This window comes from Lampris incognitus, chromosome 2 (assembly GCF_029633865.1).
Source record: "Lampris incognitus isolate fLamInc1 chromosome 2, fLamInc1.hap2, whole genome shotgun sequence".
In the NCBI taxonomy this organism is placed as follows: Eukaryota; Metazoa; Chordata; class Actinopteri; order Lampriformes; family Lampridae; genus Lampris; species Lampris incognitus.
In genome coordinates, this window is record NC_079212.1 from 86,654,117 (window position 1) to 86,942,474 (window position 288,358).

Here is a 288,358-nt window from a genome sequence, read left to right on the forward strand (position 1 = left end):
TGGAGTCCTCTCGGTAGATTTATTGAGGAAGGAGTGGAGTCCTCTTGGTATGTTTTTTGAGGAAGGAGTGGAGTCCTCTAGGTAGATTCTTTGAGGAAGGAGTGGAATCCTCTAGGTAGATTTATTGAGGAAGGAGTGGAGTCCTCTAGGTAGATTTTTTTGAGGAAGGAGTGGAGTCCTCTCGGTAGATTTTTTTGAGGAAGGAGTGGAATCCTCTTGGTAGATTTTTTTGAGGAAGGAGAGGAGTTCTCTTGGTAGATTTTTTGAGGAAGGAGTGGAGTCCTCTAGGTAGATTTTTTGAGGAAGGAGTGGAGTCCTCTTGGTAGTTCTCTTTAGGAAGGATCGGAGTCCTCTTGGTAGATTTTTTTGAGGAAGGAGTAGAGTCCTCTTGGTAGATTTTTTGAGGTAGGAGTAGAGTCCTCTTGGCAGATTTTTGAGCAAGGAGTAGAGTCCTCTTGGTATATTTTTTTGAGGAAGGAGTAGAGTCCTCTTGGCAGATTTTTTGAGGAAGGAGTAGAGTCCTCTTGGTAGATTTTTTTGAGGAAGGAGTGGAGTCCTCTTGGTAGATTTTTTGAGGAAGGAGTGGAGTCCTCTAGGTAGATTTATTGAGGAAGGAGTGGAGTCCTCTAGGTAGATTTTTTTGAGGAAGGAGTGGAATCCTCTTGGTAGATTTTTTTGAGGAAAGAGTGGAAGTCCTCTTGGTAGATTTTTTGAGGAATGAGTGGAGTCCTCTAGGTAGATTTTTTGAGGAAGGAGTGGAGTCCTCTTGGTAGATTTTTTGAGGAAGGAGTGAAGTCCTCTTGGTAGTCCTGTTTAGGATGGATCGGAGTCCTCTTGGTATATTTTTTAGAGGAAGGAGTAGAGTCCTCTTGGTAGATTTTTTGAGGAAGGAGTGGAGTCCTCTAGGTAGATTCTTTGAGGAAGGAGTGGAGTCCTCTTGGTAGATTTTTTGAGGAAGGAGTAGAGTCCTCTTGGTAGATTTTTTTGAGGAAGGAGTGGATTCCTCTTGGCAGATTTTTTGAGGGAGGAGTGGAGTCCTCTTGGTAGATTTTTTTGAGGAAGGAGTAGAGTCCTCTTGGCAGATTTTTTGAGGAAGGACTGGAGTCCTCTACGTAGATTTTTCTGAGGAAGGAGTGGAGTCCTCTTGGTAGATTTTTTGAGGAAGGAGTAGAGTCCTCTTGGCAGATTTTTGAGGAAGGAGTGGAGTCCTCTAGGTAGATTTTTTGAGGAAGGAGTGGAGTCCTCTAGGTAGATTTATTGAGGAAGGAGTGGAGTCCTCTATGTAGATTTTTTTGAGAAATGAGTGGAGTCCTCTAGGGTAGATTTTTTTGAGGAAGGAGTGGAATCCTGTTGTAAGGTTTTTGAGGAAGGAGTAGAGTCCTCTTGGTATATTTTTTTGAGGAAGGAGTAGACTCCTCTTGGCAGATTTTTTGAGGAAGGAGTAGAGTCCTCTTGGTTGATTTTTTTGAGGAAGGAGTGGAGTCCTCTTGGTAGATTTTTGAGGAAGGAGTAGAGTCCTCTTGGCAGATTTTTGAGGAAGGAGTGGAGTCCTCTTGGTAGTTATGTTTAGGAAGGATCGGAGTCCTCTTGGTAGATTTTTTTGAGGAAGGAGTAGAGTCCTCTTGGTAGATTTTTTTGAGGAAGGAGTGGAGTCCTCTTGGTAGATTTTTGAGGAAGGAGTGGAGTCCTCTTGGTATGTTTTTTGAGGAAAGAGTGGAGTCCTCTTGGTAGATTTTTTGAGGAAGGAGTAGAGTCCTCTTGGTAGATTTTTTTGAGGAAGGAGTGGAGTCCTCTTGGCAGATTTTTTGAGGAAGGTGTGGAGTCCTCTTGGCAGATTTTTGAGGAAGGAGTAGAGTCCTCTAGGTAGATTTTTTTGAGGAAGGAGTAGAGTCCTCTTGGTAGATTTTTTTTAGGAAGGAGTGGATTCCTCTTGGCAGATTTTTTGAGGAAGGAGTGGAGTCCTCTTGGTAGATTTTTTTGAGGAAGGAGTAGAGTCCTCTTGGGAGATTTTTTGAGGAAGGAGTGGAGTCCTCTTGGTAGATTTTTTTGAGGAAGGAGTAGAGTCCTCTGGGCAGATTTTTTTGAGGAAGGAGTAGAGTCCTCTTGCCAGATTTTTTGAGGAAGGAGTAGAATCCTCTTGGTAGATTTGTTTGAGGAAGGAGTAGAGTCCTCTTGGCAGATTTTTTGAGGAAGGAGTGGAGTCCTCTAGGTAGATTTTTTTGAGGAAGGAGTGGAGTCCTCTTGGTAGATTTTTTGAGGAAGGAGTAGAGTCCTCTTGGCAGATTTTTGAGGAAGGAGTAGAGTCCTCTAGCTAGATTTTTTTGAGGAAGGAGTAGAGTCCTCTTGGTAGATTTTTTTGAGGAAGGAGTGGAGTCCTCTTGGTAGATTTTTGAGAAAGGAGTAGAGTCCTCTTGGCAGATTTTTGAGGAAGGAGTGGAGTCCACTTGATAGATTTATTGAGGAAAGAGTAGAGTCCTCTTGGTAGATTTTTTTGAGGAAGGAGTGGAGTCCTCTTGGCAGATTTTTTGAGGAAGGAGTGGAGTCCTCTTGGTAGTTCTCTTTAGGAAGGATCGGAGTCCTCTTGGTAGATTTTTTTGAGGAAGGATTAGAGTCCTCTTGGTAGATTTTTTGAGGAAGGAGTAGAGTCCTCTTGGCAGATTTTTGAGCAAGGAGTAGAGTCCTCTTGGTATATTTTTTTGAGGAAGGAGTAGAGTCCTCTTGGCAGATTTTTTGAGGAAGGAGTAGAGTCCTCTTGGTAGATTTTTTGAGGAAGGAGTGAAGTCCTCTTGGTAGATTTTTTGAGGAAGGAGTGGAGTCCTCTAGGTAGATTTATTGAGGAAGGAGTGGATTCCTCTAGGTAGATTTTTTTGAGGAAGGAATGGAATCCTCTTGGTAGATTTTTTTGAGGAAAGAGTGGAAGTCCTCTTGGTAGATTTTTTGAGGAATGAGTGGAGTCCTCTAGGTAGATTTTTTGAGGAAGGAGTGGAGTCCTCTTGGTAGATTTTTTGAGGAAGGAGTGAAGTCCTCTTGGTAGTCCTGTTTAGGATGGATCGGAGTCCTCTTGGTATATTTTTTAGAGGAAGGAGTAGAGTCCTCTTGGTAGATTTTTTGAGGAAGGAGTGGAGTCCTCTAGGTAGATTCTTTGAGGAAGGAGTGGAGTCCTCTAGGTAGATTTATTGAGGAAGGAGTGGAGTCCTCTAAGTAGATTTTTTTGAGGAAGGAGTGGAGTCCTCTAGGTAGATTTTTTTGAGGAAGGAGTGGAATCCTGTTAGCAGATTTTTGAGGAAGGAGTAGAGTCCTCTTGGTATATTTTTTTGAGGAAGGAGTAGAGTCCTCTTGGCAGATTATTTGAGGAAGGAGTAGAGTCCTCTTGCTAGATTTTTTTGAGGAAGGAGTAGAGTCCTCTTGGCAGATTTTTTGAGGAAGGAGTGCAGTCCTCTAGGTAGATTTTTTTGAGGAAGGAGTGGAGTCCTCTTGGTAGATTTTTTGAGTAAGGAGTAGAGTCCTCTTGGCAGATTTCTGAGGAAGGAGTAGAGTCCTCTTGCTAGATTTTTGAGCAAGGAGTAGAGTCCTCTTGGTATATTTTTTTGAGGAAGGAGTAGAGTCCTCTTGGCAGATTTTTGAGGAAGGAGTAGAGTCCTCTTGGTAGATTTTTTTGAGGAAGGAGTGGAGTCCTCTTGGTAGATTTTTTGAGGAAGGAGTGGAGTCCTCTAGGTAGATTTATTGAGGAAGGAGTGGAGTCCTCTAGGTAGATTTTTTTGAGGAAGGAGTGGAATCCTCTTGGTAGATATTTTGAGGAAGGAGTGGAGTCCTCTTGGTAGATTTTTTGAGGAAGGAGTGGAGTCCTCTAGGTAGATTTTTTGAGGAAGGAGTGGAGTCCTCTTGGTAGATTTTTTGAGGAAGGAGTAGAGTCCTCTTGGCAGATTTTTGAGGAAGGAGTAGAGTCCTCTTGGTATATTTTTTTGAGGAAGGAGTAGAGTGCTCTTGGCAGATTTTTTGAGGAAGGAGTAGAGTCCTCTTGGTAGATTTTTTTGAGGAACGAGTGGAGCCCTCTCGGTATATTTTTTGAGGAAGGAGTAGAGTCCTCTTGGCAGATTTTTGAGGAAGGAGTGGAGTCCTCTTGGTAGATTTTTTGAGGAAGGAGTAGAGTCCTCTTGGTAGATTTTTTTGAGGAAGGAGTGGAGTCCTCTTGGCAGATTTTTTGAGGGAGGAGTGGAGTCCTCTTGGTAGATTTTTTTGAGGAAGGAGTAGAGTCCTCTTGGTATATTTTTTTGAGGAAGGAGTAGAGTCCTCTTGGTAGATTTTTTGAGGAACGATTGGAGCCCTCTCGGTAGATTTTTTGAGGAAGGAGTAGAGTCCTCTTGGTAGATTTTTTGAGGAAGGAGTAGAGTCCTCTTGGCAGATTTTTGAGCAAGGAGTAGAGTCCTCTTGGTATATTTTTTTGAGGAAGGAGTAGAGTCCTCTTGGCAGATTTTTTGAGGAAGGAGTAGAGTCCTCTTGGTAGATTTTTTTGAGGAAGGAGTGGAGTCCTCTTGGTAGATTTTTTGAGGAAGGAGTGGAGTCCTCTAGGTAGATTTATTGAGGAAGGAGTGGATTCCTCTAGGTAGATTTTTTTGAGGAAGGAATGGAATCCTCTTGGTAGATTTTTTTGAGGAAAGAGTGGAAGTCCTCTTGGTAGATTTTTTGAGGAATGAGTGGAGTCCTCTAGGTAGATTTTTTGAGGAAGGAGTGGAGTCCTCTTGGTAGATTTTTTGAGGAAGGAGTGAAGTCCTCTTGGTAGTCCTGTTTAGGATGGATCGGAGTCCTCTTGGTATATTTTTTAGAGGAAGGAGTAGAGTCCTCTTGGTAGATTTTTTGAGGAAGGAGTGGAGTCCTCTAGGTAGATTCTTTGAGGAAGGAGTGGAGTCCTCTAGGTAGATTTATTGAGGAAGGAGTGGAGTCCTCTAAGTAGATTTTTTTGAGGAAGGAGTGGAGTCCTCTAGGTAGATTTTTTTGAGGAAGGAGTGGAATCCTGTTAGCAGATTTTTGAGGAAGGAGTAGAGTCCTCTTGGTATATTTTTTTGAGGAAGGAGTAGAGTCCTCTTGGCAGATTTTTTGAGGAAGGAGTAGAGTCCTCTTGCTAGATTTTTTTGAGGAAGGAGTAGAGTCCTCTTGGCAGATTTTTTGAGGAAGGAGTGCAGTCCTCTAGGTAGATTTTTTTGAGGAAGGAGTGGAGTCCTCTTGGTAGATTTTTTGAGGAAGGAGTAGAGTCCTCTTGGCAGATTTCTGAGGAAGGAGTAGAGTCCTCTTGCTAGATTTTTGAGCAAGGAGTAGAGTCCTCTTGGTATATTTTTTTGAGGAAGGAGTGGAGTCCTCTTGGTAGATTTTTTGAGGAAGGAGTGGAGTCCTCTAGGTAGATTTATTGAGGAAGGAGTGGATTCCTCTAGGTAGATTTTTTTGAGGAAGGAATGGAATCCTCTTGGTAGATTTTTTTGAGGAAAGAGTGGAAGTCCTCTTGGTAGATTTTTTGAGGAATGAGTGGAGTCCTCTAGGTAGATTTTTTGAGGAAGGAGTGGAGTCCTCTTGGTAGATTTTTTGAGGAAGGAGTGAAGTCCTCTTGGTAGTCCTGTTTAGGATGGATCGGAGTCCTCTTGGTATATTTTTTAGAGGAAGGAGTAGAGTCCTCTTGGTAGATTTTTTGAGGAAGGAGTGGAGTCCTCTAGGTAGATTCTTTGAGGAAGGAGTGGAGTCCTCTAGGTAGATTTATTGAGGAAGGAGTGGAGTCCTCTAAGTAGATTTTTTTGAGGAAGGAGTGGAGTCCTCTAGGTAGATTTTTTTGAGGAAGGAGTGGAATCCTGTTAGCAGATTTTTGAGGAAGGAGTAGAGTCCTCTTGGTATATTTTTTTGAGGAAGGAGTAGAGTCCTCTTGGCAGATTTTTTGAGGAAGGAGTAGAGTCCTCTTGCTAGATTTTTTTGAGGAAGGAGTAGAGTCCTCTTGGCAGATTTTTTGAGGAAGGAGTGCAGTCCTCTAGGTAGATTTTTTTGAGGAAGGAGTGGAGTCCTCTTGGTAGATTTTTTGAGGAAGGAGTAGAGTCCTCTTGGCAGATTTCTGAGGAAGGAGTAGAGTCCTCTTGCTAGATTTTTGAGCAAGGAGTAGAGTCCTCTTGGTATATTTTTTTGAGGAAGGAGTAGAGTCCTCTTGGCAGATTTTTGAGGAAGGAGTAGAGTCCTCTTGGTAGATTTTTTTGAGGAAGGAGTGGAGTCCTCTTGGTAGATTTTTTGAGGAAGGAGTGGAGTCCTCTAGGTAGATTTATTGAGGAAGGAGTGGAGTCCTCTAGGTAGATTTTTTTGAGGAAGGAGTGGAATCCTCTTGGTAGATATTTTGCGGAAGGAGTGGAGTCCTCTTGGTAGATTTTTTGAGGAAGGAGTGGAGTCCTCTAGGTAGATTTTTTGAGGAAGGAGTGGAGTCCTCTTGGTAGATTTTTTGAGGAAGGAGTAGAGTCCTCTTGGCAGATTTTTGAGGAAGGAGTAGAGTCCTCTTGGTATATTTTTTTGAGGAAGGAGTAGAGTGCTCTTCGCAGATTTTTTGAGGAAGGAGTAGAGTCCTCTTGGTAGATTTTTTTGAGGAACGAGTGGAGCCCTCTCGGTATATTTTTTTAGGAAGGAGTAGAGTCCTCTTGGCAGATTTTTGAGGAAGGAGTGGAGTCCTCTTGGTAGATTTTTTGAGGAAGGAGTAGAGTCCTCTTGGTAGATTTTTTTGAGGAAGGAGTGGAGTCCTCTTGGCAGATTTTTTGAGGGAGGAGTGGAGTCCTCTTGGTAGATTTTTTTGAGGAAGGAGTAGAGTCCTCTTGGTATATTTTTTTGAGGAAGGAGTAGAGTCCTCTTGGTAGATTTTTTTGAGGAACGATTGGAGCCCTCTCGGTAGATTTTTTGAGGAAGGAGTAGAGTCCTCTTGGCAGATTTTTGAGGAAGGAGTGGAGTCCTCTTGGTAGATTTTTTGAGGAAGGAGTAGAGTCCTCTTGGTAGATTTTTTTGAGGAAGGAGTGGAGTCCTCTTGGCAGATTTTTTGAGGGAGGAGTGGAGTCCTCTTGGTAGATTTTTTTGAGGAAGGAGTAGAGTCCTCTTGGCAGATTTTTTGAGGAAGGACTGGAGTCCTCTACGTAGATTTTTTTGAGGAAGGAGTGGAGTCCTCTTGGTAGATTTTTTGAGGAAGGAGTAGAGTCCTCTTGGCAGATTTTTGAGGAAGGAGTGGAGTCCTCTAGGTAGATTTTTTGAGGAAGGAGTGGAGTCCTCTAGGTAGATTTATTGAGGAAGGAGTGGAGTCCTCTATGTAGATTTTTTTGAGGAATGAGTGGAGTCCTCTAGGGTAGATTTTTTTGAGGAAGGAGTGGAATCCTGTTGGCAGGTTTTTGAGGAAGGAGTAGAGTCCTCTTGGTATATTTTTTTGAGGAAGGAGTAGACTCCTCTTGGCAGATTTTTTGAGGAAGGAGTAGAGTCCTCTTGGTTGATTTTTTTGAGGAAGGAGTGGATTCCTCTTGGTAGATTTTTGAGGAAGGAGTAGAGTCCTCTTGGCAGATTTTTTGAGGAAGGAGTGCAGTCCTCTAGGTAGATTTTTTTGAGGAAGGAGTGGAGTCCTCTTGGTAGATTTTTTGAGGAAGGAGTAGAGTCCTCTTGGCAGATTTCTGAGGAAGGAGTAGAGTCCTCTTGCTAGATTTTTGAGCAAGGAGTAGAGTCCTCTTGGTATATTTTTTTGAGGAAGGAGTAGAGTCCTCTTGGCAGATTTTTGAGGAAGGAGTAGAGTCCTCTTGGTAGATTTTTTTGAGGAAGGAGTGGAGTCCTCTTGGTAGATTTTTTGAGGAAGGAGTGGAGTCCTCTAGGTAGATTTTTGAGGAAGGAGTAGAGTCCTCTTGGTAGATTTTTTTGAGGAAGGAGTGGAGTCCTCTTGGTAGATTTTTTGAGGAAGGAGTGGAGTCCTCTAGGTAGATTTATTGAGGAAGGAGTGGAGTCCTCTAGGTAGATTTTTTTGAGGAAGGAGTGGAATCCTCTTGGTAGATATTTTGCGGAAGGAGTGGAGTCCTCTTGGTAGATTTTTTGAGGAAGGAGTGGAGTCCTCTAGGTAGATTTTTTGAGGAAGGAGTGGAGTCCTCTTGGTAGATTTTTTGAGGAAGGAGTAGAGTCCTCTTGGCAGATTTTTGAGGAAGGAGTAGAGTCCTCTTGGTATATTTTTTTGAGGAAGGAGTAGAGTGCTCTTCGCAGATTTTTTGAGGAAGGAGTAGAGTCCTCTTGGTAGATTTTTTTGAGGAACGAGTGGAGCCCTCTCGGTATATTTTTTTAGGAAGGAGTAGAGTCCTCTTGGCAGATTTTTGAGGAAGGAGTGGAGTCCTCTTGGTAGATTTTTTGAGGAAGGAGTAGAGTCCTCTTGGTAGATTTTTTTGAGGAAGGAGTGGAGTCCTCTTGGCAGATTTTTTGAGGGAGGAGTGGAGTCCTCTTGGTAGATTTTTTTGAGGAAGGAGTAGAGTCCTCTTGGTATATTTTTTTGAGGAAGGAGTAGAGTCCTCTTGGTAGATTTTTTTGAGGAACGATTGGAGCCCTCTCGGTAGATTTTTTGAGGAAGGAGTAGAGTCCTCTTGGCAGATTTTTGAGGAAGGAGTGGAGTCCTCTTGGTAGATTTTTTGAGGAAGGAGTAGAGTCCTCTTGGTAGATTTTTTTGAGGAAGGAGTGGAGTCCTCTTGGCAGATTTTTTGAGGGAGGAGTGGAGTCCTCTTGGTAGATTTTTTTGAGGAAGGAGTAGAGTCCTCTTGGCAGATTTTTTGAGGAAGGACTGGAGTCCTCTACGTAGATTTTTTTGAGGAAGGAGTGGAGTCCTCTTGGTAGATTTTTTGAGGAAGGAGTAGAGTCCTCTTGGCAGATTTTTGAGGAAGGAGTGGAGTCCTCTAGGTAGATTTTTTGAGGAAGGAGTGGAGTCCTCTAGGTAGATTTATTGAGGAAGGAGTGGAGTCCTCTATGTAGATTTTTTTGAGGAATGAGTGGAGTCCTCTAGGGTAGATTTTTTTGAGGAAGGAGTGGAATCCTGTTGGCAGGTTTTTGAGGAAGGAGTAGAGTCCTCTTGGTATATTTTTTTGAGGAAGGAGTAGACTCCTCTTGGCAGATTTTTTGAGGAAGGAGTAGAGTCCTCTTGGTTGATTTTTTTGAGGAAGGAGTGGATTCCTCTTGGTAGATTTTTGAGGAAGGAGTAGAGTCCTCTTGGCAGATTTTTTGAGGAAGGAGTGCAGTCCTCTAGGTAGATTTTTTTGAGGAAGGAGTGGAGTCCTCTTGGTAGATTTTTTGAGGAAGGAGTAGAGTCCTCTTGGCAGATTTCTGAGGAAGGAGTAGAGTCCTCTTGCTAGATTTTTGAGCAAGGAGTAGAGTCCTCTTGGTATATTTTTTTGAGGAAGGAGTAGAGTCCTCTTGGCAGATTTTTGAGGAAGGAGTAGAGTCCTCTTGGTAGATTTTTTTGAGGAAGGAGTGGAGTCCTCTTGGTAGATTTTTTGAGGAAGGAGTGGAGTCCTCTAGGTAGATTTATTGAGGAAGGAGTGGAGTCCTCTAGGTAGATTTTTTTGAGGAAGGAGTGGAATCCTCTTGGTAGATATTTTGCGGAAGGAGTGGAGTCCTCTTGGTAGATTTTTTGAGGAAGGAGTGGAGTCCTCTAGGTAGATTTTTTGAGGAAGGAGTGGAGTCCTCTTGGTAGATTTTTTGAGGAAGGAGTAGAGTCCTCTTGGCAGATTTTTGAGGAAGGAGTAGAGTCCTCTTGGTATATTTTTTTGAGGAAGGAGTAGAGTGCTCTTCGCAGATTTTTTGAGGAAGGAGTAGAGTCCTCTTGGTAGATTTTTTTGAGGAACGAGTGGAGCCCTCTCGGTATATTTTTTTAGGAAGGAGTAGAGTCCTCTTGGCAGATTTTTGAGGAAGGAGTGGAGTCCTCTTGGTAGATTTTTTGAGGAAGGAGTAGAGTCCTCTTGGTAGATTTTTTTGAGGAAGGAGTGGAGTCCTCTTGGCAGATTTTTTGAGGGAGGAGTGGAGTCCTCTTGGTAGATTTTTTTGAGGAAGGAGTAGAGTCCTCTTGGTATATTTTTTTGAGGAAGGAGTAGAGTCCTCTTGGTAGATTTTTTTGAGGAACGATTGGAGCCCTCTCGGTAGATTTTTTGAGGAAGGAGTAGAGTCCTCTTGGCAGATTTTTGAGGAAGGAGTGGAGTCCTCTTGGTAGATTTTTTGAGGAAGGAGTAGAGTCCTCTTGGTAGATTTTTTTGAGGAAGGAGTGGAGTCCTCTTGGCAGATTTTTTGAGGGAGGAGTGGAGTCCTCTTGGTAGATTTTTTTGAGGAAGGAGTAGAGTCCTCTTGGCAGATTTTTTGAGGAAGGACTGGAGTCCTCTACGTAGATTTTTTTGAGGAAGGAGTGGAGTCCTCTTGGTAGATTTTTTGAGGAAGGAGTAGAGTCCTCTTGGCAGATTTTTGAGGAAGGAGTGGAGTCCTCTAGGTAGATTTTTTGAGGAAGGAGTGGAGTCCTCTAGGTAGATTTATTGAGGAAGGAGTGGAGTCCTCTATGTAGATTTTTTTGAGGAATGAGTGGAGTCCTCTAGGGTAGATTTTTTTGAGGAAGGAGTGGAATCCTGTTGGCAGGTTTTTGAGGAAGGAGTAGAGTCCTCTTGGTATATTTTTTTGAGGAAGGAGTAGACTCCTCTTGGCAGATTTTTTGAGGAAGGAGTAGAGTCCTCTTGGTTGATTTTTTTGAGGAAGGAGTGGATTCCTCTTGGTAGATTTTTGAGGAAGGAGTAGAGTCCTCTTGGCAGATTTTTGAGGAAGGAGTGGAGTCCTCTTGGTAGATTTTTTGAGGAAAGAGTGGAGTCCTCTTGCTGGATTTTTTTGAGGAAGGAGTAGAGTCCTCTTGGCAGATTTTTTGAGGAAGGAGTAGAGTCCTCTTGGTAGATTTGTTTGAGGAAGGAGTAGAGTCCTCTTGGCAGATTTTTTGAGGAAGGAGTGGAGTCCTCTTGGTAGATTTTTTGAGGAAGGAGTGGAGTCCTCTTGGTAGTTATGTTTAGGAAGGATCGGAGTCCTCTTGGTAGATTTTTTTGAGGAAGGAGTAGAGTCCTCTTGGTAGATTTTTTTGAGGAAGGAGTGGAGTCCTCTTGGTAGATTTTTGAGGAAGGAGTAGAGTCCTCTTGCCAGATTTTTGAGGAAAGAGTGGAGTCCTCTTGGTAGATTTTTTGAGGAAGGAGTAGAGTCCTCTTGGTAGATTTTTTTGAGGAAGGAGTGGAGTCCTCTTGGCAGATTTTTTGAGGAAGGTGTGGAGTCCTCTTGGCAGATTTTTGAGGAAGGAGTAGAGTCCTCTAGGTAGATTTTTTTGAGGAAGGAGTAGAGTCCTCTTGGTAGATTTTTTTTAGGAAGGAGGGGATTCCTCTTGGCAGATTTTTTGAGGAAGGAGTGGAGTCCTCTTGGTAGATTTTTTTGAGGAAGGAGTAGAGTCCTCTTGGTAGATTTTTTGAGGAAGGAGTGGAGTCCTCTTGGTAGATTTTTTTGAGGAAGGAGTAGAGTCCTCTGGGCAGATTTTTTTGAGGAAGGAGTAGAGTCCTCTTGCCAGATTTTTTGAGGAAGGAGTAGAATCCTCGTGGTAGATTTGTTTGAGGAAGGAGTAGAGTCCTCTTGGCAGATTTTTTGAGGAAGGAGTGGAGTCCTCTAGGTAGATTTTTTTGAGGAAGGAGTGGAGTCCTCTTGGTAGATTTTTTGAGGAAGGAGTAGAGTCCTCTTGGCAGATTTTTGAGGAAGGAGTAGAGTCCTCTAGCTAGATTTTTTTGAGGAAGGAGTAGAGTCCTCTTGGTAGATTTTTTGAGGAAGGAGTGGAGTCCTCTTGGTAGATTTTTTGAGGAAGGAGTAGAGTCCTCTTGGCAGATTTTTATAGGAAGGAGTGGAGTCCTCTAGGTATATTTTTTTGAGGAAGTAGTAGAGTCCTCTTGGCAGATTTTTGAGGAAGGAGTAGAGTCCTCTTGGCAGAGTTTTTGAGGAAGGAGTAGAGTCCTCTTGGTAGATTTTTTTGGGGAAGGAGTGGAGTCCTCTTGGTAGATTTTTGAGGAAGGAGTAGAGTCCTCTTGGCAGATTTTTGAGGAAGGAGTGGAGTCCTCTTGGTAGATTTTTTGAGGAAGGAGTAGAGTCCTCTTGGTAGATTTTTTTGAGGAAGGAGTGGAGTCCTCTTGGCAGATTTTTTGAGGAAGGAGTGGAGTCCTCTTGGTAGATTTTTTGAGGAACGAGTGGAGCCCTCTCGGTAGATTTTTTGAGGAACGAGTGGAGTCCTCTTGGTAGTTCAGTTTAGGAAGGATCTGAGTCCTCTTGGTAGATTTTTTTGAGGAAGGAGTAGAGTCCTCTTGGCAGATTTTTTGAGGAAGGGGTGGAGTCCTCTTGGTAGATTTTTTGAGGAAGGAGTGGAGTCCTCTAGGTAGATTTTTTGAGGAAGGAGTGGAGTCCTCTTGGTAGATTTTTTGAGGAACGGGTGGAGCCCTCTCGGTAGATTTTTTGAGGAACGAGTGGAGTCCTCTTGGTAGTTCCGTTTAGGAAGGATCGGAGTCCTCTTGGTATATTTTTTTGAGGAAGGAGTAGAGTCCTCTTGGCAGATTTTTTGAGGAAGGAGTGGAGTCCTCTTGGTAGATTTTTTGAGGAAGGAGTGGAGTCCTCTTGGTAGATTGTTTTGAGGAAGGAGTAGAGTCCTCTTGGCAGATTTTTTGAGGAAGGAGCGGAGTCCTCTTGGTAGATTTTTTGAGGGAGGAGTGGAGTCCTCTAGGTAGATTTTTTGAGGAAGGAGTGGAGTCCTCTAGGTAGATGTTTTGAGGAAGGAGTGGAGTCCTCTAGGTAGATTTTTTGAGGAAGGAGTGGAGTCCTCTAGGTAGATGTTTTGAGGAAGGAGTGGAGTCCTCTAGGTAGATTTTTTGAGGAAGGAGTGGAGTCTTCTTGGTAGATTTTTTGAGGAAGGAGTGGAGTCCTCTTGGCAGATTTTTTTGAGGATGGAGTGGAGTCCTCTTGGCAGATGTTTTTCGTTTGTCTGAGAAGAAGGAATGATATGAAAATCCAATGCCCCCCGGTTGACAAGTTATAAAAGACTTGTTGACATTTCGGGCAGTGCATTGCTGACGCAATCAGGGACCACATCTGGAGGCTTCTGCACCTCAGTGGGTCGGTATCACGTAGCCTGCCTGGACCACATGGAGAGAGCAAGCTCCCGGTGAGTGCTTTGTTGTATTTTGTCCTGGCTGCACAATAAGAGCGCGGCCTTGTTTTCAGACTCTGTCAGCAGAGCAGAAGAGCTGAGTGCTGCATTAGTCAGCCCCCTCCGGGCCACCTGGCGGCAGGTATTAAAACAAACCCGCACCTCCTCCGTGTCTGTCAGCTGCACCGCTGCAGCACACAGCCAGTTACCTTCACTTCTCGGTTGGCTTGTAGATGTTTCCCGAAAGAAGAACTTCCTGCTTGGTCTTTGCAGAGTTGGTGATTACAGCAGGAGCTGGAAGGTAACTTTTGGTGGCATCTTCATGATGTGGACCGGTTCTGATATAACAAGGAACCAGAAACGCTTTGTCGTTTCATTTCATGCACCTGCGCACATGAAATGAAAGGGAATATCGTTTCCCCCAGCCCACAGCAGTGCAACACAAAGACAACAACACATGTCCAGACTACAACAACACACATACCCAACATATAAAAAAGAAATAAATCACTGTCCAAGAGAGCGAACGCCAGGATGACTGCTGGAACTGCCGGTCTGCATGGGCTAGCAGTTAGCTTAGCCTACCCCGTGTAACCAGGTTAAAATTAATGTTTTTATTTTATTTTGTTTGAGTATGAAATATCACCAAATCCTGTCTGTGTGCTGTTATTTGTGTTTACTACATTTTATTTTATGTCATTATTTACTTTTATGTATGTTTTACAACGACCGTCATATACGTGTACTGTCGCTTTAAGAGAGAGGTCTTGTGGGTACACGGAAGAGGGAACGCGGGAGAGGCCATTTTTGTTTTGTGGGAGGAGTCTCAAGCAGCGATCGAGCCGAGCCACACGTGTTTCGTACCGTAGGACAGTTTTGCTGGTTGAGGAGAACGTAACCTTGAGTATCCCTGTAAGAAGATACTGCAAGCTGTGGGATAAAATACTTGTTTATCCTTTCTTACATCGGAGTCCCGTGGACGGTTTCTCCTTCTAACGCACACGAGTGAAGTCCGGGCAGTGGTTGAACTTCGACCCCCACGTCCGTAAGAAACACCGCTCCCGCTGGAGGACTGGACGTTTGTCGAAGGGTTTGAAACCAAAATAAATGGCAAGGTGGGCCAAATAGAGTCCTGTGTGTCCCCCCTCCTTCCTTGATCATGATGATGATGATGATGATGATGATGATGATGATGATGACAGACTGAGGGCCCCCCACAACACCTGGGGCCCCACCCAACTAGAACACAACGCAGAGCTAATGATGAGAGTGACGGGCATGCAGCAGGCTGACCAGCATAGAACAGCATAGGACTGCCCCCGTTACATTGGTGCCGTGACCCTCCTGGATCCTGAGAGTGACATCAGTTGCTCGCCGCGGGAGGCTGCTGTCGTCATCAAGCCCCAGACGTCCTCAGGTATTTCTATAGACTGTACGCTCATGTTACAGTGGACTGGAGTTGAGCTGTGTGGACACTGGACAGTCGTAGCTGTGGTTACCATGGACTGGGCTTGTGAACGGGACATTTGTATATACTGAAGGAAGAAAAACACACGAAAAAAAAAGGAAAAAAGGTTAATGTTGATGTGATTGAAGGACTCGTGTGAATAATCTATTGATCTAAACTACTGGATATGTGCATATGTGATTAATCTATTGGTGAATTTGTTGATTGTGTGTGATTGTTTCAATCTCTTAGTGATTTCTAGATTCAATTATTTAAATGAATTGAGCTTTTCACTTTTTTATTTTATTTTTTATTTTATCTGAGTGTTAGAGGTAGGAACATGGCAGAGGGTGGTTTGTACGTAGGTGGGGGTAACATTGCTGATCAGGATCTTTTGGATCGCCAGTGTGCTATGGAGAGGGGGTACCAGTTAGATGTGGGTGGGGGTTTACGGCTAGGTGTAGGTAGGAGTTTCGGGCAGCTCTTAGAGGGCGGGGAACCAGACACCAGAGCACCAGGACCTAGAGACCCGACCACATTTGGCACTCCTCAGTTCACCTCCACACGCTACGTAGAACAGGCCAGGCCAGGTATCAGCGAAGGGGCTGTGCTAGGTAACAGCGAGCAGCCAGTGGGTGAGTTAGCCATGCTCATTACTCGGTTAGCAGAGAAGATAGGAGAGTCAATCACTGCTAAGCTGCAGGAAACACAAATGCTTAGAAACACACACACAGACAGTGCTAGGTCTGCTGAACAGCGTTTGGAGACAGTGCCTAGTGTTAGAGTAGTAATGCAGACAGACGCTAGGGAGCCTCCTATTTTCAGGGGCGATAGCTCTGATAAGTTTACAGTTCATGAGTGGGAGAGCCTTATGACTTTGTATTTGAGGAAGCGAGCCCTTCCAGTTAGTGAGCAGTCACATGAGATTCTAGCTAAGCTTATGGGGAAAGCAGGGGACGTGGTGAGGATAAAGCTGCGCAACACATCTGTCGACCACATAGCGGACCCCACATTATTTTTGATGTACTGAAGCAACACTTTAGTGACCTCACATACCCGAGCATGCCCCTGGCGGACTTTTACAGTACGCTGCCCAAGCCAGGTGAGGACGCTATGGAGTATTGGATTAGGCTTAATAAAACAGTGGAGGTGGCTGACGAATGCTTGAAGTGGCAGGGCCGTAGTATTGAAGAGCCAAGCCACGAGGTAAGCATGATGTTTATCAAACACTGTCCAGATCAGTCTCTTGCCAATGTTTTTAAGTTCAAGTCCGCAGAGAAATGGTCTGCTAGCGAGGTCCAGGAGAGGCTTGATGAGCACATGCTGGAGAGGAAGTCCCGTGTTGCTGCAGGTGGACAACGTGAAGCAGGCGCGGTAGAGCGTAGGTTCCATTCACAGGTTCATGTCCCTGTAGTCGACATGGCTCCCGACTTGAACACGACCGTGCCGGTGGTGCCATCTCCCGTCCCGGCTCATGCGTCATCTCCTATACCATTTTGTGCAAGGTCTCCTACACCGTCTCCCGCACCGTCTCCCGCACCTGTCTCTGGCGGTGATGACTATATGAGGAGTTTGGTGAGCTTGCTAGACCGTTTGGTCACAATGCAGACTCAGGTTCCAGTTAGCGCTGCAGTCCGGACACCGACGCTGACTCAACCGCCAGCTAACGCCGCAGGGCGGGTGCCAGACGCACCACAGAGGTTGTGCAGGGTTTGTAAGTCTCCGGATCACTCCACATTTTCCCACTGCAGCCGGGAGAACCGATGTATAAACTGTTTGTCTCCTGGTCATTGGAAGAGGGACTGTCCTCACCCTCAGCCGCCCAACCAGCTCCGTTCTCAGCCTGGTGGAAGAGCTGGTCGTCAGTCTCGTCCGTTAAACTACAAAACCCACACCTAGAGAGGGATGGTGTGGGTAATGTAGATGTATCCCTCACTGATGTCTCCGACCTGGCTCACTTGTATGAAGACAAGTGTGCCAAAGCACCTCAGAGTTCGCGTATGGTCATTCAGGCGACACAGAGGATTCAGGCTTTCAGTGACTTGTTCTATGCTCCTGTTCTTGTCAACCAGAGTGTGCAGCTTAATGGCATGTTGGATACTGGCTCTATGTCATGCAGTATCAGTGAAAATGCAGTAGAGAAGTTCCGCTCTGGGGGTGTTTTACCTGAGAAGCAGCAGCCTGAAGAGAACATTGTCTTGATTGGCTGCGGTGGTCTGGAGACTAGGCCTGATGGTTTTTATGACCTCAACATGCAGCTTTATGGTGTTTCCTTTGTCATACCCACTCTGGTCGTGCCCGGTCAGCATGATGATCTGATAGTCGGCACAAACGTCATTAAACATGTGGCCCATGTACTCAAGAGTGGTACTGAGTACTGGGACATCGCGTCTGGACAGGAACATCCGTCTAGTCCTGACGTTGAACAGTTCTTGTCCATGTTCACGAATGTAGAGCGCTGGAGGGGTGGTGCAGTTCCTGAGAAGATAGGTACTGTTAAGCTCACCCAGGCCGTGACACTCTTACCGAGGCACGAGCACTTAGTCTGGGGCAGACTTCCTGCTAAGGTGCCTATGTCAGCTGGAAGCACTGTTGTTGTGGAGCCGACAGACTCCAAGGCCATGCCACGCGGTGTCCTCGTAGGTCGACTTGTCACACCGCTCTGGGGTGATAGGTGGGTACCCATGACTGTTGTCAATCCATCTGACAAAGCCATCACACTGAAAAGGAACTGCAAGTTGGCTGATGTGTTTCCATGCTTGGCGATTGAGGACTTTAATGTTTTCCAGGGACTGCAATCAGTTGCAGGGAGGCATGAGTCCAACGCCACAGATAGTGCCTGTCCCCCTGTCCAGCCAGCTAGGAGTTTGTCAGAGCTCGGACTCAGTGACATTGACCTCAGCTCCTGTCAGGTTAGTGAGGCATGCAAGTCCCAGCTCACTCAGCTGCTCACCGAGTACCATGACATCTTCTCCAGGGACTCTCTGGACTGTGGCGAGGTCACAGGATACACACATCGCATCCATCTGGTGGATGAGCGCCCCTTTCGCTTGCCCTACAGGAGGGTTCCCCCAGCCCACTATCAGAAGTTGAGACAGGTTCTCACTGATATGGAGGAGAAAGGGATTATCCGGAAGTCCTCGAGCGCATACGCTTCACCGCTGGTTATGGTATGGAAGAAGGATGGCGGGCTTCGGATCTGCACTGATTTCAGATGGCTGAATGCTCGGACCTTGAAAGACGCTCATCCCTTGCCACACCAGTCGGACTGTCTTGCCGCGCTGGGTGGTAACTGCCTCTTTAGTACGATGGACCTCACCTCTGGCTTCTTCAACATCCCAATGCATGAAGATGACAAGAAGTACACTGCTTTCACGACTCCCCTTGGGTTGCATGAATACAATCGCATGCCACAGGGCCTTTGTAATAGCCCTGCAGCCTTCATGAGAATGATGATTGGGATCTTTGGGGATCTGAACTTCACGAAGCTTTTGTGCTATCTTGATGATCTTCTTGTCTTCGCGCCGTCAGAGGTTGAGGCTCTGTGTTTCAGAGGTTGAGGGAGAACAACTTGAAACTGGCTCCGAAAAAGTGTCATCTGCTGCAGAAGCGGGTGCGGTTTTTGGGCCACGTGGTTGATGGCGGAGGTGTGTCTGTCGATCCCTCCAAAGTAGAGGTAATCTCCAACATGACAGTGCAGGATCTCATGGAAGGTGATGGGTGCACGCCTTCTGTTCGTAGGATCAAATCTTTCCTTGGTATGGTATTTTACTACCAGCATTTCCTCCCGAACTGCTCCTCCGTGGCTAAGCCCCTGTTCGCCCTTACAGCTGGACAAAAGAGGAGGGGGAGGTCAGCTAAGGATAAGAAGCCCCATGGCAGCTTCCGTAAGCTTACCTCCGCAGACTGGACGGTGGAATGTGGGGAAGCATTTGATCTGTTGAAGACGATGTTACTGGAGTGTGTGGTGCTTGCCCATCCAGACTTTGAGGTGCCTTTCATTTTGTCGGTCGATGCGTCTTTGGACGGACTCGGCGCGGTGCTGTCTCAAGTGCCCCGAGGAGAGTCCAAGGCCAGACCTGTTGGTTTAGCAAGCAAGTCCCTCAGTGCCTCACAGCGGAAGTATCCAGCTCATAGACTGGAGTTCATGGCGCTGAAGTGGAGTGTTTGTGAAAAGTTCAGCCACTGGCTGATGGGTCAAAGCTTCACCGTTTGGACAGATAATAATCCGCTGACTTATCTCCTAACGAAGCCGAAGCTTGACGCGTGTGAGATCCGCTGGGTGTCTAAGTTGGCGTCTTACACCTTCGATCTCAAACACCTGCCAGGGAAGAAAAACGTGGTGGCGGATGCCTTGAGTCGCGACCCTTTTTCCAAGCCCGTCAGTCAGAGGCTACTTAGGGAGCCCTACCAGGCCCTTGTTCAGGAAGCCGACGGGGTTGAGGGGGACTCTGTGAGGATGTTTTCAGACTCAGTTGCCAGTCCCAAACAGTGAGTAGTGCGCGATCTGGGTTTGCTTGTGATGCAGCTGAGGTCAGGGCTTTTTGTCAAGCCAAATGTGACTGGCCTGATGCATCAGTATTCACAGCACTCAGTTTGGTCCAGCACGTTCGGCATCTGTCGGGTGGTCAGGATACACTACCAATGTTATCCACCGAGGAGCTCAGGTTGAGTCAGGAGCAGGACCCCTGCATCTCCAAGGTGTTACCCTTTGTCACTGTTCGGAAGCGGCCATCGAGACGTGAGAGGCATGGTGCTGACCAGAAGGTCCTCAGGCTGCTGAAACAGTGGGAGAAGTTGGAAGTCAATGATGGTGTCTTGTACAGGGTGACAAAGGACCCAGTGTCCAAGCAGAGGAGGTCTCAGTATGTTTTACCTCTGAGTCTGAAAGACAAGGCACTGTCTGGCATCCACGATCACGCTGGTCATCAGGGCCAGGACCGTACTCTCTCTCTTGCAAGGCAGCGTTTTTATTGGCCTGACATGGAGAGGGATATCAGAGCATATGTCAGATGCTGTCGGAGATGTGTGTTTGGGAAGACCCCAGAGCCAGCTGCTTGCGCGCCCCTGGAGAGCATTAAAACCTCCGCACCGATGCAGCTTGTGTGTATGGATTTCTGGTCCGCTGAGGACAGTAAGCAGCGGTCGGTCGATGTCCTAGTGGTTACTGACCACTTCACTAAGCTTGCTCACGCGTTCCCCTGCGCCAATCAGACAGCGAAGCAGGTCGCCAAGAAACTCTGGGATCATGTATTCTGTGTTTCCGGGTTTCCGGAGAGAATACATTCTGACCAGGGCACAAACTTTGAGAGCAACCTGATTGCAGAGCTTCTCAGGTTGGCGGGTGTAGCGAAGTCCCACACGACGGCCTACCATCCTATGGGTAATGGCGGGACAGAGCGGTTTAATCGCACGATGGGGAATATGCTCCGTTCCCTTCCGCTTCAGCAGAAGCAACAGTGGCCTCAGCAGATCCATTCTCTCACGCTCGCGTACAATGCCACTGTTCACGAGACCACGGGTTACGCGCCTTTCTTCCTGATGTATGGGCGTGTCCCAAGACTGCCGGTGGATGTTATGTTCAGGCAGGTTTTGCATGACCCTCACGTTGTTGATTATGACTCTTATGCTCAGTCTCTGCTTTCCTGTCTAAGGAGTGCAATGGAGATCGCTCAGAAGCACTCCAGCAGCATCAGGCGCGACAGTACAACAGACATGCCAAGGGCACTGTCCTGTCTGTCGGGGATCGTGTTTTGGTTGCGAACCAGAGTGAGCGAGGGAAGAGAAAGTTGGCTGACAAATGGGAGAACGGAGTGTACACGGTTGTCGGTGTCAACCCCAATATCCACGTCTACAAGATTCAGGATCCAGAGGGGCACACCAGGGTGGTGCACAGGAACCATTTGTTGGAGGTCAACTTCTTGCCCCTTCCTGAGTTAGATCAGGGTGAGGAGTCCAGTACAACCAGTCAGTTGTTTGACTGCGCAGAGTCCGATGAGGAGGACAGTGCAGATGTCCTGACGGTCTCAGGGGATGCAGTGGGGCTAGCAGTCTCATCACTTGGAGACTCGCCTAGATCTGAGTGGGCAGAAGCGGAAGAGTTCATTCCGTCTAGTCTGGTAGTCAGTCCTGTGGGGGCCACTGCTCAGTCTCCACCCAACACACACGCACCCCACAACACTTTGCACCACACATAGAGGCATCACACTCACTCGATGTAGGTGTTATATCTCACACTGATTCGCACACAGGGGCACCACCCTCACTCGATACAGATGTTGCAGCTCGCACTGTCTCACGCACACAAGTAGAGAGCGATGGTCGGGTTAGGACACGCACAGGGAGGGTGGTGAGGTCAGTGAACAGGTTAATAGAATCTATGGCTCAGATGCCATTTCTACGGAGTGTGAGGGTTTGAACTTTGATGGAGGTTGGAGTCATTCAAACTAGTTTAATGTGAGTTATTAGGTGTCTATCAGACAGGGTTGTTTTGGGCCAAGTGCATGGTGTGGTGTATCAGGCGTAACATTGATCTAAGGGAATTCTGAGACTTGATCAACCTCATTATTTTCTGGACCTCGTAACCGAGGTAGCTCCTAAGTTGACTGGAGGACTAGGTCCTTCTTTTCACTTGTGCCAGTAGTCAGTGATGGGCTTTTCCTTTCCTCTTTCTCTTTTTATCCTGCTGTCAGGATGTTGGTGAATTTCAGGAGGGGTGAATGTAACCAGGTTAAAATTAATGTTTTTATTTTATGTTGTTTGAGTATGAAATATCACCAAATCCTGTCTGTGTGCTGTTATTTGTGTTTACTACATTTTATTTTATGTCATTATTTACTTTTATGTATGTTTTACAACGACCGTCATATACGTGTACTGTCGCTTTAAGAGAGAGGTCTTGTGGGTACACGGAAGAGGGAACGCGGGAGAGGCCATTTTTGTTTTGTGGGAGGAGTCTCAAGCAGCGATCGAGCCGAGCCACACGTGTTTCTTACCGTAGGACAGTTTTGCTGGTTGAGGAGAACGTAACCTTGAGTATCCCTGTAAGAAGATACTGCAAGCTGTGGGATAAAATACTTGTTTATCCTTTCTTACATCGGAGTCCCGTGGACAGTTTCTCCTTCTAACGCACACGAGTGAAGTCCGGGCAGTGGTTGAACTTCGACCCCCACGTCCGTAAGAAACACCGCTCCCGCTGGAGGACTGGACGTTTGTCGAAGGGTTTGAAACCAAAATAAATGGCAAGGTGGGCCAAATAGAGTCCTGTGTGTCCCCCCTCCTTCCTTGATCATGATGATGATGATGATGAGAGACTGAGGGCCCCCCACAACACCTGGGGCCCCACCCAACTAGAACACAACGCAGAGCTAATGATGAGAGTGACGGGCATGCAGCAGGCTGACCAGCATAGAACAGCATAGGACTGCCCCCGTTACACCCGCTTCCACGTCCTGTCAGACCGCCCTCGGTGTTTCCTCTTCAGGCGCAGCTCCAGGCAGGGCCGTGGTCCCTGGGCCCACAGGACGCAGCAGACCAAGCTCTCCCAGCCGATCCAGCGCCAGCTCTCCCAGCCGTCAAACGAAGACACAAACAAAGACACAGACGTGGACAAAGACACTGCATGGCCGGTACTGGGTGGGGCCGCTGCAAACGTCAATTCGCGCCGCCAGCTTCCCACACCGGAAGCGGAAGAACACAGCATATAGGATCCATAGAGAGGAAGCGTTGCCTCGGGTTCGACTGCATGTACGGATTTCAAGAGAACAAGAGCATCTTTGTGTTCCCTGTCCCATCCACTACCATGTTGTGCCGTTCACAAAAGCACACAAGTGTACCAGTATGGCTCATATGTGCATGTGTGTGTGTACCCGGGGTTCGCGTCCCGGCTGCAGCGGTTCCCGGCTGCCCCCTGAATTCGCTACACGTACATGCGTGTGCACGCACGTGTGCAGGCGTGTGAGAGGGTGAGACAGGGCAGGTTGGCCTGCAGAGTGTGTGTGTGGGACAGGGCCAGCAGGAGGAGGTCCTCAGCAGAAGGGGGTCTCTGGCTGCCAGGCCTTGACTCGCGAGAAGTGTTCACAGCCCAGTAACCCGAGGAGTGGGCCAGCTCATCACCAAGCTCTAAATACAGAACCACAGCTGTGTGTCGCTCCGTGACGCGCCGTGGGACCGAGGAAAACCAGGGGCCGAGGAGAGCCGGGTCAAACCACACACACGCCGCTGAAAATCAAAGGCGAGCAGGGTGAACGGAGCGAGCCCGGGAGATTGATACCCAACAACTGCAGGGAAGGGAATTAACCCGCTCCTTATGGGAAGGCGTGGGGCTAATGTAGAGGTCATCTGTGTGTGTGTGTGTGTATGTAGGGGGGGATGGGCAACCGAAGGAATTAGGTAATATTGACATGGCTGTTTCAACCCCACCCTCCCAACAATGCTCGGATCAATGCGGCGGATCGATAGCAGCCATCGACAGGAGGGAACTTCTCATGTGATCAGCGAAGGAGAAAATCCACCGTTCTTCAGCTGCACGTGTGACTTCGCTGCTCATCGGCCCCCAAAAAACAGTAAAGCATAAAGATAAAGCAGACACGTCACGCGCACGCACGCGCGCAGGCACAGCATGGGGATCAGGCTCTTCTCTGACGCTGCACGATTGGTCTCTCTCTGTCCCTCTGTCTCTCTGTCCCTCTGTCTCTCTCTCTCTATCTCCTATCTCTCTGACTCTCTCGCTGTCTGTCTGTCTCTGTCTCTGTCTCTCTTCTCGCCCCGTTTACACCTGGTTTTAAAATGCGTTTTTTTTTGCGATCGGGTCACAAGTGGACGGCGCCGAATACACGTGTAAACCACCACCAAAACCTTCAGTGAACCGGTTCCTCAAACCACTTGCCGAGGTGGTCTTGGACGCATGTGACCACATGTCTTCTGCAGTGTGAACGCTGATGCGTCCTGACGTGTCCCCGACAAGGGCGTAACAGGGAAATACGTCATCAGTGCAGGATGTGGCGGTGGTTTTGGTAACAGCGCGCCAACTTTCGATGAAATGGGGCGAGAGGAGGGTGTAGGTGGGTGGAGGACACGTGAAACGAGACGCCTGACCTCCATGTGGGCAGAAGACTCAGTCCTGTCAGTCCCAACAGCTGGACTGGTCCCTACATGTATATTGGTGCTGGAAACATCTCCAAACATTAGCTGTTGTTTTCACAGCAAGTCGGCAAATCTGGCGCTTGACTGACGCCCTTTGACTCGGTAGCGGAAGTGACGCAGGCAGTAACGAAATATTCTTCTTCTTCGGAGTAACGAAACTGATCACAAGTGGTCAGCAGGACGCATCTGGAGACGCGTGATAGACACAGGTGTAAACGGGGGGTGTCTCACTGTCCACTTGTGATCCGATCGCCCAAAACGCAATTTAAAACCGAGTGTAAACAGGGTTTCTCCCTCTCCCTCCCTCTCTCTCTCTCTCTCCTCTCTCTCTCTCTCTCTCTCTCTCTCTCTCTCTCTCTCTCTCTCTCTCTCTCTCTCTCTCTCTCTCTCTCTCTCTCTCTCTCTCTCTCTCTCTCTCCCTCTCTCTCTCTCCCTCTCTCTCGCTCTCTCTCCCTCTCTCTCTCTCTCGCTCGCTCTCTCTCTCTCTCTCTCTCCCTCTCTCTCTCACTCGCCCTCTCTCTCTCTCCCTCTCTCTCTCGCTCTCTCGCTCGCTCTCTCTCTCTCTGTCTCTCCTTGCTTAAATAGTTTGAACAAAAGCGAGGGGAGAGTGGGGGGAGCGGGAGGGGGAGGGGTGAGGTGATTGGGGGAGGGGATGTATGCGCTGCTCTGTTGTCACTGGGCGAGGGAGAGGGGGAGGGGAGGGGGGCATGAGAGAGGGTCCCACTAGAGAAGAGAGGCTTTGCCTTCCTTCCACTCGTCTGCTCTGCGGAATGACGCTCCGTGTGGAATAGCGGACGTGTTTTCCACAACGCTGCGGCTCGCGACGGAACACGGGGATGAACAGGTAAGATTCCCCTTCCGGTCACGCGCTTGTGTTTTCCCCCATCACGTCCTCGCGTTCATAATACATGCTATCTCTCTCCCCCGCTCTCGTCATTTCTCTCGCTCTCTGAACATTCCCGTCCTGTTCCATGTTCTCGGCATTCTCGGTCTTGTGATATTTTACCACCGCGCGCGAGCGCACACAGCCCAGTTCCTCGGATCTCTGCTCGTGTCCGTTCGCCCCCTCTGCGGCGTGCTGTTATTCGGTAAGTAGTATTTCTACTTCCTCCCACTTTATCCTGTCTGTCCAGCCTCTGCTCTGGACTCAGCTCCGGATTCAGCTCTGGACTCAGCTCCGGACTCAGGTCTGACGGGCTCATTCGCGCCGCTGTTTTTATTTCCATGTTGTGTTCTGCGTGGCGGGGGACAAGGTGGCTTCCTTCCTGCCGGGGGACAAAGTTATTCTTTGCTTTGCGCTTGTTTGTGTTGAAACGAGCTGCAGGCGTCACACACCTGATTTACTGTTAGGTCAGGACACTTAGCATGCTTTACACATGTCTCTCTCTCACTGTCTCTGTCTGTCCCTCTCTCACTGTCTCTATGTGTGTCCCTCTCTCACTGTCTCTGTGTGTGTGTCTCTCTCTCACTTTCTCTCTGTCTGTCTCTCACTGTCTCTGTGTTTCCCTCTCTCACTGTCTCTGTCTGTCTGTCTCTCTCTCACTGTGTGTGTGTGTGTGTGTGTCTCACATACACACATCCACGGATGCAAGAGAGAGAAGAAGACAGTTAACTATATCCTGCAGTTGTTGTCCTAAAACTCATTGTGCGGCTTGTTGTGAGTTCCCAGGTCGCTGCTTGTGGATATTTATAACATCACATTAACGTGAACGTTGACTTTTACTGCACAATACAGTCCCAGGGAAACACACTGTGTCCATCACATGTAATATGTCAGTTGTGTGTCCGTTGGCCTCTGGTCTGTGACAGCGGTGTGTGTGTGTGTGTGTGTGTGTGTGTGTGTGTGTGTGTGTGTGTGTGTGTGTGTGTGTGTGTGTCTCTGCAGGTACCAGTGTGTGGGAGCAGAGCCGAGGTGTGATATGGGCCATGGAGAAGTACCGGAGGCCGGCCACTAGCGGAGCCCGCCACACACGCACAGCCAGCAGCAGCCAGCTGGGGCCCCGCAGCATGCCGCTGGGCTTCCGCCGACACTGAGGACCCGGTCCCCTCCTCTTCAGCCGGGGCCAGGCTGCAGAATGCTCAGTCCTGTCACCCCCTACAGTACGTCCACGTCACCTCTGTGTGTGTGTGTGTGTGTGTGTGTGTGTGTGTGTGTGTGTGTGTGTGTGTGTGTGTGTGTGTGTGTGTGTGAGACATGAGTTGTGCTTATTTTAATTTGACTGATTGTGTGGCGGTGTGTTGCTTTGTGTTCAGTGTGGTTACACATCAGCCGTGGTCATGTTGTGTGTTTGCTAACGCTGCAAGACAGCTCGGGTGATAACTGTTTTATCTGCGAGCTGCCCCTGGTTACTCCAATAATCCTGGACATATCCCCCGTGACTGTGGTGGAGAGGGAAGCCAGGGGTGGGGGTGGGGTGGCAGGGGTCTCCGGGAGAAGACATATTCGGAAAGGGGATATGCTAATGGCTTTAACAGCTGACTATCCAGCCTTTGCGTTGAGGAATTTCTCAGAAAATGTCCAGTAGCTGCATCTTCAGCTCCTCCATGTGAATAGTAGTGTTGTTGTACTACTGCGTCGCAACACAGAGCCCTGCCAGCACCAACACAGAGCTCTGCATGCACCACAACCTCTCACCCAACACAGAGCTCAGCATGCACCACAGCCTCTCACTCAACACAGAGCTCTGCATGCACCACAGCCTCTCACCCGTTACACAGAGCCCTGCATGCACCAACACAGAGCTCTGCATGCACCACAGCCTCTCACCCGATACACAGAGCCCTGCATGCACCAACACAGAGCCTTGCATGCACAACCTCTCACCCGATACACAGAGCTCTGCATGCGCCACAGCCTCTCACCCGACACAGAGCTCTGCATGCGCCACAGCCTCTCACCCAGGACACAGAGCTCTGCATGCACCACAACCTCTCACCCGATACACAGAGCTCTGCATTCACCAACACAGAGCTCTGCATGCACCACAACCTCTCACCCAATACACAGAGCTCTGCATGCACCACAGCCTCTCACCCGACACAGAGCTCTGCATGCACCACAGCCTCTCACCCGATACAGAGCTCTGCATGCACCACAGCCTCTCACCCGACACACAAAGCTCTGCATGCACCACAGCCTCTCACCCGATACACAGAGCTCTGCATGCACCAAAGCCTCTTACCCGATACACAGAGCTCAGCATGCACCACAGCCTCTCACGCGATACAGAGCTCTGCATACATCACAGCCTCTCACCAGTACACAGAGCTCTGCATGCACCACAGCCTCTCACCCAACAGAGCTCTGCATGCACCACAGCCTCTCACCCAACACAGAACTCTGCATGCACCACAGCCTCTCACCCAACACAGAGCTCAGCATGCACCACAGCCTCTCACCCACTAGTCTGCTGGTGACCTTCTTGCAGGATCCTGCAGAGAACGATGTGATACTGGCATATGGTCTTTTACCCCAGATATCCCTGCTGGGACCACACCTGATGGTGTAAAACACACCTTGTCAGAATGATGGTCATATGTCTTGCTGACACACTAGTCCAGAGAACACAGCCGATATGTAGATGTGGTAGCCATGTGGCTACTAGCCACGCTGCTGATGAATATGCTGGTATTGACTGAGCAGGCTATTGATCAGGCCAAGCCTTAACAGGATTACAACACTAACATGATTGAAATAATGCATTAGGGATTTCTCATACCGCTGCATGATTTTGGATACTATATATATACATACACACACACACACACACACACACACACACACACACACATACACTGCTCAAAAAAATAAAGGGAACACCTAAAAACACAATATAGACCTCGATGAATGAAATATTTCAGCTGAAAATCTTTATTTATTAGACAGAGGAATGTGTTTAGAGCAAAATAACCTAAGAATGATCAATGGAAATCAAAATCATTAGCCCATTAAGGTCTGGATTCAGAATCATACTCAAAATCAAAGTGGAAAATGAGAACATAGGCTGATCCAACTTCTGTGGAAATTCTTCAAGACGATTCAAAATGAGGCTCAGTAGTGTGTGTGGCCTCCACGTGCCTGTATGCACTCCCTACAACGTCTGGGCATGCTCCTGATGAGACGACGGATGGTCTCCTGAGGGATCTCCTCCCAGACCTGGATCAGGGCATCGGTCAACTCCTGGACAGTCTGTGGTGCGACATCGCGTTGGCGGATGGTACGAGACATGATGTCCCAGAGGTGCTCGATTGGATTCAGGTCTGGGGAACGTGCAGGCCAGTTCATAGCATCAATGCCCTCGACATACAGGAACTGCTGACACACTCTGGCCACATGAGGACGAGCATTGTCATGCATGAGCAGGAACCCAGGGCCCACTGCACCAGCATATGGTCTGACAATGGGTCTGAGGATCTCATCCCGGTACCTAATGGCAGTCATGGTACCTCTGGCTAGCACGTAGAGGTCTGTGCGGCCCTCCAAGGATATGCCTCCCCAGACCATCACTGACCCACCGCCAAACCAGTCATGCTGGAGGATGTTGCAGGCAGCAGAACGTTCTCCACAGCGTCTCCAGACTCTCTCACGTCTGTCACATGTGTTCAGTGTGAACCTGCTCTCATCTGTGAAGAGCACAGGGCGCCAATGGCGAATCTGCCAACCAAGATGTTCTCTGGCAAAGGTCAATCGGGCTGCACGGTGTTGGGCTGTGAGCACAGGCCCCAATTGTGGACATCGGGCCCTCATACCATCCTCATGCATTCTGTTTCTCACTGTTTGAGCAGAAACCTGCACATTAGTGGCCTGTTGAAGGTCGTGTTGCAGGGCTCCGGCAGTGCTCCTCCTGTTCCTCCTTGCACAAAGGACCAGATAGCGGTCCTGCTGCGGGGTTGTTGTCCTCCTGCGGCCTCCTCCACGTCTCCTGGTGTACTGGCCTGTCTCCTGGTACCTCCTCCATGCTCTGGACACTGTGCTGGGAGACACATCAAATCTTCTTGCCACAGCACGCATTGATGTGCCATCCTGGATGAGCTGCACTACCTGAGCAACTTCTGTAGGTTGCAGATACCGCCTCATGCCACCTCTAGTGGTGAGGGCACTAGCAAAATGAAAAACTAACCAAAGATCGGCCAGAAAAGATGAGGACAGGCAAATGGTCTGTGGCCACCACCTGCAAATCCATTCCTTTTATAGGGGTTGTCTTGCAAATTGTCTAATTTCCACCAGGTGGAAATTAGACAATTTACCAACAGGTGAAATTGATTCACAAATCAGTGTTGCTTCCTAACTGGACAGGTTGATATCTCAAAAGTGTGATTGACTTGGAGCTACATTGCATTGCTTATGTGTTCCCTTTATTTTTTTGAGCAGTGTATATATATGTATGTATATACATGTATAGTGCAGAAGCATTCAGTGTTGTGCAGGATTCCCACCAAGCTTCATGAAGAGAAGCTTCATGAAGCTTCATGGAGAGGAGGAGGAGGAGGAGTAGGAGGAGAGACTCCTCTCAGCAGACAGTTTCACTAACACACATCTGTCAAATTCCATCCTCAAAAAGCTTCACAGTGTCATGACAGATTTCTGCCAGTACAGAAACTGTTTATATTTCTCATGTATACACACACACACACACACACGCTCGTTTGTTCAAATGACGATTTCTCATTTGACGTTTGCACACACACACTCGCACATGTAAACAATCATCCAAGTTAAACAAACAAACAAACAAACAAACAAACAAACAAACAAACAGACTGGTTCCATGAGGGTGTGGGTGATTTCATGAGGGTGTGGTTGATTTCATGAAGGTGTGGGTGATTTCATGAGGGTGTGGGTGATTTCCATGAGGGTGCGGTTGATTTCATGAAGGTGTGGGTGATTTCATGAGGGTGTGGGTGACTTCATGAGGGTGTGGGTGATTTCATGAGGGTTTGGGTGATTTCATGAGGGTGTGGGTGATTTCATGAGGGTGTGGATGATTCCATGAGGGTGTGGGTGATTTCACGAGGGTGTGGGGGATTTCATGAGGGTGTGGGTGATTCCATGAGGGTGTGGATGATTTCATGAGGGTGTGGGGGATTTCATGAGGGTGTGGGTGATTCCATGATGGTGTGGGTGATTTCATGATGGTGTGGGTGATTTCATGATGGTGTGTGTGATTTAATGACGGTGTGTGTGATTTAATGATGGTGTTTGTGATTTCATGAAGGTGTGGGTGATTTGATGAGGGTGTGGGTGATTCCATGAGGGTGTGGGTGATTTGATGAGGGTGTGGGTGGGTAATGGGGGTGTCGTCAGTGTGACGTGAATGGGGAAGTGAACACACAACGTGGTCCATTAGCCAGCAGGCTGAATGACAACCACACTGTTAGTAACCTGGTGTCAACAGCCTCTCATTAGGCTGCTATTGTGGGACTGAATATCTCCCCTTTCTCTCTCTGTCGCTCGCACACACACACACACACACACACACACACCCACCCACCCCAGGCCTCTATTAATGCAAACTTGTTCAGTTTAGTTCTAGTTAGGTGATATAAGTGAACACCATTTGGAAAGAGGGAACATTAAATTACACACACAAAAACATGAGAGGGTGAGAGGGAGAGAGAGAGAGAGAGAGAGAGAGAGGGAGAGAGAGAGGGAGGGAGAGAGAGAGCACAAAGTAAGGGGCAGATGGGGAGGACGTGAGGAGGGACTGGTCAGCTGCAGGCTGATATATGAGTGGACACAATGAGCAGAGAGCAAGGCCAGCTCCTGCCACATGTGTATGTGTGTGTGTGTGTGTGTGTGTGTGTGTGTGTGTGTGTGTGTGTGTGTGTGTGGGAGAGTGAGAGAGAGAGAGCGAGAGCAAGAGAGAGTGGGGGAGGGGAGAAGTGACCACACAGGCTCGGACACACTCCTGTCTCTGGCCAGAGCACCAAGAGAATGGAAAGCAGAGGAAGGTCTTTTTTATGGAGCGCTAAAAACAGAAAAGAGAAAGAAGGAAATTAAAAGTGGAGAGAGCGATAGAGAGTGGTAGAGAGCGGTAGAGAGTGATAGAGAGCGATAGTGATAGAGGGTGATGGAGAGTGATAGAGAGTGGTAGAGGGTGATATAGAGTGATATAGGGTGATATAGATTGATAGAGGGTGATAGCGGGTGATAGAGAGTGATACAGGGTGATAGAGAGTGATAGAGCTGGAACACTATTCAGCTGAGGAGGTTCTTGGTTGACTCTGCCCACAACACGTTAGCGCTGGGTGCCACCATGTGAGTGTAGGCTGCAGATGAAGCATGGCTTCCTGTCCCCGTGTGGGTGGCCAGCAGTGACCCTGGCGCTGGTGCTGATGGACCACGCTGCTAGCATCAGATGTGGTACGGTGGCATGGCTTGTACACTCGTGGGCCCGTTGGGACGGTGCAGGTCTGGAGAGGAGGGGGAAGGGAATAGATGGGGGGGGGGTCTCCTCAGTGGACCCTCCCTCAGACCGACTTCACTCTTGCTGTTTGGCAATGGCCTCTGCTTACATAACAATGTACTCTAGGTTTACTGTGTAAACGAGAGAGAGAGAGAGAGAGAGAGAGAGAGAGAGAGAGAGAGAGAGAGAGAGAGAGAGAGAGAGAGAGAGAGCGTGTGATTGTACATTGGCCTATGGGTTATTCTCAATCACGTGACTTTTCATGGCCAACGAACAGCTCCGCCATGTTGGAGAACAGCCAGGCCTTAGCGACCACCGCTAAACTGGAGTTCTCACCGTCGAGCTGCGTATACAAGAACGACCTTTTAAGCGAAAATGGGACAAACGTAGGGAAATAAAACACGGCTGTTGTGACCCACTCTGCGAAAAGCAGTTTGCGAAATACATTTGACAAAGTTCTGGCCTAACGGCGCAAAGGGTCAGATTCCAACCACGGAAACAGGAATGAACCACAGTAAACATGGACCCACGACAGCTGTAGTGTACGACTCAAGCCGCGGGACACGTTCTGCCCCTCTGACTGTTCAGAACACGTCCAGCACCGCGCAGCGACAGCTGTCCTCGCTGTCCTCCAACATGGCGGATGTGCTGCCGTCACGTCATATGTGACGTAATAGGGGACTAACCTGTGACGTGGCGGAGGCCTGGACTGGACTGGTTGCTCGCGGTGACAGGATATTAATATCCCATTGGTCTACTGATACGTTCTATATTGATCATGTCAACAGCCCAAACGAATTCTAACAAACACAAATGACCCAATAAAGTGTAAGCAATTGGGTTGTTAATCAGCATTGTAGGCAAACAGGTTTCTTTACTCTCTCTCTCTCTCTGCCTTCCTCTCTGGGGAAGCAGACAGTGTGTGGGGAACGTATGGGGAGGATATGTGCTGTGTAAATAGATCTCAGGTTGGATTCCAGGCATTCCAGCTGCCTGACTCATCCTTTAGATGACCAACTGCCCTCTGGCTGGTTGGAGCTAAATACTGTGCTAAACCCAGTGGAAATACAGCGTGTGGGTACGTTCATGTATATGCTTCTGCATGTCAGGGGGATTCTGGGAATGGTTTGTGGGATTCTGGGACTTGTTTTGAGTGAGTAGGTACTTGAATGCAAGCTGCAAGTTAGCATGTATTTTTGTGCACTAAGGAAGGTTACTTGTTTGGCTTTTTTAAGGAGAGCAAATGGGTGACAGTGGACCACTATGCTTCCTTAGGGTCATTTTTCTCTCTCTCCCTCCCTCCCTCTCTCTTTCTACTTCCCATCTAGCCAACCACCTCGGATGCTTCACAACCCCCAATTCCCATTCCAATGGCTCCCCTCCCCCACATGTACTTTCATCTAATTAACCCCTAATTGCTCAGACTGGCCATGCAGTGGACCACAAGACACCCCCCCCACCCCCACACATACAGCCCATGACTGGCATTTTCCTGAGGTGGAGAAAATCATAAGGCTAGAAAACACAAAAGTATACATTGAGATTCAGAATCAGAAACACTTTACTGGTCGTTTCATTTCATGCACTTGCACACATGACATGAAACGTTACAGCCGTGTAACACAAATACAAAAGCACAAATCAAAAAACTACAAGAACTACAAGATTCCTCGACAGAACACCGTTCACCGTAGTCTGCTTTGTTTTTCCGTTTGAGATGCCGGGCTGGCTATAATGATTATCTTGTCTGTTGTGCCGTGATTGTCTGACTGTAACATGTTGAACTTTAGAGTTGTGGAGAGAAATGTAGAAGTCAGTCAGATGGAAGACTGAAAGGGAGGAGGAGGGGTGAAAAGAGCAAGATGAGTGAAGAAGATCAACATATCAGAGCGACCCTCTCTCCAGCCAGCTATGTAGTTCAGAGCAGTCCAACCGCGGTGAGCGGAGGGTGTAGGGGGCTGCACAGAGAGCTGGGGCCGGGGTGGGCTTACATACAGTCTGTCCCCTGATTGGATCAATCATGTGCCTGTAAACAAGCCCCCTGCTCCCTGTTTGCCCTCCTTTTACACCGTGACAGAAACACACATCCACACGGCATGTTGTGCTGGCTTCTGCAGCCTTAGGTCACATGGTGTGTAGGTCTTGGTACAGCGTTTGGTTGGAGATGGAGAGAAGTGGACGGGTCAGGAGTTGAGAAGGAGAGCAGTGGGGGGGGGGGTTACTGTGGGGCTGTAACTTCAGCAGCCCTCCTACTCAGATGAGCTGCCCATGCCTGGACTGTTCATCACACGTCCACACACATACTGTCAAGGTATAAAACACAAAGAGTTTGGAGAAGTTGGTGAGGCACTGACGGAGTAGCGGGGCAGCAGGTCAGATGGTGACGTGATGGAACGGTTGGTCTGTCTTGTTGGATCTGGAGCTTCGCTCACTGAAACAGCCTTGATGGAGAGGAGTCTTTTGCAGCACTCCTGTTTTGACAATATGAATACATCGTCTTGATTCATATAGTAACACCAGAGGGGAACCTTCTGGACCTTCAAGGTATTCAGTGAATACTCAAGAATAATAAATATTTTTACATTATTTTTATTCACTGAAATAATAGTGTAGCCGGTTATTTTCTTGCACGGTGCGGGATTCGATTCGGAGTGTACTGCACCACAAGGCGACATCACTAACCGCTCGGCTAAAGGGTCAGACCCGTTAGCTAGGGACTAACGTGTCTTATTAGTAGTTTACAATAGTAATAATTTCTAGATTGTCGTTATAAACTTGGACTAATATGTCTTGGCAAACAGCGGGTTAATGTAATGAAACGGGAAATGGACTAATCACAACTTTTCTCCCGACGGTATCTGGGCGAATCAGCGGCGCCCCCGTGCCAGGACCTTTGGTATCGGTAACCGAATGTGCTTAACTTGTAGCCCGCTGACTTCCGGTTTCGACCGCGGCAGTCATACCAGTTTCCGGTTTATTGCCCTACGCTATCGTCAGTGGCATTTTGTTCGCGATGCCCACAAGATTTACCTTGGATAGACGCCAGCAAACGGGTGACAGGTTGCAAGTTGTCAAGTTACACAAGGCCACAAGTACAAGGGTGCGTTCCGGAGTAAGTTTACAGACATCAGGCTAGGCTATGAACTAGGCTCGAGTATAGGCGTAATGACTCACCTTTGTAATTCCGTACACGTCGGTGGCTTTTGTCCGTGGTAAATCGTGTAGGCATCGCGCACAATGTGCCGTTGACGACAGCGCACGGCGATAAACCGGAAACTGGCGTGCCTGCCGCGGGCTACAGCTATGCGTTAGCTTTAGCCATTTTTAGGTCCGAGTGTGCTTTAGAAATTGACCGAAATGACCTACTCAGTTCTAAGAGCGACTCCCATAGATTCCAACGCAAACAGATAAAGTTTCCTGTGAGTTTTTTTTTGTCCAACTTTGTCGGTTCCAGGGCTTGTTACGTGAGCTGTTTATTCCGCGTCCGCTCCCTCCGCCATCTTGCCGCTTCCCCAGGCTACACTTATGCACGGTAGAGGCTTGTTCCCATCGATGCGGAGAACGGAAATGGAGTAGAGAACGGTCAACTGAGCATGCGCGAAACGCCTCTACCACGCCTCCACACGCCCCGCGTAGCATCCAGGCGCTAGGACTCTAGGAAGACCCGCCCCTACTCTGCGTCTGATTAGCTAACTTGAACCCTAACCCCGCCCTAACCCTAACCTACCCAAACAACGGAGGCGACGAGTACTTGCGCATGCTCAGTTGACCGTTCTCTCTGCATCGATGGGAACTAGCCTCTACCTATTTTTTTCTTACTTTATTGATACTTCAAATACATTCAAACAGAGCAAAATAGACACACGAGACACCACAAAAACAATAGATAGAAGATCAAAAAACAATAAAGACACAAAAGAGAAAGTAAATTATAAAAAATAAATAACCGAAAAAAATAAGTAAATAAAGGTGAGATATTTTATGTAAACAGATTCAGAGATTTGCAAATGTTGATAGTTTTTAAAGCCTTTGTGTTTTTTGAAGTAGAGATTGTCCTTATATATTGTTCAACTTTTTAAGTGCAAAGAGTTGAGGCTTTCTGTTGGAGAATTTACATTTATGTATATGAAACTTGGCTAAAAATAAAAGCATATTTATAAAAAAGAATGCATCACCATCTTTGTGATTAAAATTATGAAAACCAAAAATAACATTCTTATAGTAAAGGTGAAAATCGGAAAAGACAAAATCAGCGATAAACTTGTGGAAGTCTCTCCAGAATTTATAAGTGAACTGACATGACCAGAATAAGTGGACACATGTTTCAGGATGCATTTGGCAAAAAGAACATTCAACATCTATATCATTTTTAAACTTTGATAAATATTGTTTTGCAGGGTAGAATTTGTGTAGCAATTTAAATGAAATCTCTTTGACTTTGTTTGTTAAAAAAAATCTTTGTGGTAACGACCAAACTTTCTTCCATTCAACATCATTCACAAAGTTGTTCCAAAAAAATGTTGCTGGTGGGACGGAAACTAGGCTATCCTGAAACATGGCTCTTATTCTGGAGTTCAGAAGTTTACATGATGAGAAGCAGACAGTACCAAGAGGAGACTGTGACACATCAGGAGGGTTGAATGATATGAGAGGAGAGCTGCCAGAGGACCTGAATAACATGCACAAACCAGAAGGGATAGCATCAAATACCACCGAAAATTCTCTAGGCGTTACTGGTACATTATATCTCATTAGAAATTCAGAGTAATTATATAGCAGCCCATCTTTTTTGAACAATTGACCAACTAAAACAAGACCATTGTTAAACCATCTGTCCAAAAACAATGTTTTGTTCTTATAAACAATATTACAGTTGTTTCAGATGAAACAATTCTGTGGAGAGAAATTGTGTTTGTATATCAATGCCCACGCTAAAAGGACCTGTTGATGGAAGTGAGAAAGTTTCAGAGGTATTTTTGGAATCCTATAATTACATAGCAGCAGGAAATTAAGGCCGCCTAAGTTTGAGAACACATGATGTGAAATGAAATTCCAGATAGATGTGGGACTTTTCAAATATTTTTTTATCCAGTTTATCTTGAAGGTATTGTTGAGTGCACCAAAATCAATAAAATTCAAACCACCTTTGTCATATGCACTTAAAGTAACAGATTTTCGTAAATAGTGGGTTTTGTTTTTCCATAAAAAATTGTTTAACATTTTATCAATTGATTTGCAGATTGTGTTATCGACATGTAAGGACTGAGCAGCATAGGTTAGACGAGAGATTCCTTCTGCCTTCGAAAGCAGAACTCTACCCCTTAGAGACAAGTCTCTCTGCAGCCAGTGATTAAAGATTTTTTGGGACTTTTCTATAATAGGGCTGAAGTTTACAGAGCTTCTGGATTGCCTATCTTTAGTGATTTGAATACCGAGGTATGTTACAGAGTCTTTCACAGGAATCCCATGAATTGAGGTCGCCAAACAGTCTAACAGGCAAAAGTTCACATTTATTAAGATTAAGGAAAAGTCCAGAGGCTTTCGAGAAGGACTAGATACTGTTGATAGCGACAGAAACTTGCGAGGCATCTCTGAGAAAGAGAGCCGTGTCATCTGCCAGTTGACTTATAAATATTTCTCTGTCAGCTACGACCATACCCTTTAATGAACTGAGTTTAATATGTAAATTAAGGAGTTGTACAGAAAGAAGAAACAGATACACTGAAAGGGGGCACCGCTGCCTCACTCCACGTTTCAAAGAAAATCTTGGGGAAGTACCACTAAGAAGTTTTATGGAACTATTACTATTGAAATATAAAGTATGAACTGCATTGCAAAAGGATTGACAAAACCAAATTTCTTCAAAGCAGTAATAATAAAATCATGTTCTAAGGAGTCAAAGGCCTTATAAAAATCCAAAAGAAGAATAAAACTCTCATCCTGCACAAATTCTGGGTAGTCTATTATATCTAAGATTAGTCTTATGTTATTTGAAATATGACGATTCTGCATAAACCCGGACTGACACTCATCAATAACAGTATCTAAAACAGGTTTTACTCTATTTGCAAGAATCAGCGCTAGTAACTTGTAATCGTTGTTCAATAAGGAAATTGGTCGCCAATTATCTAAGAATAAGGGATCCTTTCTAGCTTTGGGAATCAGGGTGATTAGGCCTTGAGATAAAGTGGGAGGGAGCGCACCCCTATCAATACTTTCCTTAAAGACTTCCACAAGAAATGGGGCTAAGCTGTCAGAGAACTGCTTATAAAGTTCGGCAGTAAGGCCATCTGTACCAGGAGACTTATTAACTTTTAGACACTTTATAGCATCTGCGACCTCATTCAGAGAAATTGACCTATCACAGAGTTCACTATCAGCCTCACTCAGCTGAGTAATATTATCTATGGAGTTAAAAAAATCAGAAGCAGCTTGAGGGCAATAACTGGAAGAGTATAGTTTACTATAAAAATCAGCACAATACTTTGCTATGGTATTCTTATCGTTAGAAATTGTCCCATTAATATTTAGTTGTAGAATAGAGTTAATGCTGGATTGGTGTTTCTCGAGTCTGAAAAAATATGCAGAGTTTTGCTCTCCTTCTTCAAGCCACTTTTTGCAAGACCTAACAAATGCTCCTTCAGCTTTGCGCTTATAAATCTCATCCAACCTATGCTGCAAGTCAATTAGTTCTGCCTTATCATAGTCGTTGAGAGCCTCTTTTGGTTTGGATGTTAAAGATGTAATCTTATGTATTGTTTCATTCTCGTCAGCCCTTCTTTTCTTTGCCAAACAAATGCTATATTTACGAAAAAAATTGCCAAGTTCATATTTCAAAAGCTCCCAGTTGTTACAAAACATATTTTCAACCCGAGCTTTGCTCCAGTGAAGCCTTATTAAACTATGAACTTCAGTAACTACTTCCTTATGCTCAAGGATAGTATTGTTAAGCTTCCAATATGACGCTTTAGCATCAGAAGACGATGACAAAGAGATATTTAAGTGAATTGTTTTGTGATCTGAAAGCGGCGTAGGAAAAATGTCAGTTTTAACTTCTTTCAAGTCTTTTGAAATAAGCCAATAATCAATCCGTGAGTGACTGGTTTGTGTCTTATTGCACCATGTGTATGCTCTTTGAGCTGGATGAGAATCCCTCCATGAATCTAATAAATCAAATCTTTGTGCAAACAACTTTACATGTGAGTTAGAGAAGTCTAAACCCCTAGAAGGCCACCTATCCATGCAATTATCAAATACAACATTAAAGTCTCCACCAAAGATTATAAAAGAACCTGGATATTTGGACAGCCAGTGCAGTAAACGCTCTTCCAACCTGTCAAAATAAAGATTATTCTCTGTTTGACTGTTAAATCCATACACATTGACTAAAATATAGATAGAGTGTGCAACCTCAAGTATCAGAATAATATAATGACCGTCTTTATCACAGTCAGAGATTAAGATTTTTCCATTAAATCTGTTTTTCAGTATACAAACACCAGCAGAACGCTCTGTACCATGGGACAACCACAAATCATTTCCTCACTGCGACCTCCAGAAACACTTGTCTTGCTCAATTGAGTGGGACTCTTGTATAAAGCAAAAATCTGTGCCAAACTGCTTACTATATAAAAATATGGCTTTACGTTTCACATTACTTCTTAAACCTCTCACATTTAAAGAGATAATAGACAACGACATGAGGATAGAGCAAGGAAAGAAAAAAAGAAAAAAGGACAAATAAGTGAAAGCTTAGACCAAATAAGTGAAGAAGTGGTTAAATTGAGAACTTGTGGTCACTTAAGAGAGTACTGTTGAAGGTGAGAACTGCAAACCCTGGATGAAGGACCAGTGAACTTGAGCCATAACAAAACGTATTTATAATAAAATACAGCCAAAGTAACATATAGCTCACCTCATGTGAGTGTGTGAGTTTTGAAGGCAAAAAGTGAAATCTCTCACTCGTTTTAAATAGTCCAACAAAAATAGCTGCTGTTCAACTAACACAATACTCAGTGTATGCATGAGTGCTTAAAATAAAGCGCATATTCAAATTATAAATAACTGAGAAATATATGGCAGCTTAAACCTGGTTAGCTTTTGAGTGCAATTAAACCTAATATCAAGTAACAAGAAGAAAGAGCAGTCAATGTAAGAGATGAATAGAAGGCAGTTGAACCGTGTATAACTTCAGTTTGTACCTTGTGCTACCTCAGAAAACGTCATTGAGGTGGAAATATTTCTTTCCCATTCACGAACGCGCGTCCCCCGACGAAAAACGCTAACTTATTTTCCTTGCGTGCTTTATCCACGGCGGGCCAGAGGCGGTTTTTCCGGTCGCGCTCATCAGCTGACAGATCCTCTGCCAGCTTTAAGTTGTCTTTCAGGAAGGCTGACTTCTTTGCGGCCCGCCAGACAGCATCACGGTGGACCCTGGATGTGAACTGCATGATGACGCCTCTGGGTTGGTTGTTGCTGGGTTTCTTAGGACCGAGGCGGTGCACCGTATCCACCACGTCTGGTAGTTTATCCTTCGCCTCCGGTAAAACAGACTGGCACACCTGGATAACCTCTTGCCGCAAGTCTTGCTTCTCCTTCTCGGCCAAGCCATATAGTTTTAAATTCAAACGGCGTGAATAGCTCTCCAGGTGAGAGATCCGCTTCTCCTGTGTTTCAGAGTATGCCTTGTATTTTTCAAGCTGTAATTCAACGTTGACAACTCTGTCCTTCATATCATTTATCTCAGCACATACAGCATCAAATGACTTTCACGGCTGTGATTTGTTTAGTGTTCTCTTGAACTGCCATTTTCACCTCGGAGATCACTGTGGTGTTGCCACTGACCATTTTTTCCAGCGTATCCGACCTCGAGTTAATCAGCCTAGTAAGAGACGTTAGCTGGGAGAGAACAGTAGTTGTCTCCGCGTCCCCAACTTTTCTTAGCTTACCGGCAGGCGAGCAACATGGTGTGAGAGGAAGCGAAGGAAAGTCTTCTTCCATCAGGGCAAATTGTGGTGGTTCGGGTACCGCTTCGAGATAGTCATGCATGGAGTCGAGAAAAGTATTTTTACCGTCAGCAGGCTTATCAGGTGTCCAAGTTGACTTCTTGGGTTGGCTAACGTTAGCAGGCTTGCTAGCGGGGCTGATGTTAGCTGTAGACTTCCTAGGTTCGTTCTTTCTTTTCTCAAGTTTGCTCATTTTGGTTTGTTGGCGTCAACAAAAGTTGCGGGTGAGTAGTAATTGTTCAATAGGCGCAAATAAAGTCCTTGTTTACCGTATTTAGTGAAAAAAAACCAATTAGGTTTGCAGAGCTCACGAAAATGTCACCGCTCAGAGCGCCATCTTGGCCATTCTCGGAACTAGCCTCTACCGTTATGCACAGAGGGCGTTCAAGTAACGTAGGCATGAATTTGAGTTTGACAGTCGTCTTAGCCAATCATATTTTGCTGAGTTGTGGGCGGGACATTATCCCGACAGCTTCCGGTATTCGCGAATTTGATAAGCGACCAGCGAAGGTCGTCGGTGCGCGAGCGAGGAGGAAGTGACGACGGACGGATTTAGAGATCTGACACGAATACGTGTGCTGCTGTAACACACACACACACACATTTGTGACACGTCTGCCACAATGCCCCTTGTAGTTAAAGTTGTGTGGGATTGGAATTAACATTTGAGTTTTTGTTTCTTGTTACTGCGGTGATGTAATCGTTAATAATGGCCAGCGTCAGTCCTTTGGTTCGTGTTGCGAGACAAAAAGAATACACGTAATACGGCAAGACGACAGCATGCAAACCGTGGCGACTAAACGCGGCCATCATGAGATGGCTGCCAAGCCGGTTTAGGGCTCATCATCTCCGTCTCCGGGTGGATAAGCGCGGTGTGGGGTCTCCAAGTCTCCAGACAACAAAAAGAAGAAGAAGCACATGAGTACGGTTAGGGGCTTCCTCCCTCATCTCTATAATACCCAGCCGAGCCCCCCTGCACCCACTGTCCTCACTCACGTCCACTCGTGTGTGCAAGGCCACAGCAGGCACAAGCAGCCAGGCTGGTCCACGTGGAAATTAACACGTTGTGTAACACAGATAAAAAGGTCTGGGCATCCGTACCATCTTGCCATGATAACGCCGGGAATCAGAAACGCTCGAAACACAGTTTCCCCGAGCCCACAGCAGTGCAACACAAAGACAAAACCACAGCCAAAAACTAGAAGAACACACATCCAAACTAGCACACATATCCACACTAACACACACATCCAAACTAACACACATATCCACACTAACACACATATCCACACTAACACACATATCCACACTAACACACACATCCAAACTAGCACACATATCCAAACTAACACGCATATCCAAACTAACACACATATATCCACACTAACACACATATCCAAACTAGCACATATATCCACACTAACACACACATATCCACACTAGCACACATATCCAAACCAACACACATATCCAAACTAACACACATATCCAAACTAGCACACATATATCCACACTAACACACATATATATCCAAACTAACACACACATATCCACACTAACACACATATCCACACTAACACACATATCCAAACTAACACACATATCCAAACTAACACACACATATATCCAAACTAACACACATATCCAAACTAACACACATATCCACACTAACACACATATATCCAAACTAACACACATATCCACACTAACACACATATCCACACTAACACACACATCCAAACTAGCACACATATCCAAACTAACACACATATCCACACTAACACACATATCCACACTAACACACACATATCCACACTAACACACACATATCCACACTCACACATATATCCAAACTAACACACATATCCAAACTAACACACATATCCACACTAACACACATATATCCAAACTAACACACATATCCACACTAGCACGCATATCCACACTAACACACATATCCACACTAACACACACATATATCCAAACTAACACACATATCCAAACTAACACACACATATATCCAAACTAACACACATATCCAAACTAACACACACATATATCCAAACTAACACACATATCCAAACTAACACACATATCCACACTAACACACATATATCCAAACTAACACACATATCCACACTAGCACACATATCCGCACTAACACACATATCCACACTAACACACACATCCAAACTAACACACATATCCAAACTAACACACATATCCAAACTAACACACACATATATCCAAACTAACACATATATCCAAACTAACACACATATCCAAACTAACACACATATCCACACTAACACACATATATCCAAACTAACACACATATCCACACTAGCACACATATCCACACTAACACACATATCCACACTAACACACATATCCAAACTAACACACATATCCAAACTAACACACACATATATCCAAACTAACACACATATCCAAACTAACACACATATCCACACTAACACACATCCACACTAACACACACATCCAAACTAACACATATATCCACACTAACACACATATCCAAACTAACACACATCCAAACTAACACACATATCCAAACTAACACACATATCCACACTACCACACATATCCAAACTAAACAAAACAAAAGAACAAAACGAAAAATCACTGTTCAAGTCAGGATGACTGTCGGAACTGCCGGTTTGCATGGGCTAGCAGTTAGCTTAGCCTGCCCCGCTTCCGCGTCCTGTCAGACCGCCCTCGGTGTTTCCTCTTCGGGCGCAGCTCCAGGCAGGGGCCGTGGTCCCTGGGCCCACCGGACGCAGCAGACCAAGCTTCCTCAGTCGATCAAACGCCAGCTCTCCCAGCCAGACACCCTTGACACACCTCCCTGCACGCCACACGACGACACCCAAAAACACCGCAGTCAACGCCGGGCGAGGCTGCCGGCAGACCGCCCTCGGTGTTATCGGGACTGCCGGTCTGCATGGGCTAGCAGTTAGCTTAGCCTGCCCTATTTCTGCGTCCTGTCAGACCGTCCTCGGTGTTTCCTCCTCGGTCGCAGCTCCAGGCAGGGCCGTGGTCCCTGGGCCCACAGGACCCGGCAGACCAAGCTCTCCCAGCTGATCCAGTGGCAGTCTTCTTCAGTACTGGTCTTGGTAACACCACCACAGCTCATCTTACTGAGGCAGTGCAGGCAGGGACGTGTCAGAAAAGAACGAGTCCGTAGCGCTGTTATTTAATCATGGATCTCATGAAGTTGGTTCATTATCAGTAGTAATGAGGTTAAGAGATTACACGTATCAAGCTTGTGGCGGTTTAGACTTCTAACTCATTTGATCCAAAATATCCCTACAGCTACAGTGCATCTATGCACACGGTTTGGGAGGTTTACACAGGATGTTCTTCCGAAAGGAGAAATCCTGGTCACCGCATCCAAACTATTCCTGTTGTAGAGTAACTGCTGAAGTCTGGTTTGTTTTGTAACACAATAGGTTTTGGTGCCAAAGGACTAACATTTTACATGATGGGATGATGGTGGACTTACTTTGTATATTGAACAAATAATTTTTGACAACATTTTGCTCCCTCGGTGATTTCAAACATCTCTAAACAAGACATTTATCCTAAGTGATCATGCGGTGGTAAGAGGAAGGAGTGACAGCTTCCCAGTGTTGGCACTTCCTTAATTTAAGTAGGAAGGCTTGGCCATGACTGTCACACTGTCACCAGGCCCTGAGTCTCCCATAAGCCTCGTGGCCTCTAATCCATCATTAGTCTGGTTTCCAGTCTGATCTTCAGTCAATCCACGACTCTCCAATTCTCTCCTCCGCTATCTGAACGCAAGCTCATCCCTCCAGCCTCTTGCTTTTCAGAGCTGTCTGCAGAATTTTGATGAGGTTTTCTGACAATGCAGTAGATTAGGACACAGTTGAACATGTCTGGTGTAGATTATGGACCATCTGGTGTGGCAGGGGTGACAGGAGTAGACTGAAATCAGTCGGCCCGTGCCGAGGACCAGCATAACCAGTGAGTACCAGCTCAGTGTCCCAGTTCATGGGACAGACCTGTCTGAATGAGGGCCTGTAGAGCGGTTTTTACTGTTCCCATTTATTAAACTGTGGCTCCACGTTCAGTTTAATTTTTCATAGCCGGTCAGATGGCCAAAATCCCCATGTGGCATGACTGAACCACATCCAGCATGCCTCATTCAGGCACGCCGACCAGCCTGTAAACCTTCCCTCACTTGTACACGTCGGGCTCATGTGTGAATGCCAGCCAGAGTCGATAAGCCACAAAAGTTGCATTGGCAATTTGCCAACTGGTATCATTTACTGAAACGTTACCAAACGACGATGGTGCCAACGAAAGCCGCCAAATTTCCGTATTAACACACTTTTACACAAGGGATGTATCTGTGACTTGTACACGGCAGGTGAAGTGTGAGATTTATCTTTTAACCAGTAAAAGTAAGAGCAGATTTAAGTGTGTGTGGAAAATGGACGAGCCAGGAAGAGGAGAGCTTCTTCTGGTGTGCGCAGAGGATGACGTCAGCTGTGTGCTCCAGTTGTGTGGAAAACAAGGAATGCCGACGTGCAAACAAGGAACAGAGACCTTTCTTCATCTTGCGTTTGGTGCGTCATGGAAATTTGGCTGTTTGGATCAATATCGGCGCCCCAGTGGCTCAGCTGGTAGTGTGCGTACCACATAAGCCTGAGTCCTTACCGCAGCGGCCTGGGTTCGAATCCGGCTCGGGCCCTTTAGGGGCAGCACGGTGGCGCAGTGGTTAACACGATCGCCTCGGTTCGAGCCCCAGGGTAGTCCAACCTTGGGGGTCGTCCCGGGTCGTCCTCTGTGTGGAGTTTGCATGTTCTCCCTGTGTCTGCGTGGGTTTCCTCCGGGTGCTCTGGTTTCCTCCCACAGTCCAAAGACATGTAGGTCAGATGACTCGGCCGTACTAAATTGTCCCTAGGTGTGTGTGTGTGTGTGTGTGTGTGTGTGTGTGTGTGTGTGTGTGTGTGTGTGTGTGGCCCTGTGATGGTCTGGCGGCCTGTCCAGGGTGTCTCCCCGCCTGCCGCCCAATGACTGCTGGGATAGGCTCCAGCATCCCCGCGACCCTGAGAGCAGGATAAGCGGCTTGGATGATGGATGGATAATGGACAAGGAATGCCATAATGATAAATGAATTAACAGCAAATTAATAGATAAAAGAATCACGACAGAGAAGTGGTACTTATGACTTCCGAAGAGCAGGGAATGACACAGAAGACACACTATTTGCCAACATTACATATAAAAGTTGTATGTGTGACCTAGGACAATCAGCACTGGTGCTGCAGAAACCATTCTGACCATGTTGCAGGATGTATGTTTGAAACTGGCTTTTGACTGTGTGTGTGTGTGTGTGTGTGTGTGTGTGTGTGTGTGTGTGTGTGTGTGTGTGTGTGTGTGTGTGTGTGTGTGTGTGTGTGGAGAATGGAGAATATATCTATTCGCTTTCGGTGTGGGAAGATAGCGCTACAAATTCATGTTTGCAGTGGCCTCACCCAGTACCAGTGTGGGAAGATGGCGGCGCGAATTCACGTTTGCGGTGGGCTCACCCAGCACCGTCCATGCAGCGTCTTTGTCCACGTCTGCGTCTAAGTTTGTCTTGGTTTGATGGCTGGGAGAGCTGGCGCTGGATCGACTGGGAGGGAGCTTGGTCTGCCGTGTCCTGGGGGCCCAGGGACCACGGCCCTGCCTGGAGCTGTGCCCGAAGGGGAAACGATGTTTTGTTTCGTTTCATTTCATGTGCGCAGGTGCATGAAATGAAACGACAAAGTGCTCGTGGTTCTGTAGTGTCCTCTAACCTGATTTGGTTGTTTGTTACCAAAGGCTACAAGTTTTTAGCTGTGCAGAGCATCTACTGCACTAGCTAACACTGCAGACAGGAAACAACTGAGGACCATGAAAGTAGTTGTGAGTAGCTTTATTTACTTTGTTTAACTTTCAGTACACATTCACAGTCCGTTGCACACAACAGTATACACAAATTAAGAAAATAGCCCAACAAATGCGATAATGATGAATGTTACAGTTCCATTTCTCTACCATTTTAAATGTGTTTTAAATAAGAGCTGTTATTATTATCTCTCCTCTGCTGGACTGCAGGACACTTCACTTTGTCTTCTGTCCACAGTGTTTTTGTTGTTGTTCATTAGGAAATACCCTGGCTAGATACACTCTCAGAGTCCCCTCTTTCATATAGCTTTGTTTTTGAAAAATAAAAACCGTACCTTCATGCAACAGCTGATGATGATGTTTGGCACGTCACTCTTTAGGAACGAGGTAAGGCTGTCCAGAGTCAATTCACATTTGACACTTGATATGGCCATCCAAAGCCTTTCTTATCGTTCATTTGTGGGAAAACCTTTAGAAAATCTCTCGTGCACTTTACTGAAGTTGTAGTATTTGGGATGATCCATCAGATCTAATATATCTATGCTTCCTAATTCCCTTGCACATGTGATACACATCGTTCACCCAGTTACTCTGTAGCACATCAGCACAGAAGCATCTGGCCAAAGCAATGTTAGCAAGTTGCCATGTCCGCAGGAGGGGTCAGGGGATTCAAGTCGAACTTCTGAGAATTAAGTTACGTAGCAAGGTGAGGAGCAAGTTGAAATTTTGAAAATAAAGATGAAAAACTGCTTTATATGTGAGCAGATATATTTTTGTGTCAAGCTCCAGCTGTGTTGGAGCAGCTTGACAACAGTGCCTTGTACTGAGTCTCATATCGTGTTGGACTAAGGACAGCTGCACGTGAAGAGCTGCAGCCGAGCCTCCCTAACAGGAAGTGTGTGCTGCAGGGGAGAAGGCCTCGCGTCACAAGTTCATGATTTCTAAAGCGCATTTCAAAGCAGCCAACGTTGACCAAAGTGCTGTACAACATCAAACGAACGAGTGGACAGAAAAGTGCCCATGTGTACGTGTAGTAGTCAGTTTGCATTATTTGCAAATTCAATCATTTGCATGATTGCTGTCGTGAAGTGGCTTTAGCTAGAAGCTGCACATGTCGCCGGTGGTGAGTGTGCGACCGTCTGACTGTCACATGTTTAGTTTGTCATTGGTCTCACTGCAGTGACCGTCTCATTGCATTTTGGCTTCAGGGAAGAAGAAATCCAAACCACTGCTGTTTCGATCATGTTCCCTGCTAATTTTGGCATTTCAAAGGAAAGTCAAAAGCTCATTCATTCATGGCATTGACTTATACTTGTGGCTTGCTCAAACCTCAGCTCATCTGAGGAGTGACATGAGAACGTGGTGATGGACGGGTTGCAATGTTATCTGGGCTCACCAGAACGACCAAGGCCGTCAGTTTGATGGTTTTTGATTTTCAAAGTTTAATAACTTTGTGGGAAAAACAAAGACACAGAGCTGCCGCTCCCTGGGTGCTCCTAAAACTGCATATATTTGTATTAAAATGAGTATTATAGTTGTTAAAATGTTAATTTTGGTGTCAGCTAGTTTCATAACAGACATACTATCATATGTAATGCATTAATATCTCAACTGGGTATTTATCTTGACAGAATATAGAGTTTAAAAACCGCGGCGATCATTTTGACCGCCCACGGTCGTTTTAGGCAGGAGTGAAATCCCGGTCGTTCTAGTGTTGATGTGTCTGCAGCATGAACAACCTCTTATTTCTGACACACTGCTGACCGCTATCTAAGCACAGGCGGGTGGACATGTGGATTGTTAACATCAAAACAGGCTGTTAAAAATACAAAATAGTGGTTTCAATGTGGCGTACCCACAAAGTCCGTTGTGTATTTTTCCTGTTGACCCTTGTTTTGTAAGGATAATCATGACTTGAAGCAACACATTTGGAAAGTGGATGTGTGCTTGTGTGTAATTAGAACATTGGAGTGTGTCTGATAAACTGCTTATTTAATTAAGTATGTTTGTGTCTTTGGGAATAGTCCGGTTGATCAGGTGGACTTGTGGGAGCAGCACTTCCTCGGTCCTGTACTGCTGGTGCTGTTTGTTTTGGTGCTGGAGATGATGGACAGTCCCATGGCCATTCGGAAATCTATTGAGCGCAGGGATTTCCATGCCTCGGAGAAGAGGCTGCCCTAACCAAGTGAACTGGGATCACTGGATTGGATGAAGGGGATTATGGGACTGAAGGATCATTTAATTTAGGGATCAACATGTGGAGCGTTTAGTGGCCCATCTGGTGGTCGTTGAGAACATGTGACACAACCTGACATAATCCACCTAAACACAGTTCAGGGTTTTCCTCGCCTTTCTATGATTTAGGTGGCCAAATTAGTCTGAAAGAGTACAGAGGATCACGTGCAAGACCTGCACAGTGAAAGAGTTCATATTAACCATATCAAATTTAAGTGGTCAGCGATGGCGTTATCTGATGAAAAACAAATTTATTTTTTCTATACGTTCAAATGTGCCCAACTGAAGCACAACAGTGTACTCCTGGCATAACGACATCTGACTTCCTATGACCTTCTCCATCGCATTACCTGAAAAACAAAGGAAAACCCTGCAGTCCTGGCTGCTAATGCCTCCACTGCCCGCACCATTTTACTTGCTTCTTCTTTTCCTCCGGATTAAATCCCTGCGAACTGGAGCTTCTGTCCTCGTGAGTTCAACTTGGTTGATCGTCCACAGCGCCTCGTCCGTGCAGCGCCATGGAAGGCTAACCCTGCTGGCCAAGGAGGCAAAGCTCAGGACACCTTAATAATACTCTGCAATGCCTGGAATGTCAGCCTAATGCCAGCTCAGAAAGACAAGGCCTGTACAAGCCAATCAAAACCCACAACCGCTGAATCAGTGGATTACTGCGTGTGTGTCTGTGTGTGGGTAAACATCCATGTATAATTGCTCATGGCAAACCAAAAAAAGAAAAGAAAAAAAGACAGTACTTCTAAGACAATGAGTAAACCCCTTAAATGTTCACTGATGGCCTTTCACAGTTACTCCATGCAGTCTGATGAAATGTCACTCTGATGATTCTGCAAAGTGACCCCACCCTCTGCTCCCCCCTAGCCAGCAGACCTCTAAGGTTGGGCGGAATTAGATCACACGCTCAGGGGGTGGGGTGGGGGCTGGGGGGGCACAAAGACACAACAATGGCCCCAGTGAGAGAGGCAGAGGTGGAGGGTGGTGTGCAGGCCGATAGAGGCTTATCACCGTGGTGACCAGGACGGGGTCCATGTTGGCGGCTCCACATGACCCTGAGAGCCGGAGTCCCCCTGCCTGGGTGAGACCATGGAAAGGAGCATGGGCTAAATGCTGACATAATTCTGGACAAGGGTTAACGGACCGAGGTGATTTAAGGGCTATTATTCATATAATGGCTTGATCCTTGATCCTCGGCGTGTCGCTGTGTCTCAGAAGACAGGAAGGTAAAATAATTCCCACATAATGGTTGCAGCACTGCTCATTAACAAGACTAATTTACTTCATTAATCTTTGAAATGAAGACTACACTGCCCCCTGAGGAGGTCAACGTGCAGTCTAACATTTCTTTTCTATTCATATTCATTCATGTCCCTGTTCCTCGGTAGAGGAAAAACAGCCCCAGTAAGTATTACACAGAGGTGACATTTTGACTTTTACTATACGTAACGTGCACAGATAAGTAGACTCGCTAGCCCTTGGCTAATGGGTCGGACCCTTTGGTCGATTGGTTAACGTAGTCGCCCGTGGTGCGAGAGGCCCGGGTTCGCGTCCCGGCTGCGGCGGTTCCCGGCTTCCCCCCCAATTCGTTACACTACAAATGGTAACATTACTTATTTATGTATGGTTCATTTTATACAGTGTACACAGGCGAACTGAAAACAGCTCTCCGATGCAAGTCAGCTCAGTTTTATTTGTATAGCCCAACATCACAAACTACAACTGTGCCTCAGGGGGCTTTACAGCAACACAACATCCTGTCCTCAGACCTTCGTGTTCATAGCAGATGCTACTTGGCAACACCCGTCCCCAGAAGGGGTTTTATGAAAATAAGAGATTAAAACCGTGAGGTTAAAAGAAGGTTCAAAAAAAGGCAAATTTAGTACAGCAAGATATGACAAAGCACACGTTTAGTAGTAACTAGACTAGAAAACTAGACAAAACTAAAAACTAGACATGAGTACAGGGTTGTTGCTGAATTAACCAGGGTTTGATAGCGCTCTTAAAGGTGCTGAAGTTTGCAGCAAATTTGAAGTGATGGGGTAACCAGTTCCAGGACTTTGCTGCCTTCACAGAGAAAGCTGTCTGAGCAAAAGATGTTTCGCAGAATGAAACTTTACAGCGGCCACTCGGAGCTGGATCTGCTGGATCTGCTGGATCTGCTGCAGCTCTGTAGTCACCATGCAGCTGCAGAAAGGCCGAGGAGCATCTCAACATTCAAACACAAGCTTTACATGATGAAATCAAAATAAAGTTTGCAAAACTTAGAATCTTGTATTTACTTAAAATGTGGCAATGATGGTGCCTTGTTTGCTTCAAGATTTTCAAGGCCCGACTGTAAAGACACGATGACAGGGGTCTCCAGACTTATTACTCAAAGGTCTGCATCTAAGGACAGGACGTTGTGCTGCTGTAAAGCCCCTTGAGGCAAAGTTGTAGTTTGAGATATTGGGCTATACAAATAAAATTGACTTGATTTTTTTTTTGTAATTTCCCCTTTTTTCTCCCCAATTCTATCCTTGGGCCAATTACCCCACTCTCCCGAGCCGTCCCGGTCTCTGCTCCACCCCCTCTGCCAATCCGGGGAGGGCTGCAGACTACCACATGCCTCCTCCCATACATGTGGAGTCACCAGCCACTTCTTTTCACCTGACAGTGAGGAGTTTCACCAGGGGGATGTAGCGCGTAGGAGGATCACACTATTATCCCCAGTCCCCCCCCTCCAAACAGGCGCCCCGACCGACCAGAGGAGGCGCTAGTGCAGCGACTAGGGCACACCCACAATTGTGTCACCCGACCAAGCCGGAGGTAACACGGGGATTCGAACTGGTGATAACTGTTGGTGGGTGACGGAATAGTAATACGCTACCCGGATGCCCCCTTGACTTGACTTTTATTCAAGGTCAGAGGTCTGTAATGATTGGCCATAACAAAACAACATTTAATAAACTCACTTGTAACTTTTGTTATAAGTTATTACTTTTACAGTTTTCTGTGAAGACCCGCCCTACTCCGCCTCTGATTGGCTCTAACCCACGAAACCCTACAAAAACTTGCGCATCGGTATAGGCCATAAAACAATAACAACAGATTACATTTACTATATAGCACTTTAGCTTGACACCCAAAGCACTTCACAGTGAAGGTGGTAACTCACCTCAACCACCACCAATGTGTAGCACCACCTGGGTGGTGCACGGCAGCCATTTTGCACCAGAACACTCACCACACATCAGCTTGAGGTGGAGAGGGAGGAATCATTGAGCCAGTTACATGGGGGGTGGTGAGGTGGCCAGATGGAGAGAGCCAGGTTGGGAATTTTGCCAGAACACCGGGGAACCCACTACTCTTTGTGATAAGTGTCATGGGATCTTTAATGACCACAGTGAGTCAGGACCTCGGTTTAACGTCTCATCCATAGGACGGCATCTCCTACAGCACAGTGTCCCCGTCACTGCACTGGGGCGTTGGCATTTTTTATTGTTTTATTAGGACCAGAGGGAAGACTGCCCCCTACTGGCCCACCAACACCACTTCCAGCAGCAACTCTTTTCCCAAGAAGTCTCCCAGCCAAGTACCAGCCAAGCCCACACCTGCTTAGCTTCTCTTATTCAGCAGAACCAGGGTACCTGTTGGTATGGCTGCTGGCACTCGTTACTGTCAATTATGGTCGCGCTAGTTCCTCTCTTCTCTGCTCTCTGTGTTTCAACGAGGACAGGGCTCAGCCCCTCCACCCACCCACCCACCCACCCACCCACACACACACGCACGGGGCGGAGCAGAGAAGAGGCAGTGCACCAGGTGACGTGAAGTTGGCATTACTCGAGTTGGCGACAACTACACTCGTTACGTTACTGTAATTGCAAAAACAGCTTGGCATGACCCCAAAGCAAATTCTCCAATGTAATGTAAATATATGAACTCAGCAGTAACAATACACAAAATAGAAAAGTTACAATAACTGCAATGCGTAAGTTCTCTTTTATGGTAATTGGTTCTGTTATTAGTGGTCCCTCCACTTCTTTTTTCTGAGTAGTCCAAAAAATTTCTCACTCATTTTGTAAATAAGATGGAAAATATCAGGTCGCAAATCCAGCCTGACCCTTGCATTCTTTCCATTCCCCGTGTTAATTCTGTCTCTTTTACCTAGTTTCAACCCATTACAATTTAGAGAGTAGTCTCCCATATGAACTCCTCCTCCTGCATCTTAGACATCATCCCCACTAAGCTGCTGAAGGAGGTATTTTCCACTGTTAGCCCTGTTATTCTGCAAATTCATAATGATTCTCTAGCCTCTAGTTCTTTTCCAGATAGTTTTAAGCATGCCATTGTTCACCCATTGCTAAAGAAACCTATTTTGGATCCTCTGTCCTTAAGTAACTACAGACCACTCTCCAAATTATTTTTTATCAAAGGTTCAAAAGAAAGTAATTTAATATCAACTGATATCTTTTATGAATACTACTAGTGTATTTAACAGTTTCCAGTCTGGTTTTAGAGCACTTCATAGTACTGAGACAGCTCTAGTTAAGGTTACTAATGACCTACTTCTGACTGCAAACAGCAGTGACAGCTCGATTTTAGTTCTTTTAGACTTAAATGCTGCCTTTGACACAGTCAATCACAGTATCCTGTTAGTTTAGGCTCTTAGTTTATTATGCTCATACCTCTCCAACAGAACTTTTTCTGTTGTTCAGGGTAGCTCTACTTCTTCGATGGCTCAGTTGAGTTGTGGTGTCCCTCAAGGCTGAGTTCTTGGCCCCTTTCTTGTTATCTATATACATGCTGCCTCTTGACCAGGTTATTCATAATCATGATGTGTTTTGCCATTTTTATGCTGACGACACTCAGTGTTCCATGCCACTAAAACCAACAGATCCTAGCAGCCTAGCAAATCTCACAACTTGCCTCTCTGACATTAAATCCTAGCTCTCCCAAAATTTCCTCAAATTTAATGATGTTAAGTCTGAGGTCATTCTGTTAGGTCCCCCAAATTACGTCAGCCCTTTTGGTACTAATCTTGGTGGTCTGTCAAATAGTCTTAAGCAGGCTGCTAGAAAGCTCGGCTGCTAGAAATTGATTCGATGCTAAGCTGTTTTGATTATCAAATCAAACAAGTTCAGTCAGGTTTTCTCCAGCTCAAGATAATCTCTAAAATTAGGTAATTTTTATCAATTGCTTATCTATAAAAAGGTGTACATGCTTTTATCTATTGTCAGTTTGATTATCGCAATACACTTGGTATTGGCAAGGGCTCCCTCCACCATCTGCAGTTGGTACAAAATGCTGCTGCTCAACTCATTACCAGTGCAAAGGGGCCTGATCACATCACCCTTGTGCTTCCCTCCCTACACTCGCTCCCTGTTAGATTTCGAAATGATTTAAAAAAAATGTTATTGCTCGCTTTTAAGGCCTTGAACAGTGTTGCTCCTAAATGCATCTCTGAATTATTGACCTGTTATACACCCTCTCAACCATTAATATCCGCAGATGGAGCCCTGCTGGTTATTCCCAGGTCACGGTTTGTCACAAAGGGTGATCGGGCTTTTGCTGTTAGAGGCCCCACACTGTGGAACTCTCTTCCTACTGAACTCAGACAAACTAACTCTCTAGCTTCTTTTAAATCTTTTCTTAAAAAATTTCTTTGTGAAAGCTTTCGGAAATGTTTGATATTTGTTTTTACTTATTTGTAGTGTTTTTATTTTTATTCCTACTTATTTGGTCTTATTCGTTTATTGTTGTTACCTTTTCTTTGCTCATGTCCTTTGGTCTTATTCTAATTTTTGCCATGTCTGGTTTTATTCCTTTTGTAAAGCACATTGTAACATTGTTAAGAAAAGATCTATAGAAATAAAGTTATTATTATTTGAAGTATGTGGGCTGAAGACACAGCGTCAGGAGCAGACACACTTGGTCAGTGTTAAGGGTGGTCCTATTGCTAAGGGTGGGGTCATCCTATAATTTTATATATACCACCTCCACTGCTCATTATGGAGGCGGATAAAACAATGGTCACTTATGATGTTAAGTCTCTCTTCACATGTGGAACGTGATGAGGAATGCTGATGAAGCGTTGGGCCATATAAAATTAGAAAAGGAACCCACCCTTAGCAATAGGGCCAACCTTAACACTGACCAAGTGCGTCTGCTCCTGATGCTGTCTCTTCAGTCCACGTACTTCACATACAGGGGGCAGTACTATAGAAGCATGGGTGTGCTATGGATTCCCAGTTTCACCTGTAGTGGCCAACTTTTATGTGGAGGAAATGGAAAAGACAGCTCTGATGTCCTATCCAGGGACACCACCTAGCCAGTGGTTCAGTTTGTGGATGACACCTGGGTTAAAATTAAGTCTCAGGATGTACCACATTTCACCAACCACATGAACTCTGTGGACACCACATCAAGTTCACCAGGGAGGATGTGAAAATTTACAGGTTAGCCTTCTTACACTGTGAGATTGCAGTTGGTGATGGGGGACATTTGATTGTTGCTGTTTATTGTAAACCAACACATACTGATCAATACTTAAGGTTTGACTCTCATCATCTACTGGAGCACAAACTAGGACTCATCAGGACGCTGCACCACCGAGCTGACAAAGTCCCCACTGACACAGCAGCCGGGGAAGGGGAGAAATCCCACATTGGTTAAGTGTGGTTATCCTAACTGGGCATTCGTCAAAGCCAGGAAGACGCCCAAACAGTGCACCAGCCAATCGAAGAGAGGAGAAGGACAACAGCTGTCTAAGTGTAAACCAGTGGTGATTCTGTATGTGGCGGGAGTGTCGGAACAGTTGAAATGCATATTTTCTAAACACTGCGTCTCAGTTGCATTCAAACCTCAAAACACGCTGCGCCAGAAATTGGTGCACCCCAAGGATCGGGTCCCCAGGCACAAACAGAGCAACATAGTGTACGCTGTTAAGTGCCAGGAGGATTGATGTGACTTGTACATCAGGGAAACCAAACAGATGCTGGCAAAGAGGATGGCACAACACAGAAGAACTAATGCACCAGACCAGGACTCCACAGTCTACACCATCTACAGGCCAGTGGCCTCTCTTTCAGGGATGAAGATGTGCACCTCCTTGATAGGGAGGAACGCTGGTTTGAATGGGGAGTCAAAGAGGCCATCTATAAGCTTTGATCTCAGACTTGACTCAGACTCACCCCGCTAAAGATGGTCTTACTTTGGGTGGTCATAACTACAATGCTATCTTCCAGCACAAAAAGTCAAGATAAAATTTAACGCCGCTGAACTCAAAATTTCAGAGATTTGAAGCTAATTCTTTTTTTATCAGACAGATAAAGCTCTGTGTGTGGGGGGGGGGTGAGAGAGAGAGCGCACGCGCGAGACAGAAAGTGTTTTACTTTTTGTTGACAGTGAAAATTTATTCTGCTTTGTCTGTTGTCTCTTTTAGGTCTGTTGAAGATGCACTGGTCCCCGGAGCACGCCACCCCCCTGTCCCAGTGGCCTGAACAACACCTAGATGTCTCCTCTACCACCTCACCCCCCTCTGCCCACAAACATGACCCCTACTCCGCTACTGCTCGACGCGGTTATGCCTCGACAGGCTACCCTTGGGCCAGCGATGACATATCAGCCCTCACTGCATCATCTCTGCTCAAACGCTATGCTGAAAAATACTCAGGACTGGACATACCCTATGAACGGCCCACCACAGGTGCTTACTCAGAACCTGGACCTTTACTGAAAACTGAATCTGAGCCCTGGGCTCTGGGCCAGGCCATGGATTGTTACCCTGGGCTGGAGGCCTTAACCGGTGCCAAGGTGGGCTCTGTATCTTTGGGCCTCCCAGCCACCGGCAGTGTAACAGTAGTAAGCAGTAACTTGGCATCTGACCCGTGTTACAGTGGTGCAGGCACCTGCAGCACCCCCTCATCTCAGGACTATCCTCCTGCTTACAACAGCACCTATCTGTCCTCAGGATACTGCCCTCAGCCAAGCGCAGCACTTCCCCCTGCTCCCCTACACTCTTTGCAGCCCACAGCCACCCTTGTGCCCAGCTACAGTCCAAGCACTCCTGTCTACAACTACCCTCCAGGGTGCTACTCCCACAGTCAAACTACCCTGGCTTCTGGCTATAGTCACCCTAGTGCCTCCTACCTGTCCTCTGGGATTACTGCACCCACTCCTTTGGCTCCTAGACCCACTGTAGTGGGGGGCAGTTACAGTTATCCTTCTCACAGCCTTGGAGGGTGTTCTGATTCAGGGGTGCCTCTGAAACGCAAGGCCTTCGAGATGGCAGAGGAGGAGGAGGAAGGAGGAGAGGCAGAAGGCTCACGCTATCGAAAATTCGCCAACAGCCACGGAGGCAGCAGCCAGAGCAAAGGTCCTGGCAACGGGCACGGTAACGGCTACGATATGAGCAGTTCTGCTCCAGAGCAGCAAGTCTACAAGACCGGAAAGCCCCTGATGTCACCGCCATATGGTGGGACAGGGGACTACAGCCCCCCATCAGGCCTAGCTGGAGAGAGTGGATCGGGGGAGCACAGCTTTCCACACCAGCAGAGGATGTCTATGAAGATACCTGCATCGCACACACGATCCGAGGATCCCACCGGAGGGCGCTGACAGCCTGCTAGGCTGGCATTTGAAATGAATAGACCTGGAGTCCCTCAGTTTTCTTACAAAGACAGGCTCTTAACCCAGAAAAATACTGCAGGGTTGAAGTTGGGTGGGGTGGGGTGGGGTGGGGTGGGTTGGGGCATTCAATACAGCAACAAGAAGCTATCTGATATGAGCAAAGGAAATAGGGCACAAGACTAGCACCTCCTGCATATCTTATCAAATTTTCATCATTCAAGTTTCTCCAAAGAGTCACAGGGGCACTTTTCCCTGCAGCTTTAAGGGTGGGGTTAATGTAGGGGCTACGGCAGTCTAAATGTGTGACTGGGCTGACTGTCTCTCTCAGGATCCTATTTATTCCCTCTCCGCTACCGTAGCAGTAACACTGCCGTGTTGCTGATAGAAGTAAGTCGTGACTGCAGCAGCCATGGTGTGAGTTGAGGGCCTGTGACTGCAGCGCCACACCAGGGAAGAAAAATCACCTCAGACCAAAAGAAAACGGAGAGCAATAACTCCCCGAAAGTGAAAGCCATACGACTCCGGCACAATCACTACTACTTAAACAGGGCTCCCCGCCCGACCTGGCTTTGAGAGGTCAACGTTATCCCCGCATCGCCCTTCCTTCCTCCCCTCCCTTTCCCCTCTTTTTTCCTGACTTTCTCTCTTTTTAAATCTCATGTCCAGCCTGCAACGCTGCCTGAGCTTCTCATGATGTTCAAGGATTTCACTGAATTCTTGTAAAACCATGAGCTCGTAACATACAAAGCTGCCCTTTCAGCTGTTTAAATATCCAAAAGAAATATACACACACACACACACACATATATATATATATATGTATATATATATATATATATATATATGTGTGTATATATATATATATATATATATATATATATATATATATATATATATATATATATGCAGTTACTCTCAGAAGCGTTTAGTTTATGTGCAGTTTTTCAGCTCCTGGTCTTTCTTTTTTCTTTTTGTATTTTGATTTTGCCCCCCCCCTTTTTTCCCCCTCCCCAACTGTACTTGGCCAATTACCCCACTCTTACGAGCCATCCCGGTCGCTGCTCCACCCCCTCTGCTGATCCGGGGAGGGCTGCAGACTACCACATGTCTCCTCCCATACATGTGGAGTCACCAGCTGCTTCTTTTCACCTGACAGTGAGGAGTTTCACCAGGGGGAGGTAGCACGTGGGAGGATCACGCTACCCCCCCCCGCCCCCGAACAGGTGCCCCGACTGATCAGAGGAGGCGCTAGTGCAGCGACCAGGACACACACCCACATCCGGCTTCCCACCCGCAGACACGGCCAATTGTGTCTGTAGGGACGCCCAACTAAGCTGGAGGTAACACGGGGATTCGAACCAGCAAACCCTGTGTTGGTAGGCAACGGAATAGACCGCTACACTACCCGGACGGCCCTTCAGCTCCTGGTCTTGAAAACTAACAGGTTTATCTTCAAAAGACAAAACAGTGTTGTTGCACTGGGCCTTCGCTCCGCCCGCAGCAAAGTTTAAATTACGAACAGACACGTCACCTCTGTTTGTGATGCAGTAAATCCGATAAGTGTGATAAAACTTTTGGAAGATCCTGTAAACTTTGAACACCTGACTGAATCTGGTCTAATCTGAGAGGGAAGTCGGCGTGTCCCCCCGTGGTGGATGCTACATGGTGGACGCTGCATGGTGGGGGCTGCTCGGCTCAGGAGGGGGGCGTGCAGAGCAGCACGTGCAGGTCATAGTGGAGACTGATGCTTGTGAGTGAGTGCCTCTTTCCATTTGTACTCCACTTTACCTTCTCATGGAAGTCTGCCTGCCTGCCAGTATTCCCTTCTTCTTCTTCTTCTTTTGTTTTGTTTTGTTTTGTTTTGTTTTGATATGCATTCTTTTAACTCTTGCCTCTGAAATGAATGATTTATAGTCTTGTTATGAATACTCAGGAAGATTATTGTTACCTCAGAATGAAAAGAGAATGTATGTTTTACTGTATACAGTGTTGTAGGAGCAGCAGCAGGGTGGAGGTGTTTTTGTAGGGAGCAGCAGCAGGGTGGAGGTGTTGGTGGGTTGTTGGAGAGGAGAACGTTGCTCTGGACACTTCAGGGAAACAAAGAACTTATAGGGCCTTCAACATTAACAAGGAGAGAACACACAGACGCCTGAACACACACACACGCACACACACGGACACACACGCACACACGCACACACACGAATACACACACACACACACGAACACACTAAGCCTCATGACAGAAGTGAAAGTTGAGGTTGATGTAGTAAGGCCTGAATGATGAATGTAATTCAGATATTTTTCTCTAAAGGATATTCATGCCATGATGTATATGGATGATGTTTTTACATATTTGACACATATTTTCTTCATGTATAGATGATGTACTTCTCTTATAGAACACATGACCTGTTCAGTGTGATAGTAGTTAACAGTAGGGCAAATGATTATGATGGACAAACTGACAACTAAGGAAAAGCACTCTAGACAGACAAATGTGGGACAAATCACACACACACACACACACACACACACACACACACACACACACACACACACACACACACACACACACACACACACACACGGTATGTTTAATAGATCTCTTCGCCGTGTGGAACTGCATCATTAAAAATAGTTCCTTGAATCCTTTACCAGCTTGATGAATGTTCCCTTTATTAGTGCACAGGTACTGATGTCAGCAGTATAGATGTGCACATGCAGCTGTACATGCAGCTATACATACAACTGTACATGCAGCTGTACATGCAACTGTATGTGCAGCTGTGCATGCAGCTGCAATGCAACTGTACATGCAGCTGTACATGCAGTTGTACATGCAACTGTACATGCAACTGTACATGCAGCTTTACATACAACTGTACATGCAGCTGGGCATGCAACTGCACATGCAGCTGGACATGCAGTTGTACATGCAACTGTATATGCTACTGCACATGCAGCTGTGCACACAGCTGTACATGCACTTGTATATGCAGCTGTACATGAAGCTGTACATGCAACTGTACCTGAAGTTGTACATGCAGCTGTACATGCAGCAGCAGCAGTTACCACCTAACATTTGTTATATACATCTATGGGCACAGCTGAAAAGGGAGACAAAGTTATCAATGCAGCAAAAAAGCTCTTTTAAATATTGTTCCCCTTCCACAATGCTACAGCTTACAAATAATGGTTTAAAATGTAGATTTAGCAATTAAGTATAATAAAGCTACTTATGACATCCTTAATGTCCCTAAAAATATGTGATAGGTGGGACAGGGCATCCTTGCCTCTGCTATTGAATAGATCCCCGACTTGCTCACATGAATTTGATTGTGGCGTTCACTTTTCACCATGCCATCCCTTCATGAAGTGTGCCATTCTATTATCTTCTAAAAAAATTAAACCGTTTTGTCGTTTTTTTTTTCTTTCTGTTAACCAAGTGGAAGCCTAACTTCTTCGTAAGCGCATGCCCAGTGAGAGGATTCAATTGATTTTGATTGATGAGTAGAATTTAGTCTGAAAACCAGATAACTTCATGTTTCTCTTGTGAAAGTGAGTCTGTAGTTCTGATCAGCTTACATTTACCAAGATTGTTGATTATCAGTGTGGAAAAAGAGACCCATGGCATCTAGCAATCACCTCAAATTCTACTAAATAGAGAATGTAGATGAATGACAAAGTGTTAAAGAAGTGGTAAGGGTAAACTCACGGCCACAGGTCTTGGAGTCACACCAGCGCGTAGCCACAAACATCTGAAAGCTGCTCAGCTCAGCCACGAAGAACGTCCTGGTGTCCCCACAGAGATCAGGCTGCTCCTGCCTCTTCTCAGTGGCTCTTCCTCCATCTGACTCTGATCCGCTGAAGGAGACATTCACGGACCCTACTGGAGTTCTCTACTGGAGTCGAGTTGTTGTCCAACAGATGTGGGACTTGTAATGTTATCTTTGTACTTCAGTTGTACCTTTTCTATTGTACCTTGTACATTCTCTGTGACCATTTCTACCTCATTGTGCCGACATTGTACATGGAAGTATTTATTTCATGTCCTTTCCCATGTCCCAGTTAAGGATGCGTGTTGGTATTTCTTGAACTGTTATAGTCTACCTCACAAAAAGACTGTATTTTAAAGGAAAATTGTTTTGTGGAAATGAAGATATTATACCAAACATACCTTCACTTTGGCTTTTTGTTTGTCAAATCCGAGAGAGGATTTTGGTGGTGAGTGCCTCGTCATAACGCAGAAGAGCTCTGAGTGACAGCAGCAGTGTTTACTGTTGACTAGAAGAGTCTAACGTTTAAAACACAGCTTTTGTTTGCAAGCTAATACATGAACAATGTGATAGACAGATAGTGTGATCCCGGATGCAACTGGGGAGAAGGGGGGGGGATTGTTTCCCACATCTTGGTTGTGTTTGAATTTTGAAGACAACAGTTCTCTCTCTGCCACTTCCCTCCTTACTACAGAGAACAGCCAACAAGAATATTGCAATCTTGCAACCTCTTGGATAGAGAGCTCCATTAAGTTGGTGAATTTTGAATTTAAACCTGTAATCATCAATATCTTACAGGAAACGGTCTCCTCTGGATCATTACTACATGTGCAACACGGTCATCTGTCTAGAGCACAACCTGCAATAAGCACTAAGGACATCTTCATTTTTGATAACCTCGCAATCTATGTCACAAACATATTAACCAAAGCCAAGTGCACATAACAGTGTCAACTTTGACATATTCTGTTAGGTTTTGGGAAGGGGCAGAACAAACATGGCAGCATCAGTCCAGAGTAACCTTTTAACAGCTCGTCTGTCCAGCTTCTATACAACCCTGTCTGCAACACGTCCACCGGACGGAGAAAACTGGTGGATCATGATCCAGTTTTACTGTTTCTGGTGCTTGTTATTATCACTGTGTCTGGGGGGACTCACTTTTGACATCTAAATCCGCTGCTCGACTCAAACTGTGATATTCCCCACGACGAATCTTTATTTGGGGGACAATGTCAGATCTTTATTCCTCTCGTAGGAAAAATGCTCTTTTAAAGGGTGTTAGTAGGAAGGGGTGAAAATTGCAAAGGAAACAAAAGGCCATTTGTGTCATGTAAGGGCCCCATAAGAAGCTGGGGCAGGGGGGAAGATGGAGAAAAGGAACAGAGGGGAGAGCCTCTCCCCCTGGACACCCCTACCAAGGGCTCTTTTGTCTGCAGGGTGGAGGGCATGCGGTGGCGTGTGACAGATGTCCAGAACGTTTGTCCCTCCGTCAACAGCTACTCTAAGTCCGCAGCGACATCCAGGCGTTTCACAGTGAAAACCCCCCACCTGTTTTTCCCAAAGCTGTGGTGCCAGACACCCCACTCTCAACACACATGCATCTTTACTGACTATCTCTTCACAAAGCACCCTCCCATCACAGCCCCGTAGGCTAAACCCTGCCAGCCTCCTACTTGACTTGTCACTGCCTGGCCTGTCCTTTTCTGCTGGCCTCGCTCCAGCAGCTCTTCACCCCGACCCTAGCTCTATGACCCTGGTTCTACGACCCTAACTCTATGACCCCAGCTCTATGACCCCGGTTCTACGACCCTAACTCTATGACTCTAGCTCTATGACCCTAGCTCTATGACCCTGGTTCTACGACCTTAACTCTATGACCCTAGCTCTATGACCCTAGCTCTATGACCCTGGTTCTACGATCCTAACTCTATGACCCTAGCTCTATGACCCTGGTTCTATGACCCTAGCTCTATTCTGCTTTCAGTCTTAGGGATGAGCACAGCTGATTTATCCTGTTTCAGGTTTATGCGGGTAAAGGTATGTTTACATGCTTGTATGCAGGTCAGACTGTCGTAGCTGAGGAGTGGGATGAGCTCGCTTTATGCAGAAACTTCATTGTGTAACAGAGGGTGAAACCAAACTATAAAATCATAGTTGTTTCCCCTGTGAAATATACAGAAGTACATGTTTGCAGCATCACATTAATGGTGTTGCTGCCCCTCCCCAGCCTGCCACAAGATCAACTGGAACTATTGGGCAGGTTTTACCCCTGCCACCTATAACATCCATCCATCCATCCATTATCCAAACCACTTGTCCTGCTCTCAGGGTCGTGGGGATGCTGGAGTCTATCCCAGCAGTCATTGGGCGGGGAGACACCCTGGACAGGCCGCCAGGCCATCACAGGGCCAGGCCATCACAGGGCCAGGCCATCACAGGGCCAGGCCATCACAGGGCCAGGCCATCACAGGGCCAGGCCATCACAGGGCCAGGCCATCACAGGGCCAGGCCATCACAGGGCCAGGCCATCACAGGGCCAGGCCATCACAGGGCCCGCCCACACCCATCCCCACCTACCTGGGGACCATTTAATGTGGCCGATTCCCCTGACCTACATGTCTTTGGACTGGGAGGAAACCGGAGCCCCCGGAGGAAACCCACACAGACACAGGGAGAACATCCAAACTCCACACAGAGGACGACCCGGGACGACCCCAAAGGTTGGACTACCCCGGGGCTCGAACCCAGGACCTTGTTGCTGTGAGGCGACTGTGCCAGCAACTGCGCCACCGTGCCGCCCCCACCTATAACAATCATAGCAATTTGTTCTCTAAATCACCCTAACACGTAATGCAACTTAAAACGAAATCCTTTCCTCCGATCCCTACTTTCCTCAACTGCTTATTCACGTGCTTGGGTTGCTACTCCATTCATATGTCAAGGTGAAATATACTTTTCATGTGACGCGTCATAGAGTCCACACTCTAATGTGCTACGCAAGTGGATGTCCTGTAACATCAGCAGTCCGGTGATCATTACAGTGGGTCAGACGTTGAGCCTGGCATGCAGAATGAGAACAACTGGGGCTGCAGCTCTCGCTTCATTACCAGCTGAACCTTCCTTCATTTATTGGTGGTCAACACAGAAACTGTCAACATACAGCAACAAAAGCCAGAGTAATAAAAGATGAACGTACGGGTGAAAATCTTTGCAAATCTTTTTTGCGTGATTCTGATTCAGACAGTAGAGGCTGCCCCCTGCTGGCTAGCTGTATCTCTCTCTCACTCCGTGGCCGCTTTCTTCGGTGTCATGGGTTGCACCTTGGGCTTGGTGTTAGGTCCACTATTCAAAGAGGGGTTTCCTCCACGGAGTGTTTGCTCACCAATGGCAGGGACAGTTTGGGCTGTAGTCGTAAAACAAAGGGGGGCATAATGTAGTTTGCTTTGATTTCGTGACACTTAAATTTGAACAGTTAGACCTGTATGACCCATGTGTGGTTCAAACAACGGAGGATTTTACCGAGGGGTGATCCTGTCTCCATGTCAGCGGAAGTCCTGAGCGTCTCCTTTTGGCTGAGGGGACTTCTCCATGTGTCCGGTGTGGACGGAACTGAAAAACCTGCAATATAACACAAGCAGTCTCCGCGTGTTTTTGGGGACTGTGTTTTTGGGTTAGCCTCAGCGCTCATGTTGGAGCTCAGCGTGCACATGAGCGGCATGCAGGAGTTGGAGCCTGGAAGGACTCCGACCTGCGACACAGAGCAGCCACACTCGTGTAAACGACACTTCTTAACACTGCATTAAAGCTATAACGCTGCTTCAAAAGCAATTTTTAAAACCCCCCCCTTTTTCTCCCCAGTTGTACCCGTCCAATTACCCGACTCTTCCGAGCCGTCCCGGTCGCCGCTCCACCCCCTCTGCCAATCCGGGGGTGGGGGGTGGGGGGAGGAGCTGCAGACCACCACGTCATCTCCGATACGTGTAATGTTACCAGCCGCTTCTTTTCACCTGATAGCAGGCCCGTAGCCAGAAACATATTTTGGGGGGGGTCGGGCAACACTGCCGACAGCTACCGGTAAATAAAATTCCCACACTGTATACTATAGCCTAATACCTAACCGTACGGTAAATGTCAACGTATTAATGGCCCATAGATAATCATCAATGCAAAAGTGGGTCTTACCTTATAAAAGCAGGTCCAATCGTTTTTTTTGTCTGCAAAAGATGTCCAGTACCTCTTCCGGCGTCATCACAATGTCTCTGTGCTCCGAGAGCAATGTCAGTCCATTAAGCCGTCTTTCCGTCATTGTACTGCGCATTTTGTCCTTGATCCTCCCCAGACGGGAAAACTTCTCTCGACATGGGCACTGGTGACAGGAAGCGTGGTCAAAACGCGGAGAAGCTTGAAGATGCTTGGAAACAACTCACTGTTACAGGCATTTAATGCCTCAATGGCATTTTGTGGAACATAAGTTGCATCTTTCCATTTATCCCGCCAGGTGTCAATTTCTGACTTTACAACTTCCAGATGCGGTGAAACTTAATCTGGATACAGGTTGGAGAGCGCTTGAGCTGAGCTGTCGTTCAGCATGCTGACCTTAGATGGAAGTAAGGAGCAGAGGTTGGAGATCACATTTCTGTGTTTGCTGAAGCGTTCCTTCATCTGTGATGAATAAAAGTCAAGCATGACTATGAAAAGCTTTTGCCGGTAGTGATTTTCACAGGCCTTCAATGGATCCTCATTGCAGTCCATGCCTCTTCGTGGTCGAAATTCAACCCCATACTTGGCTGCTTGGGAAGAGGTCTTTTGGAAAATCTGCCTGAACTCCATCTCAGAGTTAGCCCTCATCTCATCTACCTGCTTAATAGCAGCATCAGCAGCTGAAACGCAACTCACCAAGTCACAATTTTCCTTCTGAAGGAAGGTGGACAGGTGGTAGGTTTTTGCAAGGATCTTCTCACTCACATTCATGGACAGCATGAATTCTGCATTGTCAATTGAATTAAAGAGCTGAGTGGCTTTGACAGATGTGTCTCCTGTGAAGGTTTCACTGATTTTCTGCAGGCTGGATCGCACAGGGTCTAAAAGCTCGTTGAATGTAAATATTGCGTCGTGGCGTTCGACCCATCTCGTTTCACACAACTTCGTCAGTCGCGTTTTCTTGCAGTGGGGTAAAAGACGCTCCGTCTCGTGTCGCAGACTGCATGTAGGCCGCAAAGCCGAATCATGGAAAAAAGTGCAGATTTCCGAGATAATTCCAAAGCAATTTCGCACCATTTGTACAGTGCAGCACTTGTTTAGGACCAAATTCAAACTGTGGCTGGCACAGTGCACATAAACAGCTTGCTTGTGCTTCTCTTTGATTTTAGCTTGGGCACCATTTAAACGGCCACTCATGACAGATGCGCCGTCGTATCCCTGGCCACGTAAAAACTGTAAATCAACGCCTGCATTTGTCAACTGACTTTCGATTGAATTGGCGATTGCCTCCCCGGTTAACTTCTCGATATCAACAAAGGACAAAAAATCCTCTCTGATGCTATATCGGCTGTCATGCTGGTTCACGTATCTGACACAGACAGAAAGCTGCTCCCGCCCTGAAACATCTTTCATTTCATCTGCCAACACAGCGAAACACTGCGCGGAGTTTACTTTCTGCACCAGTTTGTTTGTTATCACATCTCCAATTATGCTGATTATTTCATTTTGTACATCAGGACTGCAGTAGCTAGCGTTTGCTGCACATTTACTCAAGTGTTGTAACGGTACTGTGTCGCCAGATGTCGCCCTAAACCTGAGTAAAGCCCTGCAATTTCCGTCATTGTGAGTTGGCTCATTCAATGTCACTGGTCCTGAATCAATATCACCTCTCAGGGCGAGTTCTTGGTGACTGCAAAAAATCAACGTTGCAATGATGCTTTTGAGTTTTTCTCTGTTTTCTTGGACTCGCTTTTTTCTCTCAGAATCTAGCCTCAGTGAAATTGCATCCATTTTATTGTTGAGAACCATTTGGAAATTGTCCGCTTTCAAACATGCATCCTTGTGATATGCCTTTTGTGCGTGGTCTTTGAACGTCTCTAAAGCATGTTTCCAGTCTGAGAAGTGGACATTAATTAGCTTGCCAGCTTTTCTGTGCCCTCCCTTGCCCACATGCTCGACTGCAAACGCAACACAGTGCTTACAAAAACAACAGTGGGACCTTGTTGAGTATACTAGCCAGCTAAACTGGTCAATCCCATGACGTTGGAAACGTAGTTTACCTCCTAGTTTTGTAGGGAATGTTTGTCCGATATTGGCCGTCCAGTCCAGTGAGTATATTTCTCTTCTCTGTTCGTCTGATATTTCCCCACCAATATAATCCACAAAGTCATGTGAAAACGTTTCCGAGGTAGAGGACGGCGGGTCTGCTAACTCTGGCTCCGTTTCCGAGGAGGAGGGCAGTGGGTCTGCTAACACGGGGTCCTCCCTATAGTCCCCATAGGACCCGGAGACTATAGGCACGGCCCCGCTAACACTTGCTCCGGAAAATCGGTAACGTTAGTGACCAGATCATCTGTAATGTTCTTGTTTTTTCTTTTTTCAGTCGGGACACGTTGAAACAGAAAAATCTCTGATTTTACGAATATTAACTTTACTGCTCTTGCCTGATTTACAGGTAGCTTTCGGCGGCTCCATTGCTTTTGAAAAGCAAATATAGATCGACCATTTAGCTAGCATAACCAGGGGCAGGTTGCTTAGCTGACTCGTCAGACCCCTGAGCCAATCAAAAGCGTGTGATTTTATTTGTTTTACGAAACAGACCAATAAGATACATCATGTTTGGAAACAAATTAAATGACAGGTTTAACGCCTGTCAGTCACGATAGATGCAGTGTATGAGTAGGCTAGAGGGGCGGTGACAAATAATCAAAACGATAACTAAATAATTATTGGTGCCATTTCAGACGGGCCGTGGGGTTTCGGGGGGGGGGTTCAGACACGAAAACCACCTACCTGGCTACGTGCCTGCCTGATAGTGATGAGTTTCACCAGGGGGACGTAGCGCCTGGGAGGGTCACGCTATTCCCCCCAGTCCCCAACCCTGAACAGGCGCCCCGACTGACCAGAGGAGGCACTAGTGCAGCGACCAGGACACATACCCACATCCGGCTTCCCACCCGCAGACACGGCCAATTTTGTCTGTAGGGACGCCCGACCAAGCCGGAGGCAACACGGGGATTCGAACCGGCGATCCCTGTGTTGGTAGGCAACGGAATATGTTACTCGGACGCGTGATTTTTTTTCGTACCTGTTTTCCGGGAACTCTGCCTCTGGATTCCGGGAAGACCCGCCCCTACTCTATCTCTGATTGGCTAACCCTATCCCCACCCTAACCCTACCCAACCTAACCAACGGAGGCAACAAGTACTAGCCAATCAGAGGCAGAGTTCCCGGAAAACGGGTACGAAAAAAAATCACGCTACTCAGTAGCAGGACCCCCCCTCCCCCAAATAAACCTTTTTAGAAGCTAGCTTCCGTAGCGGTGTAGCTAAACAACTGTAAACTACTAATAAGACACGTTAGCCCCTAGCTAACGGGTCTGACCCTTTAGCCGAGCGGTTAGTGATGTCGCCTTGTGGTGCGGTACACCCCGTATCGAATGCCGCACCGGGCAAAAGAATAACCGGTTACACAACGCTGATTGGCCGTGCTGGTTGATCATGATGCAAAATCAACGTTCCAACACGTACATCTGTGATGCGATGACGTGACGTGATTGATAGAAGTAGAGAATAAAGCTCAATTTTCTAAACTAGTGTAGAGCCGAAGGAACGGAGAAGACCGTAGGTTCACACTTTAGCCGTGTAGGCAACTTTCTTTAATCCACGGTAAATCAGAGAGCAACCAAACCACAGCTCGACTGAGCGGAGGTGGCAAGAATAATCAGAAAACTGGCTGGACAACCATAACTTAACCCTGCGTTAACCTGCCAGGGCAACCATGACTTAACCCTTAGTTCCTGGGTTGAATTCTGTCCCCAATACGTGTCCACCACATGAGCACCCCCAGAATTCGCCCTAGTAATCGAAGTCAGGCAGGCGCGGGGGGACAACAGGCCGTCCGCGGCGGCTCCAGATAACAGGGGCCGGAGTGTCTCTGGGAGGCATTGACGCGGGCCTGTGGAGGTCGGCCTGAGGAGCAGAAGAGGCAGCTCGGGCCTCCACGGGGGGAGGAGGCGGAGCCGGGGGACGACCGCGACGAGGAGGTTGGGCTAACTCCAACGGCTGCGTCAAGTCCAGGTGTGCGGGTTTAACTCGGTCCACTGAAACATGCTCGGCCGTGCCCCCAAAATCCACCACCAGGTGCTTAGTTCCCCGTTCCAGGACGCGGAAGGGGCCGTCATAAGGGGGTTGCAGAGGGGGGCGGTGTGCGTCATGACGGATAAACACGTAGTCCGCTGACTGCAGACCTGGGGGCACCTGGGACACCGGCGCGCCGTGTTGGGCGGTAGGGACGGGTGTGAAAGCTCTGACCCCGTCCAGCAAGGAGGCTCGTTGGTCCACAGCTGACCAGGGACGCGTTGCATTGGGCATGAAATCGCCTGGGACTCGCAGCGGCGTGCCGTATACCAGCTCCGCAGAGGAGGCTTGTAGGTCTTCCTTCGGGGCGGTCCGCAGGCCCAGCATGACCCATGGGAGCTTGTCGACCCAGTTGCAGTCCTTGAGAGTAGCCCGAAGCGCAGCCTTCATGGACCGGTGGAAGCGCTCACATAGGCCGTTCGCCTGAGGGTGGTAGGCGGTAGTGCGATGAAGCTTGACGCCCAGAGCCTCACCCACAGCACTCCATAGCTCTGAGGTAAACTGTGGCCCGCGGTCAGATGAAAGGTCGGAAGGCGTACCGAAACGTGAGACCCACGACCCAATAAAAGCCCGGGCCACATCAGCAGACGTCGTGGATGCCAGGGGAACAGCTTCAGGCCAGCGCGTAGTCCTGTCCACCACAGTGAAGAGGTAGGTGAACCCATGGGAGGGGGGTAGGGGACCAACCAGGTCGACGTGGACATGGTCAAATCGTCTCTCCGGCACTGCGAAGCGTTCCAGGGGCGCCTTAATGTGGCGGTGTATCTTAGCCCGCTGACAGGCAACACACGAGTCGGCCCACGCTTTCACGTCTCTCTTAAGTCCCTCCCACACAAACTTAGCAGAGGTCAGGCGCACGGATGGCTTACCGCCTGGATGAGAGAGGCCGTGCACAGCTTCAAATACGGGGCGTCTCCAGCTGTGCGGGACGATGGGCCTGGGCTGTCCTGTGGAGACGTCACACAGGAGGGTGGCACCTGTGTTGCTGAAAGGAACGTCCTGCAGGCGGAGCCCCGTGTCGGAGGCCCGGAGACGGAGGATGCTCGGGTCCGTGGCCTGGTCAACGGCCATCTGTGCATAGTCAAGGCCTAGGTGGACCGCTCCAATCACTGCCCTAGAGAGGCAGTCAGCTACCTGGTTAGACTTACCAGCGACGTGCTGGATGTCGGTAGTGAATTCCGAAATGTAGGAGAGTTGTCGCTGCTGGCGAGCGGACCATGGCTCGGCCGTCTTGGACATGGCAAACGTGAGGGGCTTGTGGTCCACGTACGCAGTAAACTCACGGCCCTCTAGCAGGAAACGGAAATGCCGGACAGCGAGCCAGAGACCGAGGAGTTCCCTGTCAAAAGTACTATACTTGCGCTCTCGGGGTGTAAGCTGGCGACTGAAAAAGGCCAAAGGCTGCCAAGCCCCCCCCACCCACTGTTCGTGAACCGCACCAACAGCATAGTCCGATGCATCCGTGGTTATGGAAATAGGCGCTGTAGGTGAAGGATGCGCTAGCAGGGTAGCCTGGGAGAGCGCAGCTTTAGTCTCGGTGAACGCACGGTCCCGCTCTGCTGTCCAGTCGACCGCCTGGTTGGGGGACATGCCTTTCAGCGCCTCGTACAGTGGCCGGATGATAAAGGCGGCTCGGGGAATGAAGCGGTGGTAGAATGTCACCATCCCGATGAACTCCCTGAGCGCACGAGCTGTTTGGGGGCGCGGAAAGGCCGCCACCGCTTCCACCTTTGAGGGCAGGGGGACTGCCCCGTCCCCAGTGATGCGATGCCCGAGGAAATCAATGGCTGTCAGCCCGAACCGGCACTTCGCCGGGTTGACGATCAGCCCATGCTGGCTGAGGCGTGTGAAGAGGGCATGAAGATGGGACAGGTGTTCTTCCTTGGAGGCGCTGGCGATGAGTATGTCGTCCAAATAGACGAAGAGGAAAGGAAGGCCACGGAGCACTGAATCCATCAGCCGCTGAAAGGACTGGGCCGCGTTTTTGAGTCCAAATGGCATTCGTAGGAATTCAAATAGGCCGAATGGGGTAGTCACCGCTGTCTTGGGGATGTCTGAGGGGTGCACGGGAACTTGATGATAACCACGGACCAGGTCGACTTTTGAGAAGACGCATTTGCCAGACAGGTTTGCAGAAAAGTCCTGGATATGCGGGACAGGATAGCGGTCGGGCGTGGTGGCGTCATTCAGTCGGCGGTAGTCCCCGCATGGGCGCCAACCTCCATCAGGCTTAGCGACGATGTGGAGTGGGGACGCCCACGGGCTGTCAGAGCGGCGGATGATCCCCATGCGTTCCAGGTGCTCGAACTCAGACTTGGCAATGGCGAGTTTGGCGGGGTCGAGACGCCTGGCTCTGGCGTAGACCGGGGGCCCCTTCGTAGCAATGTGATGCTCCACCCCATGCTTAGCGGTGGGTGCAGAGAAGGTAGGCTGGGTGAGGTCAGGGAACTCAGCGAGGAGGCGGGTGAACTTGTCTGCCTCTGAGAGAGAGTTGGCTAGACCTGCATAGGCCGCTTCCCTCCGCGTACATGCGAAGGAGGAGAAGGTTAAGGCATCGACCAGACGGCTATTCTGAATGTCCACTAGCAAACCGTAAGCGCACAAAAAATCAGCTCCGAGGAGGGGAAGCGTTACATTGGCCATGACGAACTCCCACGTGAAACGTTGTCCACCAAAACACAGTTCTACAGACCGCACGCCGTAGGTGTGGATAGGGCTGCCGTCAGCCGTCGCCAACTGGGGGCCCCGCTCCCCGCCCATGATGTCGACGTCAGTAGCAGGGAGCACGCTTCTCTGTGCGCCCGTGTCACAAAGAAATCGCCGACCGGAGATGGTGTCGAGGATGAAGAGTAGCCTGCTCGTATCGCCAACACTCATGGCCACTACTGAGTGTTGGCCCTCTCGTTTCCCGTCGCCCTGTAGTTGCAGGGGGAACGGCACCGTTTAGCTTTCGCACCAAATCGAGCGTGGTACATACAGAGTCCAGAGGGCTTGTAGCGGTCTGATGCTGTGGCGCCACCGTCGGGCCACGCCCGCGATGTCGGCGGGGGGCCAGTGAAGGTAGGAGCCAGCACCCCGGCATGGGAGGAACGTTGTGTAGCGACGAAGAATCGGTCAGCCTCCTTTGCCAGCTCACGGGGATCAGTGATGGTGGAGTTAGCGAGCGCAGTCTGGACGTGGGGCGGCATGTTGCGCAGAAACAGCTCCATAAACAGGAAACATGGCTTTTCTTGACCCAGTAGGTTTAACATCCTGCTCATTAGCTCCGATGGTTTGCCATCTCCCAAGCCCTGAATTGCGAAGAGGCGACGTGCTCTCTCCGTTGTTGACAGTTCAAAAGTTTCAAGGAGGAGATGTTTAAGTGCGGCGTATTTACCATCGGCCGGTGGGTTGGTTATGAAACCGCTTATCCTGGAAGCCGTAGCGCACCCCAGCGCTGCCAATACGTAGTAGTACCTGGTCTCGTCTGCTGTTATGTCTCTGAGCGCGAACTGTGCCTCAGCCTGCGCGAACCATGTAGCCGCGGAAGACTCCCAAAACTCCGGCAGTTTAATTGCAACGGCGTTCGTAGCCATAATGTGTGTGGTTTCAGAAAACTTATCCGAAAACCGACGTCGGGGTCACCAGTGTAGAGCCGAAGGAACGGAGAAGACCGTAGGTTCACACTTAAGCCGTGTAGGCAACTTTCTTTAATCCACGGTAAATCAGAGAGCAACCAAACCACAGCTCGACTGAGCGGAGGTGGCAAGAATAATCAGAAAACTGGCTGGACAACCATAACTTAACCCTGCGTTAACCTGCCAGGGCAACCATGACTTAACCCTTAGTTCCTGGGTTGAATTCTGTCCCCAATACGTGTCCACCACACTATCAATCATACGTCAGTCGCGCCGGATACATTTCTATCTAGTATGGACACAGTCTTTGGAGAAACGAGCAGATACACGGAAATGGAAGGAATCGCTGTGTGTCTGTCCTCTGATTTTCTCCACAACCGTTCAACTGACTGACTTCACACTCAGCGGGTGTTTTGCCGAGGGCCCAAGGAAGCGCAGCGCCGAGTCTGGAGGCATTTGGGTGAGTGGTTGTTGACACAATCGAAGGAGAGACAGACAGACAGACGTTCTTCCCGTGGCGACCGGACAAACCGAGCAAATCTGTGGCCAAAGGGCGGATTACATCCGGACAGGCACTGCTCTAGTAGATATATAATTCCCTTAAATTGCAACGGCTTGTGATTTTGAAAAATTCACCCAATTCATTTTATACTTACACTCACTGGCCACTTTATTAGGTACACCTTACTAGTACCGGGTTGGACCCCCCTTTGCCTTCAGAACTGCCTTAATCCTTCGTGGCATAGATTCAACAAGGTACTGGAAACATTCCTCAGAGAGTTTGGTCCATATTGACATGATAGCATCACGCAGTTGCTGCAGATTGTCGGCTGCACATCCATGATGCGAATCTCCCGGTCCACCACATCCCAAAGGTGCTCTATTGGATTGAGATCTGGTGACTGTGGAGCCCATTTGAGTACAGTGAACTCATTGTCATGTTCAAGAAACCAGTCTGAGATGATTCGAGCTTTATGACATGGCGCGTTATCCTGCTGGAAGTAGCCATCAGAAGATGGGAACACTGTGGTCACAAAGGGATGGACATGGTCAGCAACAATACTCAGGTAGGCTGTGGCGTTGACACGATGCTCAATTGGTACTAAGGGGCCCAAAGTGTGCCAAGAAAATGTAGCCGGGTGGTAAATCTGTTAAATATGTTAAATGATTTTCCACTTAAATTTAGTATAGTTTAACTGTTAATATATGTAATTGTTACACTGTCAAGCCATGTAAAATGTCATTTGATGTATTTAAATTGTGAGGCAGATTGTGAGTGTATTTTTATAGTTTTGGTTGTCATTGCATGTTTTGACCAGTAAGTGGCAGTGGCGGACTTTTATTGTAACTCCGTGCAAGTTATCCAAGTGCATCTTGGGTATTCTTTCTTTTTTTCTTGTGTGGAGCGCCTGAAGATTGCGGTGTGACGAGGCTCTGACTCCGTAGTAAGTAAGGGTAAATATCTTGTGAAATATACCTGTAACATTATTCCAAACAATATTGTATGTCGGTAATTTGACAAGATGGTTTGATTTAGACGCTACTGGAGTTGATGTTCGGTGATTTTGGGCGCGAGCCGTCGACCGCTGTTCGCCATTGCAGGCATGACAAGGTAATGTTGGCGTGAATAAAGCCACACCATGCCATTGTATTTGGGATGTAAAGGTTTTATATGCATTTTGATTCTGTTTAAAGGTAACTGACAGAGTGAGAAGTTGCGCGATCTTCAGGAAGTTCCACATGTCTTTGTTAAACCCTGTTTAACGTACATAGTCCACTGCCGTATTTTGCACCGTATTTTGTATTTATTATTTCCCTTTTTAAAATCTTTTCTGTTAAACTTGCCACATCTGTGAACATTTATGAGCTGTTTGCTCGAAAGACACAGGAATGTATGCACTCAGTAAAACGATCTGCATTCGAAGGTTCAAACAATGAAATTAAAGCTACAAGAACCCCGGAAGTAATTGTGTCCTGTGTGGTATCTAATTCCACGGGCTACAAAAATATCCCCCACACCATTACACCACCACCACCAGCCTGAACCGTTGATACAAGGCAGGATGGATCCATGCTTTCATGTTGTTGACGCCAAATTCTGACCCTACCATCCGAATGTCGCAGCAGAAATCGAGACTCATCAGACCAGGCAACGTTTTTCCAATCTTCTATTGTCCAATTTTGGTGAGCCTGTGCGAATTGTAGCCTCAGTTTCCTGTTCTTAACTGACAGGAGTGGCACCCGGTGTGGTCTTCTGCTGCTGTATCCCATCTGCCTCAAGGTTCGACGTGTTGTGCGTTCAGAGATGCTCTTCTGCATAGTTCGGTTGTAATGAGTGGTTATTTGAGTTACTGTTGCCTTTCTATCAGCTCCAACCAGTCTGGCCATTCTCCTCTGACCTCTGGCATCAACAAGGCATTTTCGCCCACAGAACTGCCGCTCACTGGATATTTTCTCTTTTTCGGACCATTCTCTGTAAACCCTAGAGATGGTTGTGCGTGAAAATCCCAGTAGATCAGCAGTTTCTGAAATACTCAGACCAGCCCGTCTGGCACCAACAACCATGCCACGTTCAAAGTCACTTAAATCACCTTTCTTCCCCATTCTGAAGCTCGGTTTGAACTGCAGCAGATCGTCTTGACCATGTCTACATGCCTAAATGCATTGAGTTGCTGCCATGTGATTGGCTGATTAGAAATTTGCGTTAACGAGCAGTTGGACAGGTGTGCCTAATAAAGTGGCCGGTGAGTGTATGTAACCGGTTATTTTTTTTTGCCCGGTGCGGGATTCGATACGAGGTGTACTGCACCACAACTGTAAACTACTAATAAGACCAGTTAGCTAGGGACTAACGTGTCTTATTAGTAGATTACACTTATTTCCCTGCGAGTGCATCTAGTGGCCATTGTGTTTTAGAAGAATGGCGTATTACCTTTGGTCCAGGCTTATATCCGTGTATCATGCAATCACCTCATCCGAGTTACAATCCAAAATCAGGCTGTTTTCCATTGTTTTGATTTTGTTCTGAAGTTAAAAACAGAGCACGAGAAAAAGGGATATGTGTCGTCTTCGATTTTGTCACTTAACATTTCCCGATTTGTCGTGACCAGGAAGTTGTTGGCTTTTGTCTTTTTCGCGTGCCTAGACAGACGCGAGAGTTAAGTAAAGTTTGAAATATATTCACAGATTCGAACTTCCCGGATCAATAACTCATAATCAAAATGTTGTTTGAACGAAAACAACACCCCTTTCCTACTGCAGTAAGGTCGACGATGAGCTACAACCCAGTTTTCACCAAAACGCCCGCTCTGGTAGCGACGGGCGGTGGTAAACATCGGATCACAAAGAGCCAACAGCTCGGACAGCGACTCCTAGAGGATAAATACTGAGTCTCATCAGCAGCCAGTCAGACTAGCTTGGTCTAGTCAGGAAGGCACGAACTGAGGAAGCCTCTTGGACGAGAGGCGAAACGTCCTCACGGATATATACCAAGTGCAGTTGCACTTGACTCAACTCCTTTGGAGAACCAAGACCTGGATGAATGAGAACATTCACAGACAACTTTTCAGTAGCTTTGGCAGCATCACTCTTTGTTTTCAGGAAATACACATAGACTACTCCTGAGTAATCACCAGTAAATGCCAGAGTATATCTGAACCCATCTTTTGCCTCTTGTTCTATGGGGCCGCATAAGTCAGTGTGAACCAAATCAAGTGCTGCTTTTGCCCTGGCGTCTGGTTCTGTTTCTACTCGGAGCAAATTTCCCTTGTGTGCACACTTCACAGTTTAGTTTAGACTTATCACATTTTCCCTTAGTTTTCATTCCCTCTACTACATTTTCCAACTTTGACACATCCTCATAGTTACAGTGACCTAGTATTAAATCGTGCCAGGTTTGTACATCATAGCATCCACGACACCCATCACCTTGTTCATCATCTACAGCAGTGTTTCTCAACCGGGGGTCCGCGGACCCCTAGTGGTCCGTGGTGTAATTGCAAGGGGTCCGTGAAAATAAAATATCTTTAAAAAAGATCCTATGACATTTATAGAAATAGGATTATTTTACTCAAATGTGACTGAGACCTTTATCTACCTAAACTATAAAGGGTAACAGGACTTTTTTCTCTAATTACATCTGTTTCACAAGTGTAATTTATCGTATTTTAATAAGAGATCTCGCTCCCGTTTGCATTGTTAAAAGTTACTGCAAAAATTCTGTTGTTACATAAATCTGAAAGTTACTGAATACATATTCTGTTTTGTTACATATATCTGAAAGTTACTGCATAAGAATTCTGTTTTGTTAACTATATCTAAGTTACAACTGAAAGCTCTTATTTTTGCCCCAAAGAGTGAATAAATGCTATAATGCAATTTAAAATGCAGTTTCTACTGTTTCTATCAAATTGCAACCCCCCTCCCCCAAGATCAGGTGGAGGGGTCCTCAGGGTAGATCAAAAATACGCAGGGGGTCCAGGACCCCCAAAAGGTTGAGAACCACTGATCTACAGTGTCCAGATATGTTTCTGCAGGAATGGTGTATTGTGTGACGGTCTCATCCGTCGCTTTCTTGGAGAGGCGTTGGCTCTGTGTAGAGGCTCATCACACGTGGCTTCCCTTTGCCAGCGTAATGGTCCCTCAGTATCTCCAACGCTCTTCTTCCATCGTCGGCGGCTTCTCTCATAATCAGGGAGAGACTTTTGTCGCCCAGAAACTTGTATCAGTTCAGCATAGGCATCTTCACTTTTCTTTGCATCTTCGGCGACCACGTCCTCATTTTCGTCGTCATCTGGCTCTTGTAATGTGGGACCGAGCAAACGCAGATGGCCTAAAAACTTGGTGTCCCATAACTCGTAATGTTTCTCATCTCCGTCGAAGCACAGTCTGTACCATCGGCTTCCACCTTCCCTCCTGGGCCCACAACCTGTTGACGGTGTCCTGTCTGAGGGCAGGAATACCGGCTCAACTGGACCCATTTCACGGAGGAAAACCACGCGTGCACGTCATCGGTGTTGCTGTCACCGGAGTAGTGGTTTCTTTAATTGGCGCGTGCTCTTTTGTAGACCACAGGTCAACGCAACAGCGCCCTCTTGTGGTGACATCAGTATTAGCGCACATACGCGTAACCTTGGTTTAGCCAATATTGTAACAGCGGGGCTAACAAAGGCAAAGATGAAAGAACTAAGCTTTTTTGAAACCGTGAAATTTAACTACAGTAAACAAAGCGTTTTACAGTAGCTGCTGTTTATCATAAAGGTTTATCATGAAGGTATAGTTTAATGTATGAGGCGGTGCCTTTCGAAGTTCATTCACACAGTGATCATGTACACTGCTCAAAAAAATAAAGGGAACACCTAAAAACACAATATAGACCTCGATGAATGAAATATTTCAGCTGAAAATCTTTATTTATTAGACAGAGGAATGTGTTTAGAGCAAAATAACCTAAGAATGATCAATGGAAATCAAAATCATTAGCCCATTAAGGTCTGGATTCAGAATCATACTCAAAATCAAAGTGGAAAATGAGAACATAGGCTGATCCAACTTCTGTGGAAATTCTTCAAGACGATTCAAAATGAGGCTCAGTAGTGTGTGTGGCCTCCACGTGCCTGTATGCACTCCCTACAACGTCTGGGCATGCTCCTGATGAGACGACGGATGGTCTCCTGAGGGATCTCCTCCCAGACCTGGATCAGGGCATCGGTCAACTCCTGGACAGTCTGTGGTGCGACATCGCGTTGGCGGATGGTACGAGACATGATGTCCCAGAGGTGCTCGATTGGATTCAGGTCTGGGGAACGTGCAGGCCAGTCCATAGCATCAATGCCCTCGACATACAGGAACTGCTGACACACTCTGGCCACATGAGGACGAGCATTGTCATGCATGAGCAGGAACCCAGGGCCCACTGCACCAGCATATGGTCTGACAATGGGTCTGAGGATCTCATCCCGGTACCTAATGGCAGTCATGGTACCTCTGGCTAGCACGTAGAGGTCTGTGCGGCCCTCCAAGGATATGCCTCCCCAGACCATCACTGACCCACCGCCAAACCGGTCATGCTGGAGGATGTTGCAGGCAGCAGAACATTCTCCACAGCGTCTCCAGACTCTCTCACGTCTGTCACATGTGTTCAGTGTGAACCTGCTCTCATCTGTGAAGAGCACAGGGCGCCAATGGCGAATCTGCCAACCAAGATGTTCTCTGGCAAAGGTCAATCGGGCTGCACGGTGTTGGGCTGTGAGCACAGGCCCCAATTGTGGACATCGGGCCCTCATACCATCCTCATGCATTCTGTTTCTCACTGTTTGAGCAGAGACCTGCACATTAGTGGCCTGTTGAAGGTCGTTTTGTAGGGCTCCGGCAGTGCTCCTCCTGTTCCTCCTTGCACAAAGGACCAGATAGCGGTCCTGCTGCGGGGTTGTTGTCCTCCTGCGGCCCCCTCCACGTCTCCTGGTGTACTGGCCTGTCTCCTGGTACCTCCTCCATGCTCTGGACACTGTGCTGGGAGACACATCAAATCTTCTTGCCACAGCACGCATTGATGTGCCATCCTGGATGAGCTGCACTACCTGAGCAACTTCTGTAGGTTGCAGATACCGCCTCATGCCACCTCTAGTGGTGAGGGCACTAGCAAAATGAAAAACTAACCAAAGATCGGCCAGAAAAGATGAGGACAGGCAAATGGTCTGTGGCCACCACCTGCAAATCCATTCCTTTTATAGGGGTTGTCTTGCAAATTGTCTAATTTCCACCTGGTGGAAATTAGACAATTTACCAACAGGTGAAATTGATTCACAAATCAGTGTTGCTTCCTGACTGGACAGGTTGATATCTCAAAAGTGTGATTGACTTGGAGCTACATTGCATTGCTTATGTGTTCCCTTTATTTTTTTGAGCAGTGTAGTTGCGTCTTGGTAAATGGAAGATACAGACTAGATAACGCTACATACACGTTATTACACGATGACATTAACGCTACATACACGTTATGAGACGTTATGACATTACACTGCCCACTGCTCGTAACTGTAACTCACACGAAGGGACTGTCACCCTTCCAGTGACCAGAAGCCATTTTTAGTCGGTAGACTCCAAAGCTGAATATTTGTCCCGAATCCAGATTTCGTCCATGTGTACCCCTCCTCCAGGCTTCTGTAGGCTTTCGGAGACTCCCCAGACCAGGACGAGGGAAGGTTGATCGGGTGGCTGTACATGTCTGGGTTCTGCGGGTCTGGAACGCTGCCCGTTCCGGCTGTTTCAGTACTCGTGAAAAGCACCCGGGGGCGTCATAAGGGTCAGTGATGTTTAATCTGTCAAATTTAGCGATGCAGCGTCCAAAGTCTCTGGAATTACAATGCGCGGGGAACCCTGGCGGCTCGAAATGGACGCAGGCGCCATCCATTCAGACCGGTCGCCTCTTTACGTGTCCATGGACACGCTTCTGCGAGTCACTTATACGTGTTCACTGACACGTGTCTCACAGATGCCGCTAGGGGCGCCCTGTAGCCTAATAGGTCTGTCATGACCATGGTCGTGACGCAATAGAATGTCAAAAATATTGAACAAAGATGGCGGAGCGATGCGGAGCGAAGCGAATGCTGTTAATATGTGAGTCGTAGCTAAATTTGCTATCTTCAAATTATTTTTTGAAGCAGATATGTGCATGTTGTGGTGGAAACGTATTGGGGATAGAATTCACCCCAGGAACTAAGGGTTAAGTCAGGGTTGCCCTGGCAGGTTACCGCAGGGTTAAGTTATGGTTGTCCAGCCAGTTTTCTGGTTATTCTTGCCGCCTCCTCTCAGTCGAGCTTTGGTTTTGTTGTCTCTCTGATTTACCGTGGATTAAAGAAAGTTGCCTACAAGGCTAAAGTGTGAACCTACGGTCTTCTCCGTTCCTTCGGCTCTACACTGGTGACCCCGACGTCGGTTTTCGGATAAGTTTTCTGAAACCACACACATTATGGCTACGAACGCCGTTGCAATTAAACTGCCGGAGTTTTGGGAGTCTTCCGCGGCTACATGGTTCGCGCAGGCTGAGGCACATTTCGCGCTCAGAGACATAACAGCAGACGAGACCAGGTGCTACTACGTAGTGGCAGCGCTGGGGGGCGCTACGGCTTCCAGGATAAGCGGTTTCATAACCAACCCACCGGCCGATGGTAAATACGCCGCACTTAAACATCTCCTCCTTGAAACTTTTGAACTGTCAACAACGGAGGGAGCACGTCGCCTCTTCGCAATTCAGGGCTTGGGAGATGGCAAACCATCGGCGCTAATGAGCAGGATGTTAAACCTACTGGGTCAAGAAAAGCCATGTTTCCTGTTTATGGAGCTGTTTCTGCGCAACATGCCGCCCCACGTCCAGACTGCGCTCGCTAACTCCACCATCACTGATCTCCGTGAGCTGGCAAAGGAGGCTGACCGATTCTTCGTCGCTACACAACGTTCCTCCCATGCCGGGGTGCTGGCTCCTACCTTCACTGGCCCCCCGCCGACATCGCGGGCGTGGCCCGACGGTGGCGCCACAGCATCAGACCGCTACAAGCCCTCTGGACTCTGTATGTACCACGCTCGATTGGTGGGAAAGCTAAACGGTGCCGTTCCCCCTGCAACTACAGGCCGACGGGAAACGAGGGGGCCAACACTCAGTAGTGGCCGTGAGTGTTGGCGATACGAGCAGGCTACTCTTCATCCTCGACACCATCTCCGGTCGGCGATTTCTCTGTGACACGGGCGCACAGAGAAGCGTGCTCCCTGCTGCTGACGTCGACATCATGGGCGGGGAGCGGGGCCCCCAGTTGGCGACGGCTGACGGCAGCCCTATCCACCCACACCTACGGCGTGCGGTCTGTAGAACTGTGTTTTGGTGGACAACGTTACACGTGGGAGTTCGTCATGGCCAGTGTAACGCTTCCCCTCCTCGGAGTTGATTTTTTGTGCGCTTATGGTTTGCTAGTGGACATTCAGAACAGCCGTCTGGTCGACGCCTTAACCTTCTCCTCCTTCGCATGTACGCGGGGGGAAGCGGCCTATGCAGGTCTAGCCAACTCTCTTTCAGAGGCAGACAAGTTCAACCGCCTCCTCGCTGAGTTCCCTGACCTCACCCAGCCTACCTTCTCTGCACCCACCGCTAAGCATGGGGTGGGGCATCACATTGCTACGAAGGGGCCCCCGGTCTACGCCAGAGCCAGGCGTCTCGACCCCGCCAAACTCGCCATTGCCAAGTCTGAGTTCGAGCACCTGGAACGCATGGGGATCATCCGCCGCTCTGACAGCCCGTGGGCGTCCCCACTCCACATCGTCGCTAAGCCTGATGGAGGTTGGCGCCCATGCGGGGACTACCGCCGACTAAATGACGCCACCACGCCCGACCGCTATCCTGTCCCGCATATCCAGAACTTTTCTGCAAACCTGTCTGGCAAACTCGTCTTCTCAAAAGTCGACCTGGTCCGTGGTTATCATCAAGTTCCCGTGCACCCCTCGGACATCCCCAAGACAGCGGTGACTACCCCATTCGGCCTATTTGAATTCCTACGAATGCCATTTGGACTCAAGAACGCGGCCCAGTCCTTTCAGCGGCTGATGGATTCAGTGCTCCGTGGCCTTCCTTTCATCTTCGTCTATTTGGACGACATACTTATCGCCAGCGCCTCCGAGGAAGAACACCTGTCCCATCTTCACGCCCTCTTCACACGCCTCAGCCAGCATGGGCTGATCGTCAACACGGCGAAGTGCCGGTTCGGGCTGACGGCCATTGATTTCCTCGGGCACCGCATCACTGGGGACGGGGCGGTCCCTCTGCCCTCAAAGGTGGAAGCGGTGGCGGCCTTTCCGCGCCCCCAAACAGCTCGTGCGCTCAGGGAGTTCATCGGGATGGTGACATTCTACCACCGCTTCATTCCCCGAGCCGCCTTTATCATCCGGCCACTGTACGAGGCGCTGAAAGGCAAGTCCCCCAACCAGGCGGTCGACTGGACAGGAGAGCGGGACCGTGCGTTCACCGAGACTAAAGCTGCGCTCTCCCGGGCTACCCTGCTAGCGCATCCTTCACCTACAGTGCCTATTTCCATAACCACGGATGCATCGGACTATGCTGTTGGTGCGGTTCACGAGCAGTGGGTGGGGGGGAGGGGCTTGGCAGCCTTTGGCCTTTTTCAGTCGCCAGCTTACACCCCGAGAGCGCAAGTATAGTACTTTTGACAGGGAACTCCTCGGTCTCTGGCTCGCCGTCCGGCATTTCCGGTTCCTGCTAGAGGGCCGCGAGTTTACTGCGTACGTGGACCACAAGCCCCTCACGTTTGCCATGTCCAAGACGGCCGAGCCATGGTCCGCTCGCCAGCAGCGACAACTCTCCTACATTTCGGAATTCACTACCGACATCCAGCACGTCGCTGGTAAGTCTAACCAGGTAGCTGACTGCCTCTCTAGGGCAGTGATTGGAGCGGTCCACCTAGGCCTGGACTATGCACAGATGGCCGCTGACCAGGCCACGGACCCGAGCATCCTCTGACACGGGGCTCCGCCTGCAGGACGTTCCTTTCAGCGACACGGGTGTCACCTTCCTGTGTGACGTCTCCACAGGACAGCCCAGGCCCATCGTCCCGGACAGCTGGAGACGCCCCGTGTTTGAAGCTGTGCACGGCCTCTCTCATCCAGGCGGTAAGCCATCCGTGCGCCTGACCTCTGCTAACTTTGTGTGGGAGGGACTTAAGAGAGACGTGAAAGCGTGGGCCGACTCGTGTGTTGCCTGTCAGCGGGCTAAGATACACCGCCACATTAAGGCGCCCCTGGAACGCTTCGCAGTGCCGGAGAGACGATTTGACCATGTCCACGTCGACCTGGTTGGTCCCCTACCCCCCTCCCATGGGTTCACCTACCTCTTCACTGTGGTGGACAGTGTTAGAAGACTAGACTAATGCTTTGTGTCTATCTCTGCGCAGATGAAGTGGATTATTAAACCGTTATAAAGAATCGTACTGACTACCGAACTTCTGCTGGAGGGAAAAATGCAGCCTCCGTTTATTCGGTAGTTTTGGGAGAAGAAGAAAATGAACAGCGTCTCAGTGACGTAATCAATCCACGCATGTAAGCGCAACACCGCCCACTTGGGGACAAACAAAGTCGTAAACAAAATAATAGTACACAGTAACACATAGTCATACACATACACTGGTGTCATATCTCAACACTCCCACTTATGAATCATGAGCTTACTGTATACCTTTTCATATTCATAGAACAAAAAAAAACTTAGTATAACCCATACCACTCACATTTCACACACCAAACATTGCCTTAGCAAATGTCTTCAGTTTTACCTTGGATGCGGGCTTCGTCATTACATCCATCTGGTGTAAAATCAAGTCATATTGAGCCGCCTTCTGTAGAAGCACTCGAACACTTGTTAGGTTGGCTGTCGGCGAAAATGTCTCCCCATAATCCACCCCAGCTCTCTGGCTATATCCCTTTGCTACAAATCTAGCCTTGTACTTGTCGTGTCCGTCTATATCTGTCTTTATCGCATACACCCACCTTCCTCCCACTGTTTTCTTGCCCTCTGGCAATTTCGTAAGGGTGAATGTTTTGTTGTCTCTTAGAGACTCCATTTCCTCGTCCATTGCCCTGGACCACTTTTCTGATTCTGGCGATTCCATGGCCTCTTTAAAGGTCAGAGGGACACCGCACACTGCCCTGTATGCATAATCTATAGTAGTGAGTGAGCTGTCATCACTGTCACCCTGACTATAGTCAATCAGGTATCTCGGAGGGTTGCGTTCCCTTTGGGGGTACCTCCCACTGGCTGAGGCTTGTGACGTCACCATTGGGTGCTCCTCGTCATCATCCTCGGGTGCTGACTGTGTACCGTCAGTCTGTACATTTTTCTGTACTCTAGGCTGAGTTGCAGCTGTCTCAACAGACTTTCTCTCTCTTACCCAGTCTTCTGGGTGCAGACCTGGTGTCTGAGTCTCATTTTCACTAGTTGCCTTGTGTACAAATTTAACTAGTCTGTGTTTCTGTACTTTCTCTTGGTCAGGGTAGTAGACTAGGTAGGCCGGGCTGTTCTTGTCGTGTCCTACAAAACGCCCCCTCTCACATCTAGAATCTAACTTTCCCTTGTCCTGCTGGTAAGCATAGCATTCTGTCCCGAATTTTTGCATTCTAGCCATGTTGCACTTTTTTCCTGTCATTGCCGTGTATGGCGTAGTGCCTGTGTGGTTGTTGAAGCATCTGTTTCTGGTGTGGGCTGCCTCCTGTACAGCATAATGCCAGAGGCTCTTTGGTAGACCACTATCTATTAGCATACACCTTGCCATCTCGAATAATGTGCGTCCTTCTCTCTCTGCAACGCCATTTTGATGGGGAGAGTATGGGCAGGACGTCTCAGGCTTTGCTTCCGACTGGCAGACAGTCTTGAGAGCCAACAACATTTCATGGGTGTGTAAGAACAAATTTGTACGTACGAACGATTGATGAACGAGGCCGTGAGACGAGTGCAGCACCGAAAAGACACCCTACAAACATCTTCCATAACTCCACTCTTACACACTGCAGCGTCCCCAGAATCCCTCGGCACGCCAGTGGCCCCCTGCTGGTCATACTACAGCACTTCATTTGGAAACGTGCTTTTGCATAATTTTGAGGGATTTCTATTGGGAAAATATTCAATATCTTCAAGATTAAACGAGTTGAACCAGCTCTTCTCTTCATGCATGTGATGCTGCATGTTATTCAGGACAAATACACCATACAGAAAGCCATGGGTCCGCCTATGTATTTCGGTATCCTCACCACAAAGAAAACTGGGCAACATCTGTCAAAAATGGTTTTCTGTCTTTTCACTTATTAGTCATAAAAACAAATGGAGATTCACAAGTTATTTCATAAAAATTATTTTTATTTGGGGACTGTAATGTGTGTTCAGAGAGAAACCGATTTTTCGGCTACTGACCACTGGGAAGGGCTCCTAAGCCAAACGTCCATCCTGCTCAGAAGAAGCAGTTTAGTAAATACAAGATGGCCTGTGTGGTTGAGTATGTCAAGTGGTGGAAGTAGCCTACACCAATGTTCTGGTCTGTGGAGAGCAAACAGCACACCTTCTTGGTTTCAGTGCTAAAGAGATCATGGTTCAAATTAATCAAAATTACGCAAAAAAAATCTTTAAAAACTAGGTGGTTTCTTATAAGCAGCAGGAGACCGTTGATGTGTGAAGTGGTTTTGGAGACACCACACTCTATAAGAGGGAGGTTACTGAATATTTTTTAAAAAATCCCCAAAATTATGCAAAAGCCTTTTTTTCCCCAAACTAAGTGTTGTGTTATAATCAACAGGAGACCCCTGGTGGTTGAACTGAATTTGATGGTACTACACTGTGTAAGAGTTTGGAGAAACTACACTGTACAGTTATTACTATACAGTGTATAGTGTACAGTGTATAGTGTATAGTGTATTGTGTATTGTACTGTACTTCAAGAAATGATGTGTTGGAACAACTTTGAAGAGCATGGGCATGTCAGTCTGCGGGTGAAACTGTGGAACAGCTTGAGCGTGGAACTCAAAGTACAAACATTACACAGTTCAAGAAGAAGTACGAAGGTCTGATTATCAAGAGATATGGATGGGGACGATGAAGACTTGTGTCGACTGTTAACGTTTTACTTATCCCCAAACATTCCTAATTACTTTTTCATTTTCCTTTATATGACACCGAGTGGATATCTGGGTTGTTTTATATATATATATATATATATATATATATATATATATATATATATATATATAAATCCAGTGAGTCAAGTAAATTCTTTATGAGACAGTACAAGTCTGTTTCATGCCATAAGCAATCATCAGCTGTCAATCTCATTGACGATTGAATGACTGGATTATGTATCTATCTATCTATCTATCTATCTATCTATATCTATCTATCTGTCTATCTGTCTGTCTGTCTGTCTGTCTGTCTATATCTATCTATCTCTCTCTCTCTCTATATATATATACACTCACCGGCCACTTTATTAGGCACACCTGTCCAACTGCTCGTTAACGCAAATTTCTAATCAGCCAATCACATGGCAGCAACTCAATGCATTTAGGCATGTAGACATGGTCAAGACGATCTGCTGCAGTTCAAACCGAGCTTCAGAATGGGGAAGAAAGGTGATTTAAGTGACTTTGAACGTGGCATGGTTGTTGGTGCCAGACGGGCTGGTCTGAGTATTTCAGAAACTGCTGATCTACTGGGATTTTCACGCACAACCATCTCTAGGGTTTACAGAGAATGGTCCGACAAAGAGAAAATATCCAGTGAGCGGCAGTTCTGTGGGCGAAAATGCCTTGTTGATGCCAGAGGTCAGAGGAGAATGGCCAGACTGGTTGGAGCTGATAGAAAGGCAACAGTAACTCAAATAACCACTCATTACAACCGAGGTATGCAGAAGAGCATCTCTGAACGCACAACACGTCGAACCTTGAGGCAGATGGGCTACAGCGGCAGAAGACCACACCGGGTGCCACTCCTGTCAGCTAAGAACAGGAAACTGAGGCTACAATTCGCACAGGCTCACCAAAATTGGACAATAGAAGATTGGAAAAACGTTGCCTGGTCTGATGAGTCTCGATTTCTGCTGCGACATTCGGATGGTAGGGTCAGAATTTGGCGTCAACAACATGAAAGCATGGATCCATCCTGCCTTGTATCAAAGGTTCAGGCTGGTGGTGGTGGTGTAATGGTGTGGGGGATATTTTCTTGGCACACTTTGGGCCCCTTAGTACCAATTTAGCACCGTGTCAATGCCACAGCCTACCTGAGTATTGTTGCTGACCATGTCCATCCCTTTATGACCACAGTGTTCCCATCTTCTGATGGCTACTTCCAGCAGGATAACGCGCCATGTCATAAAGCTCGAATCATCTCAGACTGGTTTCTTGAACATGACAATGAGTTCACTGTACTCAAATGGCCTCCACAGTCACCAGATCTCAATCCAATAGAGCACCTTTGGGATGTGGTGGACCGGGAGATTCGCATCATGGATGTGCAGCCGACAAATCTGCGGCAACTGCGTGATGCTATCATGTCAATATGGACCAAACTCTCTGAGGAATGTTTCCAGTACCTTGTTGAATCTATGCCACGAAGGATTAAGGCAGTTCTGAAGGCAAAAGGGGGTCCAACCCGGTACTAGCAAGGTGTACCTAATAAAGTGGCCAGTGAGTGTATATATATATATATATATATATATATATATATATATATATATATATATATATATATATATATATGTATATTGACAGCTGATGATTGCTTATGGCATGAAACAGACTTGTACTCTCTCATAAAGAATTTACTTGACTCACTGGATTTAAAGTTTATACATATATATACATATATACATATATACATATATGTATATATGTATAAACTTTGTTAAAAGAAAAAGAAAAACTCAACGGTAGGAAAAGTGCTCAACAAATAAGGAGCAAAAATTATGTACAAAGTTATATAATATATATATATATATATATATATATATATATATAGATATAATATTTTTTTTTCTTTTCCTTTTTGTGATGTATAGTAGCTGAATTAACTCGAGTGGGTGAGAAGGGGGGTAGGAAAAACAAGTGTACACTTCCTCCTACTGGTTGGAACAAATAATTTGATGCAGCCTTTCCAGAACCTTCCTGGAGGACCGCCTGTCCTGCAGGTCTCACACCCGTCCCTGCTCCACCCGACCCGGCGGATCCACATGATCCGTTTCTTATCAAGCAGCTTCCCTTCATGACGAGCTGCGCATGTAAACCGGCCGTGTTGGAGCAGGGAGAGACGTAAAACCCGCAGGACCCGCAGTCCTCCTGGAGAGGAGCTGTTCGCTCAGTTCGGTGTGCGGATTTGTCGATCACTTCAGATTATTGGCAATGGATAATCTGTATGTTACATCCTGCTTGTTTACATCTCCGAAATAAATCGTCATCCATCCATCCATCCATTCACTGTATTAATATTGAATATTTTTGCAGTATTTAAATTTATTATTATTATTATTATTTCTGTTCGGGGCTGTCCTTTTGAGACGGTCCCTGCGCCCTCATCGCCCGGCCGGCTGACGTAGCGGCCAGTGTGTCCCGCGCGGAGCTCGGCTCGTTTGGGTGAAACGGAGCGATGGCTCGTCCTCTGCCGTGCTGCGGCAGAAGAGACGTGTCGCCCGTGTGTCGCCTGTGTGTCGCCCGTGTGTCGCCTATGGTTTAACAACGTTTGCTTTATGAGTCGTTGATGCGGGAAATACGAACTTGCGAAAATAGTTCCGCCTTTACCGAACTCTCGTGTCCCCAACGGGCTTCCGTACACATCTGTGCAAGCGCGCGAAACTGAAAGCCAACGTTTTCGCGGCTTATGCGCGCTCATAAGCCTTCCAGCCTGGCTTACGAGCGCGATTTTCCCACCTGTGATTCCTGCTCACAACAAACGGGAAATGTTAAAAGACATATGTCCCATTGTGTCGTGTTCTACGACGTTACTGGATGATTGTCATGTCATGTCATGTTATGTCATGTCATGTCACGGTGTGCTGCTATTTAGCCGGGCCGACACTAGGCGTGCCCGCTGGTTGTGTGTATACTCACTGCCCGGAGGGGAGGTGTGGAGGCTGGCGGCGGCGGCGGACCGGGGCGGAGACAGAGGAACCCCCTGGTCTGAAACCGATAATCAGGCTTGTCACGACTCCAAAGCGTTTCTATGAGTAAACCGTGAGACCAGTTCGCTGGCTCTCCACGTCCTTACCGGCTGATGTCGCTTGTTCAAACCATTCCATCCCCGTGTTGATGTCGGGCACCACGGGACGGGGCGACCGGTGGATGTCAGCCCGGGAGGGATTGGGTAACCTGTCGGCGTCAGGGGACGACGTTTGTCTCGGCTCCATTTGAGGACGATGAAATCCTCTGGGATATTTATCCAGACTCACCCCGCGACGCTGCCAAACGTCGACCAAGAAACGAAAACCAGCAAAACTTGTACCCCCCCCCCCCCGCCGTGAAAGGCCGCGAAACGCCGCCGTAATTCTCTGTTCCGCCACTAGAGGGAGGCAGAGCGCCGATGTCTGGCGAGGAAAGTGGCCGTTTTGCCCGAACGTTAGTCAGCAGCGCAGTCGCCGATCCGCTCCATGTTGAACTGACGTCAGAGGGATGACGTCTGTTCCCGTAACGGTGCTTTAGGCGTAAAACGAGAGAAATCCGTTTTACATCGTTGCACAACATCTCTCCATGTAACGCATTAATCTCCAGATTTACTGACGCATCGATCTCAATGGCGCCTTCTGCAGCGCTGAGCCAGAAACGGTGACGCGTCTGTGTCGTCACTGCCCCCTCCTCGTCCGTGTTTTGGGGTGACGTAGAGAATTTTATATATATAACAAGACTGGACAGGCTATAATAATTACGCCTAAAGACGTCATCACTACATTTGAATGTGAAAATAAACCTTTAAGTTACACACGTGTCCCATAAAGCAGGGTCCTCCAGGCCCCTCCCACACCCTGGTGCTTGACTCCGGTGTGTGCGCAGACACTCGCGCACATACACACGCGCACTGCCATATGATGAAGAACTCTCTTCTGCAGCCCCCCGTTACCTTGCACTGACTTCATTCAGGTTATTGTTTGTTTATCATGTTTAGATGCTCTATCTCCATACTTGTTAATTGTTCACTTTGCATATTTCATTTGATTATCTGCCCTTTTTCAATTTTCACCTGTAGAAAAGTAAATTACATAAGAATGTATGTTTCTTCTTCTTCTTCTCTCAGAAGTGTACTAGGTGAGCATCCTCAGATACTGCAATTAATCTTTTGAATTCATTACAACCCGTACAGGCAGACCACCCACAGAGGACGCTACAGAGGACTTCTTATTCTGACACGTGTCGTGTCCTGTGTTGGACATCTGGACTGCTGCAGGGAGGGAGAGGGAGACGGACCTAATTTCCATCTTTAATCACTTATTGTCTCTGTTCCGCTGCGCATCTCTCTCTCTCACACACACACCTGTTTGCCTGCCAGTGGCGGCTGGTGCTAAAAAAAATCTGGGGGGGGGCAATTTACCTTGGCACAGCACACCTGACAGCCGCTTTAATGTCCACACAGTCACAGAGTTATTAAGAAGGACGATGTAGCCTATAGATTTTATCAGGGCTGGTAGACGGTGGATGATTGACAGTCGAGACGAGGCGTCGTGATGGGTGTGAACATGATTGACAGCCACGAGAATTGTCCAATCACATTAGATCAAAAAAACATTAAAACAATACCAATTCACTGCCAATAGAAGTGGGAGTGTCTGGGAACTGCGCCCCCTGGTAAACCTGAAGAAACCAACCAGACAGCAGCCTCAGGTCACCTGCTCGCCACAAGTTTGAGGGCTTACATGAGGTATGGTAGAGGCTAGTTCCCATCGATGCAGAGAACGGTCAGCATGCGCAAGTACTCGTTGCCTCCGTTGTTTGGGTAGATTAGGGTTAGGGCGGGGTTAGGGTTCAAGTTAGCTAATCAGACGCAGAGTAGGGGCGGGTCTTCCTAGAATCCTAGCACCTGGATGCTACGTGGGGCGTGTGGAGGCGTGGTAGAGGCATTTCGCGCATGCTCAGCTGACCGTTCTCTACTCCATTTCCGTTCTCTGCATCGATGGGAACTAGCCTCTACCCATAAGGTATGGTTTGGCTGGCGCCCCTCACACAGGAAGTATATGTATTCAGACAGGAAGTATATGTATTCAGACAGAAACCAACCAAACACCATTTGAACCAGTGTTTAATGGCTGCTGACAGGCGCTCACACACTGAAAACACTTTAATTTCATCATTATCTGCATTATACAACTAAATTATATTGAACATGTTTAAGTAGATTTTCATCCCTTGATGTTTGAAGGGGCGGCGCCCCAGCGCCCTCTACTGGCCAGCCGCCACTGCTCCCTGCTGAGTGGGCTGAAAGACAAACTCGGTGTCCCATTAATCCACATGGCAGCTGAAGAAGAGGCGTATAAAGTAGCGTGTATGTGGGCGGGGCCACACTGACTGGGGCGGTTGGTGTTCAAGTGTAACAACTCACATATTACTGAACATGCTTTCACACACTGGTACACAACAGAACCCTGAGTTTGAATTGCTACATATTGGACTAATTTTTTTTAAATGCCAAAATCCATCCATGTTGAAGATCTCCGAGCAGCTGATATGTGCTCACAGAGGAACATGTAAACGGTGCAGTCGTTATACATTGCAGGAAATGTGGACTTTCCTTCTAGAACGACTCCATTTTTAATTGGGATGTACAGATAATGAACTTTTCCGAACTGCAGTGCACTAGAGGATATCTTATCTTTTGTTATCACAGCACTAACATGTTATCCCATCTGACAGACCCATCCTGTGACTATGCTGAACATTACACAAAAACACACGAAGAAGAAATATTTCCACACTACAAACGGCAGAAACACGTTTCATGTGGTATCCTGAACACACTTGTCAGCTACTTCATCATGCGTTTTCCCCTATTCTTGCACATTTTGTCCGTGGGCCGTGCATGGCACCCTCCCCTGCCCCCCCCCTGCCCTGCTCTCCCCTCCTCTCTCTCCCCCCTTGCTGGTGGAGGCTGTGGGTGAGGAGGTGCTGTACAGTGCACTGCACGGCTGATCCTACTGGGAGCGTGCTGCTGACTCAGCCCAGGCCACTGCATCCATCTATCTGCACTGCAGTGCCGTCTCCGCTCCCCCTCCTTCCCCCTCTTCCTGAGTGCGTCACCTCACACACACACGGGGGGGGGGGCATACACACACACACACACAGAGGAAGCGAAAAGAAAAACACACAGAGGAGGGGGAAAGAAACGGACACACACACACACCTGCTTGTGTAGTAGTGTTGCTGCACCACACCCACGTTACAGCACTTCAGCTCCTCCAGTCTCCCAAACGAAGAATTATGTCATCAGCACCCAAACAACAAGGCTGAGATGCAGAGGAGCCGACACAGGGCTCAGGTACACTGTGTAGGTATGCCCCCCTCACCTGCCCCCCCCTCACACACACCCTCCTAATGGGACTCTGGGTTCGTTTCGTCGTGTTGCTCTCTACCTCCGTCTCTCTGCTCTCCTCTCTTCTGGTCTTCTTGGTCGAACTCTGACCCGAGTAACTTACAGCTGACGTCAGGGTGTGTGCAGGGGAAGATTTCATGCACGTGCTGAACTCACGGAAGCGTTGTGCCTTCTTCTTCCTCCTCCTCCTCTTCTTCTTCTCGTACCTTTCCGCAGGACAGGCTATCCGGTATTTCTCCCCATTCCTTCCCCCAGTGAGCCATTTGTTTGTTTAGTTTAACGCTCTGTTGACCCGTTTCTCTGTCACCTGCCTTGGCAACGCTGTAATGAACGCTGCCACGCCAACCCAGCGTCACTGAACTGAAGTGAGGCGGGATGACGATGACAGCTACAATGTAACAACCTGGGCTACATTTAATGATGCAAATGATCTCCCCCCCCCCCCCGAGTGGTGAGGCAGATGCTCCTTTTGTTGTTATTGTTGTTCAGTTGTGTTGAAAACAGATGAATATATCACACGCTGTACAGTATTTCCCATGATACCTCATCCTCGTGTTTACATGATAAAAAAATGACACCACGTGACACGTAACCGGAAGGCTGCTTTATTGTTTGGAAATAGTTTCGTGCTCAAATGAAGACAATCTTTCACCGGTTCCCGCTTAATGTCCCATGTGGTTGTGCAACACACCGTCCTCTTTCTGGCCGTGTTAGTGGAAGGACATAACAATGTCAGTCAGTCAGTAGGCTTCCTGTTTGGATGGGCCGAGTCTCAATGCAAACAAAACAAAACAAAAGCTGACCTCCGTCATGCTGCAACATGAAGGCTGCACCAACCTGCAGCTCAACGACACTGCACATGAACAAATGTGTGGAACAGAAGGCAAGCCGTTCTGCAGCCAGCCAGACACACACACACACGCACGCGTACCACGTGACCATACAAGATGTCAGTCAGCCAGTCTAGGCAATGGGTTTTGTGTTGATTTGTTCGTTTTGCATGACACATAACTCCGTCGTGCTGCATGTGGATTCACTCTCACGGGTTTTCACATATCCTCATTTTATTGACAGACTATATGTAGGAGGCTAAAAAAAGGCACGTGCTGTTAAGAGATATTGCACCAGAAACAAACACACAGACAGTTAAGACAGCTAACCCTTAAAATCATGAGATATCATCACATTTCAAAATGACAAAAAAAATAAATAAATAAAACAAAATAACATTAAGAATCAATTCCAAACTGCAGGTGTGTACTCAGGGAGAACATGGACCAGGATTCAAGCTGAAACAAGCAAAACATCTGTCACACGCAACCGTCTGTGGCTCACACAGGGGCACGCCCATCGGCCAGCACTGCTCTGTCAAGTGTGTGTGTGTGTGTGTGTGTGTGTGTGAAGTTGGGGATATTTTGGGGCGAGACATGGTCACACGTAGAAAAGGGTGTGCTGGTAGTGCAATCCTCTCACCAAGGTAGGCTACACAACTGTGAGCAAGCAGCCAGTGCAGCACCAGTGCAGTACTAATGCAGCGCCAGTACAGCCCCAGTGCAGTACCAGTGCATTACTAGTGCACCACTAGTGCAGTATCAGCACATTACTAGTGCGGCACAAGTGCAGTACTAGTGCAGCACTAGTGCATCACACCAATAGTGCGGCACAAGTGTAGCACTAGTGCAGCACTAGTGCATCACACCAATAGTGCGGTACCAGTGCAATACTAGTGCAGTACCAGCGCATTACTAGTGCGGCCCCAGTGCAGCACCAGTGCGCCGTTAGTGCAGCACTCATGCACCACACCACCCATGCACCACACCACCAGTGCATTACTAGTGCACCACCAGTGCAGCACCATGCATTGCCACTGGGAGCCAGGACACACAGGTGCCGGGCAGGCCAGAGTTTTGGTCATTCTCTGAACATTCAGCACACAGGAAAAATGGATGTAGTCTGTGGTACTGTTTTAACCCAATACAAGGAACAAGAGGAGTTCTGTTGAGGACATTTTTCTTAGTTTTATATATCTGTGTGTGTGTGTGTGTGTGTGTGTGTGTGTGTGTGTGTGCGTGTGTGAGAGATACAACTCTGTATATGTTTTGATTTATATAGAGATTTAAATATAATTTTTGCTCTTTAATATAGCTTACTCCCCTCTTATGTGAAAAGTGACTCAAAAAAACCTACGTCATCTAACAAACGTGTCACAACCTAACGAGTGTGACGAGGGGCGTCAGCTGGAAGCCATTCTATGTATGATTATTAATATTTAGTAGTAACATTTTGATTAATAGCTGTAGTTTTTTTAAGTAATTCCGTTATTTACAAAAAAAACTACGCATGCCGTTAAAATAAAGTGATATATTACATTATTTATAGTCTCTTAAAAAGTCCATTCTTAACTTTTGCAGGTTGTGCCGTATACTGAACTGTACAACTTTTTTTTCCCAAATGGATTTATGTGGGGTTTTTTTCAAGTATACATTTCTGTATATCCATGGTGGTGTTAGAGAAAATGGACGGCAGTAGCTTTTTATGCTTATCATTCAGAGTTTTATTTGGTTCAAGTTAACACCCACACTGATTTTGGAGATCTCATGCAGCAACTGGACCATAGAACTCGAGAAGGGATGAGGGGTTTATTCATAAACAGGAAGTGACATCACTGCACAACAGTAAGTGCAAAAGCTCTGGTGTGGTGCTTAGGCTCACAGTACCATAACAATGCATCCAGTGCTCTGTTTGTTATTTGGTATTTCTTATGCAGTATAGCAAGATGAAGAAAAGGAGCAAAATGAGAGGCTTGAGAGCACATGTGACCGAATACTGATGTCCGCCGAGCAGCCAGCGCCCACTCACAGCCCGCCACCGGGAGCGAGTGTGACGCTCGAACCAACAACCCAATTCACTTCCTTGACATCTCCTCACAGTGTTTCCTCTTCCTGTGACTGCTATAGGGGTGAGCAATATTACTGTTTTGATTGAAATTCATTGAGACCAGACTACGGTCCGGAGTGACAGAACCACAGGCGTGACCCGCTACCGACACAAACGCCCGCCCGCCCTCCCTCCCGAAGGTTCCCACTTCGCTGAGATGCTTCTAGCCCTATATCTCTAAGCGTCGTTAAGCAGGAAGCTTTAACGTGACCCCCTGACCCGGCAGGCCGCCCCGGTGAGGCGGCCGGCCGAGACCATTGTCCATCAGCGTGGCGAAGAACACAAAAGAGTAAAACTTTTTTTTTTCATAAATACTCTCCTCACATTCACTTGCATTAGGTTGCAGAGCTCATGATAATACATCTATTATATCTCCTGAGAAAAAGGGTGGATTCTTCAAGCATTGCATACATTTCTACGGTCTCTCCGTCTAAACGATGACAGCGAAAAAACAGAATGGGCAGGGCGTAACTCCACCACATCCCGTCCCGCGGACAAAAGGGCAACAAGGGGTAACAAGGCAGGTCTCTTTGGCTTCTCCACACTATAATGCTTTAACATCCGCTCACAAACGCCCGCTCCTCTCCCTCCAACAGGAACTCACATCATTCCATAATAGGCATGTTCATGCAACAAGATTACGTCCCTCAAAATAATCCAGAATGTGGTTTACAAAACTGTGTCAAGTCGAGACTTCTCAGCCACCACAACACAAAGATAAACAAGAGTGTCATCACCAAATGCAAGGACGGAAAATCACACACAAAGTGGAACAGTCGAATGTGATGCACCGGCGAACAGTCAGCATGGAAGCCTCCACAGCTCCCAGCACCCCCCCCCCCACACACACACACACCTCGGACCCGAGACCCTTCACATGCCGTCTGGCACCAACCTAAAGGCAGATGGTATGGTACATTACATAGCTGCTGACACGGCACACAAATCACAAACATCAGCTCCATCAGTTTGTTTTTCCCCACCCTCACCATCCAACTCCAGCTTAATCCCACCACCCTCACCATCCAACTACAGCTTAATCCCACCACCCTCACCATCCAACTACAGCTTAATCCCACCACCCTCACCATCCAACTACATCTTAATCCCACCACCCTCACCATCCAACTACAGTTTAATCCCACCACTCTCACCATCCAATTACAGTTTAATCCCACCACCCTCACCACCAACCAACATCTTAATCCCACCAACCAACACCTTAATCCCACCACCCTCACCATCTAACTACAGCTTAATCCCACTACCCTCACCCCAACCAACAGATTAATCCCACCAACCTCACCATCTAACTACAGCTTAATCCCACTACCCTCACCCCAACCAACAGCTTAATCCCACCACCCTCACCATCTAACTACAGTTTAATCCCACCACCCTCACCACAACCAACAGCTTAATCCCACCACCCTCACCATCTAACTACAGTTTAATCCCACTACCCTCACCACAACCAACAGTTTAATCCCACCACCCTCACCACCAACCAACAGTTTAATCCCACCACCCTCACCACCAACCAACAGTTTAATCCCACCATCCTCACCACCAACCAACAGCTTAATCCCACCACCCTCACCACCAACCAACAGTTTATTCCCACGACCCTCACCACCAACCAACAACTTAATCCCACCGCACATACAGAGTCCCGTCCCACTCAGTCTCCAGAGCAGCAAAACAACAAAAAAATATAAATAAAACTATTTCTCCCATTGATCAGCACACCGGTGCCCCAAACAGCACAGACGACCTTCGCGTCCCTGTCTGCAAAGGCAACGGCTGAACACCCGTCTTATGAAAAGTGTCGATTCAAGAGAAGAAAAAACAGGATATCCGTTTTAGATGATCAACCCCCGTGTCGTTTCTCCATGTAAAACAAATGATTTATCTCTAACTTGTAAATTTTGACGGTGACTCGATCCGGCGGGCCGAGCCGCCGCTGTGGTCTGAGTATTAGTCTGAGTATCTTGTGGACTATGATTATTCATGCAAGAGTTCTGATCAAAACATGCCATCATGCAAGTCATTTCTATGCATTGAACAAGCACAATTATTTATGTATTTGTTTGGAAATCTTTCTGAGTAAATGTAAGCCCTTGGCCCAATTTGACCCTTTAATAAACAGACCCTTAACCGATCGGTGTGAAAGCCCATGTAGAAAAAGCGTCTCGATGTGGGTATAACAAAGATAAAATGTGTAGAAGAGTTACGTGATATGGGCAAAATGTTGACTATTGTTTTCTTTCTTTTTTCTTTTTTTACCTTTTTTTGCATTTTTTTTTTTTGCCGCTCAAATTAAGTGGAGATATAAGTATATTCAGCATTAACAAACCAAAGGAAGAAAAAAAACAACCCTTCCATTGCTCTGGGTCTTTTTTTTTTGTCTTTCACTCACCGGCCGTGGTTCTGTTCGTGAGTGTTTCCTCATGTTCTTCTATGCATTTCACTACTACATGACACAGAACCACTCGCTCCTCCGCTCTGGGGAGGAGAACTCTCCAGCGTCTAGCAGCGTCCTCGTCTGTCCCGTCCCACAGCGCTTTCCGCGAGAATCCGTCGCTGGCGTCCCCCGCCTGGGATTCCTCTAGTCTCTCGCTCTGGTCGCTCTCTGCACGAGTAGAGTTTGTGTCTCGTCCGCAGACCAGCAGCAAGAGAGCGAATCTGCCTTTCGGCGCCGGCAGACAGACGTTTCCTTTGAGTTTTGTTCGTTTTCGTTCCCCTCTGTTAAGATCAGTAGTCTAGATGCAACAGCGTCCCACAGTATGCTGATTATGTTTGGTTTTGCTTAAGTTCAAGTGTCTTCAAGCCGTGACAGACCGAGCAGCTTTCCGTCTGCATCAATACAAGAATGGAGTCTGTAAACAAAAGTATTGGATATTATTCTTTTTCTTACTTGCAAATGAAATTATCTGTACATCTGTGTGGGTTAAGATGGTTTCCTCTCTCTTTGCTTGAAATTACATTATTATAACTATTATTGTTATTACTGCGATTATTACTCCGACACGCTAACATTTAGATTCCCTGATGTCTTTTTGGTTTCTTCCCTTCTCTTTCCTCCCTCCCTTGCCCTCGTTGTTGTCGTCCTGATTCTCCTTGTCAGGTTTGGTTACACTGTCATAAGAGGGGAGGGAGGCAGTGGAGGGGGTCCCCTCCTTCTTTTCCTGCTCCTGATTGGTCCCACCATTCTCAACTTTATTATTGACCGGTTTGCGTTTGCAGACAAAGCCTCGCCTGGCCAGATAGGAACGGTAGGCCCTCTGGATGATTTTGGCTGAGACGTCCTCCTGCTTGCGCCTCAGCGTGGTGGTGATGGGCTCGTAAGAGACCTTGGAAGGATTGGCCGCCACAAAACGCTCCTCCATTTGCTGCCTCAGCATGTCCAGCTCGCCACTGTCACCCAGCACGCGCTTGGTGAAGGCAAAGAGGATGTCCAGGCAGTGGATCCGATCGCCACTCACCATGGGCATGTCCATGGCAATAAGTTCGATTGTGTTGGGCTTAGGTACACGGAGCGGGTGCTCTAGTGCATCGGCAAAGTCCGAAAGCTTGGCATAGGTGATGAACTGGGAGGCGTCAGGATCAAATTTCTCCCAAATCTCATAGAAAGTCTCAAAGTCATCCTCGCTGAGTGGGTCGGCGCTCTCCTCTGTAGCCACGCTAAAGTTCTCCAGGATGATGGCGATGTACATGTTGACAACAATGAGGAAAGAGATGATGATGTACATGACGAAGAAGAAGATGCCCACAGAGGGGTTGCCACAGTCTCCTGTGGCTGGGGTGCCGGCGTTTTCCAGGAGAGGGTCACAGTCTGGAGGGTAGTTGAGGATGGGCAACAGCAAGCCGTCCCAACCAGCTGACGTGGTGATCATAAACAGGCAGATCATGCTATTGCCAAAGGTCTCAAAGTTGTACATGTCATCAATTCCAGCACCGTGTTTTACGTAGCCGAAGTTAGACATGCCAAAGATGGAGAAAATGAACATGACCAGGAAGAGCAACAGGCCGATGTTGAACAGGGCAGGAAGTGACATCATCAGGGCAAACAATAGAGTCCTAATGCCTTTCGCTCCCTTGATGAGTCGAAGGATTCTGCCGATACGGGCCAGACGGATCACTCTAAAGAGGGTCGGTGACACAAAGTATTTCTCAATCAGGTCCGCCAGAAACATTCCTAAAATTAAGAGACAGACAGACACGTGCTTAGTAAAGAAAGAGAAATGTTGGCAGTTATAACTGTCCTTAATGACTTAAATACCTGTGGTGACTTATGATTGTAATTAGTATGAATAAGGACAGACTCATAGGTTGATGCCATATTAAAATGCCGTGTGACTTGCAGGCCTCTAGGGGGAGATGGCAACGCCTGGCTATCATGCTGGCTTTTGAAATTCCGTCTGACTGCACCAAACACATTCAACCTCTTTTAATGGCCTGTATGGCCCTGAAGACATCTTTATCCAGACTCAAATTGGATTTTGTTCACCCCTTTTCTCCCCAGTTGTACCCAGCCAATTACCCAACTCTTCCGAGCCGTCCCAGTTGCTGCTCCACCCCCTCTGCTGATCCGGGGAGGGCTGCAGACTACCACATGCCTCCTCCCATACATGTGGAGTCGCCAGCCGCTTCTTTTCACCTAACAGTGAGGAGTTTTGCCAGGGGGACGTAGCGCATGGGAGGATCATGCTATTCCCCCCAGTTCCCCCTCCCCCCATGAACAGGCGCCCCGACCGACCAGAGGAGGCGCTAGTGCAGCAACCAGGACACATATCCACATCCAGCCTCCCACCTGCAGACACGGCCAATTGTCTGTAGGGACGCCCGACGAAGCCGGAGGTAACACGGGGATTCGTTCCGACGATCCCTGTGTTGGCAGGCAACGGAATAGACCGCTACGCCACCTGGACACCCCTACAACAACAACCTTCATCCATTCAAAAGTAGATCCACATATTTTACATTTGCAGCACAGAGAGTTGAGGCAGCTGTGCTGGGTAATAAAAGGTTTGCGTCACAGGAAAAACAGGAACAATCATTTTTACATTCTCGGCCTTTGAGTACTCACCCACGATGGAAAGGATGACCACAACCACATCAAAGATGTTCCAGCCTATGGTGAAGTAATAGTGACGCAAAGCAAAAAGCTTCAGTACAAACTCTGTCGTGAAGGCCACAATGAACACAAAGTTGACCCAGTACAGGATGTTCTCCGTCTGATCTGACTGGTCGTCCGTCTCCACCATCATGGTGACCATGTTGAGACAGATTAGGATCATGATGGAGATGTCGAAGACTTGCTGCGTCACAAAGTCGAACACCATGCCCTGGATATTGTTCTGAAGGGAGAGGGAGGAAATGGAGATGAGATATTCCAGCATGTGCTTTAAGGGTTTCCTCATTTCTTGAAATTTAATTTACAAATGTGGCGGTCCTCTAAACTAGCTGGTGAGTGACGATCATAACAACAACAAAAACAACTTACCAATGGCCTTGGTATGGGTTTCTGTGGTTTCTTTGACCCTAGTTTCTTCATGGCATTGTAGTATTTCTTCTGCTCCTCTGTCATGAATATATCCTGGCCTCCAAAGTAAAGGGACAGAAAAAAAAAATCTTGTTACAATCTGAGAATATTCAGACCCCCTTTCCACTGCTGACCCAACCCATCCTGTCAATTAGGGTTCAAGGGAATGTTAAAATATAAAGGACGAGTAGCATTTGAGTAATTTGAGTTGGTGTTGGCTCTTTCCAGTGCCAATGAAAAATACAAATTAGATCCATCCATCCATCCATCCATCCATTATCCCAACTGCTTATCCTGCTCCCAGGGTCACAGGGTTGCTGAAGCCTATCCCAGCAGTCATTGGGCGGCAGGCGGGGAGACACCCTGGACAGGCCGCCAGGCCATCACAGAGCACGCACGCACGCACGCACGCACGCACGCACACACACACACACACACACACACACACATATTGGGACAATTGAGTACGGCTGATTCACCTGACCTACATGTCTTCGGACTGTGGGAGGAAACCGAAGCACCTGGAGGGAACCCACACATGCATGGGGAGAATATGCAAACTCCACACAGAGGACGACCTGGGACGACCCCCAAGGTTGGACTACCCCGGGGCTCGAACCCAGGACCTTCTTGCTGTGAGGTGACTGCACTAACCACTGTGCCACCCTCCAAATTAGATCCATCCACCCATTATCCAAACCCCTTATCCTGCTCTCAGGGTCACGGTGATGCTGGATTCTATCCCAGCAGTCAATGGGCGGCATGCGGAGAGACACCCTGGACAAGCCGCTAGGCCATCAGAGGGCCCCCCCCCCCACACACACACACACATTCATACCTAGGGACAATTTAGTACGGCCGATTCACCTGACCTACATGTCTTTGGACTGTGGGAGGAAACCGGAGCACCTGGAGGAAACAATAGCTCCGATGGCGACGGGCCCGACTGGACATCGGAGCTCAGGAGAGCCACGCATATCAACAGCTCCAATAATCACGGGCGCGGCCATAACACCGGTACACAAAAGAGCCACTCATATCTATGGCTCTCTTAGCGACGGGCGTTGGTAAACATCGGATCACAAAAAGCCACGCATATCAATAGCTCTGACAACGACTCCTAGAGGATAAATATGAGTTTCATCACCAGCCAGTCAGACTAGCTTGGTCTAGTCAGAAAGGCACGAACTGAGGAAGCCTCTTTGATGAGAGGCGACACGTCTTCACGGATATATACCAAGTCCAGTTGCACTTGATTCAACTCCTTTGGATAACCATGACCTGGATGAATGAGAAAGTTCACAGACACCTGGAGGAAACCCACACAGACACAGGGAGAACATGCAAACTCCACACAGAGGACGACCCGGGACGACCCCAAGGTTGGACTACCCCGGGGCTCGAACCCAGGACCTTCTTGCTGTGAGGTGACCACACTAACCACTGCACCACCCTCCAAATTAGATCCATCCACCCATTATCCAAACCCCTTATCCTGCTCTCAGGGTCACGGTGATGCTGGATCCTATCCCAGCAGTCAATGGGCGGAAGGCGGAGAGACACCCTGGACAGGCCGCCAGGCCATCAGAGGGCCCCCCCCCCCACACCACACACACACACACACACATTCATACCTAGGGACAATTTAGTACAGCTGATTCACCTGACCTACATGTCTTTGGACTGTGGGAGGAAACCGGAGCACCCAGAGGAAACCCACACAGACACGGGGAGAACATGCAAACTCCACACAGAGGATGACGCGGGACGACCCCCAAGTTTGGACTAACCCGGGGCTCGAACCCAGGACCTTCTTGCTGTGAGGCGACTGCATTAACCACTGTGCTACCATGCCGCTCTCCAAAATAGATAGACACAAAAATAAACAGAAGCCTCAACCCTTCAAAAAGCCCTGATCATTTTTTGTTAACAAGTCCTTTGCAAAAAAGTTTAAAAAATTTAAAGTTTAAAGTTTGTCATCGAAGTGTCAGATGATCATTTTGAACCCTCTACATCCTTTGTGGTGCTTGTGCTTTTGACAGGATTTAACTGAGGGGAAAATAAATCTTATCTTTTTCTTTTGCTGGTTGAAGTTGTCGATGATGACACCAATGAAGAGGTTGAGTGTGAAGAAGGAGCCAAAGATGATGAAGATGACAAAGTAGATGTACATGTAGATGTTGTCCTCGTAGACGGGCTGGTCCCCCACCTGCAGAGAGCCACAAGTGAGACTTTACATCCATAGCTGCAGCTCATCTCATCAGTACCACTGCAAGGCTTCAGAGAAGACTGGCCTACCCTTCTAGAATCTATGGCAGCATACATGATGTCCATCCAGCCCTTAAATGTGGCCTGTGGGTGGGCAGATAAGTAAGGACAAAAAAACTGGTTATAAGTTTTAAACAAAAGGTAGGAAATGAGTTTAACATCAGCAAAACGTGGAGAAAAGAAAATAAGCAAAGGTTTCTCACCACTTGAAGCAGTGCGAGGTATCCAGCACCCACATTGTCAAAGTTTATCTTGACGTTCTTCCATCGAACTTCAGTTAAGTTCAGCCTCATGAGCGCTTCGCATTCTGATTTGTTGTTGACCACGTCGGGCAAGAAGTACTCCTCAGATGTCTCATTAAAGCAGTAGTAGTACTTCCCGGCAAACAGGTTGACTCCCATAATGCTGAAGATGAGCCAGAAGATGAGACACACCAGCAGCACATTCATGATGGAGGGGATTGCTCCCACCAAGGCGTTCACCACGACCTGAGGAGAATACCAAAGAATAAAAACACCCCCGTGAGGACACGACCACTTCTAAACAGCACACAGGTCAACACACACACACACACACACACACACACACACACACACACACACACACACACACACACACACACACACACCCGAGCATCAACACACACATGCATGTATGGATGTGTATTCTCTCCCTCTGTTAGATATGCTACATACCCGCTATCAATGATTCTAAACTATGATGAAGTCCAGTTATATATAATATCATTATTCGTTATCAGGGATCACTTCACTTCAGACAGGAGTGTTTAGGATGGTGCCGACTCTACAACATCTCCAGGATGGTCCCCACTGATATCAGCTGCACTTATTTCAGTTTAAATTATGATGCATCAACTTTGGCCTACAGATGTATTAAATACTTGTACTGTGCAAAAAGCTATGAAATACATGAAATAAAATGAATGAGTGTTAAAGAAACGCATGAAATGTTAGATGTATGAGGTAGTAGTAAATCAATGAAAGTCTTCCGAGTGTGTATCTCAAGTACTGTTCCTATACACAATAGATCCCCATTAAAGACAACATGAAATGAAAATGGACTTTTTTACCTTGTCAGCTCATTAGCCCAGTCATAGTTTGTACCCATTCAACAACTTAAGTCTATAATAATCCATCCATTACCCAAACCGCGTATCCTGCTCTCAGGGTGGCGGGGGTGCTGGAGCCTATCCCAGCAGCCACTGGGCGGCAGGCGGGGAGACACCCTGGACAGGCCGCCAGGCCATCACAGGGCCTAAATCACAGTATCATCTGCATATAATTGAATATGACAATCGGAGCATATTTGTGGGATATTGTTAATAAAAATGGAGAACAGCAAAGTCTATAATAATAACAAAAACCCTGTGTTTTTACGTCTTTTTTTTCCTTTTTAATTTTCCCCCTTTTCCTCCCCAAATTGTACTTGGCGAATTACCCCATGTTTCCAAGCCGTCCCGGTCGCTACTCCAGCCCCTCTGCTGATCCGGGGAGGGCTGCAGACTACCACACGCCTCCTCCGATACATGTGGAGTCACCAGCCGCTTCTTTTCACCTGACAGTGCGGAGTTTCACCAGGCGGACATAGCACGTGGGAAGATCACGCTATTCAGCTCAGTCCCCCCCCCCCCCCCCAAACAGAACAGACGCCCCAACCAACCAGAGGAGGCGCTAGTGCAGCGACCAGGACACACACCCACATCAGGCTTCACACTCGCAGAGACGGCCAATTGTGTCTGTAGGGATGCCCGACCAAGTCGGAGGTAATTATTTTACATCTTTAACTTCCTCTAAAACAGCCAAGTGTTTGTGGCTGCATCACCGAGTCCAAACAGGCAGGCGAGCAGCACTCCAGCCCATAGTACCACACAATGTTTTGCACCATCCCCTCAAATCACATCCCGCCCTGTGTTTCGTCCTGCTCTAATATGTTGTTTTACTTGGAAATATGTCCAATTACGGAAGCAAGATATGCTCTGAATGCCATTTCATGTGGCTTTAAATATTTTCAATTTGTCTGTCACAAAAGCAAACTGGAGGAATGACCTTTTCCTTCCAACAAGCCTCGCTTTATAATATCCTATACATATATTGGCCAGTTTTATTAAAAAAAAAATTTTTTTTGAGATACTTTATTGATCCCCATAGGGAAATTTTGCTCTGCATTTAATCCATCCTAGCTGTGTAGTTAGGAGCAGCGGGCAGCCGCCATGAAGCACCCGGGGACCAACTCCAGTTCTTCTTGCCATGCCTCGGTCAGGGGCATAAAAATAATGTAATAAAAGCCCATGGTATAACACCATGTGTGTTCATGGCTGGTTTAAAGCCAGGTCATGAGAAATTCTGAGGTAAACAGTTGGGAGAGACTGTGGGTGAGCCCCTATAGGAGCTGGACTCTCACCTACATCTCCCCATCCTAACAACACCTTATACACCACCCGGGTCTGGGTGTGTGCTGAGCTGGACCTGCCAGCTGAGCTTTTACTGGATGGCACAGCAGCGGCATCTTAAAAAACATGAAAATAGTGGTAATGCAGGATATTCCTTGTCGCTGGACTGGGGAGCATCATTTGAATGAGATATACAGTACAGTATCATCAAGGGGTGTAAGAATGCTACTGTAAATACCATGAATATTTTAGAGAAATACAACCATGAAAATGGTAAGCTCAAAACATGGAAAACATTCTTTGTTTGTTTTTTTTGGGGGGGGGGGGCGTAAGCCTATATACTCACCAAAACCTCTTAAGCACTTAAAGAACGACATGATCTCACCAAGGTTTCTCTAGTCTCTGCTCACCCTAACCTAGATTTACATCAAATATTACAATGCAAAGACCACAAAGACCATGCATCCATTTGATCACTAAAAGAAAACCATTACATAACCATGTTCTCATGCAAATCATGGTTGACGTTCACTGAGGGTAGAGAGGGGGAGCAAGCATGAGGTAGAGGGTTTGCAACCAGATGTTGGTCGATCTTCCAGTGAGACAGCCAAAGCCAAACTGTAGTAGCACGAGACAGCAGCAGCAAGGGGGGCCGGGGAGCGCAGTAGAGGAGGAAGAGAAGGCCGAGCGCAGAGACGAAAAGCAGCCACTTGTGATTTATTCTGCGCAGCAACAACCACAGGCCAATCCAAGCCATCACACATGGATACATGGCAATAAACACAAACAGGCCCCGTTCCTTTTCAGTGAGGAGATATCCAACCTTCCTGTCTCTGGCCAAGCTCAGAGACACGTGTAGCTGTGCTGATCGGTGTAAGACCTCCCATTGCTTTACTTGAACCTGCTTGGTTCCAACCCAGGGGTTTAGCTTGAACACGTTTTGTGGGACGGTTCATACCAACGAGATGATCTCTAATCTGACACCGGACATCTCAGGTCTCACTTACATGGCAGATGCACTCTGGGTAAGTGAGCAATCATTAAAATATGTTAAACTGAATTTTGGTAAGATGCCTGGACACGTCGAGGCGGGCTGCATTTACATGAAATAACATAAAATGATCTGTATCCATGCAGAAGCGTTTCACTGATGAGCGTGGAGATGGGTTGCCTGAATCCCCCTGACTTCTCTACAGTTCACTATATCGTCATCACTAGCATGCGTTGGTGCTTCTTATCAGTTAATCGGCATGCAGAAGACCAGCTGCCTGGTATCTAAGGTCTTACCCTCATCCCCTCAAAACGAGAGAGGGCCCTAAGGGGTCGCAAGGCCCTCAGTGTCCTGAGTGATTTAATGGGGCCTAGATCGGAGTAGCCCAACGCATTAGCTATAAGGCTGACTATAGACACCTACACAGAGAGGGAGAGGGGAGGAGGGGAAGAAGGAGGCAAAGAAAGAGAGGGTCCACACAATTAAGAGGGTGTACAGAAAGAAAGATAGGCCCTACTTAAGGATGGCTTCACTGTTAATAGGCTTATACAGATATGTATATATAAAGATATGTATGTGTAGGTATATCTAGCCAAATAGCAGAACTCGGTGAGCATAATGGTACATGGGTTAATACAACACACAAGAAGTAAAGAAAACGTACACTCCCCATAATTTGATATATGTTTTTGCTGGACATGTTACTGCACGTTTATTTTGGGGTTTAATTTATTTGGCGAGCTGGTCAGGCTTGATAGCCATCTTAATAGCACAGTGATCACACCTGGAAAGAAACTCGTGATTGATACAGTGAGAGAAAGAGAAGATTTAAAACAAAGGAAAAATCAGAGGACGAAGGCTTTCACGAAAACCAACTGAATAATAATGACACGAGAAAACACACACAGACACCACACAGAACACGACAGTATGGATTCCACGCCAGAGAGCAGCTCAGTTAAAGGGCGTGGGGGTGGAGGACACAGGAGGTGGAGGACAACTGGTCAGGGTCAGAAGGAGAGAGGATACACCTGTGAAAGTAAAGAGTCCCAGCAGAGCACATGAACCTTACCCTGGACCCTCAAACACCGACTCTCATGCCTCTGGACAGCAGCACTATGTCCCTCCCCACTTAAAGAGAGACAGTTAGAGGCACCTGCTGTGAGAAAGAGGATAGGTCATCGTTAGCGTCGGGAATTGCAACGACTGTAAAGAGAAGTCATCAGCACAACCTACACGCCCCCTCACTAGAGCCTCGCAACTCATTCTGTGGGAGACTGAAGTGAAGGTTTGATCCAAGCCCATTACACCTGGAGAGAGACAGTAAGAGCACAGCTACTCCCATTTTTTCCGCCCAATTGCATCCGGCCAATTACCCCACCCTTTCGAGCCGTCTCGGTCGCTGCTCCACCCCCTCTGCCAATCCGGGGAGGGTTGCAGACTACCACATGCCTCCTCCAATACATGTGGAGTCGCCAGCCACTTCTTTTCACCTGACAGTGAGGAGTTTCACCAGGGGGACGTAGCGCATGGGAGGATCACGCTATTCCCCCCAGTCCCCCTTCCCCCCGAACAGGCGCTCCGACCGACCAGAGGAGGCGCTAGTGCAGCGACCAGGACACATACCCACATCCGGCTTCCCACCTGCAGACACGGCCAATTGTGTCTGTAGGGACGTCCGACCAAGCCGGAGGCAACACGGGGATTTGATCCAGCGATCCCCGTGTTGGTAGGCAACGGAATAGACCGCTACGCTACCTGACGCCCCTGCATATCTACTTTGATGTGCCAGTTAACATAGTTTTGCTTGTTCATTGTCTTTTGTTGTATTTCAGAGAGGAGTCTTCCACAGCCACATAGGCAGCGATAAGGTATCATAGGAATAAGCCGCTATTCTTACGTTCACTTTTCCGGCTTTGTTTGTCAGCTCAAAACACCTTGGTGCCACTGAAAAATTTAAAAAATAAAATAAAATAAAGTATCGTTTGAAGCACACAAGCGACTCTCAACTCAAAGGGCTGTTACTTCTTTTACTTGTGGTCTTTGGGAGTTGGTAGTCACCTTCGGCCTCTTCCAGAGTGGCGCCCCCTGTGGAAGAGGGAGGGACTAGCAACGGCGCCTCCCAACATCTGGCTACATTCTGCAAGGACTAGCCAATGCACTGAAGACAAGAGACGCCACTGCTGACACCCTCTTGATCACACCAACACACACCTTTTTGTTTGTGTTTTAAAAAGCAGTTCAACCATCTAAAGACCGTCCATGTGTTAAACAGGACCACACAGACAGGGAAGCATGAAAACACAACGTGTGTGAAAACATAACATGTACCGAACTCACATTAATGCAAAAACAGACGGTAGAGCTCGTGATGGAGAATGCTGGTCAGGTTCACTGCCTTGACACAACACACTGTGATAGAGCCACACCTCAACATCCTGCTACGCTGTTAATAACGCACACATGGACAATCTCAACTCACACACTTTTTTGGAGAAGACGGGGGATTTTATACAGACTGCCTGAGGATCACAGATGTCCTATTAAACAATATACAAAAACCAGACATGTTAATACGACATTGGTACGCACCACTTAATGTGGATTTAGCGATGCAAACAGAGAGAGATGGATATTAGAGGACAGGGTAAAAAAACACATCCAACCAATACTAATGGAGGTCCACGGTTGTGGCTTTGGGCACTGTCAGAAAAACTCAAGCTTCTTACCAATATATCACCCAATTCACATGTATAATCTGGATTCATACAGAGGAGTAATTGTAAACTCTTCTTTTTGGGGTGTGGCTCTCATCACATTTAACTGAATTAATCATGTGGAGTTGACGTCTTGGACTGAGCTTAAGGTGTTGGTTATGAATCACTGCTGACTGCACACCACTGCCATGCACACTGTGACAGTTCAGGCTGCAGCCGGTGACTGCAGACAGGACCTATAGTCCACACAGCACAGCAGCCCAGGCCCGTGTGTCGCTGCAGGACACTACAATGGGACTTCTGGCATCTTAGCCCATGTCTAAATAAAAAGGAAGGTTTAGTAAAGTCAGCATGTAATGTGATGAAAGGCGTGACTAGAGGCAGCTGGCGGTTCTGCCAGTGCCAGCCCATCAGGACTTGATAGTCATAGTTAAATATTCTTACATAAGATTCCAGCATGATGAAAAAATGACAGAATTAACTTTTTATTTTGGGGGGTTCCCCCCCCTTTTTCTCCCCAATTTTACTTGACCAATTACCCCACTCTTCCGAGCCTTGCCAGTCGCTGCTCCACACCCTCTGCCGATCCGGGGAGGGCTGCAGACTACCACATGCCTCCTCTGATACATGTGGAGTCGCCAGCCGCTTCTTTTCACCTGACAGTGAGGAGTTTCACCAGGGGGACGTAGCGCATGGGAGGATCACGTTATTCCCCCCAGTTCCCTCTCCCTCCCGAACAGGCACCCTGACCGACTAGAGGAGGCGCTAGTGCAGCGACCAGGACACATACCCACATCCAGCTTTGCACCCGCAGACACGGCCAGTTGTGTCTCTAGGGTCACCCGATCAAGTAACTCGGGGATTTGAACTGGCGATCCCCATGTTGGTAGCCAACGGAATAGACCGCTACACTACCCGGACAACATGAATTAACAATATATTATTAATAAAGACTAAAGGTTTGTTGCCGGTCTCGCTGGAAATAATCTTATAAGTCCTGCAATGAAGATGCAAGCATGACAAAGGTCAACACTAAAGACACGGCCAGTAAATAAATAGTTTCTTACTACAAGTTACTACTGTATCACTATCTAGAGCCAAATGCTAGATATACTTAAAAACAGCCACATTGAGTTTTAAGAAATGTTTCTCTTCACAAAAATGTAGTTTAGGCTGTCAGCTTTAAAGATGAATATAAAAAGTTGTGCCAAATGTGTTGCTTTGTGTTGTTTTTGGAGTGGGAAGGATAGGTACTTACATCCACAATGAAGAAGTCAAGCCAACACCAGGCATTTGTGAAGTACTTGACGAAGCCATAGGCCACCCACTTCAGCAACATCTCAAGGATGAAGATATAGGTGAAGACCCGGTCAGCGTACTCCAAAATGATCCGAATGGTTTTCCGCTGCTCAATGTACACATCCTCGAAAGCCTACAGGAAAGCAGCAGAGCTTCAACCAGAAGGACACTCAGCACCTCTCATCATTCAATGTTCGTCAGCTTAAACATTGGAATTGTTTAGATTTTGTGTTGTCAGCTCAAAATAACAGTCAGTTTCATCTTCTGTTTCATGTGACAAAAATTTGACTAAGTGACTGGACAAGCTAATACTTACTTCCCACTAGAACGGCCAAGGGCACAATTTTGACTCTTTTGGATTTTGAAAGTTTAATAACTTTGTGTGTGTGTGTGTGTGTGTGTGGGGGGGGGGGGATGCAGACCAGCCGCTTCCTGAATGCTCCTAAAATTGCATATATTTGCATTTAAATGAGTTTTAGATCAATTGCACAAAAAAAGTTATGATAAGAGCTACCCAAAACGACCATGGGTGGTCAAAATGTCGCTGGTTTTTAAACTCTATATTCTGAGTTAAAGATAAATACCCAATTGAGTTTTTAATGCCTTGCATATGTTAGTATGTCTGTAAGGAAACGACTGACATCAAAATTAACATTTTAACAACTATACTGTTTCTAAATCATTTGAACTTCAGAGAGAAATGTCGAACTTGAATAGCAAAACTGGAAAAGTGAAACTATTGCCTGAAAAACAAAACGGAGAACACATACTGCTGATCTAACAAACGTAACAAGGCCTATAAAAAGTGAAATGTAATAAATATTAAAACGGTCCCAAACAACGACCGGAACTTAAAAACTACTAGAACGACCAAGTCGTATTGGATTTTCAAAGTTGAAAAACTTTGGGGGGGGGGATGCAGACCTGCCACTCCCTGAATGCTCCTAAAATTGCATATATTTGCATTAAAATTAGCTTTTAAATCAATTGCACAAAAAAGTTACAAGATCTACAGTACAATCGCCATGTTAAGGTCAGTTGTAAGCTAGCTAGCTGTTTCAGCGCGCTTCAAGGTTCCGCGCTGTCTATTGGCCGACGCAACAGCCAACCACGGCTGCAACAGCCAATCACGGCTACTTCCGTGCCTACACCCCGTTGGATCTAGCGTCGACCAACGACCGTGACCGGCCAAAAAGACCGCGCGTAATTTGCGCGTCGTCGTGCGCGTCATGTCACTACTCATGACGTATGTTGTCGCGTCATTTCCTTCCCAACGTTCAGCATCTTTTTTACGTTTCACGTTTTACAGGCCTTGTTACGTTTGTTAGATTAGCAGTGTGTGTTTTGTTGATTGATATTAAATATAATCCGAGTGAATTTTGTATTACTCTGTATGTAACCAATGTATGTAACCAGAACAGAGGGTGAAGAAGACACATTCATGTAGACCAATATATTACAGGTCTCCCACAAGAATGTGGGTAGGGGAGGGGGTTGCCCCCCCCCCGGGGCCTTGGGAGAGACACCGTGTCTGGTACGAGGAGGACCCCCTGCTAAAATCAGTAGGTTGAAACAGGATGAGCACTTCTTAAAGCTCAACCACCAAAAGGTTCTATTGATAGGATAATCAAGACCAGAGGTGTCGTAAAGGAGAAGCAGGGGGGTCTATATAACCCACCAGGACACACAAAGAAGTCAGACACACACGACGGATTGGCAGTGTGTCTCCAGATCTGTACTCAAATAAAATCATTTTAATCTCCTAAGACGTGTGGCTGTTTTCTTCACATCAACGGACCCGAGGACGAGGACCACGAAGGTGATTTCTCAACAGTTTTCCGTTTTGTTTTTCAGGCAATATTTCCACCATGTCTGTTTTTTGAAATTGCAAAATACAGGAAGCAACATAAGAGCCATGTACATACAACTTCAGACTGAAAACACAAATTCACAACCAACGTGACGCCGTTACAGATGCACCATGACTACCACCGACGCGCTGCAGCATTTACGAGCGCTGGACCGCGGCCATTTTGAATTGTTTGAAAAATAGTATTGTAAACTACTAATAAGACACGTTGCCGAGCGGTTAGTGATGTCGCCTTGTGGTGCAGTACATCTCGTTCGAATCCCGCACCGGGCAAGAAAATAACCGGTTACATTGGTGGCAGCGGTGGGATCCGGAAGTGTGCAAATCCTCAGAAGTCTCTTCGGAGCGCGGGAATAACAAAGCGCGAGGGCGCGCTTCCGGGGAGGGTGACGACTGTAAACTACTAATAAGACACGTTAGTCCCCAGCTAACGGGTCTGGCCCTTTAGCCGAGCGGTTAGTGATGTCGCCTTGCAGTGCAGTACACCCGCACCGGGCAAAATATAACCGGTTACAATGTTAACGTTGTTAAAATGTTAACGTTTGTGTCAGTTAGTTTCATAACAGACATACTAATATATGCAATGCATTTTGACCGCCCGTGGTGGTTTTAGGTAGGAGTGAAGTCCCGGTCGTTCTTGTGTTAAATGAGTAGACATATTGTAGCGAATTCATTCGCTACAATATATTTAGCTGGTGTAGCAATACAATGGAGTACATGAAGACTTTAAACGGGTTAAGCCTGTTGTCAGCAGGCGGGAAACAGTCCAACATCAACACTGGTCAGGTGAGCGAACTTAGCGCCTTACTGGACCAGGCCCTCTCATTCAAGACCTTGTTTAAGCAGTATATATCGTCACCTTCTTAAAATAATGGCCTAAGTCATATTTTCAAGTTTTTCAAAAAACAGAAGAAACTGAAACAAAATGTGTCAGTTTATGGCAGGGAAGGAGCCTGAGCCGGTACAAGAGGTGGAGCGGTACCAACTAGACATAGAATAAACTGAAACGGAAACAAAATTTGTCAGTTTATTCTGTTTTTTGAAAAACTTGAAAATACGACTTAGGCCATTATTTTAAGAAGGCGACGATATGCAAATATATCTTGATTATTTATTCCATGACTGTATAGCTTTCTATCCGCAGCTTTAGTCTAACTCCATCAGAGATCATTTGCACATTAAACCTCGAGTTTCCTAAATCTCCTGAATTTTAAAACCATCATTATACCATTTAAGGTTTTTTTTTAAACTTTGTTTCTCAATCATGCCTCTTACCTTTTATATACATCTATAACTCCCGTAAAATGATGTGCTTGCATGAACTGCTCTCAGCACCATTTCAGAGCACGCATGGTTTACACAGCTAAGCTGGCCATTTGAAGCAGGACGGTCTGTTTATGTCCAGTCAAATTAATTTCTTTTTCAGCCCAGCTATCTTTTATTGCGTGTACTCCTTCCCCAACACAAGTGTTCTGAATCACTATTTAGCTACAGGCCCCCAGAAAGCTGAAAAGCTTAGCTGGATTTCTCTGGTTGAAAGGTTGGTGCATTACAGCACTTTGCTGTCCATTAGCAACCCTCAAATCAGACCCAGTTGCAGAAGAAAAGCAGAAGAGATGATCCTGTATGTCGACAGTTCAGTCTTGGAACATGCGAGTAACTTCTTCATATTTTGAGTCTCAAATACCACAGAGAGAGAGAGAGAGAGAGAGTGAGTGAGTGAGTGAGTGAGTGAGTGTGTGTGTGTGTGTGTGTGTGTGTGTGTGTGTGCACGCGCGCATGTGTGTGTTCTTACCAGTGCACCACTGCTCAGCAGGATCATAAAAATGATAAGGGTCTCAAACCAGTTGTGTTCTACAATCAGGTAGCAGGTCTTCCTCAGAAACCACCAGTGCTTCCCCCAGCCATGAGTGATGGGCACATCACAGCACTTATATTTAGCCACACACTCTGAGAAACAAAGGAACAGCACAATACTGGTGGGACATGCTAGAGAGATGGCCACACGACACTCTCCATACAAAAGAGTAGGTTTCTATCAGAGCATAGTATACTAAGCTACATACAGTGCTGAAAATAACTCAGAACAGTTATGATCACCCAACAGTATCAAAGTCTACTACTACGACGGGAAGTAAACAAACTTTACCATCAGTCCAGCAGGCATCTGGGTCTAGGTACTCCTCGACTACCTCTACCACTGCCACCTCCTCCACATCAGGCTTTATGTCTATAGTGCTGCCCTCAGACGAGCTGGTGTCATCCAGCTGCAGTGGACAGAGAATCAGAAAGACCCATCAGGCGCTTAAAGCTTCACAGTGCCAACTTAGTTGTTACCTCGTCCCATTATGCCCCCAGTGGTCTGCATGCATGGTCCAGCCATGCAGCTAGAGCTGTATTCTTCCTGTAAGGGGCATATCCTTGAGCAGTTGTCATTAGAAACTGACCAGAGAGTAGTTAACCTTAAATGGTGATAGATTACACAGATTTGGAAGGCTACTGTTAAATATACATGAATATAAATTCTTCGTTGGTGAAAGGCACATTTCCTTCTGCTAATTGTAAATGGAATATTATACGAGAGCGCCATGCATATAACACTGCTTCAGTAAAAGGTAAACAAATATACAAATAAATAAATGGCTGGAAAGTTAATGGCTTTCACAGAATATACTGAATGCTGATTGTATTAACAATCAGCAAAAAAAGAAAAAGGCATTAGCCTTGAAATGAAAGAGAGAATTTGACCCCTCTTTTATTCTTGTATTGTAAATGTTATTGTGAAAAAAAGAAATTCTAGATGTAGATGTTAAAGCTAAAGCTAAAGCTGGTGATCTGCAGCAATAAATCTTGTCATGTCTGAACAATAAGTCAAGGTGAAGCAGGACAAGCTACCCAGACCCCTGCATGATGGCAGTTTGTATTGCAATATACACACATACAGACACAGACACACTAAGCTAATTCAATTCACCAGAGAATGATGCTGCACTTTGTAATCCTGAGTCGTCAGCAAAGGGCCGCATTCTCGCTCTCTCTCTCTCTCTCTCTCTCTCGCTCTTTCATTCTCTTCCCCTTGGTATACCAGTCGGCCAAACAGATCCCTGCCTCGCTGATTGGCTGACAGTGGTTCTGTCTGTGTCCAATCCCCACAGCTTTACCCTGTGACAAGCTGCGCTGCAGGGGAGACTGGTGTGTGGTTGGTCGCGAGCGCCCAGCCAGCTGAGGATCCGTTGCAGGTAATGCCCTGACGCCGCTGCCTTTCCTCCCTTCCTTTCCTCTGCAAACCAGGTCAAGGTGACCCGCACACACTCTGGATCTAGTGAGTCCTGCACCTCGCACAACTGCACAGCATCAGACAGTGAGCAGTATGATGATCTATCTGTCTGTGTCTTCACGTCTGTCTGTGTGTCCCTAGCCGTCTACAGACTCAGTGGGAAGGTGTAGGGTTACGGCTCTCGTGTCTAAATGAATGTGCCAAAACGTCAGGTCAGTTGACTGTCTGCTGGAACCTCTAGTGATGCAGTTTGGGGCAATTCTGCCAAATGGATGAAAAGACGTAACACATGCACACACACAGACATGCAAAACTGTAAACACATGCATGTGTGCAAACACACTAACGCACACACACACACACACATATATGTCCAACCAAACACACCTGTACCCAGAGACACAAAAGTAACCTGGATTCATATGTGAGATCTTTTCTTTTTGTTTGATTTTTTTTCTTTTTTTTTTTTTTTTGCCCCCTTTTCTCCCTCCCAAATTGTACTTGGCCAATTACCCCACTCTTCTGAGCCATCCCGGTCGCTGCTCCACCCCCTCTGCCGACCCAGGGAGGGCTGCAGACTACCACATGCCTCCTCCGATACATGTGGAGTCACCAGCCGCTTCTTTTCACCTGACAGTGAGGAGTTTCGCCAGGGGGACCTAGCGCATGGGAGGATCACGCTATTCCCCCCAGTCCCCCCCCCCAAACAGGCGCCCCGACCGACCAGAGGAGGTGCTAGTGCAGCGACCAAGAAACATACCCACATCCGGCTTCCCACCTGCAGACACGGCCAATTGTGTCTGTAGGGATACCTGACTAAGCCGGAGGTAACACGGGGATTCGAACCGCCGATCCCTGTGTTGGTAGCATAGGCGTTTCTAGTCCATTTTTGGGGGTGCTGCAGCACCCCTAAATTGAACCCCAGCACCCCTAAAATTGAAGAGACTTTTTATTTTTTTATTTTTGCTGTATGTCCATGTTTAATAAGCTGAAGAAATGTCAAAACCATATCCAGTATATGGTTTAATCGTAATATTTTAACAACAAAAATACAGCACCCCCCCATGCTTCGAAAATGGTTTGATCCACCCCCCCAAATTTATCTTGCCTGGCCGGCCAGCACTCTGGGTGCTCAGCACCCCTAAAGCTCTGATCCTAGAATCGCCCCTGGTTGGTAGGCAACGGAATAGACCGCCACGCTACCCAGACGCCCAATATGTGAGATCTTTTAACACGACTGAATCATTTCCTTGCCTTTATCTCACTATAGTATCACTGGCCCTATTGAAACCTGCAGATGTTTGTTCTTGGCACTGTGAAAGCATCTTCGAAAGAAGACCTGACATGACGACCTGACAGCTTATCGGTACTGAGATGTTGTAGTCACTGCAACTCTACTTTTGATAGACAGTGTTACTTTCAAGTGGTATCGCTTCACTGGTGTAAATATCCACAAAACAAGGACCATAGTAAAAACCTGACAAAATATATTTTGTTCTAGATAAAAGTAATCAAAAGACCCTGAAGTAAACACAACCCACAATATCTCGCTCTAATGCAGTGTTTTCAGGCTTCCCAACCATTTCTCAATATCGATGATTAAGATAACTCATCTAGGCGATGATCTTCTCAAACAAACTCATCTGACATCAGCAAGGTCTAACTCCTCCCACACATCCTCAGTACTCACATCTTTACTGTTCTCCACATCGGACTCACTGCTGAAGTCCTCAGTGTTGAGGTTCTCAAAGTCCGACTCCCCAACAGCAATGGGCACACAGACGGTAAGGTTGGGATTGTGGATGAAGGACATGTAGTCCTCGTCAATCATGTACTTCCCCACACTGCTTCCAATACCACTGGTGGTGCCGTTGCCATTTTTGGCGTAGTCCAGTTCCCGGTTGATGTCCACGCCAGTGTGGTTGGCGATACAGTTAAGCTTCTTGTCGTACATGTCATCCAGTGGCTTCTGCTCATCCTCTATAGGCTGCTTGTCAAAAAAAAAGCAATATCAAACAAAGATTTTGATGAGCCAACAATGCCAAAATTTGAACTGCAGTAGTTTGCTGCTAGACTAGATAACAGACGTTAAGTTACCCTCTACAGACAGTTTTTCGTTATGTACCTTCTTCAGCACTGTGGCAACAAAGACCCGCATGTGAATCTTGAACCAGGCGATGCCTGTCTTTATGCGAGCAACTGCAAGCTGGAGATTGTTGGGCTCGCCGTCATCATCAGTGGCCGCAAGGTTATCTGCACTGAACGAGCTCAGCAGTAAGGCCAAGAACAGGTTCAGCACCTGGACAAATGAAAGCACACACGGACTAGAAACCCATGCACTCACAACAGAGAGGTGTTTTTCTGGGCAAGTGTACCATTAGGGCAACGACTTCTGAAAAACGTATTGTTATTGGTGTATCTGATATCGCCATGTTTGGTGTTGTTCCTACGACATCATAATTCATGTTGCTCCAGGACCATCGAACCAATCACATTGTTGTGCTGTAGTGCCGTCGTAAATCGGGGAGAAAGATGGTTGTGGGTTAGCTAACAGGTAATTTTAGGGTAATAAAGTGTTAGACTTTAACTAAGCTGGTGATCAGCTAACAGCATGAGGGGCTCGTGTCACCAATGCCGTTTTTCTAGACATAGCAAAAAACCATGCATAACCTACTTATTTCCCTGCAGTATTCAAAGATGCTCATAAATCATGAGCACTTAACAGTTCTGTCCTTTGGACATAATTTGCTTGTAAAAGCTAACACTTAGGGGTGGCACAGTGGCACAGTGGTTAGCGCAGTTGCCTCACAGCAAGAAGGTCCTGGGTTCGAGCCCCGGGGTAGTCCAGCCTTGGGGGTCGTCCCGGGTCGTCCTCTGTGTGGAGTTTGCATGTTCTCCCCGTGTCTGCGTGGGTTTTCCCCGGGTGCTCTGGTTTCCTCCCACAGTCCAAAGACATGTAGGTCAGGTGAATCGGCCGTACTAAATTGTCCCTAGGTGTGTGTGTGGTGTCTGTGTGTGTCCGCCCTGTAATGGATTGGTGGCCTGTCCAGGGTGTCTCCCCCCCTGCTGCCCAATGACTGCTGGGATAGGCTCCAGCATCACCGTGACCCTGAGCAGGATAAGCGGTTTAGATAATGGATGGATGGATGGAATGGTAAGTGTTAGGTTGAGTTGAGTTTGGGGCTAGTTAGGTTAGCTTTGGTATTTTTCTGCCCCCCCCCCCAAGTCACAAAGGCACTACATTACAGCAACGTGATCGGTCCGTTGCAAGGACGGTCCTGGAGAAACATTAATGATGTTGTTGTGGGAACAACACCAATGCAGCCACATCAGATTGTGCATTATTATTAGCCGTTAACTCTGAACAACTAATAACACCCATTGGTTATTCTCATATTATAATCGATGCCCTTTTTGTTTCGCCTTACCACCAGGTTTCCAATGACCATGACCATCATGAAGACAATGAGGCACATCGACTGCCCTGCCACTTCCATGCAGTCCCACATGGTTTCAATCCACTCTCCGCACAGCACTCGAAACACGATCAAGAAGGAGTGGAAGAAGTCGTTCATGTGCCAGCGGGGCAGCTCACAGTCCCGGTTGATCTTGCACACGCAGTCCTTGTAGCTCTTGCCAAACAGCTGCATGCCCACCACGGCGAAGATGAAGACAATGATGGCCAGCACCAGGGTCAGATTACCCAGAGCTCCCACTGAGTTACCGATGATCTTGATCAACATGTTTAGGGTGGGCCAGGACTTAGCCAGCTTGAACACTCTCAGCTAAAAGAAAAGAGGATGGATTATCATATCAGCAAAAACACCAGGAACGTTATCTCAATGTGGTCATTTGTGCCTACTCATCTCATTTTTACATCACATTAAAAATAAATGCACAGAAAGAATAGTATTGACAGTCTGCTTCTGAATGTCAATTGCTGCCGTGCTGCCACAGGGCACGGACACTAAAGCAGCTAAAAGAGCTGTTTAATCAACTATGCAAAGGATTTCCAAGATACAAGTCAGTTGTTGAATATTTGATGATGATTTAGTGGTTATGAGAAGCTCTTATGGTCACATCTTAGCTTGTTTTGAGTGAATATCAATTTTATTCCACATTTAGACGTTGTGGTAATATAACATCTAAATCTGCATTAGTTACCAACAAGCAAAACCATGACCGCCTTATTGTGGTTAAAGGTAGAGGACTCGGCATGTCAGCTGTCTGCAGTAGCATGTGTGTTGTTTCTGCTGATCTCAGCGAACTGGGAGTCTCCTACAGCAAAGCTGAAGCGGCACAGCCATTAGCATTGCTGTGTCTAAAACCAACCAAGCCAGACTTGTAGACGCCATCCAATGGCTGATTTCCCTTTTTTCCATGGCCTAACCCCCCCCCCCCGTTTTTCTCCCCAACTGCACCTGGCCAACTACCCCACTCTTCCAGGCCGTCCCGGTCACTGCTCCACCTCCTCTGCCGATCTGGGGAGGGCTGCAGACTACCACATGTCTCCTCCGAGACATGTGGTAGTCGTTTTTCACCTGACAGTGAGGAATTTCACCAGGGGGACGTAATGCGTGGGAGGATCACGCTATTCCCCCCAGCTCCCCCTGACCCCCAAACAGTCGTCCCGACCGACCAGAGGAAGCGCCAGTGCAGCGACCAGGACACATACCCACATCTGGCTTCCCATCTGCAGACACAGCCAATTGTGTCTGCAGGACGCCCAATCAAACCGGAGGTAACACGGGGATTTGATCCCGCGACCTCTGTGTTGATAGGCAACGGAATAGACCACTACACTACCCGGACGCCATTCAGAACATTTATTACTCATTTTTTTACTGGTTGGGGTCTTTATTCAGAATCAGAATCATGTTTATTGGCCATGTAGGTTTGCACATACATGGAATGTGACTCCGGTTTAAGGGCAGAAAGGAATCTCCACCATATTCTGTATGGAAAAGCACACAGCCAAATACTTTACCACTGATTTTAACAAAATTTTTCACACGATGAAAGGATGACATCACACAATTCTGCAATGCTGCATGATACAAACCATCCCAGAAATGTAACACAGCTACCTTATTTATTAGTGACTGTGACCAAACAGTGCCTTTGGATTGTTTTTATTCTTTTGAACCAGTTGAATGGACTGGTTGACCACAACACATTCCTTTCTTTTGACATCATAATATCCTCCATCTAAATGGCTCCTCAATCAACTGGCTTCTTGTTGAAAATTCTGCAAATATGGTCCATTGAGAAGTCAGTTGGTTGACAACAGAAAGCCCTTCTCTCATGGAATCCAAGTCCACTGGTTCCACTTACCAGTCGGAATGACCTGAGCACAGACAGGCCTTCCACATCCGCCAGGCCCAGCTCAACTAAACTCAGGGTCACAATGAACCCATCAAAGCAGTTCCAGCCCTCCTGGAACCCTCCTGGAAGTAGTAGTAAGGATCCATGGCAATCAGTTTGGCAAACATCTCGCCAGCGAAGATGCCCGTGAAGACCTGTGGGGTCACAGAGAATGTCAAATAACTCAGTTCAATAAATATACTGTTTTTCTTAAATAACTTTTTGTCCAGTCACAATACCAAAGGGGAGATTTTGTTCATTAAATTTATTGACAATTTTTTTGGGGGGGATTTTTCCCCCTTTTTCTCCCCAATTGTACTTGGTCCATCACCCTGCTCTCTGAGCCGTCCTGGTCGCTGCTTCACCCCTTCTGCCAATCCGGGAGGGCTGCAGACTACCATATGCCTCCTTTGATACATGTGGAGTCGCCAGCCGTTTATTTTCACTCGACAGTGAGGAGTTTCACCAGGGGGCGTAGCGTGTGGTAGGATCTCGCTATTTCCCCCAGTTTCCCCTCCCCCCTGAACAGGCGCCCCGACCAACCAGAGGAGGCGCTAGTGCAGCGAACACGACACATACCCACATCTGGCTTCCCACCCGCAGACACAGCCAATTGTGTCTGTAGGGACGCCCTACCAAGCCGGAGGTAACACGGTGATTCGAACCACAGATCCCAGTATTGGTAGGCAACAGAATGCCTCGATTGGTAATTATTAATAATCAGAGTTCATGACATGGTCAGTTTTAGTGTGTGAGATTGACTGAATTACTCTAGAATGAGCATTCACACTGAGACACCTAAATTACCTCATGTCCTTAACATGTCCTGACCCAATATGTCCTTAACATGTTCTGACCCAATCAGTGTGTGTCAGAGGACATCAGGCTACGCTGTCATGCAATCAGTGGCCCATTTCACAGACTGTGTCATTTACTGAACGACTTAAACCAGCTATGAGAGCTTGTAGAGGCTCTGTGTGCTCCAAGTAGTACCGGCTGCAGCCTGCGGGAAGGCGGAGTTAGAAGTCCAGCCCCACAGGTCTAGCCCGCCCACATCATTACTTCACCATGCTTCGTTCCACAGCCCACATCGATTAATCACCGTGCTTTTGATTTGGCATTTTACTGGTAGGATTATCATGAGACAATATAGACATACTGAGCCATCTATCGTGTTAATATGTTAACTCTGGTTGGAGTTTTATTTGTCACGTACACACAAGTGTACGTGACAAATAAAACTCTTGAATCTTGAATATTAGGCAATGCAACGCAATGTGTCTAACCAACCTACATATCCTAATGTAATATTAAGACAATTCACTGCAATAAAACGCATTTGATTCCTAATAAGATTCTAATGCGCTTTTAGATTATTGTAGCAACACAATTTAACACTCACCGACATAATGCAAGTTTCAGCCTTCTTTTTAACCCGGGACCGGAAAAGGGAAAAGGTCACATGAATCCTAACATTATGGATTTGGATTTTGGATAAATTACGAAAATAAATTCTGCAGCGAACAAAGGCTTATAATATTAACACGTTTTGTTAAGATAATCCCCAAAAATCAACCCACTTTGTAACGAATTTCGATCCACACAGGCAACTAACAGAAGCTTGAAGCACATAACAGCTTCCAGCTGTGATGTTAACGGCCATAATTTGTGTTACAGAACAAAATGTGAAACTCTCTTAGGCTTATGTCAAACACACACATTATTTTCTGCATAAATCGCCGTCACTGTCAAATCTATTATGGGTGGGACTGGACATGTGGGCGGGGCTGGACATCAGACTCCGCCTTCTGCAGCCATTACCTTCTCGTGTGCTGGCAGGAGCAGCTTCCCTCACTTATATTGTGTTTGGTTAAGACAGATGAACGCTTGAATCTTGGTGCATTTGCGAGTGTGCCATGCTTTGACGCTCATGCATGCATAGGTGTGTCTGCCTACACACTTTGAATGTAGCACCCATGTAAGCCCTAAAAAAAAAAAAAAAATTAGACGGACGTAGATGAAGAAATTTGGACATGGAAACAAGAAAAATAAGCACAAGGGAAAAAAAAAGTGCGAAGACCCTTGGTATGTGTGGAGTTTTTGCTTTCTTCTGTATTTTGTTATCTTTTATTTTGGGTTGTGTCTTTGGTTTTGCGTAATGTCACATGACAAGATATCCTTTCCTGCTCAACCAATCAGCATTTGTCGAGCAGACAGTGGTGAGGTCCGGTGGACATAGTTCACATGGCCATGTCTGCAGTTACCCAGCAAGCTGTGTTTCCCTGCGCCGTTGTGTACCAATGCAGAAGCATGTCCTGGCTTTTAGGCCAATGACACCTCAAGAAGGCTCAACAGTGTCTTCCAGCATGTTCCTACCACTCACCTCTATACCCATTCACAGCAGACTCAGCTAAGCTAGCTGCAGAGAACATACATCTCCACACCAGAGCTCATGGAGCCTGGGCTATTTGCACCGGCATTTCAAAGTATAGCTAAAACCAAGCACATAGTGAAATCCATCCCTCCATCCATTATCCCAACTGCTTATCCTGCTCTCAGGGTCGCAGGGATGCGGGAGCCTATCCCAGCAGCCATGGGGCGGCAGGCAGGGAGACACCCTGGACAGGCCGCCAGGCCATCACACATGGCCAATATACACACAGAGTCACATTCATACCAAGGACAATTTAGTACGGCTGATTTACCTGACCTACATGTCTTTGGACTGTGGGAGGAAACCGGAGCACCCGGAGGAAACCCATGCAGATACGGGGAGACATGCAAACTCCACACAGAGGACAACCCAGGACAACCCCCAAGGTTGGACTACCCCAGGGCTCAAACCCAGGACCTTCTTGCTGTGAGGCGACCATGCTGACCACCGCGCCAAGCCTGTTAATTTTTTTTTTAGCCAAAATTCCATCTCTTTATACATTTGTTGTTACAAAAACAGCCTAATGAAAAAGTTTTCAAAGCATATGCAACCCACATTAAGCTCTCACAACATTTAGCAATAAGCACTGGTTAACAATCAGTGCTTGGAGCATTATATGTCATAATTCTCATAATTCATAAAAGAGTTTTTGATGGAAAAAATATGTACAGTTGTGAAATTACTGAACGAGCGTTGAGGAAAAAGTTGAGCGCAGAGGAAAAAAGGAAAAAAAGTCAAGCTTGCTTACGAGGCATTTTGTTTGATGTACTGCTGATTAAAAATGGATTGGTCTCTTGCTTTGAGTGAGGACTCTCCTGACAGGGCAAGGTCATAGACTAGCGGCATAGTATTCCAGCAAACACAAGAAAACTTGTCTAGCATTATGGCACTCTGAGCCTTTCACATGTCCTGTACCCAGTGCCTATTCACTCATCTAATCATCCCTACAGACGACAGCCAACAACTCATACTGCACCATCCAGCATCTCATGCCAGTTCCTCTGACCTCATTTCCTGTCCCTATCCTGACATCATACCACGTGACCTCATTTCCATTCTAACCTCGGACACCATGCCAAATCCTCTGACCTTAGACACTGAAGTGTTGCTGGTGCGACACAATATCTGACAACAAAGGTATAGCAAAAGCAAATACAGAAACCCAAGGAACTTTTGGCTGTACTGAACTGAGCACACGCTTTCAACAAACAACACATCTCTAGACAGATCAATGGCCTGCCTTATTATCAGGACTTGAAGACGGACAGAGTGAGAGAGACAGAGAGAGACAGAGAGACATAGATGGGGAGAGACAGCAAGACAGAGAGAGATAGAGAGAGAGACGGAGAGAGACAGGCAGATGGAGAGAGAGAGGGAGATAGAGAGAGGGAGAGACAGACAGATGGAGAGAGAGAGACAGATATAGAGAGACAGAGAGAGAGACATAGATGGAGAGAGACAGCGCAACAGAGGCATAGATGGAGAGAGAGAGAGAGAGGGAGAGAGAGAGAGAGAGAGAGAGAGAGAGAGAGAGAGAGAGAGAGAGAGAGAGAGAGAGAGAGAGAGAGAGAGAGAGAGAGAGAGAGAGAGAGAGAGAGAGAGAGAGAGAGAGAGAGAGAGAGAGAGAGAGAGAGACCTGATTTGGAGGGATCAGTTTGGTTGAGCAAGCGGGCTGATGGTATTAAAATGGAACTGAATCTTAAATGAGACTCCATCAAAGGCCTTAGTGTGTGCATATGAGGTGTACTTCTTCACCTGACTTAGGTCGTCTGTCAGGACGCCCCAATAGGGTTTCGGCTGCGCATGTTTGTTAAAAGCATGGGGCGCTACTCCACATGCAGTTCTACAGTTCTCCGCTAACTGGAGATTTTGTGCCTTTCCATTGTCCAAGATGCATTGATCATCTGCAAAGCCACGATGTCCCCCGGTCCACAACATCAGCCTATCAATGAACACACCTAGGACTACTGCTACCCATAGGAAGAGCAGGATTTATTATGGATGTTTTCTCCTCTAGAGCCGCCATGTTCCGCTCTGTTGTCTCCTGACAACGTTGGTGAGGTGTACTGAGTGTTACAATGAGGTGTAAGTCATTGGATGGGTAAAGTAAACCAGCTATGCTGTTGTAATGCTTCTCAGAGGGATCACAAAACACGTTCAGACATACCATGTAACATCCATGGTGGTGCACAACATTGACAACAAAACATTAAAAAGAACTTGTATTTACTTACCAGATTTCCCACAGCTAGCACCTCCTCAAACTTTGGGGTCATGGGGTAATGCTCCATGGCCATGAAGAGGGTATTGAGTACGATACAGATGGTGATGGCCAAGTCTACAAAGGGGTCCATGACAATCAGGTAGACTATGTGTTTGATCTTCAGCCACATGGGAAAGCACTCCCAGATCAGGAAGGTGTTGGCAAACTTGTACCAGCAAGGCGGACACTTCCTCTGAGACTCCTCCAGCTCTGCAGGAGGGCAGGGATGGAGACAGAACGAGAGACAGGGGAGACAAGGGGAAGACATAAAAAGGAGACTCAAAAAAGAGGATTGTATTCATCATGTTGTGGCATATTTAAAAAGGAACCTCTGAGTTTAAACGCACAAGTTGATATGTCATCATTAGACTGAGATATGAGAGTGGTCGAGGACAAAAATATTAAGATGGTGGAATGACACTGACTCTAAACAAATGTGAGTACAGGACAATTCAACACGTTCTCTGGAGGAGCCAGGGATCGAACCAGCAACCTTCCACTTACTAGACAACCCGCTCTACCTCCTGAGCCATGTCGCCCCGATGTGGAGGACAGTGATGGAGGTGTCCATGTGTGAAGGATATAAAGGGGTGTAGACGTAGAGGACAGTGATGGTGGTGTGGGTTAGACTGAAGGTGGCAGTTGTAGTAGAACATCTCGTCCCAGCTACTCACAAGTCTACCCAGAGAATTTAGTATGCTAACGCCAGCCGGTGTGTCACCTTTCTCTCAGCATCATATTTTATTGGTCTAACACGCTGGATGTCAGGTGTGTAGCCTAACACCTGGGGGGGATATCATAATGTGCACTTTCCACCAAAAGAGAGTAAAAGGTTTTCTCACTCGAAGTGGCCATGCAATGTGGTCTTGCCATGTTGAATTCATCACCAGGTGAATCAGATCTACCACCTAGGGCCATGTTTTCAGTTCAAAAATGGAAAAACAAAATCACCTCTGCAGCCTCTAATGCTACCTCTTTAAATCTAGCAGCAATCCCTACCTTCCATGAGTGTGTTGGTGACGACACTCATCTGACTGTTGGCGTGGTCCTTCCCTCTGAAGGAAGAGTTGAGCTGGTCAACAGACACCATGAGCGATCCTGAGTGCTTCTTCTTCACCTCCACCTCTGTGGTCTGTACTCATACAGAGACATATCCACCAATCAGAGACAGACTTCTACGTGAATAGACACAGTAAATCCGTATCTTTAAAATCTATCAAGCTCCAGGTCTTATCCTGCTCAGAGGATGAGAACCCTTACATGTTAAACATTCTTCATGTCAGATCATATCAAATCCTCCCCCTACCCCCCCCCCAATTTTTACCACTTCAGATTTACCTTTTTAATCATTGATGAGCATGTTCTGCTACCTTTGCAAACAACAGTCTTCAAAAGCATACCGTTTCTAAACCCTGCAACATTTTACACCATATTCCATGACTAAGTGCCACCGAAATGCATGCACTGGCATGCATACCAAGTAGGGAGAGAGGAGAACTCAAGACATCATTCACTGCTACATCATGCTACGTTCGGTTAGAAAGAAGAGAGTTAAAGCGACTAGATCAGTTGAGAATAAAGGGTTGTCAATGTATCATGCTAGCTAGATGATGAGGAATGTTGTTATAGAAAAACGGTTAACATTTACTTGAGTAACAACAAGTATCTTAGAAGGAGTAAAAGGTAAAATGACAAAGAAAGAAAAAGAAAGAAAGATATGACCAGAATAGACCAGTACAGAATTTGAAAGTCCTTAGAAAACGAGAAAAAGAAGCAGAATGAAAAGATAAAACATGTTTTCTTGTATACTCTGTGTGGCTGTGTTTTTTTATCAATAAGGGATTCACACAGTGGAATAGGAGCTAACTTGCTGTTAAATTGTGGGGGCAAACAAAGGAATACATCATACCAAGTTCTTGACAGATATTAACTGTGAAATAAAGTAATTTACTATGATCAGAGGATGAGTGAGCAATGATTCAATTGGTGGCAGAAGATTAGGGACTTGTTGGGCCGTTGGAAAAAGAAGTGGAGGGAAATTGGAAAAGCACTGGTTCAGTATAAAAGTGTGAGTAGCAGTATGCGACAAAAATGACAGAGAGAACCTAAAAATTAAGAGGGGTTACATATCCAGGAGAGAAAGAGGAGGCTACAGAGTTCAGAGTAGGGGAAAAAAAGGAGGAGGAAGAGGAGCAAACGAAAGGAGGCGGCGTAGAGGAAGCTGGAGAGACCGGGGCCACCACCACCACCATCATCATGCCTAGACCATATCAGAGTCTCATGGACGTCCTTACACTGTCATCAGTGGCTGCCTTATCTATTTTCACCTCAGGCAGAAGCCGTCCGCCGGGCCCTGGGCCGATGAGCGACACGACGCCATTGCAGTCCACCGTGCTGTTTCTCTTCCCGCCTGAATGGGGCGCCAGCGGATGGATGCGAGAGGAGCCCTGGCTATAGCCGCTGTAGCTGTTGCGACGGTAGGGGATGAATAGGGAGCCCCGGCGGTCCTCGCTCTCCTCCACCGTGCTATGCTCATCATCAGCAAACTCGTTTTCTGAGCCCACGTCCTTGGAGCGGCCCTTGAAGCTGAAGATGCTGCTGCGGCTGTTGTGTCGCGACATGAAGGGCGAGCCTGGGATGCTAAGAAGAGACTGGGGGAGGAGGAGGAAGAGGATATGGAGGAGATTTGGGGCAGGGTTATTGGGTGGAGGGGTAGAAGGAGAAAGAAGCGGAGTGAGTGAAGAACGGGAAATGTGATGAGGTCAAATGGTGGACATGATGTATTGAAAGTGGTGAACAAGGAATAATCAGATAGAGAGCACAGTTAGAAAAGTCTTCTAAAAACAAGAGATGATTAGATGTCAACTCCAGAATAAAACCTCAAAAATACAGGTTTTCCTTCTTTTTCAAGACGACAAAGTTGAATGAATGCCTCGCTCTACCTATCCAGTAAAAGTCATTAGCTAAAAGGCAGGACAGAGACAGAGAGAGTCATGACTGCCTTCAGCGAGAGTTTTCTAAAAAAGAAAAGGGGGCTCACTCTAAACGATCGTTTGAGAGTGAAAAACAAAAAGGGTGATGAGAAATACAGGGTCGATCTTTGACCTGCAATTATCATAGTATTTCTGTTGCTAGCTTAATCAGAACCATGTTTATTGGCCATGCAGGTTTGCACATACTACATGGAATGTGACTCTGGTTTCGTGGCTCTCTCAGTGTACTTAACACAGAATAACAACACTACAACACAACAATCTTCAGATATATACACAAGGATTGACTTGTACAGGAGAAATAAGAGGTGATGAAATGCATTGGTGCAGAGAATATATCAGAGATGCTGAAATAGACGTTAGCAGGTTACTTACACACATGCCTGAAGTAGATGGACATGACAGAGTGGACCAGCATACGTACAATGTACAGTATATACAACATTGTTGGATTTATTAACAGTGTTAAGCATTCATTTGAATGACAGCCCACGGAAAGAAACTGTTTTTATATCTGGTTGTTTTGGGACACAGTGCTCTGTAGTGCCTACCAGAGGGGGGGAGTTGGAACAGGTTGTGACCAGGGTGTGATGGTTCTGCAGTGATGTTGCCTGCCCGTTTCCTGAATCTGGAGGTGTGCAAGTCCTGAATGAAGGGCAGGTTGGCACCAGTGATTTTCTCTGCAGACCTAACTGTCTGTTGTAGTCTGTCCCTGTCCTGTTTGGTGGCCGACCCAAACCAGACAGTGATGGATGTGCAGAGGACAGACTGGATTATTGTAGTGTAGAACTGAATCAGCTGTTCCTGAGATAGGTTGAACTTCTTGAGCTGGCGGAGAAAGTACATCCTCTGCTGGGCCTTTTTGATGAATGCGTCGATGTTGGATGCCCACCTGAGGTCCTGGGAGATTGTGGAACCCAGAAATTTGTAGGTATTCACCACAGACACCTTGCTGTTGAGTATGGTGAGGGGGGCAGTGTTGGGGGGCTCCTCCTAAAGTCCACTGTCATCTCCACTGTTTTGAGCATGTTCAGCTCCAGGTTGTTATGGCCACATCAGAGGGCCAGCTGATCAACCTCCTGTCTCCATGCAGACTCGTCACCATCCTGGATAAGGACAATGATGGTTGTGTCATCCACAAACTTCAGGAGTTTAACAGACGGGTCACCTGGGGTGCAGTCATTTGTGTCGAGCGAGAAGAGTAGAGGGGAGAGCACACATCCCTGGGGGGTACCAGTGCTGATTGTCTGGGTGCTGGATGTGATTTTCCCCAGCCTCACCAGCTGCCTCCTGTCTGTCAGGAAGTATTTAATCCACTGGCAGATGGGGGCTGGTACAGTGAGCCTGGTGAGTTTGGAGTGGAGGATATCTGGGATGATGGTGTTGAACGCTGAGTTGAAGTCCACAAACAGGACCCTTGCGTGTGTCCCTGGGGAGTCGAGGTGTTGGGAGATGTAATGCAATCCCATGTTGACTGCAACCTCCACTGACCAGTTTGTTCGATAGGCAAACTGCAGGGGGTCGAGCAGGTGGCCTGTGATTTCCTTCAGGTGGGCCAACACCAGTCTCTCAAAGGATTTCATGACCACAGATGTTAGGGCAACAGGCCCGTAGTCATTTATTCTTGTGATATGGGGATTCTTGGGGACCAGGATGATAATGGAGCTCTTGAAACAGGAGGGGACTTCACACAGCTCCAGTGACCTGTTGAAGATTGGTGTAAAAATGGGGGCCAGCTGGTCAGAACAGACTTTCAGACAGGAGGTGACTTCGACGGGGAAGAGAGAGGGGCAGGCATGTTGTGGCTGGAGAGGGTGAGGGGTGTGAAAGTTTGCTTTTCAAACCTGCAGTAAAACCCATTTAGGTTGTCAGCCAGTTGATGGTTCCCGGCAGTGTGTGCGTGTGTGTGTGTGTGTATGTGGGGGGGGGGGGTCTCCTGTAGTTGGTAATGTCTTTCGAACTTCTCCAGACTGATGACGGGTCATTGGCATGAAACCTGTTTTTCAACTTTTCAGTGTAGCACCTTCTTGCCCCTCTGATCTCCTTTGTGAGTGTATTTCTGGCTTTGTTATACCGGATCCTATCTACACTCTTGGGTTTTGCTGTGAACCAGGGCTTATTGTTGTTGAAGGTACAGAAAGTTTTGGTGGGCACACACATCCTCACAAAAGCTGATGTAAGATGTCACAGTGTCAGATGTCCGTCCAGGTCTGTAGATGCAGCCTCAAAAACACTCCAGTCAGTGCAGTCAATGCAGGCCTGAAGCTCAGTTTTTTTTTTTCCTCCATTGGTCCATTTCCTCACAGTTTTAACCACAGGCTTTGCATATTTTAGTTTCTGTCTGTAGGTTGGGGTAAGATGAATCAGACAGTGATCAGAGAGGCCCAAGGCTGCACGGGGGACAGAGCGATAGGCATCCTTTAATATTGTGTAGCAATGATCCAGAGTGTTTTGGTCCCTGGTGGGACATTTAACATGCTGTCTGTATTTTGGCAGTTTGTGGCTGAGGTTTTCTCTGTTAAAATCCCCAAGGATAGTGAGTAGGGAGTCTGGATATTTGCGCTCCATGTTTGTAATTTGATCAGCCAGGTGTTTTACCGCCTCTGAATACGATCGCTTTCACTGTACAAAATAACATTAAGTACATTCACAAAAAATAATCTTTTATTCATCAAATATTTTCAGTATTTAGTTTCCATTTGGAATTGTTGGCGACAGGCATGGGTGCAAGTCCATGAATACTGGAATGGCATCCAGCGCTTTACCTGTACCCCCATCTATAGGGTTAGTGGTTGTGTCAGGAAGTGCATCCAACGTAAAAATTTGCCAAATCCTTATGCGGATTGACAAGATCATACCAGATCGGTCAAGGCCCGGGTTAACAACGACCGCCATCAGTGCTGCGCCCTCACAGAGTACAGATGGAAACTATCAAATCTGCTGTGGCGACACCCTGGGAAACAAGGAACAAGCCGAAAGAAGTTTTTTTCCATTTGGAATTGGTAAAGGTGGCCATGAAAGTCATCAGAAGATGACAAATGTGCAGAGAAAAACCAAAGATTTTTTGTGATATTTGTCATATGCAGGGGCCTTGAGAACATTTTCTTTTTTCCAAAGACAAAGCATATAAGATTATTTTTCCCTCTTCGGAGCCTCTACTGCTACATCATAGATAAATGAGCACATGAACGAGTGAATTGGAACACGGCTAGTTGTGTTGTTCTGTGGTCTAACCAATAGTACAATAACCTAAAAAAATAAAATTAAAAAAAAGGAGCTACACTTCACTGTAAAGCTTGCCTTGTGTGGTTTAGGGAGAGCAAATAAAGTTATCTTCATTTGTCAAAACAATGTCTGCCTTTCCATGGCTTTCCATCATAATCCTGATGAGAATAAATAAATACATCATGGAATACAATACAAAAGGAAATCAGCCATGATTACATTAATGTGGACACAATTTAAAAATGATCACAGACAAAAGTCATAAAAAAATTCATTAACTGTTTCCATCATTGACTGCTCAGGTGAACAGATTTCCACGTGAGGGGTAGCTTTCTACATTGTTGTTAATTTTACCTGGTTCATGATGGATGTCTTTCTCCCTAGCCGGCTGCCTGGGAAACGGATGGTGCTTCTTTTGCTGCCATCATCCGACTCCGACTTGACGACCTTCTCACTGTCACCTTTTTCTTTCTCCTGCTCTTTCTGACGCCACTTCTTCTTGCGGTTGCGCCGCTCCTTGGCACTCTTGGAGCTTAGCTTGGAAGCCTCCGAGGAGCTCCGAGACAAGTGGCCCCCACCCTCGTCCTCCAATGCAGCCTCTGACACGGTGCCTGCAGATGTTGCCAAAGCAGCGGCCTATGGGGTGGGGTGGGGGTAGGGACCAAACAGGGCAAGCCAGACATTTTATGACTATGAAGAAAAAAATCTCACATGCCTATATGAGGGTGTGCAGGTGTGAGTGCATGTCTGTGAGCCAGCGCTGACCTGAGTCTCCTCCTGCTGCTTCTTTAGCTGCTCCAGCATAGCTTTAAACTCCGCCTCTTTCTGCTCAGCCTCCTCAATGGTGGCCTGGTTCTGCTCCTCATAAGCCATGGCCACCACAGCCAGAATGAGATTCACCAGGTAGAAGGAGCCCACGAAGATCACCAACACGAAGAAAATCATGTAGGTCTTCCCTGCAGCTCGCAGAGTCTGACAAACACACACACAGGGGGGAAAAAAGAAAGGATAAAACATTGAGATGTGCAAATTACTGTTACATAAAAAACTACATTTTGAAAAAGGAAGAGGGCGTTTTATGGAATTCAGTAATTCTTGAATACTTTTTTGTGAAAATTGTGGATATTTTCTTTGTAGTACAGTAGAGACTGGTTATGCACTACATAGCCTACCTAATCTATGTATGCACAAATTCATCTTCATAACATGGACCTGTCATTTCTGTCACCACTTCATTTTAACTGTCACTGACAGTCTCTGGTGGGATTATACAGGCACTTCCAACCTCACCCTGTGACATCAATGGCAAGAACCAGCACACAATTGGGGCTCATGCTGAAAAAATAAAAGACAATTCACTGACACAAACTGGCCAGTCATACAGTCAGATCTCCTGACCAGTCTGGCCTAGTTTCCCTGACCAGAAGCCTTTTCTTCCCTTCGCTTCACAGGGTGAATAAACTAAGTGGAATAGTGCTGGAAGGCACTTCTGCTGATTCATCCAGGTATCAGAAAACCATCAGTCCTGCTTAAAGAAGATTCTCTTGGTGTAGGTGTAGTGACTGAGAATAGAAAAGGCTCACAGAAGAACTTAAAAATTTCTCTAGGACGGGTTTAAACAAAGTACTGACGCCAACAACTGTAAGTTGATGGTATGGTTGAATTTTATATACAGTACTTCTACATTATGTCTTCATGCATGTTCAATAATCCAGGTAAGAAAATCAATTAAAGGTTGAAATCAGTTCATCTGGATACAACGTTTATTGACAGATACGTTTCATCACTCATCGTCATGCATGGATATTTCTTGTGGTGTACCCCAGGGGTCAGTTTTAGGTCCAAAACTGTTCCGTCTGTTTTTAAATGGTATATGCAAGATATCAAAAATATTGAAATTCGTTTTTATTTGCAGATGACACCAATATATAGCACCCACCTGGGTGAGGCATGGCATCACCCAAGTGGGTGTTACATATTGGTGGTGGTTGAAGTGAGTTACCCCCTTCGATGTGAAGTGCTTTGGGTGTCTAGAAAAGTGCAATATAAATGTTATTATTATTATTATTGTTATCTAAGTGACCTCTTCAGTCTAAACTGACTGCAGGTATCCCCACCCTTATTGTACTGTATTGTTTATAAGGGTGGGGATACCTGCAGTCAGTTTAGACTGAAGATGTCAGGTGAGTGATAAAACGTATCTGTCAATAACCATTGTGTCCAGATGAACTGATTCAACCTTCTTTGACTGCTACACTTTCCGTTCACTAGGTAGTTTCTTTCACATTTAAACCTTGCGAGGGTATGGACTGAAATAAAGAGGTAAGACAGACAGGAAATGAAGAGAGGAGAAGACATGGTGCTTTACCAGCATGTAGAGATTCTCCCAGAAGTCTTGGGTCATGAGGCGGAAGAGGGTGAGGAAGGCCCAGCCAAAGCTGTCAAAGCTGGTATAACCGTAGTTGGGGTTCCTTCCTGCTTTCATACATGTAAAACCCTCGGGACACCGCCTGGCATGAACACGCAGTAACACAGAAACTCAAAATAAATGTTTCCCACTACATTTCTCTAACCACTAGGTCCTGCTTGCACAGACAACTGCACCAGCTTGGTAAAAAGTGCACTGTTTCCAGATACAATTGGGGAGAAAATTGGGGGTGAAAAAAAAAGCACTATTTCGATGTTAACCCTGTTAGGCTGTGAGGAATAACAGATATCATCTCCCATGAAGGGCAAGATGGGCAAATATCTAAAAAACAGCCTCTCAAGTTCCACTTTTTTTTAAATGAACACATTAACACCTTAGGCAAATATATTCATATTGTTACTCACATGGTTACTAATACACTTTAACAATAGTTTCTCTGTCAGAACAAATAGCTGTTCATTCAATGCAAATAAAATGTGTTTTAACTGTCTGCGAATGACTATGAGAGGGAATAATGTGTTAGACAGATTCATCAGACTCTGCCTTCATTATGTCTTATATAAACTGAGCAATACCAAAGCATCGCTACAAGAAGCACATTCACTTGGGCGTCATGTTGGAAATGTTGCCGGGCGGTAATTAAGACCAACAAGACTAGATCCCGACAACACTAGACCAGCAACACCAGACCCCTATCTTTTACAATGAGGAGCCATCTACATCTCAGGTTCTGAGACACACTGTCATTTGCATTTCATATTTAGCAACACTGGTTAAAGTTTGTTCCAAAGAATCAGAATCAGAAATACTTTACTTGTCATTTCATCAGTGGCGCCCCCAAGGGGTGGCCAGAGGTGGCCACGACCACCCTGATACTATCCCTGGCCCCCCCAGCCATGAGTCACATATGCAGAATATGCTTCTCATTATGCATAATATGCTTCTATCTGATATTTTCATTTTTCATTTTTGGACATATACAATATAACAATTAATCGTCTAACACGTTACAATATATACAGATACATAACACATTAAAACAGAATTGTTGTGGGACTCAGAATGTTAACTGTACTGGTATTAGTCTATGCACATCAGATATTTAGTAACATTAACTGTAAAAAAATAAGAAACCAAAGTATTTCAGTATACGACTCCTTAACTCTCATATTGACAGTTTTCAACTAGCCTATACAGTATACTACAACAGCGTAATAGAATTCCTGCAATTCAGTCATGGCTTTTGGTTTTGGTGTGCCACCCCAAGATTTTCAGTGGCCCCATTTGGGCCCCCCTATGAAAAATTTCTGGGGGTGCCACCGCATTTCATTTCATGCACTGAAACGAAACATCGTCTCCCCCAGCCCACAGCAGTGCAACGCAAAGACAAAAATACACATCCAAAAACTACAAGAACTTCAGAACACATATATCCAAACTAACACACATATCTAAACTAACACATATATCCAAACTAACACACATATCCAAACTAACACACATATCTAAACTAACTCATATATCCAAACTAACACATATATCCAAACTAACACACATATCTAAAGTAACACATATATCCAAACTAACACATATATCCAAACCAACACATATACCCAAACCAACACATATATCCAAACCAACACATATATCCAAACTAACACATATATCTAAACTAACACATATATCCAAACCAACACATATATCCAAACTAACACATATATCTAAACTAACACATATATCCAAACTAACACATATATCCAAACTAACACATATATCTAAACTAACACATATATCCAAACTAACACACATATCTGAACTAACACATATATCCAAACTAACACACATATCTAAACTAAACCAAAAAAAAAACACTGTCCAGGAGAAGGAACGCCAGCCAGGATGACTGTCGGAACTGCCGGTCTGCATGGGCTAGCAGTTAGCTTAGCCTGCCCCGCTTCCGCGTCCCGTCAGACCGCCCTCGGTGCCAGCTCTCCCAGCCAGACACCCTCGATGTAATGAATGAAAGGTCACGTGTTTAACTTGACCTACTCACGGATGTACGTGCAGTGCGTGTGACGTATACAGGAAGTTAGAAGCGCATGTTAGGAAGGTTGTATGTCGGATGAACGCTAGTAAAAGCTACACAGTTAAGAACCTACGAAGTCGGCTCGTTCTTGAATTATTCTTATGTCAGTAAGACAAGGCGTCTACGGACATTACATGGTGTCAGAATAGTCTGTGTATCGGAACACGAGCGGTCATGCCGAAGTTTAATCCGCCGAGTGAATTCAAGTTTGACTGCCCCGTTGAATGGCCGGAGTGGAGACAACGGTTTTCGCGCTTCAGGCTCGCGACAAAGCTGGATAAAGACGACGGGGAGATTCAAGTGAGTTCGCTGATTTATGCAATGGGAAGCGAGGCTGAAAAGATATTCAGCTCGTTTGACTTCGCGGCGGAGGGTGATAAAGTGGACTATGATATCGTACTGAAAAAGTTCGACGGCTACTTTATTCCCCGCCGTAACATCATACATGAGAGGGCGTGCTTCTATCAACGTAGCCAGCAGCCAGGAGAGACAGCGGAGATGTACATCCGGACATTGTATGAGCTGTCTGAACACTGTGAGTTTGGGGACAAGAGGGATGAACATATCAGAGATCGTCTGGTAGTGGGCATAAAAGATAAGGTGCTCTCCCATCAGTTCCAGCTCACAGCGGACCTTACTCTGGTGAAAGTCATTGAACAAGTGCGCCAGGCGGAGGCAATAACAAAGCAGCTCAGCCTCCAAGCTAACCAACCAGAGGCCCTGCTGGCTAACGTCAATGTTGTCCGATGGCGGGACGAACGCCAAAACAAAAAGGGCGGACAGCGTCATGGTGGCGGCAGTCCGGCAACCAACAAAGTAGACGAATGCGGGAGGTGCGGCAAGACGCAGCACACCGATGAGCGGAAGTGTCCTGCAACGAACAGTAAGTGCAACAAGTGTCATAAAAAGGGACATTGGGAGCGTGTATGTCACTCTAAAGCGGTGAGAGAAGTCACTGAAGAGGTTAAACAGCTGTACTTTCTGGGAGAAGTTGGCAAAGAGAGCAGTCAGGAAGATTGGACTGTTAGTTTAACAATAAGTGATGTACCAATAACCTTTAAAATTGACACGGGGGCTGACGCTACTGTTATCAACCAAGGGACATTTAAAAAGCTGAAGCCAAACATAAAACTGGGACCTCCTGACACATGCTTCATAAGCCAAGGTGGAAACATCAGCTGCATAGGACAGTTTCAAGCCACAACCAACTACAAGGAGAAACAATACTCCTTTCCAGTGTATGTGATCAAGGGGAGAGGCAGCTGTCTGCTGAGTCGTCCAGAGGCAGTGGAGATGGGTCTAGTGAAGCGGATGAATGAGGTCAGTGGAGTTTTCGGTTCAAGTGGACTGCTGAAAACAGACCCAGTGAAAATAGCTCTGGTGGAGGGTGCCCAGCCATACGCGGTGCATACAGCCAGACGGATACCGCTGCCACTTGTACCACTGGTTAAGAAAGAACTGCAGCGCATGGAAAATGAGGGCATTATTGAAAAAGTGACTCAGCCCACAGAATGGTGCGCCGCTATGGTGCCGGTGCTGAAACCGAACAAGAAAGAGGTTCGCTGCTGCGCTGACCTCAGGAGGCTGAATCGAGCAGTGAAACGTGAGAAATACGTGCTGCCCACTATGGAGGAAATAATGCCAAGGCTCGCAGGGTCAAAGTTCTTCACAACGTTGGATGCAGCAAGTGGGTTTTACCAGATCCCCTTGCATGAAGACAGCAGGGGGCTCACCACTTTCATCACCCCATTTGGGAGGTATGCTTTCTGCCGCCTTCCATTTGGTATAACGAGTGCTCCAGAGATTTTCCAGAGAAAGATGGCGGAAACTCTGACCGGGCTAGAGGGCACAGAGGTGTACATGGATGACATCCTTATACATGGAGAGACTGAGGAAATCCATGACCGGCGCCTAGCAGAGGCGCTGGGGGTCATTGAAACAGCAGGTCTCAAACTGAACCAAGCGAAATGCAAGTTCAAACAGAAACAAGTCCGCTTCCTTGGTCATATCATCAACGAGGCAGGCATCAGACCTGACCCGGACAAAGTGGCCGGAATAGAGAACTTTCCTCAGCCCCAGAACGTGACGGAGCTCAAGAGGTTCCTCGGGATGGTGAACTATTTGGCAAAATACGTCCCAGAGCTGTCCACTGTAGGTCAGCCGCTTTATGGACTGCTTAAAGCAACGACAGAGTGGCTGTGGGGACCTGCACAGAACACAGCATTCCAAGACCTTAAAGCAGCACTCGCCACCGCCCCGGTACTCACCTTTTATGATGTCACTAAGGCTACGGTGGTGTCAGCAGATGCCAGCAGCTACGGGCTGGGAGGCGTTCTGCTCCAGCAGCACGGGGAACACTGGAAGCCCGTGGCCTACTGCTCCCGACGGCTGAGTGACGCAGAGACAAGTTACGCACAGATCGAGAAAGAGTGCTTAGCCAGCGTCTGGGCATGTGAAAGGTTCGAGAAATACTTGTTTGGGCTTGACAATTTCAGACTTGTCACCGATCATAAACCACTAGTGCCTCTCATGAACAGCAAAGACTTGGATAATGTGCCCATTAGGTGCCAGAGACTGTTAATGAGGCTGATGCGTTTCAATGCATTGGCTGAATACGCACCAGGCAAAACTTTAGCTGTGGCTGATGCACTCTCCAGAGGCTCAGAGCAGTGCTACGGAGATGGTGCTTCTCATGATGATGTTGCAGCGCACATTGATGCCATCGTGTGCCAGGTGCCTGCCACACCTCAAAGGATGCAGGAGATAAAACAGAGCACGGATGGGGATCTGCAGCTCCAGACAGTGTTGGGCTTCATCAGACACGGCTGGCCTGAGTATGTCGATAAAGTGCCGGAGACAGTCAGAGACTTTTATCAGGTGAGAGGGGAGTTATCTGCGGTAGATGGTTTAGTCATCAGAGGCAGTCGTATCGTCATTCCCACAGAGATGAGGGAGGTGATCTTAGACAGAATACACGACGGGCACCAGGGGATAGTTAAGTGCAGAGAGAGAGCTAGCCAGTCAGTGTGGTGGCCCAAAATGACAGCACATTACAACAAAGATACAGCAATGTCAATTCTGCAGAGAACACAAGAACACACAGAGAAAAGAGCCTTTAATGTCAAGTGAGCTCCCATCCAGACCATGGCAGAAAGTTGGCATAGACCTGTGTGAGTACAAAAAGCAAAACTACTTGATAGTGTCTGACTATTATTCCAGGTTTTTGGAGATCCTAAATCTACCAACAACTACTAGCAGTCAGGTTGTAGCTAGGCTGAAGGCTACATTTGCACGTTTTGGTATCCCTGAAATTGTAGTTAGTGATAATGGGCCACAGCTAGTTTCAGAAGAGATGAGGAGGTTCAGTGAGGATTATGATTTCATCCATGTGACTTCAAGCCCACACTACCCCCAGAGTAATGGACAGGCAGAGAGGGCTGTTCAGATAGCCAAAAGCATATTAAGGCAGGAAGACCCTCTCCTCGCCCTGTTGACATACAGAGCTACACCCTCTTCTTCCACTGGAGCCAGTCCAGCGGAATTGCTCATGGGTAGGAGACTCAGAACCACCTTACCCACATTGCAGCATAACCTGAAACCGGCCTGGCCTAAAGAGGAACTGATCAAAACCGCTGACGCCGCAGCCAAATCGAGGCAGGCTTTCTACTACAACCGCAGGAACGGCGTGCGGACACTGCGCCCACTGAACTCGGGTGACGCAGTACTCACCAAACTTGATGGACAGAAAACATGGACAATCCCAGCAGTTGTTCACAGTCAGAGCTCCACTCCCAGATCCTACATAGTGGAGACAGCTCAAGGTGAACATTACAGAAGGAACAGGCGCCACCTGTTGGCCAGACCCAAAACACTCACCTTTGTCAGCAGGGATCCTGACCATGTCACTCCAGGGGAGAATGGAAACACGGATGAGTCCCGAGCAGCAGAAATGCCAACTTCCACACCATATGTTACTCGCTCTGGCAGGGTGAGCAAGCCTGCAATCCGGCTGGATTTGTGAGGCGTATGGACTTGTGTATTGCGGGGGATTTTTTATTTTTTGTGAAAAGGGGGGTGATATACAGGTTAAAATTGTTGGCAGTAAATGTTCAGAGAAATGTTTAGAAAATCATCTTAGAGGGGGAGATGTAATGAATGAAAGGTCACGTGTTTAACTTGACCTACTCACGGATGTACGTGCAGTGCGTGTGACGTATACAGGAAGTTAGAAGCGCATGTTAGGAAGGTTGTATGTCGGATGAACGCTAGTAAAAGCTACACAGTTAAGAACCTACGAAGTCGGCTCGTTCTTGAATTATTCTTATGTCAGTAAGACAAGGCGTCTACGGACATTACACTCGACACACCTCCCCACACTCCACACGACGACACTAAAAACACAGTCAAGGCTAGGTCGCCAGACCGCCCTCGGTGTTATCGGAATTGCCGGTCTGCGTGGGCTAGCAGTTAGCTTAGCCCGCCCCGCCTCCGCGTCCTGTCAGACCGCCCTCGGTGTTACCTCTTCGGACACATCTACAGGCAGGGCCGTGGTCCCTGGGCCCACAGGCCGCAGCAGACCAAGCTCTCCCAGCCATCAAACGAAGACAAACTTGGACGCAGACGTGGACACAGACACTGCATGGACGGTACTGGGTGAGACCGCTGCAAAGGTGAATTCGCGCCGCCATCTTCCCACACCGGAAGCGAAGAGAGTGCCTTTTCACAGAAGGTATTTGCCGACGCATGTACGCATGCGCCATCCGCTGCCTTGAGACGTGTGTTAAGTAAACGGTCCTGGCGCTGCGTGAATCTGAGCATGTGACCGGCAGACTGTCCCAATTCAGGGTCTGCATCCTTCGGAGGGTGCAGCCTTCGCGGTCTACGCAGCCAAATCCTCCGGAGGCTTCTCCGTATACTAGTCCATGGGGCAGAGCCCAAAATTTCCTATTTCGGTACACTCAAGGTGGCAAAACTTACTTATAATTTTTGAAAGGATCCATGTCTGTAGATGATATTTTGGTATGATAACCATTCCTGAGTGGCAGCTGTATCACAGTTATCAGCTCATGAAGTTAACCACCCCCTAAAGTAAATCGCATTTTAGACGCTGGTGCATATCCTGGTTTAGCCTCATGGTCAGGACATTTTTCAATGTTCTATAATATTGTCTTTGGTATCATTTTAAAGGGGACCTTCTTAGCTTTCATTCAAGCCCTGTTGTGGATATTTCTCACAAATATAGAGGTCACTTGAGCTCTTCAACCCGTCAATAACACACATCTTTCTGCAATGTTCGCCTAAACTATTGTAGTGGGAAATGCCTGGGGATGTACTTGGAATGTTGCACTGGGCTCGTGCAGCTAGAGGACCAATCACAGGTTAGCTCGCGCTGTCACAGACGCAACTATATTAGACACCGCGGGAGAGACAAAGCGCCAGAACTGTTTAGTAACCATATCGTAGACTGTCACCTTAGCGTGGGATAGAGCAGGGAAACCTAGCGTATCCTGGGCTAGACAGTAGATACGGTGGCTAGCAGTGGTAGTGTTAGCAGCAGACTGTTGCAAGTGTAGGTGCATATGAATAACAGACAGAGTCGGGCTGTGTCGCTTAGTAACATGTATTCACCGGCTGTGCCCATAACAAAACTGAGGCATGTTACACAGGGCAAGTATACATCCATCAGTGCCCCCAGGGGGAGCTGTTGGCTGCACAACATTACCCTAAAACATCTCCCTTCCTTTGGTAGAATACAATACTAAGTAATATAATGGATAGTATTAGCCATTAGAACATTAGTGCTCATATCCCAATATTAAAGTAGTGCATTGGAAATAGTGCATCAAGAGGGAACAGCAAGTCAATATCAACCAAAACCTCTGCAGAACAATAACGACAAAATGGTAGCATCAGAACATCCACAAGACCACTGAATAAGAACATTAGAAGTGAACATCACAGTTTTTGTTTCGTTTTTTTTTTTTTTTAATGTCCACAGTCCAGTGTGTGTGTGTGTGTGTGTGTGCGTGTGAGCGTGTGTGTGTCAATCTCAGTACAGTGTATGACCTAGAGGTCAAGTCTTTCTGGAGGCTTAATCTGCCTCCCGCTCCGGGAGAAGGCCCGGCCCTGTAACTCACGGCATGGTGTGGTCACAGCCTGTGGGGGAGATGGCGGCGACCTCGGGGCTGACGACCTTGGAGACATTACAGGGCTGCTGACGACTTCCTCCATGCTGCCCCCGCCCACATGGCCCCCTTCAGCTGCACACGCGCCCACAGGCTGCTCCGGTGGCCGTTCTGTGTGGGCTGACGGCTGTGGAGGGGCAACCTCCGCTGGTCGGAGATAAACCCTGTTGCGACGGTACGTGGTTCCCTCCACGTTGACGAGATAGGACCGCGGTCCCACCTGCTGCAGGCATACTCCTCTCCTCCATCGGCCCGTCCTGTCACCCGGGATTGGTTTCATCCTGACAGGCTGGCCGACGTTTAGCTCTGGCAGATCCCTCGCAGTTCTGTCATATGTCAGCTTCGCTGCCTGATGCTTCACCCTCAGCTTGTCTGTGACCCCAGTGATGATCTGAGGTGCTAGCAGCTGGTCGGCCACAGGGAGAAGAGTTCTCAGCCTCCGTGACATCAGCCGTTGTGCTGGGCTGCCGCGCATGTCCTCAGCAGGCGTGTTTCTCCAGTGTAGAAAAGCCTTCCAGGGGTCCTCGTCGGCCCGGTCTGCTTTTCTGCATAGGCCTTTCACAATCTTCACTGCAGACTCTGCTTTGCCGTTAGCTTTTGGGTGTCTCGGGGAGGACATGACATGTTCGAAGCCCCACTCCCTTGCAAACGCCCGAAACTCTCCACAATCAAACTGACCTCCGCAGTCGGAAATGACCCGGTCAGGGATACCGTACCGTGCAAACTGCGCCTTGCACCTTCGGATGGTCGTTTCTGCCGACAGGTCTGGGAGTAGATCAATCTCCCAGAAGTCTGAATAGTGATCCACCATGAGCAGGAAGTCCTGCCTTGCGTAGCTGAACAAGTCCATGCTCACCAGCTGCCAGGGATGTGTGGGGAGCGGGTGTGACATCATAGTCTCTTTTTGTTGCTCGTGTGCATACTCGTTACACACTGAGCACTGCTGCACATAGTCTTTGATTTCCCCCTGCATATTTGGCCAGTAGAGAGTATCCCGGGCCTGTCTATAACAAGCCTCACCCCCCACGTGGTTGTAGTGGATCCGTTTCAACATCTCAGGACGCATAGCTTTCGGAATGATGACACGCTGGCTCCTAAAAAGCACACCGTCCTGTGCGCTTATTTCATCTCTGATGGCCCAGTATTCTCTGACGGCTATGGGGCTCTCCTCTTTGTGTTCTGGCCATCCCTCCAGCACGACCGACTTGAGTGTTTGAAGACACACAACCTCCTCTGTGTGTTTTCGAATCTGTGCGAGGCGTTGGCTGGTGACGTTTAGATAGTCTGCCTGCTGAATGGCTGCCGTGTCGTACTGCACCTGTTGCATGCTGCAGACCATTTCACGTCTGTACTGAGTGTCCGTTCTCTGTGGCAGGGTGGTGGCTCTGCTGAGCGTGTCACTGATGTACATTTCAGGGCCTGGCTTGTACATCACCGTGAGGCAGTAGTTCTGAAGTGTGAGGAGCATGCTTTGAAGGCGCTTTGGTGCACTGAGAAGGGGCTTAGTGAAGATTGACACCAGCGGGCGGTGGTCGGTCTCTGCAGTCACATCACCCCTCCCATATAGGTAGTAGTGGAAGCGTTGACAAGCGAATACGATGCTCAGGCACTCCTTCTCAATCTGTGCATAGTTTTGCTCCGTCTGGTTCAGCGCGCGGGAGGCGAACGCGACCGGCTGTCCCCCCTGAAGCAGGCAGCAGCCCAAACCAGTCTGACTGGAGTCGCTCTGTATGGTGACTGGCTTGCTGACATCATAGTAACGTAGTACTGGCACCGCCGTGACCAGCGTCTTGATTTCTTTCATAGCAGCATCATGTTTGGGCAACCAGTGCCACAGCACACCTTTGTCCAGCAACCTTCTCAGCGGTTCACACACCTCTGACAAGCGGGGCATAAACCTTGATAAATAGTTAACGAAGCCGACACACCGCTGAATGCCTTTTGCATCCGTGGGGTTTGGCATGTCCAGGACTGCCCTGACCTTCTCGGGATCAGCTTTGAGGCCCTCCACCGACAGTATGTGGCCGTGGAAGCGGACCTCCCTCACACGAAACTGTAGCTTTTTTATGCTCAGCCTCAGCTTCACTTCCCTGCATCTGTCCATCAGAGCAATGAGGTTTGCGTCGTGGTTGCGAACGGCCTCCTCCTCCGTGTCCCCACAGCCGACTATGAGGATGTCATCGGCTATGGGCTCAATTCCTTTCAAACCGGCCAGCAGCTCATGTTGTTTCCTCTGGTACAGCTCTGGTGCGACTGACACGCCAAAAGGGAGCTTCAGCCATCGCTTTCTACCCCACGGCGTCCAGAACGTTGTCATCAGGCTGCTCTCCTCATCAAGGCGACACTGCAAGAATGCGTCGCGCGCATCCACTAGGGTGAAGATACGTGCCTTAGGCAGCTTGTACAGCACGTCATCTAAAGTGGGCATGAGGTAATGGGACCTTTTCAGGGCTCGGTTAAGTGGCTTGGGGTCGATGCAAAGCCTCAATTTGTCTGGCTTCTTCAGTATGACCAGATTGCTAATCCAGTCTGTGGGCTGAGTGACTGTGGTTAAGTGTCCATCCTTTTCATATTGGTCCAGCTGCGCCTTAACAGCTGCCTTGAGGGCCACCGGGACATTTCTTGGTGCGCACTGGACAGGGGCCACAGTGCTATCCAACTCGAAGTGAACATCACCCGGCAGTGACTCGACTGGGCTGGTGAACACGTCATTGTAAGTGTTAATGAGACAGCCTTTGGTTAGCTCACCTGTCTTGCAGTGCTCCACTTTATTCAGCTCTTCGGGAATGGTGAAGCGTATCAAGCCAAGTCTCTCGCATGTCTCCCCTGAAAGCAAGGGCTTCTGGCTGGTGCGCACGACCTCAAAGTCCAGTCTGTGCGTCTTGCCCCTGATGACACACTGTGTGCTGTACACGCCCATTGAGCTCATCCACTCACTGTTGTAGAGTCTCAGCCTGGTGAGACTTTTCTGAAGAGGCACTCTAGGCGCCAGTCTCATCTTGTCTTTCAAGCTCATCACGTTGCAGGTGGCTCCAGAGTCAAGCTGGCACCTCTGGACCCCTCTGTGCAGTGGCAGGTTTACAAACCACTTTTTCCTTTGAGTGTTCACAGCCCCCACGCTCTCAGCCGTGTACACATCCCTCTCATCGCGGTCGCTGTCCTCCGGGTCCCCTAGCGGCGGGTCATCCACAGCGTTCAACTGACGTGCTTGCTGGCCTCTTTTCATGCATACTTTGGCAAAGTGATTAGCAGTGCCACACAAGCGACAAAACTTTCCAAATGCGGGGCACAGGTCTCGCCCCCGTCTGTGCGGTGTGCCACAGTACTTGCATTCACCTGTGCCTCTCTGTGGCTGTGCAGATGTGTTGGTGGGCTCGGATGGCCTGCTGGTAGGTCTCCGTCCTGGTCGCTGTCCATGTGCTACATTGATGCTCTCCGCAGTCACAGAGCTGCTAAGTGACATGGATTTTAACTTATTGTCCAACACCTCCGCTGCACGGCAAATGTCAATAGCTCCCTCCAACTTAAGCTCCTTTTCTCTTACCATGCGTCGTCTGGCGCCCTCATCAGTTGTTCCAAGAACAAGCCTGTCCCTTATAAGCTCGTCTCTTACAGCTCCATATTCACATGTGGCAGCCTTTTCTCTCAGTCTCGTGACAAAAGCATCCACAGGTTCTCCTTCCTCTTGTTTAAGGTTGCCAAAAACATACCTCTCAAAGATGACGTTTTTGGTAGGTGTGAAGTATTCCCCCAGTTTGTCGAGTATCGCTCCGGCGTCTTTCTGCTCTTCCGCTGTGAGTCCCAGGTTATTCACGTAAACATGGAGGCATTCCTTCCCCATTAGCCTCCGGAGCGTCGCTGCCTGCACCGGCTTCTCTGCCTTGTCGATCCCGGTCGCAAGCACATAATCCTCAAACTCTGATCGAAAGCTAGCCCAGTTGCTGTGAAGATCCCCAGTCATCTTCATGGGCTCCGGCGGCGGAATATTGGAAGCCATCGTCTTGGCTCGATGCTAATGCTAGCAGGCTAACTGAAACGTCTAGCTACGCTTAGTAAAAAAATAAACGCTCGCTGTTCAAGCAACAGGCAACGTAAGACTCATGTTGGGTTCCAATACAGCTTCTGACACCATGTTGCAGGTGTAGGTGCATATGAATAACAGACAGAGTCGGGCTGTGTCGCTTAGTAACATGTATTCACCGGCTGTGCCCATAACAGAACTGAGGCATGTTACACAGGGCAAGTATACATCCATCAGTGCCCCCAGGGGGAGCTGTTGGCTGCACAACATTACCCTACAACACAGACTGCCTCGGTACCTGTAGCTAGCGGACTACCCCCGAGAGCTTCCCCAGAGAGACTGAGAGAGACATTCACCCGGTCACACCGGAGCCAGAGTACAGAGAGAGAGAGAGACACGCACCCCGGAGAGCAGCCATCCATCTCCCGCCCCGCCTAGAGCTCAGCCGCCCTGTTCCATCACCAGCCCTGGTCCCAAGGTGAGCTTGCTAACCCATTAGCACACGGCTAACTAGCTAACTAGCAGGCTAGCCCTAGCATTGGCGCAGCTATCTAGCTAACGGTGGTGAAGCCCGGTTTGTCGCACCTAAAAGTCCCCGCCTCCATCCATAGTTATCCGGGCTATAGAAAAACCGCGACAAGTGGTGTCAGAAGTGGGATAAAAGGTTGGGATTCGCCATAATCTCAACACCGGAGGATCCTGCCCCGGTCACATGGCGGCATAATTCAGCCTGCACACTGTGAGCTAACCCAGCTAGCAAGAAGCCATTTTGTGAAGCACTGTAATTTCTTCAGTAGTCACGTAAATCAGTGGAAAAATAAAAATGTCACAGGACAAAGAAAATGTAAAAGAACAGTCTGAGTTGAGTCTGGATGGTGCTGGTGTGGGGACAGAAGACCCCAGAGAGCACGCCTGGATGAAGCTCCTCCTGGCGCAGATGGAAACCATGAACCAGACCCAGGTTCAGATGCAACGCCAGATGGAAAACATGGAACGCCAGACCCAGGTTAAGATGCAACGCCAGATAGAGATGCAGATGGAGGCCCTCACAGCGCGTATCGATGGACTAGCGGAAGCGGTGGCTAAGCGATCTCGTCCCCCCACACCTCCCATTCAGCGCACCGATTGGGCCCGTCATCGTTCAGATATCCAAGGTGAGCCTCCCGGTTTGTCGCCCATCGCTCAAGTAGTGAAGCAAGGGGTTTCTCCTAGTAGCCCTCAAAGCGATAGTGGTGTAGGGTCGGCAGGGGCTGTGCTCGGAGAACGAACTAGCAGAACGGTGCAAGACATGAGCCTACTCTCGCAGTTCACCCCGGCCCGGGAGAACCCAGGGGCCAGACAGCGAGACGGCGCTGATCACCTGTTGCCAGCAGCTATGGCCACAGTGGCTAACTTGAGCGACCGGCGCAACGAGCAGACGCCAGCCAGGCCGAGCAGCAAAGCGGCCCCAGCAGCCCTGCGCTATACAGGAAATGGACCCAGTGAGCCCGCACCACTTACCAGCACTCCGATCGGTCATGGTGGAAAAAATGGAGCGACTGCAGTACCACCCCCCGACGGGATGCAGGGTGGCCAAATGTCCCTGGACAGCAACGGCGGCCGAAACCTGCTGGATGACAGCGTTGGAGGGCAGGCAGGTTCCTCTAGAGGTCAACAGAGCCAGACAGGAGACCTTCAAAGTCGGAGCGGCAACCGAAGCTCACAAGGTCCCGACCGAGGACACGAAAATGACATCAAGCTCCTCGCCACTTTTGATGGTAAGGGCGACTGGGATAGTTTCGTTGGACCATTCGAACGGATGGCGGGAAAGAGGGGCTGGACCGACGAGACCTGTTTGGACGCCTTGTATCTCCGACTGAGGGACAACGCCATGTCTTTTGTCATCGCGCAGCCGGCTCCGATAAAAGATGACTACCACGCGCTCATCACCCAGTTACGCCGCCGCTACGGTAAAGAGCTGCCTGAGGGAACTGCGCGCCGTAAACTCAGCGAGGTTAAGCAGGCCAGAGAGATGACCCTCTATGAGTTTGGCGAGGAAGTGAGGAGACTTGTCACACTGGCATACCCGCAGGTTGGTGTTACACTGCAGGAGGCCTACGCTGCAGAAGCCTTTCTGCGCGGGCTGAAGAACCAAAACATCGCGTATGAAGTCCTGGGGGCAGAACCCAAAACACTAGCTGAAGCAATCAGGAAGGTTGAGGCACGCGAGTATGACTTTAAAGCGACGCTGGGGCGAGAGGTTGAAGGAAAAGGGAGAATCCGGCGAGTAGCATGGGAAGACGAGCGGCGTCGCGATAGCTCTCCAAGTCCTCCGCCGGTAGGAGACAGCATGAGCACCCCCGAGCTCAAGACCTTTGCCAGTGGCATCGACAACATTAACAAGGTGCTCTTAAACATCGAGCGGTACATGGCCAAAGAACAAGTAGGAGTGGAACGGGGAAGGACGCTTGAGCGGGCTACCTACGCGCACACGGGGCAACGCGCGCAGCGGTCCCCGAGCCCAAGTTCCCGCAGCAAAGGGACCTGTTACCAGTGTGGAGAGGAGGGCCATTTCAAGCGAGAGTGTAACTCACGGTCACCAAGCCCGAGGGCTCCGAGGAAGGTCAGCGAGCAGCCATCAGTCAATCTCGGCCGAGGCTCGGGGAATGGACCCAGTCTCGTCATTCCCATCACCGTGAACAGCCTGCAGCTGAAGTGCATCGTTGACACAGGGGCCGAAGCCACGGTGATGTCCCGAGACACATTCCAACGATTAAATCTGGCCGACCAGCCGAGCGTCGGAATCGCCATTCTGCGTAACGCTGAAGAGGGTAAAGACATGGCTGAAACCCCGAAGTATAGGGTGACCATCCGCTTGGGCCCCAAGACCATCGAATGGGATGTGTTCGTCGCGCCCATCCGCGACCCCTTCTTCCTGGGCCTAGATCTCATGTTGGCCGCTCATGTCACTGTATCCGGGGGAGGCCAGGTCTACGTCGAAGGGGAGCCAGTGGCCACAGTTATCGTGGGTACGTCCGTGGGGGAGTACGGCGTCTCTCGCGTACTGCTGCAGGACTCTTTGACACTATCAGCGGAGAGCGAGCAGGACGTCTGGGGTGTGGTGGAAAGCCCCAAGGCAGGTATCTCCGCCGTCCTGGAGCCTGCTGGCCTCACCGAGGGAGTTTCATCTGGCAGTGTGTTGGTCAACGTTGCCCCACACGTCCCTGTGCGACTGTGTAACCTGATGCCGAAAGAAGTTAGGCTGAAGAAAGGAGTCTGCCTCGGCGTGCTAGTGGAGGCGGAAGAGGAGCTTCAGGCCCCACAAGAGGACGACATGAGCCGAAAAAATGAACCAGCCACAGTCCGACGGATGGAGTCGTCACCAACTATGGGTCTGCCCGACCATCTGTCGTCCCTGTATGAGTCCGCCAGTGAAGGGTTGGATGAGGATCAGCGGAGGGCCCTGCAACAACTCCTGATTGAACACCAGGGCGTGTTCGCGGCCAGTGACGCGGACCTGGGGCGCTTCGATGCGGTCCAGCACCGAATCAACACTAGCGAAGGCCAACCTGTCCGACAACCGGCTCGGCGCACGCCCCTGGGCTTTCAACAAGAAGAGGAGCGGCACCTGAAGAGCATGCTAGAGGCCGGAGTGATTACACCATCCACTTCGGAATGGGCCTCTCCAGTGGTGTTAGTTAGAAAGAAGGACGGAGGTGTGCGGTGGTGCATAGATTATAGAAGACTCAACGACCTGACTCTCAAAGATGCATATCCACTGCCGCGGATCGAAGAGTGTCTGGACACCCTCGAGGGGGCCACTGTATTCTCGACTTTAGATATGCAAAGTGGATATTGGCAGATTGGAGTGCACCCGGATGATCGTGGAAAGACAGCCTTTATAACACGCTATGGGCTGTTCGAGTACACCCGAATGCCCTTCGGGCTGTGCAATGCGCCCGGCACATTTCAACGTGCGATGGAGGTGGTGTTGAGAGGGTTACAGTGGAGACACCTGCTTGTATACCTCGACGACATCATTGTGCTGGGGCGTGGAGTCGAAGAGGGTCTGCAGAGCCTGGGGAAGGTCTTGGAGCGCATCCGGGCGTACGGTCTCAAACTCAAGCCATCTAAATGCCACCTGCTGCGGAGGGAGGTCCTGTTCTTGGGGCATGTCGTGAGCGGAGACGGAGTCAGCCCGAACCCGGAGCTTGTGAAGTCTGTGAACGACTGGAGGACCCCAAGAAACCTCACTGAGCTCCAGGCTTTTCTCGGCTTGTGTAACTACTACAGACGGTTTGTGCGAGGATTTGCCCATCTGTGCAGCCCCCTCTACGAACTTCAGAAAAAGGGGGAGGAGTTTAAGTGGGGCGACACACAACAAGTAGCCTTCGAGGAGTTAAAGGCAAGACTCACCACGGCACCTCTTCTTGCATACCCCACTCGAGATGGACTGTTTCTGCTCAACACTGACGCGTCCAACACATGCGTCGGAGCTGTCCTGTCACAGATGCAAGCAGGAGAAGAAAAGGTCATAGCCTACGCCAGTGCACATCTGCAAAGCACACAGCAGCGATACTGCGTCACACGCCGAGAGCTTCTGGCTGTAGTCCGCTTCACACGGCAGTTTCGCCACTACCTGTTGGGCCGGTCGTTCATCATCCGGACGGACCATAACAGTTTGATTTGGCTGTTTCGGTTCAAGAGCCCAGAAGGCCAGCTGGCGAGGTGGATCGAGGAGCTGAGCCGGTACGACTTCAAAATCGAACACCGGCCAGGAGTCAAGCACAGCAACGCGGACGCGCTGTCCAGGTCACCCAAACCCGCCTGTGACTGCTATCATGCTGGGGAGAGTCTGGACTCGCTGCCTTGTGGAGGTTGCTCCTACTGTCACCGTGAACACCACCATTGGGCAAGGTTCAGCGACGATGTGGATGATGTGGTCCCGCTAGCGATCCGTCGAACTGACTCGGAAGAGAACACCTCCGGAGCGGCAGAAGAGGGCGTTCCACCATCGGCTCCAGGAGGAGAGGCAGGAGGCCTAACAATGTCACAACCTGTCAATGAACATCAGAATGGTGCTGAAGAGAGTGAACCACCTGCTATCAACTGGTTAGCCCAGTATTCGACCAACGAGCTAGCGGAGCGCCAGAGGGGAGACGCCGTGCTAGCGAAGTTGCACCAGTGGAAGGATGAGGGGAAGCTACCGTCACAGGAGGAGATGGCGCTGGAAGGACATGCTGCACGGAAGTACTGGTTGGTCTGGACGCAAGTAGAAAGGCGAAATGGAGTCCTGTACTACCGCTGGGACGAAGGAGCTGACACGCCATCCATCCTCCGTCTCATTGTTCCAACAGCGCTCCAAGAAGAGGTCCTACGTTTGTGTCACTGCGCCTTGCTGTCCGGTCACTTGGGCCGTGAGAAGACCTACCATCGAGTTCGCAGAGAGTTCTACTGGGTTGGTCTGACTGACAGTGTGAACCAGTTCGTCCGACGCTGTCCTGAATGTCAGGCGTGTAAATCCTCTGGAAGAACAGGCAGAGCTGCCTTGCAGATGTACCAGGCCGGCGCTCCTATGGACAGGGTTCACATCGACGTGGTTGGACCGCTCCCAGTATCCAAGATGGGGAACCGATACATCCTTGTGATGGTGGACCAGTTCACGCGCTGGGTGGAGGTGGCCCCGATCCCCGAGCAAACTGCAGAGATCACCGCTCAGAAGCTGCTACAGGAGTTCTTCTCCAGGTTTGGAGTACCCCTGGAGATCCACACAGACCAGGGACGCAACTTCGAGAGTGCCCTGTTTCGTGAGCTCTGTGAACTTCTCCAGGTGGCCAAGACCAGAACGACCCCCTACCATCCTGCGTCGAATGGTCAAGTCGAGAGGTTCAACCGAACTCTCCTGCAAATGATCCGCTGTTACGTGGGGAAACACCAGAGCGAGTGGGACCAACACCTCCACCTCCTCGCCGGGGCTTACCGCAGCTCACCCCATGCCTGTACGGGTTACACACCAAACCGGATGATGCTTGGGCGAGAAGTCAACCAGCCGCAAGGACTCACCCTGAGGGTCCAGGAAGCCAACGTTCATCGCACTTCCCCAGCCGAGTACGTTGCTGACCTGGAGGCGAACATGCGGGACACCCACGAAGTGGCGCGCCAGCATCTCCGTGCTGCCCAGCTCAGGAACAAGAAGGACCACGACCTACGTGCTCGACAACGCACATTCACCCTGGAGATCTAGTGTATGTCCGGGACGACACCAGGAAGAAGGGTCAATCTCCAAAGTTGAAGCCACGGTGGAGAGGTCCCGGCCTCATCACAGAGAAGATGGGAGACGTCTTGTACAGAGTCCAGGAAGGTCGTAAGGAGAGAGTCCTCCACCACGATCGACTGCTACCCTACCTCTCAGACGACGTGCCGGTCTGGATTCAGCGGAGGCGCCATGCTCTGTTGTCTGCTCCAGCACCAGCCATAGGGCCGCAGGAAACACCTGAAGGAGGTCCTCCAGCTGCTGACATGGAGGAGCCGGGGGCGCAGAGAACAGAGGAGTACGAAGGAGTGACAGAGCAGGAGGAGATCGATGAAGACCTTGATCTCCGGCTGGAGGACCTGTTCCACGCAAACGACGATGGAGGACCCAGCACACCAGGCTCCCCGGCTCGGTTCCAGCCGCTCCAACACACTGCTGCCAGCTACTCTTCAGGCGAGTCGACAATCACCCAACGTCGTGGGACAGCAGCCTGTGCTCCGGGCGGGCAGTCCAACGCCCCTGACCCAGAAGGAGACGAAGCCGACGCCGCTGAGTCCCATCTCCCGTACACCACCAGACGGGGCCGGCCAGTCTGGAGGCCCGCCTGGCTCCTAGACTAACTTTGACGGACGTGACTAGTTGACTTGGGGTTACTAGGCTAGTCACAAGAGTCCAGTATGGATAGCGACCACCCACATTTGTTTGACGCCCTTTGTTCCGGGCCTAGTTCATTTCGCGGGTGTTCTGTCCCGTTCATCGTGTTAGATTAATCAGACTGATCTTTGTAGTCTGTTGTTCATTTATGTTGAAGGGACTTGACAGTGCTGGAGGGGGGCAGTGTAGTGGGAAATGCCTGGGGATGTACTTGGAATGTTGCACTGGGCTCGTGCAGCTAGAGGACCAATCACAGGTTAGCTCGCGCTGTCACAGACGCAACTATATTAGACACCGCGGGAGAGACAAAGCGCCAGAACTGTTTAGTAACCATATCGTAGACTGTCACCTTAGCGTGGGATAGAGCAGGGAAACCTAGCGTATCCTGGGCTAGACAGTAGATACGGTGGCTAGCAGTGGTAGTGTTAGCAGCAGACTGCCTCGGTACCTGTAGCTAGCTGACTACCCCCGAAAGCTTCCCCAGAGAGACTGAGAGAGACACGCACCCCGGAGAGCAGCCATCCATCTCCCGCCCCGCCTAGAGCTCAGCCGCCCTGTTCCATCACCAGCCCTGGTCCCAAGGTGAGCTTGCTAACCCATTAGCAACGGCTAACTAGCTAACTAGCAGGCTAGCCCTAGCATTGGCGCAGCTATCTAGCTAACGGTGGTGAAGCCCGGTTTGTCGCACCTAAAAGTCCCCGCCTCCATCCATAGTTACCCGGGCTATAGAAAAACCGCGACATTATTATTAGATAGGTAGATGGATGATGTGGTGGACAGTGGAGACATGCACCCCTAAACCAACTCGGGGGACCGCCCTTGATGAGTCCCACCGGCAGCCAGAAGACACCAGGGTCGTTCTTGTGGCATCCCATGCAGACCAGGGACTCCTGCTCAGCTAATCATGTTCATTATATGTCATTTGAAATATGTAATTTGTAAATAGCAATTTTTTCTCTAATTTGTAAAGAGTTGGGAAATTTTAAGACTGTCGCTTAATTATTAATTATAATAAAAGAAGAAAAAATCAGCCCTTTGTTGTCCGTGAAATATTTGTTAACCCTTTTATAAATAAATGGTTGTACTTCAGTTGTAAATAGTAAAAAGAATAGATAGCACATATAACAAAGTAACAATATTCTGATTTATAAAACATCTAACATTTTGCATGATAAACTTATTAATAACAATTAATACACACGCAAAAAACAAAAATAAATCAACGCCTCTCTATCATCCTCTCGAGCAGGGAGAAGAGCCTCTCCGTTCACCAGCAGGGAGAAGAGCTTCTCCGTCCACCAGCAGGGAGAACAGCCTCGCCGTCCACCAGCAGGGAGAAGAGCCTCTCCGTCCACCAGCAGGGAGAAGAGCCTCTCCATCCTCTCGAGCAGGGAGAAGAGCCTCTCCATCCACCAGCAGGGAGAAGAGCCTCTCCGTCCACCAGCAGGGAAAAGAGCCTCTCCGTCGACCAGCAGGGAGAAGAGCCTCTCCGTCCACCAGCAGGGAGAAGAGCCTCTCCATCCACCAGCAGGGAGAAGAGCCTCTCCGTCCACCAGCAGGGAGAAAAGCCTCTCCGTCCACCAGCAGGGAGAAGAGCCTCTCCGTCCTCTCGAGCAGGGAGAAGAGCCTCTCCGTCCACCAGCAGGGAGAAGAGCCTCTCCGTCCACCAGCAGGGAGAAGAGCTTCTCCGTCCACCAGCAGGGAGAAGAGCCTCTCCGTCCTCTCGAGCAGGGAGAAGAGCCTCTCCGTCCATCAGCAGGGAGAAGAGCCTCTCCGTCCACCAGCAGGGAGAAGAGCCTCTCCGTCCACCAGCAGGGAGAAGAGCCTCTCCGTCCACCAGCAGGGAGAAGAGCCTCTCCGTCCTCTCGAGCAGGGAGAAGAGCTTCTCCATCCACCAGCAGGGAGAAGAGCCTCTCCGTCCACCAGCAGGGAGAAGAGCCTCTCCGTCCACCAGCAGGGAGAAGAGCCTCTCCGTCCACCAGCAGGGAGAAGAGCCTCTCCATCCTCTCGAGCAGGGAGAAGAGCTTCTCCATCCACCAGCAGGGAGAAGAGCCTCTCCGTCCACCAGCAGGGAGAAGAGCCTCTCCGTCCACCAGCAGGGAGAAGAGCCTCTCCATCCTCTCGAGCAGGGAGAAGAGCCTCTCCGTCCACCAGCAGGGAGAAGAGCCTCTCCGTCCACCAGCAGGGAGAAGAGCCTCTCCGTCCACCAGCAGGGAGAAGAGCCTCTCCGTCCACCAGCAGGGAGAAGAGCCTCTCCGTCCACCAGCAGGGAGAAGAGCCTCTCCATCCTCTCGAGCAGGGAGAAGAGCTTCTCCATCCACCAGCAGGGAGAAGAGCCTCTCCGTCCACCAGCAGGGAGAAGAGCCTCTCCGTCCACCAGCAGGGAGAAGAGCCTCTCCATCCTCTCGAGCAGGGAGAAGAGCTTCTCCATCCACCAGCAGGGAGAAGAGCCTCTCCGTCCACCAGCAGGGAGAAGAGCCTCTCTGTCCACCAGCAGGGAGAAGAGCCTCTCCGTCCACCAGCAGGGAGAAGAGCCTCTCCATCCACCAGCAGGGAGAAGAGCCTCTCCGTCCACCAGCAGGGAGAAGAGCCTCTCCGTCCACCAGCAGGGAGAAGAGCCTCTCCTTCCTCGCGAGCAGGGAGAAGAGCCTCTCCGTCCACCAGCAGGGAGAAGAGCCTCTCCGTCCACCAGCAGGGAGAAGAGCCTCTCCGTCCACCAGCAGGGAGAAGAGCCTCTCCGTCCACCAGCAGGGAGAAGAGCCTCTCCATCCTCTCGAGCAGGGAGAAGAGCTTCTCCATCCACCAGCAGGGAGAAGAGCCTCTCCGTCCACCAGCAGGGAGAAGAGCCTCTCCGTCCACCAGCAGGGAGAAGAGCCTGTCCGTCCACCAGCAGGGAGAAGAGCCTCTCCATCCACCAGCAGGGAGAAGAGCCTCTCCATCCACCAGCAGGGAGAAGAGCCTCTCCGTCCACCAGCAGGGAGATCTCCATCCTCTCGAGCAGGGAGAAGAGCCTCTCCGTCCACCAGCAGGGAGAAGAGCCTCTCCGTCCTCTCGAGCAGGGAGAAGAGCCTCTCCGTCCACCAGCAGGGAGAAGAGCCTCTCCATCTAATGTCGCGTATTTTAACAGAGATTTTGAGGTTTTAAGGTCCCCGGAAGTTTAACATATCTGGCTTTAGATGTTCAAATGAGTAGAAACCCAATACTTCCATTTATAAGTGAAATCTTGCTTGATGATTTGAATAGACATTCGTCCACCGTCCATTATTATTATTATTATTGTAAACTACTAATAAGACACGTTAGCCCCTAGCCAGTGGTGGATCTAGAGATTTTTTTCCTGGGGTGGCAACGGGGTGGCAAGACTGTGTCCCAGAGGTGGCAGCTGCCACCCCTTGCCACCCTGTAGATCCGCGCCTGGTGAGGGGGATGGGGGGGGATTCTAAATCGGCGACTTCTGTTTGAGATGAGTTTGGTGCGGGTCTCATTGACCTTCACCATGCATGTGCATAAAATATACTTTAAAAACATTATCTGATTTATAAATGGGGTGGCAAGACTGTGTCCCAGAGGTGGCAGCTGCCACCCTGTAGATCCGCCCCTGCCCCTAGCTAACGGGTCTGACCCTTTAGCCGAGCGGTTAGTGACGTCGCCTTGTGGTGCAGTACACTCCGTATCGAATCCCGCACCGGGCGAGAAAATAACCGGTTACATTGGTGGCAGCGGTGGGATCCGGAAGTGCGCAGGTCCTCAGAAGTCTCTTCGGGGCGCGGGAATAACAAAGCGCGAGGTCGCGCTTCCGGGGGGAGGGTGACGACTGTAAACTGCTAATAAGACACGTTAGTCCCTAGCTAATGGGTCTGACCCTTTAGCCGAGCAGTTAGCGATGTCGCCTTGTGGTGCAGTACACCCCGTATCGAATCCCGCACCGGGCAAGAAAATAACCGGTTACAATATTATTATTATTTTTTGTGTTTGGGGAGAACGGGCGGGAGCAGCGACGCGCAAAGAATCTTGGGATATGGAAGTCCGCGAAGGATAGTAGCAGTGCATCCCTCGAAAAGAAGGCCGCATTTGTGGGCTGCCTCTGACGGCGCCTGCGAAGTGGGACAGCCTTCGTGCAGCGTTGTGACGTAATCGGCCGAAGAACGCACCCTCCGAAGGACGCAGACCCTGAATTGGGACACAGCATGTTTCTACGCGCTGCAGGTGAAGGTGCGTCGATTGGTCAGTGTTGCCTTCGCAAGGCCTGCCGTTGTCAGTGCCGCCATCTTAGCGTTCCCAAGTTCTGCTGTTGTAGACTGGACGGGAGTGGACCGTCTCCCATTGTCTCTGGCAACACTTTCTATCGGAATCATGGCCGCCGAGAGGGAAGCATCACATCCCTCACAGACTCTGTGGTGTAGCGCTTACTCACGGGATACCGTTTAAGTTGAGCTTAGCAGCTGCTTTATGCACACACGCACAGCAGCCGTCAGCTGATTCGTGTCCTATCCCCTCCTGCTCCCATTTCTTAAGCTTGGCATTGGTGCAGCTGTCCTCCACCAGCACCGGCATCGCTCCGGGAGGAGGATCCGGGTCAGCTGCCGTGCGCTGCTGCTCCGTCTGCACCACGGAGGCTGCACCCTCTCGTCGTCTCATCTCTCCTCATCTTAGGTCAGGGGGACCCCTGACCAATAGGCGGCCCGCGGGCCACGTCCGACCCGCGACGGGTTGATTTATTTTTGGAGAAATGCCAGAAGGAAGAATTTTTTTATTTCCCTACCCCCAAATAAATAAATAAATAAATAAATAAATAAATTCTTAGCAAAAGTAAGACTAGTAATATATCGAAAAATAGATGAAAAATCTCTGTTTAAATTATAATACCTGCAACGTATCGACACCGAAACAAACTAACGAACAACATGCTGCTGGAGGTTGAGTGGCCCGTGGTTTTAAAAGTGGCCCTAGAAGTGGCCCGCTATGAAAAGTAATTGGGGACCCCTGTCTTAGGTAATCGCTTCACGTGTGGCACGCACTCTGGAAAAGGAAACCTTTAACCCCCAATTTGACGACCCCACGACATGATGCAATACATGTATGTGACAAGTCTTTTCCTACAGAATTTTTGTTTTTTTGGCATCTGGTGCCTCATTTGGAGCTACAGTATTGCGCCACTGGTTAAAGGCCGTGTTGCAAGCTGAATGTGCTCTGGAATATCTTGATGCATGCTCAATAATCCAGGTAAGAAAATCAAAGAGAGTTGAATCAGTGTCCAGATGAACTGATTCGACTCCATTTCTTCTGGAACACTTCTGGAAACAAGACATGGAGGTCAACAGGGGAGGCTTGTTAAAGGATGTACACGGCGGAGGAAGTTAATGTAAATGTTGGGGTCATCAGAAATTGTTTTGTCGGTGTTGCAGTGATTTACCCAGAGTCAGAGCTGTTTCCACATAGCAGAGCATCAAGCTGACCAGGGATAAAGTAGAAATTGGCTAGAGGAGGAAAAAAAAGAGAGAGAACATTATTCAATAGGCAGCTGGAAATATGCTGCCAAGGCTAAAAAATGCTGACAAGCGGAGTTGATATTGTAGTACGACATACAACTAGGATGGAGGATAGTGAAAAAAATCAGTGACTATGCAGATGACAGTGTGTTTTGCATATTTCTGTGTGCACCATATGCCGCTTTCCTGTCACCGCTGCCACTTATATTCTTTGTTCGAAAGGTAAATCAGATTCAAGCATTTGACCAAGACACTTAAAAAAATGAAATATTTCAAAGGGGGGGGGGACAGAACTATAGAACAAATGCACACAGTTCGTGTTGCAGCCATTTGACGTAATCACATCGGAGTCCTGATGTGACGTGTGGAGGTGGCGGGAACTCACTGTCGTTCATGATGTACTGATCCCAGTCGAAGATTCTGCTACCGTTAGGCGGGTACAGCTCGGTCATGTTGATGGGCCAGATGACGCACTTGTGTCGCAGGTTGCCCATGAAGAGCTGCAGTCCGATCAGCGCAAACACGCTGAGACAGAAGACGGTCAGGATCATCACATCCGACAGCTTCTTCACAGACTGGATCAGAGCACCCACAATGGTCTTCAAGCCTGGTTGGTTAAGGGACAACACGCACGCACGCACGCACGCACGCACGCACACACAACACGCAAGTCCACATTCAAATGCGCAGTTACAGTGACACACACAGAAACCAACACAGACATACATGCAACCACACACACACACACAAATTAAGAACACTTGCAATCTTGGACATTGCAAGAACGCATAAGTTCCGAGTGTGTGTGTCATTGCACTTGGTCATGTGCACAAGCCTCCCTGGTGAGGAAGCGTTATAACCGCGTGTTTAACTGTTTCGTGGCGGCTTGTTCGGCGTGAACTTTGGCGGCACAACAGCACGACACGTGCGGAGCACCTGCCTGCGGGGCCCCCAGAAACAGTTGGAGGAATGGGGTTTTCGGCGTGAGACGTGCTTCTCACTCGAGGGTACACGAGTCGTTCACCTGGATAAAAGTCTACAAAAGAGTATCGTCCGCCATACGTTTGTGCTTTGCGGCCATGCTGTATTTCATCACCACTGTGCCCTGTAGTGAATTCAGGGGGCAGCCGGGACGTGAACCCAGGTCTCCTGCACCACGGGTGACTGCGCTAACTAGTCGACTAGAGCAGTGGTTCGCAACCTTTTTGGGGTCCTGGACCCCCTGCGTATTTTTGATCTACCCTGAGGACCCCTCCACCTGATCTTGGGGGAGGGGGGGTTGCAATTTGATAGAAACAGTAGAAACTGCATTTTAAATTGCATTATAGCATTTATTTACCCTTTGGGGCAAAAATAAGAGCTTTCAGTTGTAACTTAGATATAGTTAACAAAACAGAATTCTTATGCAGTAACTTTCAGATATAGTTAACAAAACAGAATATGTATTCAGTAACTTTCAGATATATGTAACAACAGAATTTTTATGCAGTAACTTTTAACAATGCAAACGGGAGCGAGATCTCTTAATAAAATACAATAAATTACACTTGTGAAACAGATGTAATTAGAGAAAAAAGTCCTGTTACCCTTTATAGTTTAGGTAGATAAAGGTCCCAGTCACATTTGAGTAAAATAATCCTATTTCTATAAATGTCATAGGATCTTTTTTTTAAAGATATTTTATTTTCACGGACCCCTTGCAATTACACCACGGACCACTAGGGGTCCGCGGACTCCCGGTTGAGAACCACTGGACTAAAGGGTCCGACCTGTTAGCCAAGGGCTAACGAGTCTACTCATCTGTGGTCGTTACACTACCCCCCCCCCTTCCCCGCGCTTCAGCGTACCCGCTCCCTCACCCCTCTGGCGCGCGCGCTTCTGACGGCCTCCCAGTCTCACCATCCCACTTCTGACACCAGTGTAAGCGAATTCAGGGGGCAGCCGGGAACCGCCGCAGCCGGGACGTGAACCTGGGTCGGACCCTTTAGTCGACTGGTTAATGGAGTCGGCTGCGGCGGTTCCCGGCTGCCTCTGAATTCGCTACAGTACTTGAGACAAGCTGTACTTCAGAGCCCTGCAGAATCATCCGGTTCTGCATTCCACCCGGTCACGGTACTGTGGTGCCCGTGTGGAGGCACAAACACAGCAACTGCTGCGAGTTTTGCTGGGTTTCCTGGCAGTTAGTGTGCATTTACTGACATTCTAAAAAAGCTATGACAGCAGTAATCACTACAAAGGGCTTCAGTTGGTCTAACTACTGAAGTATTTTGAACTATCTGAAAACCTGTTTTCCCCAAATAATGCTGCGTTGCACGGTTCCAGCATATTCCTTACAGCGGTAAGCAACGCGTGGACAGGTAATTTCAAACAACAACCCGAGTTTATATTTTAGCTTAGCTGTTTCTGACAGACCGCTGCCTGCTGTGGTTCTGACAGTTTAAGACCGGATTGAGGAGATCCAGCCACAGAAGGAAACTGTTGAGTGTGTTAGCCTGTACAGCCTGTTTGATTTTCGAAGAGGATGACTATCTGAAAGAAGCATGCTGACATCCAGGACAGAGCTCATGGCCTGCAAGAGGAAGACGCTGTGAGCACAACACCTCTGCAAGATGCTCAGTACAGAGCTTCAGTGATGTGTGAACATAAACAACATGGGCACAAAAGGACACAATAATACACACTATCTTAATAAAGGAAGGTCTGTGTGTGTGTGTGTGTGTGTGTGTGTGTGTGTGTGTGTGTGTGTGTGTGTGTGTGTGCGCATGTGTGCGCATGTGTGCGTGCATGAGTGTTTGCATCTGTGTATGCGTGTGCGTGCATGAGTGTTTGCATCTGTGTATGCGTGTGCATGCATGAGTGCATGTGACTGAGTGTGTGTGTGTGCGTGTGTGTACGTGCATGCATGTGCGTGTGTGTACGTGTTTATCTCTGTGTGAGTGCCTTTTGAGGTGAAAGGCTTCTTGCACAGGAATGTGTTATTTGCAGCAGGCGGTGGTGGTGTGTGTGGTGGTGTGTGTGGCCAGCAGCAGCAGCGGCTGGTGGGTGTGGTGTGTGTGGTGGTAGGTGTGTCCTAGCAGCAGCAGGTGGTGGTGATGGGTGTGAAGTTGGGGTCTGGTGGTGTGTGTGCCCAGCAGCATCGGCTGGTGGGTTTAGTGGCGGATAAGCTGGTAGGTGTGGCCCAGCAGCAGCAGGTGGTGGTGGTGGATGTGATGTTGGATGTGGTGGTAGGTGTGGCCCAGCAGCAGCAGGTGGTGGTGGTGGATGTGATGTTGGATGTGGTGGTAGGTGTGGCCCAGCAGCAGCAGGTGGTGGTGGTGGATGTGATGTTGGATGTGGTGGTAGGTGTGGCTCAGCAGCAGTAGGTGGTGGGTGTGGTGGTGTGTGTTGCCAGCAGCAGCGGCTGGTGGGTGTAGTGGTGGGTGTGGTAGTAGGTGTGGCCCAGCAGCAGCAGGTGGTAGTGGTGGGTGTGATATTGGAAGTGGTGTTGGGTGTGGTGGTAGGTGTGGCCCAGCAGCAGCAGGTGGTAGTGGTGGGTGTGATGTTGGAAGTGGTGTTGGGTGTGGTGGTAGGTGTGGCCCAGCAGCAGCAGGGGGTAGTGGTGGGTGTGATGTTGGAAGTGGTGTTGGGTGTGGTAGTAGGTGTGGCCCAGCAGCAGCAGGTGGTGGTGGTGGATGTGATGTTGGATGTGGTGGTAGGTGTGGCTCAGCAGCAGTAGGTGGTGGGTGTGGTGGTGGGTGTGGCCAGTAGCAGCGGCTGGTGGGTGTAGTGGTGGGTGTGGTAGTAGGTGTGGCCCAGCAGCAGCAGGTGGTAGTGGTGGGTGTGATATTGGAAGTGGTGTTGGGTGTGGTGGCCCAGCAGCAGCAGGTGGTAGTGGTGGGTGTGATGTTGGAAGTGGTGTTGGGTGTGGTGGTAGGTGTGGCCCAGCAGCAGCAGGGGGTAGTGGTGGGTGTGATGTTGGAAGTGGTGTTGGGTGTGGTAGTAGGTGTGGCCCAGCAGCAGCAGGTGGTGGTGGTGGGTGTGATGTTGGAAGTGGTGTTGGGTGTGGTGGTAGGTGTGGCCCAGCAGCAGCAGGTGGTGGTGGTGGATGTGATGTTGGATGTGGTGGTAGGTGTGGCTCAGCAGCAGTAGGTGGTGGGTGTGGTGGTGGGTGTGGCCAGTAGCAGCGGCTGGTGGGTGTAGTGGTGGGTGTGGTAGTAGGTGTGGCCCAGCAGCAGCAGGTGGTAGTGGTGGGTGTGATATTGGAAGTGGTGTTGGGTGTGGTGGTAGGTGTGGCCCAGCAGCAGCAGGTGGTAGTGGTGGGTGTGATGTTGGAAGTGGTGTTGGGTGTGGTGGTAGGTGTGGCCCAGCAGCAGCAGGGGGTAGTGGTGGGTGTGATGTTGGAAGTGGTGTTGGGTGTGGTAGTAGGTGTGGCCCAGCAGCAGCAGGTGGTGGTGGTGGGTGTGATGTTGGAAGTGGTGTTGGGTGTGGTGGTAGGTGTGGCCCAGCAGCAGCAGCAGGTGGTGGTGGTGGGTGTGATGTTGGAAGTGGTGTTGGGTGTGGTGGTGTGTGTGGCCAGCAGCAACGGCTGGTGGGTGTAGTGGTGTGTGATGGGGTGTGTGGCCAGCAGCAACGGCTGGTGGGTGTAGTGGTGTGTGATGGGGGGTGTGGCCAGCAGCAACGGCTGGTGGGTGTAGTGGTGGGTGTGGTGGTAGGTGTGGCCCAGCAGCAGCAGGTGGTGGTGGTGGGTGTGATGTTGGAAGTGGTGTTGGGTGTGGTGGTAGGTGTGGCCCAGCAGCAGCAGGTGGTGGTGGTGGGTGTGATGTTGGAAGTGGTGTTGGGTGTGGTGGTGTGTGGCCAGCAGCAACGGCTGGTGGGTGTAGTGGTGTGTGATGGGGGGTGTGGCCAGCAGCAACGGCTGGTGGGTGTAGTGGTGTGTGATGGGGGGTGTGGCCAGCAGCAACGGCTGGTGGGTGTAGTGGTGTGTGATGGGGGGTGTGGCCAGCAGCAACAGCTGGTGTGTGTAGTAGTGTGTGATGGGGGTGTGGCCAGCAGCAACGGCTGGTGGATGTAGTGGTGTGTGATGGGGGGTGTGGCCAGCAGCAGCGGCTGGTGGGTGTAGTGGTGTGTGATGGGGTGTGTGGCCAGCAGCAGCGGCTGGTGGGTGTAGTGGTGTGTGATGGGGGGTGTGGCCAGCAGCAGCGGCGGCTGGTGGCTGTGGTGGTGCTGTGTCGCCAGGGCTCCTGGTGCCCCCGCTAATGAAGAGCTAGCAGAACCGCTGCCCAACAGCCTTATAACGAAGTCACCTTATTTTCTCGGTCGTCTACTTCCTGGGTCACTGGGATGGCCTTGAGGCTAACACAACATGTTTTGTGATGAAAATAATTCGTCAAAAAATATGCATTTTTTTTTTAATAGCTAGGCCTATTTTGGGATGAAAGTGAACTCCTCTTGTGACGTTTTGAGGGTTGTAATAACATGTGAGGCTTGTGTCATCAGGGATGTTAGGAAGTGTTATGAGAGTCCATACAGAGAAGATGTTACTGATGTTTTAGTCAGACCCTCATCATGAGCCAACCAACCAGGCTCTGCAGGAGGGGAGGAGCTCCTCAGGAGGAGCTCCTCAGCAGGACGTTACCGGCGTTGCTCGCTTCGCTCACGCTAAGCAAAAGCAGATAACAGAAAAGATCATGAATATCTAAAAAAAAACTCAAAACAAAACAAACCCTAATGTTTTTAATCGCTAAATGTGTTGGACATTTCTATTTTTGGAAAACCCCATTCCACTCCAAAGTCCTGACGAGGTGTTTTAGCCCAGATAGCAACATTGCTGTGGCCCGGACCCGTCCCACACCCGACACTTCATCCGGCCCACATACCGAGTAGAATGATGGCACTTGAATGGTACGCTCCTGTTTGCCAGAGCTGGGCCAGAACCAAGCCATAGCAATGCTGCATGTGCCACATATTTGCCCAAGGTGGCCCACATGTGATTTGGTACATCTGGGCCGTATTTGCTATTATACATGTGGGCCACTTCAGGCTCACATCGGTTTTGTCAGGGCCAGAAGAAGGTCATCAGTGCCGCATCATGGCCCTGATGTGGCCCACATCCGGATGCTATATGGGAGGTCAGATGCAGCCGGTGTGTGTGTGTGTGTGTGTGTGTGTGTGCGTGTGAGAACCAGTGGTCGGTTCCCCCCCATGCAGACCTGTGTGAACTCTGAACTGCAGCCTGTGCAGATGTGCATAGATGTGCACAGCACACCACAGCCTCCGCTACGCTACCGCCACCTCTCACACATCTTAACCTGGGCTGTAAGTGATGCGTTTCCTGCAGGGCGCTAGCTATATGACCTAAAAAACATATACTTCTCAAAAGCCTGCAACACTACATACTTTATAGTACTTGTACAGTGTGTGGACGGCAGTAGTGCATTCGGGTTGGACCGAGGGGCGGTAACATCATCATCCTCCGACACGGCACAGACACGGATCATACTGAACACACAGACAGCAGAAGAAGCGGTCTGCTGTCTTATGCAGAACACACAACACCACAACACACAGAGGGGCTCTGTAGGATGTTTCCGTCAGATTTACACTCTGACAGCGTCACGCCGTCCGTCTACGCCCCCCCCCACCCCTGCTAAGCAAAATGGTTCCAAACAAGTTTTGATCAGACAACTCGACTGTCTAAAAGCTTGTCCCGTTTAGGATAGCTGGTGGACACCAGAGCTGGCTGGCTCCGGGATCGAGTTGAGGAGAGAACCGGGATCAGGGAATTAGTACTCTCACCGCCCCCCCCCCCCCCCCGCATCCATCTTAAGGAACATCCGGGGCCACACTCAAGATGGAAAATACACAGATTAATAAACATCCACCAAATGAACAAAACACAGCAGCACAACAAACACAGCGCAGGATCGGGCTCAGTCAGGGGAGCAGGAAGTGAGTAGGTGAGGTGGGGGGCAGGCAGGAGAGAGGTAAGGTAAGGGGGTAATGAAAGGTGGCATGCAGGTCATTTAAACGCCAAGGCTGAAGGGATTGACTCTGTGTCAACATCACCTGTCTGAAAACCGTGATGGTGACTTTGCTTTAACTGAAGAACCGTTCCCATCCCGGGCACCCCTTTCTGCCACTGGTGCAGTGCTCCCCACTGGGTGTGTGCCCCCAGGCTGGGCTAGCCCAGAGCACAGCTGAGCACTGCATGCTGGAGGCTGAGCTTATAGTACTGTATGTGCACAAATCCACAACAAATCATAGGAAAGTCCAACTTGCCCCCCAATAACTCCGTTTTGCACCATTGGAGTGTTCAGCTACAAGTGTGTGTATGTGTGTGTGTGTGTGTGCGTGTGTGTGTGTGTGTGTGTGTGTGTGTGTGCGTGTGTGTGTTTGAATGTTTACTGACTTTAAGTATGTGTGTATGACTGTAACTGTACAGTGGATATAAAAAGTCTACATGCCCCGTTAAAATGGCAGGTTCTGTGACGTAAATTTGTCTTGGTTTGATGGCTGGGGGAGCTGGCGCTGGGTCGGCTGGGAGAGCTTGGTCTGCCGCGTCCTGTGGGCCCAGGGACCCCGGCCCTGCCTGGAGCTGCGACCGAGGAGGGAACACCGAGGGCGGTCTGACGGGACGCGGAAGCAGGGCAGGCTAAGCTAACTGCTAGCCCATCCAGACCGGCAGTTCTGACAGTCATCCCGGCTTGGGTTTGTTCCCTTGGACAGTGATGGATTTTTGTTTTTGTTTTTTTAGTTTGGATATACGTGTTAGTTTAGATATATGTGTATGAGCGGGATTTCATCGTTGAAAGGTATCCATCAGGAGGGGGGTACAAAATAATTTCCCAGGCATTAGATGAAACACATGGAACACAGTGAAGACAACCATCAACAAGTGGAGAAAATATGGCACAACAGTGACATCACCAAGAACAGGACGTCCCTCCAAAACTGATGAGAAGACGAGGAGAAAACTGGTCAGGGAGGCTGCCAAGAGGCCTGCAGCAACATGAAAGGAGCTGCAGGAACTTCTGCCAAGTACTGGCTGCTCCCTACATGTGACAACAATCTCCTGTATTCTTCATGTGTCTGGGCTGTGGGGTAGGGTGGCAAGACAGAAGCCTTTTCACATGAACAAAAAAAAAACATCCAAGCCCGGCTAAATTTTGCAAAAAGATGCATCCAGTCTCCCAAAACCGTGTGGGGAAAATGTGTTATGGTCTGATGAGACCAAGGTTGAACTTTATGGCCATTATTCCAAAAGGTGTGTTTGGCACAAAAACAATACAGCACATCGCCAGAAGAACACCAGACCCATGGTGAAGCATGGTGGTGGCAGCATCAGGCTTTGGGGCTGCTTTTCTTCAACCATAACTTGGGCTTTAGTCAAGGTGGAGGGAACCGTGAAGTGCTCCAAAGGCCAGTCAAATTTGGTGCAAAACCTTCAGGCATCTGCTAGAAAGCTGAGGATGAAGAGGAATTTTACCTCTCAGCATGACGACGAGCCAAAGCATACATCCAAATCAACAAAGGACTGGCTTCACCAGAAGAAGGTCAGCGTTTTGGAAAGGCCCAGCCAGAGGCCAGACCTGAATCCAACAGAGGATCTGTGGGGTGACCTGAAGAGGGCTGTGCACAGGAGATGTCCTCACAATCTGATGGATCCAGAAGGTTTTTGCACAGAAGAGTGGAAACTTATTGTCAAGTCAAGGTGTGCCAGGCTCATAGACTCTCACCCAAAAAGACTGGGTGGGTGCTGCATTAAAATGCAAAGCTGCTTCAACAAAGAGTTAGTTTAGGGGTGTGCACACTTATACAACCAGCTTATTGCACGTTTTGTATTTTCATTTTTTCCCTAAAATGTTTCTGGTTGTTTTTCACTTTTTATTTTTATAGGCTGAAATTTTAAAAAAAAATGTGGAAAAAGTGCTGACATGGTTTATCTTGGTTTCATTTTTTTACATCACAAAAATCTGCCATTTTAATGGGCCTGTGTAGACTTGTTTTTATTTTTACTGTGTGTAAAAGAGTATGCACATTTTTAACCTCATAAGTGATCTGCAAACATTTCCAATGGTGCAAATGTAAAAGTAAACCCTTGTCTAATTCTCCAGAGAAAAAAAAATCTTTATATGGGATCTGACCCATATGCATTAATTCATTTCTCCGTATGGTTCCCCCTTTCACTCCCAGGATGGACAAAGATCTTCACCAAAATCAGAGACCTAAATTGCAAGAACTTCATCATGGTAATGAAAAAGATCGAAACAAGAAGCCCTTTTCAAAAGCCAAACTTGTAAAAGCAGGTGTCTTGAAGCCTCATGCAGCATAAAATGTGTTGTCAAACTAGGCTTGGCAGTCTTAGGGAATTAAATGGTCTCCATGAAATCAGGATAGTCACTGGCTTATGGACTGAGAGAGTTATTTTGAACATATTAAACAAACAAACGCAATATATAACAGATGTACTGCAAGGATCTTCTGATCAGCTTGTTCCACTGAGCTAAGGGCTTCAGATCATAGGCTTACAAGTCAAATCAATAGTCACTGCGATTGTTTGGAAGTGATGTGGGGCTTAACTTTAGCACGGCAGCATATCTGAAGCTGGGCCAGCAGGTCCAGACTAAAACACGGTTTTTCAAAATGGAAATGCAGCTGGGATGCTTTTCCATTTGTGGTGGCACAGAAGTATACTGAGATAGCTGTTGCTTGAGACACTATGTTGTGTAGCGTATGGTGTCCTTACAGGACAGTCTCCCTCCACCTTTCTCGGGGTCCCCCTCCTCCACTTAACCCCACAAGACTGCCGCTAGACTGCTAAGCCTATCAAAAATGTATTGCTACCATTTTTGATTGTTGGAAAAGAAAAGGAAAAACAAAATCATTTATTATTTCTGAGGCATCTTTTTTTTTTGAGTAAAACAAAATAGAAAATAAACTATTGGAAAAAATATGGTAGTTAATAGATAATATATGCTCAGCCTTAGTGTTTAAATGGGAGTCTCACCTGGAATGACAGAAATAGTTTTCAGTGCTCGGAGAACCCTGAACGTTCTCAGCGCCGAGACATTCCCAAGGTCCACAAACTCTGTTATATATCTGTAACAAGGTAGGACGACACACAGAACAGAGCACCATGACACAACACACACACACACACACACACACACGCATGTATACACAAGGACACAACACTGGCACCAGCACCACCATCGAGCACCAGGAGGCCACACCAGGGTGAGGCCACACCAGGGTGGGGCGCCCAGGCCTTCCGCCCGGCACGGACACAACGAGGAAGGAAGGGGGAGAGGAGAGGGAGGATAGAAAAACAACAACAAAAACAGCTAACATGGACCCCCGCGACTCGCCCAGCCCTGGTGCCAGACAGCTGGACAGTCTTACCTGGGATAACAGAAATAGTTTTCAAAGCCCTCAGAACCCTGAACGTACGCAGGGCTGACACATTGCCTAGGTTTACAAACTCTGTTATATACCTGCAAGGTGACCAGACACAGTTACTCAGCAGCCGTCCCACAGCAGCTCAACACATCAAACCAGACAGAGTAACACAAAGAGACATGAAGACTTTCATTGTGAGTAAATATTCAAAATGAAAAAATCAAGCGTTCAAAAATGAATGCATGATAAAGTACAGCCTTAGCGCCACCATACCGTAGGAAAGAAACGGCGAGGAGCAAATGGTGGCTTGTGTCAAAAACGTGACTAATATATGCTCCCCTCTCTTCTCTCCAGTTATACACAATTACCCCACTCCTCCGAGCCGTCCCGGTCGCTGCTCCGCCCCCTCTGCTGATCCGGGGAGGGCTGCAGACTACCACGTGCCTCCTCCCATACACGTGGAGTCGCCAGCCGCCTCTTTCCCCTGACAGTCGGTGCGTTTACATGCACCGTGAAGTGGAGCCACGGTTACAGCTCGACTAGGCCATGTCACTGGACACCTGTCGTTGTCCCAGTATACAAGCAGGGGCGGATCTACAGGGTGGCAAGGGGTGGCAGCCGCCACCTCTGGGACACAGTCTTGCCACCCCTGTTGCCACCCCATTTATAAATCAGATAATGTTTTTAAAGTATATTTTATGCACATGCATGGTGAAGGTCAATGAGACCCGCACCAAACTCATCTCAAACAGAAGTCGCCGATTTAGAATCCCCCCTCCCCCTCACAGGCGCGGATCTACAGGGTGGCAAGGGGGTGGCAGCTGCCACCTCTGGGACGGAGTCTTGCCACCCCATTTATAAATCAGATAATATGTTTTTAAAGTATATTTTATGTACATGCATGGTGAAGGTCAATGAGACCCGCACCAAACTCATCTCAAACAGAAGTCGCCGATTTAGAATCCCCCTCCCCCTCACAGGCGCGGATCTACAGGGTGGCAAGGGGGTGGCAGCTGCCACCTCTGGGACACAGTCTTGCCACCCCTTTGCCCCCCCAGGAAAAAATCAACAAGAACCGGGGGAGAATCGGTTTATTGACGGAAGTATGTCCCACCCCGGTACGGCAGGTGGCGATATGCCTCCACTGAACACAGATTTGCTCGGGGGTTCTTTTAAATCCCGCGTCGCCCAGCTCCTCCGCCACTTTCTTACATAGTTCTCCTTCCACCCACGTACTTTAGGATATTCAACTCCTCTAGCTGACACGGCATGAAGTTTGTCTCCTCGTCTGTCCAGAAATGCGCGGCTCTCACTCAAGCGCTCGCCATGTTGGTACCGTCGATACTACGCTGTTCGACTTCCGGGTGAAAGACCGCCGCGGGAACTACGGATCATGCGCAGAACGCCCAGGCCAGTTCGGGGCCGATTGAAGCGTATACAGGGCAGAGTAAATCCGCCCCCAGCCGCATCATCTAGGTGTGTTAGTCCCGCTTCCAGAAAGCCGATTCAGTACGAGTCCACGTTTACACGACTGTGAACTACTACTAAGACACGTTAGCCCCTAGCTAACGGATCTGACCCTTTAGCCGACCGGTTAGTTATGTCGCCTTGCGGTGCAGCACACCCCGTTCGAATCCCGCACCGGGCAAGAAAATAACCGGTTACATTGGTGGCAGCGGTGGGATCCGGAAGTGCGCAAATCCTCAGAAGTCTCTTCGGAGCGCGGGAATAACAAAGCTCGAGGGCGCGCTTCCGGGGAGGGTGACGACTGTAACCTACTAATAACACACGTTAGCCCCTAGCTAACGGGTCTGACCCTTTAGCCGAGCGGTTAGTGATGTCGCCTTGTGGTGCAGTACACCTCGTATCGAATCCCGCACCGGGCAAAAAGATATCCGGTTACACGACTAACGCGTTTACATGTGTTTTAAAAGTCCAGTTTCAGTCGGACTAACGCAATAAATCCACCTTTTCTAGCATGTAAACGCGAGGAGTCTCACCAGGGGGCCGTAGTGCGTGAGAGGATCACGCTAGTCCCCCCTGAACAGGCGCCCCGACCGACCAGAGGAGGCGCTAGTGCAGCGACCAGGACACATACCCACATCCGGCTTCCCACCCGCAGACACGGCCAATTGTGTCTGTAGGGACGCCCGACCAAGCCGGAGGCAACACGGGGATTCGAACCGGCGATCCCCGTGTCGGTAGGCAACAGAATAGACCGCCACGCTACCCGGACCCCCCAAAACGTGACTATTTTGACAGTCCGCATCAATTCTTAAACCCTTTTACTTCTCAAAACTCCCTTTTATTTAAAACTCCTTTAATTAACATTGACTGTTGCAGCTAGAAAAGCGCTACATACAATGCAACTTGATTGACTGATTGATTGATTGACTGATTGATTGATTGATTGATTGATTGATTGATTGATTGATTGATTGATTGACATCGCTTTTTCTATTTTGATTTTTTGTTTGTTCTTCCTTTGGTTTTACGTCTCTTTTCTATGACAGCGTGTGAAGCTGTTGACGTTGTCTATAGTTCAGGTGTTTGTTAAGTGAGAAAGCTGCTCCGACGGTCAGGAAGACTGCTGTGACCACCAGGGGTGAAGATACTCACGCCATGGAGATGACCATGAAGTCCAGCCAGTTCCACGGGTCTCTGAGGAAGGTGAAGCCGTCTATACAGAAGCCTCGGGCCACAATTTTTGTGAGCGACTCGAAGGTATAGATACCCGTGAAAGTATACCTTGAAAGAAGAAGAGGAAGACGGTGAATTTGTGGCAGTTAGGTCCTAGGGTTAATCCTGTATGACGTGTGTCAGTGAGGTCATGTGTACTTACTCCACTTGTTTGGACCATTCTGGAGGATCACTAAAAGTCATGAATATACAGTTGGTCAAAATCGTACACATGATGATCATGCTGAATAGAGTGGAGGGACGGCAGTTAAGGAAAAGTTGAAAAGGTTTTTTTTTACCCACAAACCTCACTCATATAAACAACATTTCAATATAACAAGTCCAGTGTGGTCTTAACACCAACGATGTAGACGTGACAGCGGTTGTTTGTACCGTGTGGTCTGGTGCTTCCGTGGCCTTCCTTATTAAACTGACCACATGTGATCACACGATTACATGTGATCACACGACCACGTGATCACATGACAACATGCTCACACTATTACATGTGATCACATGTAGTCACATGGTCACGTGTGATCACATCACTACGTGTGATCACATGATCACACGACCACGGCATCAAATGACCACATGATCACACAACCACATGTGATCACAGTCACATGACCACACACAACCACGTGATCACATTGTCCTCCACATGTGGTCACATGACCCCACGATCACATGCTCACATGTGATCACATGATCGCATGACCACGTGGTGACACTGGCATCACTCACGTCTCACAGCCATGAGTTGCACGGGCCTGACAGATGTGTTAACGTCTGATGAAGGACAATATATGATGAACTTTCTAGAGACATTCTTAATGTAAATTGTAATTTCTTATAAAGCAGTGCAACTTAAGAGTTTAGCATCTATGAGCATGAGAAATACATCTGGAAAGGATATGAATGTATCAAAATCTTAATAGCTATTCGCCTAAATAGACTAAAAGGGCTTATGATGTACAAGGAGGGTGTGGCACTGAAGCGGAAGATTGTTTTCCCTTTGTTAATAACTATAAATGTCTGTGGAGAGAAAGAGACAAAAGAGAGAAAATTAGACAGTCAGCATCACAAACTGTAAGTCACAAGTTGTTCACCGTGCACATCCCTGCACCGGCCTGTCATGATGACAGACACGAGGCAGGTGTCAATTAGTCATACGTCAGCTGACATAAGTCCTGAGCTGGTACCTGAGTCGCAGGGCTGCTTTTGCACTGGCTTGAACTTTAAACACAGGAACAGGAGCAGTGCATGTGATCCTGAAACAGTTCAATATAGCATGAGGACGAGAGCTGTGAGGACGGAGGAGCGCGAGAAAGCCCAGACACATTTTCAGTGGTGATGGCGGGACATTATGCACCCGGGCCGAACATGTATAATAATGGGGGTACAAAGGTCTAGAGATATGGCGTGTAGTCAATAGCAGAAGGTGACACCTGAGAAGTGTGTTTTACTACAGGGTGGCCAGTTTCTCTGTGCTTCCAGTAGGGCGAGGTCGCTCCACGCCGGACACCTTTCACCTCTACAGCAGAGCAGCTCTGAAACGCAGGAGCCAGGCAGGCGCAGAGGAGGCTCTCCCTTTCACCGTGGCCAAATTGCCCTCTTCCTCCCGAGCTTAAAGTTCTTACTGGAAGAGGACTGCCATCGATCAGTGCTGGTTCTGCTGACGCTAGCCTCTCAGCAACCACTCCCCACCATAAACTGCACTGGGCAGAGTGGGGCTGATCACTGGGATGAGGCAGCATGTGTGTGTGTACATGTGTGTGGTAAAGTGTGCGGCAGATAGCGTCAAGTGTAATGTTATACATGGTAGGAGGGATAGGGACAGATACGAACACGTCCTGCATGGTCCAGCTAGCTCACTACGTGTGTGAGCATTACAGTTTTTCAGTTGGCTAATTTGGTTCACGGGCAATGTACGTGATCCGGTGGGATGTGAGATCAGAGTTTGTGTGTCTCACAATTTCTCCATGCACATCTCAGATTTCTGACAGATTTCTGCCCTTAAAGAAAAACTTTACAATGCAAATATGTCAGGGCATCTTTTTCAATGTCAACAGTAATCTTTTTTTTTTTTTTACAATTGAACACAAGTGGAGTCATTTCAACTTTGGAATCGCCGCCTGTGTTTCATTTAAACTGACTTAAGTTCAGCTGAGAAAGTTGTCAAAGCACCACAATCGTACTTGTGTTCAAATGTAGAAAATTACAGTAGAGCACAGACCTTTACATTAAATATGTCCACCTCCTATACAGCAACACAAATGATTTGCATATCCCACATCCCATGCTAAGTTGCTGCACAAACTGGTAAAAATGCCATGTGGCCGAGGGCCTTCTCTCTGTGTTCATACACCATCATGCTGGCAGCATGAAAACACACACACACATGAAAACACACACACACAGCACACGTTTGTGGCTCACACCACGGGAAACACTAGAAAGGGAGAGGAAGGCGACCAGAAGTGTCTTGAGACAAGTGGTGTCCTGAAATTTAATTAGATTAAAAATAGCGTCCACAGTCTGGGGAAAGACAAAATGTGTTCTCTGCATCAGGAGATCCCTTGCTCTCCCTCCCCCCCTCTCCCTGCCGTCTCTTTTTGTCTACATAGCATCTGCATCACCTAAAAAACACTTAAAACCAGTCCCGCTAATTAGCAGGACAGAAAAATGCCACATCAAAGATTCCACTGTGATGGGTACAATGCTCACAGAGAAGGTCAGCGTACACGCTCCATGGACGAAACAGATGCAGCATGTGGATGAGATGGAGGGCAGGAACAGCTGAGGGTGGATGAAATGGAGGGCAGGAACAGCTGAGTGTGGTATGGGCTGGTTGTGTGGAGGGCAGGAACAGCTGAGGGTGGATGCGATGGAGGGCAGGAACAGCTGAGGGTGGTGTGGGCTGGTTGTGTGGAGGGCAGGAACAGCTGAGGGTGGATGCGATGGAGGGCAGGAACAGCTGAGGGTGGTATGGGCTGGTTGTGTGGAGGGCAGGAACAGCTGAGGGTGGATGCGATGGAGGGCAGGAACAGCTGAGGGTGGTATGGGCTGGTTGTGTGGAGGGCAGGAACAGCCGGGGGTGGATGAGATGGAGGGCATAAACAGCTGAGGATGGATGAGATGGAGGGCAGGAACAGCTGAGTGGGGTATGGGCTGGTTGTGTGTGTTTTTTGTGTGGCTCTAGGGCAGGGGTGGGCAGTCTTATCCAGGAAGGGCCAGTGTGGGTGAAGGTTTCTGTTCCAACCAAGCAGTTATACACCTGATCCCACCAATCAACCAGTAGAGTGTCTGCTGAGGGACTTGATTAGGCGACACAGTTGTATAATTGCTTGGTTGGAACAAAAACCTTCACCCACACTGGCCCTTTCTGGATAAGATTGCCCACCCCTGCTCCAGGGGATAAGAGCATTGCCACCAGCAAACCCTGACGTATACTTGTAAGCTTTTTATGAACACAAAGGAGATAAATTACGTGCATAAACACACACACAAACACGTTTCATTTGTCTATGTGAAGTCTGAGTTGCCATGTAGGCCATCTTCTGTAGGATGCAGAAATGAATGAACGTGAGGATTCACAATTCATCTGCAGAAGGTCTTGTGTTAACATGTGAGTTGGATGGATTTGGAGAGGGGAAATAAATTGGCCGAGGGCTCAGACTAGGTAACCTGGCACGCTTACAATGGGCCGGCATGGCAGCACAGCAGCCAGCAGGACAGACTGCCTGTAGCAGAGTGACAGCCCCCCCCCCACACACACACACCCCATGTCAGTGAGGAGAGGGGGACAGGGAGCTTCCTACAACACATTCTACTATTCCTTGTCAACACTCCTGCATGTTAGTATGACTACTTCTCCGAGGAAGGCCCAATTCCATCAAAAACACAAGAAAATTCACACAAAGTAACTTCCGAACAAACACAGCAGGGGTGTAAGTAAATATCGATACACTGGAGTATCGCAATATTATCTTTTGTGATACTGTATCGATCCTCAAAACCACTATATTGATTTTTAATCGTTTACCCCACGACTGCTAGACAACAGTGTTGTAATCTATCTTCAGCCATTTGACTCTTCCACTCCAACCCAACAACGTAAACTGAGACAGGAAGTAGCATAACACAAAGAACACAGGCCTATGACACCACAATATATCACCTTTCTTACAGTATCACAATACATCACCTTTCTTACAGTATCACACTATATCACCTTTCTTACAGTATCACAATATATCACCTTTCTTACATGATCACAATATATCACCTTTCTTACATGACCACAATATATCACCTTTCTTACAGTATCACAATATATCACCTTTCTTACAGTATCACAATATATCACCTTTCTTACAGGATCACAATATATCACCTTTCTTACAGTATCACAATATTTCACCTTTCTTACAGTATCACACTATATCACCTGTCTTACAGTATCACAATATATCACCTTTCTTACAGGACCACACTATATCACCTTTCTTACAGAATCACAATATATCACCTTTCTTACAGGACCACACTATATCACCTTTCTTACAGAATCACAATATGTCCCCTTTCTTACAGGACCACACTATATCACCGTTCTAACAGAATCACAATATACCACCTTTCTTACAGTATCACAATATATCACCTTTCTTACAGTATCACACTATATCACCTTTCTTACAGTATCAAAATATATCACCTTTCTTACAGCATCACAATATATCACCTTTCTTACAGCATCACAATATATCACCTTTCTTACAGGAACACAATATATCACCTTTCTTACAGCATCACAATATATCAGCTTTCTCACAGGATCACACTATATCACCTTTCTTACAACATCACAATGTATCACCTTTCTGACAGTATCACACTATATCACCTTTCTTACAGTATCACACTATATCACCTTTCTTACAACATCACAATATATCACCTTTCTGACAGTATCACACTATATCACCTTTCTTACAGTATCACACTATATCAACTTTTTTACAGGACCACAATATATCACCTTTCTGACAGTATCACACTATATCACCTTTCTTACAATATGTCACCTTTCTGACAGTATCAAACCATATCACCTTTCTTACAGTATCACACTATATCACCTTTCTTACAGTTTCACAATATATCACCTTTGTTACAGGATCACAATATATCACCTTTCTTACAGTATCACACTATATCACCTTTCTTACAGTATCACACTATATCACCTTTCTTACAACATCACAATATATCACCTTTCTGACAGTATCACACTATATCACCTTTCTTACAGTATCACACTATATCACCTTTCTTACAACATCACAATGTATCACCTTTCTGACAGTATCACACTAAATCACCTTTCTTACAACATCACAATATATCACCTTTCTGACAGTATCACACTATATCCCCTTTCTTACAGTATCACACTATATCACCTTTCTTACAACATCACAATGTATCACCTTTCTTACTTCATCACAATATATCACCTTTCTTACAGCATCACAACATATCACCTTTCTTACAGTATCACAATATATCACCTTTCTTACAGTATCACACTATATTACCTTTCTTACAGTATCACACTATATCACCTTTCTTACAGGACCACAATATATCACCTTTCTTACAGTATCACAATATACCACCTTTCTTACAACATCACACTATATCACCTGTCTTACAGTATCATAATATATAACCTTTCTTACAGGACCACACTATATCACCTTTCTTACAGAATCACAATATATCACCTTTCTTATAGGACCACACTATATCACCTTTCTGACAGTATCACACTATATCACCTTTCTTACAACATCACAATATATCACCTTTCTGACAGTATCACACTATATCCCCTTTCTTACAGTATCACACTATATCACCTTTCTTACAACATCACAATGTATCACCTTTCTTACTTCATCACAATATATCACCTTTCTTACAGTATCACAATATATCACCTTTCTTACAGTATCACACTATATTACCTTTCTTACAGTATCACACTATATCACCTTTCTTACAGGACCACAATATATCACCTTTCTTACAGTATCACAATATACCACCTTTCTTACAACATCACACTATATCACCTGTCTTACAGTATCACAATATATAACCTTTCTTACAGGACCACACTATATCACCTTTCTTACAGAATCACAATGTATCACCTTTCTTATAGGACCACACTATATCACCTTTCTTACAGAATCACAATATGTCACCTTTCTTAAAGGACCACACTATATCACCTTTCTTACAGAATCACAATATACCACCTTTCTTACAGTATCACAATATATCACCTTTCTTACAGTATCACACTATATCACCTTTCTTACAGTATCACAATGTATCACCTTTCTTAGAGCATCACAATATATCACCTTTCTTACAGCATCACAATATATCACCTTTCTTACAGGATCACAATATATCACCTTTCTTACAGCATCACAATATATCACCTTTCTTACAGGATCACACTATATCACCTTTCTTACAACATCACAATATATCACCTTTCTGACAGTATCACACTATATCACCTTTCTTACAGGATCACAATATATCACCTTTCTGACAGTATCACACTATATCACCTTTCTGACAGTATCACACTATACCACCTTTCTTACAGGATCACAATATATCACCTTTCTTACAGGATCACACTATATCACCTTTCTTACAACATCACAATATATCACCTTTCTGACAGTATCACACTATATCACCTTTCTTACAGTATCACACTATATCACCTTTCTTACAGTTTCACAATATATCACCTTTGTTACAGGATCACAATATATCACCTCTCTTACAGTGTCACACTATATCACCTTTCTTACAGTATCACACTATATCACCTTTCTTACTTCATCACAATATATCACCTTTCTTACAGTATCACAATATATCACCTTTCTTACAGTATCACACTATATCACCTTTCTTACAGGATCACAATATATCACCTTTCTGACAGTATCACACTATATCACCTTTCTTACAACATCACAATATATCACCTTTCTGACAGGAACACAATATATCACTTTTTTTTACAGTATCACAATATATAACCTTTCTTTCAGGATCACAATATATCACCTTTCTTACAGTATCACAATATATCACCTTTCTTACAGGATCACACTATATCACCTGTCTGACAGTATCACAATATATAACCTTTCTTACAGGACCACACTATATCACTGTTCTTACAGACTCACAATATACCACCTTTCTTACAGTATCACACTATATCACTTTTCTTACAGTATCACACTATATCACCTTTCTTACAACATCACAATATATCACCTTTCTGACAGTATCACAATATATCACCTTTCTTACAGAATCACTATATACCACCATTCTTAAAGTATCACACTATATCACCTTTCTTACAACATCACAATATATCACCTTTCTGACAGTATCACAATATATCACCTTTCTTACAGAATCACTATATACCACCATTCTTAAAGTATCACACTATATCACCTTTCTTACAGCATCACAATATATCACCTTTCTTACAGCATCACAATATATCACCTTTCTTACAGGATCACAATATATCACCTTTCTTACAGGATCACACTATATCACCTTTCTTACAACATCACACTATATCACCTTTTTGACAGTATCACACTATATCACCTTTCTTACAGTATCACACTATATCACCTTTCTTACAACATCACAATATATCACCTTTCTGACAGTATCACACTATATCACCTTTCTTACAGTGTCACACTATATCACCTTTCTTACAGGATCACAATATATCACCTTTCTGACAGTATCACACTATATCACCTTTCTTACAATATGTCGACTTTCTGACAGTATCACACTATATCACCTTTCTTACAGTATCACACTATATCACCTTTATTACAACATCACAATGTATCCCCTTTCTTACAATATCACAATATATCACCTTTCTTACAGCATCACAATATATCAACTTTCTTACAGCATCACAATATATCATCTTTCTTACAGGATCACACAATATCACCTTTCTTACAACATCACAATATATCACCTTTCTGAGAGTATCACACTATATCACCTTTCTGACAGTATCACACTATACCACCTTTCTTACAGGATCACAAGATATCACCTTTCTTACAGGATCACACTATATCACCTTTCTTCCAACATCACAATATATCACCTTTTTGACAGTATCACACCATATCACCTTTCTTACAGTATCACACTATATCACCTTTCTTACAGTTTCACAATATATCACCTTTGTTACAGGATCACAATATATCACCTTTCTTACAGTATCACACTATATCACCTTTCTTACAGTATCACACTATAGCACCTTTCTTACAACATCACAATATATCACTTTTCTGAGAGTATCACACTATATCACCTTTCTTACAGTATCACACTATATCACTGTTCTTACAGAATCACAATATATCACCTTTCTTACTGGACAGCACTATGTCACCTTTCTTACAACGTCACAATATATCTCCTTTCTGACAGTATCACACTATATCACCTTTCTTACAGTATCACACTATATCACAGGGGTCAGGAACCTTTTTGACTGGGAGAGCCATAAAAGCCAAATATTTCTAAATATATTTCATTGAGAGCCATATAGTATTTTTAACGTATAATAAATTAAATATGTGTTACTTTTAATGCGACTTCTGGTGCTGCATGGTTTTGCTGATGGCCTTGTAGTCTGGTTCATACGTGGTGAGGTTGAGCTTCATGCAGGCGTTGAGGCTTCCATCAGTTAAACGTGAGCGTAGGTTGGTCTTAATGTTCCTCATATGCGAGAATGACTGCTCACATGCATATGTAGAGCCAAACATGGTCAATACGGCAATACTCACACGCTACATTGTGTGGTATGTCACAGGAAGCTCGTTCCAAGTTTTAAGAATCAGCTGGTCTTCAGGTTGAAGATTTTTCATTTCTGTCCACTTGTGTTCCCTCGCCAGCTCTGCTCGCTGTCGCGCAAGACTTTCCAACTCTCCATTAAGTGACTTGAACTTACTCATCCACATGTCTGATGCCTTCAGGTCAGCAACTTCCAGCTCAAAGTCTCCGATAGAGACCCCGAGGATGCATGTCAGGTCGATTTTGTCTACTGCACACTCATGTGGATGAGTGATGAACTTGAAAAGACCAGTGCGCGCACGAAATTCTCCAAAACGTGCTTTGAATGACTGCAGGAGATTGGACGTAAAGCCAGCTAGCTGCTGGAGATCCAGATGTTGAGTGGAGTCACTTGCTAAGCATGCATCTCTAAATTGTTGCAGTCTTTCAAAGTGCAGAAGACGACCTGTTTCAATGTCCCTGAGAAAGACTTCCAGCTTGCTTTCAAATGCAAACACTGCTTGTTGAAGGGATGAGATTGTATTTCCAATACCTTGCATTTTCACATTGAGCTGGTTCAGATGGCCAGTTATGTCCACGAGATAGTGAAACTGCAGGAGCCAGTCAGTGTTGTCTAGCTCAGGATGCTTGACGCCTTTCATTTCAAGAAAAGTCCGGATTTCACTCAGGCAAGCCGCAAAACGGCTGAGCACCTTCCCCCTTGACAACCAACGCACGTTGCTGTGTAAAAGCAGACCGGGATAATGATTCCCAACTTCTTCTAACAGAGCTTTAAACTGGCGATCATTTAAAACTCGGGCAACAATAAAGTTGACCACTCGAATGACCAGCGACATCACCTCACCAAGCTCCTGGCCACATGTCTGAGCGCAAAGCGCCTCCTGGTGCAGGATGCAATGAAAACTTAGGATGGCTCTCTTTTCATGTTCACGGAGAAGCGCTACAAATCCTTTGTTCTTCCCCAACATACAGGGTGCACCATCAGTACAGACAGAAATAAGTTTATCCATCGGTAGTTTTTTTTCTTTAGCAAACTCCATGAAAGACATGAATAAATCCTCTCCTCTTGTTGTCCCTTTCATTGGCAAAACAGCCAAGCTTTCCTCATGCAGTGTGTCACCTGCAGCATACCTGGCAATTATACTGCACTGAGATAGATGGCTAACGTCTGTTGACTCATCTAACGCGAGAGAAAAGTATGTCCCGGCGTTTATGTCCTTAATTTGTGTTTCCTCGACTTGATTTGCCATCATGATGCTACGATCGTGCACAGTTCTTGCTGACAGGGGCATGTCTTTTATTCGTTTGATTATCTTGTCTTTATTTGGGAAGTCATCAAGCAGTTCATTGGCCACATCAAGCATGAATGTTTTGGCATACTCGCCATCTGTGAATGACTTTCCATTCCTTACTATTGCCAAAGCCCCCGCAAAGCTAGCGGAATTCCCGTCACCTTGCTTGGTCCACACACGTAGTTGCTGCTGACTCGTCTGCACTCTCCGCTGTAGCTCCTCGCATGCCCTTTTCCTGCTGTCCCCCGCTGGATATTTCGATGCAAATGAAGCATGGTGCGTATCGAAGTGCCGCTTTATATTTGACCGTTTCATCGATGCAATTTTATCATTGCATATTAGACATACCGCAGATCCTGCTCTCTCCACAAATGCAAATTCCTCTGTGCACGCAGCCTGGAATGCACGGTAATCATCGTCTTTTTTTCTTTTCGCCATCTTTTCCGTTACAAGGGTTGAAGCGGATAAACTAGTTGGCTATCTGATAAAATTGATTTCTTCACCTTTACAATGACCCGGACATGCTCGCGAGCCATTGGTTCCCGACCCGACCCACGGGTGACCCGTGAAATTCATCTTCAAAACTAATTTCTGTTTACTTTAAAATGACACAGTATTATTAAGAAATATCACAAGTATTTTAAAATCAGTTCCAAACTGATTTTTTTAAAAAAATATTTTTTTTCAACTCAAAATTGTCTGGGAGCCATATGCCGTCACCGGAAGAGCCATATATGGCTCGCGAGCCATAGGTTCCCGACCACTGCTATATCACCTTTCTTACAACATCACAATATATCACCTTCATGACAGTATCACACTATATCACCTTTCTTACAGTATCACACTATATCACCTTTCTTACAGGATCAGAATATAGCACCTTTCTGACAGTATCACACTATATCACCTTTCTTACAACATCACAATATGTCACCTTTCTGACAGTATCACACTATATCACCTTTCTTACAGTATCACACTATATCACCTTTATTACAACATCACAATGTATCCCCTTTCTTACAATATCACAATATATCACCTTTCTTACAGCATCACAATATATCACCTTTCTTACAGGATCACAATATATCAACTTTCTTACAGCATCACAATATATCATCTTTCTTACAGGATCACACTATATCACCTTTCTTACAACATCACAATATACCACCTTTCTGACAGTATCACACTACATCACCTTTCTTACAGCATCACACTATATCACCTTTCTTACAACATCACAATATATCACCTTTCTGACAGTATCACACTATACCACCTTTCTTACAGGATCACAATATATCACCTTTCTTACAGGATCACACTATATCACCTTTCTTACAACATCACAATATATCACCTTTCTGACAGTATCACACTATATCACCTTTCTTACAGTATCACACTATATCACCTTTCTTACAGTTTCACACTATATCACCTTTCTTACAGTATCACACTATATCACCTTTCTTACAACATCACAATATATCCACTTTCTGACGGTATCACACTATATCACCTTCCTTACAACATCACAATATATCACCTTTCTGACAGTATCACACTATATCCCCTTTCTTACAGTATCACACTATATCACCTTTCTTACAACATCACAATGGATCACCTTTCTTACTTCATCACAATATATCACCTTTCTTACAGCATGACAATATATCACCTTTCTTACAGGACCACAATATATCACCTTTCTTACAGTATCACAATATATCACCTTTCTTACAGCATCACAATATACCACCTTTCTTACAGCATCACAATATATCACCTTTCTTACAGGATCAGAATATATCAACTTTCTTACAGCATCACAATATATCATCTTTCTTACAGGATCACACTATATCACCTTTCTTACAACATCACAATATATCACCTTTCTGACAGTATCACACTATATCACCTTTCTTGCAGTTTCACACTATATCACCTTTCTTACAGTATCACACTATATCACCTTTCTTACAACATCACAATATATCACCTTTCTGACGGTATCACACTATATCACCTTCCTTACAACATCACAATATATCACCTTTCTGACAGTATCACACCATATCCCCTTTCTTACAGTATCACACTATATCACCTTTCTTACAACATCACAATGGATCACCTTTCTTACTTCATCACAATATATCACCTTTCTTACAGCATGACAATATATCACCTTTCTTACAAGACCACAATATATCACCTTTCTTACAGTATCACAATATATCACCTTTCTTACAGCATCACAATATACCACCTTTCTTACAGCATCACAATATATCACCTTGCTTACAGGATCACAATATATCAACTTTCTTACAGCATCACAATATATCATCTTTCTTACAGGATCACACTATATCGCCTTTCTTACAACATCACAATATATCACCTTTCTGACAGTATCACACTATATCACCTTTCTTACAACATCACAATATATCACCTTTCTGACAGTATCACACTATATCACCTTTCTTACAGTATCACACTATATCACCTTTCTTACAACATCACAATATATCACCTTTCTGACAGTATCACACTATACCACCTTTCTTACAGGATCACACTATATCACCTTTCTTACAGGATCACACTATATCACCTTTCTTACAACATCACAATATATCACCTTTCTGACAGTATCACAATATATCACCTTTCTTACAGGATCACACTATATCACCTTTCTTACAACATCACAATATATCACCTTTCTAACAGTATCACACTATATCACCTTTCTTACAGTATCACAATACATCACCTTTCTTACAGCATCACAATATATCACCTTTCTTACAGGACCACACTATATCACCTTTCTTACGGTATCACAATATATCACCTTTCTTACAGGATCACAATATATCACCTTTCTTACAGCATCACAATATATCACCTTTCTTACAACATCACAATATACCACCTTTCTTAAAGTATCACACTATATCACTGTTCTTACAGAATCACAATATATCACCTTTCTTACTGGACAGCACTATATCACCTTTCTTACAACGTCACAATATATCTCCTTTCTGACAGTATCACACTATATCACCTTTCTTACAACATCACAATATATCACCTTTCTGACAGTATCACACTCTATCACCTTTCTTACAGTATCACACTATATCACCTTTCTTACAACATCACAATATATCACCTTTCTGACAGTATCACACTATACCACCTTTCTTACAGGATCACAATATATCACCTTTCTTACAGGATCACACTATATCACCTTTCTTACAACATCACAATATATCACCTTTCTGACAGTATCACACTATATCACCTTTCTTACAGTATCACAATATATCACCTTTCTCACAGCATCACAATATATCACCTTTCTTACAGGACCACACTATATCACCTTTCTTACAGTATCACAATATATCACCTTTCTTACAGGACCACACTATATCACTGTTCTTACAGAATCACAATATATCACCTTTCTTACAGGACCACACTATATCACCTTTCTTAAACCTCACAATATATCACCTTTCTGACAGTATCACACTATATCACCTTTCTCACAGTATCACACTATATTACCTTTCTTACAACATCACAATGTATCACCTTTCTTACAGCATCACAATATATCACCTTTCTTACAGGATCACAATATATCAACTTTCTTACAGCATCACAATATATCATCTTTCTTACAGGATCACACTATATCACCTTTCTTACAACATCACAATATACCACCTTTCTGACAGTATCACACTACATCACCTTTCTTACAGCATCACACTATATCACCTTTCTTACAACATCACAATATATCACCTTTCTGACAGTATCACACTATACCACCTTTCTTACAGGATCACAATATATCACCTTTCTTACAGGATCACACTATATCACCTTTCTTACAACATCACAATATATCACCTTTCTGACAGTATCACACTATATCACCTTTCTTACAGTATCACACTATATCACCTTTCTTACAGTTTCACACTATATCACCTTTCTTAAAGTATCACACTATATCACCTTTCTTACAACATCACAATATATCCACTTTCTGACGGTATCACACTATATCACCTTCCTTACAACATCACAATATATCACCTTTCTGACAGTATCACACTATATCCCCTTTCTTACAGTATCACACTATATCACCTTTCTTACAACATCACAATGGATCACCTTTCTTACTTCATCACAATATATCACCTTTCTTACAGCATGACAATATATCACCTTTCTTACAGGACCACAATATATCACCTTTCTTACAGTATCACAATATATCACCTTTCTTACAGCATCACAATATACCACCTTTCTTACAGCATCACAATATATCACCTTTCTTACAGGATCACAATATATCAACTTTCTTACAGCATCACAATATATCATCTTTCTTACAGGATCACACTATATCACCTTTCTTACAACATCACAATATATCACCTTTCTGACAGTATCACACTATATCACCTTTCTTGCAGTTTCACACTATATCACCTTTCTTACAGTATCACACTATATCACCTTTCTTACAACATCACAATATATCACCTTTCTGACGGTATCACACTATATCACCTTCCTTACAACATCACAATATATCACCTTTCTGACAGTATCACACCATATCCCCTTTCTTACAGTATCACACTATATCACCTTTCTTACAACATCACAATGGATCACCTTTCTTTCTTCATCACAATATATCACCTTTCTTACAGCATGACAATATATCACCTTTCTTACAGGACCACAATATATCACCTTTCTTACAGTATCACAATATATCACCTTTCTTACAGCATCACAATATACCACCTTTCTTACAGCATCACAATATATCACCTTGCTTACAGGATCACAATATATCAACTTTCTTACAGCATCACAATATATCATCTTTCTTACAGGATCACACTATATCACCTTTCTTACAACATCACAATATATCACCTTTCTGACAGTATCACACCATATCACCTTTCTTACAGTATCACACTATATCACCTTTCTTACAACATCACAATATATCACCTTTCTGACAGTATCACACTATATCACCTTTCTTACAGTATCACACTATATCACCTTTCTTACAACATCACAATATATCACCTTTCTGACAGTATCACACTATACCACCTTTCTTACAGGATCACACTATATCACCTTTCTTACAGGATCACACTATATCACCTTTCTTACAACATCACAATATATCACCTTTCTGACAGTATCACAATATATCACCTTTCTTACAGGATCACACTATATCACCTTTCTTACAACATCACAATATATCACCTTTCTAACAGTATCACACTATATCACCTTTCTTACAGTATCACAATACATCACCTTTCTTACAGCATCACAATATATCACCTTTCTTACAGGACCACACTATATCACCTTTCTTACGGTATCACAATATATCACCTTTCTTACAGGATCACAATATATCACCTTTCTTACAGCATCACAATATATCACCTTTCTTACAACATCACAATATACCACCTTTCTTAAAGTATCACACTATATCACTGTTCTTACAGAATCACAATATATCACCTTTCTTACTGGACAGCACTATATCACCTTTCTTACAACGTCACAATATATCTCCTTTCTGACAGTATCACACTATATCACCTTTCTTACAACATCACAATATATCACCTATCTGACAGTATCACACTCTATCACCTTTCTTACAGTATCACACTATATCACCTTTCTTACAACATCACAATATATCACCTTTCTGACAGTATCACACTATACCACCTTTCTTACAGGATCACAATATATCACCTTTCTTACAGGATCACACTATATCACCTTTCTTACAACATCACAATATATCACCTTTCTGACAGTATCACACTATATCACCTTTCTTACAGTATCACAATATATCACCTTTCTCACAGCATCACAATATATCACCTTTCTTACAGGACCACACTATATCACCTTTCTTACAGTATCACAATATATCACCTTTCTTACAGGACCACACTATATCACTGTTCTTACAGAATCACAATATATCACCTTTCTTACAGGACCACACTATATCACCTTTCTTAAACCTCACAATATATCACCTTTCTGACAGTATCACACTATATCACCTTTCTCACAGTATCACACTATATCACCTTTCTTACAACATCACAATGTATCACCTTTCTTACAGGACCACACTATATCACTGTTCTTACAGAATCACAATATATCACCTTTCTTACAGCATCACAATATATCACCTTTCTTACAGGATCACAATATATCAACTTTCTTACAGCATCACAATATATCATCTTTCTTACAGGATCACACTATATCACCTTTCTTACAACATCACAATATATCACCTTTCTGACAGTATCACACTATATCACCTTTCTTACAGTATCACACTATATCACCTTTCTTACAACATCACAATATATCACCTTTCTGACAGTATCACACTATACCACCTTTCTTACATGATCACACTATATCACCTTTCTTACAACATCACAATATATCACCTTTCTGACAGTATCACACTATACCACCTTTCTTACATGATCACAATATATCACCTTTCTTACAGGATCACACTATATCACCTTTCTTACAACATCACAATATATCACCTTTCTGACAGTATCACACTATATCACCTTTCTTACAGTATCACAATATATCACCTTTCTTACAGCATCACAATATATCACCTTTCTTACAGGACCACACTATATCACCTTTCTTACAGTATCACAATATATCACCTTTCTTACAGGATCACAATATATCACCTTTCTTACAGCATCACAATATATCACCTTTCTTACAACATCACAATATACCACCTTTCTTAAAGTATCACACTATATCACTGTTCTTACAGAATCACAATATATCACCTTTCTTACTGGACAGCACTATATCACCTTTCTTACAACGTCACAATATATCTCCTTTCTGACATTATCACACTATATCACCTTTCTTACAGTATCACACTATATCACCTTTCTTACAACATCACAATATATCACCTTTCTGACAGTATCACACTTTACCACCTTTCTTACAGGATCACAATATATCACCTTTCTTACAGTATCACACTATATCACCTTTCTTACAACATCACACTATATCACCTTTCTTACAGTTTCACAATATATCACCTTTCTGACAGTATCACACTATATAACCTTTCTTACAACATCACAATATATCACCTTTCTGACGGTATCACACTATATCACCTTCCTTACAACATCACAATATATCACCTTTCTGACAGTATCACACTATATCCCCTTTCTTACAGTATCACACTATATCACCTTTCTTACAACATCACAATGTATCACCTTTCTTACTTCATCACAATATATCACCTTTCTTACAGCATGACAATATATCACCTTTCTTACAGGACCACAATATATCACCTTTCTTACAGTATCACAATATATCACCTTTCTTACAGCATCACAATATACCACCTTTCTTACAGTATCACACTATATCACCTGTCTGACAGTATCACAATATATCACCTTTCTTACAGGACCACACTATATCACTGTTCTTACAGAATCACAATATATCACCTTTGTTACAGGACCAGACTATATCACCTTTCTTACAGAACCACAATATATCACCTTTCTTACAGGACCACACTATATCACCTTTCTTACAGAATCACAATATACCACCTTTCTTACATTATCACAATATATCACCTTTCTTACAGTATCGCAATATATCACCTTTCTGACAGTATCACATTATACCACCTTTCTTACAACATCACAATATATCACCTTTCTGACAGTATCACACTATATCACCTTTCTTACAGTATCACAATATATCACCTTTCTTACAGGACCACACTATATCACTGTTCTTACAGAATCCCAATATATCACCTTTCTTACAGCACCACACTATATCACCTTTCTTGCAACATAACAATATATCACCTTTCTGACAGTATCACACTATATCACCTTTCTCACAGTATCACACTATATCACCTTTCTTACAACATCACAATGTATCACCTTTCTTACAGGACCACACTATATCACTTTTCTTACAGAATCACAATATATCACCTTTCTTACAGGACCACACTATATCACTGTTCTTACAGAATCACAATATATCACCTTTCTTACAGCATCACAATATATCACCTTTCTTACAGGATCACAATATATCAACTTTCTTACAGCATCACAATATATCATCTTTCTTACAGGATCACACTATATCACCTGTCTTACAACATCACAATATATCACCTTTCTGACAGTATCACACTATATCACCTTTCTTACAGTATCACACTATATCACCTTTCTTACAACATCACAATATATCACCTTTCTGACAGTATCACACTATACCACCTTTCTTACAGGATCACAATATATCACCTTTCTTACAGGATCACACTATATCACCTTTCTTACAACATCACAATATATCACCTTTCTGACAGTATCACACTATATCACCTTTCTTACAGTTTCACAATATATCACCTTTCTGACATTATCACACTATATCACCTTTCTTACAACATCACAATATATCACCTTTCTGACGGTATCACACTATATCACCTTCCTTACAACATCACAATATATCACCTTTCTGACAGTATCACACTATATCCCCTTTCTTACAGTATCACACTATATCACCTTTCTTACAACATCACAATGTATCACCTTTCTTACTTCATCACAATATATCACCTTTCTTACAGCATGACAATATATCACCTTTCTTACAGGACCACAATATATCACCTTTCTGACAGTATCATACTATACAACCTTTCTTACAGGATCACAAGATATCACCTTTCTTATAGGATCACACCATATCACCTTTCTTACAACATCACAATAGATCACCTTTCTGACAGTATCACACCATATCACCTTTCTTACAGTATCACACTATATCACCTTTCTTACAGTATCACACTATATCACCTTTCTTACAACATCACAATGTATCATCTTTCTTACAGAATCACAATATACCACCTTTCTTACAGTATCACAATATATCACCTTTCTTACAGTATCGCAATATATCACCTTTCTGACAGTATCACATTATATCACCTTTCTTACAACATCACAATATATCATCTTTCTGACAGTATCACACTATATCACCTTTCTTACAGTATCACAATATATCACCTTTCTTACAGGACCACACTATATCACTGTTCTTACAGAATCACAATATATCACCTTTCTTACAGCACCACACTATATCACCTTTCTTACAACATCACAATATATCACCTTTCTGACAGTATCACACTATATCACCTTTCTCACAGTATCACACTATATCCCCTTTCCTACAACATCACAATGTATCACCTTTCTTACAGTATCACACTATATCACCTTTCTTACAACATCACAATATATCACCTTTCTGACAGTATCACACTTTACCACCTTTCTTGCAGGATCACAATATATCACCTTTCTTACAGTATCACACTATATCACCTTTCTTACAACATCACACTATATCACCTTTCTTACAGTTTCACAATATATCACCTTTCTGACAGTATCACACTATATAACCTTTCTTACAACATCACAATATATCACCTTTCTGACGGTATCACACTATATCACCTTCCTTACAACATCACAATATATCACCTTTCTGACAGTATCACACTATATCCCCTTTCTTACAGTATCACACTATATCACCTTTCTTACAACATCACAATGTATCACCTTTCTTACTTCATCACAATATATCATCTTTCTGACAGTATCACACTATATCACCTTTCTTACAGTATCACAATATATCACCTTTCTTACAGGACCACACTATATCACTGTTCTTACAGAATCACAATATATCACCTTTCTTACAGCACCACACTATATCACCTTTCTTACAACATCACAATATATCACCTTTCTGACAGTATCACACTATATCACCTTTCTCACAGTATCACACTATATCCCCTTTCTTACAACATCACAATGTATCACCTTTCTTACAGGACCACACTATATCACTTTTCTTACAGAATCACAATATATCACCTTTCTTACAGGACCACAATATATCACCTTTCTGACAGTATCACACTATATCACCTTTCTTGCAGTTTCACACTATATCACCTTTCTTACAGTATCACACTATATCAACTTTCTTACAACATCACAATATATCACCCTTCTGACGGTATCACACTATATCACCTTCCTTACAACATCACAATATATCACCTTTCTGACAGTATCACACCATATCCCCTTTCTTACAGTATCACACTATATCACCTTTCTTACAACATCACAATGGATCACCTTTCTTACTTCATCACAATATATCACCTTTCTTACAGCATGACAATATATCACCTTTCTTACAGGACCACAATATATCACCTTTCTTACAGTATCACAATATATCACCTTTCTTACAGCATCACAATATACCACCTTTCTTACAGCATCACAATATATCACCTTGCTTACAGGATCACAATATATCAACTTTCTTACAGCATCACAATATATCATCTTTCTTACAGGATCACACTATATCACCTTTCTTACAACATCACAATATATCACCTTTCTGACAGTATCACACCATATCACCTTTCTGACAGTATCACACTATATCACCTTTCTTACAGTATCACACTATATCACCTTTCTTACAACATCACAATATATCACCTTTCTGACAGTATCACACTATACCACCTTTCTTACAGGATCACACTATATCACCTTTCTTACAGGATCACACTATATCACCTTTCTTACAACATCACAATATATCACCTTTCTGACAGTATCACAATATATCACCTTTCTTACAGGATCACACTATATCACCTTTCTTACAACATCACAATATATCACCTTTCTAACAGTATCACACTATATCACCTTTCTTACAGTATCACAATACATCACCTTTCTTACAGCATCACAATATATCACCTTTCTTACAGGACCACACTATATCACCTTTCTTACGGTATCACAATATATCACCTTTCTTACAGGATCACAATATATCACCTTTCTTACAACATCACAATATACCACCTTTCTTAAAGTATCACACTATATCACTGTTCTTACAGAATCACAATATATCACCTTTCTTACTGGACAGCACTATATCACCTTTCTTACAACGTCACAATATATCTCCTTTCTGACAGTATCACACTATATCACCTTTCTTACAACATCACAATATATCACCTTTCTGACAGTATCACACTCTATCACCTTTCTTACAGTATCACACTATATCACCTTTCTTACAACATCACAATATATCACCTTTCTGACAGTATCACACTATACCACCTTTCTTACAGGATCACAATATATCACCTTTCTTACAGGATCACACTATATCACCTTTCTTACAACATCACAATATATCACCTTTCTGACAGTATCACACTATATCACCTTTCTTACAGTATCACAATATATCACCTTTCTCACAGCATCACAATATATCACCTTTCTTACAGGACCACACTATATCACCTTTCTTACAGTATCACAATATATCACCTTTCTTACAGGACCACACTATATCACTGTTCTTACAGAATCACAATATATCACCTTTCTTACAGGACCACACTATATCACCTTTCTTAAACCTCACAATATATCACCTTTCTGACAGTATCACACTATATCACCTTTCTCACAGTATCACACTATATCACCTTTCTTACAACATCACAATGTATCACCTTTCTTACAGGACCACACTATATCACTGTTCTTACAGAATCACAATATATCACCTTTCTTACAGCATCACAATATATCACCTTTCTTACAGGATCACAATATATCAACTTTCTTACAGCATCACAATATATCATCTTTCTTACAGGATCACACTGTATCACCTTTCTTACAACATCACAATATATCACCTTTCTGACAGTATCACACTATATCACCTTTCTTACAGTATCACACTATATCACCTTTCTTACAACATCACAATATATCACCTTTCTGACGGTATCACACTATATCACCTTCCTTACAACATCACAATATATCACCTTTCTGACAGTATCACACTATATCCCCTTTCTTACAGTATCACACTATATCACCTTTCTTACAACATCACAATGTATCACCTTTCTTACTTCATCACAATATATCACCTTTCTTACAGCATGACAATATATCACCTTTCTTACAGGACCACAATATATCACCTTTCTTACAGTATCACAATATATCACCTTTCTTACAGCATCACAATATACCACCTTTCTTACAGTATCACACTATATCACCTGTCTGACAGTATCACAATATATCACCTTTCTTACAGGACCACACTATATCACTGTTCTTACAGAATCACAATATATCACCTTTGTTACAGGACCAGACTATATCACCTTTCTTACAGAACCACAATATATCACCTTTCTTACAGGACCACACTATATCACCTTTCTTACAGAATCACAATATACCACCTTTCTTACATTATCACAATATATCACCTTTCTTACAGTATCGCAATATATCACCTTTCTGACAGTATCACATTATACCACCTTTCTTACAACATCACAATATATCATCTTTCTGACAGTATCACACTATATCACCTTTCTTACAGTATCACAATATATCACCTTTCTTACAGGACCACACTATATCACTGTTCTTACAGAATCACAATATATCACCTTTCTTACAGCACCACACTATATCACCTTTCTTGCAACATCACAATATATCACCTTTCTGACAGTATCACACTATATCACCTTTCTCACAGTATCACACTATATCACCTTTCTTACAACATCACAATGTATCACCTTTCTTACAGGACCACACTATATCACTTTTCTTACAGAATCACAATATATCACCTTTCTTACAGGACCACACTATATCACTGTTCTTACAGAATCACAATATATCACCTTTCTTACAGCATCACAATATATCACCTTTCTTACAGGATCACAATATATCAACTTTCTTACAGCATCACAATATATCATCTTTCTTACAGGATCACACTATATCACCTGTCTTACAACATCACAATATATCACCTTTCTGACAGTATCACACTATATCACCTTTCTTACAGTATCACACTATATCACCTTTCTTACAACATCACAATATATCACCTTTCTGACAGTATCACACTATACCACCTTTCTTACAGGATCACAATATATCACCTTTCTTACAGGATCACACTATATCACCTTTCTTACAACATCACAATATATCACCTTTCTGACAGTATCACACTATATCACCTTTCTTACAGTTTCACAATATATCACCTTTCTGACATTATCACACTATATCACCTTTCTTACAACATCACAATATATCACCTTTCTGACGGTATCACACTATATCACCTTCCTTACAACATCACAATATATCACCTTTCTGACAGTATCACACTATATCCCCTTTCTTACAGTATCACACTATATCACCTTTCTTACAACATCACAATGTATCACCTTTCTTACTTCATCACAATATATCACCTTTCTTACAGCATGACAATATATCACCTTTCTTACAGGACCACAATATATCACCTTTCTGACAGTATCATACTATACAACCTTTCTTACAGGATCACAAGATATCACCTTTCTTATAGGATCACACCATATCACCTTTCTTACAACATCACAATAGATCACCTTTCTGACAGTATCACACCATATCACCTTTCTTACAGTATCACACTATATCACCTTTCTTACAGTATCACACTATATCACCTTTCTTACAACATCACAATGTATCATCTTTCTTACAGAATCACAATATACCACCTTTCTTACAGTATCACAATATATCACCTTTCTTACAGTATCGCAATATATCACCTTTCTGACAGTATCACATTATATCACCTTTCTTACAACATCACAATATATCATCTTTCTGACAGTATCACACTATATCACCTTTCTTACAGTATCACAATATATCACCTTTCTTACAGGACCACACTATATCACTGTTCTTACAGAATCACAATATATCACCTTTCTTACAGCACCACACTATATCACCTTTCTTACAACATCACAATATATCACCTTTCTGACAGTATCACACTATATCACCTTTCTCACAGTATCACACTATATCCCCTTTCCTACAACATCACAATGTATCACCTTTCTTACAGTATCACACTATATCACCTTTCTTACAACATCACAATATATCACCTTTCTGACAGTATCACACTTTACCACCTTTCTTGCAGGATCACAATATATCACCTTTCTTACAGTATCACACTATATCACCTTTCTTACAACATCACACTATATCACCTTTCTTACAGTTTCACAATATATCACCTTTCTGACAGTATCACACTATATAACCTTTCTTACAACATCACAATATATCACCTTTCTGACGGTATCACACTATATCACCTTCCTTACAACATCACAATATATCACCTTTCTGACAGTATCACACTATATCCCCTTTCTTACAGTATCACACTATATCACCTTTCTTACAACATCACAATGTATCACCTTTCTTACTTCATCACAATATATCATCTTTCTGACAGTATCACACTATATCACCTTTCTTACAGTATCACAATATATCACCTTTCTTACAGGACCACACTATATCACTGTTCTTACAGAATCACAATATATCACCTTTCTTACAGCACCACACTATATCACCTTTCTTACAACATCACAATATATCACCTTTCTGACAGTATCACACTATATCACCTTTCTCACAGTATCACACTATATCCCCTTTCTTACAACATCACAATGTATCACCTTTCTTACAGGACCACACTATATCACTTTTCTTACAGAATCACAATATATCACCTTTCTTACAGGACCACAATATATCACCTTTCTGACAGTATCACACTATATCACCTTTCTTGCAGTTTCACACTATATCACCTTTCTTACAGTATCACACTATATCAACTTTCTTACAACATCACAATATATCACCCTTCTGACGGTATCACACTATATCACCTTCCTTACAACATCACAATATATCACCTTTCTGACAGTATCACACCATATCCCCTTTCTTACAGTATCACACTATATCACCTTTCTTACAACATCACAATGGATCACCTTTCTTACTTCATCACAATATATCACCTTTCTTACAGCATGACAATATATCACCTTTCTTACACGACCACAATATATCACCTTTCTTACAGTATCACAATATATCACCTTTCTTACAGCATCACAATATACCACCTTTCTTACAGCATCACAATATATCACCTTGCTTACAGGATCACAATATATCAACTTTCTTACAGCATCACAATATATCATCTTTCTTACAGGATCACACTATATCACCTTTCTTACAACATCACAATATATCACCTTTCTGACAGTATCACACCATATCACCTTTCTTACAGTATCACACTATATCACCTTTCTTACAACATCACAATATATCACCTTTCTGACAGTATCACACTATATCACCTTTCTTACAGTATCACACTATATCACCTTTCTTACAACATCACAATATATCACCTTTCTGACAGTATCACACTATACCACCTTTCTTACAGGATCACACTATATCACCTTTCTTACAGGATCACACTATATCACCTTTCTTACAACATCACAATATATCACCTTTCTGACAGTATCACAATATATCACCTTTCTTACAGGATCACACTATATCACCTTTCTTACAACATCACAATATATCACCTTTCTAACAGTATCACACTATATCACCTTTCTTACAGTATCACAATACATCACCTTTCTTACAGCATCACAATATATCACCTTTCTTACAGGACCACACTATATCACCTTTCTTACGGTATCACAATATATCACCTTTCTTACAGGATCACAATATATCACCTTTCTTACAACATCACAATATACCACCTTTCTTAAAGTATCACACTATATCACTGTTCTTACAGAATCACAATATATCACCTTTCTTACTGGACAGCACTATATCACCTTTCTTACAACGTCACAATATATCTCCTTTCTGACAGTATCACACTATATCACCTTTCTTACAACATCACAATATATCACCTTTCTGACAGTATCACACTCTATCACCTTTCTTACAGTATCACACTATATCACCTTTCTTACAACATCACAATATATCACCTTTCTGACAGTATCACACTATACCACCTTTCTTACAGGATCACAATATATCACCTTTCTTACAGGATCACACTATATCACCTTTCTTACAACATCACAATATATCACCTTTCTGACAGTATCACACTATATCACCTTTCTTACAGTATCACAATATATCACCTTTCTCACAGCATCACAATATATCACCTTTCTTACAGGACCACACTATATCACCTTTCTTACAGTATCACAATATATCACCTTTCTTACAGGACCACACTATATCACTGTTCTTACAGAATCACAATATATCACCTTTCTTACAGGACCACACTATATCACCTTTCTTAAACCTCACAATATATCACCTTTCTGACAGTATCACACTATATCACCTTTCTCACAGTATCACACTATATCACCTTTCTTACAACATCACAATGTATCACCTTTCTTACAGGACCACACTATATCACTGTTCTTACAGAATCACAATATATCACCTTTCTTACAGCATCACAATATATCACCTTTCTTACAGGATCACAATATATCAACTTTCTTACAGCATCACAATATATCATCTTTCTTACAGGATCACACTATATCACCTTTCTTACAACATCACAATATATCACCTTTCTGACAGTATCACACTATATCACCTTTCTTACAGTATCACACTATATCACCTTTCTTACAACATCACAATATATCACCTTTCTGACAGTATCACACTATATCACCTTTCTTACAGTATCACACTATATCACCTTTCTTACAACATCACAATATATCACCTTTCTGACAGTATCACACTATACCACCTTTCTTACAGGATCACAATATATCACCTTTCTTACAGGATCACACTATATCACCTTTCTTACAACATCACAATATATCACCTTTCTGACAGTATCACACTATATCACCTTTCTTACAGTATCACAATATATCACCTTTCTTACAGCATCACAATATATCACCTTTCTTACAGGACCACACTATATCACCTTTCTTACAGTATCACAATATATCACCTTTCTTACAGGATCACAATATATCACCTTTCTTACAGCATCACAATATATCACCTTTCTTACAACATCACAATATACCACCTTTCTTAAAGTATCACACTATATCACTGTTCTTACAGAATCACAATATATCACCTTTCTTACTGGACAGCACTATATCACCTTTCTTACAACGTCACAATATATCTCCTTTCTGACAGTATCACACTATATCACCTTTCTTACAGTATCACACTATATCACCTTTCTTACAACATCACAATATATCACCTTTCTGACAGTATCACACTTTACCACCTTTCTTACAGGATCACAATATATCACCTTTCTTACAGTATCACACTATATCACCTTTCTTACAACATCACACTATATCACCTTTCTTACAGTTTCACAATATATCACCTTTCTGACAGTATCACACTATATAACCTTTCTTACAACATCACAATATATCACCTTTCTGACGGTATCACACTATATCACCTTCCTTACAACATCACAATATATCACCTTTCTGACAGTATCACACTATATCCCCTTTCTTACAGTATCACACTATATCACCTTTCTTACAACATCACAATGTATCACCTTTCTTACTTCATCACAATATATCACCTTTCTTACAGCATGACAATATATCACCTTTCTTACAGGACCACAATATATCACCTTTCTGACAGTATCATACTATACAACCTTTCTTACAGGATCACAAGATATCACCTTTCTTATAGGATCACACCATATCACCTTTCTTACAACATCACAATAGATCACCTTTCTGACAGTATCACACCATATCACCTTTCTTACAGTATCACACTATATCACCTTTCTTACAGTATCACACTATATCACCTTTCTTACAACATCACAATGTATCATCTTTCTTACAGAATCACAATATACCACCTTTCTTACAGTATCACAATATATCACCTTTCTTACAGTATCGCAATATATCACCTTTCTGACAGTATCACATTATATCACCTTTCTTACAACATCACAATATATCATCTTTCTGACAGTATCACACTATATCACCTTTCTTACAGTATCACAATATATCACCTTTCTTACAGGACCACACTATATCACTGTTCTTACAGAATCACAATATATCACCTTTCTTACAGCACCACACTATATCACCTTTCTTACAACATCACAATATATCACCTTTCTGACAGTATCACACTATATCACCTTTCTCACAGTATCACACTATATCCCCTTTCCTACAACATCACAATGTATCACCTTTCTTACAGTATCACACTATATCACCTTTCTTACAACATCACAATATATCACCTTTCTGACAGTATCACACTTTACCACCTTTCTTGCAGGATCACAATATATCACCTTTCTTACAGTATCACACTATATCACCTTTCTTACAACATCACACTATATCACCTTTCTTACAGTTTCACAATATATCACCTTTCTGACAGTATCACACTATATAACCTTTCTTACAACATCACAATATATCACCTTTCTGACGGTATCACACTATATCACCTTCCTTACAACATCACAATATATCACCTTTCTGACAGTATCACACTATATCCCCTTTCTTACAGTATCACACTATATCACCTTTCTTACAACATCACAATGTATCACCTTTCTTACTTCATCACAATATATCATCTTTCTGACAGTATCACACTATATCACCTTTCTTACAGTATCACAATATATCACCTTTCTTACAGGACCACACTATATCACTGTTCTTACAGAATCACAATATATCACCTTTCTTACAGCACCACACTATATCACCTTTCTTACAACATCACAATATATCACCTTTCTGACAGTATCACACTATATCACCTTTCTCACAGTATCACACTATATCCCCTTTCTTACAACATCACAATGTATCACCTTTCTTACAGGACCACACTATATCACTTTTCTTACAGAATCACAATATATCACCTTTCTTACAGGACCACAATATATCACCTTTCTGACAGTATCACACTATATCACCTTTCTTGCAGTTTCACACTATATCACCTTTCTTACAGTATCACACTATATCAACTTTCTTACAACATCACAATATATCACCCTTCTGACGGTATCACACTATATCACCTTCCTTACAACATCACAATATATCACCTTTCTGACAGTATCACACCATATCCCCTTTCTTACAGTATCACACTATATCACCTTTCTTACAACATCACAATGGATCACCTTTCTTACTTCATCACAATATATCACCTTTCTTACAGCATGACAATATATCACCTTTCTTACACGACCACAATATATCACCTTTCTTACAGTATCACAATATATCACCTTTCTTACAGCATCACAATATACCACCTTTCTTACAGCATCACAATATATCACCTTGCTTACAGGATCACAATATATCAACTTTCTTACAGCATCACAATATATCATCTTTCTTACAGGATCACACTATATCACCTTTCTTACAACATCACAATATATCACCTTTCTGACAGTATCACACCATATCACCTTTCTTACAGTATCACACTATATCACCTTTCTTACAACATCACAATATATCACCTTTCTGACAGTATCACACTATATCACCTTTCTTACAGTATCACACTATATCACCTTTCTTACAACATCACAATATATCACCTTTCTGACAGTATCACACTATACCACCTTTCTTACAGGATCACACTATATCACCTTTCTTACAGGATCACACTATATCACCTTTCTTACAACATCACAATATATCACCTTTCTGACAGTATCACAATATATCACCTTTCTTACAGGATCACACTATATCACCTTTCTTACAACATCACAATATATCACCTTTCTAACAGTATCACACTATATCACCTTTCTTACAGTATCACAATACATCACCTTTCTTACAGCATCACAATATATCACCTTTCTTACAGGACCACACTATATCACCTTTCTTACGGTATCACAATATATCACCTTTCTTACAGGATCACAATATATCACCTTTCTTACAACATCACAATATACCACCTTTCTTAAAGTATCACACTATATCACTGTTCTTACAGAATCACAATATATCACCTTTCTTACTGGACAGCACTATATCACCTTTCTTACAACGTCACAATATATCTCCTTTCTGACAGTATCACACTATATCACCTTTCTTACAACATCACAATATATCACCTTTCTGACAGTATCACACTCTATCACCTTTCTTACAGTATCACACTATATCACCTTTCTTACAACATCACAATATATCACCTTTCTGACAGTATCACACTATACCACCTTTCTTACAGGATCACAATATATCACCTTTCTTACAGGATCACACTATATCACCTTTCTTACAACATCACAATATATCACCTTTCTGACAGTATCACACTATATCACCTTTCTTACAGTATCACAATATATCACCTTTCTCACAGCATCACAATATATCACCTTTCTTACAGGACCACACTATATCACCTTTCTTACAGTATCACAATATATCACCTTTCTTACAGGACCACACTATATCACTGTTCTTACAGAATCACAATATATCACCTTTCTTACAGGACCACACTATATCACCTTTCTTAAACCTCACAATATATCACCTTTCTGACAGTATCACACTATATCACCTTTCTCACAGTATCACACTATATCACCTTTCTTACAACATCACAATGTATCACCTTTCTTACAGGACCACACTATATCACTGTTCTTACAGAATCACAATATATCACCTTTCTTACAGCATCACAATATATCACCTTTCTTACAGGATCACAATATATCAACTTTCTTACAGCATCACAATATATCATCTTTCTTACAGGATCACACTATATCACCTTTCTTACAACATCACAATATATCACCTTTCTGACAGTATCACACTATATCACCTTTCTTACAGTATCACACTATATCACCTTTCTTACAACATCACAATATATCACCTTTCTGACAGTATCACACTATATCACCTTTCTTACAGTATCACACTATATCACCTTTCTTACAACATCACAATATATCACCTTTCTGACAGTATCACACTATACCACCTTTCTTACAGGATCACAATATATCACCTTTCTTACAGGATCACACTATATCACCTTTCTTACAACATCACAATATATCACCTTTCTGACAGTATCACACTATATCACCTTTCTTACAGTATCACAATATATCACCTTTCTTACAGCATCACAATATATCACCTTTCTTACAGGACCACACTATATCACCTTTCTTACAGTATCACAATATATCACCTTTCTTACAGGATCACAATATATCACCTTTCTTACAGCATCACAATATATCACCTTTCTTACAACATCACAATATACCACCTTTCTTAAAGTATCACACTATATCACTGTTCTTACAGAATCACAATATATCACCTTTCTTACTGGACAGCACTATATCACCTTTCTTACAACGTCACAATATATCTCCTTTCTGACAGTATCACACTATATCACCTTTCTTACAGTATCACACTATATCACCTTTCTTACAACATCACAATATATCACCTTTCTGACAGTATCACACTTTACCACCTTTCTTACAGGATCACAATATATCACCTTTCTTACAGTATCACACTATATCACCTTTCTTACAACATCACACTATATCACCTTTCTTACAGTTTCACAATATATCACCTTTCTGACAGTATCACACTATATAACCTTTCTTACAACATCACAATATATCACCTTTCTGACGGTATCACACTATATCACCTTCCTTACAACATCACAATATATCACCTTTCTGACAGTATCACACTATATCCCCTTTCTTACAGTATCACACTATATCACCTTTCTTACAACATCACATTGTATCACCTTTCTTACTTCATCACCATATATCACCTTTCTTACAGCATGACAATATATCACCTTTCTTACAGGACCACAATATATCACCTTTCTTACAGTATCACAATATATCACCTTTCTTACAGCATCACAATATACCACCTTTCTTACAGTATCACACTATATCACCTGTCTGACAGTATCACAATATATCACCTTTCTTACAGGACCACACTATATCACTGTTCTTACAGAATCACAATATATCACCTTTGTTACAGGACCAGACTATATCACCTTTCTTACAGAACCACAATATATCACCTTTCTTACAGGACCACACTATATCACCTTTCTTACAGAATCACAATATACCACCTTTCTTACATTATCACAATATATCACCTTTCTTACAGTATCGCAATATATCACCTTTCTGACAGTATCACATTATACCACCTTTCTTACAACATCACAATATATCATCTTTCTGACAGTATCACACTATATCACCTTTCTTACAGTATCACAATATATCACCTTTCTTACAGGACCACACTATATCACTGTTCTTACAGAATCACAATATATCACCTTTCTTACAGCACCACACTATATCACCTTTCTTGCAACATCACAATATATCACCTTTCTGACAGTATCACACTATATCACCTTTCTCACAGTATCACACTATATCACCTTTCTTACAACATCACAATGTATCACCTTTCTTACAGGACCACACTATATCACTTTTATTACAGAATCACAATATATCACCTTTCTTACAGGACCACACTATATCACTGTTCATACAGAATCACAATATATCACCTTTCTTACAGCATCACAATATATCACCTTTCTTACAGGATCACAATATATCAACTTTCTTACAGCATCACAATATATCATCTTTCTTACAGGATCACACTATATCACCTGTCTTACAACATCACAATATATCACCTTTCTCACAGTATCACACTATATCACCTTTCTTACAACATCACAATGTATCACCTTTCTTACAGGACCACACTATATCACTTTTCTTACAGAATCACAATATATCACCTTTCTTACAGGACCACACTATATCACTGTTCTTACAGAATCACAATATATCACCTTTCTTACAGCATCACAATATATCACCTTTCTTACAGGATCACAATATATCAACTTTCTTACAGCATCACAATATATCATCTTTCTTACAGGATCACACTATATCACCTGTCTTACAACATCACAATATATCACCTTTCTGACAGTATCACACTATATCACCTTTCTTACAGTATCACACTATATCACCTTTCTTACAACATCACAATATATCACCTTTCTGACAGTATCACACTATACCACCTTTCTTACAGGATCACAATATATCACCTTTCTTACAGGATCACACTATATCACCTTTCTTACAACATCACAATATATCACCTTTCTGACAGTATCACACTATATCACCTTTCTTACAGTTTCACAATATATCACCTTTCTGACATTATCACACTATATCACCTTTCTTACAACATCACAATATATCACCTTTCTGACGGTATCACACTATATCACCTTCCTTACAACATCACAATATATCACCTTTCTGACAGTATCACACTATATCCCCTTTCTTACAGTATCACACTATATCACCTTTCTTACAACATCACAATGTATCACCTTTCTTACTTCATCACAATATATCACCTTTCTTACAGCATGACAATATATCACCTTTCTTACAGGACCACAATATATCACCTTTCTGACAGTATCATACTATACAACCTTTCTTACAGGATCACAAGATATCACCTTTCTTATAGGATCACACCATATCACCTTTCTTACAACATCACAATAGATCACCTTTCTGACAGTATCACACCATATCACCTTTCTTACAGTATCACACTATATCACCTTTCTTACAGTATCACACTATATCACCTTTCTTACAACATCACAATGTATCATCTTTCTTACAGAATCACAATATACCACCTTTCTTACAGTATCACAATATATCACCTTTCTTACAGTATCGCAATATATCACCTTTCTGACAGTATCACATTATATCACCTTTCTTACAACATCACAATATATCATCTTTCTGACAGTATCACACTATATCACCTTTCTTACAGTATCACAATGTATCACCTTTCTTACAGGACCACACTATATCACTGTTCTTACAGAATCACAATATATCACCTTTCTTACAGCACCACACTATATCACCTTTCTTACAACATCACAATATATCACCTTTCTGACAGTATCACACTATATCACCTTTCTCACAGTATCACACTATATCCCCTTTCCTACAACATCACAATGTATCACCTTTCTTACAGTATCACACTATATCACCTTTCTTACAACATCACAATATATCACCTTTCTGACAGTATCACACTTTACCACCTTTCTTGCAGGATCACAATATATCACCTTTCTTACAGTATCACACTATATCACCTTTCTTACAACATCACACTATATCACCTTTCTTACAGTTTCACAATATATCACCTTTCTGACAGTATCACACTATATAACCTTTCTTACAACATCACAATATATCACCTTTCTGACGGTATCACACTATATCACCTTCCTTACAACATCACAATATATCACCTTTCTGACAGTATCACACTATATCCCCTTTCTTACAGTATCACACTATATCACCTTTCTTACAACATCACAATGTATCACCTTTCTTACTTCATCACAATATATCATCTTTCTGACAGTATCACACTATATCACCTTTCTTACAGTATCACAATATATCACCTTTCTTACAGGACCACACTATATCACTGTTCTTACAGAATCACAATATATCACCTTTCTTACAGCACCACACTATATCACCTTTCTTACAACATCACAATATATCACCTTTCTGACAGTATCACACTATATCACCTTTCTCACAGTATCACACTATATCCCCTTTCTTACAACATCACAATGTATCACCTTTCTTACAGGACCACACTATATCACTTTTCTTACAGAATCACAATATATCACCTTTCTTACAGGACCACAATATATCACCTTTCTGACAGTATCACACTATATCACCTTTCTTGCAGTTTCACACTATATCACCTTTCTTACAGTATCACACTATATCAACTTTCTTACAACATCACAATATATCACCCTTCTGACGGTATCACACTATATCACCTTCCTTACAACATCACAATATATCACCTTTCTGACAGTATCACACCATATCCCCTTTCTTACAGTATCACACTATATCACCTTTCTTACAACATCACAATGGATCACCTTTCTTACTTCATCACAATATATCACCTTTCTTACAGCATGACAATATATCACCTTTCTTACAGGACCACAATATATCACCTTTCTTACAGTATCACAATATATCACCTTTCTTACAGCATCACAATATACCACCTTTCTTACAGCATCACAATATATCACCTTGCTTACAGGATCACAATATATCAACTTTCTTACAGCATCACAATATATCATCTTTCTTACAGGATCACACTATATCACCTTTCTTACAACATCACAATATATCACCTTTCTGACAGTATCACACCATATCACCTTTCTTACAGTATCACACTATATCACCTTTCTTACAACATCACAATATATCACCTTTCTGACAGTATCACACTATATCACCTTTCTTACAGTATCACACTATATCACCTTTCTTACAACATCACAATATATCACCTTTCTGACAGTATCACACTATACCACCTTTCTTACAGGATCACACTATATCACCTTTCTTACAGGATCACACTATATCACCTTTCTTACAACATCACAATATATCACCTTTCTGACAGTATCACAATATATCACCTTTCTTACAGGATCACACTATATCACCTTTCTTACAACATCACAATATATCACCTTTCTAACAGTATCACACTATATCACCTTTCTTACAGTATCACAATACATCACCTTTCTTACAGCATCACAATATATCACCTTTCTTACAGGACCACACTATATCACCTTTCTTACGGTATCACAATATATCACCTTTCTTACAGGATCACAATATATCACCTTTCTTACAACATCACAATATACCACCTTTCTTAAAGTATCACACTATATCACTGTTCTTACAGAATCACAATATATCACCTTTCTTACTGGACAGCACTATATCACCTTTCTTACAACGTCACAATATATCTCCTTTCTGACAGTATCACACTATATCACCTTTCTTACAACATCACAATATATCACCTTTCTGACAGTATCACACTCTATCACCTTTCTTACAGTATCACACTATATCACCTTTCTTACAACATCACAATATATCACCTTTCTGACAGTATCACACTATACCACCTTTCTTACAGGATCACAATATATCACCTTTCTTACAGGATCACACTATATCACCTTTCTTACAACATCACAATATATCACCTTTCTGACAGTATCACACTATATCACCTTTCTTACAGTATCACAATATATCACCTTTCTCACAGCATCACAATATATCACCTTTCTTACAGGACCACACTATATCACCTTTCTTACAGTATCACAATATATCACCTTTCTTACAGGACCACACTATATCACTGTTCTTACAGAATCACAATATATCACCTTTCTTACAGGACCACACTATATCACCTTTCTTAAACCTCACAATATATCACCTTTCTGACAGTATCACACTATATCACCTTTCTCACAGTATCACACTATATCACCTTTCTTACAACATCACAATGTATCACCTTTCTTACAGGACCACACTATATCACTGTTCTTACAGAATCACAATATATCACCTTTCTTACAGCATCACAATATATCACCTTTCTTACAGGATCACAATATATCAACTTTCTTACAGCATCACAATATATCATCTTTCTTACAGGATCACACTATATCACCTTTCTTACAACATCACAATGTATCACCTTTCTTACAGGACCACACTATATCACTTTTCTTACAGAATCACAATATATCACCTTTCTTACAGGACCACAATATATCACCTTTCTGACAGTATCACACTATATCACCTTTCTTGCAGTTTCACACTATATCACCTTTCTTACAGTATCACACTATATCAACTTTCTTACAACATCACAATATATCACCCTTCTGACGGTATCACACTATATCACCTTCCTTACAACATCACAATATATCACCTTTCTGACAGTATCACACCATATCCCCTTTCTTACAGTATCACACTATATCACCTTTCTTACAACATCACAATGGATCACCTTTCTTACTTCATCACAATATATCACCTTTCTTACAGCATGACAATATATCACCTTTCTTACAGGACCACAATATATCACCTTTCTTACAGTATCACAATATATCACCTTTCTTACAGCATCACAATATACCACCTTTCTTACAGCATCACAATATATCACCTTGCTTACAGGATCACAATATATCAACTTTCTTACAGCATCACAATATATCATCTTTCTTACAGGATCACACTATATCACCTTTCTTACAACATCACAATATATCACCTTTCTGACAGTATCACACCATATCACCTTTCTTACAGTATCACACTATATCACCTTTCTTACAACATCACAATATATCACCTTTCTGACAGTATCACACTATATCACCTTTCTTACAGTATCACACTATATCACCTTTCTTACAACATCACAATATATCACCTTTCTGACAGTATCACACTATACCACCTTTCTTACAGGATCACACTATATCACCTTTCTTACAGGATCACACTATATCACCTTTCTTACAACATCACAATATATCACCTTTCTGACAGTATCACAATATATCACCTTTCTTACAGGATCACACTATATCACCTTTCTTACAACATCACAATATATCACCTTTCTAACAGTATCACACTATATCACCTTTCTTACAGTATCACAATACATCACCTTTCTTACAGCATCACAATATATCACCTTTCTTACAGGACCACACTATATCACCTTTCTTACGGTATCACAATATATCACCTTTCTTACAGGATCACAATATATCACCTTTCTTACAACATCACAATATACCACCTTTCTTAAAGTATCACACTATATCACTGTTCTTACAGAATCACAATATATCACCTTTCTTACTGGACAGCACTATATCACCTTTCTTACAACGTCACAATATATCTCCTTTCTGACAGTATCACACTATATCACCTTTCTTACAACATCACAATATATCACCTTTCCGACAGTATCACACTCTATCACCTTTCTTACAGTATCACACTATATCACCTTTCTTACAACATCACAATATATCACCTTTCTGACAGTATCACACTATACCACCTTTCTTACAGGATCACAATATATCACCTTTCTTACAGGATCACACTATATCACCTTTCTTACAACATCACAATATATCACCTTTCTGACAGTATCACACTATATCACCTTTCTTACAGTATCACAATATATCACCTTTCTCACAGCATCACAATATATCACCTTTCTTACAGGACCACACTATATCACCTTTCTTACAGTATCACAATATATCACCTTTCTTACAGGACCACACTATATCACTGTTCTTACAGAATCACAATATATCACCTTTCTTACAGGACCACACTATATCACCTTTCTTAAACCTCACAATATATCACCTTTCTGACAGTATCACACTATATCACCTTTCTCACAGTATCACACTATATCACCTTTCTTACAACATCACAATGTATCACCTTTCTTACAGGACCACACTATATCACTGTTCTTACAGAATCACAATATATCACCTTTCTTACAGCATCACAATATATCACCTTTCTTACAGGATCACAATATATCAACTTTCTTACAGCATCACAATATATCATCTTTCTTACAGGATCACACTATATCACCTTTCTTACAACATCACAATATATCACCTTTCTGACAGTATCACACTATATCACCTTTCTTACAGTATCACACTATATCACCTTTCTTACAACATCACAATATATCACCTTTCTGACAGTATCACAATATATCACCTTTCTGACAGTATCACACTATACCACCTTTCTTACAGGATCACAATATATCACCTTTCTTACAGGATCACACTATATCACCTTTCTTACAACATCACAATATATCACCTTTCTGACAGTATCACACTATATCACCTTTCTTACAGTATCACAATATATCACCTTTCTTACAGCATCACAATATATCACCTTTCTTACAGGACCACAATATATCACCTTTCTTACAGGACCACACTATATCACCTTTCTTACAGTATCACAATATATCACCTTTCTTACAGGATCACAATATATCACCTTTCTTACAGCATCACAATATATCACCTTTCTTACAACATCACAATATACCACCTTTCTTAAAGTATCACACTATATCACTGTTCTTACAGAATCACAATATATCACCTTTCTTACTGGACAGCACTATATCACCTTTCTTACAACGTCACAATATATCTCCTTTCTGACAGTATCACACTATATCACCTTTCTTACAGTATCACACTATATCACCTTTCTTACAACATCACAATATATCACCTTTCTGACAGTATCACACTTTACCACCTTTCTTACAGGATCACAATATATCACCTTTCTTACAGTATCACACTATATCACCTTTCTTACAACATCACACTATATCACCTTTCTTACAGTTTCACAATATATCACCTTTCTGACAGTATCACACTATATAACCTTTCTTACAACATCACAATATATCACCTTTCTGACGGTATCACACTATATCACCTTCCTTACAACATCACAATATATCACCTTTCTGACAGTATCACACTATATCCCCTTTCTTACAGTATCACACTATATCACCTTTCTTACAACATCACAATGTATCACCTTTCTTACTTCATCACAATATATCACCTTTCTTACAGCATGACAATATATCACCTTTCTTACAGGACCACAATATATCACCTTTCTTACAGTATCACAATATATCACCTTTCTTACAGCATCACAATATACCACCTTTCTTACAGTATCACACTATATCACCTGTCTGACAGTATCACAATATATCACCTTTCTTACAGGACCACACTATATCACTGTTCTTACAGAATCACAATATATCACCTTTGTTACAGGACCAGACTATATCACCTTTCTTACAGAACCACAATATATCACCTTTCTTACAGGACCACACTATATCACCTTTCTTACAGAATCACAATATACCACCTTTCTTACATTATCACAATATATCACCTTTCTTACAGTATCGCAATATATCACCTTTCTGACAGTATCACATTATACCACCTTTCTTACAACATCACAATATATCATCTTTCTGACAGTATCACACTATATCACCTTTCTTACAGTATCACAATATATCACCTTTCTTACAGGACCACACTATATCACTGTTCTTACAGAATCACAATATATCACCTTTCTTACAGCACCACACTATATCACCTTTCTTGCAACATCACAATATATCACCTTTCTGACAGTATCACACTATATCACCTTTCTCACAGTATCACACTATATCACCTTTCTTACAACATCACAATGTATCACCTTTCTTACAGGACCACACTATATCACTTTTATTACAGAATCACAATATATCACCTTTCTTACAGGACCACACTATATCACTGTTCATACAGAATCACAATATATCACCTTTCTTACAGCATCACAATATATCACCTTTCTTACAGGATCACAATATATCAACTTTCTTACAGCATCACAATATATCATCTTTCTTACAGGATCACACTATATCACCTGTCTTACAACATCACAATATATCACCTTTCTGACAGTATCACACTATACCACCTTTCTTACAGGATCACAATATATCACCTTTCTGACAGTATCACACTATATCACCTTTCTTACAGTTTCACAATATATCACCTTTCTGACATTATCACACTATATCACCTTTCTTACAACATCACAATATATCACCTTTCTGACGGTATCACACTATATCACCTTCCTTACAACATCACAATATATCACCTTTCTGACAGTATCACACTATATCCCCTTTCTTACAGTATCACACTATATCACCTTTCTTACAACATCACAATGTATCACCTTTTTTACTTCATCACAATATATCACCTTTCTTACAGCATGACAATATATCACCTTTCTTACAGGACCACAATATATCACCTTTCTGACAGTATCATACTATACAACCTTTCTTACAGGATCACAAGATATCACCTTTCTTATAGGATCACACCATATCACCTTTCTTACAACATCACAATAGATCACCTTTCTGACAGTATCACACCATATCACCTTTCTTACAGTATCACACTATATCACCTTTCTTACAGTATCACACTATATCACCTTTCTTACAACATCACAATGTATCATCTTTCTTACAGAATCACAATATACCACCTTTCTTACAGTATCACAATATATCACCTTTCTTACAGTATCGCAATATATCACCTTTCTGACAGTATCACATTATATCACCTTTCTTACAACATCACAATATATCATCTTTCTGACAGTATCACACTATATCACCTTTCTTACAGTATCACAATATATCACCTTTCTTACAGGACCACACTATATCACTGTTCTTACAGAATCACAATATATCACCTTTCTTACAGCACCACACTATATCACCTTTCTTACAACATCACAATATATCACCTTTCTGACAGTATCACACTATATCACCTTTCTCACAGTATCACACTATATCCCCTTTCTTACAACATCACAATGTATCACCTTTCTTACAGTATCACACTATATCACCTTTCTTACAACATCACAATATATCACCTTTCTGACAGTATCACACTTTACCACCTTTCTTGCAGGATCACAATATATCACCTTTCTTACAGTATCACACTATATCACCTTTCTTACAACATCACACTATATCACCTTTCTTACAGTTTCACAATATATCACCTTTCTGACAGTATCACACTATATAACCTTTCTTACAACATCACAATATATCACCTTTCTGACGGTATCACACTATATCACCTTCCTTACAACATCACAATATATCACCTTTCTGACAGTATCACACTATATCCCCTTTCTTACAGTATCACACTATATCACCTTTCTTACAACATCACAATGTATCACCTTTCTTACTTCATCACAATATATCACCTTTCTTACAGCATGACAATATATCACCTTTCTTACAGGACCACAATATATCACCTTTCTTACAGTATCACAATATATCACCTTTCTTACAGCATCACAATATACCACCTTTCTGACAGTATCACAATATATCACCTTTCTTACAGGACCACACTATATCACTGTTCTTACAGAATCACAATATATCACCTTTGTTACAGGACCAGACTATATCACCTTTCTTACAGAACCACAATATATCACCTTTCTTACAGGACCACACTATATCACCTTTCTTACAGAATCACAATATACCACCTTTCTTACAGTATCACAATATATCACCTTTCTTACAGTATCGCAATATATCACCTTTCTGACAGTATCACATTATACCACCTTTCTTACAACATCACAATATATCACCTTTCTGACAGTATCACATTATATCACCTTTCTTACAGTTTCACAATATATCACCTTTCTGACATTATCACACTATATCACCTTTCTTACAACATCACAATATATCACCTTTCTGACGGTATCACACTATATCACCTTCCTTACAACATCACAATATATCACCTTTCTGACAGTATCACACTATATCCCCTTTCTTACAGTATCACACTATATCACCTTTCTTACAACATCACAATGTATCACCTTTCTTACTTCATCACAATATATCACCTTTCTTACAGCATGACAATATATCACCTTTCTTACAGGACCACAATATATCACCTTTCTGACAGTATCATACTATACAACCTTTCTTACAGGATCACAAGATATCACCTTTCTTATAGGATCACACCATATCACCTTTCTTACAACATCACAATAGATCACCTTTCTGACAGTATCACACCATATCACCTTTCTTACAGTATCACACTATATCACCTTTCTTACAGTATCACACTATATCACCTTTCTTACAACATCACAATGTATCATCTTTCTTACAGAATCACAATATACCACCTTTCTTACAGTATCACAATATATCACCTTTCTTACAGTATCGCAATATATCACCTTTCTGACAGTATCACATTATATCACCTTTCTTACAACATCACAATATATCATCTTTCTGACAGTATCAGACTATATCACCTTTCTTACAGTATCACAATATATCACCTTTCTTACAGGACCACACTATATCACTGTTCTTACAGAATCACAATATATCACCTTTCTTACAGCACCACACTATATCACCTTTCTTACAACATCACAATATATCACCTTTCTGACAGTATCACACTATATCACCTTTCTCACAGTATCACACTATATCCCCTTTCTTACAACATCACAATGTATCACCTTTCTTACAGGACCACACTATATCACTTTTCTTACAGAATCACAATATATCACCTTTCTTACAGGACCACACTATATCACTGTTCTTACAGAATCACAATATATCACCTTTCTTACAGCATCACAATATATCACCTTTCTTACAGGATCACAATATATCAACTTTCTTACAGCATCACAATATATCATCTTTCTTACAGGATCACACTATATCACCTTTCTTACAACATCACAATATATCACCTTTCTGACAGTATCACACAATATCACCTTTCTTACAGTATCACACTATATCACCTTTCTTACAACATCACAATATATCACCTTTCTGACAGTATCACACTATACCACCTTTCTTACAGGATCACAATATATCACCTTTCTTACAGGATCACACTATATCACCTTTCTTACAACATCACAATATATCACCTTTCTGACAGTATCACACTATATCACCTTTCTTACAGTATCACACTATATCACCTTTCTTACAGTTTCACAATATATCACCTTTCTGACATTATCACACTATATCACCTATCTTACAACATCACAATATATCACCTTTCTGACGGTATCACACTATATCACCTTCCTTACAACATCACAATATATCGCCTTTCTGACAGTATCACACTATATCCCCTTTCTTACAGTATCACACTCTATCACCTTTCTTACAACATCACAATGTGTCACCTTTCTTACTTCATCACAATATATCACCTTTCTTACAGCATGACAATATATCACCTTTCTTACAGGACCACAATATATCACCTTTCTGACAGTATCATACTATACAACCTTTCTTACAGGATCACAAGATATCACCTTTCTTATAGGATCACACCATATCACCTTTCTTAAAACATCACAATAGATCACCTTTCTGACAGTATCACACCATATCACCTTTCTTACAGTATCACACTATATCACCTTTCTTACAGTATCACACTATATCACCTTTCTTACAACATCACAATGTATCACCTTTCTTACAGCATCACAATATATCACCTTTCTTACAGCATCACAATATATCACCTTTCTTACAGGAACACAATATATCACCTTTCTTACAGCATCACAATATATCAACTTTCTTACAGGATCACACTATATCACCTTTCTTACAGGATCACAATATATCACCTTTCTTACAGTATCACACTATATCACCTTTCTTACAACATCACAATATATCACCTTTCTGACAGTATCACACTATATCACCTTTCTTACAGTATCACAATATATATCACCTTCTTACAACATCACAATGTATCACCTTTCTTACTTCATCACAATATATCACCTTTCTTACAGCATCACAATATATCACCTTTCTTACAAGATAACAATATATCACCTTTCTTACAGCATCACAATATATCACCTTTCTTACAGGATCACACTATATCACCTTTCTTACAACATCACAATATATTACCTTTCTGACAGTATCACACTATATCACCTTTCTTACTTCATCACACTATATCACCTTTCTTACAGTATCACACTATATCACCTTTCTTACAGGATCACACTATATCACCTTTCTTACAACATCACAATATATCACCTTTCTGACAGTATCACAATATATCACCTTTCTTACAGGATCACACTATATCACCTTTCTTACAACATCACAATATATCACCTTTCTAACAGTATCACACTATATCACCTTTCTTACAGTATCACAATATGTCACCTTTCTTACAACATCACAATATATCACCTTTTTGACAGTATCACACTATATCACCTTTCTTACATTATCACACTATATCACCTTTCTTACAGGATCACAATATATAACTTTTCTTACAGTATCACACTATATCACCTTTCTTACAACATCACAATATATCACCTTTCTGACAGTATCACACTATATCACCTTTCTTACAACATCACACTATATCACCTTTCTTACAGTATCACACTATATCACCTTTCTGACAGTATCACACTATATCAGCTTTCTTACGGGATCACAATATATCACCTTTCTGACAGTATCACACTATATCACCTTTCTTACAGTATCACACTATATCACCTTTCTGACAACATCACAATATATCACCTTTCTGACAGTATCACACTATATCACCTTTCTTACAGGATCACAATATATCACCTTTCTGACAGTATCACACTATATCACCTTTCTTACAGTATCACAATATATCACCTTTCTTACAGTATCACAATATATCACCTTTCGGACAGTATCACACTATATCACCTTTCTTACAGTATCACACTATATCACCTTTCTCACAGTATCACAATATATCACGACATATTGAATCGTAACCCTGTATCGTGATACGTACCGCATCGCCAGATTCCTGCCAATACACAGTCCTAAAACACAGTGGTTCACATAATGCATGTAATCCATGTTTAAGATATACACGAGGACACAAACGCACAAATCCTGTACGACTACATACACACGTACTTACTGCCGCACAGCTGCTGAGGCGCTCCTGATGCTGCGTCGAATTGAAGAAGACGACGAAGAAGAAGATGACGACAAAAAAGAAGACGACGACGACGACGACGAAGAAGAAGAAGGAAAAGGATACATTTCATCCCCCGCCCCCCCCCCCAAAAGCCAAAGAGGTTCACTTCAAGATAATTCATGATATTTACCCCTCCAGTGAATTTATAAGATTAAAATTCGATGTGGACTGTCATTTCTGTCAATTTTGCAAGACAGACGTAGAAACAACGGATCGTTTATTTTTCGTCTGTAACATTACATATAATATTCGGTATAATTTCTATGTATGTAACATTACTTATAAGTTTTGGTATAATTTGTATGTATGGATGAAGTCGAGCATTGGTGCTTTACCTCTATTTCTGCTAGAAAGTGTCAGGTTTGGAGTGTTTATGGAGGATAAAAGTATAGAATTCTTGTTGAATGATGTGATTATTTTGGCAAAATATTTCACACACAAATGTAAATATTGCAGAACGCATCCCTGTTTAGCAGCCTTTAAAACCGAATTAGTAACCATTTCCAAATCTCTAAAATGTATGAAAAACAGAAATGCCCAAAAATTATTCTTTGCATTTGAACAATTTAATGTCATTTAACCCCTGGAATATTGTATTGTCCTATTTTATTTTATTTTACCTCTTTAATTTACTATTCCCTTGTCATTGTCTCATTGTCTTTGACATGTCTGATGTGCTGTTCTTAGCCTACTCTATTGTTATAGACTACTCTGTTGTTATAGACTACGCTGTTGTTATAGACTACTCTGTTGTTATAGACTACACTGTTGTTATAGACTACTCTGTTGTTATAGACTACGCTGTTGTTAGAGACTACTGTTATTAGAGACTACTCTGTTGTTATAGACATACTGTTGTTATAGACTACTCTGTTGTTATAGACTACACTGTTGTTAGAGACTACACTGCTGTTATAGACTACACTGTTGTTATAGACTACGCTGTTGTTATAGACTACACTGTTGTTAGAGACTACACTGCTGTTATATACTACACTGTTGTTATAGACTACGCTATTGTTAGAGACTACACTGCTGTTATAGACTACTTTGTTGTTATAGACATACTGTTGTTATAGACTACTCTGTTGTTATAGACTACGCTATTGTTATAGACTACACTGTTGTTAGAGACTACAATGCTGTTATAGACTACTCTGTTGTTATAGACATACTGTTATAGACTACACTTGTTATAGACTATTCTGTTGTTATAGACTATACTGTTGTTATAGACATACTGTTATAGTCTACACTGTTGTTATAGACTACACTGCTGTTATAGCATACTCTGTTGTTATAGACTACACTGTTGTTAGAGACTACACTGCTGTTATAGACTACACTGTTGTTATAGACTACGCTATTGTTAGAGACTACACTGCTGTTATAGACTACACTGTTGTAATAGACTACGCTATTGTTAGAGACTACACTGCTGTTATAGACTACACTGTTGTTAGAGACTAAACTGCTGTTAGAGACTACGCTGTTGTTATAGACCACGCTATTGTTAGAGACTACACTGCTGTTATAGACTACACTGTTGTTATAGACTACGCTGTTGTTATAGACTACACTGTTGTTAGAGACTACACTGCTGTTATAGACTACTCTGTTGTTATAGACATACTGTTATAGACTACACTTGTTATAGACTATTCTGTTGTTATAGACTATACTGTTGTTATAGACATACTGTTATAGACTACACTGTTGTTATAGACTACACTGCTGTTATAGCATACTCTGTTGTTATAGACTACACTGTTGTTAGAGACTACACTGCTGTTATAGACTACACTGTTGTTATAGACTACGCTATTGTTAGAGACTACACTGCTGTTATAGACTACACTGTTGTTATAGACTACACTGTTGTAATAGACTACGCTATTGTTAGAGACTACACTGCTGTTATAGACTACACTGTTGTTAGAGACTAAACTGCTGTTAGAGACTACGCTGTTGTTATAGACTACGCTATTGTTAGAGACTACACTGCTGTTATAGACTACACTGTTGTTATAGACTACGCTGTTGTTATAGACTACACTGTTGTTAGAGACTACACTGCTGTTATAGACTACTCTGTTGTTATAGACATACAGTTGTTATAGACTACTCTGTTGTTATAGCATACTCTGTTGTTATAGACTACAATGCTGTTATAGACTACTCTGTTGTTATAGACATACTGTTATAGACTACTCTGTTGTTATAGACTATTCTGTTGTTATAGACTATACTGTTGTTATAGACATACTTTTGTTATAGCATACTCTGCTGTTATAGACTACACTGTTGTTAGAGACTACACTGCTGTTATAGACTACGCTGTTGTTATAGACTATACTGTTGTTATAGACTACACTATTGTTATAGACTACACTGTTGTTAGAGACTACACTGATGTTATAGACTACTCTGTTGTTATAGACATACTGTTGTTATAGCAGGCTCTGTTGTTATAGACTACACTGTTGTTAGAGACTACACTGCTGTTATAGACTACACTGTTGTTATAGACTACGCTGTTGTTATAGACTACACTGTTGTTAGAGACTACACTGCTGTTATAGACTACGCTGTTGTTATAGACTACACTGTTGTTAGAGACTACACTGCTGTTATAGACTACACTGTTGTTATAGACTACGCTATTGTTAGAGACTACACTGCTGTTATAGACTACTCTGTTGTTATAGACATACTGTTGTTATAGACTACGCTGTTGTTATAGACTACGCTGTTGTTATAGACTACACTGTTGTTAGAGACTACACTGCTGTTATAGACTACGCTGTTGTTATAGACTACACTGTTGTGATAGACTACTCTGTTGTTATAGACTACGTTATTGTATAGACTACACTGTTGTTAGAGACTACAATGCTGTTATAGACTACTCTGTTGTTATAGACATACTGTTATAGACTACACTTGTTATAGACTACTCTGTTGTTATAGACTATACTGTTGTTATAGACTATACTGTTGTTATAGACTACACTGGCTTTGCTGATGTGTTTGTATATTTGAAGACTTTAATAAAAAAAATTGGGGAAGAAGAAGAAGGAGGAGGAGGAGGAGGAGGAGGAGGCACATATGCAAGAATCGGGAGGAAGAATGCAGCTGCAGGGGCAGCTCGTGTGTGTGTGTGTGTGTGTGTGTGTGTGTGTGTGTGTGAGGAGGGGGAATAGTAGAACATGCAGGGGCACAGGACAGCAGTAATAAGAGCTACAGTGGAAGGGGGGAAAGCGAGAGAGAAAAGAGAGAGGGAGTGAGAGAGAGAGGGAGTTAGAGGTGTGGGGGGGGGGGGAGTAATGCAGAACAGAGAGCCAGAGAGCTGCAGAGGAGAGCGAGCCAAACCTGAGATGGATGGGTAGTCGGGGGGAGGAGGGATGGGTAGGCATGCAGCAGAGACAGAAACTGAGAATGAGACAAGGAGGGAGGGACAGAGAGAGAGAGCGCGACAGGGAGAGAGAGGGAGCGAGAGATTGGAGCATGGAAACAATAGACTCCAGGTCAAGGAGGAGTGCTGTACACTTCTTTTCATCGCTCCTTCACTCGAGCTTCACGTGGACGTGTGTAGTCATCACTAACATATGACTCGAGCAAACTAACCACCGGAGCCACTCACACACACAATGACCTTCACACACACACACACACACACACACACACACACACACACACACACACTTGGTCAAATGAGATTAGAATAATAAACTGATTTTAAAACTACTTTGCTCTGGTTCAAGCAGCAGTTGTATTTTTGTTGTATTTTTGTTTGTGTGTGTGTGTGTATATATATATATATATATATACATACACATATACACACACACACACACACACACATATATATATATATATATATATACACCCATATACACTACCGTTCAAAAGTTTGGGATCACATTGAAATGTCCATATTTTTGAAGGAAAAGCACTGTACTTTTCAATGAAGATAACTTTAAACTAGTCTTAACTTTAAAGAAATACACTCTATACATTGCTAATGTGGTAAATGACTATTCTAGCTGCAAATGTCTGGTTTTTGGTGCAATATCTACATAGGTGTATAGAGGCCCATTTCAAGCAACTATCACTCCAGTGTTCTAATGGTACAATGTGTTTGCTCATTGGCTCAGAAGGCTAATTGATGATTAGAAAACCCTTGTGCAATCATGTTCACACATCTGAAAACAGTTTAGCTCGTTACAGAAGCTACAAAACTGACCTTCCTTTGAGCAGATTGAGTTTCTGGAGCATCACATTTGTGGGGTCAATTAAACGCTCAAAATGGCCAGAAAAAGAGAACTTTCATCTGAAACTCGACAGTCTATTCTTGTTCTTAGAAATGAAGGCTATTCCATGCGAGAAATTGCTAAGAAATTGAAGATTTCCTACACCGGTGTGTACTACTCCCTTCAGAGGACAGCACAAACAGGCTCTAACCAGAGTAGAAAAAGAAGTGGGAGGCCGCGTTGCACAACTGAGCAAGAAGATAAGTACATTAGAGTCTCTAGTTTGAGAAACAGACGCCTCACAGGTCCCCAACTGGCATCTTCATTAAATAGTACCCGCAAAACACCAGTGTCAACATCTACAGTGAAGAGGCGGCTGCGGGATTCTGGGCTTCAGGGCAGAGTGGCAAAGGAAAAGCCATATCTGAGACTGACCAATAAAAGAAAAAGATTAAGATGGGCAAAAGAACACAGACATTGGACAGAGGAAGACTGGAAAAAAGTGTTGTGGACGGATTAATCCAAGTTTGAGGTGTGTGGATCACAAAGAAGAACGTTTGTGAGACGCAGAACAAATGAAAAGATGCTGGAAGAATGCCTGACGCCATCTGTTAAGCATGGTGGAGGTAATGTGATGGTCTGGGGTTGCTTTGGTGCTGGTAAGGTGGGAGATTTGTACAGGGTAAAAGGGATTCTGAATAAGGAAGGCTATCACTCCATTTTGCAACGCCATGCCATACCCAGTGGACAGCGCTTGATTGGAGCCAATTTCATCCTACAACAGGACAATGACCCTAAACACACCTCCAAATTGTGCAAGAACTATTTAGAGCAGAAGCAGGCAGCTGGTATTCTATCGGTAATGGAGTGGCCAGCGCAGTCACCAGATCTGAACCCCATTGAGCTGTTGTGGGAGCAGCTTGACCGTATGGTACGCAAGAAGTGCCCATCCAACCAATCCAACTTGTGGGAGCTGCTTCTGGAAGCGTGGGGTGCAATTTCTCCAGATTACCTCAACAAATTAACAGCTAGAATGCCAAAGGTCTGCAATGCTGTAATTGCTGCAAATGGAGGATTCTTTGACGAAAGCAAAGTTTGATGTAAAAAAAATCTTATTTCAAATACAAATCATTATTTCTAACCTTGTCAATGTCTTGACTCTATTTTCTATTCATTTCACAACATATGGTGGTGAATAAGTGTGACTTTTCATGGAAAACACAAAATTGTTTGGGTGATCCCAAACTTTTGAACGGTAGTGTATATATCACAATATATATATATTCCGCTCCTCATTAGTCAAGCACTCAACACCATTGAAGGTTTCGGAAAAAAACGCTATATATATATATATATATATATATATAAACATATACATATACATATATATATACTGGAGTTGTGTCATGTTTGTGTGTTTTTGTGTATATATACTGGAGTTGTGGCCTGTTTTGTGTATCTATACTGCAGTTGTGGCATGTTTGCATGTTTTTGTGTATCTATACTGGAGTTGTGGCATGTTTTGTGTATCTATACTGGAGTTGTGGCATGTCTTTGTGTATCTATACTGGAGTTGTGGCATGTTTTGTGTATCTATACTGGAGTTGTGGCATGTTTTGTGTATCTATACTGGAGTTGTGGCATGTTTTTGTGTATCTATACTGGAGTTGTGGCATGTTTTGTGTATCTATACTGGAGTTGTGGCATGTTTTGTGTATCTATACTGGAGTTGTGGCATGTTTTTGTGTATCTATACTGGAGTTGTGGCATGTTTTGTGTATCTATACTGGAGTTGTGGCATGTTTTTGTGTACCTATACTGGAGTTGTGGCATGTTTTTGTGTATCTATACTGGAGTTGTGGCATGTTTTTGTGTATCTATATTGGAGTTGTGGCATGTTTTGTGTATCTATACTGCAGTTGTGGCATGTTTGCATGTTTTTGTGTATCTATACTGGAGTTGTGGCATGTTTTGTGTATCGATACTGGAGTTGTTGCATGTTTTGTGTATCTATACTGGAGTTGTGGCATGTTTTTGTGTATCTATACTGGAGTTGTGGCATGTTTTGTGTATCTATACTGGAGTTGTGGCATGTTTGTGTGATCAGGAAGTGGGGGGGCAGCCGGTGTACCCTCCTCTTCCTCAGTGTCCAACACAACACAGTAGCATGTTGCTAGCTCGGGCTGCTCTGCTCTTCCTGCTGTCATTCCTCCACACAAGGCTGACGTCACCATGGATTCAACAGCTGGATGTGTTTCAACCCACAACTTTATTATTGCCTTCTGAGTCATCTCACCCAGGGCACCCAGGGCACCCAGGTCACCCAGGGCACTCAGGGCACCCAGGTCACCCAGGGCACACAGGTCACCCAGGGCACCCAGGTCACCCAGGGCACCCAGGGCACCCAGGTCAGGACTCTTCATCGGCAAACATCCTTCCCTCTCTTGTGCAGTCTTCATCATCTTCATCTTCTTCTTCATCAGTTCCGTAACCTATGGAGGTCGCAGGAGCACAGCTGATGCCTCAACAGGTTGAGTCATCATTGTGTTCCAGTAGGGGGAGTACCTGGTGGTCCCTGTCTCCTCTCCAGGTATGGATGGCTGTTGGTTCACAGAGGAACTCATCCGCCCTTTGACAGGTTTTTGTTTTTAGTCCTGCTGGGGGTGCAGACACCCTCCTCACAACAACCCAAGGGTTGAAGTGGGGGTGCCAGTTTAGTCGCCGACGACCCGGCGGTTGCGGTTTAACATCGTACCCAGTCTTCCTGAAGGCTTTGCATAAACACACACACACATACACACACACACACACACAAACACACACTGCCAGCATTCCTACACTTCACTCCAACCTGTTCAGCTGAATGGAGGCACACTTTCCTCTGTCTCTGCCTGCTCTCCTCTCCTCCCCTTTCTTCTCCTCTCCTGTCTTCTCCTGTCCTGTCCTGTCCTTTCCCCTCCTCTCCTTTCCTCTCCCCTCCTCTCCTCTCCTCCCGTCTCTTCTCCTCTCCCCCTCCCCTCCTCTCCTCTCCTTTCCTCTCATCTTCTCTCCTCACCTCTCCGCTCCTCTCCTCACCTCTCCGCTCCTCTCCTCACCTCTCCGCTCCTGTCCTGTCCTCTCCTCTCTTCCCCCCGCCTGCCCACCCCCTCTCTCCCCTCCCCTCGTCTCAGTCCAGTACAGGAGGATGCTGTGTCATCAGACACTAAGGACTCAGACAGAGCACTAAAGCCTGGCCCTCGCTCTAATTTACTACACCCTGGAGAGAGACACACACACAGGAAAGAAGAGAGAGAAAGTGACAGACAGACAGACAGACAGACAGACAGACAGACAGACAGACAGACAGACAGGAGACGAGGCAGAGACAGGGGGTTGGTTTGCAGGGAGGTGGGCTAGTGTTACAGCGGTACCATGCATGTTACATGCATCAAAAGCATGTGCAGTAACGGGGGGTTATGGGAAAAGGCCTGCGCAGTTCTCCACATTGAGGCTGCCGCCGCCATTGCGGAAGCTCTCGGAAAAACCGGGGAAACCTTGGGGAGAGATCGCCAGCTCACGTCTCCATCACGGAAAGGTCACCAGGATGCCACCTTCATGGAGCAGACGGACTCCCGTCTACCCGCTCATCTGAACTATGTTCCAACTTCATCTTGCACAACAGCCAGCAGGGAAGCAGCATTGCTGCCGCCCCTCCCCCCATCTCTGCGCACTGCACCCCCCCCCACACACACACACACATGCCAGCACAAGACACCACTATGCCCTCCCACCACTTCCCTTTCCTCTCTTCGTTCTTCCTCCCGTACGACTGCAGGAGCTTTTAGCGTCGCCTAATCACCCCAGACTTTTGAGATGCCCAGACAGTCCTCCCCCCATCAGGCAGTCCCCCCCCCCATCAGGCAGTCCTCTCTCCCCCATCAGGCAGTCCCTCCCCCCATCAGGCAGTCCCTCCCCCCATCAGACAGTCCCCCCCCCCACCAGGCAGTCCCCCCCCCATCAGGCAGTCCTCTCCCCCCCATCAGGCAGTCCTCCCCCCATCAGGAAGCCCTCTCCCCATCTGGCAGTCCTCCCACATCAGGCAGTCCCCCCCCCCATCAGGCAGCCCTCTCCCCATCAGGCAGCCCTCCCCCCATCAGGAAGCCCTCTCCCCATCTGGCAGTCCTCCCCCATCAGGCAGTCCCCCCCCCCCCAATCAGGCAGCCCTCTCCCCATCAGGCAGTCCTCCCCTCATGAAGCAGTCCTCTCCCCCATCAGGCAGTCCTTTCCCCCATCAGGCAGTCCCCCCCCCCATCAAAGGGGGGAAACGAGAAATGCAACGCTGCAATTCTCCTCCCCGGCACTGCCCCCTCATCCTCCCTTTGATGCATGAGTGCTGCGATCAGGTTTCCCGCAGCTGACAGTAACACACAGGAGAACGCATGCACACAGTGAAAGGCGCGCGTGCACACATATACACACACTAATCACACACATGCAGACAGAGGTGGATACATTAATTGACAAACAACAGTGGGAAAGGGGAGGACGGGCTATCGAGCAAAGGAGGCAAGAAACTCAGAAAGGCAAGGATGCCTGGAGGAGGAGGAGAAACAAGGATGCCCGGAGGAGGGGGAGAAACAAGGATGCCCGGAGGAGGAGGAGAAACAAGGGTGCCCGGAGGAGGAGAAACAGAGAAGAACAATGAAAAAACTTGGAGGAGCGTCCCCTCCCACGTGTAATAAAGGACAAGACACAGGTGAAGCTGGAGGAAAGATGGCGGCAGTGAGACGGGTGCAGGAGCATGGGCTCTTCTGGGTTCTGGTGTCCACTGGACTCGCTGGCATTAACACGTTAGGTGTGTGTGATGAGGTGAGGACCTCTCGGCAGAGTTCAGCACGGCAGACACACAACAACCTGCACGGAGACAAACACGTTAACCTGCACGGACACACACAACAACCTACATGGACACACACACAACAACCTACATGGACACAAACATAACAACCTGTACGGACACAAACACGACAACCTGCACGGACACACACAACAACCTACATGGACACACACACAACAACCTACATGGACACACACAAACACAACAACCTGCACGGACACACACACACACATAACAACCTGCACGGACACACACACACACACAACAACCTGCACGGACACACACACAACAACCTACATGGACACACAAACACAACAACCTGCACGGACACACACACACACACAACAACCTGCACGGACACACACACACACAACAACCTGCACGGACACAAACGCAACAACCTGCACGGACACACACAGCAGCACGAGAGGCCTCGCTGGTAGGAAGGTACAGGTCAGAGTTGGACAGGCACATTTAGTCGCCAGTTCAATCCCCCACATCTGGATATGAGGCAGTGCTTATGGAACAAGTGAACGTGAAACACTGGCCCCCTTTTCTCCCTCAAACACGCCATGTCAAAATGCCGTTGAGCAAGGCACATGTTCCCAAATATTTTCACTTCACTGGGAGACTGGTTATGGTGCGCAGCTCTTAAATCTAGCTGGGCCCGACTGTTTGTTATGCACGACCCTCTCAACCGCCACAGCAGCTGCAAAAATTGTGCACAATGCCAAAAAATGTGCACAATATCAAAAAATTGTGCACAATGCCATCACAAATGCCCAGTAAAATTACATATTATATACATATATGAGATAAAGCTAGGGCTGGGTGTTATGCCTGAAAAATAATGCCTGAAATATATATATATCAAAAACATATACTTTTACATATGTCGTGATATTTATGCATCCTCTCTGAAATAACTAAACACAAGGATTATTCTGCAATCAGAAGTGTAATTTAGAGTCAACAGCTCTTCATTAAATGCAATCAGCTGCATAAAAAGCACATTAAGATCACTGCAATATTCACAATGTTGCCTACTTGTGTATCTCCAACAACATCATGGCTAATTACCTTTGATGTTGGAGATATATATATATATATGTGTGTAGGATAAGGTAGGACTATGTGGAGAGGGAGCAGCACACAACTCTGTCCTGGGGTTACCACGGAGCTGATATGGATCAATAGATCACCGGAGGCTTGGGCACCTGATCGCCCTGACCGCCATGTGTGAGGGAGGGCTGCAGGCGGTGTCTGGGGCCCGTCCTGCTGAGTGGGCCCGTCCTGCTGAGTGGGCCCTCCTGTCGCTCTACAGGTCACAGATCCTCTTACAGGCCAGCACCGCTGCCATGCAGGAGCCCATCTGCTCCTCACCTCTACACAAGTGAAGGGACTTGCACCGCCCTTCACCTCTCCACCTCCACTCATCTATCTCCTCCTCCCACGTGCCCTTTGCTAAAGGGCAGCAGTGGACTTAGGGGGGAGGGGGCTGGTTTTAACCAAGGGGGAGTACAGAGGACTGAGAAACGCCATCAGGGCCACAAATTAATAAAACCAAACAGACGAGGATTTAACTGGTGGCCGGGGGTTCGAGTCCTCTGCAAATTCAAATGTTCATTTTGACGTGGACGTGGAAATTCAGCAGGAGGCCGAATGATTTCATAATCATACAGCTGGGGTAACGTGAAGTGATCAGATGGGATGAGTATGGGGGTGATTCTTTTAACAAAGGCCATGATTTTTGACCCCCCCCCTTTCTCCCCATCTGTACTCGGCCAATTACCCCATCATCTGAGCCATCCCGGTCGCTGCTCCACCCCCTCTGACCATCTGGGGAGGACTGCAGACTACCACATGCCCCCTCCCATACATGTGGAGTCGCCAGCCGCTTCTTTTCACCTGACAGTGAGGAGTTTCACCAGGGGGGCCATAGTGCGTGGGGAGGATCACGCTATTCCCCTCAGTTCAGTCCAGACCAGAGGAGGCGCTAGTACAGCAACCAGGACACATACCTACAGACACGGCCAATTGTGTCTGTAGGGACACCCGACCAAGCCGGAGGTAACACGGGGATTCAAACCGGCGATCCCCGTGTTGGTAGGCAATGGAATAGACCGCTACGCTACCCGGACAGCCAAACGGGAGAAAACTTGAAACATAATTCCCCTGATCACACCGCGCACCAGTATTACAATATGGGTGTAGAAACGTAGGCTATATGGTGATATTGATTAGGCTCTTTTCAAATTAATTGTGCTGCCCTCAAGATTTTAGGGCTTCAGTAGAGCAGAGTGCCTCTGAGCATGCAAATGGAAACAGCACACATAGGCCTATTCATTCTCTAGAAATAGTATGAGACTGTTACTGCAGTAATATGAGCTGGCTACAAAGCTAGATAAAAGTAGTGGGTTAGTTGCTGTACGTATTTAATGAAGAGGCTTCCTGGTGAACGTGATGCCATGTGAATCATGAACAGGGGCTCATCTGCTGTACATTTGCCTCCTCATACTCTCTTATTATGTGTTTTCATCGCAAACGGTGCAAATATCTACGTATGTTGTGTTACGTTGTGTTTCTTCTGTTATTTTGTGATGCTTTGATATTTTGATGAACACGTTCACTTAATATTCACTTTCAAACACCTCCCCTCATGATGCACAAGCACTACAAAAGCAATGCTGACTGTTTCCCTGGGCCCTCACACCCACACAGCTGGAGACACCCACAGAGCTGGAGACACCCAGACACCTGGAGACACCCACAAAGCTGGAGACACTCAGACCGCTGGAGACACTCAGACAGCTGGAGACACCCACAAAGCTGGGGACACCCACAGAGCTGGAGACACCCAGACTGCTGGAGACGCCCAAACAGATGGAGACACTCGGACAGCTGGAGACACCCACACAGCTGGAGACAACCCATACCACTGGAGACACCCAGACAGCTGGAGACACCCAGACCACTGAAGACACTCAGACAGCTGGAGACACCCACAAAGCTGGAGACACCCACAGAGCTGGAGACACCCAGACCGCTGGAGACACCCAGACAGCTGGAGACACCCAGACAGTTGGAGACACCCACAAAGCTGGAGACACCCACAGAGCTGGAGACACCCAGACCGCTGGAGACACCCAGACAGCTGGAGACACAGGAGCAGGTGACTTGTAAAAGTCATCAGCCAGCATCAAACAAACACAAGGACAACAGCCTCGAGGCAAGTGTAAAGACAAGTATAAAGACAAAATCTATTACACCACTTGTGTTTCCAGAAATACCCCCGTGTATAAACAGATAAATAAAATCATAGCCCGAATCTCAAATTGTTCAAACACTTGAAAATGCATGCAACTTGTATGCTTTGGGGGTGATAGAACAGAACCCTGATACCATTAAAATGAGTTTGGGGATGAATGGGTCCCCTAAACAAACACACTAGTAGGTGATATTCCTGGAGGCCCTTTCACAATCCTGCATTTCTTACATCCCAAAAAGCACCTTCACAATTATCCAACAGAGAACTTTAACCAACACTTCAGGAAACAAGATCAAAATTACTGCTGCATTACTACACCACTGGACTGCATTACTACACCACATACAGAATATACTACACAAAGAACTGCATTACTACACCACTGTTCTAGGATGCTGCAGAAGCAGAGCAACTGCTCAAGCTCAGCTGCGTTGCCATTGGACAGTTGCGCTACAAAAGTCAGAAGCCTTGTATGATCTCTGTGGGAGCCCTCTGATGCATTGATCAGCTCTCGTCTCCTGTATCTTTGAATCAAAGTACTGAGGTGTAGTATCACACCTCAAGGTCATCTTTTCCGTTAAATTTCAATAGTGAAAACAACATACACACTGACCTCTAGTTCGACTAGTAGGCTACAGGTCTCTTCCTGTTTGTTATGGCACTACATTTCATGTTTCCTGTCTGTATTTTACGGTGAGGTTACACATTAGTTATCTGTGCTGCCTAAGACAGAAATCACTCCTAAAGACTTGGCCTATTGAAATACTGAGAGCAACAACATGATGAACACATACATTCTGCAGTATGACCACAATTAGCAGATTCTGAGAGTGATTTATCTAACCATCTAGAAACTTCCCCATAACTGTTTTGATGCAATGGAATTTCTTCTCTTCGAGGGAGGACTTTCCACCGCCAAGCTAGAGAGACACTGGGTGGTGCGGCAGGTCTTGTGTGACAACTCACTTTCTGATTCACATAGTATGGATCCAAGTCCTCCAGTGGTGTCGCCGCCATTCCATCAGGAACATCACCATAGATGAAGGGCAGGCTCTTCCCTGCCTCCAGGTCGCTGTTGGGCTTGGGTACATTCTCGTCATCGACATCGCGGTGACTACTGTCCGATCTGGGTTTGGGGGGCTTCTTGTTCTTCTCCTCTTTGACACGCTTCTCGATGTTGGCAAGCGACTCGGGGGTGAACTTCTTGAAGCTGTCAGGTCCAGGGGGTGCAATAAGGGGTGCAGCCATGTTTTCATCCTGCAGCTATTTCCTCTTTATTTGTTTTCCATCCCGGACATCCAGCTCTAGGTAAAAGAGAGAGATATGCAGTGAGCGATAGACAGATAGATAAATACATGAGTATGTTAAACAGACAGACAGACAGATAGACACAAAGATAGATCCATATACATAAATAACTACATACATACACACATACAAAGAGAGACGGTAAAGCAAAGTGGATGAAGTATGTGGTTTCTGTAAAACAAATAGTGAAAATAGTAATACTCAGGATCACTTGAAAATTTTTTCGAGCACGGCCAGAACTTCCTGTTGATTTACAAATCATGTCATGTTGTTTATATCTGCTGTCAGTTCAATAAAGGAGTGGATAAAATAAAACGGATATAAAGCAAATCCACGTTTAACGCTTCGGACAAGTTTGCATTCTTGTGTCAGAACTGTGCTTCGCCTGAGAACCTGGAATGTTCTCGTTCCGCCTGGTGGGGAGCAGACAGAGCAAGTAGAAGCCAGAAAAGAGCAAGATCTGGAACATGGGCCAGACTGGCCCTCCTATACACTCTCCCCTTCAGCGCATATGGATTAAGCACAGACGACTCAGAGGGACTTTGGTTTGACAAGCCAAACACAGAAACCCCCAAAGTTGTTGTGTATCCATGGGTACGCTGGTGCTGCTGGGTACCCCTCTGCTCTGACTCTGCTGACCTTAGCTGAGAGGAGTGTGATAACGTCCACCTTGTGTCTATGGTCACATCTGATGTGCTCCCACAATCCTCACTCATCCGAAGACCAACATGCTGCTTCTGGAAAGCTTCTGGTTGCTTGGGTTAAACTTTCTGAAGGTCTGGTCTATCCTAATGAGAAAGCTCCACCCAAAACAGGCAATCTACACAACACCCATTAATAGGGTGCACCTGTTGTCTCCAAGTTTGAGCAACCCCCAAAAGATGAACTAGATACATGCATACATTGCTAACAGATAAACAGTATATAATGATACATTTGGATTCCTGCCTGTAAAAACAGACAATATGCTCTGATAATGACTTTGGCACTTGGACTAAAATAGGTGGGGTTTTCTGCATACCTAACTCATAAATTACAGAGTACTCTAAATTGACCTCAGGAATCAGGAACAATTTATTGTCATTTCTTTCATGTACTTACGTACACAAAAGAAACAAAATTCCATTTCCCCCAACCCACAGCAGGGCGACACAAAAGACAAAAACACACGTCCCAAATTTCCCAGAAACGACACCACCAAAAACATACAAAAACAGAGAGAACAAAGAACAAAAAACTGCAAACAGTTAACAACACAGTCCACTCAGAGCAACACAGTCCGAACATTCCACTGTCCAGAGAACGAACGCCAGCCAGGATGACTGTCGGAACTGCCGGTCTGCATGGGCTAGCAGTTAGCTTAGCCTGCCCCGCTTCTGCGTCCTGTCAGACTGCCCTCGGTGTTTCCTCTTCGGGCGCAGCTCCGGCCAGGGCCGTGGTCCCTGGGCCCACAGAACGCCGCAGACCAAGCTCTCCCAGTCGATCCAGCGCCAGCTCTCCCAGCCAGACACCTTCAACACACCTCCCCACACTCCACACAACAACACTAAAACACAGTCAAGGCTAGGCGAGGCCGCCGTCAGACCACCCTCGGTGTTATCAGAATTGCCGGTCTGCATTGGCTAGCAGTTAGCTTAGCCTGCCCCACTTCCACGTCCTGTTGGACCACCCTCGGTGTTATTTCTTCGAGTGCACCTCCGGCCAGGGCCGTGGTCCCTGGGCCCATAGAACGCAGCAGACCAAGCTCTCCCAGTCGATCCAGTGCCAGATCTCCCAGCCATCAAACGAAGACAAAACAAACTTAGACACAGACGTGGACAAAGACACTGCATGGATGGTACTGGGTGAGGCCGCCGCCAACATGAATTCGCGCCACCATCTTCCCACTCGTTGGGATTTTCTGATTTTTCTGGGTCTTTTTGTATGGTTTTGTGTGGAAAGCCCCACCCAGCTGACCATACCAAGACGTTAAAGTTATATGCAAGATATAAAGTTAAAAATTAAATGACAGAGGTCATTTTGTGCAGAGTTTGTCTGGGCCTAATATGTTTGTTTGTGTTTTTTGTTTGTTTATTTGTTTATTGTTTTTTTCAATAAATCATTACACTGTAACTACATTGTTAGTTTTACATTGTTACAGTTTTGCAAAAAAACATAGTCCAGATGGATCTCACCCTTTCCAATGTGATGAGGCTGTTAGCAGCGCTGTTCATATTTCATATTAAACTAATTTCACAACTCGGGCAGCCCAGGCCCAGCCCAGTCTGGTCCATGGCTCCACAATTGTATCAAACAATAATTCCAAATGGAGCACAACCGGATGTAAAACAGAAAATAATGTAACCAAATAATGCAAGTTGTTTTTGCATTGCTTCTTTGTGAGACCTTGCGAACTGCTGCACCATCAAGAAAACCAAGTTCTCATCTCAAGTAACACAACCTCCGAGTCTCCTTCCACAAACGCTACATCAATACGTTCAAGGTGATTGATGCAATGGCATGTCCAACAAGGCTGGTTGCTCAAACGCAAAAAGGGAAAGAAAAAAAACAGATTGAATAGACAAACTGGCTACTGTGATAAAAGGCATCTATACTCTTACTGGGAAAACTGCTTAAGTCGTTTCGCCTGCAGCCAAGTTTCAATAAATATATCAAGCTTTGTAAAGTAGGCTGCAACATCTTTGACAACTATATTCAGAACAATTGTCACTACAAATCAAATCTACTCACGTGCAAATTTAGTTTGTGGAAGTTAACTGTAACTATATATATATATATATATATAGCCAGACCTAAATACCGCACCTAAAACGTCTTGGCAACAGCCATTTGATCCAGGTGGGTCCCGTTACAGAAAAAAAAACAACCTGAACGGATGTATTTCAAAGGAATGAACTTGTCCGACAACTCCAGCAGTTCTTCTCACGTCCCGTTAAAGGATGCTCAGGATGCTGCCCACTCAGCAGCGCCCAGGAAGCCGCTCTAGCGGGGAGATCTGCGGACCAGGCAGCGCAGACATCCTCCATCCGGAACTGAGGACGGGCTGCTGACCACGCGGCGCAGCGCAGACACGGCCATCGTGGCGACAGAGCGGTGAGAGGAGGGGTCGTGTTAGTCAGCCAGTGAAGGGGAGACAGAAACGGAAGTGAATCGGTCAGTACACCCCCCCCACCCCCATACACACGCAATGACCGAGTTGAGAATTTTCAAGACATCAGTTCTCTGCAGCCATAGCTTGACTCATGTAAGGTACGCGCTCGGGTGTATGAATTTCCGTCATCAAACTCCGTAAATCCACTGCCCGCTGTCACGAGCCGGGTAACAACACACCCCAAAAGGCCGAGGGCCTCAAATAACCCTTGCCGGAGTTTATTCAAGGCCAAAGCACCACGATCTAAACGACCACATTTCAGGTGGACTTGACGGCGTCCTCGCACTTTAGGCAGCTTTACTTTTCTCTCTCTCTCTCTCTCTCTCTCTCTCTCTCTCTCTCTCTCTCTCTCTCTCTCTCTCTCTCTCTCTCTCTCTCTCTCTCTCTCTCTCTCTCTCTCTCTCTCTCTCTCTCTCTCTCTCTCTCTCCCCCCCCCTCTCTCTCTCTCTCTCTCTCTCTCTCTCTCTCTCTCCCCCCCCTCCCTCTCTCCCCTCTCTCTCTCTCTCTCTCTCTCTCTCTCTCTCTCTCTCTCTCTCTCTCTCTCTCTCTCTCCTTGATTAGCCCTATATTGCCAAAATATTCCTTTTTTATTCTGTGATCCATATGTTGAGCTGAATTCCAGTGTGTGTCTGTGTGGGTGTTTACAGTGAAGCGCTGGCGTCCTGTAACGCGTCCTGTAAGACGTCCTGTAAGGGGTCCTGTAAGACGTGCTATAAGACGTCCTGTAACGCGTCATGTAAGACGTCCTGTAAGACGTGCTGTAACGCGTCCTGTAACGCGTCCTATAAGGGGTCCTGTAAGACGTCCTGCAAGACGTGCTGTAACGCATCCTGTAACGCGTCCTGTAAGACGTCCTGTAAGACGTGCTGTAAGACGTCCTGTAAGACGTCATGTAACGCGTCCTGTATGACGTCCTGTAAGACGTCCTGTAAGACGTCCTGTAAGACGTCCTGTGTAACGCGTCCTGTAAGACGTCCTGTAAGACGTCCTGTGTAACGCGTCCTGTAAGACGTCCTGTAACGCGTCCTGTAAGACGTCCTGTGTAACGCGTCCTGTAAGACGTGCTGTAAGACGTCCTGTGTAACGCGTCCTGTAAGACGTCCTGTGTAACGCGTCCTGTAAGACGTCCTGTAACGCGTCCTGTAAGACGTCCTGTGTAACGCGTCCTGTAAGCCGTCCTGTCAGGCGTCCTGTAAGACGTCCTGTGTAACGCGTCCTGTAAGACGTGCTGTAACGTGTCCTGTAAGACGTCCCGTGTAACGCGTCCTGTAAGACGTCCTGTAAGGGCCAAAGCCTAAAATACTGCAGTGTAGCTTACTGCTGCCACGGGCTCAACTATCACAAGTCAAGTTGGACCCACCATCCATTCCACGAGAGCACTGCTAAGACATGGACTGTGCGTAGCATGACACATCAGCGGAACGCAACTACACATGTAGGGACCTGGGATGATTTATATGAAAAGAGGGAAAACTGTAACACAACCTGAAGGCCACCACACCCGTGTATATTGTCAAAGTGACAGGGTTCCCGACACTCAGAACGAATATCCCGGCCTGGAGAATAACGCCACCGGTACATTTACTCTCTATTCTACGGAGGAAATTGCGTGAAAAGACAAGAAACGACTGCCGTGGCTCCTTTCAGAATTGCCAAAAACTGAGACGCATCTATACCTCCACACGCAATACAGTCTCACAAGAGATTGCAAGGAGGAGGGGGGGGCACAGTGGTGGTGGTGGTGTGGGGGGGGGGACATTAAAACTATCATAATAATGGCTGCAAAACTGTTGTCAGCAGGGGTGAGAGCCGTCTATAACCATTTCTCCAGATACGCTGAATTAGGTACGGCCGTAGTTCGCCGATGCGGGCACAGAAGTTTGACGTGATCCCACTTCCCCATCCCGTATGCGTATGTTTCACATTTTGACACACTGAAATGTCATTCCGTCCAGAGACAGGCCAACACCCCGATTTACCTGCCATCCCTCTCCCGTGCCGTTACGAACCACAAAATCCCATCCCGTGCATGCAGAATCCCGTCTAGCCCACTTCTGAGTGGTGCTTTACATGCATGTTTGCTCAGGTATTGGCAAGGAGCCCTCCACAGACGAGAGGAGGAAAAGATGCTGAGAGGGGGACCGCTCTGCGGCACTGGGATGCAGTCAATAGAAAGACCAGGACCGCTACACATCCTACGACAAAAACCAGCCAGACAAGATAACAGATCATCTACTTACTTTTTCTCGCATTAACAGAAATCCAGCAAGACGTTGATGAGCTGCAGATGTAGAGGAGACTCGGGAGCAACTGCGGCTGTCGCCATATTGCTGCTGCTATCTTCCTTCCCAGTGCGTGCGGCTACCCTGCATAATTGATGACTCTCAGCAAATTGTAGGGAGTGTCGCTAAATGCCTTTGGTTTCAATAACGGCCAAGAGACCGCAGCATCGTAAGCAACGGGGGGGAAAAAAGAAAAAAATAGAAGCTCGAAGTGAATTTCACAGTTCAGCTTACCAAGTAATAGACGTGTGTTTTGATTGTTTATATAAATGGTAGACGTGGTGTTTTCATCTTGATGCTCATTGGAAGGATAAAACATCTGACTGGACATGGCATCTGTGAATTAGTGGAAACTGTACAACCTTTAAATCGGTGGGCTGAAGTTTTGGCATCATTGTAGCATTATTTTTGATGTTCTCTGATATGGAAGAGAAACGTTTTGAAACATACCACCAACCCATGAAGAGCCATCATTACATAGTATTTGCTCAACAAGACATCACCGTCTACTTTTATCTGAAATGTAGTGGTTTGGTCAGTAAACATCTTCTGTTTCTGCTGAAACTGAAACCACTCTACATATGTATTGCACATAAACATACCACATACCATAGCGTGCTTGTTCAGTTCCTGTAATTTACTGTTGTTATTTTCTTGAGTGCTATATATATATAAAACATATATATAAATAAATAGTTATTTATTTGTTTATTTATATGTCACCGGAACCACAAGTCAGACAGTGTGACTATTAACTCTGTACAGTAGAGATGGGACAAGGTAAACTGAGAAAACCCTAAACTGCTAAAAGTGCAAGCCACGTTCAGCAGTCGGTGTATAAATGTAAGCAGACACATGTTCCATGCTAGCTGCAGTGTTTCTTTTGTTAAACTTCACGGCGGATGAAACGTTCCCTCGAGCTAACGAGGCGTGTAATGGCTGCCATTGTTCTCCGCTAGCTAACATTTGCTAGCTAGTGTAAACTACTAATAAGACACGTTAGCCCCTAGCTAACCGGTCTGACCCTTTAGCCGAGCGGTCAGTGATGTCGCCTTGTGGTGCAGTACACCCCGTATCGAATCCCGCACCGGGCAAGAAAATAACCGGTTACGCTGACATTTGGTTTCATTTCTCTGTTAATAAACAGGACTGGATGGCCTGGCGGCCTGTCCAGGGTGTCCCCCCGCCTGCCGCCCAGTGACTGCTGGGATAGGCTCCAGCATCCCCGCGACTCTTGAGAGCAGGATAAGCGGGTTGGATGATGGAGGACTGGAGTTGACCAAGCCGGAGGTAACAGGGGTTCGTACCCCCGATCCCCATGTTGGTAGGCAACAGAGTAGACCACTACGCTACACGGACGCCCCCACCTATATACTGTAACATGCATGGATAAGTAGACACGCTGGCCGCTGGCTCGCGGGTCTGACCCTTTAGTCGAGCGGTTAGCGATGTCTCCAGCGGTGCGGGCGATACGGGTTCGCTTCTCGGCCGCGGCAGTTCCTGTGGTTGCGTTGTCCCCCGAATTCGCTACATTGGTGCCAGAAGTGGATGGAGCGACCGTAAGGCCATCGGAAGCGTATGCGCCCTGAGGCGTGAAGGAGCTGATATGCTTAAGCGCGGGGACGCGCTTCCCGAAGGAGGGGGGGTAGTGTAACGTGCATGGATTAGTAGACACGCTGACTCGTGGATCTGGCCCTTTAGTCGAGCGGTTAGCGATGTCTCCTGCGGTGCGGGCGCTACGGGTTCGCTTCCCGGCCGCGGCAGTTCCTGTGGTTGCGTTGTCCCCCGAATTCACTACAATACCTTTAAACCACATACGAAAGAAGTCCAAGTACGGTAATGGCTTGTCGATCATCCCGAACATTTAACTATATTGGCGACTTGGGTGATACGGTAATACCAAAAGCTGAACCGAGGCTAGTTGCGACGGGCTAACGCGGCTAATGCTCGTTAGCTTTATGCTGGGCTATGTCCATGCTGCAATTAGTCCATGGGCCAGAGCCCAAAATTTCCTATTCCGGTACACTCAAGGTGGCAAAACTTACTTATAATTTTTGAAAGGATCCATGTCTGTAGATGATATTTTGGTATGATAACCATTCCTGAGTGGCAGCTGTATCACAGTTATCAGCTCATGAAGTAAACCACCCGCTAAACTAAATTGCATTTTAGACGCTGGTGCATATCCTGGTTTAGCCTCATGGTCAGGACATTTTTCAATGTTCTATAATATTGTCTTTGGTATCATTTTAAAGGGGACCTTCTTAGCTTTCATTCAAGCCCTGTTGTGGATATTTCTCACAAATATAGAGGTCACTTGAGCTCTTCAACCCGTCAATAACACACATCTTTCTGCATTTTCGCCTAAACTATATACTTTCTTTTAGCCCTGTGGCATCTAGGAATATCAGGGACACAAAACACAAAAACTGGAATACTCACAGGACTGTAAAGATTCAGGAAATGTATAATATACCCATACTATTTCATTGTGTGAGGTGATTGTGAACCTTAAATTAGAAGGGCATTATTACTAAGAAACTAACTAGACCAAAGCCAGTTAGTCCATGGGTCAGACCAGATATCGATATCACCCAAGGTGACACAACTTCACTGGTGCCATTTTATTTGGTACACTAACAGAAGTAAAATAATACATGATAACCTTTCCAAATGAGCAGCTATTTCATTTTTCTTTCAGGAAACCTGTTTCTGTGCCTCTCACGATTGTGTATTTGCCCAGATTTTTACAAATATAGCATTTCAACACCCCTGGTACTGATTAGCCTAGCTTAAACTCTGGGACAGTTCTTAGTTGGCCAACAACCAAGGATAACCAGTACTGTGTACTTCCATTCATTGTGCTAAGCTAGGCTAACGTGCAGCCAGATAGCTTTCTACTAAACACATATAGAGGAAACTGGTATCTATCTTCTTGTCTCACTCTGGAGAAGATTGTAAGCCAATTTCCCATAATGTTAGCATGTTCTTTTAATGTATATGTTAATATGATTAGTTAAAGTGGCTACGAGGAACTTTCATCTTGTGTTGATTTTAGCGGCCTCATGTGGACAAAATACAGCTGTTGCATAGCAACTAGGTAATGTATCTATTTGTGGCTATGTAAGATAAATAATGGTAATATGACGCTGGTGAAGCAAAGTAAACTTTGTTTTAGTAGTGTTCATACACCTAAGTTACATGTATTTGTTTGTATGTGGCAGGTGAAAACTGACTGAATATGGCCACTAGTGAACAAGCAAGTTTTTACCCAATACCAAAGCGCCCACGGGTGGAGTGCATTATCCACTGTTCTGATGATACAGATAAGCTGGTTTCACTACAAAGTGTCGACTCATGGGGAACTCTGCTCAGGGCAGCTCAGATACGAAATCATGCACCAGTTTTGAAACTGGCAAAAGACATTCCTGAGGGACAGATTCCAGCAATCTACTAACACAGAAAGTGTCGCAGTATCTTCACCATGAAGCAAATTCTTGATGGCCTCCTTGCAAAAGAAAAGAAAAGTTGTGTCTCTGCTGAAGAGAAACAGTCTAAGAGAGTAGTTCGACATGCTTCAAGTACATCTAGGACTTATGATGCAGAGTGCATATTTTGTCAGAAAAACAGCAAATATTCCAAGAGACAGAATATGAGAGAAGTACTGGTGCAGTGTCGAGAACTGCGAGCTGATGCAAAGATCAGGAGTGCAGCCACAAAGAAAAGGGACAGCAGAATCCTTGCCATTGTGAGTAGAGACCTTGTAGCAGCTGAAGGGCACTACCACAGGTCATGCTATAGACTTTACACCAAAGAAGAGGTTTCCAAAGGAGAGGTTGCCAGCAATGAAGATGATGATGCTGCAGCCCAGTATGAAGCTGCTGTGAATAAGGCATACAATGAGCTGTTCCTCTTCATCGGGATGGAGCTTTTTGGCAATCCTCAAGTGATGACAATGACTGATCTCTCTTCTAGACTGGTAGCTTCAATGAGCTCCCAAGGCATTGCCCAAGTCAAGGAATCAACCAAGAAGCACATAAGGCGAAACCTGGAGAGTGAGTTTGCTGGAGCCTTGCAGATATTCCCTGATGAGAAAGGAAAATTCCTCCTCTATCCCGATAACTTGTCCATGAGGGAACTTGCCAAAGAAAATCAGTCTCTCAAAAGGGAGCTGCAGACCCTGAAAAGTGTCAGTGCACAAGATGTTATAGCCAAAGCAGCCATCAAATTGAGAGCAGACATTAAAAGTCAAGATGCTCCTCAAACCTGGCCGCCTGAAGTCAAACCAGAAGCAGAATGTCCTACCATTCCAGAGTCGCTCATTATCTTCCTGTATTCTCTACTCACAGGCTCAAATGATCCTGATCATGCATCCCAGAGAGTGCAGTGCCTTCTGCAGTCATTTGGCCATGACATAGTATATGCAGTGACATGTGGAAATACCAAGCCTTCCAAGCACATTGTTCTGCCATTCAGTGTCAAATCGTTGACAGGAAATGTAGAGTTGATAAACATCCTCAACCGACTTGGTCACAGTGTGTCCTATTCACAGATGGAAGAGATCAACACTGCCCTGTGTCTCCAGAAACTCTCATCATCAGGGAGTGGCATTGCCCTTCCAGCTAACATCCATCCTGGCATATTCACAACTTTAGCCTGGGACAATATCGACCGTCTTGAAGAAACTGTCAGTGGTGAGGGAACATCTCACAGAGTCAATGGGATTGCTGTGCAAGCAAAGCCAGTCAACCCACTTCCTGTCCAACCCATGCCCACTGTTCCCAAAACAAAGAAGAGAAGCATTGATGGACCCCCACCAATGTTACCAACTTACAATGCTGGACAACGGGTAGGGCCACCACAAAGCAAAAAGTCAGATGCCGATACTGCAGCCAATACTAAGCTTGCCAGAGAGAAAAACCTTCTTTGGGTCCTAGCACGCATGTCACAACAAGAAGAACAGTCAGTCAGCAGCTGGACAGGCTTCAACATCCTGACTCGAGGAGAGATGACGGTCATCCCCGACAATATAGGCTATCTGCCTACCATCAATGCTCCAGCGACACAAATGTCTACTGTCAACGAGGTGCTTAACCAGTCACTGAGCATCATGCAGTGCTTAGGCCTGAGGAAGATTGTCTGTGTCTTTGACCAAGCCCTGTATGCGAAGGCTGTCGAGATCACATGGAAACACCATGACAAGTTCCATGATATCATCGTTAGGCTTGGGGTATTCCACACCATCTGCACACTGCTGGCAATAATAGGAAAGCGTTTCCAAGATGCTGGACTCAAAGACCTCTGCATTGAGTCTGGCATGATTGCAGAAGGCTCAATTGCTGGTGTTATGGATGGCCGCAAGTACAACAGGGCAGTGCGACTACACATGCTCCTGTATGAGGCTCTCATGCGACTGACCTTGAATGGTTTCCTGTCCTGGTTGGAAGAAACTCACAGGAATGACATGGTTCACCTGAATGAGACACTGAAGACCATTGACAGCCTTGGGAAAGAAGTCTCACAACATGCTTTGAAGGAGGTCCTCGAGAACAGCTCTTGTACATGCATCATGGATCTATTTGAAGTCTACCGTGAGTTCCTTAGAGGTGGAAACGGCAGCCTCTCGAACTCCTGGATGTCCTATTTGGACATAGTTGAAATCTTGTTGGGGCTCATCCGAGCATCCAGAGAGGGAGACTGGATGCTACACTTGGCTAGCATTCGAGCAATGATCCCATGGTGCTTTGCTTATGACAGGATGAATTATGCACGCTACCTCCCCTACTACTACGCCCAGATGTCTGAGCTGCCCATCACACACCCAGATGTGTACACAGAATTCATGGAAGGAGGCTTCTCAGTCCAACTGGGCTCCACCAATCCCTTTGGCCGAATCCCTGTTGACCAAGCTATAGAAGAACAAAGTGAACAAAGACACCCAAACAGCTGGAGGGACAAAGGGATTCAGCTTGAAGCCAGGAGCTGTGACCAAATATTATCTCACAGCTGAGTATAGAAGCATGTACCTCAGACAGCTGAGAGACCTGACAGGTCAAGGCAGGTGCAAATGGTCTCATCCAGATCTACAGAGTCCAAGGATCAAGAGAGATGAAGCAGATGTCCAGTCTCTCATGGACCTTATGGAGAATAACTGGCTCAATCCTATGTCCCCTGATGAGATTGATTTGGTTAGCCTCTCCACTGGCAACATGGCTCCACCTGATGTGACCATAGATCTCTTGAGAGCTCTTGAGAAAGGAGAAGAGGCCCACCAAGCATTCCAGCAAACAAGGTTAGATGCAGACCCACCACCTGTGAAATTCCACGACAAGATGACCAAGCAAAGTCTGAAAACATTCTCCAATGTCAGCACAAAACAAGCTCATGGAAAGAAAGCACAGGATGTGGTTCTGAAGGCAGATAGAAACCTTTTCAGTCACATGATCCTGGTGGCTGAAAGCAGGAAGGTGAATCTGAAGGATGTCCTCGCCTACCCATTGGGCCCACTACCATGGGCACTGGCAAATGCTGATGGGTCCTTACGAAAAACAAACAAGGCTGCATTTGCCAGAGAGCTTGAAAAGAACGTATCTCCTGCAGAAGACATCCCAATCCCATCTACTTCCATCATTGATGGGATGAGCCTGGTCCAAAAAATGAATGGCAACAACAAAACCTTTGCACAGGTGGCAGAGTCAGCCTTGACCCAGGTCCTCCATGAGGGAGCACAGAGTGGGAGGATTGATGTTGTTTTTGATGTCTATCACCAGACTTCGATCAAAGATGCTGAACGACTGAACCGGGGTGGAGACATCACTCTCCAGTACAAGAATCTTGCAGGGGGACACCACGTCCAGCAGTGGAGAAAATTTCTGTGCAGTTCCTCCAACAAGACCAGTCTCATCAAGTTTCTGGTGGAAGAGTGGAAACTCCCACGATACAGAGCTATGCTGCATGGCAAGGTGTTGTACATGACCTGTGAGGAAACCTGCTACAAGTTGACAGAAGATGGGTGTGAGGAAGCAGCAGAACTGCACTCCACACATGAAGAAGCTGACACCCGTCTGCTCCTGCATGCATTGCATGCAGCAAATGCGGGCTCAAAGTCAGTTATCATCACAGCTGAGGACACTGATGTCATGGTGCTTTGTCTTTGCTTCCAGAAGGACATCACCTGTCCCATCTACCAGAAGTGTGGGACTCAGAACCGCACACGGTTTGTCGACGTCACCAAACTGGCAAGTTCACTTGGAGACAGCATCTGTGACAGCCTAATTGGCTTACATGCCTTCACAGGCTGCGACACTGTCAGTGCATTCGCTGGTCGAGGGGAGCTGAATGCCCTGAAGATAGTGAGAAAGCACACTTCCTGCCAAGAGACTTTTAGTCAACTGGGACAGACATGGAATGTGAGTGATGAGCTGTTCCAGAAAATTGAGCAGTTCACCTGTCGGATGTATGTTGCTAATAGCAGCACTGCTGAGGTGAACAAACTGCGTTACCAGCTCTTCTGCACCAAAAGGGGAGAGGTTGAGTCCAGCCAGCTGCCACCATGTAGAGACTGTCTCTTTATGCATGTTCAACGAGCCAACTATCAGGCAGCAATATGGAAGTGCTGTCTGCAGGCTAACCCTGTGGTGCCAAGCCCTACTGAGTATGGATGGACAGACGATGAAGGCAAGCTGGCCATTTACTGGATGCGCTCCCCACCTGCACCAGATGTGGTCTTGGAAATGCTAACATGCAAGTGTGTGCATTCATGCAAAATGCCAAGCTGCATGTGCCTGTCAAATGGACTTCCATGCACAGACATGTGCAGGTTACAGACCTGCAGTAACCAAAAACAGCAGGATGGTCCAGAACTGGACTTTGAACTTGGGGAGTCAGATGATGAGAGAAACGAGCAGTTTGATGAATGACAGTGTGATGATTCTGATGGTATTACTGTGGTAGTAGTCTATTGATGCACAGGATGTTGATTCTGGACTTGGTTACCCAGAGCTTGATAACAATAATGTAACCATATTCACATATACCCATTACCCTACCCATTACCCTTACATATACCCACTAATGATATGGGATTACATGTATCATTGACTAAGTATATGTAAATGTCAATGTTGTTTAAAATATTAAAATAGTTCATTACCTCACTATGGTATTCCTTTTTATCATGTATTTTGATTGTGTATTTAAACAAATGTATAGAGACCAGTTTGTGACCTAACTGGCTTTGGTCTAGTTCTCATTTAAGGCTCACAATCACCTCACACAATGAAATAGTATGGGTATATTATACATTTCCTGAATCTTTACAGTCCTGTGAGTATTCCAGTTTTTGTGTTTTGTGTCCCTGATATTCCTAGATGCCACAGGGCTAAAAGAAAGTATATAGTTTAGGGGAAAATTGCAGAAAGATGTGTGTTATTGACGGGTTGAAGAGCTCAAGTGACCTCAATATTTGTGAGAAATATCCACAACAGGGCTTGAATGAAAGCTAAGAAGGTCCCCTTTAAAATGATACCAAAGACAATATTATAGAACATTGAAAAATGTCCTGACCATGAGGCTAAACCAGGATATGCACCAGCGTCTAAAATGCAATTTAGTTTAGCGGGTGGTTAACTTCATGAGCTGATAACTGTGATACAGCTGCCACTCAGGAATGGTTATCATACCAAAATATCATCTACAGACATGGATCCTTTCAAAAATTATAAGTAAGTTTTGCCACCTTGAGTGTACCGAAATATCGTCTGGCCCATGGACTAAATGGTTCAATTCTGTTTTTAGGAGAGTTGTCGCTTTTTTTGGCGTCAACCCTTCGTTGCTTTTGACTGTTTTGGAATGTCTGTTAACGGTTCATGCTTCATTTTAAGTTAAAAGGTTATGGGGTTTTAGTTGGAAGATATGGGAACCGAGACTTTGTGATAAGGAAGAAGGTTAGATAAAGGTGGGAAAGAGCGTGCCGATTTACTTGTACACCACCAAGGGACTGGAGGGTGCCGAAGGGTGGGGGTGGAGGGGGTCGGGGAAGATAAGGTGGGAGGGACAGCTTTGGCCGTGCAGGACAGCCTCTTCATTTATTTATTATTTCAACTCATGATTTGCTTATTTTGCTTTTTTTTAAAAAAAATCTGTTTTATTCAGCCGTTTTTTTTTCTTCCATTCGCTTTGTCATACAACTTGGACTGCAGTACTGATTTGGTATACTCTTTATCAAATATCATACCATGGTTAATGTAGCTAATGTACGGGGGGTGCCAGACAGGCAGTAAGAGTCATTTCGTTAAATGTTGGGGGATTGAATGCCCCAGTAAAACGTGCAAACATCTTTTCACACATTCAAAGCCTGAAAGCAGACATAATGTTCCTCCAAGAGACACATTTACTGCATGCCGATCAACAGAGACTAAGGAGACATTGGATAGGACAGATTTTTCATTCAAAGTGTAATGTGAAAACAAGGGGTGCTGCTATTCTAATTAGGAAAGATGCAGACTTCACCTCGAGTGATGTTCTTGCAGACGTGAACGGCCATTACATCATTGTCTCCGGTACACTATACCAAAACCCAGTTATTCTTGTGTCTGTATATGCCCCTAACTGGGATGATCATAACTTTATGAGAGGTCTGTTATCCTCTCTTTCCAATTTAAATTCCCACTTATTAATAATGGGGGGGGGGGACATGAACTGTGTCATTGACCCTTTACTTGATAGATCTAGTCTTAGGGCTACAACACCCTCCAAAATGTCTCAGACCCTCTCTGCTTTTATGGAACAATACGGATAGATCGACCCCTGAAGAGTTTTACATCCCTCTGCAAAACAGTATTCTTTTATATTCACATGTACATCGGACCTATTCGCGTATAGATTTCTTCATCGATAAAGCGTTTATCTCGTCAGTAGTTTCTGCACAACACTCACCAATAGCTCTATCAGACCATGCTACAGTAATCCTTGAGCATTGCTTTGACCTTAAACCTAAAGATTTGAGAACTTGGCATTTAGATCCCTTATTATTGGCTGATGCAAATCTCTGCACAAATGTCTCCGAAGCCATTGACTTTTTTCTTGGAGAGTAACAGAAAAGAAAACACCTCCCTCTTTATTATGGGGGAACCTAGGGGCATTTATTAGAGGTAAAATTATCTCATACACATCTCATGCTAATAAATGTCGTAGAGCACGTCAAAAGGAATAATAAGAGTCTGTCGCTAGCATAGACGGTCGCTACTCAACAAATCAGTCACCCGACCTTTATAAGGAAAGGGGCCCCAGGGCCTGACGGATTCCCGGTGGAATATTATAAGAATTTTCAGCAAAGTTGGCTTCATTACTGCTTGAAATGTTTAGACAGTCATTCCAACAGGGTTCCTTGCCACCCACTCTCACACAGGCCTCCATCTCTCTAATTCTTCGAGAATAACAAAGATCCTTTTGATTGTCATTCCTACCGTCCAATATCACTGTTATCTGTTGATGTAAAAATACTTGCGAAGGCATTTACTCGTTGATTAGAATCTACTGTACCCTCAATCATATCAGAAACTCAAACAGGATTCATTAGGCAGCGGCATTCGTTTACTAACATTCGGAGGCTTCTCAGCATCATTCATACCCTGGCTTCTCCTTCTGATTTGGGAGTAGTTATATCTCTGGATGCCAAGAAGGCCTTCGATAGAGTGGAGTGGGCCTATTTTATTCTACACTGCAGCAGTTTGGTTTCGGGGATAGTTTCGTCTCTTGGATCCGATTGCTCTGTACTTCTCATGCATCAGTACAAATACCAATCGCACTAAACCTTTTATCCCTCTCTCGCGGAACACGTAAAGGGTGCCTACTTTCCCTGCTGTTACTCGCCGTCGCAATCGAGTCGCTCTCAATATCACTGAAACACGATTTTTAGGTATTCAGCAACTGGGAAGAGAGCACAAAGTCTCGCTATATGCAGACGACCTATTGTTATATGTGCATAATCCATCATCTATTATCCCTCACATTTTGTCAACTCTAAATTCTTTTGCCGCATTTTCAAGGTATAAATTGAATATTCAAAAAATGGAATGCTTCCCTATTACTCAACCAGCATTAGAAATATCCCCGTCATCAATTCCATCTCTTCAAATCAGGGTTTAAATATTTGGGCATTATCATCACACGGTCCATTAGTTCATTACATGAAAATAATTTTACAGCCCTAAAAAAAAAAAAAGTCTGACTTACAAAGATGGAGTCACTTGCCTTTCTCTGGCAGGGAGACTGCAAACAATTAAAATTGACATACTGCCCAGATATTTATACATTTTCCAATGTATTCCCCATCTTTTTACCCAGACCTTTTTTCAAATCTATAGACGCTATCATCTCCTCATTCATATGGGAGGGCAAGAATTCGAGACTCAGTAAAGTCTATCTTGCAATGGAGTAGGCAACATCAGATGGACTTGGTTTACCAAACTTTCTGTGCTAATACTGGGCAACAAACATGCACAAGCTTCTACTTTGGTTTCCTTCCCCGCTGAGTAACTGGTGCCAACTCGAGACTAATTCATGTACACCCCAGGCTCTGGCATGTGATACCCTGCCCCTATATCCCTCAAAATATACAACTAATCCCATCGTTATTACCACCTTGAAGATATGGGCACAAATAAGACGACGTTTTAAGTGATCCACCTTTACTTGATCGACTCCTATTTGCAATAACCATCTTTTTTTTTTTTACCAGCTAAAATTAATCTTAGGTCTACGTACTTGGCTAGAAAGGGTTTGTGGAAGACCCCAAGCGCACGACACCAGCCAGAGATAGAGTTAGCCGAAACTGGCGTAATTTAGTAATAGTTCATACAAAGGTCAACACAGGAGAACAAGGAGCAACTTAGGAAACAGGGAGTCCAAAAAACCGAAGTTGTCCTTTAACTTAAAAATGAACCGAAATGTTCCTTTAAGGTCCAACGAGAAAACATGCACGGCAACGAAAAGAGTCCAGTAATCCACTTTGCAGGTAATCCACAACGAACAGAGAAAGTCCAAGAAAACTCACTGGTAGTCCAAATTGGGAACGCGGCAGGCTGATTCCACAGGGAAAAACTCCACAGAGAAAATAGTAAATCCAAGGGCTGAGATAAACTCGGACAGAATGCACAGGGAGAGAAGAGTAACCACTTCAACGAGGAGGCTACGGCACGAACTTGCAATGAGCTCTGGGAGACCAGCAAACTTAAGCCCAGCCCAGACGAGCTGATTAGCTGCAGGTGCGGGATGAGCCGACAAGCTTCAGGTGTTAGACGAAGCGCGCCTGGCTCGTTCCAGTTGACAAGCGCGCAGCTCCCTGGTAGCGCGCTCAGAGGTCCCGGGCGTACCAGCGTGATCACGTTGGGAAGGGTGCACGGCTGGGCGAGCCGTAACAGTTTGCGCTGCTTGGGCAACTTATATGTGGACGAGTCATTTGCTAGCCTTGATCAATTGTGCACCACTTATGAACTAAACAATCCAGACTTTTTTTATAGGTACTTTCAACTACGGGACTTTGCGAGGACTCATTCTTTGGCATCCCTCAAATTCCACCTGCCACTGGCACAGCTCACATACACATGGCTGATACTTTAACGAAGGGCCATGTCTCTTACCTTTATGATCGTCTACTACAGGGGTCAGGAACCTTTTTGACTGGGAGGGCCATAAAAGCCAAATATTTCTAAATATATTTCATTGAGAGCCATATAGTATTTTTAACGTATAATAAATTAAATATGTCTTACTTTTAATGCGACTTCTGGTGCTGCATGGTTTTGCTGATGGCCTTGTAGTCTGGTTCATACGTGGTGAGGTTGAGCTTCATGCAGGCGTTGAGGCTTCCATCAGTTAAACGTGAGCGTAGGTTGGTCTTAATGTTCCTCATATGCGAGAATGACTGCTCACATGCATATGTAGAGCCAAACATGGTCAATACGGCAATACTCACACGCTGCATTGTGTGGTATGTCACAGGAAGCTCGTTCCAAGTTTTAAGAATCAGCTGGTCTTCAGGTTGAAGATTTTTCATTTCTGTCCACTTGTGTTCCCTCGCCAGCTCTGCTCGCTGTCGCGCAAGACTTTCCAACTCTCCATTAAGTGACTTGAACTTACTCATCCACATGTCTGATGCCTTCAGGTCAGCAACTTCCAGCTCCAAGTCTCCGATAGAGACCCCGGGGATGCATGTCAGGTCGATTTTGTCCACTGCACACTCACGTGGATGAGTGATGAACTAGAAAAGACCAGTGCGCGCACGAAATTCTCCAAAACGTGCTTTGAATGACTGCAGGAGATTGGACGTAAAGCGAGCTAGCTGCTGGAGATCCAGATGTTGAGTGGAGTCACTTGCTAAGCATGCATCTCTAAATTGTTGCAGTCTTTCAAAGTGCAGAAGACGACCTGTTTCAATGTCCCTGAGAAAGACTTCCAGCTTGCTTTCAAATGCAAACACTGCTTGTTGAAGGGATGAGATTGTATTTCCAATACCTTGCATTTTCACATCGAGCTGGTTCAGATGGCCAGTTATGTCCACGAGATAGTGGAACTGCAGGAGCCAGTCAGTGTTGTCTAGCTCAGGATGCTTGACGCCTTTCATTTCAAGAAAAGTCCGGATTTCACTCAGGCAAGCTGCAAAACGGCTGAGCACCTTCCCCCTTGACAACCAACGCACGTCGCTGTGTAAAAGCAGACCGGGATAATGATTCCCAACTTCTTCTCACAGAGCTTTAAACTGGCGATCCTTTAAAGCTCGGGCAACAATAAAGTTGACCACTCGAATGACCAGCGACATCACCTCACCAAGCTCCTGGCCACACGTCTGAGCGCAAAGCGCCTCCTGGTGCAGGATTCAATGAAAACTTAGGATGGCGCTCTTTTCATGTTCACGGAGAAGCGCTACAAATCCTTTGTTCTTCCCCAACATACAGGGTGCACCATCAGTACAGACAGAAATAAGTTTATCCATCGGTAGTTTTTTTTCTTTAGCAAACTCCATGAAAGACGTGAATAAATCCTCTCCTCTTGTTGTCCCTTTCATTGGCAAAACAGCCAAGCTTTCCTCACGCAGTGTGTCACCTGCAGCATACCTGGCAATGATACTGCACTGAGATAGACGGCTGACGTCTGTTGACTCATCTAACGCGAGAGACAAGTATGTCCCGGCGTTTATGTCCTTAATTTGGGTTTCCTCGTGCACAGTTCTTGCTGACAGGGGCATGTCTTTTATTCGTTTGATTATCTTGTCTTTATTTGGGAAGTCGTCAAACAGTTCATTGGCCACATCAAGCATGAATGTTTTGGCATACTCGCCATCTGTGAATGACTTTCCATTCCTTACTATTGCCAAAGCAGCCGCAAAGCTAGCGGAATTCCCGTCCCCTTGCTTGCTCCACACACGTGGTTGCTGCTGACTCGTCTGCACTCTCCGCTGTAGCTCCTCGCATGCCCTTTTCCTGCTGCCCCCCCCCCCCGCTGGAGATTTCCATGCAAATGAAGCATGGTGCGTATCGAAGTGCCGCTTTATATTTGACCGTTTCATCGATGCAGTGTTATCATTGCATATTAGACATACTGCAGATCCTGCTCTCTCCACAAATGCAGATTCCTCTGCGCACGCAGCCTGGAATGCACGGTAATCATCGTCTTTTTGTCTTTTCGCCATCTTTTCCCTTACAAGGGTTGAAGCGGATAAACTAGTTGGCTATCTGATCAAATTGATTTCTTCACCTTTACAATGACCCCGACATGCTCGCGAGCCATTGGTTCCCGACCCGACCCACGGGTGACCCGTGACCCGTGAAATTTATCTTCAAAACTAATTTCTGTTTACTTTAAAATGACACAGTATTATTAAGAAATATCACAAGTATTTTAAAATCAGTTCCAAACGGATTTTTTTTTAATTTTTTCAATTCAAAATTGTCTGGGAGCCATATGCCGTCACCGGAAGAGCCATATATGGCTCGCGAGCCATAGGTTCCCGACCGCTGGTCTACTACCTATGAACGAATCGATTTTAGATAAAATTAGAGCAAATTGGGAGAGCAAGTTACAGACTACTTTCTCCGATCAATTCTGGGAAGAAGCCCTAAAACTGTTAACTCGCCCTCCTCTTGTGCCTGGCTTAGCCTTATCCAGTTTAAGGTGCTTCACAGACTCTACTATAGTAAGGCTACGCTTTCCAAAATTTACCCAGATACAATCGAAGATAAATGCAATAGATACTCACTTTCTCTGTGTGATCCAACACATATGTTCTGGTCGTGCCCCAAATTATTTAGGTTTTGGGAATCTTTTTTCAATGCAGTCTCAGAAATAACACAGACTCAAATTTCACAATCTCCTCACGTAGCCATTTTTGGAAGACCAACAGAAGACAAAATCACAACTAATATTCGAACTAACGTTATTGCCTTTACCTCCCTAATTGCATGCAGAAGCATTCTCTTGCTATGGAAATCCTCTCTACCCCCATCGTTTAAATCCTGGATACGTGATATAATGTCTTTCTTGAAAAAAATTAAATTCTCCATGAGGGGTTCCACTGACAGATTCTTTTCCCATTGGCAACCATTAATCAGTTATTTTGATCGACTGCCTGCCAACGAAATTTCATAGAGAGGGTGTGTTGTCCTGTCTGCGACGTGTGGGTGCCTTGCTGCCTGTTTGCCACCCAGCCCCTCTTTAAGGGGACTTATGCATGGTTAAAGGGGTTATATGTATGCTCTCGGCTGTACATACCCTAACTGCGGGTCCAAGACTATATGTTCGGGACTCTCACCAGTACTGCAAAAGTCCTGGTGCAATTAACGACTGCTTTTATTAATTGTATTTATTTATTTCTTTATTTGTTTATTCTGCACCCCTTGTCTTCATGAGTATAACTTATACCGATACTTATATATATACACTACCGTTCAAAAGTTTGGGATCACCCAAACAATTTTGTGTTTTCCATGAAAAGTCACACTTATTCACCACCATATGTTGTGAAATGAATAGAAAATAGAGTCAAGACATTGACAAGGTTAGAAATAATGATGTGTATTTGAAATAAGATTTTTTTTACATCAAACTTTGCTTTCGTCAAAGAATCCTCCATTTGCAGCAATTACAGCATTGCAGACCTTTGGCATTCTAGCTGTTAATTTGTTGAGGTAATCTGGAGAAATTGCACCCCACGCTTCCAGAAGCAGCTCCCACAAGTTGGATTGGTTGGATGGGCACTTCTTTGAGCAGATTGAGTTTCTGGAGCATCACATTTGTGGGGTCAATTAAACGCTCAAAATGGCCAGAAAAAGAGAACTTTCATCTGAAACTCGACAGTCTATTCTTGTTCTTAGAAATGAAGGCTATTCCATGCGAGAAATTGCTAAGAAATTGAAGATTTCCTACACCGGTGTGTACTACTCCCTTCAGAGGACAGCACAAACAGGCTCTAACCAGAGTAGAAAAAGAAGTGGGAGGCCGCGTTGCACAACTGAGCAAGAAGATAAGTACATTAGAGTCTCTAGTTTGAGAAACAGACGCCTCACAGGTCCCCAACTGGCATCTTCATTAAATAGTACCTGTTAGAGCCTGTTTGTGCTGTCCTCTGAAGGGAGTAGTACACACCGATGTAGGAAATCTTCAATTTCTTAGCAATTTCTCGCATGGAATAGCCTTCATTTCTAAGAACAAGAATAGACTGTCGAGTTTCAGATGAAAGTTCTCTTTTTCTGGCCATTTTGAGCGTTTAATTGACCCCACAAATGTGATGCTCCAGAAACTCAATCTGCTCAAAGAAGTGCCCATCCAACCAATCCAACTTGTGGGAGCTGCTTCTGGAAGCGTGGGGTGCAATTTCTCCAGATTACCTCAACAAATTAACAGGTAGAATGCCAAAGGTCTGCAATGCTGTAATTGCTGCAAATGGAGGATTCTTTGACGAAAGCAAAGTTTGATGTAAAAAAAATCTTATTTCAAATACAAATCATTATTTCTAACCTTGTCAATGTCTTGACTCTATTTTCTATTCATTTCACAACATATGGTGGTGAATAAGTGTGACTTTTCATGGAAAACACGAAATTGTTTGGGTGATCCCAAACTTTTGAACGGTAGTGTATATATATATTTTATAATTGTTCTATTATATTTACTTAATTTTATTTACGGTCATTTCTATCTTTATTCATACTGCTATAGTATTTTATTTCCTGTGGAAGAGGCCTGTGGGATGGGGTGTAAGGTGGGGTGTTAAAGGTGTTTTGGGTTGGGATGAAAACGAAAAAACTGAAAATACCTTGTGAATGACCTTTTTCCTGTTTTTGTACAACATATTGCTGCATTTTCTTTGATAAAATATTGTCAGAAAAACCTGTAAAGAAAGCCATTCTTATAATCACCAACCATTTTCTATCTTTCATCATACATCGTTCCAACTGCAAACTTAGGTAACTGTTAATTGCTCAAGGAGACCCTTAAAGGAAACAACGACCATTTAAAAAGATGGATTTGAAGATACATCCTAGAATGTATCTTCATTATCAGTGATGTTTCCTGCTGTCCTCGGGTGTTTCAGGTCTTTCAACATCATACACCCTCACTCAGGTGACCTAGCCAGGGTTGATCAAGCCCTGGCTTGTGTCCAAGCAGCATTGGCCTACAGATCACTCCTGATCCAAAGCCATCTGGAGGCCCTCTCTGCAGCCTCCATAGTGGACTTGATGGCTTTCCTTTTTGCAGTTCCAGTAATACCAAGTAGAGTGTAGACCTTGCACAGTGAGCGGCCAGCAAAGCCTCTATACCCACATTTCAATTGGCTCACAACATGCATTCCAGCCTCTCCTCTGGCACTGATCCACCAGCTCCTGGTACTTGGACCACTTCCGCTTATTTGCCTCTTTCATCCAGTCATCCCAGGGAACTGTCAGTTCTATAAGGAGCACCTGCTTTGAAGAGGCCTATGACAGCACCATGTCTGGCCTCAATGAAGTTGTCCTAATGTGGTCCAAGAACCTGAGCTGCCCCCCCCCCCCCAAGTCGACTTGAAGCTCCCAATCTAATGCAGAGGTAAGAAGACTGCTGCTGATCTGGGATGTGACTGAGACTGCTCACCAGCCCTGACGAAGGTAATGTTCTTCTGACCAGGGGCTTGCTTGTTGTGGGCCATGGCTTTGGAGATGGCCTCTGCGACTATCTTCAACACCTGGTCGTGTCGCCAGTGGTATCAGCCCTCCCCCAGGGCTGTTGGGCAGCTGCTGAGGATGTGCTTGAGTGAACCTTTTCCAGGGTACAGAGGACATGATGGAGAATCAATCTTGCCCCAGAGATGGAGATTTGCTGGGCTAGGTAGAACATCATACACGGCTTGTACCGTGAAGTTGATGCGCTGCGGTTCTGCCTGCCAGATATCTTCCTCTCCAGTGCACCCTCCCACCTTTTCCATGCTCCCTGCTTCCGCATGCTTGGCATCCTGCTGGTCCTTTCCTCCTCGACACCTGCCTGCATCTTCTCCAGCACTAGATAGCGTCTGTTCTTGCCATGGGCCTTATCATAATGAGGTTGTGGGATTGCTCCCAGCCCTGCCTGTCCAGTTGCCACCATGTCCACCAAAGCCCTGTGTCTCAGCTGAGACTGCTATCTCCAGGCCTTCCTGGGCTCTCCACTTCCTGCATGTCCACACCGTAATGCCCGCTGATGCTACTCTAAAGACCTTGGAGTCCCGATAGAGCAGTGCCTCTCTTGTGCGAGAAACCCTGAGCTCCTTGTCGAGGCTGCTGGTAGGGAGCTGGATTTTTTTTTTGCTCCTCCCATACAGTGCTGCACTACTAAGGCTGCTCCGCAGATCCAGTAATCTCCAGAGGTAGCGTCCTGATCTTCCTCTCCAAGGTCTCCACTGTCGACAGGGTTACCTCGTACACCAGCATAGGCAAGAGGACTCGAGGTAAGATGCCACGTTGGTAAATCCAAGCTTTGAACCTGCCAGGTAGGCCAGACTTGTCTACTGTGGTGAGCCATGTCTCAAGCTCCTTGATGGTTGCTTGGATCGCTGCTGCATCCCTGAGGCTACAGTCAAAGACCTTATTTAGACTCTTCACTGGTTTCCTGGTGATGGATGGGATCATAATGCCATCCAAAAAGAAGTGAAATTTGTCCACCACTTTGCCCCTCTTCAACACCGTGGCTCTGGATTTGGCTGGTTTGAAACTCATCCTCACCCAGGAGACGGGCTTCTCCAGGCTGTGGAGGATCCACCTATCACCAGGAACCGATGATGTGGTGACAGTGAGGTCATCCATAAAGGCTTGAAGAGGGGCTGCCAAACGCCAGACTTGGACAGAGGGCCTCTGCACTCAGTTTCAGCTGCCTTGACCCTCATATTCATGGCAAGGTCAAAGAGTGTAAGATTAGTGTGAGATGGTGCACCCAGTTATAATCCCTTTCTCGAGCCGGTGCCAGTCAGATGTTGTATTCCCAGAAGTGACTCTGAACCTGAGGTTCTCGTAGTAGTTCAGGATGAGGTCTTTGATCTTACTGGGTACCTGGTGTCGGTCCAGGGTAGTCTCAACCAGCTTATGGGGTATTTGGCAGGAAAAACATTTTTAATAAATGATTTTATCATCAAGCGCAATCTCAATTTTATGTTTTTAACTAAAAACTTGGTTAGACCAAGACAACAGAGCAACTGTTCTTTTTGAGTAAACCCCTGCCAACTTCAGTTTTGTGAGCAAAACCAGACAGCATAGGAAAAGAGGTGGAGTTACCATTTTGTTCAATGATTCGGTCCAATGCAAGAAGATATCTTGTTGAAATTTTGCTTCTTTTGAATATGAACCTTCAGTTGAATTCCTCTTCTCGAGTTATATTTCTAAATGTCTATAGGCCACCTAAATACAATGTAAACTTTTTTGATGACTTAACTGAACTGCTATTTATAATCTGTATTGAATTTAATGGTGTAGTTATTGCTGGTGATTTAAACATCCATGCTGACAACCCCCAGGACAGAGGAACTAAAGAACTGGGTTGTGTTCTTGATAACTATGGACTGACTCAGCATGTGACGGAACCCACACACAACAAGGGGCCCACTATGGACTTAATTATCTCCAAGGTTCTAAATATTTCTAAGGTTGTGGTGACTGATGTCACTCTCTCCGATCGTACCTGTGTTTTCTTTGAGAGTACTATATCCGCGCGCACAAATGCTCAAACAGAGGTAATCACGAAATGGCGTATCACTGAAAGCACCAGTGAAGTATTTATTCAGGCTTTCTCTTCCACACCTGCCCTCTCTCGGGTCTCAGTCAATGAGCCTGTAGATAATTTTGATTCTAAAATTACAGATGTTATCGATGCTATTGCACCCACTAAGGTGAACGTGGTCTCTGGTAAGAAAAGATCTCTATGGAGATGTGCCACGCTGGTCAAAATAGAAAAAGGAACGTTATAAAGTTCAACGCAGGTGGCAAAAAACAGATTTTACTGTTCATTATGACATCTATAAAGAGAGACTGTGCATTTATACTTTGGAACTGAGAAATGTAAGGCGGTCTTACTTCTCTGACATCATTACCAAAAACAATAATAATGTACGTGCCTTGTTTGCTACTGTCGACAGGCTAACAAACCCTGCAGTAGCAGTAGCCTCTGAATTTCTATCTACTAGGGCCTGCAATGAATTTGCCTCCTTCTTTAATGACAAATTCATAAAATTAGACAGGCAGTCTGTGCCTCCGTACTAGTTGCAAGGGATGTGTTGTCCTTAAGTCCACCTAAAATCAATTCAAATAGCATGTCACAATTTGATCCCATTAACCACAAAAACTTGGGGGACACAACATCTGAAATCCTCCTCCTGCTACTTTGATATTCTGCCAACAGGCTTTTTCAAAAATGTTTCTGATTGCATGTCCTCAGATCTTGTACAAATTGTCAACACGTCTCTTCTCTCAGGTCTCTTCCCACAGGCCCTGAAAACTGTAGTCATCAAGCCACTCTTAAAAAAGAATAATCTGGACACTTCACTAATGAACAGTTATAGACCCATATCAGTCCTCACGTTTTTAAGTAAAATAATTTGAAAAAGCTGTTTTCCAGCAGCTCAACAACTTTTTGGCACTAAACAACAGTTTTCATTTCTTCCAGTCAGGATTTCGACCACACCGCAGCACTGAGACTGCTCTTGTTAAGGTCTTTAACGACATCCGCTTAAACACAGACAGTGGCAGAATCTAAGTCCTGGTATTATTGGATCTCAGTGCTGCATTTGACACAGTTGGCGACAACATATTACTAGACCAATTAGAAAACTGGGTGGGACTTTCTGGCACAGCACTAAACTGATTTGAATCCTACTTAAAGGACAGGGACTACTTTGTGTCTATAAATTATTACAAATTTGAGTATACAAAAATTACATGCGGAGTTCCCAATGGCTCCATTCTGGGGGCAGTTCATATTAACATCTATATGCTCCCACTAGTCCAGATTATGGAAAACAACAAAATATGTTTGTTGTGGTTACACCGCCCCGAGCTGCCGCCCCGGCACGTTCAAGCCACTCCCCCAGCTCGGACGTGCCGGAAACATCCGAGCGCTCGGCTCGCGCTCTGAGGAGACGAGCGCTGCACTGCACCAGGTGTTTGCCATCATCCATCAGGCACACCTGTGGCAATCAGGCAGCCCTCTACAAGAAGTCTTCCAGAACACCACTCCGTGCTTCGACGTACTGAACCCTGCGGTAAAGTTCTGACAAGCCCTCCAGCGGCGTTCCTTGCATTCTGTTTATTCCCAGTGTCTTATCTTCGTGTCTCTGTTTCCTCCCAAGATTCTCTCTCCGCGACTTCCACGGCTCCCCGCGTCTCCCTCGTCCCCAGCGACCTTCACGTTTCTCCCCGGACCTCTCCTGCGATCTCTCCCCTTGTCCCTCTACCTGGACCCCTCCTTTCGGCCTCGACTTCCCGGATCTCGGACCCGGACTTTCTCAGACACCCCTCTTGGATTACGGACTGGACTTTCTTGCCAGGTGCACGCACATTATTTCAACACCTCCTGGTCATTTACATACAGCACGACACATAGGCTAAAAACACTCACACATAGTTATACACGCAAACCACGGGACACCACACATAGTTTATTCACACATCCCACTAACGGAACGTTTTTTTTCACCATACATTCCCCTCCCACAATAAAACCCCCCTTTGTGGATTTTGAAGTCATCCTGTGTCTGTCTGTCTTGGGTTTCGCCACACGGGTCGGGTTCTGGTGCGCGAGCATAACAATGTTACAATAATTATGCAGACGACATGCAGATTTACATAACCATATCACCAGGGGACTATAATCCCATACAAGCACCGAGTAAGTACATTGAATAAATCAGTGATTGTATGTCTCAGAATTTTAATTAAACAAAGATAAAACTGAAGTAATTGTCTTTGGAACCAAGAAAGAATGATTAAACGTCAGTACTCAGCTACAATTGGTAATGTTAAAAACCACGAACCAAGCCAGAAATATTGGCGTAGTCATGGGCTCAGACCTGAATTTAGATATCCACATTAAGACAATTGCAAAGTCAGCCTACTATCACCTGAAGAATATATCAAGAATTATCTTCAGTCGACTCGACTACTGTAACGGTGTCTCTGCAGGTCTCTCTAAAAAAATTGATCAAAAAGCTGCAGCTGATTCAGAACACTGCTGCTCGAGTCCTTGCTAAGACCAAAAGAGTGGACCACATCACTCCAGTCCTGAGGTCGCTACATTGGCTTCCTGACCATCAAAGTATTGATTTTAAAACTCTGCTCCTTGTTTATAAAGCACTGAGTGGGCGGAATACTGCAGTGATCTTTACAATTGTGACCTCAGTGAAAATCAGGAAGTATACAACCAACTGATGAGAACAAAGGTGCAGAAGACGAAGCTTACATCTTAAGATGCGAAGTTGAAGAAGCCATCAAACATCTGAAAAACGTCAAAGCACCAGGAGCAGACAATTTACCAGCGGAACTAATAAAACATGGCAGCGACAAAGTTATAGACATCTTACTTAGCATTTGCAACAAAATGTATAGCCTGAAGAAATGGCCTATGCAGTGGACTACTTCGATACTGATTCCACTTCCAAAGAAAGGAAACTTGAAATTATCCAGCAACTACAGAACCATTAGTCTAATCACCCATGCCAGCAAGGTAATACTCAGGATCATTCTCAGGAGAATCACACCACAATTTGAGCTGATTCTTGCTGAAGAACAAGCTGGTTTCAGGTCTGGAAGAAGCACAACCGTGCAAATCATCAATTTGAGGGTTCTTTGTCAAATTTTTATAGAACAACAAGAAGTCCATCACAACCTTGTTGATTTTAAGAAAGCATTCGACAGAGTGTGGCAACAGGCTCTATGGAAAATCATGAGAAAACACAACATCAATGAACACCTTGTCCAAGTTATCGAAGCTCTTTATAAAGATTCGAAAACTGCAGTGCTAGTGGACAGCCCACTCAGCGACTGGTTTGCTGCAACAGTAGGAGTGAGACAAGTTTGTCTACTGTCACTGTGCCTTTTCAATGTATTCCTATGGAGGGTTTTGAACCAACTCTCACAATCGGCGGAAGAAAAACCACCAATCTTCGCTTTGCAGATGATATACACTCACCGGCCACTTTATTAGGCACACCCGTCCAACTGCTCGTTAACGCAAATTTCTAATCAGCCAATCACATGGCAGCAACTCAATGCATTTAGGCATGTAGACATGGCCAAGACGGTCTGCTGCAGTTCAAACCGAGCATCAGAATGGGGAAGAAAGGTGATTTAAGTGACTTTGAACGTGGCATGGTTGTTGGTGCCAGACGGGCTGGTCTGAGTATTTCAGAAACTGCTGATCTACTGGGATTTTCACGCACAACCATCTCTAGGGTTTACAGAGAATGGTCCGAAAAAGAGAAAATATCCAGTGAGCGGCAGTTCTGTGGGCGAAAATGCCTTGTTGATGCCAGAGGTCAGAGGAGAATGGCCAGACTGGTTCGAGCTGACAGAAAGGCAACAGTAACTCAAATAACCACTCATTACAACCGAGGTATGCAGAAGAGCATCTCTGAATGCACAACACGTCGAACCTTGAGGCAGATGGGCTACAGCAGCAGAAGACCACACCGGGTGCCACTCCTGTCAGCTAAGAACAGGAAACTGAGGCTACAATTCGCACAGGCTCACCAAAATTGGACAATAGAAGATTGGAAAAACATTGCCTGGTCTGATGAGTCTCGATTTCTGCTGTGACATTCGGATGGTAGGGTCAGAATTTGGCGTCAACAACATGAAAGCATGGATCCATCCTGCCTTGTATCAACGGTTCAGGCTGCTGGTGGTGGTGTAATGGTGTGGGGAATATTTTCTTGGCACACTTTGGGCCCCTTAGTACCAATTGAGCATCGTGTCAACGCCACAGCCTACCTGAGTATTGTTGCTGACCATGTCCATCCCTTTATGACCACAGTGTTCCCATCTTCTGATGGCTACTTCCAGCAGGATAACGTGCCATGTCATAAAGCTCGAATCATCTCAGACTGGTTTCTTGAACATGACAATGAGTTCACTGTACTCAAATGGCCTCCACAGTCACCAGATCTCAATCCAATAGAGCACCTTTGGGATGTGGTGGACCGGGAGATTCGCATCATGGATGTGCAGCTGACAAATCTGCAGCAACTGCGTGATGCTATCATGTCAATATGGACCAAACTCTCTGAGGAATGTTTCCAGTACCTTGTTGAATCTATGCCACGAAGGATTAAGGCAGTTCTGAAGGCAAAAGGGGGTCCAACCCGGTACTAGCAAGGTGTACCTAATAAAGTTGCCAGTGAGTGTAGATCTAATAGCCAGCAACAGGGAAGAACTAGCTGAAATAACCAGAAGACTGGACAAGGGAGCTAAGGACATGGGTATGTTAATCAGTACTCAAAAAAGTAAAATCATGGCAACAAAAGATCACCCGAGGAGGGAGACTGAAGGGATTGAAGAGCAGAACACGGAAATCATTGTTGGCAGCGAAAAACTTGAAGTCACGTCTTTCAAATATCTCGGATCTGTGATAAACGAAGACGGAAGATCGGAAAAAGACATTAGGAGCAGAATCGCCGTTGCAACAAACGCAATGACCAAGCTCAACACGATCTGAAAAGATAAAAAACTTGGAATGAAGTCAAAAATGCAACTGCTCCGCACCATCATAATAGCAACTCTTCTATACGGTGCAGAATCCTGGACCCTAACAAAAGCTATGGAGAAAAAGAGCCTTTGAACTTAAGAGCATATAGAAGAATGCTGTAAATCCCATACACAGTGCACGTCACCAACACTGAAGTGCTGAATAGAGTTAAGGAAGATATTGGTCACCATGATCGTTTACTGACAATGGTAAAAAAAAAAATTAAAAAGAAAAGAGAAGAAAAAAGGAAATTAAACTGGTTTGGGCACGTTTGCCGAACGGAAAGGACACTTGCAAAGGACATCGTGCAAGGCCTGGTAGAAGGGACTAGGAAGAGAGGGAGACCGAGAAAAACCTGAGTAAACAACATCGGAGAATGGCTACAGATGAGCGTAGTGGAGGTGGGGGGAGCTGCGATGGATAGGGAACGGTGGAAGAGACTTGTTGAGGCATCAGCTGTGCTCCTATGACCTCCATAGGATACGGAACTGATGATGATGATGATGATGATGATGATGATGAGTGCTTTAGGGCCAAAATACATTTCTGATCTACTGCTACACTATGAACCACCCAGACCACTCAGATCACCTGGGACAGGTCTGCTTTCTGTCCCCAGAGTCAAAACTAAACATGGAGAGGCAGCTTTCAGTTTTTATGCACCACATATCTGGAACAAACTCCCTGAAAACTGCAGGTCTGCTGCAACTCTCAGTTCTTTTAAATCTAGGTTGAAGACTTTCCTCTTTGCTGCTGCCTTTTATCAAATAAAACTTGAAGCTTTTGATTTTCATCCTACACTGCACTGTAACTTTTACTCTTGTTATTTGTTTTTAAATGTGTTTTTATTGCTTTATGTTGCGTCTCTTAATGCCTTTTGTTTTTATGTAAAGCACTTTGAATTGCCTTGTTACTGAACTGTGCTGTATCTATAAATTTACATCGCCTTGCCTTGATGGATGTGGTTAATGGATTGATTGTTCAAATTTATTGGTTGACTGTTTGATAAGAATAGCTGCACTTAAACACAAGCCTACTTGTTCTGATAATAGGCATGAGCATTTCAAAACACTTCCAACAAGGAGCATGTTTTTGATAGTACTGAATGTTCGTATTTTTCTGAAGATTGTACTTATAACATCGAATCTAATACGAAAGGCCAGCGTACATTCTGTTTGTTTTACTGATGAGACGAGAGCCTGTCAACGCCACCTAATTGCACTTATTTTATCTCATTCATAAAGTATTTAAAATGTGTATGCTTAACTGGTGAGAGGACATAAAAACAATGAGAGCCTGTTATCTCTGCCTAAATCCATTTATTTGGTCTCATTTATGAAGTATTTAACATGTGTATACGTTTCAAGAACACGTGCATAAAATGAAGTTGTGATTCATCATATGTAGTATATCTCTTCAGAGTGGCTGGTTTACCTACTCAAGAGAATATGAGGTGATGTGGAAATGGCAGTAAAAATTGTCAGGAACGTTAATTTATGCACAAATTCGCTCTTCTCACAATTTATAGATGAGGCCTCTTGTGAATTGGGTCGCGATGGTTTGTCATTTTTAAAAAGTGGGTCCCCAGAAAAAAAAAGTTTGGAGAACCCTGTTCTAGAGGGCAGTGTCGTGTTTATAAAACAAATTACAGATAAGCCAAAGAAATCCTGAAACAGAAACCAAGAAAAGAAACAAAAGTAAAATATGGAATTTTGTATGTGTGCAACTAGTGGAAATGGTGGATAGCGTCAGTTAAATCAGTGTGTATGAGGTAGGATAACAAGCTTACAATCACAGAATAGGGGTAAGGGGACAATCTATGTAAAGTATTCACAAGAATTTCCTTCTGAATTTCGTTTGATGGCTGGGAGAGCTGGTGTTGGAGCCTGGTCTGCTGCGTCCTGTGGGCCCAAAGACCACGGCCCTGACTGGAGCTGTGCCCGAAGAGGAAACACCGAGGACGGTCTGACAGGACGCGGAAGCGGGGCAGGCTAAGCTAACTGCTAGCCCATGCAGACCGGCAGTTCCGACAGTCATCCTGGCTGGCGTTCGTTCGTTCGTTCTCCTGGACAGTGATTTTTTTTTTAATTGTGTTGTAAATTTACTGAATGAACTGTATTGTTGACTGTGTGTGTGTTGCTTTGTTGTCTCTGGGCTTGTATGTTCTCAACGGTGTCGTTTTTGGATATGTACTTTTGTGTTGCACTGCTGTGGGCTGGGAGAAACGACATTTCATCTCTTGTGTAAGCAAGTATATTATAGCGGGCTCGGGGGGCAGCCGGGAACCGCCGCTGCCGGGACGCGAACCCGGGTCTCCCGCACCACGGGCGACTACGTTAACCAGTCGACTAAAGGGTCCGACTCGTCAGCCAAGGGCTAGCGAATCTGCTTATCCGTGGTCGTTACAATATGAAGGCGATGACAATAAATTGTTCCCGATTCCTGAACAGCGATAATGTCCAGAATACAGAAACCCGGGGAACAGATACCGTCTGTAAAGTCGATAACTGATGTATTACTCTATCTTAACACCAGTAAATGGTGTAACAGATATAAATGTTAAATAGAGATTTATGCAGGACTGGTTTATCAGTTGGTTTATTTTTATCCTCATAATTTCTCGAATGGTCCATTCACCATTTTCACTGGTACTAGACAGAGCCATTCAACAATGCTCCCAGATTTGTCAAGCACCTTTCTAGCCGTATTCCTTGTTAAAAACAAACACTATGTGCCATCAAAATAACCATTCGGTGGTAGTAGGTGGGACGTGTTGTTTTGTTGTGTGTTTGAGACATTAAAAACTAGGTTTCCTTCTACACAAGCGCAAAGACTGTCCCCATGCAGTCACGGGCACTAATCCCATATTCAGTTTCAATATTGGAATTTGATATGCCCAGGTTGTCCAAGGCTGGGTCCTGGGGACTGGAATCTATCCCATTAGGCAAAAGGCAGGGAGACGGCCTGAAGAGGCCACCAGTCCATCACTGGGCATACCGATGAACAATTTAGAGTGTTGAATTCACCTAACATGCATGTATTTCCACACAAACACAGGGCGAATATGCAGAGGCTTGGATCGAATCACAACACTCCAGTCGTGAGACAACCTGAAAGGCACTATGCTGCCCCAAACCACATTTATCACGTGTAAATCTTTTTGCATGTTTTCAGTGAGAGACAAAACGCACACAGCCATTGGGGTTTTTTATCCAAGCGCAATCTGAATATGACCCAGAAATGTCTCCATCTGGTGGAATTTTCAAGACCTGCAGTCATACTAGACCCCCCCCTCCACCGCCAACAGCCAAGGTGAAAAACCAAAAACAAGGTGAAAGAAGGTCTGATCTGGAAGCATAAAATATTTTGGCACATTACAATCAATATCTGTCACCTAACTGGAATTCGTGAAAGACTAAGGGACATTGTGACCCAGTGTGAACAGTTAGACTACACAGAACAGTAAATGACGGTGAAAGAGAGACAAATCGAGACGGGGGAGAGGGAGGTTCGGTGGAGGGGCAAATGTTCAGGGATATCAAGTTAGTATTAGACCAGTGTGTCAGATTTACAGTGTTGGCAGTACTGGGGGGGGGGGGAACCAAAGGAATGCCCGACTCTGCAGTTTTGTCCCATGTCGGTGGTAGAAATCAGGGCTCAGGAGCACTTTATTTGTCATTTCATTTCATGTACAAATGAAATGACGTTTCCCCGAGCCCGCAGCACAAAGACTAAAACACATATCCAAAAACTTCAAGAACACATACTAACACATATAGCCAAACTAAAATAGAAAATAAAATAAAAAAACACTGTCCAAAGGAACGAACGCCAGCCAGGATGACTGTCGGAACTGCCGGTCTGCATGGGCTGGCAGTTAGCTTAGCCTGTCAGACCGCCCTCAGTGCATCCTCCTCGGGAGCAGCTCCAGGCAGGGGCCGCGGTCCTTGGGCCCACCGGATGCGGCAGACCAGGCACCCTCAGCCGATCCAACGCCAGCTCTCCCAGCCAGACACCCTCGACACACCTCCCCGCACTTCACACGAAAACGCCAAAAACACCACAGTCCACGCCAGGCGAGGCCGCCGCCAGACCGCCCTCGGTGTTAACGGAACTGCCGGTCTGCATGGGCTAGCAGTTAGCTTAGCCTGCCCCACTTCCGCGTCCTGTCAGATGTTAGTTTAGCCAGGTCACACAAGTTTTGGCAATGGTGCAGTGACATGACCAGAAGATAACGGAAACAAATGTAGAAGTCACTATACAACATATAACAAAGCAGGGTGCATCAAATGTACTGTAACGTGCATGGATAAGAAGACACGCTGGCCGCTGGCTCGAGGGTTGGACCCTTTAGTCGACTGGTTAACGTTGTCGCTTGCGGAGCGGGAGACACAGGTTCGCGTCCCGGCCATGGTGACGGTCTCCCAGACTGCCCCCCGAATTTGCTACATTTGTGTCAGAAGTGGGATGGAGCGACTGTACGGCCATCGGAAGCGTAGGCGCCCTGAGGCGTGAAGGAGCTGATATGCTTAAGCGCGGGGACGCGCTTCCCGAAGGAGGGGGGTAGTGTAACGTGCATGGATAAGAAGACACGCGGGTCTGACACTTTAGTCGAGCGGTTAGCGATGCTTCCTGCGGTGCGGGCGATACGGGTTCGCTTCCCGGCCGCGGCAGTTCCTGTGGTTGCGTTGTCCCCCGAATTCACTACAGTACTTGAATATGATGGACTGCAAGATTCCTCAGAAGAGTGTCAGGAGTGATTTGTGACAGCAGGGTGCCAGCAAAGGGAAGTTAAAGGGAAGGTTTACAAGATAGATGTTGTATGGTTTGGAGATGGTGGCACTGACGAAAAGACAGGAGGAGGAGCTGGAAGTGGCAGAGTTGAAGATGCTAAAATCCTCTTTGGGAGTGATGAAGAAGGACAGGATTAGGAACGAGTATATTAGAGGGACAGCTCAGGTTGGATGGCTTGGAGACAAAGCAAGAGAGGCAAGATTGAGATGGTTTGGACATGTGTGGAGGAGGGATGCTGGGTATATTGGGAGAAGGATGCTGAATATGGAGCTGCCAGGGAAGAGGAGAAGAGGAAGGCCAAAGAGGAGGTTTATGGACGTGGTGAGGGAGGACATGCAGGTGGCTGCTGTGACAGGAAGATGCAGAGGACAAGAAGAGATGGAAAGGGATGATCCGCTGTGGCGCCCCCTAACGGGAGCAATCGAAAGTAGTAGCAGCAGTAGTAGTAATAGCAGTAGTGGTAGTAGCGCTAGTAGTTTTATTAATAAAGATTGTACCGGACAGAACCGTTCACAGGATATTCTAGGGATGTTTGGCCGTGTTACCATAATAAAAAATATTGCCTTTGAGGTTTAAGGAGTGTGATACTTTGGCTGCATCGGTCTTTCGGACATGGGTCGTTTCCAAGGGCAACGCGACGCCGGGCGCCATCTTCCAAGGATCAGAGGCATTGTTCACGTTTGCATAAACGTTGCCTAGCTAACGTTAACGCCATGGATCATTAATCGTTCGTATCATAGCGAGCTAAATCGATCATAGCTAACTCAAATCGTATCCAAGTACAGCGTTAGCCAACGTTATCATCATCCATCTGACGCAGTTAGACAAGCAGTTTAATAGCTCTGTGCCTGTGAGACTGTACGGTAACGTTAACTACGTGACGTTAGCTGACGTTAGCTATGTAACTTAGCTACGTGACGTTAGCTGACGTTAGCTATGTAACTTAGTTAGCTACGTGACGTTAGCTGACGTTAGCTATGTAACTTAGCTACGTGACGTTAGCTGACGTCAGCTATGTAACTTCGTTAGCTACGTGACGTTAGCTGACGTCAGCTATGTAACTTCGTTAGCTACGTGACGTTAGCTGACGTCAGCTATGTAACTTAGTTAGCTACGTGACGTTAGCTGACGTCAGCTATGTGACTTAGCTAGCTAAGTGACGTTAGCTAACGTCAGCTATGTGACTTAGTTAGCTACATGACGTTAGCTAACGTCAGCTATGTAACTTAGTTAGCTACATGACGTTAGCTGACGTTAGCTATGTAACTTAGCTACGTGACGTTAGCTATGTAACTTAGTTAGCTACGTGACGTTAGCTAACGTCACGTGTGTGTGAGAGAAAGGAAAACTTACCTTTGTGAAAATGCAAAGAACGCGCCAACATTGCCGCCGAAATGTATTTGGACGTGATCGATTTGCGTCTCGCTGCTGCAGCCCAGGCCACCCTGCGCCTCTCGGTTAAGTCCTCCATGTTCTTTCCTTCGTTTCTCTTCCAAGAAGGGAAAGAAAAAAGCGTAACCCGTTCTCCAGTTTAATGCCGGAGCGATCGTGGGATTTGCTGTGGCAATTCTTCACACAACAGGAACGCCCAGCACTAATCTCATCTAATATATAGCTATATATTGTAACGTGCACGGATAAGCAGACACGCTGGCCGCTGGCTGGCTGGTGGGTCTGACCCTTTAGTCTAGCGGTTAGCGATGTCTCCTGCGGTGCGGTGCGGGCGGTATGGGTTCGCTTCCCGGCCGTGGCACTTCCTGTGGATGCGTTGTCCCCCGAATTCGCTACAATATCTAACTTAAAATGTTACCTTTATGTATATATATACATACACACACACCTAACCTAAAATCTTACCAGAGCAAATCTGTGATCTTAATGTTAATTTGAAAAAATATTTGACGTGCTAATAGCGTTAGTGAGAATTCCCAGAATGCAACGCGCGTGTGACGTCACGACCGAAAGACCGACTGAAAAGGTGAGAACCTGAATGGCACCAAAGTGTTAGCGTTCGTTCGCTTACAAAAAAACAATAGATGAATAAATGTTTCATCAAGTTCACAAACGTAATGGCAACTTCAGCGTCCATAAATTGGAGACGATGTGGCCTATCACAGGCTTTTTTATCCCTACCTGTATACACATTAGCCGAGCGGTTAGTGATATCGCCTTGTGGTGCGGTACACCCCGTATCGAATCCCGCACCGGGCAAGAAAATAACCGGTTTCATTGATGTTGATCACATTTTAATGGTATCGCTCTAATCTTGCAACATATTCATCATCTTGTCTTGTGTTACTATTTCCCTTTGAGAGGCAATGCTGGAGGAACGATACTAGAAAAGTAAAACCTGGATCTATTGAGAAGAATGAAGGCTTTATACTCAACACAGAAACACGAAGACAATCGTCTCCTGTGTTGCTGAGCAACACTGGTGGAAGGCTGCAAGGAATCTGGCCTCGGTCAACAAAACGTAATGATCAGAATCAGAATCAGAACACTTTATTCATCCCTGAGGGGAAATTAGGGGGGATGAGGCCATTGTGTCAAATCCATTAAAGAACACATTGGCCCTGTCCAAGCTGCCCTCAACTCCTCTGCTGCCAGTCGGCCTGAAACCAGCCTTCATACCACTGCAGACCTCTCTTATGTTGATCTGTTGGACTTTCCGCTCCAACTTCCTCCTGTAATTATCTTTAGCCTCCCTGATTCGGACTTTGAGGTCCCGTTTTCTCACCTCCTCCGTGTCGCCAGCTCTAAAGGCCCTCTTCAGCATGACGAACGGTGAAACGATGAGGAGTGTAATGACCAGGTTTTTCAGATGACCCACCGGAGCTGCCGTAAGACTCCCCTAAATCAAGCACAATACAGTTGTCACAACTTCAAACAGAGCAAAGTGTCTAGTAGATGGCGTTCACATCATCACACTGGTAAACAATCTTTTCTTAGAGTCCCTGCATTTTGGACTGAAAGTCTTCTTTGAGGATATAAAGCTCTCACGCACATCATTATACACTTTACCTTTCTTTCCCAGTGTTTCTCTCAAGGAACAGCCCACTGATTCATAATTTGTCAGTTTTGATGGCTATATCCAAATAAATATTTACATATCTGTAGGGCAAATGATCAAATGAGAGCAAACGGCTTTTTTTCTGGCATAATAGTGATTTAAATATTTTTTCTCTAGTTTTATTCCTTTCCTTTTCTATTAAGAGATGGCTGTGAAAAGGCAGAGTAAAAAAGGTTGATCTGCCATTTTAGGAGAGGGAGCAGCGGGCATTAGATGAGGAGAATAGGATCTGTGGATGAGAAATGACAAAGTGTTTCTGATTCTGATCTTAATTCTGCCATCTGAACCACCTTTGGCGGTGTCTCCCATTTGGACTTGGGGACTTCCAGCCTGTATCCTCCTGTACACTATCCCAGCCACTTGGTTACGCCTTTCAGCGGGGAATAAAGGCATAACCAAGTGGCTGGGATAGTGTACAGGGACATATGTACTGTGGATCTGTAATACTGTGGATTTCACCTTCCACATCTGATCTACACTGCTCAAAAAAATAAAGGGAACACATAAGCAATGCAATGTAGCTCCAAGTCAATCACACTTTTGAGATATCAACCTGTCCAGTTAGGAAGCAACACTGATTTGTGAATCAATTTCACCTTTTGGTAAATTGTCTAATTTCCACCTGGTGGAAATTAGACAATTTGCAAGACAACCCCTATAACAGGAATGGATTTGCAGGTGGTGGCCACAGACCATTTGCCTGTCCTCATCTTTTCTGGCCGATCTTTGGTTAGTTTTTCATTTTGCTAGTGCCCGCACCACTAGAGGTGGCATGAGGCGGTATCTGCAACCTACACAAGTTGCTCAGGTAGTGCAGCTCATCCAGGATGGCACATCAATGCGTGCTGTGGCAAGAAGATTTGATGTGTCTCCCACCACAGTGTCCAGAGCATGGAGGAGGTACCAGGAGACAGGCCAGTACACCAGGAGACGTGGAGGGGGCCGCAGGAGGACAACAAACCCGCAGCAGGACCGCTATCTGGTCCTTTGTGCAAGGAGGAACAGGAGGAGCACTGCCGGAGCTCTACACAACGACCTTCAACAGGCCACTAATGTGCAGGTTTCTGCTCAAACAGTGAGAAACAGAATGCATGAGGATGGTATGAGGGCCCGACGTCCACAATTGGAGCCTGTGCTCACAGCCCAACACCGTGCAGCCCGATTGACCTTTGCCAGAGAACATCTTGGTTGGCAGATTCGCAATTGGCGCCCTGTGCTCTTCACAGATGAGAGCAGGTTCACACTGAACACATGTGACAGACGTGAGAGAGTCTGGAGACACTGTGGAGAACGTTCTGCTGCCTGCAACATCCTCCAGCATGACCAGTTTGGCGGTGGGTCAGTGATGGTCTGGGGAGGCATATCCTTGGAGGGCCGCACAGACCTCTACGTGCTAGCCAGAGGTACCATGACTGCCATTAGGTACCGGGATGAGATCCTCAGACCCATTGTCAGACCATATGCTGGTGCAGTGGGCCCTGGGTTCCTGCTCATGCATGACAATGCTCGTCCTCATGTGGCCAGAGTGTGTCAGCAGTTCCTGTATGTCGAGGGCATTGATGCTATGGACTGGCCTGCACGTTCCCCAGACCTGAATCCAATTGAGCACCTCTGGGACATCATGTCTCGTACCATCCGCCAACGCGATGTCGCACCACAGACTGTCCAGGAGTTGACCGATGCCCTGATCCAGGTCTGGGAGGAGATCCCTCAGGAGACCATCCGTCGTCTCATCAGGAACATGCCCAGACGTTGTAGGGAGTGCATACAGGCACGTGGAGGCCACACACACTACTGAGCCTCATTTTGAATCGTCTTGAGGAATTTCCACAGAAGTTGGATCAGCCTATGTTCTCATTTTCCACTTTGATTTTGAGTATGATTCTGAATCCAGACCTTAATGGGCTAATGATTTTGATTTCCATTGATCATTCTTAGGTTATTTTGCTCTAAACACATTCCTCTGTCTAATAAATAAAGATTTTCAGCTGAAATATTTCATTCATCGAGGTCTATATTGTGTTTTTAGGTGTTCCCTTTATTTTTTTGAGCAGTATAGTTCAAACCGCAGCCCTTGGTATTTCTCTAACTTCCTGATATGTGTGTGTGCTTCCAGCATGTCCTGCAGCCCCTGTGGTACTACTTTGGTGATGGATGTGGGCCCACCAGGGTAACTTGGAAAGATCTGGAGGCAGCAGAGGCTGCAGTGGTTAGCAGGGTTGCCTCATAGCGAGAAGGTACTGGATTCGAGCCCCGGGGTAGTCCAACCTTGGGGGTCGTCCCGGGTCGTCCTCTGTGTGGAGTTTGCATGTTCTCCCCGTGTCTGCGTGGGTTTCCTCCAGGGACTCCAGTTTCCTCCCACAGTCCAAAGACATGTAGGTCAGGTGACTCGCCGTACTAAATTGTCCCTAGGTGTGTGTGTGTGTGTGTGTGTGTGGGCCCTGTGATGGCCTGGCGGCCTGTCCAGGGTGTGTCCCACCTGCCACCCAATGACTGCTGGAACAGGCTCCAGCATCCCCACGACCCTGAGAGCAGGATAAGCGGTGTTCAGATAATGGATGGATATATATATATATATATATATATATATAAAATCCAGTTAGTCAAGTAAATTCTTTATGAGACAGTACAAGCCTTTTTCGGGCCATAAGCGATCATCAGTCTCATAGAGAATTTACTCATTGGATTATTTTGCTCCTTGTTTGTTGAGCTGAAAAATATCTGGAAAGACAAAGTCCTATCCAACAAACTCAAAAAAAAAAAATTCTAAAAGCAATAATATGGCCTACTGTGACCTATGGGGCAGAAGGCTGGACATTGAGACAAAAAGATAAAGACAGAATACAATCTGCTGAAACGTGGTTCTACCGAAGACTCTTAAACATCAGCCGGCGAGAGAAAAGAACCAATCAGAGCATCCTACACCGACCTGGCGTCAGACGAGAACTGTACGGCGCCATTGTTAAAAGAAAGATGAGCTTCTCTGGTCAATCAAGCCAAAACAAAACATGCCCTCTCACGAGAGACATCATTTAAGGGAAGACGGGGGGGTAAACGAGGACGTGGCCGCCTCAGGATGAAGTATACGGACAACTTAAAGGAGTGGACAGGACACTCTGAAACTTTCAACGCCATAAGAGATGGGGACAGATGGGGCAACACCATCAGGCAGACGGCGTGAGCGGCTAACGCCCACAAGGGCCACACTGGCTGAGTGACATGTCGAGCACTTCCCTGCCGTTCAGTGTTTCTTTTGACAAAGTTATATTCATACATATATATATATATAATATATATATATATATATATATATATATATAATGAATAGTCTAAATGCTGTGTACCCCCGTGTTGTAAATCGAAGGTAGTTAAAATGACCATGTCTTCACTAGTGAACAGGCTTGGTGAGATCAGGGGTCCTTGGCTGTTGGCCACTGCTGCTTTGCTCTGGGTGCTGCGTGCACCTCCTCTGTTCGCTAGTTGGTGTTTCTATTTTAACACATGACATGTTGTCATTTAAGAGACATGCCATGTAATAAGTTATCCTATCATATAGCTGCCGTGTTGCTGTTCCTGTTCTGACCCCAGCCCTCCCCTCATCCTCCCCTTCCTCTCCTCATCCTCCTCTTCCTCTCCGCATCACTCCTCCTCATCCTCTCATCACTTGGCATTGCCATGGGGGTGGGGGGGCAGAAGAGGCACTAGCCCATCTACATGGGGTGCCGTTTGTAAATTGAATAGGAACATTTGCACAGGCCCCTTTTTTCCGCAGATTTGGAATTCGGGTAGTATAAATAAATCCTTTCTTTGGAAGATTTAATTTATAAACCTAACCCTTGAAAGAAGACATTTAAAATTTGTTTTAAATTTTAAATCCGTCTTACAAATAAAATGTAATTATGTATTTAACAGTTCATCATATGTAAATATATTGTAGCGAATTCGGGGGGCAGACCGGGAACCGTGGCCACAGCCGGGACGCGAACCCGCGTCTCCCACTCTGCAAGCGACAACGTTAACCAGTCGATTAAAGGGCCCGATCCGTTAGCCAAGGACCAACGTGTTATCCATGCACGTTACGCTATCCCGCTCCTTCGGGAAGCGCGCCTCCGCGCTTCAGCATATCAGCTCCCTCACGCCTCTGGGCGCACGCGCTTCCGATTGCCTCACGGTCTCCCCATCCCACTTCTGACACCAATTCGGGGGGGCAACCACAGGAACTGCCGCGGCCGAGATGCGAACCCGTATCGCCCGCACCGCAGGAGACATCGCTGACCGCTCGACTAAAGGGTCCCGCGGCCATCGTGTTTACTTATCCATCCACGTTACACTACCCCGCTCCTTCGGGAAGCGCGCCCCGCGCTTCAGCAGATCAGCTCCCTCACGCCTCTGGGCGCACGCGCTTCCGACGGCCTCACGGTCTCCCCATCCCACTTCTGACACCAACGTAGCGAATTCGGGGGGACCGTCGCCCCAGCCGGGACGCGAACCCGTGTCTCCCACTCCGCAAGCGACAACGTTAACCAGTCGACTCAAGGGTCCGACCCGTTAGTCAAGGACCAACGTGTCTACTTATCCATGCACGTTACAATATTAAATATTTCATTTGCAACTAAATATTTATTTTTTTATAGAATATTTAGATGTGATTCAAATATTTAATCTTTGCTAAGTATTTACTTTGTAAGACATGTGATATTTAAAACAGTTTTCAATGTCCTCTTTCAAGGGTTAGGTGTATAAATCAAATCTGTCCAAAGAAAGGATTCGTTTCTCCCAGCAGGGTTCCAGACCTGCGGGGGGAGGCCTGTGAACGTGTTCCTGTGCAGGTCTACCCACCCCTACACGTTTGGGGGCCACACAGAGGTCACCGAGCCGCGCGTCCCGGCAGGTCTCTTCTTTCTCTTCTTTTTTTAGCGCCTTTGCGCAGCCGCGGTGTGGAGCGGCGCCCCGACGTGACGCTCGCGCTTCCCAAGCCGTTGATCCGGTCAAGTCGCGTGAGGATTCGGTGACCTCGGCGGGGCTTCTGCACACGCAAGGTGATCAGCTCAGCTGCGCGCGGAAGATGAGGTCTTTCCTGATGGGTCTGTGCGAAGTCGTGGTCCGGGTGCTGACTTGGCCGCTGTACGTGATGAAGGCGGTGGGCTTGTACAAGCGGCTGTTCCCGCTGCTCGCCTACAACATCACGTTCTCCTACAACGCCAAGATGCACGAGGAGAAGAGGAACCTCTTCCGAAATCTTTGGAAATATGCCAACACGGACGGCACGCTGCGTCTGCTCGAGATCGGCTGCGGTTCCGGGGCAAACTTCAAGTTCTACCCGGATGGCTGCACGGTCGTATGCACCGACCCGAACCCGCACTTTAAGAAATACCTGCAGATGAGCATGCACGGCAGCGACCATTTAACCTACGAGAACTTCCTAGTTGCCCAGGGAGAGGACCTGGGACACATCGGGGACGAGTCTGTTGACGTGGTGGTCTGCACGCTGGTCTTGTGTTCCGTCACCGACGTGCAGCGTGTGCTTTCGGAGGCGCGACGCATCCTCAGGACGGTGAGTCCGGTCCAAGCCTTATTACTATCCCTCCCATGTGCACTTAAGTCCCGCATCCGATGCTACAATGCAGGCTTTAATTGGACACTTGAGTAGCGGGGGGAAAGTGGGCGGGGCTTATTATACGGCACGGTGGCCCAGCGGTTAGCGCTGTCGCCTCACAGCAAGAAGGTCCCGGGTTCGAACCCCAGCCCCTTTCTGTGTTTGCATGTTCTCCCCGTGTCTGCGTGGGTTTCTTCCGGGTGCTCCGAAACATGCATGTTAGGGTTACTACTCCTGCCTGTGCCCCTGAGCAAGGCAGCGGGGAGAAGAATTGGAGTTGGTCCCCGGGCGCTGCAGCTGCCCACTGCTCCTATACAGTAGGAGGGGTTACATGCAGGGAACACATCCATTGTAACTTGCACAATGATAAAATAAAGTGGCTTCGTCTATATAGATAAATGAATAACTTTTTACATACTTTTAACTTGTGCTCAAACGCAGTAAGATGTTGCTTAATTGTGTTGCTAAGCTAATCACAACATTAATGATATTCCTTGATTCAAATCACTTCTGTTATCAGTTGCACAAAATCCAGACCTATAGACCTAAATAATTTAACAATCTCCATCATTATACAGTTAGGCTACGCTATGATAACAGACATCTGCTGGCTCTGCAGTTGGGCCACCAACATAGTCTCCAGAACCCACACGGTAAGGGCACTTCTGTAACTATTCTGATTAATCCATCCATCCATCCATTATCCAAACCGCTTATCCTGCTGTCAGGGTCACAGGTAGCGTTTTGATTAAATGGTGTTAAAAACCCCAGGCAATGACATGCGGCTGGAGGGAACAAAACAGATCAATTGTAAACACTCGTTCCATCAATAATGGATCTGAGTGTGGCAGAGAGGTGAAGGAGGCCATGGCACAGACCTGCAGCTGTAGTTTTTTAGGTTTTAAGTGATTTTCTACACGCATCAGTGGAAATACAGTGAAGTCATACAGATTTACACCATATACACTAATAGAATCGTACGAATGAAAGAAAAAAGAAGGGTGATGGACAGGTTGACGGACAAGATCAGGCAGGAGTCTCCGTGGACGATGATGTTTGCGGATGACATTGTGATCTGTAGTGAGAGTAGGGTGCAGGTGGAGGAGAGCCTGGAGAGGTGGAGGTATGCACTGGAGAGAAGAGGAGTGAAAGTCAGTAGGAGCAAGACGGAATGCCTATGCGTGAATGAGAGGGAGGACAGTGGGATGGTGAGGATGCAAGGAGTGGAGGTGACGAAGGCATATGAGTTTAAATACTTGAGGTCAACTGTCCAAAGTAACGGGGAGTGCAGGAGAGAGGTGAAGAAGAGCGTGCAGGCAGGGTGGAGTGGTTGGAGAAGAGTGTCAGGAGTGATGTGTGACAGAAGGGTACCAGCAAGAGTTAAAGGGAAGGTTTACAAGATGTGTGTGAGACCAGCTATGTTATATGGTTTGGAGACAGTGGCAGTGATGGAAAGACAGGAGGTGGAGCTGGAGGTGGCAGAGTTGAAGATGATAAGATTTTCATTGGGAGTGATGAAGGAGGACAGGATTAGGAATGAGTATATTAGAGGGACAGCTCAGGTTGGACGGTTTGGAGACAAAGCAAGAGAGGCAAGATTGAGATGGTTTGGACATGTGTGGAGGAGAGATGCTGGGTATATTGGGAGAAGGATGCTGAATATGGAGCTGCCAGGGAAGAGGAGAAGAGGAAGGCCAAAGAGGAGGTTTATGGACGTGGTGAGGGAGGACATGCAGGTGGCTGGTGTGACAGAGGAAGATGCAGAGGACAGGAAGAAATAGAAACGGATGATCCGCTGTGGCGACCCCTAACGTGAGCAGCCGAAAGTAGTAGTAGTCCTCATCATCATCATCATCATTATCATCCTTCGACCGCAGTTGAGCAGTAGTAGTAGTAGACACTCATAAAATCATAAATGATAAACCAGTTCCTTTACTGCTGTTGGTCATGATTCTGGGTTGCTGACCATACTACTGCTACTCCTTACTACTTTTATAAAACATCTCGAAGTACTGCAAAAATTAATTTTTGGGTTTATCTATTTATACTTAATTTAATAGCGCAATGACTTTGACAGACAGCTAGTCAGGTAGACAGATAAGAGAAATCGAGAGAAAATGATGAGGAGAAAATGATGAAGATGGACAATATGAAGTTTCATCCAAGTTAAAAAGTAGAGGGTGCCACTTGGCCCCCAGTGCTGTTTTTATAATGAGTGTTAAAAACCGATGGAGCTTAAGGATGCTCTTGGCGCCCCTGTTGGAGAATATAAATGTCCTGTCTACTCATGCTCACCGCGTCAGAGTTGGCAGCCCTGAATGTACCCATGTATTTTCCATAACCAATCTTTTCGTAACTACTGATCAGTGGTATTCGATCATGTGCCATTGAGAGGCACATCGATGCAGGTCTTCATTCCAACCCAACACTACTCCATCTGATTTGACTGATACACACACGTTCCATCGGACAGGAGAGGACTGTTTGGTGAAATCAGTTGGTGTAGTGTTGGGTTGGAGAGAAAACCTGCATGCACATGGCTCTCAGTGGCACATGGTTGAATCCCCCTGCAGTAAAAGAATGGTGCCACAAAGGTGTAAACTCAAACTTGGTTTTAATAACGATTTAATCATGTGGTTTTCAATCTGGTCCATGTGAAACCCCAGTGCCGCCATTTTTCTAGTCTGCCAGGTAGTTCATTGCACTCACCTGTTATCTCATCTCATTACCGGCCGCTTCTCCAAAACAGACACACTCCTCACCTTGAGAGCCTGTCCATGAGTATCACAAACAGAATTAGAGACAAGGGACAACATTGTCTTGTTCACCTGTTGTTCCAGGTCAAAAACCTCCCTGATTGGAGGCTGAATACCTGTCTCAACAGGGGTTCCACAAGGACCAGATTGAGAACCATTATATTAAATAATCAATTTGCTGGCCTACAGGGTGGTGGCTTCTACTTTATGGAGCATGTTGTGTCAGAGCCCTCCTCGTGGACGTTCTTCTTCCAGCACGTTCTCCAGCCCTTGTGGTACTTTCTTGGGGACGGATGCGTGATCACTAGAGCAACGTGGGAGGATCTGGAGGCAGCTGGCTTCTCAGAACTTCACCTCAGACACATCGAGGCTCCGCAGGTCCCCATCACAATCAGACCACACATCGTGGGACATGCCATTAAGTGAAATTTTACATTCTTCTCCACCGCATTCAGAAGGACACATGTTAATGACAGCGTCTAGGAAACAGCTGTGTTTATGTATCGATGGAAAAATCTAGTAAAATGACTGCTTATCAGTTATCCTGATATGAGGAGTGTCATAAACACAAGAATATCAATATACACATTTAGTTTCATTTTTAGAGAACACCATATACATGAAGAATATGCTTTGGTCATTTGTCTGTGTGCCCCATCATCAACCCCTTTTGATTTTTCTCAGCTCATTTATTTTAACATGAAAAACTTCCTGTCCCTTCTGGTGTAGCCAGAAGGGACAGGAAGCATCACAACTCACTAGATTCCTTTGATGCAATTTATGTGGAGGAAGTACTTTGCCTTGTTTTTAGTATTTCATGGTCACAATTTATATGCCGATATTACCGTCTTAACATCGTAATATCACATGTTTATGTGACTGGTGTAAAGCAATGGTCAAGGTAATAAAGATTCATACCTACTATCAGGAGTACGAGCGATCTCGCTACTGGCCTTAAATAAATCAGGGCACACACACACTGCTTGGATAGACTGAAAATATATTTTTTTGTTTCAAATAATCAGCAACATTTCAAACACTGCTCTTAACCCCACTCCTCCCCACAAGATGTACAAAATAAATATTACCTGTGCATTTGCTTATTCCCTGATTGCCTAAAAAAAAACTGCCAAGTAACAGCTGCTGTCTTAAAAACCTGTTGCGTATCAGCCATACACAATGACCTCTACTCTAATACCCTTTATGTTCCTTTTGGAAAAAAAATAACAAGGAATGACAACTGTAATATTTGCTTATGGGAGAACTGGAGAGAATTGGTGGTACACGTAAGAAAACAGGAACCTCCTAGTAAGAACCATACACTCAAAATGCATCAGGTACTGTTAGAAGTATAAAAAAGGAAACAGAGTCCTATAGCAACGCTTTAAAAAACCTACGTTCTAAGAAGCAAAATGAGGAGCATGATTAGAAATTGAATTGTTGAAAAATCCCATGTAGTCAAGATATACACAAATATAAACATAGCTGTAGCAACTTGTTAGCTTGATAAAAACAGGTGAAAAACAGTCGGTAATAGCTCGTGTATTTGTCTTTTATGCTGATATTTATTAACACCACCACTTGCTGCTTCAAATGAAAAAAGAACAAAAAGAAAACGCGAAGGACACGTGGCAGCAGTAGGGTTGGGCATCGTTTGGATTTTAACGATTCTAATTCAGATTCAGATTCTGCTTTTCGATTCCGGTTCTTGACGATTCCGGTTCTTTGAGAGGCGAGGTCAAAACAGGTCACGTGCTCCTTTCACAGAAGAAAAATGTACTTAAAAAAAACTTTATACAAGCCGTTCTGTTTTACGAGCGGATCATTCGGGTGAATGTCTCATTCTCATATTTACATTTACAACAACTGTCTTCATACATGACGATGAAGAAGTAAAGACACAGTCACACCCTGGTCCGGATTACCAGGTATTAAACTGCTGAAATCATAAACAGTTCTTGTTTAGAAAAATTAGCGTATCTGCCTTCTCAGGCTGTACATGCAAGCGTTCAGCAGAGAAAAACACATTTCAGTATTTGCATACAGTTTATAGCAGTTCGCTCATGTAGAAGTTACTTGCCGTCTCGCTGTTGCGAAGAAGAAGAACGTTATTAATTTTCACCTACCCAACTGCAACGAGGTGCTGCTTGCTGTTTGCTCAGGGTTGGCTGAAGAGGACGCCGAGGCAGGAGATGGGAGACCGGCGCCACGTGTCAACACGGTACACTGGTTAATCTGTACACCGTGTAGGCGAAGGTGTTCGGCCATATTTGTTGTGTATCCTCCCTTGCAGGAAATTTTGCCACGGGCGTTGCGACCCTTCATTTTTCAAGGCAAAATGAGGAAACTACAGAAGCTGTATGCCGCCACCATGGAAACTGAAACTAACTTTAGCGCGAGTGACATTTATTTAGGAACCAATAGGCAGAATCGAAATCTGAATTTCTTAACGATTCCTTTGGAATCGGAATTTTGGAACCAGTTCCAATTTGGAACCGGTTGTCGATGCCCAACCCTAGTCAGCAGTGGCTGGTGTTCCCAGATAAACCCATGATGTTCCAATGGCCTCTGTGGTGTTCTGTAGCTACATAAAGTCTGTATATCCAGGACCCGTCGCTAGCCAGGCTACCCGGTTTTAACGCAGTAAAGGTCCTTTAATGTTTTGAGTTCCTCGATCAGGGTTTTGTTTTGGTTCTCCAGAACTGCTACACGGTTTTCCAGACATTTAACATATTCTTTTTTCTTCCGCCGACATTCACGAGCAGCTTCCCTGCGAGAGAGAGAGAAGGGGAAAATAAGTTCTGGAATCAGTCCTCTAAAGATGATTCTGCCATCAGTAACTATTGAGCAGTATGGATAAAAGGTGTGTATCCTGTCTATGTAAAGCTATTAAGAAACTGGGAGCATATAAAAACTGGGAACGAGGGTTGGTAATGGTAAAGTTGGGGGTTTTGACTTATTGGGATATCTTCATATAGCCTGATTTAAGAAGATGAAGTCATTTAGAAATCTTCCCAATGTTTAAAACGCTCCTCCTAAACTATGTTGTAACTTGCTTTGTAGAAATTAGGACACTGCAAACTACCCTACCCACAATGCATTTATAACTGATCCAGCATTGTTCTAATAAGATTATGAACTAATATTCACAATCAGAATCAGGTTTATTGGCCATGTAGCTTTGCACGTACATGGAATGTGACTCTGGTTTCATGGCTCTCTGTGTACTTAACATAGAGTAACAACACTACAACACAACAACATATTCCCGTCAATGCCAAATATTTTGAGAAAATGCTGATTGGAAAATGATGGCAACATCACTTCATGCATTCTTTCATCGATGTCCACATGGTGAGGAGTAATCATTTACATTTTAAAGAGTTGCATCACCCCTCAGTATCAACTGTGCTTTCCCCCTTCTCATCTCTGAAACATACTCAAGAGACTGGACAGTCTGAGAGGCAGAATGTGAGGTGGTTGGAATCAGAATATCTCTGATCAGTGGGAGCAGGTAGAGTCGTACTTTTGTTTTTTGGCACGAGTGACACATCTGTGGAGAAAAGTTCTTGGAAATGGAGGTTTTTTGGGTTTTTTTACATGTGTAGCCCTTCAGAAAACCAAAAAGTCTTTCATTGTTTATACATTCTAAAAATAATATCTGTACCTGTTTTTTGCTAGGCGGATTTCCCTCTTCATTGTTGGGTCATCAGACTTGGTCTGAGAAAGTCCCACAGGAGACGTCATCACGACGGTTTGAGGGAGGGAGCTAGATGTGGGAGCTGTGCGTATCTGGTATGTTTGCACCTCTCCGCCTGCACCTGAGAGTAGGGTAACAATTTCATAAAGAAAAGAAGGTCAATAAGCATGGGTTAAAGCAAGGGAAAAGCTCACAACTGAAAGAGAGAACGGATGTCGGAGTAGGAGCGCTGGCGGTGGAGCGAGTGCCATGGATTGCAGTGTTTCTGGTACAATTACATGGTCTATCCAGTCTAATGCTGTGATAATGGCAAGGGAAGTAAGTATAGCACTCTGCAGGTGTAGTTATATGTGTATGTGAAGCAGCCCATGGGAACTTTAACACATTGTTGAGCCCTCTCCTGCTTAACACTTGGTCTCCCCCAACCCAAAGAAAAATACGTTAACACTCATTTAGAACATGCAGTGTCACACACCTTGTACAACCACCTGGTTACTGGGCACCAATATCTGCTGGCCATCTGGTGTTTGGGCATACTGTAGGATGGTGGTGCCTTGCTGGGCTGTACCAGAGTTGGTCATGGTAAGGGCCTGCAGTCCCTGAATGCCTTCGGATCCCGGACTTGCCAGTTGAATTGTGCCATTAGGAGCTATGGTAACTGCAGTACACACACGGATGATAACTCATTTAGGCAAGGCACACATGTCAGAGCTAAGCCATGGCTGGCTGAGGAAGCAGCAAGGATCTTCTTCAGTCACAATTCTACACACTTCACTGACAACTGCCCAAAACACAGTTATTATTAGTGTCTGATTGAGACTGGCTGCGTCACCTGAGTATGTACCACATTTTTTTTAAAACTTTTAAAACCCCACTTGTATAGACTGGACTTTTTATAAGTTTGTTTCTCTGCAACTCCTATTGGCTTCATTTGTCTTTTAATCTTGTTTTGTTTGTTTATATTTCTTTTATTGTTGAGTGATTGGTCCCGTTTATAAATGTAAATTTTTCACTTGCCATTTTCATGTTGTGTACAATTATGCATTTTATTATCAAGTCAAGTTCATTTTATTTGTATAGCCCAATATCACAAATTACAAATGTGCCTCAGGGAGCTTTAAAGCAACACAACATTACAGTTACAATTACAGCAATACAACATCCTGTCCTTAGACCCTCAGGAATCAGGAACATTTTGTCGTTTGTGTACATGAAATGAAACAGCATATCATTTCCCCCAGCCCACAGCAGTGCAACACAAAGACAAAAACACATACCCAAAACCTACAAGAACATATATCCTACAGCACAGCGTCCCATCACTGCTCCGGGGAATTGGGATGTTTTATTAGGACCAGAGGGAAGACTGCCCCCTACTGGCGAACCAACACCACTTCTAGCAGAAACTTAGTTTTCCCAAGAGGTCTCCCTCCAAGAACTAGCCAAGCCCATACCTGTTTAGCTTTGGTCATTCAGCAGAACCAGGGTACATGTTGATATGGCTGCTGGCTGATTATTAGAGTCTCTGGGTCAGCCATGGACAGGAAAGACCAAATTTTAGCTATGTTACGCAGATGAAAAAAGGAAGTCTTGGTGATTTCTTTAATGTGCTTATCAAGGGGAAAAGCTGGGATCAAACGTAACACCAAGATTTTTGATTGCCACACTTTGTGAAACCACAGAATTGTTGACTGTTATTGTTACTTGAGCAGATTGGTGTCTGTGTCTAGCAGCGCCAACGACCAGCATCTCAGTTTTATCTGAATTTAAAAGCAGGAAATTTAGCGACATCCAATTTTTCACAGCAGCCAAGCAGGCCTCTAAATTAATCTTTGAATATGATCATCAGCCCTTACAGGCAAATACAACTGAGTATCATCTGCATAGCAATGGAAATGTATTCTATCACTGCGTATAATTTGGCCAAGAGGTGAAATATAAAGAGAGAAAAGAAGTGGGTCAAGAACCGAGCCCTTAGGTATGCCATATTTAACATCCATCTATCATCCAAGCTGCTTATCCCAATTGGGGTCGCGGGATGCTGGAGCCTATCCCACCAGTCACTCGGCGGCAGGCAGGGAGACAACCTGGACAGGCCGCCAGGCCATCACAGCCCGCCCCACACACACACACACACACACACACACACACACACACACACACACACACACACACACACACACACACACACACACACACACACGGACAATTTAGGACTGTGGGAGGAAACCCATATTTAACGTCAGAGATCTAATATCATTATAGCAGTGTGTTCTTCCAGATAAGTAGGATTTAAGCCAAGAGAGATCTAAGTCACAGGCACCAAAATTACAATTTAATCTATCTAATAGTATACAGTGATCAGTGATGTCAAAGGCTGCATTGGGGTCCAGGAATATAAGCACAGAAGTGGAATCAGAGTCCATAGCTAGTAGAAGATCGTTCAACATTCTGATCAGAGCAGTTTCAGTGGCGTGACAGGCCCTGAGAGTCGATTGAAAAGGTTCATATAGATAGTTTTCTTCTATATGGGTCAAAAGTTGTTGATATATAACTCTCTCTAGTACTTTGGGAAAGAATGGAAGATTAGAGACTGGTTGATAGTTATTAAGAGACCTAGATCGAGGTGCGGTTTCTTAAGTAAAGGTTTGACCACAGCTGACTTAAAACTGCTGGAAGCAGTGTAAGTAGTACATGATAAATGAACTATGTCTAGCATTATAGGTCACAGGCAAGACCATTGGTCTTTAAAAAGTTTTGCTGGTAAGGGGTCAAGTAGGCAAGTAGTTCGTTTAGAAGCTGACATGAGCTTTGCTTAGTCAAAGTATCAAGGGAGATAGTCTCAAAAGCTGTAATAACAGGGACTATCAGTGACTCATTGTATAGATATGAATTTGGTAAGACAGGATCTGCAGGAGTAGCTGGAGTTGAACTAATTTTGTTTATGATCTCAACTTTACTGCAGAAAAAGTTTAGAAAATCATGGGCTGTGAATGGTGAGAAGCTTATAGACAGCTGCTTTTTAATAAATTTAGCTACAGTGTCAAAGAGAAATCTAGGATTATGTTTATTAATACTGATTAAGAGAGAGAGAGAGAGAGAGAGAGAGAGAGAGAGAGAGAGAGAGAGAGAGAGAGAGAGAGAGAGATATGCTGCTTTTGCAGCAGATAAAGCATGCTTAAGTAGGTAGGTAAAAAACTTTAAATTTTTTTGGGAGGGATCCCCCCCCCCCCTTTTCTCTCCAATTGTACTTTGCCAATTATACGTGGCCAATTACCCCACTCTTCCAAGCTGTCCTGGTCACTGCTCCGCCCCCTCTGCCGATCCGGGGAGGGCTGCAGAGTACCACATGCCTCCTCCGATACATGTGGCGTCGCCAGCCGCTTCTTTTCAACTGACAGTAAGGAGTTTTTCGTGGGAGGATCACGCTATTCCCCCTAGTCCCCCCCAATAGGCACCCCGACTGACCAGAGGTGGCGCTACTGCAGCGACCAGGACACATACCCACATCCGGCTTCCCACCCGCAGACACGGCCAATTGTGTCTGTAGGGATGCCCAATGAAGCCGGTGGTAACACAAAAACTTCTCATTTTGATTTTGTCATTTACGTTCCAGTCTCCTGCAGGCCCGCTTAAGAACATGTGTCTCGTCATTAAACCAGGGCGTAGGCCTCTTTAGTTGCCTAGCACTGGTAGTGAGAGGTGCAACTGAATCGAGGAGACTTGAGAGGGCCACATTTAAGTCACTAGTGAGATTTTCAACAGAGTCAGTCACTACAGTGAAAGGAGCCAAGACTTCAGGCAGCTGCTGGCCAAATGCAGCTACAGTGAACGGACCAATGGGCAAGTGGCAATTACATCTTTGCCGACATTAATAGGACAGGTCAGTGATGCTTCAAATTTAATGAGTAAATGACCTGACACAGCAGATGTGGTTAGCAAGATAGTCAGATCAGAAACAGCTATCCCTTTAGATAAAACCAAATTAAGGGTGTTACCACTGCAATGAGTCAACTCTTGAACAAACTGAGGGAACCTAAAAGTATCAGCTAGTGCCAGAAAGGCTTTACTTAGAGGACCAGCAGCCTCATTCAGATGAATATTGAAATCACCAAGAACTAGAATCTCATCAGAATGAGTAACAAGACCTGAGATAAATTCTCCAAATTCTTCAAAAAATAGTGAGCAAGGTCGATATAGTATAGCAATGTGGACTAAGCAGAGTCTGTTCGTGGCTGAGGGAGACGGACTTAGAATAAGAGCCTCAAAAGATTTGAATTTAGAGTCAATTATAGAAGTTAAATTGACAATAGATTTAAACATTAAGGCGACACCCCCACCTTGTTTATTTGCCTGAGCTACATGGGTATAAGTACAGTCAGGTGGGGAAGCGTCATTTAAGGGAAGGAAAACATTTGGTTTCAGCCATGTTTCACATAACCCAATCATATCAAAACTATGTTCAAGAATCAGATTATTTTAGTAAGGCTTTGGTAAACTACTACTACTACTACTACTTTTGGCTGCTCCCGTTAGGGGTCGCCACTGTGGATCATCAGTTTCCATTTCTTCCTGTCTTCTGCATCTTCCTCGGTCACACCAGCCACCTTCATGTCCTCTCTCACCACATCCATAAACCCCCTCTTTGGCCTTCCTCTTCTCCTCTTCCCTGGCAGCTCCATATTCAGTATCCTTCTCCCAATATAACCAGCATCTCTCCTCCACACATGTCCAAGCCATCTCAATCTTGCCTCTTTTGCTTTGTCTCCAAACC

General features: G+C 45.4%; 4 protein-coding genes across 4 annotated transcripts in view; 2 read left to right on the forward strand and 2 right to left on the reverse strand.

Moving 5' to 3' along the window:
- The first annotated feature begins 55,800 nt into the window (after positions 1 to 55,800).
- Positions 55,801 to 57,045, forward strand: si:dkey-195m11.8 (fidgetin-like protein 2). Its single transcript, XM_056275399.1, has one exon. It carries the CDS (start codon positions 55,804 to 55,806, stop codon positions 56,965 to 56,967), a length of 1,164 nt encoding a protein of 387 aa, XP_056131374.1. The 5' UTR covers positions 55,801 to 55,803; the 3' UTR covers positions 56,968 to 57,045.
- A 41,736-nt stretch (positions 57,046 to 98,781) lies between these two features.
- Positions 98,782 to 232,942, reverse strand: scn8ab (sodium channel, voltage gated, type VIII, alpha subunit b). Its single transcript, XM_056273585.1, is given in 28 exon segments — positions 98,782 to 99,947; positions 100,839 to 101,109; positions 101,256 to 101,360; positions 103,366 to 103,503; positions 103,593 to 103,646; positions 103,766 to 104,050; positions 107,260 to 107,382; positions 110,939 to 111,112; positions 114,645 to 114,799; positions 114,999 to 115,116; positions 117,817 to 118,116; positions 118,252 to 118,425; positions 119,555 to 119,911; positions 121,461 to 121,568; positions 121,571 to 121,645; positions 126,159 to 126,397; positions 127,187 to 127,319; positions 128,515 to 128,838; positions 132,760 to 133,041; positions 133,171 to 133,377; positions 134,774 to 134,915; positions 159,425 to 159,488; positions 159,886 to 160,107; positions 169,486 to 169,577; positions 172,497 to 172,625; positions 172,720 to 172,809; positions 173,476 to 173,594; positions 232,661 to 232,942. Coding segments are annotated over 28 exon segments (5,928 nt in total).
- A 43,534-nt stretch (positions 232,943 to 276,476) lies between these two features.
- Positions 276,477 to 280,310, forward strand: LOC130106886 (N6-adenosine-methyltransferase TMT1A-like). Its single transcript, XM_056273188.1, has 2 exons — positions 276,477 to 277,086; positions 280,074 to 280,310. The coding sequence occupies exons 1-2, from the start codon at positions 276,598 to 276,600 to the stop codon at positions 280,308 to 280,310; spliced, it is 726 nt and encodes a 241-aa protein (XP_056129163.1). The 5' UTR covers positions 276,477 to 276,597.
- A 2,175-nt stretch (positions 280,311 to 282,485) lies between these two features.
- The window catches only part of atf1 (activating transcription factor 1), an 18,230-nt gene continuing 12,357 nt past the window's right edge, over positions 282,486 to 288,358 (reverse strand). The window contains exons 6-8 of the mRNA XM_056273187.1: positions 284,060 to 284,242; positions 283,552 to 283,705; positions 282,486 to 282,654 (exon numbers count right to left, since the gene is read on the reverse strand). Coding sequence (XP_056129162.1) covers positions 282,510 to 282,654; positions 283,552 to 283,705; positions 284,060 to 284,242 — 482 coding nt within the window. The 3' untranslated portion in view covers positions 282,486 to 282,509. The remainder of the gene's footprint in view (positions 282,655 to 283,551; positions 283,706 to 284,059; positions 284,243 to 288,358) is intronic.

Coding starts and splice junctions, on each gene's coding strand:
- LOC130106886 (XM_056273188.1), top strand. CDS start 276,598: ATGAGGTCTTTCCTGATGGGTCTGTGCGAAGTCGTGGTCCGGGTGCTG. Junction 277,087..280,073: donor CGCGACGCATCCTCAGGACG/GTGAGTCCGGTC, acceptor GCTGGCCTACAG/GGTGGTGGCTTCTACTTTAT.
- si:dkey-195m11.8 (XM_056275399.1), top strand. CDS start 55,804: ATGCACTGGTCCCCGGAGCACGCCACCCCCCTGTCCCAGTGGCCTGAA.